Source organism: Anser brachyrhynchus, assembly GCF_964034855.1.
Source record: "Anser brachyrhynchus genome assembly, chromosome: Z".
NCBI lineage: Eukaryota > Metazoa > Chordata > Aves > Anseriformes > Anatidae > Anser > Anser brachyrhynchus.
Window position 1 is genome coordinate 14,213,438 of NC_137697.1, and position 241,974 is coordinate 14,455,411.

General features: G+C 41.1%; 9 protein-coding genes across 12 annotated transcripts; 3 read left to right on the plus strand and 6 right to left on the minus strand.

Annotated features, from left to right (window-relative positions):
• Positions 1 to 7,300: 7,300 nt before the first annotated feature.
• Positions 7,301 to 16,015, minus strand: LOC308184998 (granzyme K-like). Its single transcript, XM_080572538.1, has 5 exons — positions 15,895 to 16,015; positions 15,663 to 15,804; positions 12,850 to 12,997; positions 9,205 to 9,474; positions 7,301 to 8,452 (listed from the first exon to the last, which is right to left on the minus strand). The coding sequence occupies exons 1-5, from the start codon at positions 15,953 to 15,955 to the stop codon at positions 8,282 to 8,284; spliced, it is 792 nt and encodes a 263-aa protein (XP_080428664.1). The 5' UTR covers positions 15,956 to 16,015; the 3' UTR covers positions 7,301 to 8,281.
• A 6,411-nt stretch (positions 16,016 to 22,426) lies between these two features.
• LOC308186153 (granzyme A-like) lies at positions 22,427 to 27,687 on the plus strand. Its single transcript, XM_080575158.1, has 5 exons — positions 22,427 to 22,519; positions 23,264 to 23,411; positions 24,688 to 24,832; positions 25,561 to 25,833; positions 26,613 to 27,687. Exons 1-5 carry the CDS (start codon positions 22,459 to 22,461, stop codon positions 26,772 to 26,774), a joined length of 789 nt encoding a protein of 262 aa, XP_080431284.1. The 5' UTR covers positions 22,427 to 22,458; the 3' UTR covers positions 26,775 to 27,687.
• A 3,366-nt stretch (positions 27,688 to 31,053) lies between these two features.
• Positions 31,054 to 67,482, minus strand: CDC20B (cell division cycle 20B). 3 transcript variants are annotated; one of them, XM_080572599.1, is made up of 12 exons: positions 66,347 to 67,482; positions 65,450 to 65,521; positions 52,608 to 52,821; positions 51,136 to 51,257; positions 48,168 to 48,267; positions 45,360 to 45,470; positions 43,450 to 43,646; positions 42,477 to 42,571; positions 39,699 to 39,927; positions 38,439 to 38,564; positions 37,593 to 37,710; positions 31,054 to 34,065 (listed from the first exon to the last, which is right to left on the minus strand). In XM_080572599.1, the coding sequence occupies exons 1-12, from the start codon at positions 66,497 to 66,499 to the stop codon at positions 33,929 to 33,931; spliced, it is 1,674 nt and encodes a 557-aa protein (XP_080428725.1). In that variant the 5' UTR covers positions 66,500 to 67,482; the 3' UTR covers positions 31,054 to 33,928. The 3 variants fall into 3 exon arrangements, with proteins under 3 accessions (XP_080428725.1, XP_080428726.1, XP_080428727.1); XM_080572600.1 differs by lacking the exon at positions 66,347 to 67,482 and adding an exon at positions 65,751 to 66,075; XM_080572601.1 differs by lacking the exons at positions 52,608 to 52,821; positions 66,347 to 67,482 and adding an exon at positions 65,751 to 66,075.
• GPX8 (glutathione peroxidase 8 (putative)) lies at positions 55,908 to 59,886 on the plus strand. Its single transcript, XM_080572602.1, has 3 exons — positions 55,908 to 56,437; positions 57,050 to 57,311; positions 59,188 to 59,886. The coding sequence occupies exons 1-3, from the start codon at positions 56,231 to 56,233 to the stop codon at positions 59,349 to 59,351; spliced, it is 633 nt and encodes a 210-aa protein (XP_080428728.1). The 5' UTR covers positions 55,908 to 56,230; the 3' UTR covers positions 59,352 to 59,886.
• A 21,977-nt stretch (positions 67,483 to 89,459) lies between the features above and the next one.
• MCIDAS (multiciliate differentiation and DNA synthesis associated cell cycle protein) lies at positions 89,460 to 92,750 on the minus strand. Its single transcript, XM_080574725.1, has 5 exons — positions 92,633 to 92,750; positions 92,376 to 92,448; positions 91,813 to 92,024; positions 91,588 to 91,698; positions 89,460 to 91,451 (listed from the first exon to the last, which is right to left on the minus strand). Exons 3-5 carry the CDS (start codon positions 92,011 to 92,013, stop codon positions 91,056 to 91,058), a joined length of 708 nt encoding a protein of 235 aa, XP_080430851.1. The 5' UTR covers positions 92,014 to 92,024; positions 92,376 to 92,448; positions 92,633 to 92,750; the 3' UTR covers positions 89,460 to 91,055.
• A 656-nt stretch (positions 92,751 to 93,406) lies between these two features.
• Positions 93,407 to 95,425, minus strand: CCNO (cyclin O). Its single transcript, XM_080574618.1, has 3 exons — positions 95,048 to 95,425; positions 94,699 to 94,884; positions 93,407 to 94,600 (listed from the first exon to the last, which is right to left on the minus strand). The coding sequence occupies exons 1-3, from the start codon at positions 95,294 to 95,296 to the stop codon at positions 94,115 to 94,117; spliced, it is 921 nt and encodes a 306-aa protein (XP_080430744.1). The 5' UTR covers positions 95,297 to 95,425; the 3' UTR covers positions 93,407 to 94,114.
• Positions 95,426 to 96,127: 702 nt separating this feature from the next.
• On the minus strand, positions 96,128 to 125,028 carry DHX29 (DExH-box helicase 29). Its single transcript, XM_080574592.1, has 27 exons — positions 124,822 to 125,028; positions 123,455 to 123,534; positions 122,538 to 122,651; positions 121,842 to 121,971; positions 121,323 to 121,465; positions 120,782 to 120,907; positions 119,915 to 120,041; positions 119,453 to 119,623; positions 118,664 to 118,829; positions 117,406 to 117,529; positions 116,391 to 116,987; positions 115,455 to 115,598; positions 115,179 to 115,355; positions 114,436 to 114,576; positions 112,863 to 113,007; positions 112,532 to 112,652; positions 111,359 to 111,443; positions 108,525 to 108,613; positions 107,789 to 107,917; positions 106,121 to 106,196; positions 105,146 to 105,370; positions 104,159 to 104,295; positions 103,408 to 103,501; positions 102,379 to 102,681; positions 100,411 to 100,542; positions 99,252 to 99,348; positions 96,128 to 98,498 (listed from the first exon to the last, which is right to left on the minus strand). Exons 1-27 carry the CDS (start codon positions 125,003 to 125,005, stop codon positions 98,443 to 98,445), a joined length of 4,113 nt encoding a protein of 1,370 aa, XP_080430718.1. The 5' UTR covers positions 125,006 to 125,028; the 3' UTR covers positions 96,128 to 98,442.
• Positions 125,029 to 125,060: 32 nt separating this feature from the next.
• MTREX (Mtr4 exosome RNA helicase) lies at positions 125,061 to 171,942 on the plus strand. The gene is made up of 27 exons (XM_080574593.1): positions 125,061 to 125,213; positions 125,461 to 125,592; positions 127,214 to 127,280; positions 129,835 to 129,897; positions 130,432 to 130,544; positions 131,347 to 131,521; positions 131,791 to 131,881; positions 132,213 to 132,337; positions 134,626 to 134,724; positions 136,104 to 136,206; positions 136,369 to 136,500; positions 137,511 to 137,590; positions 139,378 to 139,488; positions 140,429 to 140,530; positions 142,498 to 142,623; positions 155,625 to 155,775; positions 157,901 to 158,073; positions 158,385 to 158,453; positions 161,841 to 161,969; positions 163,369 to 163,479; positions 163,799 to 163,987; positions 165,100 to 165,263; positions 166,543 to 166,648; positions 167,916 to 167,972; positions 168,377 to 168,539; positions 171,271 to 171,375; positions 171,715 to 171,942. The coding sequence occupies exons 1-27, from the start codon at positions 125,113 to 125,115 to the stop codon at positions 171,765 to 171,767; spliced, it is 3,090 nt and encodes a 1,029-aa protein (XP_080430719.1). The 5' UTR covers positions 125,061 to 125,112; the 3' UTR covers positions 171,768 to 171,942.
• On the minus strand, positions 171,817 to 232,965 carry PLPP1 (phospholipid phosphatase 1). 2 transcript variants are annotated; one of them, XM_080574620.1, is made up of 6 exons: positions 232,722 to 232,965; positions 206,787 to 206,938; positions 203,111 to 203,391; positions 186,352 to 186,409; positions 173,725 to 173,901; positions 171,817 to 172,273 (listed from the first exon to the last, which is right to left on the minus strand). In XM_080574620.1, the coding sequence occupies exons 1-6, from the start codon at positions 232,777 to 232,779 to the stop codon at positions 172,148 to 172,150; spliced, it is 852 nt and encodes a 283-aa protein (XP_080430746.1). In that variant the 5' UTR covers positions 232,780 to 232,965; the 3' UTR covers positions 171,817 to 172,147. The 2 variants fall into 2 exon arrangements, with proteins under 2 accessions (XP_080430746.1, XP_080430745.1); XM_080574619.1 differs by lacking the exon at positions 206,787 to 206,938 and adding an exon at positions 217,840 to 217,994 and having other exon boundaries at positions 232,722 to 232,964.
• Between the last annotated feature and the right edge of the window lie 9,009 nt (positions 232,966 to 241,974).

Below are 241,974 nucleotides of genomic sequence, written 5' to 3' on the forward strand. Positions count from 1 at the left end.
GTTATTATTTGTTGAGTTTGGGAGGCGTGTCCTCATGAGTTAGTATTTCCATGTAGTATTTGCAATATCACTGGGACCTTTCCACTGGCAGAGAAAAAAAGAGAAAAATAAATGAACTAATTCATTTAGATAAGCAGTATGATGAAATGTTTATCAACCGTTATTTTTCATTAGGAAGAAATCTCTCTTCCTTTTCATAAGTACCCATCTTTGAAACATAAGCACTTCCCAGAATAATTAGATGATCCCAGAAAGGCCGTAAGAGGAAATCAGCATCTCCTAGGTAATAAAATTTCAGGGAAGAGGCAGCCAAAGGCTGAAAGCAGTAAGGACACTGGCGGGAGCTATTAGGGAAATTTCCATTGTGCTACATGTACCTCCTGTCCTTAGGATGAGTGTTTGTAGTTATTCTCTCTGCTTCACAGTCTTTTCATCTCACACTTAGTCCTCACTCTCCTGTTTTTCTTCAATGCTGACATTTCCTTCTCTTTATTTAAATGTTCTCTCTCTCTATGTTTTACATACAGCTTTATTCTTCACAAGTCTACTTATGCCACACAAAAAATATCCCCTAAAATATGATTGGAATAAGAATTTACCCTTTCAGCCCATCTTTATTGTTTTCTCTTGCTCACAGTCCTCACACTTGGATATATCTTGGCTAGCCATCCTGAAGCTTCTGAGACTATGGGCTACCTGATGCAGAGCCTTCTTCAAGCAGGAAAGCTTTGACAATTGGTCTTCAGGCATTTCTATGTTACATGTAATTGATACCTACTTCAGCGAATAGATTTGGACAAGGTCTTGCAGAACAATGCCCTTGATGGGATCTAGCACCAAGTAGGTCAACAGGTCCATTTGTTTCCCCAAGGAGTTAGCAGGATTTTCATGTATGCACATGCTTCCTACATCCTTTGTCCTTTGCCTCATCAATCATGCAGCTGTATTTTCAAATATTTGAATACATTTCCCTTTTTTATTGCAGTACACATATTGCGGGTGAACACAGATGCCCATGACATAAATGTTCTGCCACCCATTTCACTGGGGCCATGATTTCACACAACGCTTTCAGCATGTTATGATCTCCTCTGCTGCAGAGAAATGAATGCCAGTTCAAAGCTTTTTTGTGTGTGTGTTTTCCACTCAAAGGAAAAGAATGTTTGCAAACAAGCTCTAATTAGAAAGCAATGAGGGGTAACAGCTGCACATTGCCTGTGATAAGTTTGTGTTTCATTAAAAAACAAAACTGCCGGAAAGCTTAGAATTATAAGCCATAAACCTAAAAATGCCTCATCACTTCCAAGTCTATTTTAGCTCAGATCTCATTATTTTCTACCTTCTTAATATATTGCTAAAAGAAAAAGTCTTATCACTAAGCAGTGTTACAAGTGCAGAACACAACCTTGTGTTCTTTTTCAGACAAACCTGCCTTCTGCTTCAGCTCAGAGAGATCTACTATTCTAAACGTGTGCCTAATTTAAATCTACTAAACTAGTGCATAAATTCTGGATTGACTTTAAGATGATTTTTTTGTTTATTTACTTTTATTTATATAAAGAAAAATTTTAATTCAAAGTTGCAAATCTCCTTGAAATTAATTGAGTTGCTTTCCTCACTAAAAGAATATACAAAAAACTTAAGCACTGGCCTATTTTAACTAATATCCAACAGCAGGTAAAATATGTTCAAATGAATCAAAGCAACTTTGAGTGGGACTTCTTAGAAATTTGGTAGCTTATATGCATTTGTATCCCTGCAAAATATATGACAGAATGAAATAAAATATAGTGAGTTTATTGTTTTACTTTATTCATAGATCAACTTAAATTATTTAATCAGAAACTGGGTGTTAATTTTCAGTCATATAATCAAAAGCCCAGAAGCTTAATCCTTTAAGACAAATGCTTGGGGAAATAAATAAATAAATAGATAGATAGATAAATAAAATTATTTTTTAAAAAGACTAAATTATTCAAAGCTGCAGCTGTTTTCGCAAATTTTGAATCTGCCAGGCTGAATATGTGATTTCTCTACAGTGGTATACTCCTCTTTCACTTCATCTTCTGAATTATCACATACTGACCACAGGTTATTTTAGATGCTTCCTGTTGCTGATAAAACACTTAAGCCTGCAGAATTTCTGAAATATTTTGCAATCAGAAATACTTTCTTAGATTATTTATTTAGAATAATACAGACACCATTCAGCCCCAGATGCTGTATTCTAGTTGCCCCCCATGGATCCTTTTCACTGTGCCAGTGGTTGATCTACAATGTGGCAGACTACAGACATTGTCTGGCTGTTGGGTTATCTCATCCTGCCTGTCAAGTCGCTGCAGAGGGGACCAGCAGAAGGCCAGCTACTGATGGTTATTGACAGGAGGAAGCAGCCCCAAAGCTGTGGCCCATGAGATACTCCCTGATAAGGATCCCATGAGGGCAGCTTGGCCAGAGCTTGGCAACAGTATCTTCAGTTCTACCTTTCATGGTTTATTCTGTTTTCTAAAATGCAAAAAGCTTTTCATTTCATAAAGCAACGCTAATAAGAAAATGAGTCTGTTCTCTACAACTAGAGGGAAAGGACTTTGTTGTTGTTGTCTGTTGCCTATGGTAAGTGCATGAACCAGGACTCATGAACGAGTGCCTGTGCCCATTGAAACCCACCTACGGTCACCAGCAGTGTTTGGCTAGGCAAGTGAATAATTGTGCACTCTGTGTGAACATTTGTTACTTCAACTCTGCTAAGACCATTGCTAGGATAGGACTGTGTTTTTTGGAATGGGTTGTACATGCCCCGGGGTGAAAGCCACATCACTGTCAGCTTGGTTCACTGCCATTTGAAAATGTCAGGGGTTTTGTATACAAGATAGTCCTCCTTCTTTTCAAAAATCTGCTTTTTTCCGATACCAAGAGGGCTGAAGAGATGATTTATGTGGTTTTGGTAATGGCAGTTTGAGATATGGATGTTCCAAGAAACCTTGACATCAGATTCTGACAGGTAATGCCCCCTACATGATTTCAAGGTAACCTGAGCAACCACGTGCCATTTATTCATTTAAATGGAAATCGTTAATTAACTACTCATGCTACTCATGACTAGTAATTCTTGATTACCGTAATTTATGAGTGATTAAATTAACTTTTTTAAAAATTATTTTCTGATCATGTTAGTTTTGATTATTGCTTGTCTTTTTTTTTTTTTTAATGTGGCTGTGAAGAGGCTTGATATTTTATCTAAATAAAAGCTTTGTGAGAGTGTGTTCATAGGGAAGGTTTCTTATTTTTTACAAGCAAATGTGCATATGAGTGAGATTTGTGAAAATCAACTACTTATTCATTGAACGTAATATGTGCATTTGGAAATTGCTAAGATCTGTTAGTTCCTGTTCTAATTTTGATTAAAATAAAGGTTTTATAACTTATTTTTCTCATGGAGTTGCTCTTTGTCATGACAAGGATGTGGGTCTTGCTGCAGCTTTTAGGACCAATCACATTTTTTTAAATCGGTGGTTGAATTTAATTGCACGTTTCACAGCTAATTTCAAAGGCTTTGAAACAAGCTGTGCCATGTTGAATTGAATTACAGGTAAATTTAGCCTACATGCATTTTGCTACATATTGGTTATTATATATCATTAGTAAATACAAAAAGAATTTCTTCAGAAGATTATGGGGTTATAAACATATTGGAGTGGAGGTATCTGAAACCAGTGCCAAATCTTTTATGAGATGAGGATAAATTTTGGAAACTGGTAGATCATGATTAAAAGATATAACAAGCATTAAAATCACTGGCTGTAATTTGTCAGCCTATGGTAAACTGACCTATTCAGACTTCGAGTGTCCTCTGAGTTTATCTTTAATTCTCTTTGGTAAATATCCAAGAAAATTATCTTGAAAATCTGATGGCTTGTTTGTTTTAATTCTGTTCTCTAAATGTTTCTTCCTGATGCCAGATTAAGGTGCCCAAGATGAAAGTTACTTTTATAGCTTGCTAGACAGGCAGGTGGTTCTGTAGCCAGAAGATAAAACAAAGACTTAGACTAGAAGCTGTGGAGGCTATCCATGCTCCAAACACACCATGTTTTCAGGAAGCAACATTTGTTGACAATAGATAATGCCACCCTCTGTACTGAGAACTAGAAGTTTGTTTAAAGAAAAAAAAATTATTCCCACATTAGACATAAAATGCATTAGATGCACAGCCAAAACAAGTACAAAACATCAGTCAGTACTGCCCAGTACAAAGGCAAGGTGGCAGAAGGAGCTAAGGACTAAAGCTAACTAGTATGCACATCCCTGTGAGATGTGTGAACGTGAGTTGTCAGCCCCCTCTATTGGATAGAGAGCTGTTAACCATATAACAGCACTGTTTGCTCTCTGGCAGCACCATACATCATATATCAGTGCCATATGTCATGTTATGCATGGTCTGGTCAACCTTAGGGGCTGCTGGCCGTGCCCAGCCATGATTACGTGACAGGTGATGAACAACAGCTTGGATTCCTTAGCACATACTCCTTAAGAAATGCTGCTTAACCTGAAGACCTCAGTAAAAACAGAAACAGTTGCAAATGTAAAAACAAAAGTGAACTCAGAAGAGTCTATGTGTACTCAGACAAAGTTAACTCAGCATAGACCAAGCTGCAAAGTACAAGTGTAGATGGGTCCTGGCTTAGGGCAGAAGGATTTCTGGGACAGGACTCCTTTAATCCACTGTGAGCTTTCCAGTAAAGATAAAAACAGATAGTATGGGAGACCTCGTCTGGTACGAGAAGCCAGTGTCAACTGGCAAGAAATGTGAAAGGGGACACCTCACAAAAACCTAGAGACTATTGTTGAGTTAGGACAGGTTGAAAGAAACAAGACTAGATTCCTCCTGTTGAAGGAAAGTGGAATTGCAAATGCTGTACTGGAAGCAACTGATATCTGCAGTAAACTCCACCACAAGCTGCTGAGTATGAGCTCCTCTCAATTGACTAAGAGCATAAGCTTAACTTTTTCAGGCTTCATGGGTATTTGCTATTGTTCAACTGTAATGTACCTGGAGCTACTTTCTGTGGCTTTCCTGTTTTCAGCTCAGTTCTGTGAACCACCCAGCAGAAGTTTCAGCAGCGAGTGGTACTAGTGGCCAAGCAATTTAGCCAAAAACTCTCAGTCATCCCTAGACCTTTGCCTACCCTGTGTTGCAGAACCAGTCAGCTTTCTACCATGTGCTTTCACAGTAGTTAATAAAATGCAGAACTGCAGGGCATTTTGCTTCTCTGCTGCAAAACTCCTACCACAGTACCTGGTCCACTCTGCACATAACCCGGAGGGGCTGGTGGGCAAGCACTCTTGCAAGCCACGGGGATCTGAGCCACTATCACAAGGAAGACGTTTAACACCTTGGTTTTTCTTGGGTGGGTTGACAGCCCACAAAAGTTTTACAAAATTGCATTCAGTTTCAAGAACCAGATTGATGGGTGTTTGTGAATATACAGCTTTGTGAATATGGGGTACAGGTACTGCTGCATATGAACATTCAGCCTTGTGCCTGTTACACAAAAAGATGAGGCACTGATCTATTTATCTGCATGCAACCATGAGCATGAAAGCATTTGTCTTACAAAAGCAAACTACTTATTGAAAGCAAGACCAGGTCTGATATTATATGTAGCCATATTTGAGTGTGTATGCGTATAAAACCCAGGTGTGCATGTACTACACAGCCCCTAATCCTCGTAAAGCAACCCACAGGGAAATTACACTGATATAACTGCCAGTCAGGGAGTTTTGCTCTGAGAACAGGCAGTAACCTCCAAATTGCAGCCATCAAAGTGTACCATAGACTGCAGTACAACAGTATCCCTTGAAGGGCAGCAATCCCTCCGACTAGGTTATATTGACTTATCCTGTGCATGGCAAAGGCAGCCATGTAAGAACTGTCATGTGAAATGGAAAACTATATTGCTCTGAGAGCAATCACTTGGCATAAAATGGAGAATAGTCATAGAGGCAGCAGGACTTCTCTGATTGTGGTGTTACCTGCAGTATAGTCTGTAAGCAAAGCCAGAGAGAAAGAGTTTATAAGAAATATCTATGGGACTATTACTATTTCCAATGTAATTTTAGGTGTGCTCTCTATTTTTGCTCATTTCCCTCCACTGCCTCAGATCTTGGTACAGCTTTGTCACATATGACTAGTCAAATTACCTAAGCAGCAAGTATGCGATGACCAAAATCTTAGCCAGAAATGACTGATTTTTCTAATTTCTGCCTTAGCAGACTTCAAGAATTTGCAGGATGGTGGGGTTGAGCTGGCTATACCTTGTCTGAGCCCCACTTTTGGGTGGCTCCTGATATCAGGGGGATTGCTGGTTACACTGTGCTGACCACAAACATCTCCCTGTGGACTTCAGGACTCTCTCTCCAGGACTTGGACCTGCAGATGGGCCCAGCTCCATGGGACAGGTGGCTGTGGGTAGACTGGGGAGGCCCCAGGGACTGCTCGGGGCAGTTAAGGCCCCCTGGTTCCCTCTGGGCCTGATGGTAATGCCCTTCCACTTGCTACACAACCCATAAAGGAAGATGGTGTAAATGAAGTAAAGAGATTACAGGAGATCATACATACAGTATCTGAATTGGAATTAACTGCTGGTTTCCACACTGTATCACTTCAGTGAATCTATGACACGGTCATGGGCAACCTGCTGTAGGTACCCCTGCTTGAGCAGGAGTGTTGGACCAAATGGACTCAGAGGTCTCTTCCAACCTCAGCCTTTCTGGTATTACCCATCAGTGGCAGAGATAAGACTACTGTGAGGGAAATCCTTGCTTTTGGGAGATGAAACACCAACATTACTGGGCTGTGGGTTGTGAAGAGTCTCCTGTAGAATAGGAAGCAAGATATCCTTGCTGTCATTTAACTTACAAAGGTAAAAGGGACAAATTTATATTTACAACATCCTTTGGGACCTCCCAGACAAAAAGTGTTTACAGCAGTATGTTATCCTTTGCATTTTAATATCATATGCCCATTTTTTCCATTTTTTTCCCAATTTCCATCTGTGTTCCAAGCCTGAGCCAATTCTCACTGACATCTTTTGACAACTTTCCGTGACTTTCAGTGAAAACTGGATGAAACCCCCATAAAACTTATTGGCAGGTTTCATTACACTGTTACAGATCACCAACACAGCTTTGAAATATCCATTTACTCCTTTATCTGCAGAGCTTTTACAAGACAGCTTTCCCTTGCTCAGCTAAGTGATACAGCTGCTGATCAAAAAACCAAGACCACCACACTGAAGTGATGTAGTTATTTATTTGTGCCTCTGAAAGATCCCAGATTTTACAGCATTTAATACATATTAATACAATAACCAAAGAACCAGAGAAACCCTGCAGATTGTCACTTCCAAATGCTAGGCAAAAAAAGAGACCTTGAGAATATTTGGAAGGTGATGGGAGATCAGCAAGCTAACCACAGGCTTATTCAGAAACACAGCAGGTACTTCTGGTATTAGAAGTTTGCTGAAATCCACAGCAAAATCACCGTGGTTTATTTGTTTCTTTTTTTTTTTTTAATAGGTATTAGACAAGCACTGTATTTTTTTAGAGAAGTGTAGTTATGCTCATTACAATGAACAGTAATGCTTTTTTCAACAGGCTGTTCAGTGAAAGTATGGTATCATGAACCAAGGTCTGAGAAGAGATGATTTTGTTGATTTGATCATGAAAAAATGGAGGGAAAATAACCTAGAAGAAAAATATAAATCATTTTTTTTCACACTAACAATGTAAGATTAGCTGGAAAAATATCAGCTTATTATTTTAGATCTGAAAATTAAATTAGTTAAATATTTAGTAACAGTTAAAGTATATAGTATTGAAAAAATGTCAAACTGACATGTTTGAACATTTAAAGTTTTTTTACTAGTTTTTCTCATCCAGTAGACATTTCCTTAACTATCAGTCTGAAATTGATTTTTTCTGTGAATACACATTCAAAAATATTGCCTTATCCCAGTCACAGTGGAAAAGATGAGTAGTACTTTCCAATCACACTAGAAAATAGGGTGAAGTCCAATACAAATTGTGTTGTCTAAGAGGCAGTTTCTTACTAAAGATTAGTAAACATTTTATCTGTGCAAAAGGGAATATTTTCAACTTTCTCATAAACCTGTGGTGGTGTTAGTAAAGGAGTAAAGCTAGGACCTACTTTGTAAAGTTGGCAGCGTAAGGCAGCATCTAGTTCTAAAGCACAGCACAGTATCTGTTAAATGTCTTGCCTGTCTTAAGGCACACTGTTATGGGAAACTACTTCTTTTATCCAGTCAATATATTTTTTAGTCAGTCGTGTGTAAACTCCAGGCAAGTGTCCTTTGTGTCCTTTTCTACATTTTTCTCCAAAAGAAACAATCCCACTGTAGTGACCATCACAGATGAGCGGCCCACCAGAGTCTCCCTAAAAGACAAAAAAAAAAAAAAAAGAACTAAAAGAACTATCAATGTGTTTGCTTCTATCAAGAGGAACACACCATTTTGGAAATGTTGCTTCTGACCTATTCTAACCTATGAAATGCATCAGTTGGCATATGTCACTTCAGGGGAGTTGGGTGAGGTATGAGGAGTGTGGATGCTTGTAAAGCCTGACGGAGCCTTTGATGTAAATGTCGTAGACCAGCACAGTGCTATTATAATCTTATTTCAATTTCTTTCAGTTTGTCTTTTTTTATTGTTGTTATAAATTCCTTCACACTTCTGTAGCAACTGGCCTTTCTGTATTATCATAGAATCATAGAATTAGGCACAGAAGATGTCAAAAGCAAGATCTAAGCAGGAATTTTGAATGTACAGTTAAATTTATACTATTCAGATGGGGACATCTGGAAAGGATCAGATGATTCAGACTGAAAGTTCTTCTCTCCATCAGGTACACGTGGATCCTAAGGAGAACAGCTTGAAGAAATGCACCTTAATTCAACTGAGGTAATTCCCAGGCTCAAAGTCTTACATTCTAGATCTTGTTTTGTACAGTGACCTAAACTACCCAAAGTTTTAACACTGCTCTTTTCACAGCACTAAATGTGCTTATAAATGTGTTTAAAACCTCTATGAATCTGGTCAGCCTGTAAAGTGTCTAGTGCTGCTTTGTTCCTAGTGAAAAGGGAACCACTGTTAAAAGCACATCCCCTCATCTTTGTAACTGCTTCTTACCTGGCAAGCATCGCTCTTTCGAAACTTCTTTCTCCCTCCAGCACACAACATGTTGCTGGTTATTTTCACTTTTTTTTTAATATATTGTTTTGCACAGATTTTTCTATCAACAATTTTAAGATTTGTTTCCTGAAGACATTCTGATTGCTTTCCTGAAGACGTGACTCCCCATCCAGCCACCGTGCACTCTGTGCCACGTTTGATATCTTCATCACAGTCAGGCAGATTCAAAGGTTGCACATATTTATTCAGATTTGCCACACGATCCAGCTGGAGAAAAAAAATAAAACTGCTTTTTCATGCAGAGAGGAAGGAAAATATATATCACTAATTCAATGGGCTAAATAGTCTATTTTTACCAGCATTTTCTTTACTAATAAACCACTTTTCAGTATTTAGGAACTGATTCTGAACTTGCTTGCACTTCTGTAGATCCAGAAGTACTTTCCTTATGTCTGTATAGCAGTTCCATAATCCTGGCAGCATTAATGAGTTCACACCCAGATTTCACATTGATTACAGCAAGAAATTAAAAAACTATGTGGGTTTCGTTGTTGGATCTATGTCCTGTTCAAGAACCTAACTTGTCGCTGAACTGCTGCGTTGAAATCAGTCTAGTGTTTTGCTGACATGCAGACAATTGCAATGGACCAAATAACAAAGATGTAAAGAAAAGTTATAAACAATTAGACGTGACAGCAGAGACATAAGCTGGGAAAAAGTAGGTCTTGAAGTCTTTAGACTGCCAGGCTTTTCCTCTGAGAAATTCAAAAGCGCTTAAACGATTCAAACCTTATGTGTTTTGTTGGCCTTTATGTGACAGATTCATCCTTCAGCATAGGCCAATTTAAGTCTGTAAATGCAAACATAACAAAACACGAACACATATTCTCAACCCATTTGGTAAGGACTCGCAGCTACAGAACTAAGCTTATTTTCTGTTTTACACATGATCACTTCACCACGATTGTTTTCACAGGTGCTTACTTGTTTTGCTGAATGGTTGTCAGTTAAATAATTCTGGCTTTATACCTTTTTACAAAGGAGCTACAACAAATGAGATGTTTATCCCCCCCAAAAATTATGGATTATTATGTCATATGCTGGTGGGAATTTCCAAAGATAGAAAGTTTATCTCAAGTCACTTAACACTCCACCACAGCAGAACTGTATTAATGGGAGATGAGCCCTGGTGCTAATGTTATCCCTGTTATTGTGTCAAATTAAAACCATGGATTTTATGCTATCTTTGTCATTCTGGAACAGAGCTGTAACTTTCTGCTCTAGAAATAATGTTTCCTAGAGATCCATTTTGGTATAGTGTTCATACTCATCAAATAACCTGGGGTTTCCGATAAGCTGGTGATGGACACAGGGGCAGCCAGCAAAATGAAACTGCCTGCCTTTGCACTGACGTAGATGAAGAATTGTTACTTGAGGGAAATTGAGGCAATTTTGAGGCAATTTTGAGGGAAATTGTGAATTGAGGGAAGGAGCTTCTTATACTTGGACAGCAATAAGTCACTGAGGACACAAATGTCTGTAAACGCTCCAGCTAGTTTCAGAAAGAGACGTTGCTATTTTCTTTCCTGTGTCATCGTCACACCAAACTGGTAATAACATTTAACTATGAGAAATCAGGTTCAAGTCATCAGATCTTTTTCCATATAATTCCACCAATTATTTCAGCAGTGTGGTAATACTCTTAATATAGTGCACTATATTAAGAACTGTAATATTCTTAATATCAGTTACTTTGAATATACATCTTGTCTTTCCCATTAAAATAATTCCTGATTAACACAGAACATAACATTAAAATATAGCCTGAATAGAAGTCCATATGTGGTTTCTTAGGCATTGTACAGAAGTCATGATGTTTCTAAATATAGCAAGATGATCACAGAATCATAGAATGGTTGAGGTTGGAAGGGACCTCTGAAGATCATAAAGTCCAAATAGCCTTCAAGCAGGATCACCTAGAGCACATTGCGTAGGAACAGCTTGTTTTGAGTATCTCCAGAGAAGGAGACTCCACAGCCTCTCTGGGCAACCTGTCCCAGTGCCCTGTCACCCCCACAGTAAAGAAGTGCCCCCTCATATTCAGCCAGAACCTCCTGTGCTTCAGTTTGTGCCCACTGCCTCTCCTCCTGTTGCTGGGCACACCTTAAAAGAGACTGGCTCCTCTTGACACTCTCCCTTCAGATATTTATACGCATTGATGAGATTACCCATTCAGTCCTCTTCTTCTCTTCCCAGGCTAAACATGCCCAGCTCTCTCAGCCTCTCCTCAGGTGACAGATGCTCCTCACCGTCCTAGTTACCCTCTGCTGGACTCACTCCACTAGCTCCATGTCTCTCTTGTGCTGGGGAGCCCAGAACTGGACACAATACTCCAGGTGGGGCCTCACCAGGGCTGAGTAGAGGGGGAGGATCACTTCCCTTGACCTGCTGGCAATGCTTCTGAATGCAGCCCAGAATACCATTGGCCTTCTTGGCCACAAGGGCACACTGCTGGCTCACGGTCAGCCTGCTGTCCACCGGGACTCCCAGGTCCCTCTCTGCAGAGCTGCTCTCCAGCAGGTCAGCCCCCAGCTGTACTGGTGCTTGGGGTTATTCCTCCCTAGGTGCAGGACCCTGCACTTGCCTTTGCTGAACTTCATGGAGTTCCTCTTGGCCCATCTCTATCCTGTCCAGGTCCCTCTGAATGGCAGCACAGCACTCAGGGGTATCAGCCACTCCTCCCACCTTTGTGTTATCAACAAACTTGCTGAAGGTGCACTCCGTTCCATCATCCAGGTCATTGATGAGTAAGTTGAACAAGCCTGGACCCAGTACTGACCCCTGGGGGACACCGCCAGCCTCCAAGTAGACTTTTCACTGTCCTACTTGGTGGCTTTGGACTGGCCCTGAAACTGATAGTACAGGAATCCAGTCCAGAACTATTTTGACCATCTACAGATTTTCTGCACAGACACTGGACCCCTTATTCAAAACACCCACAGCTGACTCCATGTGAACCTGAGTGCTGCATTAATGGGGTTCTGAGTGCAGGCAAACATGAGGCACGAGCTAGGATGAGCCAGGAGCAGGTACGCAGCAAATCCCTGTTCCACATGGGCATCCAGGACAATGGTGTCAGCTAACACCTTTCCATGCCTCATTCCACAGTATCCTGAGCCTTTTTTGCCATGTGACCACTCTGTGCTCCTAGAACTGAATTATTCTATGTCTTTATTATCTGTACTTATAATTTATGTGGACACCCAAAATAATAAAGAATATGTTTCATCCCCATTTTCACTCAGTCCAGCACAATTTATCCCCTTGGGATACGACTGTGGCCCAGACTCCATTGCATACATCACTTCAGTACTGCCTTTGATAACTGACAAAATAATGTGATTTGGGTTTTCAGAAGGGTTGCAGCAGTGAGTGCATAGAAGGGAGTTTTACAGCTGAATGGTCTTGAAATGTCATCGTTGCTCAGCCTGCCACTGATCCTGTAACCTTATCTAGATTAGTAGAACCAAAAGCAGAGTTTTCTGAGATGTTGTTAAAACGATATACTCTAATATCAAAGAACAGCCAAAATGATCATCAGCAATATTCATTTTGTAATAATAAAAAAATAATTAACAGTACCTTGAGGAGCATTATATCATTTATCATGGAAGACATGTTAAACTGGGGATGACGAAATAAATTCATGATCTTAAATTTCTGCTGTTCTTTTTCATGTATGGATGCTTGATGGGCTCCAAGAACAACTCTGAATTCTTCTTTGTTTGATCTAAAATTTAATGAAAGTACAGGAAGAGAAGGTCACTACTGGAACAGAGCAACACCTCTCAAGATAATCAAAAGCTGTGTAACACAAAATTAACAATTCCATTTTAAAACAACTTATTTAAAAATATGGAAAGATATTGTTCATTTTGATAGTTTGACATGAGCTTGTGTTTTCCTCTACAAAGTAGCATTTCTTTACCTTGAATATCATTTAGTAAAATAACTGCATGATAGCTGACCTTCAAAGGATTCCAGAGTTTGGAATTAATGTCACAAAAAAGCTTACTGACTTTTTAGGGAAAGTGTCTTGCACAAGGATTGCTGGTACTGATGACTTTCAATAATATTTTCATGTATGCCAGTGGATTTATGATCTAATCTTGCATAGGACTGAAACATGCCTGGCTAATAACACAGAGGTTGTCTTACTGGCATCAGAGTGATGTCAATACACACATCAACACTCAGTATTCATGCTGAACATTATGCATGGTGGTAAGTGTGAACATCTTCAATATTAGTAATACTTTTGTCCTCAACTTCACCAAATGCAGCTCAGCCCAAGAAGGAAGAAGAATGGGTGTTGCCTAGCTCAAGAAACCCCTGAAGTGAATATTACAAAGGAAGACTGACAAAACCCACAGAAAGTTATACATCCAGTTTCTGATGACAGATAGTAAAAGTCAAGCAACTCATAAATCTCCCTCTCTCCTAAGATCTCTGAGTGTCGTCAGAAACCCATTTATTCAAGTCCATCTTTCTTGCTTTTGCCCTTCTCAACTTAATGCAGCCCAGTAAGAAGACACTGCTAGAAGACACACTGCTGGTTTCCTATGCTTCATCTTCAGAATACAAACTCACTACACACAGGACAACTCATTCAAGCCAGAATGAAGACTTTATCAATCAAAAAAAAAAAAGAGTTATTTTCTTCATTCTAGCTGCATGTCTCAAGGAAAGATACAATTTGTTTATTTGTATGTAAATTTTTGCTTGTGAAAATGGCTGCACTGACAATGGAGGAGCCTAAAAATTCTCTTTTTATCTACAGAGGTTGTACAGTGAAAAGTATATAAGAGTTGAAAAATTCCTTCCCTGTGACTCTTTCATGTATCATCCCCAATAGAAATGTAACTTGCTGCAGAGGTGTAACTACTGCTGGACTTGCAGAAAGCTCAAGCAATCTGCTGCTGTGCATACAGAGAAGCCTGAGAAAAAGTAAATTAATTAACCAATTAATTAAAATTAAAATTAAAGAAAAAAAATGCCACCTAATCCAGGTCTCCGACAGTTAGTTTGCAGGCCACACAGAAATTCATGCTGCTCTACTCCTTCTAATCTGTCTAAGCCAAAAATGTTTTCAGAAGTGGTTATGTGTACTAGATAGGAAAGCTTATGTGTGCTGCAAAAGCATCTCCTAAGAATAGTCTATAGACAACATATGAGTGACGTTTTTTTTTGTGTGGTCATCATCATACAGCTCAGAAGGAGACCAGGCAGATGTTTCAGTTTGCTACAGTTAGGCAAACTCAAAGACAGCCCAATATAATGTCCTTGTCCGAAAACCAAATCAGTGAACAGAGCTGTCCTTTCCACAAGACCAGAGACAACTAGTGCTGTTTCCACTGAATAGCTCCTAAATCTGAATTTTTACAACCATAACTGACTGGATATCTCTGACCCATTGGCTGAAGAGTGAAAGCCTCCAGCTCCCATCAAAACATCCCTTAATTCCAAAGAGGAATGTTTGGATTTTATTTTGTAAATGCCCACAATATCATGTGCTAGGTGAGAGTATTTCTACCTTTACAAAAAAAAAAAAAAAAAAAGAATGAAAGAAAGAAAAAGAAAAGAGCAACCAAACCTGACTCAGGTGAAGAAGTGAAGAACAGCGGAAGTTAAGTTTACTTTGAAAGAAGGAGCACTGTCCTCTATTTCAGACTCATTGGTGGACGAAGGCTGGCCAAGCTGCCCAAACTTGTGTTTGAGCAGGTCAAGTTTGCAGTTTTCTTGTAACTGGCTTACTTTAAGTTACTTAAAATATAGAAGAATAATTGGAAAGCTAAAATATGATTCAGGTAACATTTTAGCTAAAACAGGAGAATTTTCTTCCTAATGTGAACAGTAGATGTCCCTTACTTTGAGCCAGGTGTTCAAAATATGTGGCAGCCAGGGCGTATGCAGCCTGGGGAAGGGATGCTTGCACCCTCGTCTGAGTTGTCAAAAGGACACAGCTCCTTGTCATAGTCACAGCTCTGGCATTTGGTTTTTGTGCACCCAGACAGGGCATTTACAGTGAAGGGAACAGTGGTTACATCTAATTCGGCTTCATCTCAGGGTGTTCTGAGGCTTAGTCCCAGGCACAGGGGTAAGATATATACAGTTCGCAATATATCCCCTTCTCTAAGACACTGCTGTTTCTAATGAATAATGAATTGGGTCTGTTAACAGCACAGCCAGTGTCCTGCAGCACTGGCTAATCTGACTAGTGAAGAAAACAGTCCTCAATGCAGATCAGTAGTTATGAAACAACTTAAAGCAGAAAGAAAAGAGAGAGAATTGCAGCTTTACCAACCCTTCAGTATCCACCTTTCTTCACTTACAGGGTTGCACACCATGCCCCACCTCTGCGAAGTGTTGTGACTGCCGCAGAGGAAGATACTGACCTACAGTGCGCTGCTGTCAAAACCCATTGGTCACCCACCAGAGCTCCTCCACACACAGTTGAATTCTTTGTCTGGATGGCAGCCATGTAGGGCCGGGAATGGGGAGACACGGGGTGTCCTCCAATAATGTCACTGCAGCCATCTGAAATGCAAAAAAAGGGAAATTTATTACTCACGTGTTATCCAGACAAAGTGGGAATCTGGATATTTTTATCCTTAGAGGACCACTTACATCTCGGAGGTAGGATAACAGCAATTAGAGAGAGAAGAAGAGCTAACAGCTGGCTGGTCATGGCTGTTGCTTCTTACTCATGAGAGCATTGTAAATTACAATACTGTCTTTCTATTTAAATGTTCTCTACAGGATATGGTGGTTAGTAAATTTTATAAAAAGCACTCTCTTGAAGTTTCTCTTTACTTCCTTAATAATGCATTGTGTTAACTGCAGCTCGGTTTCTTTAAGTTCTTTCTTAGGGTTTCTTTAGGTTCTTTCTTAGGGTTTCTTTAAAACCTGTATATTCCTTGAATCCCCAGCACTCACCAGTTCACATCTCACAGGAACTTCAGCAGACCTCCATGTGTCTGACACTAGAAAATAAATGATTAAGACAATTCCTGAGCATTATATGGGATGAATGCATAATAAAACTGTAGTATGACAGTTAATTCAACAACTCTTACAACTCTAAAGAAAGGCAAGTGAACAAATGAGAGAACAAACAAAGGGGCAACCTGAAAAGGGTTCACAGAAACTGAGAGGGAGAGCTCAGGGCATGTGGAGTACAGGGCTCGTTCCCAAGCTATGGGCAAAGCCGGCAGCAGCAGCAGCATCCATAATCCTCTGCAGAATTATACTGTCCAGGCAACATTTTGAGTTGAGAGGATAATGAGGATTCTTACATTAAGTTTAGGAGAGCCACTGAGAACTGTCAGAAATCTGTTGGCTGATAGCTTAGGAACACCTCACACAAAAGACAAGCTACACATATGAAGGGCACAGCAAATTGTTTTTTTCTTAGTAATAATTTCTAAGGGTGCAGGGTTCAGATACAGAAACCCCGAGAGCGTACAAGTGTCAAATGCAGACAAAATATCTAATCAGTGGTCACAAGAAAGAAGATAAAAAGACACAGTGGTGGGAGAGGTTTTACAGTATTGCAAACCTCTGTGTCTGCACCCATGATTTGCACAGAGTGCTGGTAAACCATTACAAAAATAGCATGCCATCACATCAAGAACTTAAACAAAATAAAAAATAAAATAAAATAAAATAATCTATCATCTTAAGTACCCTAGAAAAGAATCAGAAAGCAATATGTCTAGCTCTCATTGCTCTTATTTTAATTCAAGAGAATAGCAACTCTGAATATTGTTGAATGAAATTGATTATAAAAATGAGATGTTTATTTCTATGACACAGAATTGTACTGTAAAATTGGAAAACATGTATACAATGCAGCATTACATATTTTGTATTTCAGAAAAGTCTTCCAAAGTTTTTTTAAAAGAAAACACGACTTTCAGAATTAATCAGCTCATAAAAGGACTAGCACTAGTTACCCCAAAGCCATTCTCCATCCTCAAGCTAATCCTAGGATATATTCACACACCAGAGGTTACTGCTGCAAATCAGTGCTTTGGCCCAGAGGGTCCTAAAGTCATGATTAGGTTCAAGCTTTTTATGGCTTTACCCATTGGCTTAAGTGGCTGGCTTAAAAAACAGTGCAAAACCTACCGCTGCAGAGAGACTAAATTGGCAGCAGCCCTATGTTCTTACCAGGCAGAAGGCCGGTGCTTCCACAGCATAATACCTAATGGTGTTTTATTTCTGTCAAGTACACACAGTTTTATAGGAGTAATGTTGATTCTCTACAAGGGTTTGAGGACTCTCTAAATTAACTGTGTTACTAATTTTTTTCTGTGATATCACACAGCAAATAGGCAAAAATAAGCCTAGATTTTTGCACGTAGCTGAGGCAGATAAGACAACAGAAAAATATTATGACACTGGTATCAAAAAAGAAAGTGAAATAAGCATTCTGAGTAGAAAAGAGTGTTAAGAGCAAGAAATAATGTCAGGTTGAATAAAACTGAAATCAAAATGGGCAGAATGGTGAGAAAAGAGTACTAAGATCAGTAGGTAATGTATGGTTAAACAAGACTAAGACAAGAAAATGTTAGAAATGCAAGTCAGTACACCATAACAAACCTGTAATTCCAGATCTTGACCACATTGAATATTCAGGCAGTTCAAACAATCATCCCATAAAAGTTAATATAAACAATTTAGCAAAAGGATTGTGGTCATCTTTGCTCACTTGTTCTGGGTACCTGCTGTTCTCAGGCAAACAAACACAGGATGCAAGTGGCAACCATTTTTTCCCAACCTCTTCCAGCTAACTTCTTAGCGACTCACTCTCTAGTTCAACTCTTTCCTCCATATGCAGGACCCCACCTTGCCAAGACCAAGTGCCAAATCAGGCATGATCACACCACTCATATAAGAATAGCAGTGGCCCACACTTTACCCTCTTGGAACAATTTGCAAAAATTAATCAGCTTGCAGGGGGAGCCAGTAGTACATGGTGGTTACATTGTGCAGTGCTTTGTGTTACAGGAACTGGTCAGCTAGAGTTTGGGTGCAGAATGAAGAAAGCCAGTGTTGGCCCCCCTAGGCATGAGTGACAAGCTCAGGATACGTGCTCAGTGGGAAGATGGAACTGTTTAGAGCAACACTCGTGCTGACGTCCTTCAGAAACATGAAGGAGCACTGGAGAAAATTAAGATGCCCTCATTTTCTATCCACACGGAAATTATCCCAGATAAATACAGGAAGAGATTATTATTATTACTTTATTATTTATAAGAGTAGCTGGGTTTGAAGCAAAAAGGAAGTAAAATCTCCCATTTTCTAGGGAAGTACTTTAGCCACTGGGTCATTATGTAAAAGATGGGTAGTTATTGCATCTGTGCTTCAAGAAGAGCTTGCACACCATGCCCCACTCTCAGAGTCAGAGAAGACACCCCAGCTCTGCCTCGCTATGCTCCTGGTGGCGTGCCCACTCTGCACTGCTCAACTTGTGCAGCTGGAGGCTCTGAGAGGTATGGAGCTTAGATATAAATTGGGCTCCTACATTGGTCCCCTAAAGTTGTACTTGATGATCACCTTTAGCAGCACAGAAAGCAGCATGAATGAAAACAACACAGTTACCAGGGAAGCAAAACTATCAAAATGACTGTGCATGAACTAGGAGACAGAGGAGTATTCAACAGTCAGAATGGAGCTGAAAATGACCCATTGACCCATGCATAATGCCCATGGGAAGCTTCCTCAAAGGCAAAGGCTAGAAATAGCAGCTGGAGAGATTTGTTCTTTTGCTCAGGCAGTGGTTTCCACTGAGAGAGTGGCTATGCCTCGCGGGCACAGCAGGGGGAAAGAACAGGACATTTTGCTTACATGTTGCAGACTTCTTGAAGTCCAATTGCTTATGCAGCAGAAGAACTAATAAAAAATCTTGCCTATGTACTCAATGGAGAAAGAAGTTTTGCTCTGAGGTTTCCTCCCTTTACACACAGACTGAGAATATAATCTAAACTTGACCATAAATTAATTTATTGACACAGCCAAAGTAGTCCAGCTGACTTGTTGTTTACCGTAGGAAAAAAAAATGTCAATTTTTCAACCTCGTCTAAATGAATTACAAGCTGAAGAGGACATTGACAAAAGCATTTGGGTACAAAACTAGAGGCTGATTATGTGCTTGTCAATCTGATCTTTAATACCTGTGCAATCAGTCCCAGGAGTATGCGATAGAGCTAACACTCAAAATGAGCTTGTACAGGAAGCAGTTATTATTTGTGCAATCCCAAGCACAATACAAGTACAGGCTGGGTGAAGAATGGACTGAGGGCAGCCCTGATGAGAAGGACCTGGGGGTTCTGGTGGATGAAAAGCTCAACATGGGCCAGAAGTGTGTGCCTGCAGCCCAGAAGACCAACTGTGTCCTGGGCTGCATCAAAACCACCATGCCCAGCAGGGTGAGGAATTTTTGGCCTACCCAAAAATTCAGATCATATGACTAAGAGCATAGTCCAAACACTTCTTAAACTCCGACAGGCTTGGTGCCGTGACAACGTCCCTGGGGAGCCTGTTCCAGTGCGCAATGACCCTCTCTGGGAAGAACCTCTTCCTGATGTCCAGCCTGAACCTTCCCTGTCACAGCTTCACTCCATTCCCTCCGGTCCTATCACTGATCTCTAAGGAGAACAGATCAGCACCTACCCCTCTGCTCCCCCTCGTGTGGAAGCTATAGGCCGCGATGAGGTCTCCCCTCAGCCTCTTCTTTTCCAGGCTGAACAGGCCAAGTGACCTCAGCCATTCCTCGTACATCTTCCCCTCTAGGCCCTTCACCATCTTTGTAGCCCTTCTCTGGAGACTACGAATGTGAATGTGGGGGTTGGAACTAGATGATCTTTAAGGTCCCTTCCAACCTGAGCCATTCTATGAAATTCTATGAAAATTCTGTGATTCTCCCCCTCTGCTCTTCTCTCCTGAGACCCCACCTGGAGTCCTGCATCCAGGTCTGAGGCCCCCAACATAAGGACACGGACCTGTTGGAGTGAGTCCAGGGGAGGGCCATGAGGATGGTCAGAGGCGGGGAGCATGTCGCCTACAAAAACAGGCTGAGGGAGTTGGGGCTGTTCAGCCTGGAGAAGAGAAGGCTCTGGGGAGACCTTGTAGCGGCCTTCCCGTGCCTAAAGGGAGCCTACAGGAAAGCTGGGGAGGGACTCTTTGTCAGGGCGTGGAGTGATAGGTCAAGAAGTAATGGCTTTAAACTGAAAGAGAGATTTAGAAGAGATAGAAGGAGGAAATTCTTTACTCTGAAGCTGGTGAGGCACTGGCACAAGTTGCGCAGAGAGGCTGTGGATGCCCCATCCCTGGAGGTGCTCAAGGCCAGGCTGGATGGGGCTTTGGGCGACCTGGTCTGGTGGGAGGTGTCCCTGCCCATGGCAGGGGGGTGGAACTGGGTGGTCTTTAAGGTCCCTTCCAACCCAAACGATTCAGTGGTTATCAAAGAGTAGGCTAGACAGCATATTTGTAGTTCTAATCATCAATGTAAATGAGGTCTCTAAGGATTAGATGGGATATTTTTTAAGGCATGGGTATGCAAACACCTAAGAAGTTACAGCAAAACTACCTTTAGAGGTAAATCAGAGTGCATTCAGAGATTGAAAGAATATGGACAGGCCATAAAAAATTGTGTTTAGGTGGTAAGTATAGATTTATCTGTGTAGCTTGAAAAATGTCTAGGAATACTTGCTAATGTTCTATTCTGTGTTTCCCAAATAGTCTTTTCTTGAAAATAGACCAGGTAACAAGAAGACAATATGTATAAAACCTCTTTTCTTTACATACTGCACCTCATACAAGAATATGTGAGGATCGATCATTGTAGTTGTATGAGTTTAAACAGGTCTGGGTTTAAGCAGGTATTTTAAAACTGCCTATTAAAATGGCAGAAAGCCAGACTTTGTCCCACATTTTTAAGTGATAAATGAAAGAATGATACCTATGCCACTTGGTGACACCATGTTCAGGATAACACTGAAAAAAAGAATGCTAACAGTGCTTGAACAGCTGATAGTTACCAGGGATGTGCAGGTAGTGAGGAGAAAACTGGAAGAAAATTAAAAGCTTGATATGGGTTGCAGTGCATGGACCTGTCACCATGTCACATAGGTTGCAGTGTCTCCAAAGGGCTACAGCAGTCACAAAAACCTCTGTTACCTCTAAAAATAGCTCTGCTTCTACCTTCTTCAGAGAAATCACCAACAACTACCCTCTGCCCAGGGAAGAAAATGGCAAATTTGAGCCAGCTGTCCAAGATCTTGTGTGGGTAAAAATCACGTCAGGCTGAGCTCAAAGATGTGACACAGCCAACATGGTAGAAGCTTTCTGCAGGCTGACTGCAGTGGGGCTAAAGTCATCATGAAACCTTCCAGGCTGTGTAGTAGTGACACTTCACTGGATTTAGCTAACTAGTTTATAAAATATCTGAAATTCCCATTTTTTTTAATATTGATGGAAGGTATTGCTGTGTCTGTGTATATATTTGGAAAGGAAGGAAGTGAGGAGCTGTGACTCCAATAAGATTTACTTAGTTTTTATCCAGTGGAGATCTAACTGTTGTAGTTAGCAGAGCCTGAAAAGTGATTCAGCTCAGATAAACAGCCCTCTAGCAGCTGATCCACTGAATGTCTCTGCAGCATTCCTTGAGTATATTGACTAGGCAGACTTCAGAAATTACCTTGCAAGCTTAAACTGCAGACGCTAAGGCCTGTGAGCTGGGGCTGGCTGATATGGTCTGTCTCAGATCATCAGACCCTTATGAACTTTTTATCCTCCAGGTCAACGCCACTCAGACTACCTTGAGGTGTCTAGACTGGAACTAAACATCTTCATGTGGGCAACTGAATCAAGATGAAATTTATGTAAGCCAGGTTCCACTGTGTAAATTGATTTGTAGTGGCCTGCAAAGTTTCACTCTGATACTCATATTAACTGTCCAGTAATGATACAGAAAGAACGTGAAGCAAAGGAGATTTTGTCTTCACACCGCAACAGATGACGCAACTTCTCACTCGCACCTCAGCTGCGAGCTATGTTGTTGGGGAGGTTTTTCTTTTTTTCATAGTTACAAATGTCAAATACCCTTAAGAGGAAAAACAAAACCCACATCCTTTTTGCTTTGCTATATATTGCATTGTGAACAGCGGAGAACAGCAGCTAGTAACCATGGGAGCTTTCTTTACCTTGTTGACCTCTGCTGCTGTCTTCCTCCTAGTAATTCCTGGAGGTAAGTACAAAATTAGATGCTTTTGAAGGTAAATGCTGATGCATGGAGTTACAGTTAAGCAGACGTGCATTAGCATAAAGAAAGTAGTTGCAATCGTTATTGTAGTTCTTACAATAATAGAACTCTCTGTATCTCTTTGAGCTTTCATACAGACAAAATTATTTCTGAATGGATAGTAACAACTAAAGTTACACAGAGGACAAGCTATTTGGAAGAATTCAGAGAAATTAATATGATCGTTTTTTGACCTTTCTCTCTACAGGCATACACTTATATTATTTGCTTGATTTTCTGCTTTTCTGACAAACATGTTCATTTGATGTTACTTACCATATACAGCCCAGTTTTCAAGTGTCCACATAGGACAGATAATGCACAACATTTATCTGGTGTCAGATCTGGGGTTCTTACAATGACAGCTAAGAAATTAACCATTGCTCTGAACATCAGGAAAATAAATCTGTGCAAGATCAATAATATTTTGGTGGGTCTTAGGTTGTTTTTGTTTGTTTGTTTTCTTTTTGTCACACCGTTGACCTAATTTTGGTCCTACTGAAACATACAAAATTAGCACTGCTGAGCAATTTTAGAAATCTAGCATGAAGACCAGCATTGTGACATGCATACATACTTGTGTGTCTGTATACTTTGTGATTATATAAAATGTTCTTTTCCAGGAGACTGCAGTGTCTGTCAGTATTGGTTAGCCCAGCTGTGTGTATTGTGGCTTATTTTTATTTTTAGGTTTATGTGTGGATATAATTGGAGGAGATGAAGTAGCACCACACTCAAGACCGTTTATGGCCCTAATCTTAAAAAATGAAGGACTACTTATTTGTGGAGGAGCTTTGATCAAACGAAACTGGGTGTTAACAGCTGCCCACTGTCCTGTGTAAGTTCTCACTCTGATTTGGAGATTGTCCTTAGTGAGTATCTGTTTTCTCTGATCAAGAAGGAAAGTTCATATCCCTGGCGGTTGTGTAGAGTTAGTATGACCATGATCATGTTCTGATTACTGTGTTTTAAAAATGATATTGACAACTGTGCTTAGGTGAGTAAAAAATAATATAACAAGGTATACTGTTCCTCATTGTTTCTAAAGAGATATTTTTGAGTTTCTAGCTGCAAGCAAGAACAGAATAGCAACACTGAAGTGGTAAATCTGGGGGAAAGGCCTATGCCTGTTTTCTCAGTCAACCAGTACACTTGGCAAGAGGACTGGCCAGTCTACATAGCTGCTCAGAAAACAGAAACAAGTTCTTGTCATTTTATTCTGTAAAAGACACATAGTTCAGCACAGAAAGACAATATGCAATTACAAAGGAGCAAAAAATTCTCCAGACAGATGACAGGAGTCATTTAGAGATCTCTGCTTTACTGGATGTGCTAGCTCCCTCCTGTCTGACTCAAGACGTGCATGGCTACTTGGCCCAGCACATTCTCCCTGCCAGGAGAGATGCGAGGTTCAAATCTCACGTCCCACCCATTGCCTCTGCTGGGCGGACTGGAGCTGCTGCTGAGCCAGACCTCACACAGGCTCTGTCAGCAGCCTGCCCAGGACCAGTGAATCGCTGGGCTCTGCAGACATCAGAGGCTTGTATCCATTTCTCCTGCCACCAGCCAAACAGGGAGATATCTACTACAAAGGCAGCACAGGGCCCAAAATCAGTAGTATCAATATATGACAACTATATGGTGATTCCAAAAGAAATCTCTTTGAAGAAAAAATACAGTAAGTAATCAACATAATGGTGCTCAGTCAATAGTCAAACAGCTCTTAACAGCTGAAGAAACAGGAGCAACCATGTCCTCAGGGTTTTGGTTGCTGCAGGAAGAGGCAGCTGAGGGCCAGCCTGTTCTGGCAGGCTTCCCCCATTCGGCAGCAGCAGGCATCCAGCTCCCAAGGGAAACAACAGGGGTAGGTTCCCAGTCAAGTACCTGAACCTGTCTGTTCCTGGCAAATTAAAGGTAGAATATTACAACATCAGTTGTGATTCGCTGAGACACTTTTGTTAACTACTTGTAAAACAGGGTAATCTTTTACAGTTTTCTAAATTACTGTTGCTTTTCAGGCATGAGAAAAGAGATTTACAGCACCACATTTAACAGCAAGGAATTATGGACTTAACACAAGTGAATCCCAATAACCATGTTGTCTTTCTCCTCAGGGAAAGCAGCAATGACAGTGTTATTCTTGGAGCTCATTCAATAAAAAGAAAAGAAAAAGAAAAACAGTTTTTTAAGATTGCAAAACTAATTCGCCATCCATGCTACTGGCCAGAAAGTAAGGAACATGACCTTATGCTGCTGCAGGTATGTACTTACTTACAGGTCACTTAAGGAATATGCATCTCCTATGATGCACCAGTTTCCTCCTTCTTGTGAGGCAGGGAAGTGAACCACAGGAGTTTCTGATAACTTTGTTTCTGCAAATCCAGCTGACTGGGGAGCTGGGGATGCAACGGGGACTAAGGCACTCAACATTTCTTGTAATGCATGCCAATACTTGAAGTGGAAAAATTCTGCAGCTTGGCCAAGATGTTTCAGTTTTCTGGCTTTTCAGTGAAATAATTAAGAAGAAGATGAAGCATGTGAATTTCACTCACAGAAAGCAGCATATTTCAAACATAAAAATAAATTGGCTAAAAACCATTATGTTCTGACTAAAAAACAGTTCAATTAAAAATTTCTCAAATCTGATTCTCTTTTTTGCCAGCTTCACTGATTGCTGTTATTTTGCTCTGGGCAAACAGGCCCAGATTCCCTCTTCTTAGGTACCTCCCAATGATAAGAGTGTCAGAGAAGGGAAATAAGGTCTTTTCAGACCTAATGTTTCAGCAGAAGGTGAATGGGTTTTCATAAGACAATATATACTCATTTTCTTTATTCCTATATTACCTCACTGATTACATAAATCCCCTCACAATCAACTGAAGTATCTGAAAGACGGGTTGCACTGATCATCCATTACCATAATGGGCTAGATCTAACTTTCAGGTGTCTCTGTTGGATATAAAAACTCTTTGCTATATCTTCTACAGCTTAAGAGAAGAGCAAAATTGAATAAAGCTGTGAAAACCATTGAACTGCCTACCTCCAATGATGATCCCAAGCCAGGAACAGTTTGTAGAGTAGCAGGATGGGGACAAACTAAAAATAATCTCAGAAAGCCTTCTGAAACCCTGAGGGAAGTCAACGTCACTATCATCAGCAGAGAAATCTGCAATAGCAAAAAGTATTATCAGAACAACCCTACTATAACAGACAGGATGATATGTGCAGGGTCTGAGAAAGGCAACAGGGACTCATGTGTGGTAAGTATATTTACATATATAATCATATATACACATAGGTTATGTTAAAAATAAAATATAAAATACTAGCTTCTACAGACATAGTATCTGCATATCCTCAGCTCTATGAGGAATGATCCTAAAATTGAGAGAATTTACCAGGGCTTTTTCTTCTAAGATTTAAAATCAAAAATTCACCTTCACAGATGTTGTGTTTTTATCCAGGCATGGAAGATAGCTGCTCTTTCCTTCAGTAAAATGTTTTTTAATAGAAAAATCTCTACAAGCCCTTTCTCAAGCAGCTAAATTCAATGGAACAACTTCTCTGACACCAGAGGGTTTTGGAACAAATTTTGCTAAAAATAATAAAAAACAATTAAAAAAATGACTGGATGCCAAGTCAAATGCAAAACTTTTTAAGAACTACCACATTTTAGAAGATTTAAATACTGAATTAACAATATTAAAAAAAAAAAAAAAGTAGCAATTTCTAGACACTTTCTGCCTTTCAAGAGGAAAGTTTCCCATTTTTTCTTTTCACATTCAATAAGACCCGCTATACCTTGGCACTGAATTAAATTCATTCCATATAAATCACACTTGAAAGATCACATTGAAGTCGTCTTTTTTTTTTCTTTTTGCTAATGAAAAGCTTACCTTCTAAGGAGAAAACAAGAAAAAGAAAACACTAGCACTGTCTATGTTCTTATTTCCACTGTGCAGCTGGAGTAAGCTTTATGTATGGGAAGGATTTTTTCACTTCTGTAAATCTGAATAACAATTTATGTCCTTTTTTCCAGGGGGATTCAGGTGGACCTTTAATATGTAATAATGTGATGAGAGGCATCACATCTTTTGGGAAAAAAGATAAGTGTGGTGCTATTGGTGCCCCTGGTGTCTACACTCGCCTCACAAAACAATACGTTCAGTGGATAAAGAAAACCATAGGGGGAGACTTTTAGACTGGCTTTTGACCAGGCAAATTCCTAATTTGTATTTGCATAGCAAAATCTAGTTTTGAAACATACTTTTAAAACAGCTTCATCTTACTGGTAATAATGATATTCCCACGCAGCTATTCCCATGCTGAATTTTAGTAGCTTGATGTCCTTATGGATGAAGTAGCATACATTTATTTTCAGGACAGATGTCATTTTAATAGGGCCAGGACACAGAACACTCTGCTAGAACAGCATTTGTAGCTTACACTGCCATGGAGTCTATCTGTGACTCAGGCTTCCAATGTTTTTGTGTTGCATGTTCAAACTGAGCCCTACCTGGATGAGTACATCTGAGCAAAAATCTCAACCAGCCATTTGTGTCCTCACTGCACACTGAGTATATACTGCTCTCTTCTCTATCTTGATTTCTGCAAATAACCCTAAGACGTAATGAGATGCTAGGTACAACTCCAGACACCTGAAAAACTTGTTAGTTATCTAGCAGAAGATCTCCTGATTATATAGGTATAGAGGACTGGTAAACTTCAGAAAATTAATTTTCTGCAAGTGTTTAGTTGGACTTCTGACTCTGGGATATGAGAACTATTTCCTAACTTTCATGTATTTGAAACTTCTATACTTCATTCCTTCATGTAATCTGCATTTAATAAAGAAACAGCAATAAATCCTATTGTTTGAAGCTGTCAGTTTATGTGGAACACAGTGTCTGTTGCAGTACAGATATTCTGTGCCCATAATGTTTTGGATGTGCACTATGTTCAAAGAATGAAACAAGATCAGCAATGTTATACTAAAAAAAAAAAAAAAATCAGCTGAAAAGCCATCTTCTCTTCGTCATTTCTTTAAATGACAGAAGGTATCTCAGCTGGAGTATTGATATGATAAAGCACTGTTTGTAACATTAAAAAAAATAACAATAATCTTACTTTTGTGGTTTCATTACTGCCACTGACAGACATGCAGTGAAATTTTTAAGTGCTTCAACAACCACTTGTCAAACATCAAACAGACCTACTGTGAAAAATGCTTTTCCACATCTCTTGGGGACAATCTTGGGTATTTACAATACCATGAACACCATAAAAATTGATTTTATTTTGTGTTGCTTTTAAGTATTTTAATTGGAAATAGGCATTAGCTAAAAGAAAGTGGAGTACTTTCAAAAGGTGGAGAAATCTTGTATGATTTTAATTTAAAAAATCAGTTGCTGTTTTCAACATGAACATATACATCACTTGTAAACACACTACAGGAATGTACAGATTAAAACTTTTTACAGGACTGCCTCCACCTGGCATCTTGTTGAGAAGAAAAAGCAGTTTTGTTATAGAGGAATAAGGAAGGGTGAGGGGGGAGAAGGCTTAAACTAAAGGGATCTCTATTGAAATTTCTGATGCTGAACATCTTCATCTTCTTTTACGTTTTCTGTCCCCTACAAATATTACACAAACATAGTTTCTAACATACCTTACTGTTATTCCTAAAAAGTGATTATGCATGTTTGGCCCATGGACTGAACACACAAGAAGGCACACATGCACAGACACAAGGGTATGCATAAGCACAGAAGCAAGGCAAAGCAGTGAGGAGGTTTCTCAGCCAAGGAAGGCTTCATCAGTGAAACTGAGAGGACAGCTTGGCCACTGACTGTTACAGAGACCCAAAGTAACACCCAAAAGACTGTTGCTGACACACAAAAATAAGTCTTACTTCTTTACTTTACACTTCACCCATCTTTTTCACTGTCCTCCTTTCATCATTTTCTTCATCTTACTGCTTCCTCTTTGGTCTCCTTCTTCCTCTTGTCTGGAAGTTACCATCAGCTTCCTTTCCAGCAGTGGAAAATCTGAATACAGATCCACCACAATGGGATGCAGCCCATATGAGTTAATGTATCTCAGAAGTAGTAAGATCAGATGTAACAGTTAAGGAAAATCAGCTGATAACTTTTTGACATGCAGCAATTTCTACTCACTGTGAGCTGGGAGAAACTAACAGGTATAAACTGCACTGCATAAACCAATACAGCATTTATCTGAGCATCACAGAATTACAGAATGGCTTGGGTTGGAAGGGACCTCAGAGATCATCTAGTTCCAACCCCCCTGCCATGGACAGGGATGCCACCCGCTAGATCATGTTGCTCACAGCCTCATCTAACCTGGTCTTGAACTCCTTCAGGGATGGGGCATCCACAGCTTCTCTGGGAATGGAGTCAAGCTGCGACAGGGGAGGTTCAGTCTGGACATCAGGAAGAGGTTCTTCACTGAGAGGGTTGTCACGCACTGGAAAAGGCTCCCCACAGATGTAGTCACTGCACCAAGCCTGTTGGAGTTTAAGAAGTATTTGGAATGTGCACTTAGTCATATGGTCTGAATTTTTGGATAGACCTGTGTGGTGCCAGGAGTTGGACTTGATGATCCTTACGGATCCCTTCCAAGTTGGGATAATCTGTGATTCTATGATTCCTCACCCTGCTGGGCACGGTGCTTTTGATACAGCCCAGGACGCAGTTGGCCTTCTGGGCTGCAAGCACAAACTGCTGGCTCATGTCGAGCTTTTCATCCAGCAGAACCCCCAGGTCCTTCTCTGCAGGGCTGCTCTCAATCCATTCTTTGCCATTCTAACCTCTAATCTAAATCTCCCCTCTTTCAGTTTAAAACCATTCCCCCTTGTCCCGTCATTATCTGATGGAGAAAAGAGTCACTCTCCATCTTTTCATAAGTCCCTTTCAAGTACTGAAAGGCTGCAGTGAGGTAACCCCGGAGCCTTCTCTTCTCCAGGCTGAACATCCCCAGCACTCTCAGCCTGTCTTCGCAGGAGAGGTGCTCCAGCCCTCTGATCATCTCTGTGGCCCTCCTCTGGACCCCCTCTAACAGCCCCACATCCTTCTTGTGCTGGGGGCCCCCAGACCAGGACGCAGCACTGCAGGTGGGGCCTCACAAGGGCAGAGCAGAGGGGCACCATCCCCTCCCTCCACCTGCTGCCCACCCCTCTGTTGGTGCAGCCCAGGACGCAGTTGGCCTTCTGGGCTGCAGGCACACACTGCTGGCTCATGTTGAGCTTTTCGTCCACCAGAACCCCCAGGTCCTTCTCCGCAGGGCTGCTCTCAATGGGTTCTTCTCCCAGTCTGTGCTCATGTCTGGGATTGCCCCGACCCAGGTGCAGCACCTTGCTCTTGGACTTGTTGAACCTCATTAGGTTCACATGGGCCCACTTCTCCAGCTTGTCCAGGTCCCTCCGGGTGGCATCCCTGGCATCCCTTCCTTCTGGTGTGTCGACTGCACCACTCAGCTTGGTGTCATCTGCAAGCTTGCTGAGGATGCACTCGATCCCACTGCCTGTGTCGTTGATGAAGATGTTAAACAGCACCGGTCCCAGGACAGACCCCTGAGGGACACCACTAGTCACCGGCCTCCACCTGGACACAGAACCATTGACCACCACTCTCTGGGTGTGGCCTTCAAGCCAACTCCTTATCCACTGAATGGCCCACCCATCAAATCCACATCTGTCCAATTTGGAGACCAGGATGCCGTGTGGGACCATGTCAAAGGCCTTGCAGAAATCCAGGTAGGTGACATTGATCAGTCTTCCCTTGTCAACTGATGCAGTCACTCCATCACAGACGGCCACCAGATTGGTCAGGCACAATTTGCCTTTGGTGCAGCCGTGCTGGCTGTATGGTATCACCTCTTTGTCTTGCATGTGCCTTGACATTGCTTCCAGGAGGATCTTTTCTATGATCTTGCCAGGCACAGAGGTGAGGTTCACTGCTCTGTAGTTCCCTGTAAGAATTATCTTCATCCTGATTCTGTATGTGTTATAAAGTGTTCCACCTTGGACAGGACTGTGGGGATGATGGCCATAGGTTTAGGCAACTTAGATTTTACTTAATCCTCTGTGTCACCTCTGGAGACTCAGCCTTTAGTGTGTACAGACCCCAGGTGCAGAACAAGCTGGCCTCGTAGAAATGGGTTCTGATCTCTGTCTCGTTATGGGTCTAAACATGAGTCAGCAATGTGCCCGTCCTGATAAGAAAGCTAATGGTATTGTTCTTGGCTGCATGAGGCAAAGTATCACCAGCAGGTCAAGGGAGGTGATCGTTCTGATCTACTCAGCACTGGTGAGGTCACCTAGAGCACTGTGTCCAGAGATGTGGACACACTGGAGAGGGCCCAGTGCAGGGCCACCAAGATGATGAGAGATGAGCCTATGGGGAGAGGCTGAGAGAGCTGGGACTGTTCAGCCTGGAGATGAGGAGGCTCAGGGGGGGATCTCAGTGTGTATAAATACCTGAATGGGGTGGGGGGTGCAAAGAGGACGGAGTCAGGCTCTTCCCAGAAGTGTTCAGTGACCAGATGAGACAGTGGGCACAAACTTGAGTTTCCATCCAAACATCAGGAACTTGCACTTCTTCACTGTGCGGGTGAGGGAGCCCTGGCACAGGCTGCCCAGACAGGCTGTGGGGTCTCCTCCTTGGAGATCTCCAAAAGCCCCTGGATGTGGTCCTGGGCAGGCTGCTCTGGGTGTCCCTGCTCGGGCAGGGGCTGGGCCAGATGGACCAAGAGGTCCCTGCCAGCCTCAGCCCTTCTGGGAAGCTATGTTTCTGTGAACCACAGGCTACACATATAAACAGCAATGAGCTAAAAATATACCACATTTTACAGGGAAGAAGTCAAGGTTTCACATTTTGCCTGATTTCAGATGTTAAGATCTCAGAATGAGGCAGCTATACACGGACATTGATCTACCAACTGTATGCTCTATGCCTCTAAGTATTCAGCAACAGTACCTCTAAAAGTTTAGTGAAGCAGAAGCATGCTACCCACACAAGTCCTCAAATTTCTGTTACAGCAAGATAGATATTGGCCACGTGAAAGGAAATGACAGTAGAGGAGTCCATTTAGAAAAGAAGCACATCCAGGAAAGGCACCTCAGTATATGTTTAATTTGTCTCAGATTACAGAATCACAGAATGTTAGGGATTGGAAGGGACCTTGAAAGATCATCTAGACCAATCCCCCAATTAGTCACAGTCTCGAGTTTAAATACATGTTCAAATGCTTTCTTAGACAAGGTCATAGAATAGAGCTACAGTGCACACACACACAATTTCAGATACTTGTTTATTGGCTAGTTCTGGAGAAATCAGTGACTTCTCCCACTTTTAGGTATTGTGTTAGAATACTTCTGGGGCCAACACAGCTTTACAACTCATTAATGAACAAGGATAATTAACTAAGTACTGAGCACTTCTCAGTTTGAAAGTAAGGTAGTTTTTTATTTTGACAGATGAGCATCCAACAAAATATGCTTGAGTATTAACTAGCTCCTTCTCCACCACAACTCCATCCTCTTTTCTTTTGCTTGGCAAACCAATAGCATTTATGTACCATCATAGGAAGGAAAGAGTTTCTGAGGGAATCCCAGAAATATATGAGTAAAGAACTGGATGTCACTGCTTTTTTTTTTTTCCCAATCATAAACTAAAAAAAAAAAAAAAGCTTTTAACCTTTAAAAAATGCTATTTTGAATATTTAATAAAATCAGCTGCATCAAACATGCTCATATTAGAAGACAAGCAGAGCATAAGTTATTTCCCATCCTTAGACATCAGCTTCTTTGTAGTCATTTCTAAATTGATAATCAATGTTCCCATTTTCTAGCCTGTTCTGAAGACCAAGCAAGATGACCACAGAAACCAGTAACTTGGTGGCAGATGTACTGTAAATTAGCAACTTCTTAGGCAAAAAAAGATGAGTGGTCTCAACCTTCCAGACCTAAAGTTAGTGACCACGTGACTTATGAACAGCAGATGAGGTTTTAAGAATGATGAGAACTAAAGACATGACAGTTTCACATTCATTTCCAGTGATGCTTGTGCCCCTTTAACCTTGCCTATCTCTTTTAAAGCATTTTGCCACTGCTTAATTTTCCATTGACTGACACTGTTCTACTTCCCTTATCTTCCATTTTCTCCCAGTTCATCTACAATAAATACTCAAAATGTATTTAACAATGGGGGTCGGGGTGGGAGGGGATGAAAGCAGTATGGGTTTCTGAGCTCAAAGGGTTTTTAATATATGAAAGTAAGAGTGAATCTTTATATCTTTATCCCCTGCTTCTCTTCATTCACAATAATTAAATCAAAGCTCAAAAGACATCTGTGGATAGAACATGCTTTGAATAGCACTACTGAGCTGCACCTGAATAGCAATGAAGACCAATCCTGACATCCTTACTTAGCTGTTGACAGTGTACAGGTCTTATGCAGACAAATTCATATAAAAGTCCAAGAGGTCTGGTTCTTCTGAGCACTAAATAAAATTCATATAAGAGTAACAGTTGCCAGGTTTGCTGACACCCAGAATTAAACTGGTACCCTTAAGGGATCAGTGAACTAACTGCTGTGTTTGATCCAAACAGAATACTTCTTTGGCTATGCCCAGCTGGCTTATTAACCAGTTGATTACAACATTATGCATATTAATATAATTAGTATGCAGTTATTTATATTTTCAAACATCCATCAGACACAGTAGGTGGGTAAAAGGAAACAATTCAAAATCCAATACAGACAATATTTCTAGTAAAGTTAGTTACCATTAGCACTATGAAAACAATGAAGAATTCCAAAGAAAATGTTTCTTTTTAGTTAGAGTCATATATTTAGCCAAGATCTCTAGAAATATTTAGACAGATTTTGTACCATGATCTATGTGATATATGGAACAATCCAGTCCCCTGGACTGGTATCTGCTGATCCCAGCCCTTGAATGACGCAAGCCAATTTACACAGCCTGGCATGTGGGGACATTAAAATCATGTAAAATAACTTACAAGAGTTATAGCTAAAGGCAGGACTTAAGACTTTATATTGGCACTTGACAAATGGTGGATTCCATCCATGCTTGCTAGTTTAATGAAAATAAATATGATGTTATTCTTCAGAGTTTGAATATTTTTCCTCTAGGCTAAGAAAGACAAGCTACTAACATTTCATATGATGGACTGATGCAGAAAATTGCTTTACTCTTGAAAAAAAAAAAGATACTATCTTTTGCCATGTTTCAATTGGAAGGAACACACATATTTTGAATTTTATTGAATGGATGAAATACATTTAATCATTTGCTTTCAAGGAAAAGAAGTCACAGGAATGAGCTGCTGTGCTTGCTCTTCCCAGACTCGTGGCATTTCCACAGACAAGCTATCCCATCAGCCGCAACTGACAAGAGCCTGCTCTGATCTGGGCTCAGGGCTATATGCAGGACTCTCCCTTTGTGACCTGAAAAATAAAATAGGTATAAAAAACGCAAGATATATCACCGTTTTACAGAAAGAATGTCTACCACTTTTATCACACCCATCCACAGCAAAGATGGTTCTGCTTTTACTTTATCAGGTTGACATGCTGCACAGGATGTGTAAAGATAGCCTTTTTTATAGAGTACTTTCACATTACGAAAGAACTGAAGGCAGTATTTTCTTTTTAGGGACCAAGCTTTAACTGCCAGTATTGCATTGCACTGCAAAGTAATTTCTGTCAAAGAAAAACATTAAACCTGAACTCATGATTCTCCTCTGCATTTACAACATCAGTCTCATCTGCGTTTGGTAACGTCTCTCACTGCTGAGCTTTCCCATCTGGCTGCACATGCCTTGCAGACAGTTTGCAGCTGATCCAACAATCACGAGATAGTGTTTCCAGCTGCTACGTTATTACTGTTAAAATGATCTTTTAACAGTGATCCCAATGAATAATTTATTGAAATTGAGCACATTTGAGTTTGTCTGCAGTTGTATTAAACTTTGGCAGCTAGATACTGAAAGCCAGAAGCTATCCCAGCCTGGCAGCACAAATAATGTACACAAGGCATTAACCTGGTTATACAAGTATCTCCCTTGGTAGAAGTAACTGACTTTAGAACTAAAGAAAGAAAAACTGTTTCATACTAAACTGAGACTACTGAGATATGTATTTACCTCACTACTCTGCCATATGCCTCCTGTGTGATCTTGCACAATGTCAATGCTAAGGTTTTAGGCACTCAGGGGCACAAGAAATTAGAAGCTTTTCTACTTTTACTTACTGGCTTCTTTGGGTTGATGAGTTACTGACAATCATATAGTTGAGGTCATCACCCACAGGAAAAAAAAAAGACACTTTTGAGACATAGTGTCTCTCATCTAACACAGATAAGATGAACCACATCCTAAAAGGAAGTGTGAAGGTATGAAGAAAGTCTTGGGTGAAGAACTTGAAGGAATATAGATGATCTTTGTACCCACATTCTCCATGAACACAATGGGGAAATAATATTAATCCTCAGAATAGTATTATGAGGATAAGCATGTGAAGACCTGTAAGGCCCTCTGACACTGTGGAATTTACCACAATGGTACCTGATGAAGATCCTCAGGAGTGTTGTAGATGGCCAGTCTGCCCTAACTTTGTGAAGCTGCTGCAATGGATTTTTGACTAAAAGGAAGTTTCTGCTGTCCTAGTGCTGAGAAATATGTGTCCCACCTAAACCTTGTAATCAGAGTTTCAGTACCACTACTAAATTATTTCAGCAGGTATTTTTTTGAGGCTTTGCTCCTTCTTAAAATATTGAAGAGTACACAATCTTTGTTAATATCAAGCACCAGGAGTTTGCAAGCCAGATATTTCCTTACACTGTCTCCATTCAGTGCCTGTAACAATTCTGAAGGAGGAGTTGCAGATGTGGTCTTTGGAGGCATCCAAAACTATTCACAATACTGACTGAAAACTGATTACTAGTTTCAGTCAAAAAGAAGAGAAGAGAAGAAGGATCAGAAGAAATCAGAAAAGTTGAAATTATTCATTTCCGTATTTTCTGAGTGGAGGAGGCTGGGGTTTTATTTCTATGTTTCAAGATCACATCCAGGTACTTTTCAAAGCAAGTACATGTTTTGGTTCCTTATGTGTTTTCTTTGGTCTAAAACAACTGTTCTAAGGGGAGGATGTTTACATCCAAAATGCATTTTCTTTCTAGTGAAACTAGAAACTCTAATAGTTCTATCAGAAGCATATCAAAGATGGACTCTGCTATAAAAAGGTTACTATCTGTCACTTGTTATTCTGTTCTGAATATGGTCAGCAATAGGCAATACTAAAGTACTCAGCAGTAGTTGTTGGTGCTTCACCTGAGCATTTTCAGGATTTTCAGCATTTTGCAGGATTCGACAATGAAATTCATTTACAATTTATCTATTAATTTATTTGGGTGTAAGAGTTGTGTGTTGAAGAGTGTTTGAGGCTGATTTTGAACCATGTCATAATCATCCATCACAGTGTTTTTTCAGAACATATTTAGATACATTTTAAATTATTTCAAACATTCACTTGCTTACAATAAGTTAGTAAGAGTCTTCATAAGCAGAAATATATCTGTGTAAGAGCAATCTGGTCTTCTTATTCAATAAAATTATTTTCTTTTGCAGGTAAAGTAAACTGAATTCTAAACAGGATGATAACTAACCCTCCAGCATCACCAAGTTAACAACAAATTTTACTTACATGGTAAATGTTTTACACTACACACTGTTCTCAAAGGTAAGAGTAGATCTAGATTTTCTTTGAAATACTACATTCAGGAATTGAGAAACCTTAATGCAACAGCTAAGACTAATGATCATGTTACTTTCCATATCATTTCTTAGAATATCACATGCAATTATCTTAAGAGCCATAAATATCCCACAACTGAGTAGGGGTAAGGAAGAAAAAGCAGCACAGATAAGCAGCACAACACAAGGATAATCTGTAACCAGATAAACAAATGTCTTAGCTGACCTCTCTTCCTTTTGTCTTTGTTTTGACTATTCTTCAATTTCCCCTTACAGTCTAGTACTGAAGTCAGGTCCCTGGTTCCAAGGACAGCATCCCAGTATAGCACACATCAAAAATGTAATAAATGCCCTCAAATGTAATAATAGGGTATAAAAAGCATTTGTAAATATCAACTATGTCTGTCAGGTTAAAAATGCAAAGCTTCTTTTGTTATATCTTGTCAACGAGTGTGAAAACCAACCATACCTGAGAAAATCCAGCCAATGTGCAAATCTGTGTTTTCCTTTTAACTTCAGATTGTCTGCTGGATCACTTCAGCTAACACTGGAACAAGTAGAATGCAATGCATCCGACTGACAGCAAGCACCAGCAACAAAAAAGGCTTAGTGTCAAAAAACAACCGTGGTATGTAGCACTACAGCTTCATGGACCAATACAGAGCTGTAAGGGAACTCCACTGCACGTCAGCATGGCACAAGGGAAACATGCTGCACTACATTGCTCCACAGCCAAAATCATTAACTAAATCTCAGACATAGAGATTTATTTCAAACTTCATTTGGAAGCTGGTTCAGTATCCCGGCATGACCAGCTGGAAAACTGAAGACCCTCTTCTGGTTTGTTTTATCTAGAATACCATCAGCCTACAATATACTGGAAGCAACACTCAGTCCAGGCCTAGCAAACCTTAGGGAGAAGACATCCCCAACATCCTGCACCTGGGGTGGCCTTAGAAATGGTAAGAGAACCCCGTCATTAAAACCAAGGAATTTTACAGAAGCAACTTACACCATTATCTTAATAAGTCAACCTTTACAATTCCATGCATCAGAATTCTGTGAATGAATGTGTGCATGTAGGTAGTGATAGCAAGTGTGGGCGACTCCTCTTTTTAACTTTATTTTACTTAAAAGTATAAGGTATGCATTTGTGAAAACATTGATTAGACAGGAAGATAGCTAACTGAAATAGTTAAAACTATTAACTGAAATACTTGCCATAGAGTTCCGATGAATTGACAAGCATGGGATACTCCCATATTTTCATCTGATTTCCAGGAAGGCCTTGTCCAGTTATCAGTTCACTGGTTTTGAGTAACCAGAGCAAGGAACAAATCTATTGCAATTTAAAATTCTGTTTTAGTTTTCAGAAAGGCTCGACATACACCATTCAGTAGATCTGAAATGTTATCTACAATATTTAAACAAGCTGAGAAGTAGGCCCAACAGAATATTTACTTATTTAGAAGGATCTTTTCATTTCTCGCAATACTTCAAAGCACAGCTGTTTTATTGTCTAGATGTGGTAATAGCCTATCAGTGTAAAACCAAAGCCCTTTAAACACATCTTCAGCTAAGTTGTCACAGCTCCAGGAATATCAACAGTTATGCTGCTTTATTCCAGCCGACAATCTGTTCTTCTGTCTCCTAATATTCAAACTCCAGAGACTGATGTTTGCCCTCTGACTCTTAGGCCTCTCCCTACACCAGCACTCTGGGATGTTTCCTTCCCACTCAATGTTCTCTCCTCATGAGAGTTTTGGCCAAAACCATCATTGTCACTAAGGAAAAGAAGATAAAAAGTGTCTGGCTGTGAGACCACCTCCTCTTCAAGTACTTCTGTGTGGAGACAGAACTGGTGAATTAAAAACAACAAACTGCTTCTGAGTCCAGCCATACACTGCGGTGCTGAATGTAGCACAATGCTACAAGAAGCAGATCCAGAGAAAATCCTGCTGTTCCTCTGTCCGCAGAACCACCCTCAAAGTCAGTGGGAGTGTGCCAAATGAGCACAGCTATACAAGAAGAGCATAGCCTAAGCATGCAGACATTTCATCATTTCACCTGAGAATCTGTAGCTGCACTTTGGACGATTTTCTCACGGTTTATGTCCCAGACACGCAAAATCCCATCTTTCATTCCACCCCCTGTAGCAAGGACTTTGGACTGCCAAGGACACCAGTTCATAGCCTGAAAAAAAAAAAGAAAAAAAAAAAAAAGGAAAAGAAAACATATGCCAGAACAGACTAGGAGGTTAGCTCAAAAAACAGAAAATAGATTTTGCTTAAAAGCCTAACTGGAAAAATGAACTGCAACAAGTACCCGTAATGTATCTTTTTTTTTCCACCCTATATCATTCTCCTCCTTCCATATACACACAGAATGTAGGATCCCAAACCTCCGAGCATTCCTTCCTTTGCCATTGCTTCACGTTAGCACACACTCCATCACACGTGCCCATTAAACTCTAGCTTCTCTGCTTCCCCTTCACAAGTCACAGAAGTACCAGAAGAAGCCAGCAGAATACAGTCTGACTTACTGTCTTAAAAAGCCATCACAGAAGCTTCAGCAACATGGCTTACAGGACTTAAAAGAAAGATGATCTCTCCTGAGTTATTTCCTCAATATGCCTAAGGCCAAGTCTCTACCTGAAGAAAAGCTACTAAGAAGTGATTTCTACCTATTTCAATAACCTTCTCTAACCCTTTAACATCAGTGCTTCAAGCCAGACACAGAATTTTCTGGGAGGATTAACAGTTCATAAATGCTAGACTTCCCCTTACTGCTGATACGTGTCCTCTCTCCCTCACAGATTGGGACTTTATAAAGTTGAAGAATCTAAATTGTCCCATTTCCAGTTTCTCAGTTCAGATCCTTTGCTACCAGCAATCATAACCTGAAATGAGAATATCATCGGGAGGTCAAAAGAAACCTCACGTTTAAAATAATTTCAGCAGAAGGAAGTTCTGAGAGACTTTTCCAGAACTCCTATTATTGAAAGGTCTTGTTTGGTAACTTTAAGTATTGTGCCACTGAAGTTTTCTGCACAGGATGGAGGAGAGGAGCAGGCTGTAGGTTTCATTGCTGTTTGATATAATATTTACAAAGGCCTACTAATTTGGTAACATTTCCTAATCAATCAAAGCACTAGCAAACTTATCTGCATGTGAACTGGTCTTAAAATTAACTGCATCGCAGTCAGGGGAGAAGAAGCTAACAGAAATCCAAAGAAACTGAAATAATCTGAAAAATTCCCTAACTGTTTACATCAACAACACAATTTCATGAGATCAAATACAGAAAAGATGTTCCTCCTCCATATACCTTAACTGCTGAAGAATGAGGTATGGTCTTCAATGGCTGTGACTGCACTTTCACACCAGGGTCACTAGGCCAGATATTCAACGTACCATCATTAGATCCACTTGCGAGCAATTGGTCGGTTAGTGACCATTTCAGGCTGCAAATGCTTTGTTTGTTTTGGCAAAGAGTCCCAATGTGGTGCTGAGCAACCCGAACATCATGATGATGAATAGATCCTAGTCGTGAACCACTGTAAATGAGAAAAAGACAGCTTACATTTAACATTAAAGACAGCAATCTACCTCATCATATTCATGTTTCTTCAGTGGTTTCAGAAGCAAACCACATCAGAGTAAAGCATGCATGCAGTACAACAGTACCGGCGTGGCTGACAACAGAAAGGGACAAAGCGTCTGCTCAGAACCAGACAGGCGAAATACCTGCTCTTCATCATGGTTTTCATCTGCCTGAATCCATATTGCAAAGTATGCCCGCTTGTTCAACACTTGACCACTCAATGTAAACTCTTTACTGTTCTTCAAAAAAAGTGTTTTTGCAACATGAATTTTGCCAAGGCCGGATGTGACTCCACACCCAACAAAGAGGCAGTGTAAAACTGCACTGGCCTGGGAAAAGGCTTACTAGTCAGCACCACTGTGTTCTTCTGCTCTGTCCCTCCTCTTGGCCTCTTTCTCTTTCCCTCTTCCAGGTTGAATGAAAGTCTGCACCAGTCACCTCTACCTGTCACAGCATATTTCCCCTCTCTGACTGACATTGCTACACTAGTTACCTGTTAGGAAATGGGTGCGTGGTTTTATCTGTCCTGAGGGTCCACTCCCTCAGGCTGTGCTCTCCCACGGGTACCATGGCCAGAACAGTCAGTCTACCAAAGGAAGAAAGAAATACCCAGTCTGGAAGCACAGCTACTGTTACAGTTTATCTCCTGGATGTGGGTTTTACTCATCAATGATTACTGCCTTTCTAAGGATATTACCTACATTAAACATATACCAAAACAATAGAGCCTCCTGCTGGAAATTAACATTTTCTGTTCTGATGACACTGAAAAAATCAGTAAATTCAATACCTACTTTCTGGGTATCTGAGAAACAGGTGTCTGACATTACTGCAATAGATTCATTTCAGGCAATAACGACTGGAGACCTTCCCATACTGACTCTTAAAGATTTCTCAGATGCCAGTAGAGTGATTTGGAAGCTCTAACAATGCACAAAGTGACTGATTGCAAGAAAAGCCACTCTATTGTGCTTGGATTACCTACCTGCCAAGCTCTTGAAGTCTATAAAAGCCTGAAAGATTCCAACCAAGTAGTGCACCAGTGAATATTAAGCACATCTTTATGGAAAATACCTATAAATATACGTAGCAGTATATGCATTATATGCAAAGGCATGATCATTTCCCTCCTGAAGATTTATATAGATTTTTCCTCCTAAATAATAAGCATAAATTCTAACTGAAAGAGATGAATTGAATGGCCAAATTAAGGTTTTCAGTGATTGTAGTGATAGGAGTGGGAAGGAGCTTGGCTCCTGAGAATCCTGTTTGAAAATAAAGTTTTTGATTTGGTATAATAAGAAATCAAAATTATTTGTTTTTGACACAGAAGATAGTATCTGTTTTGCTAAAGACAAATAGAAACTAATAAAAATTTGGGACAAGTTAATTTCTGGTACTGACATTTATTTAGCAGTTCATTATTTTGAGGATGTGTTGTTGGGCAATTTTTAACCACAGGAATTAGTGTGCAATCCCAAAGTATCAGTTGTTGATATTGAAGTTTTCTGTAAGAATTCTGCTTTCATTTTAGTTATAACGAATACACATCCATGCCTTTTTTTAAAAAAAATTATACGGATTATTTTAACTGTGCAGTAATGAACTGGTTAGATTCAAACCTAAGAAGAGAAATCTGTTAATCTGAACCTAGACTATCAACAATAACTGTAGTTCACAGATTCATGTTGAATTTTATAATCATTTTCCACTCAGAAAGATTTGTAATGCTTCTGCTGCTTTCACTCCTTTGGCCAAGCTGAAATGCACATTGAAACTAATCATTACTGTAACGAGGTTATGCCACTTGGCATTGGCAGGTGTTGAAGCTACACCCTTGTAGCTTAACCCACCCGCAGTACCTACTTCTGCAAGAGCCACAGCATTTTATTAACTGATTTTATCTGGTATCCTTGTACCTCACTCCACCTACCACACCCAATAGATTCAAAAGCCACAGCATCATATGAAATCAAAATAAAACTACCTCTAGTGTTCTTACCAAGAGATACTTTCATTTTGAGGTTAACAATAAAGTTAGTCAACCTTTGCTATTGTTTCTGTGTTGCTATGTAACTGAAAAGATTGGCGCTGCCATGATATCAATGGAGCCTAAGCTACAGGCCCTCTCCTTTGCATAGAGTAGGCTATGATTTTTGAAGACCAGACCCACTGGAGACACCACCATTTAGAGCTCAGGCTCTTCACAAAACTAGAACCATAGTCTCCACATCCTAGTGAGATTCTGCAAGTACTGACAGCTTTCTTGAAGAGTGAAAAACAAAGACTAAATAGGTGGGCTACATTCCCTTTGGCTTCTTTCCTGCCATGAAGGAAACCTACATATTATTCCTGCAAAGGCCGTTAAGTCACAGGATGTATCACCTATAAGCAAAGCCAACAAAAACAACTAAAATGAAAGCTTGACACTTAGCTTAGACACTTGTCTAAGTGAAAGCATCAGGATTCTCCTGGAAATATGCCTTGCTGGACACCACTCACCTGCTCAGAATATAATGATTCCAGCTCAGAGCACCAACTACAGACAGGTGACCAAACATATTTCTCAACCTCTTTTTGGTTTCAATGTCCCACAGCTGCCAATTCAAAACAAACAAAATAAATACAAATTTAAGAGGAAATATACACATATATACATATATATGTATACACATATATATATTGTTCTCATAATTTGTTTGCAGGTAAACCACTGCCCAGTTCTAGGTAGACACATGGACAACTTCAAGTTCATTTATTTCACAACTAAGACAAGAAGGAGTATTTCCAAATTTTACTGTAAGAGAATGTGCACCTCTGCGATTAAAGCTATTTATTTACATGGCAGTGTTTGGAAGTGCGTGTTCGAAAGCACTGGCCTTCAGTACCTGCAGACTGCTGACTCAGAATTGCAGCAGGTAGATCCCCATATTTTCTAGCATCTCAGCCAAGGTCAAAAAAACCTTTCAATAACAGAACTGCTCCTTAACAGCAGACTGAGGTGTATGGGTATAATCAGACTGAAGTCAAATTCGTGTGTGTGTGTGTGTGAATCCATAAAGAGAATTTTAGCTGAAGTTCTAAAGGCATCTGTCACTACTGGAGTGATCTTTGCAAGAGATGTACAAGAAAGAATAGGCTGTGCTGAGAAAAAAATAATTTAGAGTTCCTCTTACTGTTGGAAAAAATCTGACTCTCTCTGAAAAGCTGAGTCATTAATTCAGTCACCAGCTCTTTAATAACTTCAGAGGCTCCATTTGGATAATACTGGACAGCATTTACTTATTTAATAAAGCTCATGATGATATAGGATAAGTGCTAAATTTTGTCTTCAGCAGGGTTTTTCTGTATTTCAGCCAATCTTTCTGTTTTGTTTCAATTAAAAAATAAAAATAAAAAAAATACAATACGTATTGTCTTATGGGTATTTTAGCTGGAAATGGAGAAAAGACTGAAAAAATAAATTATTAAGTACTTGCACTTCTCCATCACTAGTGCCAACTGCAAGGCAAGTTCCTTCTTTTATCCAAGCCAGAGATGAAATGTACTTGGAACAGGAATTCAAATCAATGCTTTCAATGCCTTGAAGAGTTCTTCCATTCCAGATATGTGCAGCAGGTCCTACAGCAAGAGCAATGAGATTTTCAAGGTTCCAGTCCAGTATGTTTAGATCTAGAAGAAAGGTACTAAAAATCACTGCAAGAAGGTTGTACGTAAGGGATGGGAGAGAAGTTCATAGTTTGGGGGAGAGAAGGTGTTGTTGTTTTGTTTATTTTTTAATAACTACGGGAAAACTTCAGGACATTGCTTCTATGAAACCATTACTAGCTAGTGTTCGATGAAGACACCAAATGAGAACTAAACGAAGGAGAGTATTTCTAACAAGCCAAGGTCTTCATCAGGCTAGTGTCCACAAACTGGTATGCTTGTACAGCAGAACATGACTGACAGATTCCTCATTATATTTTCTGCATCTATCACACTCCATTTTGGATGCTCACATCACTCTAATTTCTGCCACCAGAAATGAGGGTTCTTCATCACCAGCTACAGATCCCAAAACATTCTTGTTTCAAGGTAATTCATGTTAATAAGAAAGACATAGAAGAGAATACATATGCTATAGTCTCTCCTATGTCCTTGAGCTAATGTTAACATTTATGTTGCAAGTGACAGAAGAAAAATGCAGAAACAAGTTAGGGAAATTCTGATCCTCACCTGCAGAGCCAGCTCAGCAAGTGAATGCCGGAAATACTGTTTACACTGCCCCTGATGCTGGGTGCACTATAGATCCTGGCAAGGCAAGTCACTACACTGATTAGCTTCAAAAGAGCCTGCTATGTCAGACAGGGCAGAATGACTTGGTATACAACATTTAACACCAACACAGGACTCTTTCCCTCGTCTAACGGAAATCCTCAGCTGTCCATTTATGGCAGCTTAAAAGTAATTTTACAAGACCCTTGAAGAAGATCGTTACCACAGTCCAAGGTCTGACATCATATTCTGATAACTAAAATCGCTCTAAAGCACAGCTGAATCTATCAGTCAGCTGTTTGGTTAGAGTCTTGTTTGCTGCAGTCAGAAAAAAGTATTAAGAAATCACTTCCAAAGACTACCTATGCTTATTCTTGGGACACACTTTGTGCATAATCAGTGTAAATCATCCAGGTAGAAATCCAGCCTCAATCTGCATGCAAACAAACCTTTGTCCTGCTCATAGATTTACATCGAAAGCACGCTTGTAAGGACATGTTAAAAGTTAAAATAAAATAAACAACACAGGGACACTTTTTAACACTTTCACATACAGGGTTGTTAGAATGTCAGAAGTGTTAAAACATATTTGGTGCTGTAGACCAGAAATCCATGCATGTTCAGGTGTAACTTGTGTATGTTAAATTTTTGCCTGTACATCATCAAACATGTAAGTGAGAATTTAGTTCAGAGGGTATCTGTCATCTAAACCATAAACAACATCAATGATGTCTCCCTAAAACAAGAGATTTCAAAGTCTTCTCAATAAAGTTGCTGCTGTATTGACAGTCTGCTAGACATCCAAAGCTGGTATCTGAAATGTCCTTAGCTTAATTAATAAGCAGGGATAAGTATATTGGTTTGACTTTAAAGTTGTATTGATACCTATTGCTGAAGAAAGCTGCACGAGATTTAGGTGATACTGATTCTAGGGTTTGATCAGTCATCTCTACATGCTGGGTCAGGCAGTTTTCAAAGGTGAATTGTTTTAAGAAAAATTACATTGTGCATAAGCCTTGGAGAGTTTCCATTTGATCTGAAGGGGACACACACTTCCCATCTTCCTTGAAGAATACATAAGTATTTCCAACCTCTGCAAAAGCCTTTGAATAGAAGAAAGTAACTTACAGTAATCATTGCGCAAACCAGCAATATGAAGCCTCACTTCTGGCTCCAATGGCATGGGTGGCTTCATGGTGGTAACAGCTCTAAACTCATTCTGTGTCCTTTCTTGGCATCCTGTATTTGAAAATTCACCATGCACAGTTCAGTAATGCAAAATACCACCAGTTTTTCTCATGCCTAAGCCTTTCACACTCACTATATTAGTCTGTCCATGGTCCACAGCAGTCCAGAAGGGTTTGATTTACCCTGTGTAGGCCAAAACACTGCACACAAAAGTAGGTGAAAGCCGCCTTTTAACAACTCTTTCAAATCTCCATGGATGTAATCTGCTAGAGTGGAGAACAGGGTCCACTATATTTTATTTAAGTTGTCTCACAGCTCAGTGCAGAACATGGTTCATTTTGTCTTTGGTTAGCTTTCTGTCGGAAGTTGTTAGTACCAGTTCATATGGACTCTCCCACCTTAAAACCCTCTCAGACAGCAACTAACCTTTTTGCTTTCTGATGTTAATCTCACATTAAAAGGTCTCTCCCACCAACACCTAACCACAGGAAAAGGTTTTTAATGCACACCCACTTTGATCACAGCACCCTAAGCTTGTGACAATACAAAAATGAGAAACAAAAGCAATAGCTGTAAAAAACAGGTATGAGCAAGCAGAAGAGTCAGCCATTGTGGTCATTGTCTATGGTATGCTGCAACAACTGCTAAGCATCGTAGAAAAAAGGCCAGATCATTAGCACCATGAATCACTTAATGCTACATCTTTATGAGTAAGAAATTATCTTTCTGTAATATGCAGAGCAAAGAGCTGGAGACTCATATTTCTGCACTTTCCTCTATATATTGACTTCATTTTGAACTATTCTCCAGAGAGGTATACTTAGAAAAAATGCCAAAATCTTCAGGGGCAGAATACATTATCTACCTTGACAACTAACCTTTTCTGTTCAAAACAAAAGTCAACACTCACAAGTTTTTGCACTCTGTAACATAAACACATGCATTATCATCCCATACGGAAGTCTTATCAATGACAAATTGTGGAGAACATTTCACACAGTCCTTTCCTACTTTGTCCTCAGTCTTCTTCCCTAATCCAAAATGAGTTTCTGCCAAACAACTGTTTCTCCTCTCAACTGTAGTACCTCCCCCCTAAATGAAGACTGTAGATTAGCAAGAAGTAGGCCACAGTGATTTTTTTCCAGATCTAAAAGTTTGTGGAATTAAAAAATCAAGCAGGGTTGCAGGAACAACTGAGTGTGAGACCTCGCTTGCCCTATGCAATACGTAACACTCCTTTCTAACACTAAAAATGGTCTGATATCACTGAAATGAGATTTGTCTGTACAGCAATATATATTTCTAATATCTAGATTTTTGGTTATTTTTTGAAAATTTGCTGTTTCTGAACCCAGACAAATAGGACAATTCAGGAAAACTATAGCACTTAATTATAACAGTTGGAGAATGACAACTTTTGACACACTTTGAAAATGATTTTCTTCTTTAATATTGGTAGCTGGCATTAAGGATTGAGATAAAAAGGATGAAATCATCTCTGTAACTTATTTAGCTTTCTCTTCTCTCATGAAGAATTTATCTAGCCCAAACTCATATTGATATGATTTCAGCTCTATTCACATATGTCCATATACAGACATGTGAATGTGCATAACAGACTTTCTTATTAGTGGAAATTAAGCTTTATTACACCATTTTGTGTTATTTTGCCTGAGTACTAGAAGATTATCACTGGTTTTTGATAGGATTTCGGGTCTCAAATGCTTATGTCACTTCTCAAAACGAGACTCAGGAAGAGGTAAGTAGTCAGCACTGTCGCATAAGACCACTTGATCAACAAGTAGGTATGTAAAATAAAACCCAATATTCCTGACACCTATATTCATTTGCCATTAAGAAAAAAATAAGTGTGACTAATCCCTATACTGTTGCTATAGACTGCTCTGAACCGAGTTTTATTTGCATGGAAAAGAGTAACAAAGGAATATATACCAGTCTATTACATGCCCCCAGACTTCTTCCACATGAGCTGAACTTCAGACATATAGAGGTTGTTTCTCACAGTTTTTAACATGAGCATGAATCAATCTCTGAATGGAAAGAGTCCAGCACAGAAATAGCCAGATCACCAAAACAAATTACCTAAGACAGAACACAGTAAAATTTTGGTTTGGTATCTAATAAACTGTTGCATACGCAAAAAACCTCTGGGAATATCTGTATTATTTGACAGATTAGATTCTCACATCTCACCTGGCTTCCAGTCATTCACACTCTGTATGCTCATTCAGTCCTAGGATATTTTTGGAGTGAACTAATCAACTCCCAATCAGATGAAACCAGAAGCAATGCTAGGGACAGTCTGTTCCAGCTACCTTTCCCTACAGGTAGGTGCAACAAGATTCCACCATCTCTGCATGTTTTAAACTCTCATGTACCCAGCAGTTCATCTGATACTTATCACATGCCCTGTATGCAGCACAGTCTTACAATATTTCACATATCTGAAACTCAAAAGTCAAAAGGAATTAATGTGTCTGATTGTGCCCAAAGGAGAACCAGGTAAAATACTAGGTGTTAACCACAATGGAAGAAGTGGGTGCTATTCCTTCATAGGCAGTGGGAACTGAAGGAGAAGTAGCCTGAAGCAGTGTAGATCTCAGCCACTTTATATTATTCTGTAACACTTTTTGGAACAGATGTTTTTTTCATAGTAGATGCAGCCTGCTCTATCTTCCTGCTCCATGTGCATGGGGGTATTTGCTATAGTGGAACACAGGAACATACCTTTCCAGATGCAACTGCTATTTTCACAGGTCTTCATGTCTACACTTTCGACGATGCTACATCCAACCTCTTGGATCACTGGAAGCTGAGTAGAACATTTCTGCCAATACATTGAAGTGAAAAGATGATTCAATGAAGAAATGTAACAAAAAGTATATTTAAATATAATGGATAGCATAACACCAATCAAAGGACTCAATATTATTTACATAAAAGCTTTAGAACAACTTAACTCTTGGATGGGAGGTCAGTAAAAAATACACAATACCACTGTCCAAATCATATGCTCTGGCTAGAGTTATCTTTCCTTCCATAAAACACCAATTCACTGCTAACAATCATACAAATTTTAATAAAGCTGTTTGAACAAGGCCATCTTACCAGTGGAAAAGTTCTTAGGCCCTGTATGTGTACATATCACCTACTAAAACTTAGTGCCTTCTTGCCCTCTTTTAATTTGTATTGAGCTAATTTTACCAGCTCACAATGCTAAATTTTCTACATGTAGGCAATATGTCTGATGCCTCAGGGTTGCTGATCAGTTTTGTGATGCATACATTGCAGGGTCATTGATTCCAACAGGAAACCTACTAGAGTCCTCGCTCAGGCCAGGGTCCCACAGTCTGGACACCATGATCCCATTTCTTAAACCAGTATTACAATTTGAATCCACAGGTGCTAAAAATATAAACAGGGTGTCTCAGAGGAATAAGAATTTTTTATAATACTCTCCTCTCCTTGGGTGTCAGAGAAACAGATAATGCAGCAGAAAAAAATAAGAAAAGGGAGATCTGAACTATTATTGCAACTCTTCCCTTCTTCAAAAAAAAATAGGTTAGGCCCTATTTAGGTTTAGGCAAAATCAGGTAAAGGGTCAGATCAGTCCCGTGGGATATGAATCCCTACACCAATCTCTAATAATATGCATTTCTTCACAATGTTGTTTCACTCAACTGAACACTCTGATGTTAGCTGTCTGGTCTGTAATTCATTATTTACAGTCAGGTGGAAGTGCAGCTGATGTTTTTACCAGCCACTCAGTATGGTCTTTCTCCAATGTCTGTGAAATCTATCTTTCCAAACACATCCAGTGTTACTCTTCTTCAAAACCCTGTTGTAATCATGATAAGAAATGTCTTAAATAAATATAACTGGAAAAAAAGTTTAGATTTTTATATATCCCATCTGTTCTACAGCAAGCCTTCAGCTCTGAGAGACACTTTCTGCATGATTTACATAGACAACTTGGCAGAAAGCTAATCAGATTGCTTGGATCTGTGTCCCTCTAAAAAAAGTACAGACATTTCTATGGAAAACCTATTGTGTGTACAGGAAAGTAATCTTTTGGCCCACAAGGAGACCACACACATATACTGGAATGTGAAAAGATTTTATCCCACAATGTTATCTCAAAGACCCCCACATCACACTTACAGGAAGTTATTGTGGTCCTTGATGTAAAGCTCTGAATATCTTAGTTCTAACTCAACTTCTGATGTCAGTCACAGTATAATTCTAGGTACTGTAGAGATGAAAGACTGACACAGAAAAGTGAAAACAACAGCATGCACACTCATCTTTAAAAACACATTGAAATTTAAGAAAGCAAGTATGTTTTACAAATATTACTTCATAGAAAGTTTTTACCTTCTCACAAAAAGGCTTTATTAAATTTCTTTGCGAAGAAATATTACTTTGTGAAGGAAAGCGATTGCCCTGAAAAACAGGTTTCCCAGAATGATGTAAAAAGCATGGGTCCTTTTGCAACATTCAATGACCTTCGTGAGTACAAGTATTAAAAGAAAACAACAAACAAGCCTGTTAGCCCAGCTATTCTGATACTAATTCTTCTTCTCGGAAGTTGATCTTGACAGCCTCATAAAAATTTCTCTATAATATTAATAAAAAATTATAAACCAGTACAAGCAAGGACATTGAGTATGCAGCTATGAAGCATCCTTACTCAACAGTTATAGTCAAAATGTAATCACTTGAAAACAGCTGTCATGGTCTTCAGTACTGATCTTACAACTGGTGCAATCAAGAAAAGGAGAGTACCAGTCAGGAAGAAGCATACGGACTGACCATAACTTTACAGCTTAATATACAAATAGTTGCAATCAGATAGGACTAAAATCAGGAGGTAGCTTTGAGTGTAATGTTACAGTAATAACTTTTACTAACACAGATAAGTATCACTGTGATTCACATGACAAATCAATTTTCAAGTAGTTAGCAGAAATGGATGGGTGTCTGGTGTAGAGGTTTATTAAAGGTGACCAAAAAGCAGCAGATAAAGCCTACAGAGAAAAAAACTGTGTCAGTGTACACTAGCAAAAAGGAATGGATATAGTGCACAGCAATAAAAAGCAGCACCAAAATGGGAGGAGATCTGAAGTCTTCATATCACATGGTAGAGATTTCTTGTGTTCATTCATCTTTGGCCAAGAATCATTAAACATTACTACCTAGCCTTTGAATTTCCATTGTCATGATAAAAAACATTATTCACAGAAAGCTATTTTTTGGCTATTTTTTATACCATCTCATACTGTTTACGTGACCAAAAGAACCGCAACATCCTGCACGATTGAAGAAATGATCTTCTTCATGCATAGTGGTTATTTAGCATCTGAAAAACTGAGTCATTTGTGGTCTTTATGCGCATTTTTTATAATATAGGTTTTCCCTCTGAGGTCACAAATGCATCTTGAGGGCTTCATTAACTTGGTTTCAATTTTAGTTTGCAGGACGATAGGCTGACATCATTTGTTCATCAAACAAATGATGAAGCTATTGTTCCTGTCATCTTTTTAGCAGACGTTTCCTAAATGGACCTCTTCTTGTTAATGTTCTCCGTCTTAATAAGGCAGCATCTGCACAACAGGTTCCAGACTAAAGATAAGGTTAGAGAACACATCAGGAAAGCAAATATCCTACCTGTGCATTTTAATGTTGCATTACGTACCTGTTTCTTTCCCATTTTAGTTCTCCTATTATTTCTCCATCCTAAGCCTTCTGCAGTGTGACTGCAGGGTAGAGTCACAGCACTTTTCCTCATGAAAAGTTTCTTAGGCATCTGAGGTGTCACTGAGAAAAAAATAATTTTAATGGAAACATTTTACTCAAAACCATACATAGGGGTATTGTCTAGAACTTTTCAGAAAAGCATTTATTTTCTAGCAGCAATATTCTCAAAGCTGACTGGCACACTAAGTGGGACAATACAAATGCTGGCATTTGAGCTAGTCAGTCTGCTCTCCCTTTCCTTCAATGTCAAGGAAAAGAAACAGACGCTTCTACAGCACTATTCATCTTGTCCTAAAAGAGACATCTAAAAAAGATCGGATTGGTCACTCCCTTTATAAACAGTCTATATTTACTTCTATAACTCATATCCATTCACTGGCTACACCAGAACCTACTCCATACAAAATCAAAGTCTGATTTCCCACAGCCGTAAAGGCTTTCACCACTGGTGGTGGCGAGAACATGCAGTACTTTCTGCTGTAGAAACTGAAGCAAGGAAAAATTTAGTTTAGAACACGAATTCAGCTTTAGAACGTGAATTTCCCAGAGCTGGGCATGCACTATGACCACACTGTCGAAGAGTTGTGGTACTCTGCTCAGCAGAAGATAGAATGGCACTTTGTCTCCAACAACCATGGCCTCATAGGAATACATCTGGAACAACAAAAAGCATCTTCTATTTGCTTTCTAAAGATTTCCATTAATAATTGTGAAATGTGCCTTGTTCAGTTTCCTTGCTCTTCCAGGAAACTCTTCTAGTACATGCAGCCTGTAAACCCTTCTTATTTTCCTTTACCACTGCTGGACGTGGGAGTGAGTTCAAAGGCTTATTTAGTCTTTCTTCAGCTCCCTCTGTTGTTGATGGAGAGAAACAGCCTCTTCCAGAGTCAGTTCTCCAGACCAAATCAAAGTCCTGAAAGTATGATCTGTGCTCTGAATGACAAACAAGCCTTCCCCTAAGGTGTGTTGAGGATAAGTGTCTACTGGCAGACAGGACTTTTGTCAGTACCTGTAGCCTTAGATATTGGAGGGGAAACTAACACAAGGCACACTTCTCCTTCAGTGGGTCATCACAGAGTGTACACATCACCACATCCAAGCATGCAGGCTGGTCCAAGTTCTGCAGATGCAGCCAGGTCTGGGGTAGCCACGTGCAAGGCAAAGGAAAAGCAGAAGGAAGGAAAGGAAAGAAGTATGGGCCTGGCTTTCCTCTCTTTCCATGTCAGCAGTGTAATTCTGCTGAAAGGATGCTAGCCCTGAGCTCACTCTGCCTGGGAAGTGCTACACAGACTGCTGCTGCTGCACAACGCAGTAGCCACAGCCCTTGTCCACTGGGACGCGGGGAAACCCCATCCCACAAAATTCCCTGCATGCTGCCATCCTATATGTGAAAATAATTCTTTGCCTGACCTGGAGTCTTCCCAGGTGTGTTGGTGGGCTGGGCCCCCCCGAGGGCACTACGGTGGGTCCTGCAGGCCCCGCGAGGCTCCTCAGCGCGGCCTCCTGCGTGCAGCTGCTGCCATCTTGTGACAATAGGGCTGCTCGCCACCGGGCCCCTGGCTACCAGCTTCCTCGTAATGGAGCTCTTAAACCTCGAGTACGCGGTCCTCTCTGAGGTGGCGGCCTGCACAAGTGGAGGGAGCCAAAACACCAGAGTCAGTCAGCGCTTAACATTGCTCTGTCCCTTCACGCTGTTTCAAATCTGCGTGGGCTCAGCCCAGCTCTGAGCAGCAGGCCATGGCAATGGACGTGCGGGTGGCTGCAGACGTTACCTGGGTGAAGACATGCTTGGCCTGGCCTCTGCAAGGCAAGGGCAGCCTCCAGGGCCATGGCCCCACTTCACACACAGGCCAGGGCCACCGCTGGGTTCATCCACACAGCTCCTGTGGATGCTGGCCACGGGAGTGCATCACGTCAAGCTGGGTGTTTGCCACCCACTACTGGCCCCAGGAGCACACAGCAGAGCTTGAACTGACTGTGATCTGCATTCAGTAAATTAAGATGTACTACAGATCTCTGCGTTAGGACGAAAATGTCAGAGAGCTCAGACGAGCAACTTTTTACACCGTCACAGGTGTAATTAGTGTAAATTCAATTACTTGCTTGTGAACAGGTTCAGCTAATGACAAGGTAAAGAAGATTACTCTGGACACAGCAAGTGATGGGATTTACTTTTTCCACATCACACAGGAGAAGCAGCAACTCTCAACTGCAGTAGAGTAACACAGGAGTTGTTCAAAGCTAGAAGCAGTCACAACTTCTAAGTAGTTGATCAGCACAGTATTTACCTTTCCACAAAGAAATACTCAAAGAAACTGAAGTAAGGAAGTTAAGAATTCAAAGGATCTAGGTATAAAAGATAAGTACGTGGTGAGGAAAAAAATATGGAGAAAGAAAGAGAAGGAAAAGGAAAAGGAAAAGGAAAAGGAAAAGGAAAAGGAAAAGGAAAAGGAAAAGGAAAAGGAAAAGGAAAAGGAAAAGGAAAAGGAAAAGGAAAAGGAAAAGGAAAAGGAAAAGGAAAAGGAAAAGGAAAAGGAAAAGGAAAAGGAAAAGGAAAAGGAAAAGGAAAAGGAAAAGGAAAAAATCCTAGTTAGGTAAGTAACCTTGAATCATTTGACAGTGATATCAAGTAGAGACGATAGATAGAAACCTAAATAAGGGCTGACAAAATGTTAGGTAAAACTTGAGAAGCCTGAAGAGCAATGAATACAAGGACATAACAAGTGCCATAACTGGTCCCTATTGCTGTAATAATCAGAAATGAAGATGCAATTCTTGTCACAGTCACAGAGAAAGCCTGCAGCACAGAAGAAAACCAAATTTGTATCACTCATGCACTAGGATACAGCACTGACCTTTGAAAGACCCGAGACATTTTCAGATGTTTAGTTTAACATCTTTGGGCTGGTCTCTCATGAGATAAGAGCATTCAGCAAACCTGTCTTAGCTGTTTGGAACCAGGCTGGTTTTCTGATCTTTTCCCAAAGAAGGACTTAGCACATTTCTGATTTCTGAACCTTCTCACCACCAGCATGCCATGCTCATGGTGTTATATTTAATGCTACACTTAATTTATTTAGCCATACTAAATTAAGATCAAATGACAGATTTACATTTCTTACTTTTAAATCCATACATAAACGGCAATTCTTAAACAAGAGTGTCAGAGAAATTGAATAACACTGAATACAAGACTGCTTTTCAGACAGTTTTAAGGCAATATTTTAGGGCAACAAGTGAAAGTATCAACAACAGTAAGGAAGCACTGCAAGTATAATAGGCTTCAGAATCATTGTTGGATACTTCTGTAAATATTTATAGTATATTAAGCATTAAGTTTTGTTATTTTTTCATTATTTCTGACATAATGTTCTGTGCAAATTACAAGCTATCAAGATGTAACTTAAACGCTAGCATCCTGTATGGATTTTCTGAAATCAAACACACTCAAACTTGCTTTTGAAGTCAGCATTAGTCATCTGTGTTTGCTTTCTGACTACAGCTTTGTTCCTTTCATCACACAAGTCTGCCAGTCTGCCAAGTCTTTTTCTGTCCCCTCTACTGAAACTCTTAGGGCTCACTGCCGGGCAGACATCAAGCCTCACATAACCCCTAGGTCAGAAGAAACATCCATATAAATACTGAAATTTCATAGTATATCACAAGCATCTCTCTGTATAGAGAACTGTATGAAACACTTTATGAAGTCTTGTTAAAATAAATGAACATGGAGCTTAGCTATTTAGAGAACGTGGTAGAAACTGCTGAATATACCATTATCATATTGTATAAATCAAAGGTAGTTGAGGTGATATCAAAGCCCACAAAAAGCAACAGACACTCAAATTCCAGGTTTCACCTTTGGAAAGTCTTGTTTTATTCTCATCTCTAAAAAGGTACCATCTGATTGAAGGGAAAAAAAAAAAAAAAAAAGGAGTGAAAAGAAAAACAAGAGGCTAGTTCGCACTGGGAGCAAAAGAATGTTAGACAAGCAACAAGGGCTGAAAGATGGAGATAACTTAGAAAAGCCCAAGCAGAAAAATATGAAGAGAAAAAAAAAATGAAAGCTGACAGAAAGACAATAGCAAATGGACAGAAAGAAAGAAAGAAAATCTAAACAAAACATGAAGAAAGATAGAGAAAATTTTGTTTTCTCAATGAGTTGTCACCACTACATGTCAATGTACCTTCAGAGACCAAGAGCAAGAAGCAAACACCTTTAAAACAGAAAACAATTAAAGGCAGACAGAGAAGTCACCAGACTTGCATGGCTTTGAAGTAGAGACTGGCTTTCACAGTTGCCTCAGCAAAACATCACGGGAGCTGCATGGCCAAGGTCTGAGACTCAGCTAACTCATTCTGCTCTTGTGCAGACCTTGCATCTTCTTATCATCCCATAGCTAGCAGCCAGGTAGGCAGTAGCAGTAAAAAAGCAACCTATTTTCCATCATGTTTTGTGTCTCCCCAATTAAATTTATATATATATATATATATGTATATACATATATATGTATATATTTGTGATTTTCTTCCCTTTTGCTAACCTATAAAGAAGGTTTTCTCTGCTCATGTGCTACAAAACAGTTTTACAAAGCTGCCTGTGTCACACAGCATCTCATGCAAACAGGCTTCTGCAATACTGCTCTCCTTGCTAAGGTCAGGGGCACCTGTTGGGCCCAGGGGATGTGCTAGAGCTGCATTACAGACACATAAATGAGGCCCCAGGCAGTTCTCAGGACAGTGTGCAGGCAAACACTGCAGTTATTCCCCACACGTCAGCCAAACAGAGCAATCTGCATCGTTAGGTGAAGCAGCACACTTTTCATTCAATTCTTTTTTCCTAGCAGGAGGCATTTTCCTACTTTACCAAGTGCTCTGGAGCCCAGCAGAGGCACTGTGAAGTGAAACATCTCCTTCTGCAACAGGGACAAAGCAGCAGTGTGCCTGTCCTTTTTAGTCTGAGTTGCAAGTTTCGTGTTTCAGCTCCTCCTTCGCATTCTGGGCCTGCCCCGGCTTCTCCCAAGTTTTCGAAAATGGAGCCTCTCACAACTACTTACCCTCTGAAATATTCAGTGCCCAAAGCCAGGGTCTTTGTTGTTTTTCTGTCGATGGTTTTGTGTACTGCAGTTCTCTGCATACTGCAACTCAGATTTTTTAAACCTAAAACCAAAGATTTTTATTCTTTCGAAGTCAAGGATTCACGAGGAAGGATCGTTTCACTGGAGAAGTACAGAGGGAAAGTAAGTTACAGCTTCATTTTATCTTTTGCTTTAATCTTTACTGAAAATCTGACATCCATTGGTAAGAAAACAAAAAGGTTGGTTGTGGGAATTTATGGCAGAGATTTGTGCTAACTTCCTGTTATGTAAACAGTAAGCTACAGATAATTTTTTTTTCTAGGCCTGCTTCCAGAATTAACTATTAGAGCTAATAAATGAAGAAAGAATTATTATAAATCAATATGATAAAATAATGGAATTCGTGCATTTTAATCTTAGTTAAGAATGATAACATGGTGTGTTGAATTTTAGACGCTGATCTGAGAAATATCATTTTAATGCCTGTTCTAAATATCTGTTGTTGTTTTGTTTTGTTTTTACATGCTTATATTTAAACAAAGCTGTAAGTTTAAGTTTATCCATTTACAGGATGTTTAAAGAAGGATGTCTCAAAGTAAATACCTCCAGCAGCTATCACTCTTATCAGTTTAATGAAATTATGATCAGAGAGATTAAGTCTAGCTCTCAGGTAGCAGCTAGTGTGGTAGTGGGATATGCCACATTAAGACTTAACTGAAATCTCTGTGCCATCTCAGGTTTCTTCCTCAATGTTCTGACTTTATTTCTTCAAAGGCAACTTTGGTTGTAAACGTGGCGAGTTACTGCCAGAACACAGACAAAAACTACATCGCCCTGCAAGAGCTACACAGGGAGTTTGGTCCCTCCCACTTCACTGTGCTGGCCTTTCCCTGCAACCAGTTCGGAGAATCAGAGCCTAGCTCAAGCCAGGAAATAGAGGCTTTTGCCAAAGGAAACTATGGAGTAACTTTCCCTGTTTTCCACAAAATCAAGATCCTGGGATCAGAAGCAGAGCCCGCGTTTAAATTTCTAATAGGTAACTATTTTCTTTGGTATATTGAGCTGCCTGTAACCACAGTATTCGCCCTTCATTCCAGTAGGATCTTGTTTGACAGGCCTAGTCTGAGCACACATCATAGTCTATGGAGAGAAACAGGCAGTCTTTGCACACGATTTATCTCATTCGAATGTGGATATTGGGGAATAAAAAGGTCAGAAGACCCTAAAAGCATCTGTTTCTCCCCACTGAAGATAAAAACAGCTTACTATGACCAGCCCAGCTAGAAACATCCGATCTGATGGAAGTATAAACCAGAGTGCAAAGACTCCCCCAACAAAATCTTGCTTCAGATTATATGACTTATGCTGGAAAACACCTTTTCTTACAGAGAGAAGTGTAACTATGGGTATCTTAATATTACTGGAAGATATAGTATAAATGCATGCAGATGAGAAGATTCCTTTTTTAGCAGAGTCATATGTGGGATATGCATGTCCTTATGTGGGATACATTGCAAAGCAAGAACATACAGTAGGATATATAACCACTAATTTGCATTAATTTATCTTTTGACCTTAGGGCCCAACCTGTAAAATGGCCTTGCGCAAATATTATGAAGCCCTGTTACAGTAAACGTTTACTGAGCCTCATACTCTCACAAGCAAAATGAAACTCTACTTAGCTGACCAAGAAGCTCACAAACCTAAAGCTGACTTAAAAAGCCTCCCTGAATCTCCCTGAGCTTTGGCCAGGTCTTTGATCCATACTAAACACTGATATTATGAAAGAAAGGATACTTAGGACATAACCATTCTCTATAACATCTTTTTAACTAGAAAATGGGGTAGGAGAAGGCCCAAACTTTTATTCCATTTCCCTGCCCCAGACAGGATCACAAGTACCTAACCAATATTATAGGTGCTTCTCCAAACTGTTACAGTAGTCCTGTGAGAAACTCCAAAACCTCCCAGCCTGTTCCAGTTCTTCACAACACCTTGTCAGAAAGGGGTTGTGACAAACATTGATGTTGTCAACATCTACATGAAATGTCTCACACCACTTAATATTGCTTCTTGCTATATCCTCTGTGATACCTTGTATATTCTTGAAAATTATTATCATGGCCCTCCTCATTTAGGAGTCTTTTAAGTGGTCGTCATTATCACTGCCACTGTGTTTCTTCCTACCTCCTCTTCGGCATATCACTGAAGACATCAGGTAAAGCCTCATCGCTCTGAGTTGCCCTGATGTGCGATGGAATTTCTGAATGCACTCTGGAGGTGCCTCTCAGTTCATTATAGAAAAGACTAGGGCAAGAAGGTATCAGAGTTGGGTGGGATGAATCCAGGCCTCGGACACAGATTCTAACTCAAGTGCAATCAGTGTCAGACATTAATAGCTATACAGAAACAGGACTGTTATATTCAGATATTCAGTTCTTACTTGACATACTGTTTGCACACAGGGAAAAGGGTTCTCCGGTACTTAAATACTTTGACATAAGGTCTTCCTTTTCCTGAGTTCCTTTGCTTCATATGCAATTACTGTGCATCTTCAATTAAAGCAGCAACTGTTTCTTTCATTTGGTTGTCTAGACAATCAGAGGGTTGAACATCTTCATGCTACATCCCCTTCTGACTCTGGTGGCTAGCTAGCATTTTTCCAGCACTGTCAGGTAGTCTAGTGCAAAAAGAATTCACTGGCAGTATAACATGATGCCAGAGCCTTCACACAACTACTTCTTGTTGCTTTCATAGCAGCAGGGCATTTTGCCAGTAAGACTGTGTCCAAACTTCTAGGAAAGAACAAGGTAGGATTGCTTTGAAGTAAATAGCTGAAGAATCACTGCAGGATAATGAAACAATTAGAAGAGTGAGGGAGTCACTAAAATGATCCAATACCATTCTTACAGATTCTTCAAAGAAAGAGCCTCGGTGGAATTTCTGGAAGTACTTGGTTAGTCCTGAGGGTAAAGTTGTGAAATTCTGGAGACCCGAAGAGCCCGTAGAAAGTATCAAGCCAGAAGTAGCATCATTAATCAGGCAAATCATCATGAAAAAAAGAGAAGACCTTTGAAAAAGTCATTCACTCCATGAATCCATTCAACAGCATGGTTGTACAGCCTTACTACATTCCTGAGAAATGCTGCTAGAAGTTAATCCATCAGGTGATTTTTTTTTTCTCTTTAGTGTTAGTATTTTCAGCTACACTATGTCAATTAATGTTGGGTTGGCTCCTGCAACAGCCTTGAGAGCGAGCCACTGAGGTCAATGAGAATGGCAAGACACTCGGTACCTTGCAGGAATGGATGTTCAATTTGCATAACGTTTTTGAATGCTTCTTTGCATTTGCTAATAGCAATTTTCACCAGCAGAAAGATAGCTAAAAGGAAGAGGGTTGGTGATAAATTACTCAGTATTTGCAAAGAAGACATTTTGTTTCCCATCTACCAGTGACAAATTGGTTTTGAGACAAATGCAACTGACCATACTCGCTTTGCAATATTGACAGAGGAAAATTACTGAACTGTGGAGCTTTCAACTAAGTTGTAAAAACCTGTACATAGAAAGTAATATTATTAAAAGAAAAAGAAAACGAAAAAAATGCAAAACTGTTTCCTTGCCTGCTTTATGTGGTTTGATTCATTGTACTTTTCACCTTTACAGCAACACCTTTAACCTCTTTAGCCTGCTCTGTACATTTGCAGTGCAATACAATGCCTTGACAGTGCGCACATGTCCTGCTGGATTTCCTGTCTTCTGACCTGGATGAAGGCAGGGCTTGTGTGCATATACATGGCAGCTTACAGCAGGAGTCAAAAGGCAACAAAAACCAACAGCATGGCTCTCTAACAAACACCCTCAAGCACAGCTTTCTGAGGCTATCCAATACAATGCTCCTGAGCCACCTAATAAAGTCTTGAAGTAGAGACATTTGAAGGGGACAAAGGTTCACGCCTCAAGCCTTGCTCTTCTCACCTTGCAGTTTTCCCTCTCCAGCATGTAACTGCAATGCCATTTGCAGTTCTATTCCGTTGTTCTAGTTCAAACTGCCAAATATTCTGATTGATCTGTCTGATGAAGGGAGAAAATAAATTGGAATAAAGAACCCTATGCCAGCTGTTTGAAAGGAGAGCTGAGAGGACAGGAACAAAAGAAATCAATATCTCCTATATGAAAGTGAACAGGCAGAATTAGTGCTGCTCTGTAAGACTAGCAATGACTGAAAATAATTGAATTTAAAAAAAAAAAAAAAAACTTTTGCCTGAGAAAACACTTATTGAATTTCTTGCTGCTTGGTCAGAATCTGATATATTTATCTCTGTAGAAATGTGAGTATAGGTACCATTGTAATGTAGGGACTGTTCAGTCCTGAATCTGAACAGAGTTTAATTTTTTCAAGGCTTACTGTTTAATTAGTGTTCCTCCAAAAACTCGCTATGTTTGCATTAATTGTTCTTCATGAGACATGCCAACTATTCCAATGTAATATTTAAGGTGGATCACTGGTAAACTAAACACTTCCTTCTTAAAACAAACTGATTCAAAGGTAAAAATAAAGCATCTTTAACTGTTTGCACAGACTTAGAAAGGAGAATAAATAAAAAGAAAATTAGAGCACTGTTATACAAGCACACATTTATCTATGCTCAGAAGTCAGCACAATAATAGATGTATGCATATTTGTATAAATACCCACTTATAGTTTAAATTGGATATTGCATATAAAATATACATACTAAACTAAAATCACTATGAACAGGTTAAAACCTATTTATTGGACTTTTCAATAATCCCAACAACTTCAGCTAAAACTGCCTTTAAGGTTAACAGAATTCAGTCCATGAATACTAAAGTTTCTTCAATTCCATTTAAGCATACCCTATTGTATTCTTGATCCTAATGCTTTCTTTATTTCTATCCCTCACTCTTTAGGGCTCTTCTTTTTTTCCAACAAATACCATTAACCTGTCAGCTCCTATTTCCAAAAATTTACCCAGGAGTGCAAATATTCTAAATCTACTTCAGTCACTGGACATGTCCGTGTTAATTCAAGCATTATCAGAAAATATTTGTTTGCTGAGCCCATACATCAATGTCCAGTAAATATGAGCAATACTAAAGGAGCTGTGAAGTCATAGGATGACTTCCAAAACAAAATTTATGTCAGACCAGAACCCCTTTTTCTCATGCTCCTGTCTCTGACAAAAGATGATGATGATGTTACTTGTACTCCCTATGGAGAGCAGTCTACAGACCATGTTATCACCTGACCTGTCTCAGTCATGGTGAAGCCAAAAAAATGCCAAGTGTGCAAACAATTACACAGACAGATTTTGAACTCTGGCTCTGGGCAACTTATTTACCTGGATGTTGCTCCTGTCATTCTGAAACTTCGCATGTGAATGACCTGTAGCCCTAGCGGCTTGATTTCTCCATTTAAAAAGCAAAAATAAATGCTATTTCCACATCTAGACATGTCCCTAGAGCACAGTCACTAAGAAAGAAAGGCTCTGTAGAAGCACGTCAAGTCAGTCCTTGTTACAGCAATACATTTCTTATTGCTGTCTGTGGCTCTAGTTTGGTTCTACTAGTGTGGAATTGACAAACTTCTGAGCACCTATCATTCATGAGAAATTTCTTTCCCTAACCCCCTTTGCTCATTTTAAACCATTTTTTGATTGAAGGAAGCAAGTTCCAGAGAATCAAAAGTGCTGCTTTTCTGCCAGCTCCCATTTAAGTCAACTTAGCCTAAGCTGAAGTCACACACCTCTCTACCTGCAGAAGGACCTGCAGCTGCTAAGAAAAAGCAGAGTTTCCAAATCACCTCTGTGGTTCCACTGTCTTCTTGCTGACACTGCCCTGAATGCTCCAAAGGCCTTAGCCTTAGTTTGTAAGGCTCTGTTTAGCCTTAGGATCATGTTTAGTGGTGGAAGAAAACATACTCATATGGGGCCCTAACCTGAAACTTTTACTGAAGTTACTGAACTTACATAAATTAGTAATTTCTTTAGAAACAAATTGGATTAGCTGCGGAATTGTGTAAAATACACTTAAATATATTGTTATACATGCACACAGTTCGTGTAACCTAGCACACTTTCTTTCAGTCAGGAGAACTAGTCTAGCACAGGGCCCCACACCAGCTAAGGATGCGATGAGGTATTTATAGCAACAGTCTTATATTCTTGTCTCAACAGTGATGCAGTGATGTGCTGATGTGGCAGTGTAGTTAGTTGCTGGTGTATGGAGAACAGCTAACTAACAATACACTGCCTAATCACCACACACAGCTCTAGGATCAGCCTAATTCTGGAAAGCTTCATAACGTTGTTCCCATTTCTCTTCCTAGAAGGCCTTCATTTAGACAGTTTGCAAGGTACATTACTTACTTTGTTTGGTGCTCCTGTAACAAAGAGTTCCTTTTGCATTCCATAAAGAGAAGGTGCAGAGATGAGGATAGAGGTAACATTCTGATGCCTGTGGCAGTATGTCTGATAGAAGCTTACTGTGTAATATGAATCAAAAGGATCCATTTCCTTCCAGCCTGTAACCTGCTAAAGAATAATATATGTCCTATTCAAACTCCTGGTGTCTCCTGGTGAGAAGATGTGCAGTTATTTAGGACATCCATGTTCAACATTAAGCCATTAAGCAAGGGGAGAAAAAACATTTTAAAACTGACTTCCGTTTTATAAAATGGAAAGGTAATTATTGTTCAGTTATAGCCTTCGGGCAGTTAGTGAAATGTGATTTTAAGCCTTTCCTACTTCTAATTACTCAATGCAAAAAAAAAAATCATTTAATAAATTTTTTTAAAAAATAAATAAGAAACATTTTTTAATTGTTCTTCTTTTGTTTTAAGAAAACTTCCAGAGAAATTAAAGCTGTTTGAATTTTTTTCAAACCTGAAATAATTATTGAATTAATTACCTGCTTGTTTCAAGCATTTATAAACTTCCTACTACCTTGGTATCTAAAAGCAGAGAAAAAAACAGAATCTAAACCAACCAAAAATTCTCTTAATTCTTTGGATAAGGGGAATACAACATACAACTATAATACTGAAGATGAGCCTGGCAGTCAAAAAACGGTAATAATCAAATGGACCCAAAAGTTTCCTTACATAAAAGTAGTAGCTCTCCAGTTTGATGCTAAAGGTATGTGCATCAGGATAGCAACTGCATGTTAGCTGATGTCAGAATTTCAACCAGCTAACATACACTGCCATCCCGTCACACACAGGTGCACCACCTCCCTTACTGGAAATTAGATTCAACATAAACAGCGATGGACTGGCCCTGCAGCTGGTGACAGTGCAGTAGTGACTGCTACATTCAAATACAGCAGCCACCTAACAGCACACTGCCTACCAGCCACAGAGTCCGTGCAGAGTGAGATTTCTCCTGAAATGCACATGCCTGGAGACAACTACCTAAATTCAGTATTGTTTTCCTCTTTGACTTTCATGTTTCATATATGTAAACATAAACACATATTTAAGCAGTAAATACTTAAATGGATGACACAGTTATGTTTCTGATTCAGTAAGACTTGAATTAAAGTAATTGTACAAAACCCACATGGAATGTGAGAAGTATCAGACTCCAGACTATCAAAAAGGAATTGGAAATTGTTGCAAACAGTTTCTTGCCTTGCCTTGCCCCAGCACCAGCGTAGTATGTTATCTCCACGAGTTAATTAGTGTCATACACACTTAACTTCATTCCTTTTCTTCCTTGAGCATCCATGTTGGTGATTGTGGGAGCCCAGGCCTGGGACTAGATGAGCCAGGAGTGTAACTCAGTATAGTTAATTTGGTTATTTTGAAATACAAATCATTACTGATTACATCATACTGCAAATTGACTTCAGGTGTTAAGGCACATTACCTTAATTCACAGAAGGACGTATAAAGACTCTATGATTCAAGGTCATGGATTTAGGCTGGATGGAGGTAAAATTTTACCTACAACATCCATTTTGATGGAAAGGCCTTTGAAGTCATGCTGAAGTCAGTCACTGAGTTAAACGCTTTGGATCAAAGCAAATTAATACCAAAAATTAATACCAAATTTGCAGACTTCCCTTTGCTTCTTAAAAGAAAGGCTTAGGTCACTGAAAATAAATCACACCAATCCTGAATTCTCAATATAAAACAAAACACTAAAACATTTACTTGCCGGAATGCTGCTGTTAGCAGCTACAGAGTAGCATTGGCTAATTGCTTTCTGGCTTGTTCCACAGCAAGAGGAGGCCACCTCTGAGTTTTCCACGATGCTTGTGAATGCAACAATATGGAGTGCAGCTAGCAGCTGTTCACACCTCTGAGACGACAGCCAGCTAACAGGCACTGCCAGACTGCTACAATCTGCTGGTTTGGCCATTGGCTCCCCCTCAGCACCCGGCAGAACCTTCTTCTCCTAGAGCCCAGTCATTGCTCACTTTAACAACACACCTTTTCCCATGGGGTCACTTACAGAACATCTTTATTTTGGAGTGACATTCTCAGCATGCTGGTAGCAACATTTATATTACTGTCATATCTAAGGGTGCACTGCCTGTCTCCTGCTTTGTCACTTCCAATATGGTCATTTCCTTTTACACCTTCACCCAGTCCATCACTTTATGCATTTCAGTCTCACTAGGTTTTGTGATATTTGTCAAATCCTTAAGGTGCAAACTGCCTGTATTTTGTATTTTGCTTACTGTTAAGCATACTGTTGGTGAATATTATGTTTTTTACCTATGTTCCTACTGTATACATGAGTTCTGCATGGTCCTTTTTATCTTTACTGCCCTCTAAATGTGGAAAAGTCAGCTTGCAGTGCCAGTAAAAAGACAACATTGTAAATCTGCACAATCTCTTCAATCAAATCAAGCAATGCTTGCTTTTAAACAGCAAGTAGTCCCTCTAGTGCCAAGAGAGAATCCCGCGTGGTTTTGAATCCTTCCCTCAACAAATGTCACTATCATAACTTGTGTCTTTCAAACACTTCAGATCTTGCAGTTAAGAAAGCGTGTTAAGGATTAACAGGAAAGGAAAAAATATCATTTCTTTTTTCAAAATCACTGTTTCTCTACAGCCTCCTCCTTTCCCTACCCCCACAATCAAAAAGAGCAACACTAGCGCAACACACACAGCGAGGAGCGAAGGTCTGTGCCTGCCTTTACCTGAGTCACTTTCTGTAGGCTTTGCTCTCTGCTCCGCTTCAGGTCTTTTCCGAGCGTTCTCATCACCTTTTCCTTGGAAGAAACAGAGGCACAACACTTAAAACACACACACAGCTCTCAGTAGGGCCGCAGTTCGCTCACCCTGCATCACCTGTGGCCAAGCCTGGCCACTTGTGAGGTTTCACAACCCACTGAAGGGGCTGGCGGTGGCCATCAACCAGCTCCTTGGATGTGACCGTCCCCAGGCCACCAACAGCCCCCCATGTCCCCGCAAGGTGCTGGGCACCCAGAACACAGTTACCCATAGCAAATCCTCATCCGTCCTCGTCCTCCTCACGGCAGATTTCTCTAATTTCCACTCCATCTCTGCCGGGCCCGGCTGAACGCACCACCTCAGGCGAGGTGGTGGCCTGACACATAGGAGTGGGGAGAGCACAGGTGTGGGGAAGGCAAGCTGGGTGGCAACTTGTGGGCACGGAAACTTGTGGGGACGGCAACTTGTGGGCACGGCGACTCGTGTCCAACCCCTAGGCCAGCCGTCCGGCCCGGGGTGGCGGTGCCGGTGCCGTCCTAGCCGCCTGGCAGTCCCCTCAATTTAAGCACCCGCGGGCGTCCCTCCCGGTCCCTCCCCGCCCCGGCCCATCCCGGCCCGGCCCGGCGCGGCCCGGCGCTGCCCGCCGGCGGGACGGGGCGCTCCCGGGCTGCGCGGCGGCGGCGCCAAGGAGCGGCGGTGGAGGCGGGCGGCCGAGGATGGCGGCGCGGCGCGGCGGGACCCGGGCGGCCGCGGGGAGAAGCGGGGCAGAGGCGGGAGGGCCTGCCGCCACCCTCGGGACGGGCAGCGGGAGGCCGGGCCCGCGGCGGGCCGAGGTTTTGCGGTGTGGTTCCCCAAACCCGAACCTGAGGGGAGCCTGAAGGGCAGCACGAGAAACCACGCTCATGGCTGTGACTTGAAATCATTTGCCTTAATGTCATAGACATGTTAGGGTAGAAGATGTGCAGGACCGTGTTAGGCCAGCAGGTGAGTTGCTTACTCTTTTTACAGTCACTCATAGTCACTTACTCATTTCACCCCCAAGGACCTGACCATAGATTTGGTGAGAAAGAAGTTAAAGATATTTTTGCTGGAAGGCAGGTTTAGTTCCAAATCCAAAGAAACAGGAGAAAAAAAAAAAAAAAAAAAAAGAGTTACCACCACGTATAGTTCCATATGTTACCCAAAATAAGCTCAGAACAGTACTTTTTCAGCCTTTGTAATAGGTATGAAATTTTGGAGCTATGCCACTTGAGTTTTCAACCAGCAAAAGCTGTGGATCACACAGCATGTAAAAGAGCCCATTTTCCCCCATTCTAGCTTTTGTGTCTTAGAATCAACATTAGAGGTGTTAATTTCTAAGAGTATGAAGTGCGATGCCACTTATAGAAATGTGGTCAAAGTTTCCTTCTCTTACAGTTTCACTCTTTTCTCCCAGGAGAAGAGAGATTTTTCTAACTTCCCAGTTGGAAATGTCCTGTTTGACAAAAGAAGAGCTCTCCTGCAAAAATCTGCTCATGTAAAGTCCTGCTTTCCCAATCAGTTCAATTCCTGTAGCTGCCTATGTAACACCTGGAAAAGAACATCATACAAGCAAGATAATGGAGGGGAATATTTTTATTAATACCTCAGTTCTTGGCAAAACTTAAATATCAGAGGTAGAGCTATTATGACAAATCAATGTAAAACGTTCAAAAGTACCATTTTATTATCTCACTGTTTATCAGTAAGGACAGAGCTAAGGACACCCAGGCTACAAAGCGGCTGAGTCACTCAAGATCATTTTAATGCTTGCTGTGAAACAAACAATACACACAGCATTGCAGGACTTCCATCACAAAGGCTTGTTTGCAATACTTCAGATGTTCGTTTAACTGAATATGAACTCTTCCTACAAGAGTAACGTTCAACAAACATTGCCAGAGAGTGTTTCTCTGCACAGCCACTGCCTAACAGCAGCTGCTGGCGTGCACTGCAAAACCAGCTCCTTTTAATACACAGTGAATCAGCAAAACTCAAACGAAGCGTATCAAACAGTTACCTATTAGACCGGTGTCCGGGCCTCTAATGAAGCTTTTGCTTAGTGAAACTTACTGAGAAGTTTCTTTCAGATGAGCAAATCTGTAGCAATGCAATTTTACATGGGACTAATTTGTCTCACAGTGCAAGGAATGGGTTTGCAGTCTGAGAACTATATGGTTGCAAACTGGAATAAAAGCCAGAAGTCTTTCAAAGTCAACAAGCTTTTGTTTCAGCAAAGTAGAATTAGGATTAATCAAACTTCAGTGGAAAAAATGTTAAAAAATATTTAACAACCTTTATCCAAAATAATTATTATAAAGCAGTTTTCCAGTTGTCATAGTCAAGTCAAATATGTTCCTAATTTTATTAAAAAGTGAGAGCTATAACCTGATGGGAAAGTGTGTAATTCAGTTTTCTAGAAACAGAAGTCCCTTGTTGAATATGATACTGTTAACCCCACTTGCTGATACTTTCAGTATGCTTTGTCCTGTGGAAGCAACTCTAAGTTCTGTTGAGAGCCTGATTGTGTGCATCCCCTGCACACAGACCTGGTGAATGAATCATGGGCCAGCACACACATAGGCCTTAGTCATTTTTTCTATGCATCATCTTTGTTACACCAGGCCCAAGTTTACTCATCTTGTAGCTTAAACTGTTCTCCTTGCAGCTTGAGAAAAATAAATTAGTTGCAGACGAAGGGCAGTGCACAAACTATTCCCAGCAGCTGGGTGACACCTGGTAACTCGTTAGGACTCTTGATGATAATGTGGCTGCTACCTGAGAATCCAAGAGGGAAAAGAAGGTGAGATTAGCAGAGGAAGGCATTAAAGACTAAGTAATGTGACCCACTGCAACTGGTTTTACAAGCAGTGATTCCTGCCCATCAACTTTCAACTCGTGCATACAGATACTGTGAACAAATTTTAAGAAAAATTTGGAGGTTTTTCTATAAAAGCTTCTGAACGCTGATTAACAAGTGGAAAACACACCAAGGTATTCTGTATTTGCTGGTAGCTTTAAAATAACTAGATCCTGAAATAAGTCAATAGTAGAAAAAATCCAAACATAAGCAGGAGTGCCATAGTGTGGCATATTCAATCCTGCAATTGTGAATTGCTTTGAGTTAGTTAAAATTGATGTATTGGAATGTTGGGTAGGTTTTGTAACATCAAGGATATCCTTAAAACTCCTTCACCTGAAGTGCCTGCTACTTAGCAAATGATGTGATAGGTGAGAGCTCTGTTGTCACCTAGAGACTGGACCTGAATTTTAAAAAACACAGTTTTGTTTTCGGACAATTCCTCACAGCTGAGCTGTGAAGCTTATAGAAGCTGTATAGCTTCTATACAGCTGTATAGCTTCTGAAGTGTTTCCAACACTTCACTAAAGTTTCTTCAAAGTGAAATAGAATCACAGAATCGCAGAATCATGAGGGTTGGAAAAGACCTCCAAGATCATCTGGTCCAACCATCCCCCTGCCACTGATATCACCCACTAAACCATGTCCCTACACACCACATCCAGTCTTTCCTTGAACACCCGTAGGGACGGTGACTACCACCTCCCTGGGCAACCTGTCCCAAACCCTGACTGCTCTTTCTGAGAAGAAATGTCTCCTAATTTCCAACCTGAACCTTCCCTGGCGCAACTTGAGGCCATTTCTCTCTACTTCCATCATTAGTTATCTGCGAGAAGAGGCTGACCCCCAGCTCCCCACACCTTCCTTTCAGGTAGCTGTAGAGAGCAATAAGGTCTTCCCTGAGCCTCCTCTTCCCAAGACCAAACAACCCCAGTTCCCTCAGCCGCTCCTCACAGGATTTGTGTTCCAGGCCCTTCACCAGCTCCGTAGCCCTGCTCTGGACACACTCCAGGGCCTCGATGTCCTTCTTGTACTGAGGACCCCAAAGCTGAACACAGTGCTCGAGGTGCAGCCTTGCCAGAGCAGAGTACAGGGGGACGATCACCTCCCTGGTCATGGAAAGGTCATCATGATTCAATATCTTCATTTCACTGCAGACTCATTCTAGGCTCCACATTATTGAACATATGCAGAAAATTGCTAAGTTATTTCACTTACATGCTGGAAATGTGGATTTCCAGTGCTCAGTTTGCAGTTCATTGTAAAAACATTCCCCTCACAAACTGTGTAATTTGTCCCTGATGGCAGTAGATGGTGCTGATATGTTGTGCTTGGTACATCCTTGAAAGAAAGGATCACCAAAGCACCATCTCAATCACATAGTAATTTATGTTTTTTCTCTTCTCCTTATCCTTGAGGTCTCTTCATTCTATTTTGTCATCAAAGCATCAGCAGACTCAGAATTTACTGAGGTAAAATACCAGTTTATAATTTGAAGGTGAGATGTGGACATCAATAACAAGCTTCACAAGGTTTTCAGAGAGTTAAGCAATGGCTGAAACAAGACTTCAGGAAGAGTTGGATTCCTCACACACAGACTGCTGACCAAGCACCAGCAAGAGCAGTAGAGGTTCAGGTATCTCAGGATGTGGTAGTGAGGGTTCTCTTTGCCAAATGCTTGCTGACAAGAAATGATGCTAGCCTATGCTGAGTTCTGACAATTAGAAAGATCACAAGAAGTCATAGAAAATTGTCTTAAAGCAATCAAATCACAGAATATCCTGAGGTGGAAGGAACCCACAATGATCACCGAGTCCAACTCCTGGCTCCACACAAGACCACCCAAACATCAGACCTTCTGTCTGAGAGCATTGTCCAAATGCTTCTTGAACTCTGTCAGGCTTGGTGCTGTGACCACTGCCCTGGGGAGCCTGTCCCAGTGCCCGACCACCCTCTGGGTGCAGAACCTTTCCCTAACCCCCAGCCTGACCCTCCCCTGTCCCAACTCCATGCCATTCTCTTGGGTCCTGTCGCTGTCCCCAGAGAGCAGAGCTCAGCATCTGCTCCTCTGCTCCCCTCGTGAGGAAGGAATAGATCAGAGGTTGTCTCTATTTCAGTAAAGAGAAACGGAAACGAGGTTTCCAAAGGTTAGACAAACCTTCCTGCCTGAGGAATGCAGGGACTTTAACATCAAGTGCATACAGGACTAAGCCAATATAATTCTTTCACAACCTAATTAGTTTTCCAGAGCGAATGTAACCACTGTCTGTGATACCCAACTGAATAAACTAAGAAAGGTGTAAACAATTGTGTTAAGAAAAAAAGCGAGACTTTCACAAATGGGAGAAGTAAATCCAAATAATATTTAACAAAGTTTTGAGTTGCTCTTTGAAATAAGTGGGGGAAAATTGTTGGAACCATTTTGATGATTTTTTTTCCCTTTTGCAGTTGCAAAGCAATAAGAGATTTCTGGGAAGTAAAGCTTCAAACTTCCTGCCAGCAAGAAAAGGAGGCCCCAGCTTTGTTAGCAACTCACAGAGCAGAGGTCTTGAGATATGGAAATTTCTTAGTTTTTCTTCCTATATTATTCATTATTCTCTCTGGTTGTCAGCTAGTATCCCAGAAAGATCCAAGTCTTGTTGCCTGCTCAGTTATTTCAGCGCTGAGATACCTGCGAGTGGATTAGAGGAACAGTTCTTACAGTGGTGCAGAGCAAACTTTAAAGACTGACAGTAGTCATAGATAGTGGTTTCCGTTTGCAAAAGGCACCTTTGACCCTCAGGTGTTTCTGACGGTTGTGGTAAGGAGAGAAAAGGTGGGGAAGGAAGGAAGGAACCAGGAAAGGGAAGGGATTTGCTTCAGTTCATGTGGCCGTTCTCTTCCCATCATTTCACACTTCATGAGCAGTCATTGTTTAGGTTCCAGTATGAAACGTTGTTGACTAGGCAACTGGAATATTCTGGCAGTGAACTCACAGCTTCGTTTTAGTGTACAAATCATGGGTTATTAAGATGTCCTTCAGAGTACAAGGGTGACAAAAGTTCCTGCTTCTTTGCTGGGGTTTACCTTAAGCCATGAACTTAACATCTCAGTCTGGTAATTTGCTCATCAGACACTTCCTTTCACTTACCTTTGCCAGCACAGTGAAAGTGGCTGTGGACATACGGGGAGTGAGCTCTGGAAATGTCTGTCCACTGTGCCACCTCAGATGACCCTCAACACCTCAGACATTGACGAAAATTTCATCTTCTATGCAGACAAGCCAGAAAGCAAATAAACGAACAAAATAACTTGAAACTGTTCCTTATGTGCTGCATTCTGTCTGCAAGGGCGCTGCATTTTCTGGATAGACTGACGTGAGTACGATGGCGCACCAACTTTACATTCTTCTGTCCTTTGTACGCTTGTACCACACCTTCCATTACTTAAACTTCTCTTATTTCCAGTATTAAATTTAGCAATAAATACTAGCCTACTTGACAAGTGTGCATAAGTAGACTAAAGATCTCTTTAGTTCAAGGAGAAATTTGTGTCAGCTCTTACGGGTTCTCTTTGGTTTTGGTTTAAAAACAAGAAAAAATAAAAACAAGAAAACAAGTGTACCAAGTGATAACTGCTGGGAGGGAGGCATTTTAATGAACTGTTTAACTTCTAATGCCACATCCTGTTGTCTTCCAAGATTGTTGCTTTTAATGTAACCTTTACCTTTCGTAAAACAATACATTTCACAATCAATTTCTTCAGTGTCAGAATATAGGCTAGAGCTTAGGAAAAAAAATGAGGGTTTATGATCTTTGGAAAAGAGGGCAGGCCACTCAGAAGGGTTATAAAGATGTTGTAAGGATGTGTAGGGACAAAATTAGAAAGGCCAAAGCTCATCTGGAGCTCAATCTAGCTACTGCTGTTAAAGATAACAGAAAATGTTTTTATAAATACATTAACACCAAAAGGAGGACTAAGGAGAATCTCCATCCTTTACTGGATGCGGGGGGAAACTTAGTTACAAGGGATGAGGAAAAGGCTGAGGTGCTTAATGCCTTCTTTGCCTCAGTCTTTAGCAGCAAGACTTGTTCTCTAGATACCCAGTACCCTGAGCTTGTGGAAGGGGATGGGGAGCAGGATGTGGCCCTCACAATCTACGAGGAAATGGTTGGCGACCTGCTACAGCACTTGGATGTACACAAGTCGATGGGGCCGGATGGGATCCACCCGAGGGTACTGAAAGAACTGGTGGAGGAGCTGGCCAAGCTGCTTTCCATCATTTATCATCAGTCCTGGCTATCGGGGAGGTCCCAGTCGACTGGCGGCTAGCAAATGTGACGCCCATCTACAAGAAGGGTCAGAGGGTAGACCCGGGGAACTATAGGCGTGTTAGCTTGACCTCAGTGCCAGGGAAACTCATGGGGCAGATTATCTTGAGGGTCATCACGCGGCACTTACAGGGCAACCAGGCGATCAGGCCCAGTCAGCATGGGTTTATGAAAGGCAGGTCCTGCTTGATGAACCTGATCTCCTCCTATGACAAAGTGACACGCTTGGGGGATGAGGGAAAGGCAGTGGATGTGGCCTACCTTGACTTCAGTAAGGCTTTTGACACCATTTCCCACAACATTCTCCTCAAAAAACTGGCTGCTCATGGCTTGGACTGGTGTACGCTTCGTTGGGTTAGAAACTGGCTGGGTAGCCAGGCCCAAAGAGTTGTGGTGAATGGAGTCAAATCCAGTTGGAGGCCGGTCACTAGTGGAGTCCCCCAGGGCTCAGTACCAAGGCCAGTTCTCTTTAATATCTGTATCAATGATCTGGATGAGGGGATCGAGTGCACCCTCAGTAAGTTTGCAGACGACACCAAGTTAGGTGCGTGTGTCGATCTGCTCGAGGGCAGGAAGGCTCTGCAGGAGGATCTGGATAGGCTGGAGCGATGGGCTGAGGCCAACTGTATGAAGTTCAACAAGGCCAAGTGCCGGGTCCTGCACCTGGGGCGCAACAACCCCAAGCAGAGCTACAGGCTGGGAGATGAGTGGCTGGAAAGCTGCCTGGCAGAGAAGGACCTGGGAGTATTGGTTGATAGTCGGCTGAATATGAGCCAGCAGTGTGCCCAGGTGGCCAAGAAGGCCTACAGCATCCTGGCCTGTATAAGAAGCAGTGTGGCCAGCAGGTCTAGGGAAGTGATTGTCCCCCTGTACTCGGCTCTGGTGAGGCCGCACCTCGAGTACTGTGTTCAGTTTTGGGCCTCTCGCTACAAGAAGGACATGGAGGTGCTCGAGTGAGTCCAGAGAAGGGCAACGAAGCTGTTGAAGGGTCTGGAGAACAAGTCTTACAAGGAGCGGTTGAGGGAGCTGGGCTTGTTCAGCCTGGAGAAGAGGAGGCTCAGGGGCGACCTTATCGCTCTCTACAGGTACCTTAAAGGAGGCTGTAGTGAGGTGGGGGTTGGTCTATTCTCCCATGTGCCTGGTGACAGGACGAGGGGGAATGGGCACAAGTTGCACCAGGGGAGGTTTAGTTTGGATATTAGGAAGAACTTTACTGAAAGGGTTGTTAGGCATTGGAATGGGCTGCCCAGGGAAGTGGTTGAGTCACCATCGCCTGCAGGGCAAGCAGGCGATCAGGCCCAGTCAGCATGGGTTTATGAAAGGCAGGTCCTGCTTGACGAACCTGATCTCCTTCTATGACCAAGTGACGCGCTTGGTGGATGAGGGAAAGGCTGTGGATGTGGTTTACCTTGACCTCAGTAAGGCTTTTGACACAGTTCCCCACAACATTCTCCTCAAGAAACTGGCTGCTCGGGGCTTGGACTGGCGTACGCTTCGCTGGGTTAGAAACTGGCTGGATAGCCGGGCCCAGAGAGTTGTGGTGAATGGAGTCAAATCTGGTTGGAGGCCGGTCACTAGTGGTGTCCCCCAGGGCTCGGTACTGGGGCCGGTCCTCTTTAATATCTTTATCGATGATCTGGATGAGGGCGTCCAGTGCACCCTCAGTAAGTTTGCAGATGACACCAAGCTAAGTGCGTGTGTCGATCTGCTCGAGGGCAGGAAGGCTCTGCAGGAGGATCTGGATAGGCTGGAGCGATGGGCTGAGGCCAACTGTATGAAGTTCAACAAGGCCAAGTGCCGGGTCCTGCACCTGGGGCGCAACAACCCCAAGCAGAGCTACAGGCTGGGAGATGAGTGGCTGGAAAGCTGCCTGGCAGAGAAGGACCTGGGAGTACTGGTTGATAGTCGGCTGAATATGAGCCAGCAGTGTGCCCAGGTGGCCAAGAAGGCCAACAGCATCCTGGCCTGTATAAGAAGCAGTGTGGCCAGCAGGTCTAGGGAAGTGATTGTCCCCCTGTACTCGGCTCTGGTGAGGCCGCACCTCGAGTACTGTGTTCAGTTTTGGGCCTCTCGCTACAAGAAGGACATGGAGGTGCTCGAGTGAGTCCAGAGAAGGGCAACGAAGCTGTTGAAGGGTCTGGAGAACAAGTCTTACAAGGAGCGGTTGAGGGAGCTGGGCTTGTTCAGCCTGGAGAAGAGGAGGCTCAGGGGCGACCTTATCGCTCTCTACAGTTACCTTAAAGGAGGCTGTAAAGAGGTGGGGGTTGGTCTGTTCTCCTACGTGCCTGGTGACAGGACGAGGGGGAATGGGCGAAAGTTGCGACAGGGGAGTTTTAGGTTGGATTTTAGGAAGTACTTCTTTACCGAAAGGGTTATTAAGCATTGGAATGGGCTGCCCAGGGCGGTGGTGGAGTCACCATCCCTGGAGGTCTTTAAAAGACGTTTAGATGTAGAGCTTAGCGATATGGTTTAGTGGAGTACTTAGTGTTAGGTCGGAGGTTGGACTCGATGATCTTGAGGTCTCTTCCAACCTAGAAATCTGTGATACCTGTGATCCCTGGAGGTCTTTAAGAGACGTTTAGATGTAGAGCTTAGTGATTTGGTTTAGTGGAGGACTTGTTAGTGTTAGGTCAGAGGTTGGACTGGGTGATCTTGGAGGTCTCATCCAATCTAGATGATTCTGTGGTTCTGTGATTCTGTGATAGTAATTTCTTCATCTCTCTGTTCAGCTGGCAGATCAAGAGCTTTTCTGCTAGGTCATCCTTCTCTGTGCCTTCCTGCTAAGTTTCTCTCTCCAGTGTACACCCACTTTTTCTGTTTCTATGCACATTAAGAATCCGTTTTGGCAAGGCACTGCTACAAAGACTGTCTAAGGTAGGGCTCCCAGCACAGCAGAGTCCCGCGCTTGCCCTGAGGGCTGCACACAGCATACTGCAGTTTGTTTGCCTTGGCTGCACTCCAGCCCAACTACTGAACCTCTGGGTCTGTTGCCAGCTGCCAGCTGTGTGTCTAAATGGTATTTCGACCTGGAATCCAGACATTCTGGATTAACAAACTGCCAAAATGCTGCCAAGACATGGTTCTTTCCAAAGCTTCTCTAGCAACTTCTGTTGGTAGCACAGGACCTAGTTCATTACTGGTACCAAAGTTACAACAAAATTACATTATGTAAAAGCTAATTATGTGTTTCAATAATTATGGATTGTAAAATCTCTGAGGCTTGAGGAACTTGTAGATAATTCTTCTCAGGTTATCTTGTGAGACAGGGCAAGGTTTCTGATATCCTTTCCTGCCTAAGGGCAATTAAATATACACACTTAAAAACGACTATCATTTCTCTTTGCAAACATGTTTCAATTAATTCATTCCTGAGAGCTTCAGCTCCATCACCTGTGAATATCTGGCTACTTTTTAACTTTTTTTTCAATCTCTTTTATTATGATGACTGAATTTACAAAGATCAAACTGAGGAAGAGAAAGTCAGAGGTCAAAGTGATTTACAAGTGATTGGCAACTTTAACATCAGTTTTGAAAGGGTGTGCTTTTTCCCATTTGTGCCCTTATTACCACTAGCTTATTCATGTGTGCTCATCCGATTTTCAGTAATATATGGGATATTGCTCTCTTTTTATAACATTTTGAAAGCATGGCTGTTGAAGGAACATAGAAGCCTGTATGGTCACATCTCGCTTTCTAGTGCAGGGATGCATATTGAGAAAAAGTGCTGATTACTGTCATTATCAAATGTTTCAAACTAAACTGGAAAAAAAAAAAAAAAGAAAGAAAAAAGAAGTCTACAAGGAAGTGTATTTACAAGCCTTTAAAAAGATCTTTTTTTTGAAACATGGGCACTTACTGTTTATATTTAAGGTGCAACTTTATCTTCAGTGAAGGTTAATGTACTACCACTGTGAAAAGGCAATGAGTGGTGAGCTTCTACTCCATGATGGACAGCTGTACCCTCTAAGGAACTGTCTGAGGACTCACTAGATTGGATCATAAACTCAAAATTGACTGTGAATTACAAATGAGCTGTGAAGAAAACAGTTCCATGAAAGTCGGGTAAGTTAATTGAAGCAATTCTCCATCCAAAACTGATTTTATTTTTTTAGCAAGAGAAATATTCCTGAAATTCTGTCACAACTCTATGGCACTTCCCATGGAGAAAAGTCTCTGGTTTCAGTTCAAGAAAACAATATTCAGGGAATTGAGTCAGACTATATTTTAAGCTAAGTTTTCAATTACAATACATTTCACTGTTTTTGTTGTTGTCTTTCACTTGTTTGTTTGTTTGTTTGGTTGGTTGTTTTGGTTGGCTGGTTGGGTACTACACTCTTTGAAAGCAGGTCAGTAGCTATGATTAGGTCAGTAGTTAAAATTACAGATAATATCACTCACTGTCAGGATACTGACCTTATTGTAGATGTTCATCTGTTTCAGCTCTTCCAGCTTTTTAAAATTCTAAAAACCTTTTCTGGATATTCAAGGTGCAGGTATAGGTAAAATCATCACCGTCCACCCACAATGTGTGAAATTATCTCCCTTCACAGTAGATGCAAGTCCATTCCAGCTCATCTCAGAGGGACTGTTGTTCTCCAGTTCTGCAAAGACCTTGGTAGTGCTGGATCCCTGAGCCCACTCAAAGAGCCTCTGAGATAAAGGAGGTGTTGTCTGAATTTCACCAGCAGAAACAAACTGGATAACAAAAGAAAAGAGAGGAACACAATAACAATGTACATACAAATGGAGCTATGCTGGGGGCTATCAGACCAGACAAGATGATAGAAATGGTAGAAAACATTTATCAATAAATGTACCTGTAGCTGCATGCATTATTAGTAACACCTTTCACAAAAGCAACCCACTGTAAGAGGTTCATCTATTTTTAGCCTCATCTTTTCCTTTCTTCTTCAGTTTCTTAAACACACTTGTTCTGCACTGCACGCCCCTGGATATCCTGGAGCACCTGCTGCCCATTATTGTGATATGTGATAGCTCTACTTAGAGTTCAGAAGTATTCTTTATAGACTTGCCAGTTACATACCTCTTACCAGCTGTGCAGTCATCTGTAGAAAACCAAATGATTGCAACCAAAATGACAGAATTTTTCTAAGAGAGGAAACAACTGATTCAGGGCTTTTAGAAATGCAAGCCCTAGTGTATCACAGGTTGGATAGTGCCTTCGTAGCATTCTTTACCTCTCATTACACAAAAGGATGCAAAATGCCCCAAGGATGTAAACAACAAATTGAAATGTGTTAGAAAACCTCCTTCATCTATTTCTTTCTACCTGAGAACTGTCTGAGTTAGAGAATAGCAAAAACTGCTGCTTTGTTGCTGTACAGTGGGATGAATTAAGCACAGGGGGGTTAACCCACCGTACTATTTTTTTTCTGTTAGAGCATAACAATATAGACCAGTTTCAAGGGAAAACTTGTCAAGTCATGTAACGTTCTCAGGCATTCAGCATGGGTCTATATTAATGAACAGTCTTGTGAACTCTTCTCAGGATTCATTTAAATTTAGAAGTACCAATACTTGAAGCAGAGAACTGATCTGCTCATTTTGAGCTAGGGTATTATTCTGTGAATGTTATAATTTTCTTTGTTGCACCCTTCATGACTGATATTTCATACAACAAAGTACTGAAATGAAAAACAACCCAAGAGGTGTGTACATGCACTGTCCCCTGTCCATCAGACATGTGCTCTTCTGCCCCTTACACCGCCTGACCTGGGATGCTGCTGGGAGGACCTGCAGTGCCAAACGACCACCCACTGACACATCTGAACAGCTACAGACCACTCCTGCCAGCGCAGAGCACAGGTGGGGACAGTGCTCGACTTTCTGCCCCGCGCTGAGTACACACAGGGCTATGCACTTGGATCACCTACACAGGGCCAGAGGGAGAAAGACATGCACCTCAGAGGAGATACAAGACCAAGCACAGGGGGGCTAACACAGCATTGCAGCCTTGAAAGAGCCACCTCTAAATAAGATAAATAAGATCATAAGATGAAGATCCAGGACCCTTCCTGAGGTCTCTTCCAGCTGTTCCTTGAAAAGGCTGAGAAAGACTTGCTGTTTCTTGTCTTAGCACACTCAGGTCGGTGCTGCTTTCTACTACCTACATTTTATACAGGGGCCTCCTGGTTAAAGCAATTCCCTCAAGAAAATGGGGAGATTTAGGTCCTGCACTTTAAACTGAGGCTGAGATGCCTCATCCCCTGCTGCCCTGACAAGTGTCTAACCTCACCTGTGGGGGCTGGTTCCTGCTGCAGGAATGTGGGATTTCTTCCTGTCCCTAGGAACATAATTGCTGCTTAGATAGTTTTACCCAAACCAATTAGGCAAAAAGAGAAACTATGCCCTTGTGCAACCCTGATGCTTTGACTCTGGTTGTCAGCTCTGTGGTTATGTTTTGGAGCGTGGACCTCTGTGGTCTGACCTCTTTACTGGTAGATCTGTGAAAGCAGGATTGCTGGCCCTCTGCTGCCAAATGGTCTTTCATGAAGCAGTTTCATCCATTTACTATTACCTGCAACCCTCTGCAGAGGCACTGTATGCTACCATGGTGGTTGCCTCTTGACACACTGTTGGGTTCTAGCAGTTCTTTCATTAATTCTTGCTCATTAGATCCACCGATTCTTCAGAACATGCTTTCTCGAAATGAAACTCCTGTTGTCCTGAGCAGATTTGTTTCTGCTTTGTGCCTGCTCCCCACTTTGTTTTAATTCTCTCAGCAAGTTCTTTCTTTCCAGCCTGGGTGATTTCCCCTTTGATTTATTGTGGTCTGGAAATAGTCCATTGTGTAACCTGAAAGTCCCATTATTAACGAACATTTGGTAAATGTGGTATAGTCTGGCAGTTTGCAATATTCTCTCCTGGCATAAATTGGTTATGAGCTGGAACAAAATCAATTTACAACAGTGGAGAGGGCTTTGCTTTCTGCACTAACATTACACAAGTTTATAAGGTTATGTGGTCATCCTGAATGAGACCTTCTAGTAAAAAAAAATTAAAAAAATAAAAATAAAAACAAAAAACACTATAATTGAAATACAAATACAGCTCATAGATTTAGATAATTAGATACCTGCAAATTAGATTCCTATATAATTCTTTTGGTATCAAAAGCCATTGAAACAGATTCCATGGAGGCACGTTAACAGGCTGGTGCCTGTAGAAAGTGCGTGCACCCCTTCATCCCAGAAATACCAGAGCAGCTGCTCCAAAACCTGGGCTGCTGCTTTGCAGCCCCAACCCTGCAGCTGTGTTCCTCCTTTCTATTTGTGAAAAAAAAAAAAAAAAGAGATATCTGATGGATCACACTGCTAATCCCTTTCAACCCAACTGAAAGACCTGAATTTCTCCAGGAGGAATCTCCAAAGGTATCCCCATAACAATCAGGACTGCTATCTCTGAGGGTAGTCCCTAACTCCTCTTATGCCACTTCACAAACACATCCAGAAAGTCCTGTGAGCATGAAGTATCAATGTCTGTAGCAGCAGCAGAAGTAGCTGCCAGCCATGCATTTGTGCAAAGATGGTGATCAGACATATGGCAGCGTTTCCATGCAGCGTTTGACATAGTTTATATCAAATTAGGAGTTCCTAGTCTAGGACACGGCTGCACAGGAACCTTGGGGAATTTTACAAAAGAAGATAGTCCCCCAGAGAAAAAAAATAATATATATATATATATAAAGAAGAGAAGAGAAGAGAAGAGAAGAGAAGAGAAGAGAAGAGAAGAGAAGAGAAGAGAAGAGAAGAGAAGAGAAGAGAAGAGAAGAGAAGAGAAGAGAAGAGAAGAGAAGAGAAGAGAAGAGAAGAGAAGAGAAGAGAAGAGAAGAGAATATTGAACACAGTGCTAAAGCCAACATCTCTATCATTATCTGATGTCCAGTTGACACTCTTCAGAGACATGAGCAGAGATTATCACATCTAACCTCAGACAATTCCTTTAGAAGTATGTGGTGTGCAGTAGTCTTCTAAAGCAGCAAATCAAGTTACTGCCTCTATGTATAATAATGAAAATGCAACTTTTTATTACCTAATGGTTGCCTTCTTATTTGTCCCTAACTCTTGCCTTCACCTTTTTACCTTGGCTGTAAATATTGCTGCTATATTTCTTGCTTATTGTGTGTCATCTCTCTCTGCTACTTATTGCTTGTTCTATGTTTTCAGTGTTGCCTCATTGGAAAATCTTGACTGTGAGCATTAAAAAGCAGTGTAAATCCCTCAGTACTGTTCTTCATATACTATTTTGTTTCTGTCTTGATGTTCACTGAAGAACTTCTGCTTGCGGTCATAATCACTTCTAAGTCTAGGCCACATGTATTTACTGCAATGTAAACGTAATTGACAAACATTCATTACCCTGAAATGATGACCCACTTGCTAATTTGCACTGTACCGAATGCTAGTAAAATGCCCCCTTTGTTACACGGGTATGTTTGCTTTGCCATAAAACAGACTTGGAAGTGTTTCATTTAAAAAAAGTGGTTTGATTAACTTATGGGGCAATTTTCAAAAGCATCTGACACCCCTAATATTCATTTGACTCATTGACTCTTTCCATGTGTTGCTTAAGACTTGGAAGAAGAAGTATCCCATGACACAGAAAGCCTTATTGGTTGATCTGGAAGAAGAACATAAGCAATACCACAGATGCCAACAGACTTCTGCTTTTTTACACCCAAAGCTCCTTCTGTAATAGCAGATAGGTATATGCAAAATGTCATGTAACAAAAGACCACTTTTGTTGCGTCCACCAATTCATGGAGAGTTGTTTAGTCAGTAAAACTGAAGAAAACAGCCTGGTATACTTGAGAATTTCATGCTTTCCCACCTGTGTAGCCTGATTCAAAGGCCACAGAAGGGAGTGACAGTCCCATTTATTTCTTTGAAGGGGTTGTGGTAAATATGAACAAGCCAGGAAAAATATTAGAGAACATTCAAAGAGATTCAACAGAACCATGGGGATTTCCAGGTTGATACCTTAGTAACTAATGAGGAAAAAAACAACTGGGACATTAATTATTTCATAATCTTCAGACTTAACTTCAGATGCTGAATGTGTCTAAAGTGAGTTAAAGAATTTGTGTAGCAGATGAGAACTTGCTTGTTTGCCTTTTGGGAAATTGTGAAAAGCCCTTCTAAATACTCACATCTTTAATTCTTCTAACCCAGTTGTTTGTTAAACCTTTCTGTGAGAGGTTGGTTGGGATTGGTTCTCTTTGCATTGATGGCTTAGAGAGGAAATAGTACGAAAACAATTTGATAAGGAAAAAGTTCACACGTAATACAGTTAGTTGCATTAATATCATTTTTTTCTCCTTTAAATATCTAGCCATGAAGTTCTGTGAGTTTTCTACCACCAAACAGAGCATACAAATGAGCCAAAAGGATGGACACTTTCAGGATGGACACTTTCAAAAAGTGCCTTTGGGCAGAGACTCTGAGCTTATAGAGCATGTGGCAAAACAGGATTCTGCTTTTGTGGCTCAGGGCATTTTTGACTCAAGGCAAGTAGACAAGCATACTTTTGAAAGGGAGGAAGATGGGGAAGAATAAATAAATACATTACTGAGAATTTTTTGGTTTCACTTAAAATGAACTTACATATAAACAGACCAGTAGTAACACTGTTTCATGTATTTTGCAGCTGGTGACTTGATAAACCAAATTAAAACTTAGCTCCTGGTGCTGTGTTCACATAATTCAATGTAAATAAAGCTGCATCTCTCTGTCCAAGCTACTGCACAGCTAACCACCATCCATCATAAACTAGGAGGTCTCAGAAATTACCATTATGCTCCTATCCCCTCCCCTCCTTTATCCTCACCAGAGCACAACTTGCCATCTTGCAAGTCTGAGCAAAGGGAGAGTGGCCACACTCAGGGAATACTTGCTCTTTTTCTTTTACCACTTAAACATAGGGTCCAGTTTGCCTCCACTGATGATTTTGTCCTCATGGATCCTCCGTCAGTGGGCTGACAGTTTCCTTGCTCCACTAGAAAGTGGTTTTCAAGGGAAACTCTGACTGCAGACAGAGAAACAGGTAATGGGTAATGAAGACTATTTCTAATCTGGCTTTCTAACTCAGGAAAGGCTGCATGTTCAATGGAAATCCTGTGCAGAGAAATGCACTAGGAGAGTTGTTGTTTGGGGTTTTTTTGCTCAAACTGAATCATTTCCAAAATTACAGTAAATGGACCTGAAGTTACAAAAGCAGATATCAGATGTGCAGCAAGGGGCAGTGGTTTGTGGTTTCTTGCTTTGTTTTGTTCTTCCAAAACCAAAAAAGCTCACTGGATTTTCAAGAGCAGCTTGTAATCTGGTAGATCACAGGCTGCAGTCCAGCCTAAGGTAGGAAAAGAAGCAGTGTACATGGATAAGGCTGTGATTCTCCCATTTTTCTAACATTTTTGTCCCCTGTTGAAGTCCGTGCTTTTGAAGTTCCATATTTTTCATTTTGCAAAAATTTTGATGGCACATATCAAAACAGAACATTGAAACATTTTTGAAATGCTTAGGTTTCATCCAGGAAGAAAATCATATACAGGTGAGATGAACTTTGCTTTTCTAGTAACACCACACATGCTTAGCTGCAATTCAAACCTTATAACTTTTACTGTCTGTCCTCTGTTGGACATGTGTTCAAATGCCTTCGTAGGATCCCAGAGTCAATGTCGTAACTGCTGACTGAAAATAGTGTAACAATAAACTGAGGTGTGTCCTTGGTACAATAAACAGGTTAATCTGGCTAAATCTTTCATTAACATGGAAAGAGTTTAGGTTTGTAACATAATTTTTTATTGCTTTGTTTAAACAGCTGTATACTGTTGGCAAATTATAAAGAATGTTTTTGTACTAAGGTTTAATTTTGGCATGTTAGATATCCTTTCTTACAGTAAAAAAAAAAAAAAAAATCACCTTACATAACCTTAATGATTATTAATATATCTTAAAAAATGTTTGACCGCTTGAAACTACAGCTCAGTCATCTATTCTTGACACTCAAATGATTACTGACAGTAGTGGAAATTGAAGAGCTTCCTTTGTCAGCTCCACCTCAGCTAAAAGAAGGTGAATCAGAGAGAATAAATTTGCTAGTTCATGCTGTATTTGTTGCCAGGATTGTACACAATGGAGCATTTGCAAAAAAAATATTCCCAAAGGAGTTATGATTCAGAGTTGAATTGTTTGGATAACATCCAGTGGTAAGTAATACAGGGACTACAGTATTTCATAGCACCTGCTAAACAAATAAGTGTAAATGATAATAATTCTTCTACTTCTGGGCATAAAAAAAAAAAAAAAAAAAAAGGTTTTGGCCAGCTTTTTGCTGATGACGTATTCATAGGCTCAACCTTTTTTTCTAAGTCATGGTTGTGTAAGAGCTCACACAAAAGCAGCAGCACAGTGCTTATAAATGCTTTCCACAGGTCACAGTTATTCTTGTAGGTGTTGATTTTGGCCTTAACCCAAAACCCCAAAATGAGGCGCAAAAACATTTAATTTTGAGGATGTTGAATCCATTGATGACAGGGAATTTTACGTATGGCAAATATTTAATGTAAAACAAATACCTAGCTGCAGATCTTGATTCCATCTGCTCTGAGATTTATTCACATTTAAACGGGATTTTCCTGTGACACGTGAAGAAGCGGACATGCTGTTCTGCTCGGTCTTGTCAAAAGGTAGCACTGTACCTCAGAGACTAAAGCGAGCATTGTAATTGCCCACTGCCTCAGTTTTAATGCCATACATAGTGAAAACAACAGAAAGCTTTACTGTTCATACATTCCACTCGTTTTTTTGTTTCCCTCTTTGCTTCACTTCTTCCCTCAGCTGACCCCACCGCCACGCTAGGGCTGTGGCAGGAGGGTGCAGGAGCTGAACACGGGGTTACGGTGTCTGAACACGGGGTTACAATGTCTGACACAACTTTTCTGGCGCTAGCCTGTGTCCTGCTGGAAGAACCAGGTGAGATGGGATGACCAGAGAGGCAGAGATGGCTACCTGAGACTACTCGTTAGCTCGCAGGGACTGAAGGCCTAGAAAGAAAGGGAGAAACTTTGCCACAACGGATGGCAAGCAAAATACATTAGAAATTCTTCTAGCGGCACTGTCAACTCACCTGCCTGGTATCCTGCATTCAGAAAAGGCTTTTACAGGGCTCCCTTCTGGTGCTGTGCTGCCACACTTCTGCCCCAGCCCTCGCAGAGACGTCAGCCCTCGCGGGGCCCCTGGGGTCCTGCAGTAGCTGTGTCTGTTCCTCAGCTCACCGTGAGTCAATCTCCACTCCAGCTTCAACGTTTTCTTCTCTTGCTGTGGCTAATCCACCTCTCCATGCCACCGCTCCCCATTTTCATCCCAAAAGACATTTCAGACCTCAGAGAGAGGAAGCAGGGAGAAAAAAATGTCAATTTATGTGAGAAGTGCTAGTGGGGGTCCACACTTGCAAATGTGTTTGGGCTCCATCTCTTCTGGCGCTGCCTGTTGGGATGGGTGGTGGGCTTCAGCAACCCCTGCTCGTAGCTGACGGTGAGAGCTCCAGGAGATGATGCAACTCCACTCCTTCCCCGCCACAGAGCCCTGAAATTCAGAAATGAGCACAAATTTCCACAAAATGTACAAACATTCTTAAAAATGTGTTAGATGTACCCTTGAAGGAACAGAAACTAGGCTGGGTCAAGTGTCTGCTAGCTTGCTCCTCTGCCCTTAGTGGTGGGTATTCCTCCTCTACCACATTACACCGTACTTCTCAAGGGAAAAAAAAAGTACAAAAATTAAAAAAAAAAAGCAAAAAAAAAAAAAAAGCAGTGGGGTCAAGCAGGGGGACCTGTTCCTTAAGATAGCTTCTTCATAAAGTCTTCTGCTACTCCTTCTCTTTTCTGATCCACATACGTTAATGTCTGGTGAAGCTAAACTGGAAGGCTAGTGGAGTCCAAGAGGAGGTTCCAGCTCTCCTGCCTTTGTGAACCCTTTTACGTTCCTCCACCTCCCCACTGCCAAGGGTACTTCTTCACACATAAACCAAATTCACATGGACTTCTCCCAGAAGCCACGTTTTCTATAAAGCCATCCAAAGCTACTTCAAATTGGATTATTAACTATCTTCCCCAAAATTATAGCAATACTGCTGAAGAAACAAAATTAATTAGTCCAGACATTTTATCAACAATACTTAGGGTAGGCCTGAGATCCAGTTGTACAGCATAAACCACAGGAAAAAAAAAATACCCTTTTACAAAAAATGGGCAATGATACACAAGTTGTCCACTTTCTTTAAAAAATACGGTTTATTATTCAAAACTCTATGAACTCAAAAGCTGCTGCTAAACAATTTGGAATATTTAAAAAAAATAAAATAAATAAACTGAAAGATATTCCTTACGAATACCCTCTATTTTTACCAGGGAAAGTAACAATCATGAACATGAACACCTTTTTCTAGAAGAGTTCAATGATTTGAAATACATTTTTAATATTCAGATCCTGACCAACTTCTAAAGCTTTCTCACCAAAACTATTTGCTACAAAGCATCCAATGTGTTTTGCAACATGCTTCCTTTCCTTCTTCTCTTCCTCACACCTCCTTTTCTTACCTCTACCTGCAATGCAGGCCAGCTAGTGTCCTCACAGAGACAGAAGAGGCAATTCCTGGTTATGAAGACTGACCTGGGCAGGTTGCAGGAGGTCAGGATTCTGCCTCTTATTTTGGCATAAACGGCTGCAGTGACCGATGCCAAACGATGCTACGCCTCTGTGCCTGTTTCCCACCTGTAGCTGGGGTGTGATCATCCCCTCACACCACTCCTATCTGTCTGAAACCAAAGAGCCTCCAGGCTATCTGTTACCTTCTGTGAGCATAGGGCCCTGCAAAAAAAAAGGAATGGCCGTCCCGTTTGGTTAAAGGTGAAAAGTGTCTCTAGCAGGTCTCCTTCTACCTTTCCTCAGCACTATCACAAACGGGAGCTCACCCAATGTCTAGGACAACTTGGGTGTCGGGGCAAATCCCCAGGCTTTAGCCATTCATGCTGCAAAGCACTGAGAAAAGGGCTGCTGTACGGTGCCAACCAGCTCTGCTCATCACTGATAAAAGGCTTAGAAAGGAGAACGTTTCTGCCGTTTAAGAGAGAGGATTGTTAATATCATTTAGTCACAGTAAATGCCTTCAAAGAGAATCAGCCTGCAGACTTCCAGCTGCCCTGTTTCAGCAAGCTACCCACGCAAGAGATCCCAAGGCTTTACCAAGAGTGACGACCATGCGTGAATAAACCTGAAGATGCTTCTTGATTTTATTTTCATAGTGTTTCATTGAAAAGTATAAAGTAAATATTGAAAATAAATAGTCACTTGCTATCAAAGTTTGAACAGGTGCTGGATGTGAAGCAGACTTTAAGACTGCTCCTGAAACACCTATGAAACAGCTGTGCCAAAGCAAACCACAGCCTCTTTTGACCTCACTAGCTTTAGTTGTTTGTTAAGACTGTGCAATGCAAAATGTAAATAATGGCCACTGACCAGAAGTTAATGTTTAGAAAAGATGAGGAGGGCTGCTGCTGTCATATAAAACTGGCTGCAAAATACTTGTCTTCTCCCTCAAGTTAGACATAAGTGTAATTGTCTTTATAAAAATACTCAGGAAAACGAGGTTAGAAGTGTCAGTAAAATTCCATTTCCCTGCAATCACTGGACAGAAGAACCAAACCCAACAGCAGTGGCTCACTCCTAGTGCCACAGCACCATAGCTGCTTTGTGACCTGGCCTCTACAAGACTACAAGGCCTCCACGCCACCCACCACCACCCAGGGGCAGTGGAAAACCCACAGGAGCACCTGGTGAACATTTCTGTGGAAGTCAGCTCCGTATGAATGATGGTTGTAGGAATCTGTGTGCTTCAGAAATGGTAGCCAGCCTAACTGAATGAATTATAGAATGGTTTGTGCTGGAAGAGACCTTTAAAGACCACCCAGTCCCACCCCCCTGCCATGGGCAGGGACACCTCCCACCAGACCAGGTTGCCCAAAGCCCCATCCAGCCTGGCCTTGAGCACCTCCAGGGATGGGGCATCCACAGCTCCTTGGGGCAGCCTGTGCCAGCGCCTCACCACCCTCTGAGGAAGGAATTTCTTCTCAGTAATGATTCTGTGTTTATGAGCAAGTTCACACCTAAGAAAGTGCATTTTTATTCCAAATGTCTGGAGAGTAACTAAGCTTTGTGGACAGGCAATGCTTCATCCTTAGGACACATTGAACAACCTCAGCAACCCTCCAGGAAAGAGTTGTGCTGACATCTAGCCTTTGGGAATCACATTTAGACAAGGAAACAGGCAATATTGCCAACAAAAAGGGCTTTCACAAGTTATAGTTATGCCAAAAGCACTATATCTGTTCTGACATCCACACCGGTCTCCTTTTCCTTTGCCATCTCGAAGAGACCTCCTATTTACTAAAAGAGTTCCTCTTTCTAATGTTTCTTTTTAAACAAGCTGTATCTAGAGCTTTTGTGCCATTTTTTAGTTTACTCCTAAAAATTTTTATCCAGTGAAAAACCCAAATGCCCAGAGTAAGGCTTATGTGGAATTGTCTTGTACTCAAGACATGGTCCTTAAACCTGTCCCCTGACACTGCCCCCAAGTTAAAAGTTGTTCTCAAATTAAAAGCTCCTCCTCAAAGTGTCCCTGGTGTCTGCAGCTCTGCACCACCACATGCCCAGAGCCACCCATCCCCAGGTCTGGCCGCAGCAGGGCAGGGAAAAGCAGAGGAAGCAGGAACAAGGCTCACAAGATGTCAGCACGTCTGCTTTGGCTTAAACACCGTGCTGCCGTTGTCTTTCCATCCCGCACGTGACTTGTCGGTGTCACCGCAAGGGCCAAACCGCTTTTTAAATTTTTTCCCTAGGTAACCTCGAAGTGCCCAAGGTAGGCAGGCTTCTGCTGAAGGCTTGACCAGCTCCATTCAACCACCGGATGGACAATGCACCTCCCTGGAGAGCCTGAGGAATGGAGAGTGAAGAAAAACCGCATGTAAATGTGTTGCTCAGTGCACCATGCCGGCATTCAGTGGCCTTGCCCCGCGCATTGCAGCACATATCCCACCTCATGCACTACATCTGTTTGGACATGAGGTTTCCTAGGAATATGCGAATCTATGCCCAGTGGTGGTGGCCTCCCACCACCATGGGTGGTGGCCCATTGAGAGCACGCGGGAAAGGGACGAGCTCCATACCCTCTCCTCCCACCACTTGCCTCCTGATGGGAAGGCAGAGCGCAGGTAAAGTCATTGTGGGGCTGCTTTAACCCGTGCGAGGGGCTCGGACACTTTTTATTGGAGTTCCTGTATGGGAGCAGGTGGGTAGGTGTGAATGTAAAATAACACCTTGGTAGTTTAAAGGAAAAGTTTGTATTTTAACACAGATATGTTATGGTGTTACACACCAGGTGGTGTTACGTACCAAACACCTCCTCCCTTTCCCCGTTATTTGTCTGTGTTTGATGACATTCCTCTGAGTCTCGGCGAGAAGCACTTTGGCCTCGTTAGCCAATTATCAGCCTGTCTGACTAACAAGGATGAAGACAAACGAACCAAATGACACCTATGATCATTTTATATTACTGCTCAGAATTAGTCCAGAATATCTTTAACATGGAAACACTACAAATAAATGTAACCAGCAGAAACTTTTAACAGGTTAACTGCAATAATAAGCGAGTAAGCATGTCCCTGTAGTTCTCAAAAGATGAAATAGCAGCAAAAACAATGCTAGCAATGATCAAACTGCTTATTTTTGCATCTTACTGGAAATGTGCAGTTCCCATGTGTCACTATTTCTGAAGAATTAATACACTTATGGGAATTATGAAGTTGTTTGCCCTACTCATGTTGAGTTTAACTTCCTAAAACACGTGGAGAAGAGCTGTACATATCCATACAAGCTGCCTTATGTTACCAGTTTAGTCCCTGATAAATCGAATGCAGCCTGGTGCTGGTTTTGTCCCTCCTGTCTGCTGCTTTCACGCAGCATTTCTGCCAAGATGGCAAAGGTCTTCTCCTGCAAAACGAATGGCTGTGGATTTGTCCCAGGGGTGAGCCTCAGCATCCCTCGCCAGCACCATCCCTGCTAGAAGGTGCCATGGCCGCAGGCGGGGAGGACCACAGCTAGTGCTGGACCCCAGGTGTGAAGGACTCCAGATGTGAGGGGCCAAAGATACGAAGGGCCATGGGCACTCAGACCTTTGCAGTCTCCTAGGAGCCACGTACCGACACATCATGCTGATGAGGGAGCCATTCCCCATCCTACTGCTGTCTCTGCTTGCCATAAGTACAGCACTGAGGATGGGGTCATGGCTGCCCTAAGAAACCTCCCACTGAGACCGTGGCATGGTGCTTGCACCTTAACTGCCATACACACGAGTGTGGAAATGTTGGTTCGCTGTTAGTGTGCACGGGCTTGTACAAGAATACTGGGAAATCTGAGCATTGAAAAGGGGAAAAATTGGTCTTTTCACAGATACCAAGTCTCCTTCCTGGGCAGAGCATGGTGCCTTCATTCACTGATGTGCTGCAGAAGAAGACACCTCTGGCAGCGTTTCACACATGGCATTGGTGTCTCAACTTTCAAGCCAGTGGGTGCAAGTGAAATGTGTCTGCTTAGAAAGCCCTTAATGCCATCCACGCTTCTCTTTGCTTGAGATAACGTCACTGCAGAGTAACAGCAGCATGTTTCACTGTAAAATTGCCTGCTTGAGCACATTGAGCAAAGTAAGCTTTGCATAGATGCTCAGATTTCTGCTGGTTTTGCTCTGATGAAAGCACACATCCATACCTGCTGCAGAACGCTGTGCTTGCATTAAACCAGTACAAACCAATGGTAATTTTAAGCACTGTTTAATCGTCACACTGAGTGCACGTATACATCGACGGTAGCACACATGAATGACACACGTGCAGCTTGTAAACACGGTGGGTTTAACCACCACGACTGAGAGGCCGTGCTCGTCCCGACACAGGCCGCCCAGGATCCCCATTTCGCCTTGCAGTTTAAGTTTCCACTGAGAGTTTCCTTTCCCAGCTGTGGCTCGGTGAGCAAGCTGGGGAGGTCCTCGTGTGAAGGTAGCTCTGCATCCACCGTGCTCGTCAGCAAGCCGCGGGTGGCGGGTCCCCAGCCGCCAAATCTCTGTCCTCCCTGACACCCAACGCTCGGTGCAAACGCCCGAGGACGTGCAGAGCCTTCCCCTCCACTCCCCCAGCCGGGAGAAGACCCCTCGCAATGCCTCCAGCACCGGTGATATGAAATAAAAGTAATAATAAAAATAATATTTTTTTTTTAAAAAAAAAGCGTTCGTGCACCATCCCGGGAGGAAACCGCCCGCTCACCGCGGCACCCATCGGAAGCGGTACCCTCCGGCGGCGGTGCGCAGGGTGAAGGCGTTTCCCTGCGGGAAGGCCAGCGTGCGGATGCCGCCCTCCTCCCCGAGGGCCGCCCGCAGGCTGCCCCCCCCCGGCAGCCCCCCGCCGCCGGGGCGCGGAGCGGCGCGGCCGGTGCGCAGCCCGCGGAAGGCGCCGTGCAGGCGGGGCCGCTTGGCCGGGGGGCTGCCCGCCAGGCTGCGCAGCGCGGCGCGGCACTGCTCCGACACCGAGCGCAGCATCGGGCACACCCCCGCCGCCCCCTCGCTGCCGGCGGCGGGAGGAGGAGGAGGAGGAGGAAGAAGAGGAGGAGGAGGAGGAGGAAGGGCCGCCCCGTCGGGGCACTGCGGGAGCATCAGCTTCTGCCGGGGAGAAAAAGAGACGGCGCGGCTTCAGGGGGCTGCCCCCCACTGCCGCCCCCCCTGCTTGGCCCCGACGCCCCCTCCCACGGCCCCGACCCCGTCCCCCCCCCCCCCGCCCCGCGGCGGCAGCACTCACGTCGAGGACGGCGGCCAGCTGCCGGGCCTGGCTCGCCAGCTCCTTCAGCTGCACGTTGCTCTCCCGCAGCGTCGCCAGCTCCTCCTGCCTCTGCGCCAGGGTCTCCTGCAGCTGCGAGCACAAGATGGGGACCCCCCGCTCGGGGCGCCGTGCAGCCTCCCCGTCGGGGGGGCGGCGGGCAGGGAAAGGGGCGCAGGGCCCGGAGAGAAGCCCCCGCGGCCCTACCTGGCTGTTCTCCTCCAGAGCCTCCCCCAGAGCCCGCTGGTGCCGCTCCGCCGCGTCCCGCCAGCAGGGCTCGGGGGGCTCCGGGCACGTCGGGGGGCCCCGCGCCGCCGCCCCGCTCCCCAGCTGCGGGGCGCAGGGGCCGCCCGTCGCCTCCTCGCCCAGGGAGAGGTCGAAGTCGGGGCAGTCCAGCGGCGGCGGCATCAGGGCGGATGCTTCCAGGGGGAAAACCCGAGGGTGTTAGCGCGGGGGAGGTGGTCCCGGTCCTCTTCGCCCCGAGTCCCCTGCGCCCTCCCCGTCCCGAGCATCTCCCCCCGTCGCTGTGTCCCCAGCGCGCGTTTGCGCCACCGCGGGCCCTGAACCCGCTGGGATTTCGCTGCCCCCCTCGCCGCGACGACAGCCCAGGTGTGACCCCCCCCCACCCCAGACAGGGCTGGATGAGCATGCAGGGGATGGGCACCCAAAAACCGGATACACCAAAAGCAGGAGGGGGACCGAGCGCGGTGCCCGGGCAGGGGATGAGCCCAGATGCGCGCATCTCAGATGAGTTATAAACAGCCACTTGCCGGATATGAAATCGTCGACGGCATCTCTGAGCTCCTGGAAGTCAAACTCGGGCTCGTCCCTCAGCAGCAGGCCCTGGGGGACGGGGTGCGAAAGCGACGTGAGCAGGGCCGGGGCCGGCCCCGCAGCGCTCCCGCACCGACGGCTGCCCCCTCCCCGCGGCCCCGGCCCCGGGGGCCCTGCGGCGCCGTCCCACGACCCCCGGCCTCCGTCCCCCCTCTCCCCCAGCCCCGTCCCGCTGCCCCCGTCCGGGGGTTACCTGCAGCGGGGCGGCGGGGCCGGCCGGACCGACGGGGAGGACGGGGGCTCGGGCTGCCAGCTCCTGCCAGTCGCGGGTGCCGAGCGCTGGGGACAGCGAGAGACGGCGGTGAGGCCGGGCCGGGGGCCGGGGGCAGCGGGGCCGGGACGCTGCGGGCGGACTCACCGGGGGCCGGGCCGTCGGGGGCCGTCGGGGCGGTGGCGGCGGGGCCTCGGCGCGGCCGGGGCGCGGGGCCGCGGGCGCTGAGCGCCGCCGGGGGGGGCCGCGCCGGCTTCTTGGCCAGGCGGGCGGCCGGGCCCTGCACCCGGTTGGGGCAGATGCTGCCGAAAGCCCGGCGGCCGCCCGGCTCCATCGCAGCCGCGCAGCCGGCGGCTCCGGCGGCCGGCCCGGGCTCCGCGCCCCGCTCGGCGCCGCCCCGAGGGTGCGGGCGGGACGCGGGGGCGCGGGGGGACGGGGACGGGCCGCGGGATGCCCGCCCGGCCGCCCGCCTTCCCTCCGGCCGGGCGCGGAAAAGTCCCGGGGCCCCGCAGCCCCCCCGTCCCCCCCGTCCCGTCCCCCCCGTCCCGCCGCCGCTCCCGCGCCCGCGGAGCCGCCCGGCACCGACACCATCGCCCCCCCCCGGACCCCGCCCCCCGCGAACGGGCATCGGGGGGCTGCGGGGCGCTTTTGTTGGACGGCGGGGCTGGGGGCTGGGGCCTGGGGGCTGGGGGCTGGGGGCTGGGGGCTGCCCGCCTTAAGCGGCGGAGGAGAGGCAGGAGAACGGCGAGCGGAGCGCGGCGCCTGGCGCTGGCTTGGTGGGAAGGCATCCCGCGGTCCTTTTGTGCGGGATAGGCGATAAAATAAAGAAAATGGGCTGTCTGGGGGCTCTGCGTCTCTTCGCTTGATAACACGGCCTGCCCCACGTTACAGCGCCTGTTGGTTAAGTACGAATAGAGACCGACTGGAACAAGCAACAGCTTTTGTTACTTGTTTTATTGCGTAGTGTTTTCTTTTCTTTCATTGTGATGAGCGCATCTTTTTTTACCTTTTTTTCTTTTTTTTTTCTCTTTTTTTTCTTTTTTTTTCCCCAGAACCATTACTAAGTCAGCGCGCAGTGATGCCAGCGGGCTTAACTGTTAATTAACTGCTGGGAATTAACTGCTGGCGTGATCTCGCCCTGTGCCCCTGCATTCCCCCCCCCCCCCCCCCCCCCCCAGAAGCGCACGCTCCCCGCGAGCAGACAAACAGCCGCAGGTGATAAGTGGGAAAGGATTTTATTTCGCCTCCCTGCGGCTCTCCCACCCGTCCCGGCGCCGCCACCTCTGCGGACCAAACAAAAAAACACGGTGCGTGATTTCGGGCATGCCACTGACGCGCGGGGCGAGCCGTGCCGCCGGTGCGCAGGGGGATCACGGCGAGGAGACGGTGCCCGTGTGACACCGCCGGAGCCCGAAACAACTTTTTTGGGGGGGCACGCGTGGGGGGGTGGGGGGGCGGACCCCCTCAGCTGCCTCCCCGCAGCCAGGAGCACTTCTGCGCCACGTCGGGCGGCAGCACCATGGGCAGGGACTCCCCGTTGAGGGACACGAGGAGCTGCAGCTCGGCCATGCAGCCCCGCAGCAGCCCCTCCCGGTAGCCGCTGACCCGCAGGTCCAGCGGGCGGCGGTGCCGCAGCAAGCGGTCGGCCAGCCCCAGGCTGCCGGCGGCCAGCAGCGACGGGGCGTACTTGGTGAAGGCGTAGTCGGCCAGGCTCAGCTCCGCGACGCCCCTGGCCAGGATCCCGGCGTCGGAAGCCTCCCCGGCGTCGGCCCCCGGCTCCTCCATCCGCACCCGGGTGAAGTGCTCCAGGAAGAAGCTGACGGTGGGCGCCGCCAGGCTGAAGCCCAGCTTGTGCAGGACGATGCGCTCCAGGTTGCGGAGCTGCTGGCGGCTGAAGGCGTCGCAGCAGAGGGCGAGGAGCTGCTTGACGCTGGGGGGGTGCACCTCCACCTGCGGGGGAACGGGAGAAGGGCTGCCGGGGGGCGAAGGGGCGACCGGGACCCCCCCCACCCCCCCAAAAAAAAAAAAAGTCTGGGGCTGCGCCGTACCTGCTTGCAGGCGATGAGCAGCGCCGTCACCCCCAGGAGCTGGAAGCAGTCGGCGGCCACCGGGGTGGTGGCGAGGAAGCGGTCGAGGGTGTTGACGGCCAGGCAGAGCGCCTCGAAGGAGACCCCCAGGTGCCGGTGCACGGGGATGAGCCAGCTGACCAGCCTGCAGCGAGCCTCCGCCGTCACCTGCCGCGACGGGGGGCGACAAGAGGGGACGGGGGTGAGGACGGGACGGGAGGGGACGGGATGGACGGGACGGGATGGACGGGACAGGAGGGGACGGGAGGGGACGGGATGGACGGGACGGGAGGGGACGGGATGGACGGGACGGGATGGACGGGACCCCCACCTGCGGCTGCCGGACGAGCGGCTCCCGGGGCTGGAAGCGGCTCTCCAGCCCCTTTCGGGAGCGGTACCAGCTCTCCCCGTAGTCGCGGAAAGCCTGCAGCTCCAGCCGGCTCTCCCCGGCCGCCTCCACCTCCGCCTCCGCCCGCCGCCGCCGCCGCCTCCGGTCGGGACGCGGCGGGCAGGAGCCGTGCCCGGAGCCGTGCCCGAGCTGCGGGGTCCCCCCGCGGCCCCCGCTCGCCGCTTCCACCATGGGGGCGGCCGCGCTGCCGCCGCCGGGCCGATATTTGAGCCGGGGGGGGGGGCGGGGGCGGCGCCGGTCTCCAAAACACAACGGCAGCAGCGCCGCGATCGCACCGCGGGGACGCGAGACGGAGCCGGGGCAGGAGGAGCAGGGGCAGCAGCCCTGCGGAGGCAGCCCGGGCAGAGCCTGAAGCCAGCCCAAGCCCTTTTGCACTTGGTGCTTCCCACTTGGCCCCTCCCGAAAGGGACGTTCTCACCGAGAGCTTCGGCTGCTTTAGATTATGGTGCGCTGGAAGCAAATTACTGAGGACGAGACCAGGAAGCACAGCACAAAATGACAAGGGGGGCATTAAGAGTGCTGCAGTTCTGCTGGGAAGCTCAGGTCTCGATTCCGGGGCCAGCTATCGCCTCCTTATGTCAGAGAGAGCTGTTTTAGACAGGCGAAGGGAGGGAAATCAGAGCGTTCCTATAGTCTGACCACTGGTTTACACAGCAGAGCTGAGGCCAGACACGGCAATTTTATCAGATACGGTCACACGATTCAGCGATTACAAATGATACATAGAAGGGAATTCTCCTGGGTAAAAGGAGAGCAAAGAAGTCACTGGGAAATGGCATAGAGGGGTTCAAGCAGCCCACAAACCCAAGGGCACAAGTGAAGAGGAGGATGGGAGTGATGCAGCTTAAGGGACAGGAGCAGGAAACACTCGGAGGACGTACCCAGACCACGAGGACTTCGTGCCCCTAAAACAAAGCACATCCCCCGGAGCACTGCAGCGAGCAACACCCACGGATACCAGCTCTGTGTCTGATGCGCTTCAAGAAGAATGAGTGACACAAGTGTATTAAAAGAAGTATTTATTAAATAAAAGGAACAGAGGAGAAAGTTCATCCATCCAGGAGAACACAGGCACAAAAGCGGCTCGCATACACTGAAGAAACAGAAAGCCACTGTGGTCTTTTTCTATCCCCACTTAAATTTTATGATAACTGTGCTTATCTATACACCACAGTTTGACCTGTTTCATCAGCTTTGCAGAAAACTGTTGGCCACTTAGGACAGTAACCAATGCCCTAGTTACTACAATAAAACCCTTAACAAAAAATGGAAAGATACTTCTTTAAAGATTACATAGTAGGGCATGCTAGAGAAACACAAATAATACCTCTGAACTTCAACATTAACATACATAAATGGAATTTAAAAAAATACATTCACCATGGTTAAGTAAGGAAGAAAAACCTCAAGGAAAATCAATGCTCTCATCACTAGGATTTAGCCGTTTTAAGACACCGACTGATATGCGAAATTCAAATCCAAAAGAAACAGGAGCCCAACAGTTTTCCAACTACTGAAACATCTCCAATTCATATTTCTAAGGATAGAAAAAAATACCTCAACTAGAACAAAAACTAGGAAATCATTCACTTTAAATTTGGCTAGCTGGGATGCAGATTTAATTTTCATCTTCCAGGAATGCAATTTATTTTTTTAAAATTTATTTTTTAATTTTTAGTATCTACACCTCTACTACAAAAGAAAAATATGTCTAGGAATGGTGTATAAAATTGAGGTTTTAAGATCAAACTTACCTGTTTAAGTGCTTCCTTCTCTAAGTGCTGGATACTTTGCAATTAAAAAAAAAAAGCACTCCCCATCTTTTCTAGGTAAGCTGGACTATGACTAGTTTATCACAATTCATAAAACGATAGCAGATGTGATTATTACTTTTTCCTCAGAGGCCCTAGGAAACTATTAGAAGAACTTCCCTCCTTGCAGTGTTGAGCGTAGGCTAGCATTCACGGGCTAGTTTTACTTTCATCTTATGCTTTTCTTTTAGTGCAGCAGTACCGGTTCTGCTATTAATCATTTAACTGGGTATCTCCATATGTTTTGCTTGGTCTCTTTCGAGATCATGCATTCCCTTCATTGTCCTTTTTGTACACTACTAACCTCTGCTGCACAAAGTCTGTTCTTTCCAGATGAAAAAATCTTCTGCACTATGCACCTGTCTGTACAGGTGGAGTTTCTGCTCGACTGCAACTGTTGCATGGCAAGAAGTAAGAAAAACAATTTCCCCATAGTGAAAGCTGTTTGTGATCTGAAATTTTCAATTCATTGTTGTAAACAGCCTAAGAGGACCTTACACTGTTCATTAAGTTATCTGGTTATGAGCTACTCATTATAAAAGAAATAACAAAGGTAGTGGTGAGTTAAACACACAGATGCAGAAACAATAAGGAGCAAGTGATACAGACAATAATGAACACCTGGAGTCTTCAGCTACTGATTTTTCAGCCGTTTAAGGAACTGCCCCAATATAACTGTGAAGAGAGTCAACCCGAACTTTATTAACGAGTAAGGGGTAAACACAACCATCGTGAATATTATGAGATATTTGAGGGGGCTTGTGAAACTAAGCAAAGCTTATGGCAGGATGCGTGAGGAGGCTCATGGGAGAGCAAAGCTTATTGCAGTACCCCTAGGGGAAGGGTCTAAGGCAGGAAAAAACAAGATTAGGGTGAACGAGGAGAAGAAAGTGTGAGAAGACACAGAGAAGGGGGAGGGCAGGCTGCTGGTCAGTACTCATGTTTGGCTGAGCCCTGCACCTGGTCAGGATAGTCTGTTCTATCTTCTTATTACATCTCAATGTAAATCGTACAGAAAAATTAAGATATCTGTAAGATGTATTGCTTTAACACTGCAAATTCATAGCTCAAAAAAAGCACACTTCAGAAACCAACACAATAAATGTTTGTCTTCTGTTTGCATCTATCTTACAGAGCTCTACCCCACTGAGATTCAGGACCCAATCTTGAATTATTAGAGCAGTCTGCACCACCATTAATGGTATGATTAGTACATTAAGCAGAAACAAAGAAAACCGGATTTGGCCACAGCCATTTTTATATTGAAAATAAACTACTTCCATCATTCGTACATTCAGACAAATGGCACTGATGTAAAGGCTAAACACATTCCACATTCATCTTTAAAAATGATATAGGAAGGTAAATCATATCCAGAAATCATGCAGTCTTCCTTTGTCATGGCTGGTATCAATCAAACTAAGCATTCAAATACTTTCAGTTAGTGTTGGAGTGTGTGTTTCTCCTGCCATTACCAAAGCTATGGTTAGTTACTGATGTCCAGTTTCAGTTACCATTCTCTGTTTTTATCAGTTCTTTGATAATGTGTAAGACCTTATCATCTAGGAAAGAGAACACAAACACAACAGTAAGCCAAAAAGAGTGAGCTTAAAAACACATTCCCCCACAAATCCAAGAAAAATCAGAAGATGAATCAATCTAGCTATCACCAAATTATGGTGGACTCCAAAGTAAGACAAGTAATTCCCATTTGTGGAGCAAAAGAGCGAATTATGTCCAAAGCATGTGATTAGAAGGTCTACAAAAATATTCCATGAGCTGGTTTGGGCAATTCCAGTGTTTCACAGAAGAAGTGGAGAAAATGACCGTGTAACGTGCAGACGCATTAGTATGTTGGAACTCACTGCCTTCTGTTCAGTGTTGTGAGCATCTAGTGTTCAAAGCTTTAACTGTGCTCCACCATCCTTTACTGCAGGGGGCCAACATGCAGCTCCCCAGCGTTATTCTAAGTTGTGAGACAACTCGCATAACACTTTAATTCATCTGTACCTGAGGTTCGCCATTATACCATGTTATTTCTGCTCTGGGAAGTTACCTTACCATTTACTACCACTATCTTGAATGTTGTTATCAGGGTTATGTTTAAAACTGAAATTATGCACATCATCATACATCTGGGATGAGCTGCATAATATCAGTAATGACCTTTCCAATTTATTTCTCTCAAGATAATGGAATTACGTTCAAGTAACACTAATCCCGCTGAGTGCGGATGCAGCGTATTAATGCTTTCTCTAATCAACCACAACGTTCATGTAGCAAATACTACATCAGCAATGCAGTAATAAAGTTACCTTCAAGTGACATTTTAGGATTTTCAAGCTTCTTCTTTAAAACAGACTCAATGAGAACTCTCAGTTGTTTGAAAATCACTGCAATCTTTACAGGAGCCTGTAAAGAACAGAGAAGAAACATTTTCACTGCTCTTGAAGACGTTTTATACAAAAACATGGATTAAAACATCACCTCACATATAAATTGAGGTTTAAAACTATATGTCTACAAACATTAGGTATATGCATATGTTTAAGTATACAGGTAACATAGTGATGAAATAACGAGGCTGCCTTTGAATCCTCTAACCTTTATGCAAGATACGTGTTGTTTGTAGCATCACAGCCTAAGAGAACAGCAGCTCAGAAGGATAACCCAGAATATGCTCCCCTATATATCACGCCACCAACATATGATGAATTAATTAGTTAACTGATCTCCATAACCTCATTTTTCCAATTGCTTTTTCCCAGGTCAAGCTAAAACTGTTTGTAGCTTACAGTTTTCTCTAAGTGTAGCATAGGGCCCACAGAAGCACAGATGGTTGTAGTCCAGTAGCTGGCAGGTTGGCATAAGCCCATGTTTGCCATTTAGCAGAACACAAAGAGGATTTTGGCATATGACCCATTAAAGTTTGTCTGCAAAAATATCTTAAGAAAATATGTTTAGATTTTCCATTCCCAAATGGAATATTTGGGGAAAAAAAATAACCATCCCAAACCCAAGCAAGCAGGTATTTTCCATTTGGACTTCTTTGTTAACAAATAGTTTTCTTTGAGCTAATAAAAGCAAAGTAGGTAACATTTTAAAGATAAACAGGTACCTATATACTTGTAAGACTGCAGAGAAGGGCAATATATAATAGCACACTCATCTGCTTTCAGTACCAGCTCCATGAAAGCAAGGTTTAGCTCACACCCATTTCAAATACCTTCTCTGAAAGAACACTGACTTTCTTCCTGAAGAGAGGGAACTGATGTGTTACAAGCTGCACATTACTAGGCTATTCTTTCTAGAGTGACTTGCAAAGATTTTATTACATGTATATAAAATTCCCATCATTCCCTTAAACTCTTTCCTTCCTTCTCTTCATCCCACATGAACAGTGTTCTAAAGCAAGACAGTATATTAACCATGTAACACAAAAGTCCATAAAAGGCAGTTACCACTCCAACACACCTGAAAATGGATCCAGCCATCAACCATCAGGAGACGCTCCCGATGCTGGACTTCTATATCCCCACCAAAAAGCAAAATGGGAAAGGGCGATATTAAAGTAGTCTCTCTCAAGTACACCTTAGCATACCTCACCTGTGTATAAACAAACACAAGCATTAAAAACAAACAAAAATCCCTAAAATCTACAACATCACATTTCAGTGCTGCTTTTAAAAGCAGGAATTGTGTTTTTGTGGTTTGTTGTTGTTGTTGTTTTTTCCCCCTTTAACAACCAGGTCAAACCAAATTATTGTACACAGAACAGCTGGTGGCAATTTGTCTGCCCTATACCCCGGAAGACATCACATTTAAACACTCCTAAGTGACAGGTTTATATATTATCAGGAAATTAGCTAAAGACGCATATTCTTGCTTAAATTTAAGTTTCATCTCTCTCTTCTGGTTAAGACCAGAAGCACTGGGTTAACATTTTCTTTCTATTTAATAAACCAAATGAAGTAAAAAGCAGGTAAAACTCCTCCATCAGACATTCTTCTCAGCAGCAGCTGACTTGCCATTCTATCTATATCCACATATACACATGCATACATGCATAAATGAGAGTACATGGGTTGACACATACAGAAAGTAAACAATGGGGCTAGACTCAACGTGTGTTCATAGAATCATAGAATCATAGAATATCCCGAGTTGGAAGGGACCCATAAGGATCATCAAGTCCAACTCCTGGCACCGCACAGGTCTGCCCAAAAGTTTAGACCACGTGACTCAGTGCACAGTCCAATCTCTTCTTAAATTCAGACAGGCTTGGTGCAGTGACTACTTCCCCGGGGAGCCTGTTCCGGTGTGCAACCACCCTCTCGGTGAAGAACCTCTTCCTGATGTGCAGCCTAAACTTCCCCTGCCTTAGCTTGACACCGTTCCCGCGGGTCCTGTCACTGGTGATAATGGAGAATAGGTCACCTGCCTCTCCACTCCCCCTCGTGAGGAAGTTGTAGACCGCGATGAGGTCCCCCCTCAGCTATTACTTCTGTTATTTCTCAGCTGTTATTTCAGGCTTTCGAGCCTCTCACAACCAACATGGAATGGGGTGGGAGAGGAGCTCTAGTAGGACAAACTGAAACAAAAAAGGTGCAACTTCACACAGAAGAGCAGGCTTTGTTCATTCCCCTGTTCATGGAATAACTGATTTGCCTTAGCTGCTGCCTTGCCTTAAACTACAAGGTTCTTGGAGGCATGAAATACTTTCAGCTTATCAAAAAAATATGATTGCTTCATATGTATCAAGAAGTCCAAAGTAATTTCCCGCTCCTCTACAGTGAAGTTGGCTATTGGGCAACTGCTATCAAGGTTTTGCTGTACCAGAAGTTTATCTAACTAATTCACTTCAGCAAAGAGATGACAAAATTTTGTGTTGGAATGCGGAAGACAGTGGCAGGGAAAAAAAAAAAAAACAACTGCAATTCAGTTAGGAAGTTCAGCAGTCAATTACAGAATTAGCTATTTCATTTTATGTTGTTACTGAGGATGAGTGAGACCTGTAACAAGCTTCAAGACCTTTGAGTCTGCTTAGTGAAAACTGAAAAGCACACTGTGAAGTGCAGCACAAGTATATGACTGCATTAAAGCGTTCACATTTAAGTTAATGGTACAGTGTCAAAAATTGTCAGTGATACTGTTATATGACACACAGAAAGGTTCTTTCGTTTATAGCTGTGAGTTTCATTACAAACAGACTTGTTCAAGACGTTCAGCCTTCACATTTTAGTTCAGTACCCAGCTGATTCATCTTTACGGACATTAGGAACCTTATATATTAAGGACTCTTAAGATGAATCAGATATTCAAGCGTATTTTACACTGTTGTATCTTATTTCTCCTTAGAGGCATTATGCCACCTTTACACAAAATATCAGCTACATTCACTATTTTCCCCTAGTTATCCCTTTGACAGAGTCAAAACCTTACCTTCTCCTGGTAAAGAAGCCATCCATATATCTGTAAGTCTCGATTTACAGAGGAGGGATGCACTTGTGCTTTACCCTGAGCAGTTTCTACCATGCATGCCAGCTTCTCTGTGATATCCACAGATTTTGTATATATTATTTTTCCTACATTGTCATACAGCCCTGCAGTCAACACAGCTTTAAGAAGAGCTATTTCGTGGAGAGAAAGGGATTGTGTGACTCCACTTCCGTCCCACTGATGCTGAGTTGTAGGTGCTGCAAATCCTGCTGCTCTGACCACCCTTATGAGTTCCTGCTTCACATCCTGAAATCAGATAAGTAAAACACAGAGTTTAAAAAGGTTACATGCTCCAGTCCATCAGTTCCACCCCATCTCAGTTAGTTGTGCTTTCCAGTGGAAAACCTATTTCTTAGAAAAAACACTTGTGTTTTCTGTGGCCAACTTGGAATACTGGCTGTTTTTTTATGAGGAAAGCATTATCTGGAATATAGGATTAGATATACTGTACTGGATATACAGTAAACACCAAATCTCCCAGCTGTATTTTAACTAAAAAGAAAACACACATTTACATCAAGTATTCACTTCTGCTTCGGACATCTCAGGCATTCTAACTTAACTAGAAGAGATTAATTAGAATATTTTCTTAGTAAAAATAAAAGGTCCTTTCCGTAAGATTGTGGCTCATCTCTCTAACTATGAAACAGACCTGTTCTTACATATCTAAGAATGACAGCCTAAGTATTTTAATTCATAAATTTTGATTCTCTGGTGGAAGTAAGGAGTGGCTTCTCCAATGCAAGTAACTGCAAAGACATATACCAACAAGTATGCATATCCAAGAGTGCCAGTACAGACACAGCTACCTGAATTGATGGTACATGTTTCACCAGTTCCTAGTAAGTCCACTTGTTTTGGTCTCATCTAAATAGGAACTGTGAAAGGTCATCACTTAAAAAGGGCAGGATGTTTTCACAGGAAAATTTTAACAGTTATTTTTTGAGCACAGAGCATAATTATTTGGTTTACCTCCAGAGTTAACAGTGAAGTCCTATTAAGGAAATTTCTTCTGCAATAAGTCATTTCAGCACGATACCCCCCTTCTTGTCGAGCCTTCTTCCACCTAAGGAAAAAAAATCCCATCTTATTACAGCAAAAAATAATCACATCTAGAATATAACAGCACAAAAGTGGTAGTAAGTCAAAAGGCAATACGGTGGTTTTGGTCAGCATTCTCCACTCAAAACCAGAAATAAATGGCATTAAGAAAGATGAATGCTGCTGGTCTGACACCACTCAGGAGAACACATCTGTAACAAATTTTACAGATTCATACAAAAAAAAGGTAATTTTCTCTCAAAATTACATCTATGTCTTGACAATTGAGATGGAAGTCAGATGTGTTTTTAAGACTGTGTGCTGTTTTACAAATGAGGAAGAAATATGTGTATCATATTCGCTAATACATACATTTTTACTTTCCAAAATACAAAATATTCAGATCAACACAAAACAAACAGCAAAAAAAACCCAAAAACAACAACAACAAAAAACATACAAGCATAAAAAGAAGCAGTACATGTGCAAGCATATTTTAAAGGATAAGGTACCAAAGAAGGTATCTTTTTGTGCTACAGTATCTGATAATCTATTGTCATTCTGAGGAGAAAAGCTTCCAGGGCAAGCAATTCAAGGAAAGGTACTTCATAAGGATTCTTTCAAGAACTGTATTACTTGTGTTGCTAGCTTTTAGCTAGAAGGACAACAAAACATCACTTACCCTAGATAAGCTTTGTAGATTGTTATATGGTCTGAAACTGCCATTGCTAGAGATGATTTTGCAAGATCTGCTTCATCTTTTCGACCTATTGGTGTGGTAAATGGTGATTTTTCTGTCATAACTGCAGCCAAAGTTGCCTGCAATTAATAAAGCATACATTAGTTCAGAGTATTTTATTGTAAGATTACAGGTTTACTACACAAATAACTTTGCATTTTGTTTTGTAAAACAAATATTGTTTTTGTAAAACAATACTATTGTAATAGTATTTAACAATTTGATTGATTCAGACCTTTATTACGTCAAAGACATTGCTTACATGCTGTCTTATCTACACTGATGAAAACCTAAATAAGTATCAAATCTCAAAACTCACCTGAAATAGTTTGTTACGTGACAGAGGAATACCCAATATGATACAGCGAATATCAACAGATTAAACAACTGCTGCTTTGAGTGATACCACATTATCAGGAGAAACTGAGAATGCAACAATTTTGATTTTCAATTTTAGCAGCTAACATACCCATGCATCCTCTTAACTTGCGTTAATTTAGTATCAGCTGAAAGCGTAAGCTATTCCACAGCCCTCACGTAATAAATTACCAAGTCAATTAATTTGCAATAACTTTCCATCAGCATGTTCTTAGTCTGCATCAGCTGCAAGGTAATCCAGATTGGTCTCACCAAAATGCAAGAGGGCTTTTTCTATAAGTTTCATACTCCCTGGGATCATAACAGAGAGAACTGCAGTCCAAGTATGACTACTCTCTTGTCAGTAATAGCTGGGAGTTTACAAACAGTTACATTATTCCGTCCTCCATGATATCCTGGAGTCTTCACCTTAAAATACACATTTTAACTTCTTACATCATCTTTTCAAAATACCATCTTGCAAGAAATCAGATTAATTTTAATAGTTAGCTTTTTTATACAACTACTTTTTAGAAAATATTCAGATAAAGATGTCAATATTTGTTTACTTACCACAGGATCCAAGCAGCCAAATATAGCACCAAATATAAGCATTTTTCCAATCTTTACATTGACAGGGAGGGCTGCAAGGTGCTGGCCCAATGGAGTCAGTTTGGGCTCATTTAACTGGCAAGCCCCTATCTTCCTTAACAGATTCATGGCATTACCAATTACTTGTGGCTGTGGCGGGTCTAATGCTCTGGAAAGGAAATCTTCAGGAGAGCCAAGGTTGCATTTCTACAGAGTGAATGCGCATACGTTTTAGTATAAAATCTATTATACTAAAAATCAGATGAACACAAAGACATTAATTTAACAAACTTCTACAGTAGCTACAAAAGAAACTGGAAAGTTGTTTTTGCAACCAAACACACACATTCCCCACCCTCTGCACTAGCCTCTTGGTTACTGGAATAGAGATGCCCACCCCCCAGCACCAGTTAGGTAAACATAACTTCATTGTTCAGAGGGGGCTTAGCATAGCATGAACACTGATCAGAGAAGTGTCACCAATAGTCACAGGTGAGCAGGAGACAAACCTGCTAAGATGTTGTTCAACACCCGGGCACTAATTTGCAACCAAAGTTAAACAGTTTGTTTGCTACAACCCAGCACTTAAAATACAAGCATATTACAAATGCCTCACAATACAGATCTTGAAACGCAGAAGGGTGAAAAACCATCCTTATACAACAGTTCTCCCATGCATATCCTACTCACTCAGGATGCGGGAAGAGGCCACTGAATTGCTGTTTAAGCAGACAACAGTTTGAAGGATATTTAACTGAGTTTGAACTGTCATTCAGAAGTAAACTGGAACAGTATAGGTTCCTATTCTCACTCACCAGCATGCTTTGGATTTTCCATGACACAGGTACTGAATTTCCGCCACTGTAGTGGAAGAAACGCTAACTACACTGGATTAAGGCAATCCTTGCAATCCCCTTTTTAGCTAACAAGGTCAGAAATTCCATACCAAAATCATACCATAATATGAAGGCATAATTCCTCCAACGGCACACGTAGTATTTCTGGAACTGAATATTCCATGAAACTTTCAAACCTGTAACATCATAAAAAAGAGAGAATCACTGTATAGGGTTTACATGGCAAGGCAGAAAGAGGTACTCCAGGCAGGCAGCAGCAGTTCCCCGGCGGCCTGTGGAGAGGCCCCTGGTGGAGCAGGCTGTCCCCCTGCAGCCCACGGGTCCCACACGGAGCAGATCTCCACGCTGCAGCCCGTGGAGGAGCCCCCGGTGGAGCAGGTGGATGTGGCCTGGAGGAGGCTGCGGCCCATGGAGAGCCCCCGCAGGAGCAGGCCCCGGGCCGGAGCTGCAGCCCGTGGAGAGGAGCCCACGCAGGAGCAGGGGGCCTGGGGGGAGCTGCCGCCCGTGGGGGACCCGTGCTGGAGCAGCTTGCTCCTGGGGGATGGACCCCGTGGTACGGAGCCGTGTGGGAGCAGGTCTTGAAGAGCTGCTGCCTGTGGGCAGCCCCCGCAGGCTCAGTTCGGGAAGGACGGCATCCCGTGGGAGGGACCCCGCGTGGAGCAGGGGCAGGGAGTGACAGTGACCAGAGAGACGAAGCCTCAGGGACTGACCGCAGCCCCATTCTCTGTTCCCCTGTGCTGCCTGGGGGCAGGAGGGAGAAGATGGTGTTTTTAGTTTGCTTTTAGTTTCTCACTGCTCTATTCTGGTAGTAACAGGCAATAAAATACATTAATCTCCCTACTATGAGGGAGTTTCGCCCATGACAATAATCGTTGAGTGAACTCTGTCCTTATCTCAACCATTGAGCCTTTTCCATCATATCTTCTCCCCTTTTCCCTTTGAGCAGGGGGAGTGAGAGAGTAGCTGTGGTGGAGTTCAGCTGCCCAGCTGCGTAAAATCACCACAATCACAGGTATGCAATTTAACGTTCAAATTGAAGTTATAATCTCAGGTTTCACATGCTCATTCTTTGAGAATGTTCTCTCAGGTGGTGTGTTTTAATGCATGGGTAAACTGACTGTTACATTAAGGCACAGGTGGTAGCTTGGAAAGCAGAACTTTAGAGAAAAAGAGGGAAAGGCAGTAAGACTCCAATTATCAGAACAGATTCTTAAAATGCATAGCTCTTAAATTGAAATGGAAGTCTTACATACAGCTCAAGTGCACACTTCACTGATTATTTCAAAAATACTTTCAACTGAGATGGAAGCCAAGGTAAGGTAAGGTAAGGGTCCTGTCGCTCCAGACAATGAGGAAAAAGGTTATTCCGCTGCAGTACCAGACACTAATCCTACATTGCATCCTGACTTAATCTTCTCACATTTCTTATCCACAGAGACACCATTTCAGAAACTTATAGATGTCTGATAAGATTAAAAGATTCAATGTTGTTAAAAAAATTATTTCCACAATTTCATAATGCAGCACTTTTCCTCTCATTTTGAAAAAGATTAAGAAAACATTTACATTAGAGATAAAGAATACAACTCAAAAAATCATGAAACCAAAATTAACACTACTATAAAACCTTATGAATAAGACATTCAGATTACCTTTCTTTTACACTTGAATCTTTATAGCTTCCATAATTAAAATTAATTTCAATGAGATTTGTTTTCCACAGAATTAATACAACAGTATTTAATTTACAAAAACAAGTTTACAGTACCTGTCTCTTGTGTACATTCGGAAGCAGAATCCATCCCTAACACGCCCAGCTCTTCCTTGTCGTTGCAGAGCACTAGCTTTACTCACAAAAGTCTCCTCCAAGGAACTCATCTGACTACTTTCATGATACCTTAAAAATTATAAAGTGAGTGCCCATTCAGATTTCAGAATTAAAATGTACGTATATTTAATTATTAATTTAAAAGCCTATATGCAAATACTATATTTAAATAGTAGTAGTTTGAGAATATGATGTTTAGTTTTGAAAACTAAGCATACCTGGGTAAAATGGTACATCACAGAACCTTGGATACAACTGATCAATTAAAGTGTAAAAATTGGAAGAGGAAAGAGTTATTACATTAACTCATCAAGCCCACCTCCCTGACAATTCAGAATTGGTCCTTCTAGCGTTTTATAGGGTTTTATACGTTTAAAATAGACAAAGAGCAACTTCTAAAATGTAAGACAGTATAAAAAAAATCTACTTTACTTTTAAACCAGTGCTTAATCAAGATAATTCTTGGCTATAAAGAACTCCCCTTATTGTTCTTCACATCATTTGAAAATCCCAAGATTCATCCCAGACTTGAATCTAAATTGCAAGCTATTCTATGAGTTCAATGCATTTTTCGTCTGGAACTGTAGGTTAGTAAGGATACTACAGAACTCCTGTAGTACTAGCCTGCAAGCATGCACAGTAATCACAATGTGATTTATGGAAGTCAAACTCTCACCTATTTTCTTTTGTTCTCCCAGTATCAATTACAAAGACAACATCTGGTATTGTAATACCCGTCTCTGCTATATTCGTTGCCAAAACAATCTGAAATGAAGTAACACAGCAGAAATAAAAGTATTATGGAATGTCAGTTTTCGTCCTTGTAATCACCGAATGGTTGAGGTTGGAAGGGACCTCTAGACATCAACTAGACCACAGTTCTATGATTCTATGATTAGTCCACCCCCCTGCCAAGCAGGATCACCTAGAGCACATTGCACAGGATGGCATCCAGGCAGGTTTTGGGTATCTCCAGAGAAGAAGACTCCACAGCCTCTCTAGGCAACCTGTCCAGTGCCCTGTCACCCCCACAGTAAAGAAGTGCCCCCTCATATTCAGCCAGAACCTCCTGTGCTTCAGTTTGTGCCCACTGCCTCTCCTCCTGTTGCTGGGCACACCTTAAAAGAGACTGGCTCCTCTTGACACTCTCCCTTCAGATATTTATACGCATTGATGAGATTACCCATTCAGTCCTCTTCTTCTCTTCCCAGGCTAAACATGCCCAGCTCTCTCAGCCTCTCCTCAGGTGACAGATGCTCCTCACCGTCGTAGTTACCCTCTGCTGGACTCACTCCAGTAGCTCCATGTCTCTCTTGTGCTGGGGAGCCCAGAACTGGACACAATACTCCAGGTGGGGCCTCACCAGGGCTGAGTAGAGGGGGAGGATCACTTCCCTTGACCTGCTGGCAATGCTTCTGAATGCAGCCCAGAATACCATTGGCCTTCTTGGCCACAAGGGCACACTGCTGGCTCACGGTCAGCCTGCTGTCCACCGGGACTCCCAGGTCCCTCTCTGCAGAGCTGCTCTCCAGCAGGTCAGCCCCCAGCTGTACTGGTGCTTGGGGTTATTCCTCCCTAGGTGCAGGACCCTGCACTTGCCGTTGCTGAACTTGCCCAACTCTCCAGCCTGTCCAGGTCCCTCTGAATGGCAGCCCTCTGACGTATCAGCCACTCTCCCCAGTTTTGTGTCAGCAAACTTGCCGAGGGTGCCCTCTGTTCCTTCATCCAGGTCACTGATGAGTAAGTTGAGCAAGACTGGACCCAGTACTGACCCCTGGGGGACACCGCTAGCTACAGGCCTCCAACTAGACTGCTCACTGAGCACAACCCTTGGAGCTCTGCCATCCAGTCAGTTCTCAGTCTGATTCATTGTCCACTCATACATCCCACGCTTCCTGAGCTTGCCTATGAGGATGTTATGGGAGACGGTGTCAAAAGCCTAGCTGAAGTCAAGGTAGATAACATGCACTGCTCTCCCCTCATCCAGCCTGCCAGTCATCCCATCACAGAAGGCTATCAGATTGGTTAAGCGTAATTTCCCCTTGGTGAATGCATGCAGACTATTCCTGATCATCTTCTCCTCCACGTGCTTAGGGATGACATCCACGATGAGCTGTTCCATCACCTTTTAGGGGACAGAGTTGAGGGTGACTGGCCTGTAGTTTACTGGATCTTTCTTCTTGTCCTTTTTGAAGACTGGAGTGATACCAGCTTTCTTCCAGTCCTTGGGTACCTTCCTGTTCTCCACATCCTTTCAAAGATGATGGAGAGTGGACGGCCAATAACATCTGCCAGCTCTCTTGACACTTGTGGGTGCACCCCATTGGGGCCCATGGATTTACGGGTGTCAAGTTTGCCTGAATGATCTCTAACACGATCCTTCTTGACCATGGGAAAATCCTTTCTCCAGACCTCCTCTCTTGTCTCTAGGGTCTGAGATTCATGAGGGATGGTCTTAGCAGTGAAGACAGAAGCAAAGGCGGCATTCAGTAACTGCCTTCTCTGTATCCTTTGTCACCAGGGCACCCGCCCCATTTAGCAGCGGGCCCACATCTTCCCTAGCCTTCCTTTTGCTATCGATATATTTGAAGAAGTCCTTCTTGTTGCCCTTGACATCCCTTGCCAGACTTAATTCTAAATGGGCGTTGGCCTTCCTCATTGCATCCCCGAGTACTCCAACAATGTCCCTGTATTTCTCCCAAGGGACTTGTCCCTTTTTCCATATACTGAATACTTCATTTTCTGTTTGAGTTTTGCCAGGAGCTCCTTGTTCATCTATGCAGGTCTCCGGCCCGCTTTGCTTGCCTTCTTGCTCATAGGAATACATCAATCTTGGGCTTGGAGGAAGTGATGCTTGAATGTTGATGAGCCCTCCTGGACCCCCCCCCATTCCTTCTAGGGCCCTAACCCAGGGGATTCCTCCAAGTAGGTCCCTGAAGAGGCTTAGTCCAGGAGAGCAAATCAATATTTAGAAAAAAAAATTGTTAAAGGGTTTTTTTGTTGTTGTTGTTTTTTAAACTCAAAATTATTTTCCTAAACAAGCTGACAAAGCATTAAAAATGCTATGAGCTGGAAAATGATTCAGTTTTCCCCAATTACTCAGGAGTCTAAATTTGTGAGAATTTCATATTCACGTTTTCTTTTATAATCCATCAAAATTACTAATAGCTAGTATTTGCCAAAACTAGTCTATTTAAATAGTCTGGAAGTAAAAATACTAATTCTGAAATAAAAAAACTGCAATTACTAGTAAAATTATAGGAAAGCAATAATTGAAGTAGCTCTTAGAAAAATACTAGGTTTAAGAGTTTGTCTGATTACTGTCAAGATTTCACAGCACGCTAACTTCCATCTCTTACAGAGCACCAAATTAGAAGAACTGTTTCTTTCCAGTGAGAAAATTCCAGGAACAACTGGTTGTCATGTAATTATGTATGATTTGATTTTTAAAAATTCATAGTTGCACACTCATAAAAAAAATTCTTCAGTGGTGTAATTTGCTTAACATACCTTTCTAACGCCAAGTGGAGGTACTGTAAATGCAGCTGCTTGATCTTGAGTTGAAAGAACAGAATGCAAAGCTATCAATCTGTGCCTAGAATAAGAAATTATGCTAATCAATATGTATACTAAGATACAGTAAAAATGAGAGCAGAAATACTACAGCAAGTTGAAGAAAGCAACTAGAATGCACACTGGAAAGGGCAAAACTTTGCATGACTGGTTTCAGCTAGGATAGAGTTAATTTTCCTCCTTCTAGATGGTATGGTGCTGTGTTTCGGATTTGGGATGAGAAGAATGTTGATAACACACTGATGTTCTAATTGTTGCAGAGCAGGGCTTCCACCAAGCCAAGGACTTTTCAGCTTCTCACTCTGTCCTGCCAGTGTAGAGGTTGGGGGTACAGCAGGAGCTGGGAGGGGACAGACCCAGGACAGCTGGCCCAAACTGGCCAAAGGGGTATTCCATACTATCTGACATCATGCTGAAAATTAATATGGGGAGAGCTGGCCAGGGTGGGGGATTTAGGCATCCATGAAACTGAGTTCTTTACATTATGCTTCTGAGATAAGGACTGTCACTAGAGCTTTGTACACAACTATAAACATAGGCAACTTTTAGCCTGAGTGAGAAAAGCCTTCAGAGAAGAGAGTCACAGAAATTCGTAACTTCCTTTTCTTCTAAAGCTTGACACCTAAGGCCATCTACAAATCTTTAGAATTTGACTGAAAATACTCCTTTTATGTCATAGCATTGCTACCTTTTAGTTACTCATAAAACAAATTTCAAAACTGTCACTACAACCCTATGCCACTTCTCTTAGCAGATTACTTTTTGTGGATCTTTTCTCAGTAAGCAGCCATTTCTATATAAACAGTATACCATGAAAAGCTATTTCCCAGACATACTATCCCCCGTGCCCTAAGAAGTGGAAATGAAGTAGTTGAGTATTTTGTGATTAAATATGTTTGTTCAAAAAGTCAAGTCAAAAGAAAAGAGACGGTTATGAATGTACCATTTCTAAGTACTTGTCATCTTTGCTTCGATAATAAAAATGGATTTGCAGTAAAACCAGCTCAAAGGTATAACTCTCAACTTCACTTCTCAAGAATAGCAGGCTTTAACAATCAAGAAGGACGTATTCATCAAGCTAATCAATTAACTATAGAAAATATCTGTTACCTGTCACGCAAGCTAAATCTCCTGTCAGTTGAAATGAGATCATACAACTGTTGGATATGAGCAAGGCCTGGTAAGAAGATCAGCACAGCCCCTTCAATGTTCTTGAACTGGGGACTTCTATCTGGAAAGTGACAATACAGACACACATTTAAAACAAACATGCATTTGCGGACAGCCTCAGTTGAGAACAAGAACTAATTCTGAGTCCTGTGGTAAATACTTTCTAGGACGTTTCATATAAAATTAAGTCAAGAATCCTTATCACTAGCTAACAGTGGGAAATAAATCCAAAGGGCAGTCACAATATATAAAGTTAAGAAGCAGACTGTACCTAAGTATGCAAGCAACTCCAAAATAAGTTCAAGGTTGATCTTGTAAGGATTCATATAGAAGACTGCTTGCTGTGTACGACTGCTATACTTCTCATAGTAAGGAGACAAATCAATACCAGATCCAGACTGGACTGGGACATACTCCTAGAAAGGAAGAGGAAAAATCATATGCTCAGTGTTTTATAAAAAAGAGGTCAATTTGTCATTCACTTTAGGCTTCTTAAAACATAATAAGTGACATTTAATTGACAAACTTCCCATGGAAAACAGTGAGAGTTAGATTAAATCACAGGTATCTACATAACCTATGTACAGATAGATAACTGCTACTGGTAATTGACATCCCAGATGAAAAAGGCATAAGAGTCCATGCAAGCAGTACTACACAGTATGTTTTACAAGTTAAAGCAATTCACACGTCCATAATCTAATTAGTAGAATTTCAGAATTCAAATTCTATATTGTAAGAAAACAGCTTCCCTTTTCTTCTCTCCCTTACATTCCCCTCCTCAATGAATGGTTGAAAAGAAAGTTCAGAGTCAATTATGTGACAGCTCCTGCAGTGTTTTGAGGAAGGAGGTAAGGGGAAGGAAGATAAATATTTGTTCTAATAATAATAAATCGTCTATAAATATCTCGGACATACATACTTAGCATAAGGCTTCTGTGTTAAGTGGAACCATTGTAAATTATTTCACTGTTAAACCACTTCAGAAAGAAGCTTTCCACCACATATCCTTCTGTACTGGAATCTCTACAGAAATAAATCATAAAGATGGAGGAGCACTCTGGAGAGCACTTTGGTTTCAACCAAAACATGCTGTTGTGATGTATGGAGTAACCATCACTTCAGGAAAAATCTGCAAATCACATGGTAGCATGCTTTGAACATGTGTACACCCGTGTTTGATCACACCAAACTAAGTGGTCTTGCAGAAACCTCATGGGAACAAGTTAGTAGACAGGTATCCACCCAAAATATACACAGCCTAGAGCTTAACAGTCTACAGTTGCCTGTAGTCAGAGGCATTCATATGCTTCCCTTCAAAAGTTTTAATTCAAAAACACGTCCAGCTGTCACTGTAGAACAGTTACAAGATTAACCATAGACGGTCAATCCAAAAAGCTCTACAATCTTAAATCTTAACATAAGTTATCCCATTTGGCATGACAAGTTGGAGGATCTTGGCAAGTTTTTCGCTAAAAGAGATGTGGCCTTGCTTTTTCTGCTCTTCTTAGTTCAATACTGAGGATAATTCTTTGGGAGAACCTATTTAAATGCTTTTTCCCCTTGCTGCGTACAGGATTAGAGCTGGGATTTTGCAAAAGAGAAACAGCAGATCTCAGTGTCAAATGTGTCAAAATTATGGCAGCAATAAGGGAGTTGAGACAAACATAAGGACATGGCTTTAGCAAATACTTGATTTGAACTGTAGAAGTGCCATTGCATCTTGTGTCAACTGCTGAAAGAACACTTGATATTATACAAACCAATTGCATTTAATTAACAGAGAAAAAGGTAATAAAACAAAAATAAAACTCCTAAATTGAAATTAGAAATGCCTATTTTACCTGATACTTTGTAGTGCCTCCTCCTTTGGTAGTAACATTTATCACTACTTCCTCTTCCTCCTCTAGGAACTTCTGACAATACTCTGAGTCCTTCTCCAGAACATAGCCAGTTGCTTCAATTACGTCTTCAACATGGAAAATCTTTATTAAAAATTCACAAAAAAAAAGGCATGTCAAAAACTTATTGGCAGCTTTTTTGTTCTTCTTTTTTTTTTTTTTTGTTCATACGAAGCTGAACAGGGCAGCCCTTTCCAGTTTAATGGTCTAATAGATCTTGCAAACTTCAGCTTAATCTTTCTTATGCTTTTTGAAAACCCAAGACTTGCTATGAATTTGTTAAAAGATGTTAAAGGATCTCTCCATATGATCACTGACATTACCTATACTATAAGCCATGAGAAACATGCAACTTTGTCACTGCATTTTTTTGTATGTGGAGGGAGACAGGAGAATTCAGTACTTTCCTTACTACCTACATTCAATAGATAAAAATCAAAATGTCACTGTCTTCAGATGAGAATGATTTTAATCAACTGATAATATATCAGAAAAAAAAAACAGTACAATTCTGTAGTTCAAAGCACTGAAGTTTTCAAAATGGAAAAAGGCTAGAAGCCTGTGACATAAATACTTAAGATATTTTTCTGACCAATAATATATAATTATATTTATTTCAAATACTAACTAAGCAAACACGGTATAGGTGCAAAGTGCCTTTTAAAGTCAGAGAAACATTTGCCTACCTCAACAGGGTAACTCCTCCCTGAAATCCTTAAAATAGGACAGTGCGAGAAATAGCTGGAAAACTTCTCACTGTCTACAGTAGCACTCATTAAAATCAGATGCAGGTCTGAACGTTTATGCAAGATCTCTTTCAGGATAACTAGCAAGAAATCAGACTGGACACTCCTTTCATGCACCTAGAATTGGAAAAAAAACATATACTAACTTCTTAATAAAGATGGTAAGTCTAGGCCCAAAATAACTATAGTTTCTGCAGAAAAGAAAGAGCTGATAACCTCGTCTACAATAACATGAGACACACTCGAGAGAAGACCATCTTCTTGAAGTTTCCGAAGCAGAACACCTGTTGTACAGTATAGTAGTCTGGTGGCTTCTCCTGTTCTAGATTCCATACGAATTTGATAACCACACAGGGAGTTCTATAAAAGAAATAACATGACACTAAAAATACAGGAATAACTTAAAATAGTAGACAAGCAACAGACGCTCAAAATTAAGTTAAATTTAAGCACTGTTAGAACCCAACACTGCACAAGTTGCTAATTAAATAGTATAGCGAATGACTGCCACGTTGTTTTTTAATACATACATTTGATTTTGTTAAGAAAGGGAAAAATATATTGAAATATAGCAACCTGAGTTTCTCCAGAGCAGAAAAGAGACAATAACCTCAGTATTCTTTTTAAGGGTTCTTGGCAGTCCTCAAATAAAAATATTTTTGCAGTGCAGGTATGGAATCCCCCTAGGGATTTCACACAAATAGACTACCATAAAACATACATGACCTTGCTTTTCTTCAAATAACAGAGAACTTTGCTGGAATGGACCTCTCTCAAAGCTGTGCCAGGCTTCAAGTCAGATTAGATTACTCAGCCTTATATCCAGGGCAATTTTCCCTTACTGATGGGGACCCCCTACTAATGGGGATGTCAATCTCTCTCGGGAATCTTTTCCAATGTTTGACAATCCCCATTATTAAACACTTGCTCTTAGTCACCCTTGGTAAAATTTTTTAGAAAACACAAATGGATACCCAGAAGTTCAGCACTGACAATTTATAAAAGCAGCTGACATAGCAAGAAGCCTTTCTCAAGAAAAAAATAGTATCTAATTTGGTTGTGTAAGGAATAATAATGTTTTCACTTTGTACCAAGAATCCATCTTCCTAAAATTTGATCAAGATTAGAAATAGGAATCAAGATGCATCTTACCTTTCCTCCTGGTCCAGATTCACAGCCTAGCTCTTCACAAACCCTTGTAGCCAAACTCACTGCTGAGATTCTCCGTGGTTGCGTACAAACAATATTACACTTACTTGACCCCTCATCTAGCAGCAAGTCTTCTAACAAGAAATGGGGCACCTGAGTACTCTTACCACTGCCTGTTTCACCAGCTACAACAACTACTCGATGTTTTTTAAGAGTTTCCACAATTGAATATCTGTGCTTAAACACAGGTAACTCCTGTCTCTCTTTCAAAAGCCTCTGGTATTTGGGGGAACTTTGCAGCTTTTTGAACAAAATCCTGGAAGGTTCCAAATTATCTGTTTCTGGCGTCTCAAGTGAAAGACTGCTGAAGTCCTCATCAGAAACTAAATTTTCCCAGGAATCTTCAGGACCTTCAGATACTTTCGGTTGGTTTTCAGATTGTAGCTGTTGCTGTTGCTTTAGTTTGTTTAATAATTTAGCAATAAAGTTATCACGAGGTTTGTTAGTTTCTATCTTGTTTTCTTCTTCCTTTTTCTTTTCAATATCACTCCATTCTAGCCAGACATCTCGATAGGTAGGAGGCAGCAACTGATGAACTGACTTAGGGAGAAAAACAGAAAAAAATTACTCTGTATACTACTCAGTAATGTTACTAACATTTTACATGTAAATGAGCTTGCGTAGCAGGAGATATGGTAAGACTTGAGATACGGAACTACTTGTAAATACAGAAGCTGTGAAACCAGTTATATTAACATCAACAAGACATTTTATTCTCAGCTATCTTGCATTCTTTGCAACACTGAAAGAACAGTTTTACTACAGAATAGTTTCCTCCCCATATGCTGCAATGCCCGTGATTGTCAATAAAAGCAAAGTATTATATCATTCAAGCAAAGAATTTAATGGATAACACTTGAGTAAACTGTTTTTAAAATTTAATTACAGAGACTACAATTAAAAAAAAAAGCAAAGGGAGATTCCAAGCTAAAAACAGTAATATTGGTGAAAGCCTTACCTGTCCCTTGGTTAGATGATAGAGTGCCAAAGTAGCAGCTAGATGTTGTGCTTGCATACTATCTTCTGTTACAATTGTAGGACACATTGCCATTACATCATCTGATGTCTTGATAACCCTGACCCTTAAAAACAGATTCACACAGGCATTTCTCTTAATTTTTGCTACCTATATAAACAGCACACCTGTTAATGTTGTTTAAAACATGAGTAAAAATCAAATATAGGAATTAATCTAAAAAAAATTAATGTTTTTCAATAATCTTTTGTGAACAGACACAGTTGATCACATTTGACTGAATGGCAGAAAAATTTCAGCAGATTACAGCAGCACCTTTGTAGGGTGAAGTGGGTTCTCCCCCTTCTCCCTTTACGTTGCCTTCATTTTCCTTAAAGCAGAAGTATTTGTACACATACACACCACCTTTAAGGTTAGCTGCTTTGAAAGAAGAACCAAGTACTGGTGTGCCTTTGTGTAATCACTTAGACAAGTTACTGAGATGCCAGTTTAACAGATGTTAGCATCTCAGCAGATTGCTAACAGAGACATGCCAGTCATATAGCAGTAAAATTCCATATATTCTCTGAGGAACAGTATGTTTAAACAGCTAGTAGCTTCTACCTTGAAGCAAGAAGTTGGGATTTCCATTTTATTTAGTTCCTTCAAGAAGCACTATTCATTTGTAATGCCATGTCTACTTTGTTTGCGTATGATAATATACTTTATATTATACTTTATAGTATTTTACAGCACTACATTATAGACTTAGATTTGAAAAGAAACATAAAAGTCACTGATATTGCAGTGTTTTGGTTACAAATTTATGGTAGCTGTTACACAGGTTTCTAGCGTCTGCTTTAAACAAATCCCAAAAAGGTTTTTGGTATTCATATGACCAAAACCTATGGCTTAATGTATTGCTTTGAACAAGAATGCCAGAAGTTAGTTGTCCAAAATTATTTTACAGAATTAATTTGCTTCAGAACCTTTCACACAGCAGTACAGAATTCAAAGCTAAATAAGCTGATCCCCTCTTTAAGGGATCACTCAGAGGTTTACATTTGCTGTAATGTCCAGCTGAAGTGTTACTTCTCCAGAGCTATCCAGAGTGAAATACTTCCCTACTGGACTGAAATCACTCAAGTTAAACACACTACATTGATATAAACCTGGACCAACATGACAAAACAGAGGTTTTGAGCATTTTTATTTTTAAATAAACCAAAATGAAAATGTAAAGGTTATGGGAAATACATACCTACATTTCCAGTATCTTCCAACTGGAACCTTTTCAAAGGCAGGATTTGGGCTCTTGGGAAAATTCTTCCTGCACCAGTCAATCAAAAATTGTTTTGGAGATTTACCAGTCCAGCTTCGAGCACTGTAATCAAAGTTTCTTACGTCTAGAGGTTCTTTCTTTTTGGCTACAAGAGTAGAATGACACATACTTTAATTCTCCTAAAACTTGTATTTATTTTACATTCAAAAATGTTTTATCTGCTCTACAAGTCTGTTTTCACTAGAGAGTACTGTTTTCTGAAGTGTTCTGCAGCTCTACTAAATGAACAGAAAATACTGGTGCTGACAAATGACAGAAATTCCTGCTTTTTCAAGAAAGGAAATCAATTCCTAGTGGGAAATTAATTACAATATTCTGTTTACAATCTTTGATCATTCAGTAATTCAAGAGCTTTTACTAATATTCTGTTGTTAGGAAAATATTAACAGTTTGAAGGTTTACAACGAAAACAGTTTAGAAAGATGTGAAGGTGACAATTAATGGGAATAGTCACTAGCCCTGTAGCAATGAAAAAAGAAACACAAGATTTTAGACATGACAGTATGGCAAAAATAGCTTTTAGCATCATGTGCTAAAACATGTATGGATCTTCTCAAGTTAGCTTGGTCAGCAAGACAGCCCACCTGCCATTCCTACAATGAAAAGTTGACAACTCCACACTGAAATGCTATACAACCCGTAAAAAAAGAACTGATACTGTAAATCTGTGGTACGTGCCAGGCTTGTATTGAATAAGTTCCACCACACCTTTCTCTTCCTTTGCAGCACCTTCAGGTTTTTCAAGCAAACTCAGATTCAAAGTGGTTTCTTGAGGTACAGGAGCTTGAGGTAAGGGAGCTTTTTTCTTTTCGTTTTGTTGTTGGTTTGAAGTTTTCACAGCCGGATCAAATACAGGATGCTCTTCAAGCATTGCCATTTCTGTCAAAGAGAATATAGAACTTATTTCTACCGATTGCTGAGCATTTTGTTCCTTAAAAAGAGAAGAATAATTACATTAATTCATACTGAGCACTGAAAACCCAGAAGTGAAATTTTACTGACTTTTTACAGTTTGACCCACGTGAAAACAGTAAGTTCAGGAAAGCTTGCAGTTCACACAGTGAGTGGCACGACAGATGATGAAATCAATTCAACCTGACTCAAGAGACCTACTTGCCTAACAAATATGCAAGTCACAAAATGAAACACAGGTGATCTGCAGGGCTTTACCTTGCTGAATTCTTCTTATTTTCTCTTGTGCCACCTTCTGGCCTTGCTTGTCTTTGTCTTGCTTGGAGATGCTTGCTTGCTCTTTTGCTTCTGAAAGTTTTGCAGCCAGGTGTACATACCTCTCATTCTATTTCAAATAGAATTATTAATCACAATTTTAATATTGTATTCTTGTCACCATAAATAACCTTCATAATAAAAACGTAATCCTTTATACTAAGCTTAAAAAAATATTTGTTTCTCATTTGTGCAAGTAACGAACAATTAAAACCTCTCAAAATTTTATAACCACCTTCCTAATCTCACTGAGATGTGTTTCAAAAATCCTTCCTTCCCAGAAAAATACACTCAATATTTTGAGCTCAGTACTAAAAAAAATAAGAGGAAAAAACAATGGAGGAAAGGAAAACTACCAGCATATTTCCATTCAGTTGCCTGATGCCAAATCTTAATTTAAAAAAAAAAAAAATGCTAGCTATTCAACCCTCAATTTTTAACAAACCAATCAACTAGTTGCAGATGTGCTGGACATATCTTTAATACAAGACATATCTTTAAGACAAGAAGAAATGGCGTTAAGTTGTGCAAGGGAAGGTTTAGGTCAAATATTATGATAAATTTCTTCACTGAAAGGGTTGTAAAGTAGTGAAGAACAGGCTGCCCAGGGAAGCGGTTGACTCGCCATACCTACGGGTCTTCAAAAAAAAACATGTAGATGTGGTGCTTGGTGACATGGTTTAATGGTGGACTTGGCAGTGCTAGGTTAAAGGTTGACCACATGGTCTTAGACATCTTTTGCAGCCTAAATGACTCTATATCGATTTTTGAAAGTTTTTGAATGTTTCTCATGAAACATTACTCTCTTACTGGGTCAAACTTTTCTTCATCTGTCTCTTTCACAGACTCATTTTTCTCTTCATCACTCTGTTGCTCAGCATATCGCAAAATCCACTCCTTCATACTCACTTCTTTCTTTTTCTCTGCATTTGTCTCCTGGAAGAACAACCAAAATTAAAAGTAATGATAGCAGTAAGTGAAACCACCGATGTTTTTTCTCAGTCAGAGTTTAGGAACTACTGCTTAAGATTTTATATAAATTAAGTTATATGACAGAGTGCTACTTGTAAATAAATGGAACAAACCCATTCTTGGAAAAAATTAAGCTATGACTTAACAAAAGTTACCACAAACAACAAATTACAGAGTCTTTTAGACTTCACATGGAAAAACGTTACCTTTCAAATTACCATTCCACTGTAGTTAAAACGATGTGGATGGCAGTATTATTTAAGCATATTATATTTTCAGAAGTTTTCCATGTCACTGTTGAAGTTGATGCAAATTATGGATTTTGGAAAATTTCATGCTCTCTTCCCACCAATAAATACAAATAAATTTCTCAAATTACCTTAGTTTCAGGGCCATTCTCTTTCTTTTTCTTATCTACTAAGCGAGGTGGAGGTTCACATTTTGACACAGGAGAACAAAATTTTGCTCTAGGTTTCTGTTGCTGTTCGTCAAACTGCTGGCTAAAGCCTTCAGGCAAGGCATCTTCAAAACAAAAAACCCATGTCATTGAATGTGTCAATAATGATTACTGAAAAATCTTTTTAAGTGTGTTCGGAGCCAACTGGAGGAACATAAAACAACAACAGTACGCCCAAAATAAAAATCAGGCTATAACATTTGAGTAAGTCAGCATTTGCTCATTGGACTTTGATAAAACTCTAAGAATCGGAAGAGAAAGACTGTAAGACTCAAAAAATAGTAACAAAACAAGTCAGCAGCACAGCTAGGAAAACCGTGATGACTACTGGTCTAAATGAAACAATATATTTGACTGCTGCTTTCACGTATTTCCGTATCAGAGTTGGAACTACTGTTCTTCAATTAAAAACTGTAGTCAATTCTCTGTCACTATACTTACCATCAGGAAGGTTTAAACAAAGCCAATCAAGTGCAGAGTGAAGATCACCACCATATAAAAGTGTGTTTTTCATTGCTTCCTCAATGTGTTCAGTCTTAAAGGAAAACCTTTGCAAAGCCATGTATACATCCTACAAATTAAAAAAAGTTAAACATTAAGATTTAACCTAGCAATTTAACAAAGGCTCAAACTTCTATTTCCCACATATCAGATAATTGAGATTAAACAGATAAAAAAGCATAAATTAACATATCAGAAGGCAGAGTAGAAAATCCTGTCTTGAAAACAAAGCTCATAATAATTTTGAATGTAAATATATATACATATGTATAAGTAAAGCCACATCCCAGTCTCTGAATAGAGTGCATATTTTCTGTGTAGAAAGATAAATCTGCAGTTTTCCAACTATGACATGGAACTAAAAACGTAGGAAACAATGTCCTTAAAACATTGAGGTTAACTTCTATTCCTCTATCTATTTGATTAGATACTCTGATGGTGGTTACTGAATGCATGAAGACATGTCTTTCCTGATAAACATGCTAACTGATTCCACCGGCTAATCATTAATGCAATTACTGGAAAATACGGTACACTGGCTTGTACTATGCACAGAAATATGAATAACAAAAAAAAAAAAAAGAAACTGTTTACTCTAAATCAACAATGGTCAGAGGACAACATTCTAAACTCTACCTGCAGTTTCTTAGCAGTAAGTCTTCTGGAAATCATTCCTTTGTCATCATTTTGTTTTTTATGGTCATTGATTATATCAATAATCCTTTTCTCCAAATTACTGTTTATCATTACCTGCATAAAGAAAAACAGTTGATACAAAGCAAAACACCACACCTTTCTATGATATATCCATGTTCTTCATTCCTAAGGAAATTAGAATGCAGAAATCTTTCTGCCATTCAAATCCCTGCTTTTCCAGTTTTCCATAAGTTTGGCAAAGCTTTCTTATGAAAGGTACAGATTTATTTAAGTTTTATGTTGTTGATTTCTTTTTAACCTGAAATAGAAAAAAAGTCATCCCCTATTACAGAGAAGGCCCATTTATATCTTAAAAAATACAGGAATTCCCTTGACATAATGTAAGGAAAAAGTAATTTAAAAAAATAATTTACTGGAAAGAACAAGGCCTCTCTTCTCAGCTCACTAATCTAAAATAATTTGATCATTAAGACAATCTTGTGAGACTCTCCTTCTTATCTGGATTAGGAAAAAAAATCCAGACAAAATTTTAGTATTCTTAACATCTCTAAAACATGGATGAAGCTTTAGTTGTCACTGAGAGTGCCATGTAAAATCTGTATTCTTCCTCTGACACGAAGAAAAATATACGTGCACAACAGAAGCCCAAACACTGCTCTTCACAGCCCTGCATGTAATGTATAATTTGTTACTTAAAAACAGATGTTCCACCCTACTGCTTTATCCCATTTCTCAAAGCACACTCAGAACCCCAAACAGCTCAAGCTCAAGAGACAAGGTCTAACACATGAACGTAGTTCATAGGTGTAACGTAACACATATAGCTGAAGAAATATTTACTCAGGTAAAAGAGTATCATGAATCACAAAGTTCTTTTACCTAAAGAAGATACTCACCTTAAGAACAGACTTATCTAGATTTGCAGCAGCAGCAGCACTGGAATCTACTGGTGAACTAAAACTGTAAGTTTTTGGACCTGCAAATTGCAAACAACCATCAATTACATACGCAGAGTGCAGAGAACACTCTTTATGGTTTTTAAAGCAGATCCAACATGAGGCAAGTATTACACCAATATGCCAGTAACATGCATACACGTAAGAACAATAAGAACACTAAATGGTGTGGAAAGGCCATTTACCAATGAGTGGTAAAGAAACGAATGACTCAGGAGACAAAATATAAAATCCTGAGTGGCACAATGAGGAAAAATGATTGACAGACTACTATCCATACAAGAGCAGGGAATAATACTCCCCAAACAGGGAAGCTAATGGCAAGTTCAAAGCAAGCAAGAGTGATGGTTTGTTTGTTTGTTTTAATTACAAAATGCACAGCTCCATAGCACAGCTCTGCCACTGAAGCTGTGGGTATAGGACATTTGTCTAAGCCCAAGAGGAAGCAGGATGGTTTTGCACAATGAAATCCTTTTTTTTTTTTTTTTTGGAAGGATATTGAATAGAAATACTACATGGCTCAGCAAGTCCTTTAGCCACAACTGGAGAAGGATGTACTCTCTGAAAGTATCACTGCATGTCTGGTCTGTCCCCACCTGGGTACCTGCATTTGGACCCAGTCTAGGGGAAGGTACTGGGTTACACAGGTCTGTGGTCTAACCTGCCACAGTCGTTCTTACTTTTCATTTAGCAGCTGTTAGTGGAAAAATATCTGTTCACAATGCTACTTATCATCACTGAAATTGTTTAGCTTCTCACAACAGCCAGCTTGATTCTAGATGCTGTTCCTTTTGAGAATGCAAGCGCTGTTCTTGGTATGGTGCAGACAGAAAGGAGCTGAGCAGCCTCGGAGCTTTCAGCAGCCTGCCAGACCGCACGGCGCTCCGGAGAGGGAAGCAGGGTGCTCCTTGAGGTGCTGCTGCCCCCCAGCTCCTCAGCAGGACGGCTCACCCGTGCTGGACAGTTTCTGAAAATAACTAAGTACTGTGGTGTTGGAGGTGCGGGAGACATGCAAACACAGGTATCAGAGCCCAGATTTGGAAAAGCACAGTTAAGTGGCTCAGAAGTTTAAAATACGGGGCGAGGGACTTCAGGACTTCATGTTAACAAGCTGGGACCTGGGATGGCCTGACCCGACCGCTGCCCGGCTCGCCTACAGCCCGCCGCACCGGCTGGCGTTACAGGCAGCCCAGCCTCCCCGGACACCCCCGGGCCCCGCCGCTCACCCAGCCCCGCTCAACTCCGTGTTTCTCCCTGAAACCCACACCTCGTTACGACCCCCAGCCCCAAAACCCGCTCCGCCTCACCTTGCTTGACGCGAGGCTCCTTGCAGGCGGGCGGCGGCCGCGGGGCCGCTCGGCCGCCCGACGCCTCAGCGGCAGCACCGGCCTCGGCGGCGGCCCGCGCCCGGGCGGCGGCGGTGGCGGCGGCGGCGGTGGAGGCGGCATGGGCCGAGCCCCCAGCGCGGTGCTTCTTGTTGCGGCCGCCCATGGCGCTCCGTGCCCGCAGCGGATCCGGAACCGGCCGAGGCCCGGGGGCAGGCAGGAAGGGAAAGGAAGGGACGGGAGCGGGGCGGGGCGGAGCGGAGCGGGGGGAAGATGGCGGACGCGTTCGGGGACGAGCTCTTCAGCGTGTTCGAGGCGGAGCCGGCCGCCGCCAAGAGCAAGGCGGCCGCCGCCGAGGCCGCCAGGAGGACGGGGTGAGCGGGGCCGGAGGGGGGCGGCGGGGGTCGCTGGGCACCCCCGGGGCGGGGCGGCGGTGCTGCTCCGGCCCCAACGCCGGGCACCCCGCGGGGCACGGGGCGGCCGGGAGGTGACTTGGAAACGCGTGGTGGCTCCTCGGGGGGGGGCTTCCCGGGGCGGCGGGGCGGACACCGGCTGGTTTTGTGGAAATGTGCTCGTAAAAGGCAGGCCTCGAGGGTGCTCTGTGTGTGTGTGTGTTCGCAGAAAGCGATCGGAGGAGGCGCCGTCAGGGGCTGCGCCAGGGAAGGCCAAAAGGGAAGCCGAGGTCAATAGTACAGAAGATGCGGTTTCAGGAAAGAAACCAAAATTGGAAGACGTTGTATCAGAAGACACAAAGTAAGTATGCAGCCTGCTGTGTGAGGGAATTATAGCCGGGTGTACTTGTTAGCTGAACAACACCCGTGAATAGTCAGCGTATGTAGCTTCGCAGTGTTTTCGTGTGAAGGTGGATTTGCCTATTCATTTTCTATTAACTTTACTTATGTGAGGACGTGCTAGTAGTACAGCTTCACCAGTGATGAGCACTGGAGGGGTTTAAAATAATATTGCAAAGCAGTAGTTAACCATTATGCAACGTTTGTGTGTTGTTACTGCACGTGGATCAGGGGCTGTTGGTCGAAGGCGTTGTGCTTGTTTCAGGCCTGTGGCAAGCAGTAAGCAGTGAGGAGGCAGGCCTCCTTCCACCTCACTGGAAGACATAATCAGCTTCGGATACAGGAATATGAACTTGACGAGAGAGACAGAAAAAAAGACTTTTGAGGCGTGTAAGATTATAATTGCAGGACGTATTTGTGATAGAAGTGTAGACGTTCTTTTAAATTTGAACACAAATGGCAGGTACCTGACATGGAGAAGAGGGAAAGCTTGGACATGTTGAAAGCTGGGGAGATGAGGCAACCGAAGGGTAGCTAGAATGCCATTTTTGTGCCTTAGGATCTGTGCGCCTGTCTGTTTTCTTTCTAGAACCTCCTGACAGGTATTATGAGGGTTGTGAAAAAATAGATTGAAGGGACAGTGCAGGAACTTTGTCAGCGTAGTCTGTCTTAAGAGATTGTTGGGAACTTGGACGTTGCTGTTGGTTCAGAAACAATTAGATAAGTTCATGGAATAAAACTTCATGCGGAACTACCAAATACAGATGTGTACCTCCTAGTTCAAGATGTAGAAGACTCAACTACAGAAGTAAAAAGTGTGTGCTTGCTGAGTTCTTGTACTTTTCTCTGGGTGACATATCGCTTCTGTCAGACAGAATTCATTGCTCTTAAGTGGTCATTTTTTTCTCAAGTTCAAGATAAAATTTTCTGTGAGAACAGTCATGAGAAGACTTTTCAGAACATTGCAATCATAGAGTACTTGTACAGAAGCAAAGCAGAACCAGAGTTACCATTTTAAGTTAGTTTTTATGTGAGTGGTCTCAATAAAATGTGTACTTGTCTATTATAGCTTACTGAAGTATGTAAATACCGCATGAGAAAACGACTGTTTTATGCCGTGAGACACTAGCTGCTTGTGGCCATGAAAGAAGGATAAAGAAAAAGAGGGTTCTTGTCTTAAGGCAGCTGTTTGGGTTGTTTCAGGCTGCTGTTATTCAGTACCATAAAATACAGGTCTTGAATTTTGCTTTTGTATACTGAGAAAAAAAGTCCATATTTAATTGGAAAACTCTACAGGAACATGCTTTTATAAATGTGACCCAAGAGGAATTTTGTGATGCAAGTTTTTAAAATGTTTAAAATCCTAAAGTAGTAGCTAAAGTACACTTAAACAATAGCAAAACATTAACTTACAGGTGTTCTTAGTACTGGTAGTAACCTCTACCAAATGTCCAGTTTAAGTTTGTGCATCCTTTTTTTAGTGCTACAGTTAAAGTAAAGGTGAAGTTCAACGTTTATCATTTTATAAAGAAAACAGGATTCTTACATGTATTCCTGGGCAATCCTAACTCATATATTTTTAGTCTGGCAGACCTGATGCCACACGTAAAGGTGCAAGCTGTGGAAACTGTTGAAGGTTGCACACATGAGGTGAGTGCAGTGCAAATGAACATGGAAACTCTAGGCTTTTTTGTAGAAGTACATGCATTACTGCTAGTATTATAATATTGTTTGTATTTATTATTGTACTAATTATATGTCATTTGATAGTACATTTAAGATTGAACAGGCCTGTAAATAGTTTGAGGTATGCACCTGACATTGTCCATGCACAAAATATACTTTAAAATTCAACAGGATATCGTACTAGAAGCTGTTTGAATGATAAATGCAATAAAATGAGTGGTTGTGGAAAACTCGATAATATTGGTAGATCTTTGTATTTAAAAGGTATTGAGCACATTCTGAGTGCTGTTCTTGAGGAAGAGAGCCTGCAGATTATTGAAATAAGTCTGTACTCATGGTACAGTGTTACTGTTCAGCAGTGCATGGAAGTATTTTCCTAGTCTGTTTCAAGAAAGAAAGACCTTCTTGTAAAGCTGGTTTGTGTTGAAAATGACATTTTGGTAAAATGGGAAAAAAAGACTATGTGAAAGCAAGAAAATGAAAACTATCTATTTTCAGATTATGTTAATGGAAATGATACAATTATAATACGAAAAATCAGAAGCATTAATGCTGATTTTTATTTTATTATTTTTAATCATCCTTCATCTCAAAATGATTGTCAGGAAGAGTTTCTATGAGTATTAAATATGTAAATTTTAACTTTCCTGTACTTGCATGTACATTGCTCCATTTGTTTTTTCTTCTGTCTTAGAATCACTGAATCATAGAATAGTTTGGGTTGGAAGGGAACTTAAGGATCATCTAATTCCAACCCCACTGCCACGGGCAGGAACATCTTCCATCAGACCAGGTTGCTCAAAGCCCCATCCAATCTGGCCTTGAACACTTCCAGGGATGGGGCATCCACAGCTTCTCTTGGGCAGCCTGTGCCAGTGCCTCACCACACTCACAGTAAAGAATTTCTTCCATATAGCTAATGTAATCTTACCCTCGTTTAGTTTAAAGCCATTACTCCTTGTCCTATTGCTATGCTGCCTGACTTTCCTGTAAGGCTTCCCCAGCTTTCCTGTAGGACCCTTTTAGGTACTGGAAGGCCGCTATAAGTTCTCTCAGGAGCCTTCTCTTCTCTAGGTTGAACAACCCCAGTTCCCTCAGTCTGTCCGTGCAGGAGAGGTGCTCCAACCCCTTGATCATCTTTGTGGCTCTTGCCTGGACATGTTCTAACAGGTCCGTGTCCTTGTTCTGGGGGCCCGAGAGCTGAATGCAGGGCTCCAGGCAGAGTCTCACAAGAGCAGAGCAGAGGGGGACAATCACCTCCCTCATCCTGCTGGCCACTCTGCTTTTGATGTAGCCCAGGATACGGTTCGCTTTCTGGGCTGCAAACGCACATTGCTGGCTCATGTTGAGCTTCTCATCAACCAACACCCCCCAGGTCCTTCTCCTTAGGGCTGCTGTCAATCCATTCTCTGACCAGCCTGTATTTGTGCTTATCTGTCTTCCAGAACTAACCCATGTTAATTAGGGTCACATTAAAAGACCCTGTATGGTGATGCATTTTTAATAAATCACAGAATCGTCTAGGTTGGAAGAGACCTCCAAGTTCACCCAGTCCAACCTCTGACCTAACACTAACAAGTCCTCCACTAAACCATATCACTAAGCTCAACATCTAAATGTCTTTTAAAGACCTCCAGGGATGGTGACTCAACCACTTCCCTGGGCAGCCCATTCCAATGCCTAACAACCCTTTCAGTAAAGAAGTTCTTCCCAATATCCAGCCTAAACCTCCCCTGGTGCAACTTTAGCCCATTCCCCCTCGTCCTGTCACCAGGCACGTGGGAGAACAGACCAACCCCCACCTTGCTACAGCCTCCTTTAAGGTACCTGTAGAGCACGATAAGGTCACCCCTGAGCCTCCTCCTCTCCAGGCTGAACAACCCCAGCTCCCTCAGCCACTCCTCGTAAGAGCTGTTCTCCAGACCCCTCACCAGCCTCGTTGCCCTTCTCTGGACTCTCTCGAGCACCTCGAAAAAAAGAAGAAACTGTCTGTACAATTGATGATACAGGTTTTAAAGCCAATGCATCTGCACAGTCTTTGTTATGTAGAGATGTCTGATAGAGGTTTGTCATCACTTAGTAACTGAAGAGGGCTTAAATATTTAGCATGAATGAATATAGATATTAGCCAGGAACAGGAACTTAACCTGCATAAACACATTGTCCCTGGAAAGGGAGCGTGATCAACGTGAGCTGTGTAATTGCTTTTAACCTCTGTTGGTCAGAAACTGTGACTGCATCTTGACCTGAGGAGTTTATGTTTCAAATTAGGTAAACCAGAAATATTTCACATCAGACAGCAAGGAGTATCAGAGAAATGGGTAAAGGGGTACTGTTGTCAGGAGGGTAAAGATGCTGAGAGGAAGGACACTTGACACATGAGCTCGTAGAACCAGTATAATAGAAATTCATATGAGTTGTCATGCGTTTTGCATTTCCTTCCTCAGCTTTTCGTAGCTTGATACATCACTGGAATGGACACACAGAATTATGCAATTGTTTAAAATATATTTTATAGGTTGCACTTCCAGCAGATGAAGAGTTCACAGGTCTAAAGCCAAGAACTGGAAAACCTGCAAAAGTATGTGATAGATTCCATTATTTTTTCTTTTGCATATGTTCAGTTAGCAGGTAAGGGTAGAAGAAAAATATTGTACTTAGCCAGTAAGACTAGACAAAGGTTTAAAAAGATGACCTGTCGTAAGTAGGATTGATATTTGTATTTTAAATGTGGTAGAGTAAAATGAAGTGGTTGAATGGAGTGGATAGGCCTTTGTGGTTTCGTTTCTATTCTTCGACATCGGGCAAAGGCTTTGGTGCTGTGCTATAGTTTCTCTCCTGACTTAGTAAATAAGAGAAAATCCAGTCGTCCGGGACAGATTTTCACTCCATACAACAACAAGATATCATCAAAGATCTTGGGTGTGTGTGTTAGATAATTTTATGTAAATACCAAGCCACTTCAAAATACTGGATTAAGGTTAATTGAAATTACAAATGTCTACATGCATGATTTCATTTCTGCCTGTAGTTTGCATGCTCGTTTGGTCAGAGAATAATCAATGTAGGTAGTAGTCTGTGTTAAAAATATGTAATGTTTTTGCTTTCTTTTTAGGAATATCCATTTAGTCTTGATGCCTTTCAGAGGGAAGCGATTCTTTGTGTAGATAATAACCAGTCTGTGTTAGTGTCAGCTCATACATCAGCTGGTAAAACTGTATGTGCAGAGTAAGTAACTTTCTGACAGGCTCTAATGAGAAAATGGTGTGATGCTTTTGCTGTCATTTTGTTGAACCATCAGTAGCTGTTGTGCATCAATTCCTACATTAAAAAGCTTGGAATTGAATTGACTGCACTAGAATATAAATAGTTATTTCTTTCATCTAGCTTAGTGGGTATTGAAAGGCTTGAGTAATGTTTAAGCTTGTATTTTATTTTTAAACAATCTGTCCTTATTGAGATGTTTTTCTATAGACTGAGAGAAAAATTTCTGCAATACAGATTTACATGAATTTAGAAAAAATACCTTTGTGTTCTAGCCCATATTTGCAGCTAATAAAGAAGGTCATGTGTGTTTTTTTTTAACTTTTATGTCAGAAGTATCAGTTTGATTTAATTATCATCTTGGTGTTTATTAGGCAAGAAATGTTTAAACAAGCACCTACTTTTTTATCGGGGTTTCGAGTGACTTTGCTGACTTGAAATGAGAAGTGAGATGTACATGAAAATATATTACGTGGGTTCAAATAATAGTAGTTTGACACAAAGCATTTATGATTAGATTTTTAGTTAAAATTAGATGTGTTCTGAAGTTCATCTAAATCAGTTAACTTGTCAGGCAGTTGTCACTCTCCAGAGAGACACAAGTAGTTAAGTTTAGATTGCACTGAACTTAAACTGATGTGAAATGCTTCATATCATTCTACTGGTGTTTTGAATTACATTTTTTTTTTCAACCAAAATATCTGAGGAAACTAAAAAGTTGTGGATATCTTCTGGCAACTTTAACATGTTCAATGTTTGAATACAGGTATGCAATTGCCTTGGCTTTGAGGGAGAAACAGCGTGTGATATTTACGAGTCCAATTAAAGCTCTGAGTAATCAGAAGTACCGTGAGATGTATGAAGAGTTTCAGGATGTTGGTTTGATGACTGGGGATGTCACCATTAATCCTACAGCTTCTTGTCTGGTGATGACAACAGAGGTAAGATCAGACACAAGTTCTTGATCTATCTGTGGTTTTGTACCCTTTTTTGACTGGAAAGGTCTGACAGTAATAAATTAAAATTATCATTAGAAGCCCAGTTAAGGTAAAAAAAAAAAAATCAGAAAGTTCATTATTTCTCCCTTGCGCTTCATTTAACTTCAAATTATTAAAAAAATAGGTAGTCCCTGTAAATTCATGCTTTTGGACTCTTACTCAGGAACTTTAAATCTCAGTTTTTGGCAAATCCTTTTTTCCCCCTTTTCTAGATCCTGAGAAGTATGCTCTACAGAGGTTCTGAGGTTATGCGAGAAGTTGCATGGGTTATTTTTGATGAAATCCACTACATGAGAGATTCAGGTAACTTACATATGTATTTTGCATTTCATATCCGTTTTTTTGAAGAACAAAGACTTTATTAAATCTATTTTCTCTTGAAATCAGACACCTTTGTGCATAAATCATTCAGAATATGTTTTCTACTGAATTTTGTGAAATAGTTATTGTGCGTAGCAATCTGCATTGTCTTTGCTGAGACAAAAACAACTTTGAGGACATTTGTGTGTACTTATATATGAGACGTTTGTTAGATTTTGTTTTATTTTCTATTTAAGTATGCTGTTCTTTGGCTTCAGAGCTGAAAAACAGACTTTAATAACATAAATTTCCCGTATGATTTTTCCATTTTCAGAACGTGGTGTAGTTTGGGAAGAGACAATTATTTTGCTCCCTGACAATGTTCATTATGTGTTCCTTTCTGCAACTATTCCAAATGCTCGTCAGTTTGCTGAATGGATCTGTCATCTTCACAAACAGGTAATTTTGATGTGATAGACCTCTGTCCTTGTGATCTTGTGGTGTAATACTGTGTCTTTGAAAAAAAATGGACCTACAAGCCTCTCTTTAGCCATGTTACTATGGCTTCTAACTGATGGTATAGATCACTCCTGCCTTCTTTGATAGTACACTTAGTCTTTGCGCCTGTACGGGCTGTTGGTTCTACATACAGCTTTAATGTTTCTTTCTTTAATAGTTTATTTTCACCATTTATTTAGACACCAGCTTGATTTCAACAAACACTCTGAATTATGAAACACTGTGAAAATACTATGATTTTCAGAGGCAGGCCTTTCAGGACGTAGAGGCTTCAAAGGGCTTGTTTGCAATCCGTAAACGTTATATTCATCTCTGTTTCAACAGCGACAAACTTTTCTTTCATTGTTTGCATTAAAATAGGTGTGTGATTGTCAGTGGGCTGACAGCAGCATGACAAGTACTTGTCACACATTTTTATGAGCTTTCAGTTATATCTTGGATATGCTTGCTAAGTTCACACAAATTCGTAATTATTTCTCTTCCTGTTTTCTTGCTGTCCCCAGAGAGCAGAGCTCAGCACCTGCCCCTCTGCTCCCCTCATGAGGGAGCTGCAGGCCGCCGTGAGGCCGCCCCTCAGCCTGCTCTGCTCTGGGCTGAACAAGCCAAGGGACCTCAGCCACTCCTCATTCGTCTTCTCTAGACCCTTTGCCACGTCTGTAGCACTCCTTTGGACTCTCTAGTAGTTTTATGTCCTTCTTATATTGTGGCATCCAAAACTGCACACAGTTGACTAGCACATCGTAGTTCCTGAAACAGGCTGGAAGAGAGAGGCAAAGCTGAACTTAATGAAACAGGCAGATTGAGGAGCAGGGTCCTGGAAGCAGGCAGGCAGGGAAGAAGAAAGTAGAGAGACACAGCATAGGTCCTTGGAACTGGCAGGGAGAGCAGATGTCCATCCTAGAGTGATTCCATTCCGCAACAGCAATTCCTGTAATAATAGTCCTTTCTTAATAGAAGATCTTGTCTTGCACTGAATTCTTCGGTGTCTAGGTGTTTTTTGGCCCATAGACTATGTTGTGCACAATTCCAGAAGATACTATCCCAGGCTGAAAGCAGGTTCCGTATCCTGCTGCTCACATCTTTTTCTTAGCTGCTGCTTATTTTCTTCCTTAATTTATGGCATTTTTTATTTTTTTTTACCAGCTGTCAAAGCTGCATGTCTTCTGTGACTGACCGTCAGTGGAGTTTATAGTTCTGGGACCTCTGTTTTCAAACTACGCCCGTATGCAGGGCCCTTACTGTTATCCCAGGCTTAAACTGTACTTAGCAAGTACTGCTCCATTTCACATAGAGGATTCTCATAATGAGCTTAAGGACAGGACCACTGCCTTGCTCGATTAGCATAGCATGGTTCATATGAGTGATATGTGCTGCTACTAGAATGCAAGAATGAAAAGTAAACCATCAATTCCTAGGAAATAATGTGTATATATATACAGACAAAATGAGAAAAGAGGAATATGATGAATATGTCCTGTTCCAGAACCTTTCAGTTAATTTTTATTCCGTTTTTTTCAGTGATGGTTTTGCAGCAAAGAATATGTGAATTAGAATTGGGGATGGAACTTCCACAAGAGGTTGCTCTGATTTTAAAAATAACTCCAAGCTCTGATTCTCATGTGGCTTGTGATGAAAGGAGCATAGTATAAGAGATGTTTATTCAAGCTTGGCACAAAGCTTTGACTTTGTTTTGCAGAACACTTGGCTGATTATTTTTTAAAGCAGATTTATATAATATTTAATATTTTTTAAGGAAGTGTTTCATTTATTTTTTTCTAAACAAATGTTACATGTTAAAGCTTTTCATGTTTTAAAAAGTATACAGTGTGCCGTTTTTAGGTGGTGCAAGAAATACTGCAGGCTTTTTTACAAAATAGAAATTAATAGTTCTTCCTTTAGTTTTTAAAGATGTTAGCATATTCCAAGTCTGTTTAATAATACAGAAGAGACCATTACCTATCTTTACTTTTTCTTTTTTATGAGAGGTTGTTTGTTGTCAACTTGTATTCCTCTGAAGGATTAGCAAGCTTTCATGTTTTTAAGCAACATCATTAGTATAAAATCCGTATTCAGGAAAGAAAACTTAACTAAATTTCTTTGAGTCTTAGCTTCTGGCTTTTAGAATGATGTATTTTAAAATAAATGCATTGGATTTTCCCTCAAGCCAGTATTTTTCCAGTGCATTTAGAAATATGAAATATTTACATATGTGCTGTTCTTTTTTGTAGCCCTGCCATGTGATTTACACAGACTATCGACCTACTCCACTGCAGCACTATATATTCCCAGCAGGAGGAGATGGATTGCGTCTCGTCGTTGATGAAAATGTAAGGGATAGTCAATTAGTTTGAAATTTCTTTTTCCTCACATATCAGTAACGAGTTTCATCTTTTGCGGAAATTGGATTGACTATGCAAAGGATGTTGATGTTAAAATAAAATGAAGTTCAAATGGGTAATGGTGATCTCTGAGATGCTGATTTTGGAATCATATAGAAGACACTAATTTTATTATCTAATGTCATGTACTCAGCTGAGTAATGCTTTGCTGAGATGGTATTAAGCACCCTCATCCTTGCTTTCTGAGGTTTCTGGTACTGTTTCTCACTTAATTTTCTTTTTTGTTTGTTTTAAAGGTAGCATTATTTAAATTTTCCTTCAGTTGAGGGGGCAAAATGATTTTGTGTTTTTAGATGATTCAGAAGTAACAATGTTTAAAATTCATTATTGACATGCACAATAGTAGCTTATGCCGTAAACAGCAGTATTGCACTTCATTGGGTAGAATATCTTCATGTAGACGTTCCTATAAGTCAGTTTTGCTATTGTGCCATTGTATTGGGTTTACGTGGCAAGGCTTTGGTAGGAGGGGGCTGCAGGAGTGGCCTCTGAGAGCAGAGCCCAGCAGCTGCCCAATGTCAGAGCAGAGCCAGCTCCAAAAAGGACCCACTGCTGGCCAAAGTTGAGCCAGTGATCAACACTGGTTGCACATCGGAGAGAGCACGCTTAACAAAATGGAAAAAACTGCTGCACAACAGCAGCTGGGAGAGGGAGTAGTGAGAACCAGCCCTGCAGGCCCCAAGGTCAGTGCAGAAGGAGGGCAGGAGGTGAGGTGCTGCAGATACAGAAGAGAAGTTCCCCTGCAGCCCTTGGGGAGGAGCCCACACAGGAAGAATTCCCCTGAACTGCTCTGGGGGAGGAGGTAGAAGAGTGGGTGGGAAGGGGAAGGTGTTTTTAGTTAGCTTCTATTTTTTCACTGTTCTAGTCTGCTAGTGATAAGCAATAAATCATATTAATCCCTAATGATGAATCTTTTCTCTGTGGTAATTGCTGAGTGATCTCCCTGTCCTTACTTCAACCCTTGAGCCCTTTTGCATGGTATTTTTTCCCCCTTTTACCTTGAGGAGTAAGAAAGCGGTGTGGTGTTTTTCAGTTGTCTGTCGGTGTGAAACCACCACAGTCACTGAGCATGTCTAACTTAGTTGATGGTGTAGTAGATAAAATGATGAACAATAACTTCAGAGACACAAATATAATTCTGAGCTGTGACACTCAACCTAATAATGTCACTTGTAAGCTTATGCGTTGTTTTTTTGTCCTTCTGCATGTAAATGTGTGGTAATAGTACTAGATATGTAAGTAAGTATGTATTTTTCAGTGGGCTATGTAAGAAGTAATTGTTTACAAAGGTTGTGTTTTATATCTAGGGAGACTTCAGAGAAGATAATTTTAACACAGCAATGCAAGTGCTTAGAGATGCAGGAGACTTAGCGAAAGGGGACCAGAAAGGCAGGAAAGGAGGAACAAAAGGTGAGTTTGAATCTCATTCTTAAGTAACTTCTTAGATTATATAACTTTTCTTTAAAAAATAAAAATAAAAGTTGCAGCTAAGTTGTGCTTCTATTTTAATTATTACTTAACAGAATAATTTTCTGCTAAAATAACTTTGAAATTCATGTGATCTCTCTACAGGTCCTTCAAATGTTTTTAAGATTGTGAAGATGATCATGGAAAGGAATTTCCAACCTGTAATTATTTTCAGCTTCAGTAAAAAAGATTGTGAAGCCTATGCACTTCAGATGACAAAGTTAGATTTCAATACAGGTACTGATAAGTAAAATATAGTTTTATTCAACAAACAATTGTACTTTGAAGTGAAATATTATTCTGGGTAGTTATTTCTATTTCATTTGAGTCTTTTTGTGTAAAAACAAATACAAAATACTTATCACTTTTTAAATTAGCATTTATTTACCATTCCGGTACATCAGCCCATTTTCAGTAGGAAACTGGGTACACAGAGTATTTGATCTTCACAATGTTTAACTGTTCCTCTATTATAAACTTTTCTTTCTCCAAAATGCTGTTCACTGTGATAATAGCAGAAGAATTTCTAGAAATGTCTATCTAGAAATCTGAGCGTTTTCTCCAAGTTAAAACAGCTGTATAAGAAACCACTAGACTGTTCTTGCTCAACTGTTCAGTCCACTTTTCTTTCCTTACTTCCTCTCCCATCTCATCAAAGAAGAACCATAACAGTAAACAAAGAAGACTTTTTTTTCATTTTGGATTAAGACCAAGCTTGGAAAATGAGCTTAAGTTTGTGGCCTCTTGGAAATGTTAAGAGGAGTAACAAAAGTAAGAGGTCTGTTGTAAGTCAGAATACCCTTTCTTGTGTGAGAACTCTTCAGGATTCTTGCTTGCTCACTTGCTCCCCAGTCATTGCACGTTCTGGTTCAGTGTACAGAAAGTGTGTAAGAATAAACAGAGTAGAGTGCAGACGGGTACTGTTAGGTAGAAGACAAACGTGGAGGTTTATGAAATAGATAGAACATACGTAAAGCTGAGAAATACCAAGCTTAATGGTAGCTGAAATTGTGATTATTTTTGCAGGTTTGTGCTATTCTTCCTCTTCCCTAAGCATACAGTTACTGTTAGGCTCTTTAAGGCCCACATTGATTGATTGTCTGACCACAGTGTAGGTGGTTTTGTGTAGATTTCACAGCCTTCTACACTATTTTTAAATTTTACAAATTTGAGAATGTAGTAACGCTCTATTTACCCAAGTTATTACAAAACCTAGAAGGCTAATAAATTACAAATTGCCTTTTCAGATGAAGAAAAAAAGATGGTTGAAGAAGTATTCAATAATGCGATTGACTGTTTGTCAGACGAAGACAAAAAGCTTCCTCAGGTGAGTGTAGACTAAACAAGGGTAACTACTGGTCTCCTGTTTTCTGCAGCTTTTGAGACTGAGGGTCTTGTATAGTGGGTACAGAAATCATAAACTGGATATTCTCGTTGATCTCTCTGAGGTTTCCTGTCTGTTACGTTGTGAACAGGATTCAGTGACTAGGATTCCTTCTAGTTGCGATTCCAGCAAATCACATGTGATAAAACTAACCAGGGAGTTTGTACCCTGTGTTGTTTTTTTTTCCAAGTATGTTTTTAAGTACACATGAGAGCGTATACTGGGGCTAAAACTGTCTGGAAATAGTTCAAACATGGATGCAGTATGCACTTTGTCTGGTATTGACCACTGAGCCTTTCAAAAATTGCAGTGATCCATCTGCATTGTAATTTACCCTCCAGTCACTAAGTGTAGTGACTGTATCTTTACAGTAGAAAAATCCAATCTTCTAAATGGACAGAATATTATGGCATTCAGTAAATCTGAAAACTAGTTTCTTCTGCACCCCTTTCCATTACTTGCATCCATCAGTTATTATGTAGTGATCTTTACTATGAGCATGGCAATTCCTCCTTGAAAAAAACAACCACTTGATTTTTGGCCGTGCCTGCTCACTTCAGATTCAAGATGTCTGTTCTGTTTTTGAACTTGAGAAGAACTGAAGATAGGAATCCGATGTATAAGGCGTTAAGTGTACTGAAAAAAACAGCACATAGAGGGATTGTATCCGTATGATCTGTTTTGGTCTCTGTAGGCATTGACATCTGAAAAGCATATTCTCAGAATTAGGTGTGGGGTGGTAACCAAATGTTCATAGTTAGATCATTAATGACAGTCTTACCTTTGTCTCTGTTTTTTTTTTCTTTGAAGACAAAACTTACATAGCTATTTTAAAGTGTAAAGTTCTTAGAAATAAAGAGAGTAATTCAGTCATTGACAGCCTCAAGTTCCCTTTGCAGTGTTCATAGGTGCACAATTCACTGTTACTACACAGATCAATAAATGAAATCACTGCGTTCAGTACAATACAATATCAATACAAAATATGCATATGCAAATCACTGTTTGGAAAAAATGATATATGTATATATAGAGAGAGAGATTAATTTAAATATTAACTGCATTTGCAAATTAGCATGTAGCTTCACAGTTGGCCTTAGCCAATTTATGACTACTGCTGAAAAAATTGGCTGTTGGCTTTACCATTCTTACCATTCCTAGTTTTGAGTAGAAAATAGTATTGAAGTGGCGTATTTGTACTGGATTTGGCTAGGATAGAGTTAATTTTCTTCCTAGTAGCTGGCATGATGCTGTGTTTTGAATTTAGAATAATGCTGATACCACGCTGATGTCTTAGCTGCTGCAGAGCAGTGCTTACACTAAGTCCAGAACTTTTCAGCTTCTCACACTGCCCTGCCAGTGCAGAGGCTGGGGGTGCGCCAGGAGCTGGGAGGGGACAGCACCAGGACAGCTGGCCTAAGCTGGCCAAATGGGTTTCCCACACCATGTGGTGTTATGCTGAACATCTAATATGGGGTGGCTGGCTGGGGTGGGCATTTACCCAAGAGCTTTTACTTCTTTTTCCCTCCAATTCTCTCCCCCATCCCGCTGCAGGGGATGGTGGGAGTAAGCGAATGGCATTGTGGTGTTGAGCTGCCTGCTGGCTTAAACCACAACATTACTGTAATCCACCATTTCTTGATTTTAAATACATGTATGCTAAGAGCAGAGGTTTTATATTTCTGCAAATAATATTAAAATTTCTTTACTGGTCTTGTGTTTCTTCCCAGGTTGAGCACGTACTTCCTCTTCTGAAGCGTGGAATTGGTATCCATCATGGCGGTCTGCTTCCTATCTTGAAAGAAACCATAGAAATTCTTTTCTCTGAGGGCCTAATAAAGGTACATGTTTTACGTCCACATTTGGGTTTTAATCTGTTCTGAATACACTGTCAGTAATCCTGACAAACCAGAGGAGTATATCTTAGCTCAGAACGTGCAGTAGGGTACGGTGGAGATCTGCTTCTTGAGTGAAAAAGGGGAAAGAAGGACTCATTGCAAATGCCATTCTGAAAAATGCTTTGTGGTTTGAGTATGCTTCTATTCAGGATTAGTATTTACCAAAAGCTTTTTTAAAACATTGTATAGACTAGTTAGTAGGCAGTCTTAAATAGAACTACATACATATAAGGGGCGGGGTTCTGTTTTGTGGATCTAGATATTGGGTTCTGCAAATGCGTACATCCCCTCTGTAAGTCTTTAGGTCTTCTAGTAACACAGGTTATTTTATATGATTAGTTGCAGCTCGCTTTCCGTGAAAGTGTGTGTGTTTGCATAAATATCTCCATCTTTGTCTGGAAAAAAAAACTCTTGAAGCTGGTTTTTTACCATTTAGTCTAAAATGCATTGCCTTAAATATCCTATAATAGTACATAATTACAGCTCTAGTTTTAAGTGTTCAGATTTTATTTTGAAGTATTAAAACCTGCAGTGTATAATTTCAAAATTTTCAACTGTTGTATGATATATTCTTGTGAAAACGCAGATTAGAGGGGCAAAAGTGTTTTCTGAAATCTTGCAAGTGCTTCTAGCATTTATTGCATTTGCAGAACTTGTGTTTACTTCTGGCACATGGTCCCATATGACTAACCTTGTTTTCCTAGAAGAAATAAGGGAAGGGGGAAAGAATGGTTTTGTTCCAGTTTTTAAACACTGAATGTGCCTGTGTTGTTATGTTGACAGTACATAAGTAGTAAAATCTGGAGTTTTGTGCAATCTTTGACTATTTACATGTTTTCTTAGTCTTTGTTTTTGCTTGCTTAACTTTAGTCTGTTTATTTAGGCCTTATTTGCAACAGAGACTTTTGCTATGGGAATTAATATGCCAGCCAGGACAGTGCTGTTTACGAGTGCCTGCAAGTTTGATGGGAAAGATTTCCGATGGGTATGTGAAAAAGAGGTTCTGTGTGGGAATGACTCAATCACATTATTTAAACTCTCACTAAGATAAGATTCACTGTTAACATATGCACTTCAGTGTAGAAAAGTGTATTTTTCAGTATAGAAAATATTTTTTTCTTTCAAAAAGTCTTCCTTGTTGTTCACTAATCAATTTATAATTAGCCTTCAAACTCCAAAGACAAGATTCCTCAGAGTATGCATGTAATTATTTAATAGTGAGTTTACATGTCAAGGTTTTGGTAGCAGGGGGCTGCAGGGATTGTAAGAATCCAGCAGCTGCCCCATGTTAGATAAGGGTCAATTTCAGCCAGCTCCAAAAGGACCTGCTGCTGCCCAGGGCCAAGCCAATAAGAGATTTTGTTTGCGCCTCTGTGAGAGCGGATTGAAGAAAGGGAAAAAATCTGCAGAACAGCAGCTGTGAGAGTGAAGAGTGAGAACCAGCCCTACAGGCCCCAAGGTCAGTGCAGGAGGGCCAGAGATGCTCCAGGCACGCAGCAGAAGGCACAGCAGAGTGACCATGAAGGAGCGGCGGAGATGAAGCGTTAGGGACTGACCGCAGCCCCTGTTCCCCGTTCCCCTGCACTGCTCGGGGAGGGGAGATAGAAGAGGGTGGATGGCGGGAAGACATTTTTAGATTGAATTTTAAGTTTCTCACTGCTCTAGCTTGTTAGTAATGGGTAATAAAATACATTAATGTCCCTACTATGAGTCTGTTTTGCCCATGATGATAATTGGTGAGTGATCTCCCTGTCCTTATCACAACCCTTGAGCCCTTTCCATTGTATTTTCTCCTCTTTTCCCTTTGAGGAGGGAAGTGGGAGAGCAGTTGTGGTGGAGCTGGTGGAGTTGTCAGCTGCCCATCTGGGTAAAAACACCGCAGATAGATAGAGCAAAAGGGCATCAAACAGGTTCGTGCTGAATTTGCCTAAGTGCTGATTAGCCTAAGACTTCTTGCACAATTTGTCCTGAACTGTGAGATCAAGTATTTTCTTCCATGTGAGAGGGATCTGGAGAATAAGTGGGCTCAGTATTCTCATGATGATCACCAAATTGAGGTTTTGACAGACCTGAGAGAAGAGATCATCTACTTCAGGGGAGTATTGATTGTTCTGTTATAGCAGAGTATTTTGGGTAGCCCACAGGATGACAGGGATGTGAGGAAGAAGAGTCAGGTTCTTAAATAGTTGGAATGCAACTTAAGCATTTTTAAATGTTAAAACGAGATCTGTAATTCACATGTAAATAATAATAAAGGTGTACAAATCATCACAAAAGCTGGGTAAGTGTTGATTCCTCTAAATTATTCCTCTTTCAGAGATGGGAAAAATAAGGTAAATGGGACATGAAACAGCATATGTTTTGCAACAAACATCTCTTCAATCTCAGTTTGGGCTGTTCCGCTTCACAAGTCATTCAGTTTGATTGGATGTCTTTAAGAAATATGCAAGAAAGAAGTAGCTACCTTTTTGGTATCAGATATGTGGAACTCCTGCTTTTAAATTGACATAGCATAGTTTTTGTGATTGGATGTTGCAGATGCAATATATTGTAATGATCTCCACCATGTATTTCAAACTTGAGATTTACAAGTGTGAGACATTAGTAAAAAAGGGATGTATTAGTAAAAAAAGCATGTATTGAAATGGTGCTAGGTGTTAAGGAAATCACTGTAGCGATGTATCAGTAAATGTAACTATTGAAAGCACTGGTTAAATCATCCTTTTGACAAACAGTATTCATAAGCATGGATTTATATCTTAGTACCTTAGTGATCAATTATGATGAATTTGATCTGTGATGACTTCGTGTTTTATACAACTCTTCTGTTAATTTTTATACATCATGATCATGCACTATATAATCGTAAATGGCACTTTATAAGTTTGTGCTGTTTTATAATTTCTTGCTGTCTTTCTAATGTTTGTTACTTTTCTTTCCCTTTTATCTTAGATATCCTCAGGTGAATACATTCAAATGTCAGGTCGTGCAGGACGCCGAGGTATGGATGACAGAGGAATAGTAATTCTCATGGTGGATGAAAAAATGAGTCCAACAATTGGCAAACAGCTTTTGAAGGTAGGAGAGAGAGAGAAAAGCTGTTTTGTTGCTTTTTTTTTCTTTTGTTTTGCTTCCAGTTTCTCAGGGATCTCAGTCAGGAGAGCCAGAATTTTATTCTCCTTTTTAGTGATGCTCTAATACTACAGTGATCTGTTTGTTTCTTGCTGATGACAGTCAATTCAAGAATATTGGTGCACTAGAAAAGTTTTGCTGAGCTCTCACGAGGATAATGAAAATGTTGGTTCTGTGGTGAAATAAAGGCTTGTTAATGGACTTTTCAATGTAATAGACTGAAAAATGAGGTTCAGTAAGATAACTCAAAAGATTACCATCACTGACCTAAAAATGATTGGAGAAATTCATAGAGCCTGCAGGAAAATTTTAGAAGTTTGTGAATCAAAAGTGTCTAAAAACTGCTCTTGTAGTTGAAATCAGTATTAGATTATAGGGCTTCCCCAAACTATAATGGGATTTGTTACAGATTATTATGACCCTCTTTCTTTATATTTCAAATATGAGACATTGCACTCATTCTCGCTTTTATTTAAATTCCGTGGCAAAAATTATCATATTGATGCGAAATATTCTACTGTGTGTGTAGACCATCTCGGGCTGCTTACAATCCTTATGAAAATTTCTAAAAAACTGAACACTTGAGGGACTGCTCAACACATCACTCAGGAGCTTGTACCCTTGGTAAAAAATAGTAGGTCATTTGTGGTCAAACTGCATTTATAATATTTTCAGGGTTTGTATAACCTGTGGGAATCATCTTAAAGTCAGTATCAGGATATGTTACTAAAAATATGTATTTGTAGGTCTTGTGTCAAAAAAATCAGAAGCCGGTGTTTCTATGTATTGTTCAGACAAATTTAAGAATGAGGAAAAATACATACATGGCTGCAGTTACTTATTTATATTGCTCTGTCAGGGCTACTTCTTCACTCATAGTGGACATGTGCATTAGCTCCATCTTATACACAGTGTTTACCTTCTTGAAGTCAAAATTTTCATGAATTTTCGCTAGTAAAATGAGAAATTTGAAAAATACTGGAACTCATATATTGTAGCTTTAGGCTTAGAATGTATTTCTTAATCTGTGTTTGAATGGACATATATTTTATGTGTGGCGTATGTTTACACACTAAAGCATAATTATATCTCTCCGTTATATGCAGATTAACTGTATTTTTAATGAGTTTTTAAAACTATTTTTTTTAAATGCAGTTTTGTGGCATTCTTATTTAAGCAACAGCTTCCATAACTGAAAAAAATTTAACAGCAGGAAATACAAAATGAGAGAACAAAAAAGACTTGTTGTGAAGTCTTAGTTTTGTGTACTTCTAATCTCTATTTCTATAAAGAATATCTTTTAAAGTTAATTTATTTGAAATGAATATAGTTTAAGAAAAGCAAATATTTCAATTTTTTGTCTCAGTTTTCTATGAGATTAATCTAGAAGCTCAACCATTTAAAAGGTATTTTTGCATTTGTAATTCCACTAGCTTGAAAACCGTAGGACTCAAACTGCATGAATTAAGACAAAAGAGGGAAATAATAAATCACTTGTATTTTTTGGTTACCATTAGTCCGGCGGAGGGCCACAGAGATATGGGGCCTGGAGCATCCTCTCTGTGAGGAAAGGCTGGGAGGCCTGGGTCTGTTCAGCCTGGAGAAGAGAAGACTGAGGAGGGGATCTTATCAATGTTTACAAATATCTTAAGTGTGGGAGACAGAGGGATTTGGCCAACCTCTTCTCAGTGGTTTGTGGGGACAGGACAAGGGGCAATGGCCACAAGATGGAGCACGGGAAGTTCTGCACCAACACGCAAAAGAATTTCTTCACGGTGAGGGTGATGGAGCACTGGGACAGGCTGCCCAGGGAGGTTGTGGAGTCTCCTTCTCTGGAGATATTCAAGGCCCGTCTGGATGCCTACCTGGGCAGCCTGCTCTAAGGAACCTGCTTTGGCAGCAGGGTTGGACCCGATGATCTCCTGAGGTCCCTTCCAACCCCTTCAGTTCTGTGATTCTGTGATCATGTGATCTATATTTTTGTCCAGATTTTGAGGGGAAAGTAAAGAATGTTTCGTTTATGGAAACCATAAGCCTTTTTTTTTTTCTTTTGAATTATAGGGAAACAAAAAGGGAAGAATAATGGAAACCTTTTAATTTTTATGTTATTTCTTGTTTCTTCTGCACTGATCTAAATAAATTAATGTATTTAATTAATTTGTCACACTACTTCATTGGGGAGCAAGAATTGAATTTAAGCTTTCTTTCAAGAAGATTGGAAAGGACTCTAATGAAAATATTTATGCTTCTGAAGCTTCTCTAACTATTCAGCCAGTTGCTGAAAAGGCAGTAAAAGGAATCATTTATGAGACGAACAGTACAATATAAAAATACTAATTTTCCTTTTTAATTACAAAACATTTAGAGGGTATTTCTTGTGAAAGCAGGCCAAGAATGCATGCAAACTAATGTCTCTTCAATATTCACATTCTGTACTCATCCTTAAGTGTGTTTAAATTAGACTTTAGTTGCTGACTGACAGTGTTTATCTGTGGTAAGACCATGATCGTGTCTTGTGGTAGTATTCTGCTGCCACGTCAAGTACTGGCTTTGCTCCAGGATAATCTAACAATTTATGGGGAAAATTCGAAAGAAGTAATTTAAAGAACCGTATTGGGAATAACATGACACTTCATATGTAAGGCCACTTAGATTGTAGCTCTTCAAACCTAATGCAGGTCTGATCCAAAGCATTTCATGAACACTGGAGTGAAACATCTAAGCAGTACTGTGATCAGCTGCCTAACAGTGTGATCAGTGAAGTGAGGGCTTTGTATATGTTTCAGTACCAGCAGTGATGCTGCAGCTGTGCTTGTTGGCTATGACACTGTTTATTGCGACATTGTGTACAGTACTTCAAACTTAAAATTCAAAGTTCACATCTTAAATGGAGTTCTTATGTTCGGATATTTGTAAATACTTCTTAAACTTAGTGACATGCATTTGTTTTCTGCAGTGTATCTAGGTTTTCTGTTTATCCTTAGCATTTGTTTGACCGCTGCATATTTAGTAAACTGGTGATTGCATAAATCTATGAATTTATAAAAACTAAATACTTATAATACTGTTAGACAGCTTCCTGAAGACAATAAATTATAGTCTTACATTTGCATATAAAGAAATATTTTATAATAATTGTTGGGAGGGTGTAGAATTTTAAACTGCATCACATTAGTTTAGGTGGGAGGTGAAAAGCTTCTCCTGGACACTAGATGGCCTCTGAAACTGGAGCAGCGTCTCTCTAGTTGGCTTTTGGCCACGTTACAAAGCGGGTATTCTTACAGAGACAATTGGGATGCTGAACAGTGGTAATCTGTTATTTCTCTAAAAGTCAAAAATCTTAAGCTAATTATGTTATGGAAATGAATTATGGAAATGAATAATTTTATAATGAAAGAAAATGTGCTAGAGACTTGCATTTGAGTGTATCAGTGCTTTGCATTTACTTATTCCTTCACAGGAGAAGTTAGATGGACTGAAAAATTGAAAGAAAACATTCATCTAGCCAGATAAAATATACAATATTATGCTTTCCTTGTCACTTGCATATGGAACATAAAGAGCCCCAATGCCAAGCTGCAGGAGGTATTCCACTACCTACATCTGGCTCCTTGGCAGGGCCTTCATTTATGGAGCTGGGATTACTGTGCTTATTTGGCCTGTATGCTGCTGTTAGAAATCTGCCTGGTCTTTTTGTACTTTATTTTGATTCTTAGGTTTCATTGTAATAGCCAAATGGATATGATAGGCGTTCAGAGAGTTTAATAAGTTTCACTTTAGCTTCCTGCCTGTTGTATGATCATGGTGTAGGTATATGTTGGAAAGTTCCTTAATTTTGCAAGAGCACGAATTATTGTTCCATAATAATTGAGGCTGCATCGTTAGGTTTTATGTTCTTTCATTTGTTCTGTATCACATATAGTTCAGTTCCTTTCAGATTCCAAGTTACAAGGAAAATTCTGTTCAATATGAAAAGCAATATTTACATAAAAATAAGGAGATTTATAGTGATCAGGAATAAATGCAGGATTGAAAATGGTGAGGAGATGATGTGGAGGAGTTTCAAGTAGTAGAAGGGAAAGTTTCTGGAATACAAGCGATCTGATGAATTTTGGAGTGTTACTAGTTTTTCAAAGCAAAGCTACCCGTCTGCAGAAAGGGTTAATAAGCTCTTGCCACCAGTGTCATTTTATGTGGATTTTTAACTTCAGAAAGTGTAACAAACTATAAATCTTGCATGAGTTGTGAGATAATCTGAAGTTACAAGATGCTATAAAAACTACGATAAATCAGAATTCAGCAAAAACAGGGGCTAATGTATGGGAAAGAAAAAAACTTACACATTAGTAATTCACTTAGTCTATGTGGGGTTTTTTTGTTCCTTCTTTTGGCTGACTTTTTGACTGATAGGCCACGTACCTGCTCCTTTATTCTTTTCTGTGTTTTAAAATAAATGAGTGTATGCACTTGAATTGGGTTCAAAAATACTAAAATTTCAAAAATTGCCTAGTGCAAAAGTATGGATTCTGTTGTTTGAAGGGGTTGATTTTCTTTCTGTTTTGTTGTTGTTAGATAAATTTAGGGCAGTCTAAAACTGTTGTTTGTCTTTGTTACTTCTTTAAATTATCCATATACATTAGCATTATGCTGGTTTTGTTCAGATGACTTCTTTTGAGCAACATACAGAAACCAGTTTTTTCAGTTGGTAAGATTTATTCAATTGCACTGAGTTTTCACTTTGCATTTATTAGCTGTACCACATTTTTGCTGTATGATCAGGCAGGGAGCCCAGAATTGAAGCATCAAACAAGGTCCTTTTTGGAAGTGAAATGCATAGCACTGTCTGAAGTAAAGAAGCTGAGGTTGGTAGCTGTGCATGGTTGCCTCTGAAGGCAGACAGGGAGCTGTTGACAGTCTCTATCAGGAGGCTCAGGGTACAGTCAAATACAGGCAGGAACCTATATCTGAGCAGTTGTTTGTTAAGTGCAGCATTCAACAAAATCACAGCACAAGCGTGGTTGGTGAGAGAAGGATATCCTGATAGCAGAATGTCTGAATAATGTCTCAGGGGCAAAATGTAGTGGCCCGTATTGAAATTGGGATAGAATGATAAATCTTACTAGTATGTTCTTTTTTTTTGAAAAAGATTGCACAGAATCTTTAGTACTGCTAGCAAAATAGGAGTAAATAAAAGTCAGCAGGTTAAGCACTCCAGTCAGATTGTCATTGCATCAACATACGATGCCTTGGCTAGTATCAGCTTAATGCTTCGTCTTAATTATAGTAATGTACTTTGATTTGACTTAAAGGTTACTGGGCAAGAGGCACAATCCAGGGGATACATCAGGTTTTGAAAAACTTAATAAAGCTTAGTTTGGAAGAGAAATAGACTTCAGCTGGGGGTTGGCACTAACACTCGTTGGAAAAGCCATTGTAAAATCTGAAGAAATACATTGTCACTGGTACTATAAGGACAGTGTATGTTTGTTTGTAATCCAGAGTTATGGCATAGATGAGGATCTCAATGAAACAAGCAAGTTTTGGATACTTTATCAAAATGTAGTTAAAAATAATTTTAATATTTTTTTATTATTATTATTATTTTTATTTTAAACTGGCAAACTCATCTTGTTCTTACAAAGCTTGGACTGCAGAAATTTTCCAGGCTTCAATTCAGGAAGATACTTAACATCCAACATTAATTTAAAGTCTGCTTAAAGTCAACAAGACTTCATTGTGAAATTGTGGAGGCATTCAACTGTTCAAAGGCAGACAGATTTTCAAGTGCCATCCTGAACAGGCTCATGATTTATTAGACAGCTAATACAAGCCAGCAGATAGAACTGAAAAGCAAGTAGTTCTTCCTGAGATTTGCAACCAAAATGTGGCAAGATGGGTTACATCAGATGGCACGTAAATGGTTAGTCAGTCTTGGACTTCATTTCAGGGTTTTTTGGAGCCAGGAGGACTAAGCTAACTGGTATTATTTATTAATTGTGGTTGCTTGCATGTTAATACCACAAGTTACTTGAAGTTTTATTAGACCTGTCTGTGGAAAGCAGCTTTTCCCCCAGCTGACAGTACTGGGTTTACGTGGCAAGGTTTTGGTAGCAGGGGGCTGTTGGGGTGGCCTCTGTGAGCAGAGCCCAGCAGCTGCCCCATGTCAGAGCAGAGCCAGCTCCAAAAGGGACCTGCTGCTGGCCAGAGCCGAGCCAGGGAGCAGCGCTGGTTGGGCCTCTGGGAGAGCAGATTGAAGAAAAGGAAACAAAAAAAAAAAAAAAAAAAAACTGCTGTGCAACAGCAGCTGGGGGAGCAAGGAGTGACAGCCAGCCCTGCAGTCCCCCAGGTGAGTGCAGCAGGAGGGCAGGAGGTGCTCCAGGCAGGCAGCAGCAGTTCCCCTGCGGCCTGTGGAGAGGCCCCTGGTGGAGCAGGCTGTCCCCCTGCAGCCCACGGGTCCCACACGGAGCAGATCTCCACGGAGGAGCCCCCGCAGGAGCAGGGGGTCTGGGGGGAGCTGCCGCCCGTGGGGGACCCGTGCTGGAGCAGTTTGCTCCTGGGGGACAGACCCCGTGGTACGGAGCCGTGTGGGAGCAGGTCTTGAAGAGCTGCTGTCTGTGGGAGGGAAAAGAGGGTGGATGGGGGGAAGGTGTTTTTAGTTTGCTTCTACTTTCTCACTGCTCTAGCCTGCTTGTGATAAGCAATAAATTATATTAATCTCTCTATGCCAAGTTCGTTTTGCCCATGACAATAATTATTGAGTGAGTCTTTATCTCAACCCTTGATCCACTTTTCAGCATATTTTCTCCCTCTTTCCATTTGAGGAGGGGGAGTGAGAGAGCAGTTGTGGAGTTCAACTGACCAGCTGGGTAAAACCACCACAGTGACATATTTTGGAAATTTGCTTTTACTTTAGTAAATTAATCACTGCAGTGTTATAAATTTAACTACATTTTGAATTACTAAGCTAGACTTTTTGCTTTGACTTTGATGCCTTATTCTTAAGATATGTGAGATACAAAGAACAGACAAGATTCCCTGAAGATATTCTTATGCTATTTTTTTTTTGTTAGAAATTCACATTCTTTGTTAAGGCACACTTTAAATTAAAAATGTAATGCATATTTACTGTAGTTGTGAATTGTCACATTAGTGACTTGATAGTAGTCTGTAGTAGTGAATCTGAAACCAGTGTTTTGAGTAACTAAACTAGCTTCTAAGTGTAGATATGGATACTGTTTGCTGTTTTCCATTTGCTTCCTTTGAATACATCCAGCTTGGATGGAACAAAATTACTCTCAGACATTATGCAAATACAGTTAGTATTACCAAGCCAGATCCAAAAGAATTGGTGCTGTACACGTTAAATTACTGTGCCTCTCCACTCCCAGCTCCCCCAGTTTATTTGTATTCTGGGCAGAACAATTAATGATCCTTTATAGAGAGGGTAAATATTTAAAATTTTCAAGTTATAGTAAAATATTTGTATTGTATAAAATACTTGTAGTTATAAATATTTGCTTGAGAGTTTAAATACTACTTTGTTAAATCAGGATGGTTTGGTACAAGTGCATAGGATTTTTGTTTGTTTTTTTTCTGTGACAAGTTCAGAATGATGATAAAATGTGGAGTAGAAGAACAGAAATTTGAGTGACCAGCCTGAAGTAAAACAAAGGATATGATGGCAAGAGCTACTGTCTTAGACAAAGTAAATGACTGAAATGTCCAGTCATTTAGGACTAATTTCTGATGGTTTCATGTAAGAGAAATCAAGATACATTGCATGGAAGAGAAACCAAGATAGGGTCTTTTTTTTTTTTTTTTAAGTCTCTTATTAGAACTGAAATTTTTGTGGAACCAAAATCTGGGTGTTTTTCATCAGCAAAGCCTGCAGAAAGCAGTCATTTGCCACCCATAGTGGCTTCTGTTTGTGTTGGTGCAACTGTTTTTAAGACAAAGCAGTGAGCCAGATTGGTAATAAATTAATGCTTAAAATAGCTGCTTAGTATTGTTTGTTAAAAAATAACCCTGCATGAGGGGTTTTTATGTTTTTTTTGCAGTCCTGCTAATGTAGCTCAGTATTATCCTATTATCAGTATAACTACAGAGTCCTTTTTGATATTTCTGAGAGATCTGTTTATTCATATGGTACCTACATAATTGATATGTGGAAAAAATGTGCTGATAATATCTCTCTTAAAGATATTTGTGTCTTACAGATGTATCAAGCTGCCACTGTGTCTTTATTTAATGAAGTCTTTCTTTTCCTGTAAACTAGTAATGATGACTATTGCAGACAGTTAAGTGTACTTATTTCCACCTTAATGAGGAAAAAAAGTGAGAGACTTTTTATATATCATCAACTTATTATGTTATTTGCTCTTTTTGTAAAGCTGTTCTTTGTTTCCTTATCGGAAACTAATTCATTCAGCTTGTTTCTAGAAATTTTGATAGGCAAACGAAATTATCAGTTGGACAAATGGCCTAAAATATGATTTTTATAATTATCAAAGACACTTTTTTGTTGCTTAAAAGAAAGTGTGTGTGTATGTACAGAGAGAGAGTTGCCTCTTTGTTAGGTCTTAATGTCCCTGTAAGTTAGGTTCAAACAGTATTTGCCATCTTACATTCCCTGTGAAAGCTTTGCACGTGTTTTCCGTGAGAGGCTGGAGAGCAAGAAAGTGCTATGTAAAATTTGTTCCTGTCTCTGCATGGGAACAATTTTGAAAGTGTAAATATTTTTACCCACTATGAGAGAGAACAGAGAGAGTAACCCTTACCAAATGTAAGTCTCGCTCAACACTATGTGCCATGCTGCAGCAACAGCCTCACATCTCCAGTTAGGCAAGGTTTCCTATTTTTAGCAGCAATGGGGGAAAAAAGAAATATGAAAAAGCTGTGAATATCAATTCCAGACATTAGTCTGCCTCCTCCCCAATTGTTTTATGTTTCTAATTGACATGGGCAAGAAATAGTAGGGCTAGTAAATGCTCAGTGGCCTGCCTGATGATTCAATTCAGAGATTCCATTCTGCCATCGTTGACAGGTAAAGAAGGCACAGCGTATAGCTGCTGTAATTTTCAGTTAATTATTGACTAAATTATTTCTGTAGTGAATTGTTTATGCCCATGTTCTTCCATGTTCTTGGTTTTTAAAATTACCATCTGAAACCCATCATTCTGTTCCGACCCAAATCTTAAAAGGCTGCTCATGGTAAGTTGGCTTCAGACTTCTTAAATGGGGTGATTGCAAGAACACCAAGTAGGTCATTAATTTGTGAGAACTGCAGTTTATGTATCCAGGCTGTTCTCATCTGGAGAGATAAAAATCATGCCAAAATCATTCCTCTGGCTGCCGCCTCCTCCCTCCCTCCCCCCTTTTTTTTAATTATTCAGAAATAAATTTGTTGTTACTGCCTGTTGAAGGCTTGAAGCAGTGGACCATTCTCTTTGAAGAGGGGATTTACTTGTAGAAAGGAGGTAGGAGTACTTGGATGGTACAGCAACAATAAATTAACGGACACAGCATGTATTTGAAGGTGACTGTTCACAGCAGTCTTTCTTATCAGGGTTCACTGCAGCTCTAAGCAGTTAGGCTTTTGCATGGGTGGTTCTTTCCTTTCTGGTGGCTCTTTCTTTTTGTAATACAGAACCTTTTCTCTGGAATCAAGGAGTAGGCTTCCAGAGACCAAGAGGACTAACTAGAGGCAGGTGATTGTGTACCCTGGCCTGAAGAGGAGAAAGCTAATTAACTGTGACAGGAGGATCTACGGTAGAGGGTGAGCTAAATGTGTCAGGCACATGCTTCACACTATTTTTAAGAAACTAATAAAGAATTTTAAGTCTGGAAGCTGGTGATACAGGGCTTAAGCAGAGAAAGGGAATGCAAGAGGAGCAAAAACTGGACAGAGAAAATATAAGTTAAACAGATGTGCCTCCTGTTATACCTTAGCACCAAGGAAACCCCAGGTTGGTTGAACACTTTATACTGCATAAGCTCTTCAGTAGCAAGTTAGGAAAGGAAGGGTCACCTTATCCATTTTCCCATTATGAATACATCTCATTTTTCCTCCTCTCCTGTTCTCCTTTCCTTCCACCATATATACAGGACAAATGTCTTTATATAACCACCAACTACCTCTTCAGAAATCATGCCTGTCTTTGTTATTTGACAGGGGCTGCTTCTTTAATCATGTTTAGTGTGTATTTAGTGTAGAAGGGTAACTGTATTTTGATGTTAGCTTTCCTAATGCGGCTGCATAACCCATAAGTTGCTATTAGGTATTGGACACAAGGGCATCTGGATGATTGCTGCGCACTAAATGTGAATCTGTTCATAGCCTGGGATGGTCAGAAAAGAGTAACGCGCTTGCAGAATTGTCTGGTTGTGCTAAAGGTGAAGTAGAGTAAAGCTATTTCAGTTCTGTTTAGTTTGGAGAAGTTACAATTCTAGTTTTCAGGAAAAAAAAAAAAACTTTTTTTGACTTTTGATTCTGATTTCAAGCATAAAATTGCCTAGAGATCAACAATGAGAAAACAGGAATTTCTGAAACCCAGAGAAAAATGTGTGAGATGAACAGAAACAATTCACAATTTTTGCCAAAAAAGAATTCTTATTTTTAAGTGCTTTGTCTTTGTCTTGGTATGGTCTTGTTTTCAAATTGTAAAATGCTGGTCATGTGTTTAAAATAAAAATTGCCACATCAGCAGTTGGCTCAAATGCTGCCTTTCAAATAAGTCTGCTTTATATGATCTTTGAAGTAGATAGCTTTCTTTTTCATTTGTTTTTAAATCACCATTTCTTCACAGCCTTTAAAGTGAATCTGCTGGAATTGTTTGGTCTTCCTTGGAATGTTTCGTGCGTATGTTGTGCTTGTGGAAAAAATGTTGTTTTCTCACTTGATGATAGTACGAGTGTGATACGTCGATTTTATTCTTTCAAATAGCTGATCATCTTGCAAGCATACAGCTAAGTTATGCTTTAAAGCGACGTAGCACTGTGAGGAATGGGCGATGGGGTTCATAGTGTGATCAGAGTGATTTCAGCGGCATTTTGTCAGATCTCTGCTGCTCTGCAGATAGGGTGGTGACTGCAGCGAGCTGGCGGGTGGGATCCAGCTGGTTTGGTTGATCCCTCACTAGAGCCATAAACGTTGGTGTTGGAAAGAACCTGACCACTTCTGAACTGGTACTGGCATAATCGCTGTGTCGTTCTTTGTTGTAAATGCCATTCTTTAAATGGCGTTCTCTGTTTCAGAGAAGCAAACTTCTTAGGGAGTGGCAATTTCTATTGCCTAGAACAACTGATATATTTAGAATAATGGACAAGAGCATTGGGCACGTAATACTTGTTTCAGGTGTACGGAAAAAGTTGTTTGTTGGTTAGCATCAGCAACAGTTCTCTGACCTTCAAAAATCTGTAGAAACTTCAGATTTCCTCCACACAGTGCAACTCGACTGTTGATCTTGCCCCTTTTGACACAATTCTGTTTTATCAGAATCCCATCTGAGGTGATTTCAGAACTGATGGGGTTAGTTTAAATGTACATTTCATGATTTAATTTAAGAGATATTTTTGTTCTCTGGTGCATCTATTGATTTAAAAAAAAAAACACCTACTTGTGTATTCAGCACCTACACATAGATATAATATAGAATCATTGAAAGAGTCTCTAGCTATAGAAAGCAAAATATTAGATTATTTGATTTATCTTAAACTTGTTTTACTTTTAATTATTCTGTTACTTCCTTGTTACAAACATTCAGTAAAGGGTTCTCTGTAACAGCTGTTTTTTGCATTTTTTTTTTTTTGTGCCGCTTTAGATGAAGCATTAAACACCACAATTGGTGATTTCGTACTTTAGAAGTTTTTGGTCTCTGTCATCCGGTCACAGTGACTTCTTATTCATTGTATCAGTATGGCTTTCTGTGCTGGTACTTGAGTTTGTTTCTGCTTACAGAGGCTGTAGTGTGGCAGTCTTCTGCCTCAGTTCTGCTGTGTGTTCTTTGAATAGCTGGTTGGTTTCATTATTATTATTATTTCATTACTATTATAAACATTTAATTGATATCTTCCCTTTGGGTAAGAACATAAGTAAGCCATGGTCAATCAAGTGCTTCTGTCTAGTCCAGTACCCTTTTTTTGACAGAGGATGGAAGTAAATTTTCTTAGAAGAATGGGGAAAGGAAGTAGCAAGGGGATACCTGCGCAGAATAACTCCTCAGCATCTTTTAATGTTAGGTTGTTCAAAACACCTGTAAACAGGAGCTTATTTTAAATAAAGTCAAACTTCACAGAATCCTTGAACAGCACAGAATCCTTGAACAGTTGAGGCTGGATGGGACCTCTGGAGGTCACCTGGTCCTGAAGGAGGGCCACCTACAGGAGGTTGTCCAGGACAATGTCCAGACAGCTTTTGTGTATCTTCACAAGCAGAGTGCAGAGTCTCTGCGGAGCAACCTGTAAACTAATTTTAAAATGATACATTGGTTAAGTTAAAGAAGCTGCAGGCTACCTATTCTTGAACAAACTTTCCAAGATACCAGTAAGTCTTATCCCTAGAGAGAAAAAAAGGTGTGGAAATAAATAAGTTTTTTCCAGTCTGTTGAAATAATGGATTACTTTAAATAGATAATAACTATTATTTTAAAATTAAAACAATGGAACAAAATAATGGATTATGAGAAATGTAAAATGTTTCGTCTGAACTTTTCATGTATACCATTGTAGTATAAATATAGATATGATGAGACATAAATGCTGTTACATGTAGGGCGTAACAAAGTGGCTTAGGATTTTATGAGAGAAGTAATCTAAATTCAAGACAAGTTATGCTACCCATCAAAGCAGTTCCATGTATAAAACACTACATCATAATTTATTTGATATGCTCTTGTATGCTGAAATTACTTTTTTTTTTTTACTGAACAATGTTCTTGGATCTTTTTCAGGGTTCAGCTGATCCTCTAAACAGTGCATTCCACCTCACATACAACATGGTATTGAATTTGCTTCGAGTAGAGGAAATTAACCCTGAATATATGTTAGAAAAATCATTCTATCAGTTCCAACATTACAGAGCTATTCCGGGAGTAGTAGAAAGTAAGTATTGCTGCATGTTACACTCACTTACCAGAGTAAGTATAAAAGATACTGTGACTGTGAAGTAATCAATGCTTCATTATGCTTGTAAGGGGTGTGTACCTGGGTAGTTCTTGTTTTGCCTGTGAATTGTTGCCAATGCATTGTTTGCTATTTTATTACAATTTCAGGAAGAGTAATTTCCTCTGCTTAGGATCTATGTTCATCTGCACTGTCAGTCTATGACAAGAGATTTCCCCTGAGAGTTGGACAAGAATGGCTATCCCACTGCTAATCTGTAGGACAGGAAGAGGGACAATACTTTTAAAATTCTTGCAGCTTGCATGAGGTGCAGAGAAGAAAAGTCTTACTGTTTAGTGATATATAGGACTCAGCTAAAAGAAGTGTAATTCTGTTGTCTAATAACAATCACACAAAAAACCTAAGGCATCAAGAGTAGTAGAAGGAAAAAAAAAAGTTCAGTTGAAATACAAAGCAAAATTCAGAGAGAACTGAGACACTGTTTGCATTCAAAAATTTGAGCCATGATCTTTAAATAGTGTGTTTTCATGAGCCAAAGTCAGTTTCCAAAGAACTCAGCCAATGTTTGAGAATGAGGCCTCTCTGAAAATTTAACCCAGAAGAATCTTAAGAATATAAGAGGTAGCTACTTCCTTTGCCACCAATAAACAAGCAGTTCATCTGTTCGATTGTTAACTGAATGTCAGGAGACAGTGTGCACACGTGTGTACATGTATGTGTAGGGTTGGTAGATACGCAGAGCTGCATTTTTGTCTTGATTCTCTTTGCAGGGTTTCTGTTAGCTTGCAGGTGTGCTATTTAAGACAGTAGTAGTCAAATATACTATGTATTTCCTGAGGACCTGCCTGTTCCAACTGGCATGCCTAGATCTTCATTCTTTTTCTGGCATTCCAGCACTAAAATTTAAATAAAGAAACTAAAAAATAACTTTTTCAAAAATATTTTCTTGGATTTTTTTAGTTTAGGCACCGTATTGGGCATTAGAATTTTGTAGTCATTTCAGCTTCAATCTAAAATACAAAGTAGAGAAGTGGTTGTTTGGGTCAATGTGCAAATTATGCCACGAGTATGAATTGCTAGCTTTTTCCTTAAAAAGCTGGCAGCTAAAAATAGGGAACACTTTCCTGAGCTGTCTCTCAAGCCCTAGTGCAGTGGGATTTCTGAGTCACCCATATGCATTCAAATAGCATGCAAGAGGGTGAGTTTGGTAGAGAGGACAGAGATCTTAATAATGTGGCCTTTGTTTATGTTGACCGGTGGTGTGACCAGTGTGAGAGAAGGAAGCATGTTGCTTATAACAAGAGCTGATTTGCCTCAATAAGGTGTGAAAGCACCGTATTTGAAGAAGAAAATTTCAAAGTTTCAGACCAGTGAAATCAGAGCCTAAAACAGGTTACAAACAACACTGATTCTCTTGAGGGAAGTTGTCAGAAGATGTCTTTCCTATGAAAAAAATGTTGTGCAGAAAGTTGAAGATTGCTTGCACACTGTGAATACCCTCTCACAGATCTTTGCGAGTCTTTACGGGACTTCTTTGAAACCCTACAACAGTGATTCCTGAGCAATGGGGGGCCCAACTTAAAGGCGAGGGTCAGGCTGGGTGTTACGGAAAGGTTCTTCACCCTTAGGGTGGTCGGGCACTGGGACAGGCTCCCCAGGGCAGTGGTCACAGGACTGGGCCTACCAGAGTTCAAGAAGCGCTTGGACAATGCTCTCAGACACGTGGTCTGAATTTTATTTTTTTATTTTTCCTGGGTGGTCCTTTGGGAACCCAGGAGTTGAACTTGATGATTCTTGTGGGTCCCTTCCAACTTGGATATTTTACAATTCTATTACTTCTGTGTTATTTCAAGCTTTTTAATAAATGGAATGTTTATTTTTGGTGTTTTTTGTTTCTAACTTTTAATATATAATGCTTAATTTACTATAATATTTAACAGACACGTACATAGATTTCTAGATTTCCAGAAAATGCATTATTGTACACAGAAAACACGCGTTGAAAGCGGTCACAAAGTATTGGTTATGTAAATCTGAAAGAGAAACCTTGACTTTTAAATCTGCAAAGTTATTCGCGTCCGTGAGATTTTACTTTCTATTATAGAGGTGAATAAACTGGAAGAACAGTACAACAAAATAGCAATTCCCAATGAAGAAAATGTGGTCATATACTACAAAATCCGACAGCAACTTGCAAAACTGGGTAGAGAGATAGAAGAATACATTCACAAACCAAAGTATTGCTTGCCCTTTCTGCAGCCAGGAAGACTAGTAAAGGTAAATTGATTTTTCTTTTCTGGGGGTTTTGTTTTCTTTTTGTTCCCAGTTTCTGTCTTCTGTGACATTTGCCGGCTTCATTTGTCTTTGCCAGTTTACCATCTTAAGCAGTTACATGCGTCCCACTGAGCAACAATTTTTACTTTTGTCACATCTTTATTAAACATTCAACAGTGAAAGAAAAATAAGTAGTGTTTTCAAGGTGAATAGTAGCCCATGACTGCTATTGTAAATAACAGAAATACAAAAAGATGTGCTTGTTGAGATGTAATTGTGTGTCAGTTATATATAACAACTTCTAATACTTCCAGGTGAAGAATGAAGATGATGACTTTGGATGGGGAGTGGTTGTTAACTTCTCTAAGAAATCAAATGTTAAGGTAAAATATGCATTCACTCTGTTAGAAAAATATGTACCTTACCAGTTTTGTCTTATTTTCAGAAAGTTAAATTTCCTGTTTTCTTCGTGGTTTTCCAAGACAAAAAATTTGCCCTTTCACCCCAAATTTAGGAAAAAAAAAAAAACAGGCCTCCCCAGTGTCAAATGAAACATTATGGAAGGTAGGACAAACCCTAAGTCCTGCGTTTATTTTTTAATTTTGGTGTATTTATGGAGGAGATGCTTGCTTGCATCTGGGATAATTAGTTCAAAATTGCACTTGACACTACAAGGTTTCAAAATAGTTTGTTTCTGAGACATCCCCAGCAGTGCTGTCCTGTGATGTGCTATGTTATTTAATCTCAGAAAATCTATAGAAGCTGTGAAGGTTGAGAGCATGGGGAGATTGACATTTGGCCCTATGTTAAACTGAGGAATTGTATCTTGAGTCCTAAGAGAGTACCTGAGACAGGAAATTGCCCTGACTTGTTGCTGTGGAGTTGGGGATTGGCAAGTTAAAATTCAAAGAAAGCAAAATAATAGAAATGGATCTGGGGAAATGTGGAAGAAACTACAGAATGCAGTGATGCAATTTAAGCCAGATATGTTTTTCGTTCCCCAAATCCATTCTTGTAGTCGGTCTCTCCATAACCCCAGAGATCATGTTTCAGTCCCCATTTCAAAATTGTTTTAATAAGCTACTCTACTGGCTAAACTAAAAACTAAGTTTAAATTATATTTTTCTGTGGTAGCATTTCTGCTGTAATTTTGGCAGTAGAGCTTTGGCATTAATTACTAGAGCTAAATGAGAGATAATCTTTGTCAGGTTCTAGTGGCGCCTGTATTTTGTGGCACCTTTTGGTGCTTCTCTAATATATGTTCATCAAAGAGGAAATGAGAAAAATGTGTGCATACAGAACTTATTAAAAGAGATACTCTTTTGTATTTCCATCTTCCTTTTGAAAGGCAGATTTCTCTCTTCCTTAGGTTGGAAATCTAGATTGTTACTGCTGATGCTTAAATGTTTCTTCTAGACTGTTTTTTTCATAGAACCACATGAGAAGTAGAACAGATTTCTCCCTCACCCCAACCTTTTTTATAAAATTGCCAACTTCAGTGTCACTGAAGGCATTTCTACCTGTCATATGTTATCCACATACATATTTTGCCTTCCCTATCTAGCCTGTCTCACTGTGGTATAAGGGCTTTAGATTTGAACATTAGCTTTGAAATTACAGTATGTTCTGAAGGTGATGGCTCTGGCTCCAGCAGTACTTTTTTAGTTAAGCCACACTACACTAGCAGCTGGATTGAATTTTTCCTTCTGAGTTCTGTGGAAAGAATGACAATAGGTGCTGAAAATCATAGAACTGACTTAAAACTGTGTAACTTTAAATTTGGTATGGAAAAATGGTTTCTATGCGCAGAGGCAAAACAATGGCTGCTTAAAAAAGCTGTTATTTCCTTATTTTAATATGTCTATTCATTCATACGTCCTGGAACATAGATGCATTTCCCCGTTACTGTTTAATGTAGTAGTTCAGTTTACTTAATGAGTATTGGAAATACGTCACTATTATGCTGTATCATTAAACTTTCATCCGCTTTTAAGCTGTGACAGTTCTTTGGATTTGCTTTCACAGATGATGTTGAATTCAGTCTGTATGGCTACTCTTCTTCAGTTGTCTATTTTTCTAATGTAGTCTTTTTTCCTAGTTAGGAATACATTTTAATTAAGGGTTACAGTGTATCATTTCACTGATTAATTCTTCATTGCAAGGTGAAAGCAAAAGCACAAGTCGTTGTCAGTTACGTTCATGTTTAATTGTATTTACATGTTTTCCTAGCGTAATGTCAAGATGCAGTATTCCACGAAATCGCAAATGGCACATTATTCCGAATTGCTGTGTGTAGAAAAAAAAAAAGTTCTAGACTAAATTGTCCGATCAGCATAACTAAATCTTTTGCTGTAGATAAAGTTACAGAGAGCAGTAGTGACAGTAAACGTCAGTGACACTTAAACTCCTCGTTTATTAGTAGGTTTGTGGTACAGTTACTGACAATAATTTTCTATACATGTCCAGTTTGAGTATTTTCTGTAGCACATATGTGCTTGTGTTGGTTCAGTCTCGTCGTTCAAGTCAGCATTGTGCTTTCCATGGCGTCGGCTGGATGCTGATCCTATCTGCGTGGATATTGCTTTCAAGTACCAATTCAGGGAACAACAGTGGACTCTGCGTCTTGTACATGGCTGCAGTCAGTGCTTTCTGCAAATGTAGGGCACAGTTCAGAGGAACAGTTTCTTCCTCAGCAAGTAAATGTGTTTTTTGAAGAAATGACCTAGCTTGTAGAACAGGATAACCCCATTTTTCTGTTTAATTTACTATGACAGTTTCTTGCAGCACTTCTGAAAATCTCTTATAAATGTTGGGTGGCTCCATCCTGTTTTGCGTGCAGTGAAAGCAAAATCATGTGTTGTAGATTTAGAAAGAAAAATAGTCCACAGGAAAACCAAACTTGGTGAACACAGGATTTTATGAAGATTTTTCACCTCTTCCCCCCAACCCGTATTTGGAAGGGGAGAAGCTTTTGTGCAATTGTTTAAAAGATGATGACTGTCTTCAGTTCCATGTGTGTAATTCGGTTCTACTGGAAGTCATAAAAGTATTTTCTAATTGTAGGAGTGTATTGGAACTACTTTTGATATTCCATATCAATTTAGTCACATAAATAACATGCATTTTTTTTCTTTAAAGCAGTATATAGTAAAGGCTACAGCTTTATGAACAATACTCTTTAGCCACCATATCTGCGTGTTTATATTCTTTAAATAGATGTCGTCGGGTGGTACGTGTGCAGTTTGGGGTGTATGAAGACATGGCAAGATGCAGCTTCCTGGCTCCTGCAGATAAAATCTGCTATGTTTGAAAGATTTTTAAGTGATCCTTGTGGTGGGAAAAAAACTTGAATTTGTAAATCTGTAGATGAAACAGACCTCCTCCCCTAAAAAACAGCCAAGTTCAGTACTGAGAGCATGATGCAAATGCTTTGTGTTACAGTTACAGATAATGTTGGCTTACTAAGAAAGAGCTACATCTAGAAAAAAAGGCAGAAGCACCAGAAGAAGCAGATACAGTTTAGGTTACATTGCGATGGAGGGACAGGAGAGAAGTAATTTTTTTCAAGTATATTTCTCTATGTGAGGGATCTGTTAATCCATACATAATCGATACATATTCAGTAGTTTTTATAATATACTGCATCCTTGAACTGATGCTCTGCAAAGACCAGTACCTCACGTCATACCTTTAATAATGAATAAAACCATGCTTTTTCCTTCTGTTCTCAGTGATATCTTAAAATAACTGTTCTTCTTTGTCCTCAACAGCCTAACTCTGGAGAATTGGACCCATTATATGTAGTTGAAGTGCTACTGCACTGCAGCAAGGAGAGTTTGAAAAATTCTGCTACTGAGGCTGCAAAGCCAGCCAAACCCGATGAGAAAGGAGAGATGCAGGTTTGCTATTAATAGTTATTCTCCATAGCTTATTATAAATGCTCTAAAAGATTTTATTTCCAAAGTATTTGCAAACTGTGGTAAAAGAAGGATAGATACATCAAGAGAAAGGAGCTGTACACCTAACTGCTTTCTTAAATGCTTGCTGATTTCACTGAAGAGGAAACAGTTATTCATATTGAAGAAATTACTTCGGTCACATTTGTTACCATATCAGAAGGGCTTTGAAAATTAGCTTCTGTCACATTAGGTATTTGAAATTGGAAGATGAAAGATGATAACTGCTACGTGAATATAGATATTAAAATGACCTATGCATTTTATCTGCAGATAGTAAGTGTTTATAAGCTGTTTTCTGTCAGATAATCATGCAGGATTTTATAGGCAGTGTGCCTTTTTTCTATTAAATTTGAGAATTTAGTTGGAATTTCGATAATCCTTAAGGAGGCAATTTCAGCAGTGATGTTTGACAGACACTTTCTTAAGATTCCCTTCCATCTCTTGGAACAGAAGAATATTTTCTGATATGTTTTTTTCTCTTTTTTTTCCCCTGTTCAGGACCGTTAGTTTTGTGAGTCCATCTCAGTCAAAAATAAAATTGAAATTCTTAGTGAAAAAAATTGTATTATTTAATGTTTTCAATTTGAAACCTTATATCAAGACAAACCATTATCATTTTCAAATCAGATACAATTATTCAATAGTTAGACTTTGTGGAAGAAGCATCTGAGTAAATCTGTTTTAAGCTTGAAATATAGTGCTGATCATTTATGGCTTCCTCGTGGTTTTGATGCTAATTAATATATATATTTGATTATTGTTAATCAACCGCAATTGTTAATATTCCTACTTATGTTTATGACAATAATTTGTCTGTTTTGGATCATAAGAGTGATCTGTTCGAGTAGAAAAGAGGCAAGAAAAGAACTGCCAAAAGTGATTGGAAATCATCATCTTGTAAAAGCTAAATACACCCATGGAGTATATTCCATATTCATGCAGGATAGTTCAGTGCTTTATTGTGTGTATTTCAGTGGAATACAGTTAAGGAGTAAGTTCAAATCCATTCTTAGTTGATATACATATTGAGTGAGAGTACATTTTCACTAGATACACCTATTTCTTGTTGCATTGGACTACAAGCAATAGAAAAAATTAAATGTTTTTTTCCACTTAGAGCCTTTCTCCAGACTTAACTGAACGAATACTGAATTTTCCCATTTGGCCAAACTGACTTTTATTCTGTATTAACTTTACCTCATTACTCATATTTTTCTGCTTCCCCATGCTCCTTTATCCACTGCTGTGTCCTTGTTTACTCAGTTTCCCTTTTCCTTTGTGAAGTTTTACAATGGAACAATAATCATTTACTGATCGTATACTGCATTCTTTTTGACAGGTTGTTCCAGTTTTGGTACATCTTCTCTCAGCTATCAGCAGTGTTCGACTTTACATACCAAAAGACTTGAGGCCTATTGACAACAGGCAAAGTGTGTTAAAATCTATACAAGTAAGTTCCATTGGGCTGTTAAAGCTGTCTGATTTGATTAGTGTGTTACACTTGAATACGTGACAACTAGTTCTAAACAAATTTATCTAAAGTTTGAATCATTAAAGGTCTTAGAAGGGGTTGGAAACCATGGATGTATGTCAGCTGTTTCTCCTTGTAAACAGTCATTTTAAATTGATTTTGAAAACTGCTGGAATATCACGTACCAAACTCTCACCTCTGCCTTTCATGTCCATATAATTGTGCCAGTTGATTTTTAAAAGTGTATTTTATTTTAGCATTACAGTCTTACTAAAAATAAACTTTTTTCCTCTTTTAGGAAGTACAGAAGAGATTTCCCGATGGAGTACCATTACTAGACCCTATCGATGACATGGGCATCAAAGATCAAGGACTGAAAAAAGTCATCCAGAAAGTAGAGGCATTTGAGCATAGGATGTATTCACATCCTCTTCACAATGATCCCAATTTGGAAACTGTATACAAACTTTGTGAAAGAAAAGCACAGGTATAAATACAAAACAAGAAGCTATAGTTATAGCTGTATCTTGCTGAAGAGAGAGGCAGTAGTAGTTCACTTTCTTGCTTTTATTATTTTTTTTGCAAAGCACAATTTTATTCCTTTTTAAATCAAGTAAAAATTATTGAATCTTACTAACAAACTGTCCAAATCTGTGATAGCACTTTGTTGATAAAGTTGGGAAGTTTACCTGAAAAGAAGGCTCTTCAGAAGAAGTCATCAGGGACTAGAAAGTTACAGAGGTGCCACTAGAGTCCTTTTCACTCAGTAGGCGTGGCACAACATGGTGTAGGTAAAATGCTCACAGAGAATTGAAACTGATCATTTTTAATATGCTTGCGCAGAGCTTTGCTGAGGTGATGGGGCTTACTAGCCTGGGGAGAGTACTATACAAACAAACCACTGTGCTGCTCCTTCCTCACTCCCAGCCTGGAAGAATACTTTTATAGAGTTGTACCCTACTGGAGTGAAACCAGTTACACACTAAAACAGCTCCTTTTTTCTGTGCTACTCCAGAAGGCAAGTTCTCTGGGAGTCTCTCTACAGAAGCAAGCTTAGTTATGTTACGGGCAGCACAAAGTTGCTTGTGGCAAGACCTGATGGACCAAGCAGTCTTCCGTGAGGGTATCTGGGCTGTACACACACTGCTGTCAGGATGTTGACAATGACTTGAACTATAAGAAACTGGAGAAGCTGTAATTGCAGGAAATAATGCATTTGGTTTATATCTGATGGAGTAGTTCACGAGTAAGATGTAGTACGGGTTTCAGAAAGTCATCGAGACCAGAGATTTCTTCTGTAGTTTTTTTTCAGTTTTTTTTTTCCTTCCCCTTCTGGGTAAACAGCTTAACTTCCCAGACTTGCCAAATTTCCTATGTATGAATGGATACTGTTGTGGATTTTTTGTTGTTGTTTTGGTTTGGTTTTGAACTTCATTTTAAACCTTCTTAATAGAGTTACGAAGTCCGTATATGTCCATGTAGCTAGTATGTCCATATTCTGTAGTTCTGAGGCTTTACTGTATATTAAATAATGTCTTTAAACAGTTGAATCTGTTAATCAAGCAACACTTACATTCTCTCCTTCTGACCCACCCCTAGATTGCTATGGATATCAAAGCAGCAAAGCGAGAACTGAAAAAAGCCAGAACAGTCCTACAAATGGATGAACTCAAATGCCGCAAGCGTGTTTTGAGAAGGCTGGGGTTTGCCACGTCTTCAGATGTTATTGAGATGAAAGGACGGGTTGCTTGTGAAATCAGCAGGTAATTGGTTTCTGTGCAAAGTGCTTATTGTCATGCATACACACTTCGCTGTCCTTGCTGAAATTACTGTTCATGTTTATGTTTTAATGTAATGAGACCATTAGAAGGAAGATTCTTCTTAGACTACCAAATCTGTGTTACAAAAGGAAGGTACTGATTAAATGGCACCTAAAGGACAAAATACAATGGATATTAAAATGTGGATGTTAGAATGCCAGAAAAATGGCTATTTTCTTACAGAGTTCAAGCAATAGTATGTATTGTTTAATGTTACATGTTACGCGAGGGAATCATCTCATTTTCTGTGGTCCCACTTGCTGGAACTCTTAACAGAGTCACTCACAAATATGGGTGTAACAGTGATTGTCAGTAATTACCAAGTCACTGACAGGTTTAGAATACAGCTTAATTGGTTCCATAGGGCTGTTGGAACAAATCCATGGAAGCGATGTGTTTCGCTGTAAATGCTAATGCATTTAGCAGGTATATATATGTATTGAAACATATACTAAAGGTTCCATGGAAACTCATGAATTGGAGTCAGTACTTCAGGGTGCAACCCAGATATCGAGAGAATTGTGTATTTTCATAAGTTACAATGACTACTCTACTGCTTGCCTTTTAGATTGTCTTGAGAGGTGCTAATTATGTATCTAGCAAACGTTTCCCTGCAAAATTTGGTAGCAAATGGGTGAGGTGCATCAGGATTTTATCAAGTTCCTCACCTTCAACGACTGTTTGCTAATGAGTTATGTATTTCTTCGTTTAAAAAAGAAAACAAAAAACAAAATATATTTTTCCCCATCCCATGCATTGTCTGATAAACTCCAAAAATAAAGGTGCAGTTGTATCAACAATTCGATGCATTATCCAAGTAGTAGGTTTGGATTTTGTATCAGCATCATGCATTTCCTTTTTAGAATTTATGAAGTCTTTTATTCTACAAGGAAATTGGAACAAATTTGTTCCTCTTCTCATTGTCTTGGAAATATCCAGTTGAATCTCTTTGATCAGCAACATTACCAATTTTAGTCCTTTTCATGAACTGCCTAATTATGTCCTCTGTTCTTTTCAATTTCTTGATGTCCAATCTGATAAAAGCTGTCTAAAGCAACTATTAGTATTAACTTTTATGAGCTATTAAGAGAGATTATTTGTAGTCTAGATTCATTGACATCACTCTCAAAAAGCTAATACACCTATTTCTGGTGTTCCATTAAGTAAAATTAAATTACAATTTCTTAGGTCTTTTCTCTAAGCTTCCTTCTCTTTATTTTAGTGCTGATGAACTTCTTCTGACAGAAATGATGTTCAATGGTCTCTTCAATGACTTATCCGCAGAACAGGCAACTGCACTGCTAAGCTGTTTTGTGTTTCAAGAGAACGTGAGTTACTTCTTGAGTTCATGAATTCTAGACATTGCTGTCTACCAACAGCAGTAATTTTAAGTCAGTTCCAGAAATTGATCGCAACAATACAAGCTGTTGTGTATTTTATCATTTCCTAAGGGTTTATGACATAAACAAAAGTACTGCAACTTTAGGGCCAAAGTCTCTTTCCTTGACAGGTGACATGCTAAAGGTTGTGTAAGATAGCAGTCCTTGTAACAAATCTGTAGCTGTTTCTCCTTCATGCACTGAAGCAATATTATCAGTAGATTCTCAGCATACAACATGTGCTTGTGTGAATGCCTACACACACACATACACCCAACAACCCACCCTTGTCTTTTAACAGATTGCTAGATTCTTTTCTTGAAATTATTCAATACCTGCTCCTTCCACTCTGGCGTGAGGGTATTTCTAATTGAGATATGCCTGTGTTGTTATTTGGATAGTGCCCTTGACCTATTGATGAAAATGGCAATATTACATGGATTTGTAATGCAAAACCATGGACATTTAACATATGATGCCTTTGTTTTCCCACCTGCAAGCTACATAGAGGTTTACTAGCATCAGGAAAATTCAGTAGAAATAAACTTCCATATAGAATTTCCCTGCAGATTGCTAGCAGGATGTATCACTCAGGTTGATTTCAAAGGTGAAAAGTAGCAATGCTAACAAATAAATCTTGTTAGCGGAAGGGATGCTAAGGTAAGCCATTGTTGATAAGCAACAGAAAATTTAAGTATTAGAACAAAATACTGTGGTTCACACAGCAGTAGTACTCGAGTCTAAATAGGTAGAACATAAAAACGTTGCTGCACTTGAATAGTTGTATTTTCTTACATAACCATTCATGTTTAAGTTATTAAAATCATTTGCTTTTTATATTCTGAACAAAAAGCTTATAACACAGATGAAGTAGTAAATGGTGAGCATTTTGGCACTTCAAAGCAATTGAACAGCAAATAAAGGGAATTCTTGCAGTGTTCAGAAAGCAAGTACTTTTTTTTCTTATTATTGTTATGTGCATGAATGATTTGTTTCCTGGTTTACTTTGAGAAACAAGCGCTTGAGGGATTCAGTAGACTTAAGAGAGTTTGATAATAGGTTTGAGAAGTCACAGGAAACATTTAAGATGACGTTGGCATACATCGTAACTTTTGTTTTTGCATCTGATTTGATTTAGGACAAATACATGGGAGTGAATGATGTTCCTTAATATCTTCTTTTAGTGTGTGATGTTATTTAATATCTTCTTTTTCAGTCCAGTGAAATGCCAAAACTGACAGAGCAGTTGGCAGGACCACTTCGGCAAATGCAGGTAATCTGCCTATTAGAAATCTGCCTGAGCTCAGGGTTAATGCTAGTGTGTTTGAAGTTTATTGTATAAAAAGCACGTGATGAAGACTTGGTTTTGGACTTGGCTGGTGCTGATTGCATGTGGTTTTGCTGTGTGTAATAATAAGTTGTCTTGTTCACAATAAATCTTAATTCTAATTTAGAACATGCCTTTAAAAACTTTGTATAAGCTTGCTTACAACACTGTAGCTGTTGGTGCAGGCACATTTAAATAATAATGTGATCCGTGGTTTATTTTTCGGAATAATTTCACACTAGAAAGGAAACTGTCTTGTGTGCAGTACCTAATACTGTGCAAACATTTCTGTTGGTTAAACGCTTAATCTGTTAAAGCTTACCATAAATTTTAAATATTTTATTTTAAAGGAGTGTGCTAAGAGAATTGCCAAGGTATCAGCAGAAGCAAAACTGGAAATTGATGAAGAAAATTACTTAAATTCTTTCAGACCCAACCTCATGGACGTTGTGTATACATGGGCAAATGGAGCTAGCTTTGCTCACATTTGCAAGATGACTGATGTCTTTGAAGGTATGTTAATCAGTTCTTCTTTGGGGGGATGACAGATAAACAAAAATGTCTGAGTTCTGAATAGCCTTACAATAGATCACAGAGTTTCTTAACTCTGATATATTGAAGTGTCTGCATGGCTAAAACCATGTGGGAAAATTGTTTACTATATATTAAAATTTATAGCTGCACTGCTGATAAATTAGAACCTGCAGAAGACTTAAGGGGTATCTTAAATTTTTTTAAATTGTCCGTAAAACTCAGAAGTCCTAACCATTGCAACAAATGGTAATGGTTACCTTTGCTAGTTAGAGCAAAAATACCATGTTCCAAATGCTTGCCATTGAGAAAAAAGTACAGCTTTTACACTTCTCATTGCAGTTAAGTATTTTATTTACTTGTTAAAGTTCCTCCTGCTGTCATAACAATGACAGAAGTGAGAGGTGGCAACCAATTCTGTTTTGGATGGGTCATCACAGCAGTGCAGAGCAGGTATTTGAAAAGTCTAGAGTAACCTGTCACCTGGGCTAATTTTGTTCCTAAAACTGGAGAACTAGAAACTGTCCCTTCAGGAAGGGTACTGAGGACTTTTCATTATGTTAAAAGTAGAGTGACTTCAAGCCCAGATGCTTCCTTAAAAAACAAACCATTCAAGTGAAGGTCCCACCAGAATAAAAACCTAATTTCTTCTTTTAGCAAGTATGTCGAAAGTTGAGGGGAATGGTAGGATTGGTTCCCCAGTCTTACAGTTCTGTGTGTAATGACCGATGCTGGAAATCCTTTGTGAAGTTATTACTGTCACCGTTGCCTTGCTTCTCTCAGATGCTGTGTTACAAAGGGGAGGCCTTAACACAACCGCATTCCTGTGTTTAGAAACTCAATTCCTAGACCCAGGAACCTCCTAAACCAGGTTGCCTGTGACCAACAGGAATCCTGGCAGTCTTTTAGTTTTGCATTCAGCAAGTGCCTTGTGGAAATTAATGTCTGAGCCTTACATCTGCTGCTGATACATCTTGAGTGAGGGGAACACAAAAACAGCAGTAGCTGCCTTGTGTTTTTGTATGTCTGCTCTTGACTGTTTAGAATATGCAGTGACAGTAACATTTCCTATTTATCCTGCTTTGGTTAAGGCTAGTCAGTCAGCTTTGTCCTAGTCTTTTTGGCATGCCTTCTGTTGATGAGAACAGTGCAGGCTCCTTCAAAATTAAATCTTAAGGGTGCATTTTGAGGTTAGTTCTTGTGGCAGGCATTGATGCATGAGTCTTCCCTCCACTTTGTAATGGACTGATTTTTCTCTGCATTGTCCAGAAGGATGGAAAGCTTTTCGGACATCCCTTGTCACTTACCTAAATGCAGGGTAGTGTTACTAAATCGCAAGAGTTTGTGCAGGTTACCCAAGTTGCCATAGTGATTTAAAATATAAAAATAAAAAAAAATACAAGTCCTTATTTTGATAAATACAAATCCTTATATAAGGTATTTGTGTTCCCTGACTTATTTTCCACAGAGGTTGTTCCCCTGTGGTATAGGATTTCAGTGCTGTTTTCCTCTTTGCCGTCCAGGCAGTATGGTATCAGCAGGGATGAGCTGCTGAGTACAGGGAGCCCCAGCTTCACTGCTGTGCGCCGATTTCACTAAGGAGGCAGAAAATGGGCCAGGCAATTGGAGCTCACTGGAAGCCACCCACCACTTTTGCTTTTTTAACTTGGCTTTTCATGAGCTCCCAAACGCAATAAAAAGTGTTTTTCTGGATGCCTGTGTTCTTCATGGGTGAGAGAGTTTTGTGCTGCCGCCCAGGCTAACAGGCTGTAGCAGAACTTCCTGCACAGAAGTCTGGAGCTGATGGTGTGCCATCACAAGCCATAAAGGAAGTATTAAAAATAGATGGCATTCTGTTCTTTTATCAGTAGCGATGGTCAAGTTTTTGCTTTTGGTTGCAAATAACTGCAGCGTGAAAGCTTGTATTTCTGGTAAGTGGCCATGTCTTCAGGCTCCATCGTAAGCCCAGGAGCTCCAGAAATGTGCTTGCTGCAAGTAGGAGGCGCAGCGATAGGTTAATGAAAATGAGTTGTCATTAAATTGAAATGTGGTGGGAAGAAATGGAGATTACTGTTTTACAGCAGGAGAGAAGACTGGTTGAACTGAGCTGAGTACCCTGTTAATCAGTTCCAGACTGACTTTTGTGGAAGCAAGTGTAGGCAACAGGTATTAATGGTATAGTGGTCCACACACGTGGCAAGCACAGCTGCCTAAGGTATACAATTTACTGTCTCTACCATCAAAACAACTAGGACTAATTTAAAGAAAAACAGGAGCCTAGTTCAAGATGACTAATGTGGTAGTTCTTAAAGCAGCAGACTTGTGCAAGTAGCATGTTTGAGGGAGGTCTTGACAAATACTTGAACGAAAAATCTGCTGGGAATTACCAAACCAAAAGTCCCCTCAGCAGAGAGCGTTAGAGGCTGCAAAAGCATTAGAACAAAACAAAAACAGGACAGGACGAACAGTAACTTCAAGGAGATGTCTGATGGGAAAACGTACAAAACAACAGTGAGCTAGACTACACATGGCTTAAGCTACATGGCTCTTCTTGCACATTTGTGTAGGTGAGTTCTGAAAGTTACTCAACAGGGCTGGAGAAAGATGTATTGCTTTGTGTCAAGGGCGGGGGGGGGGCTTAAGCAGCTGAATTCTTCAGTGAGGTGTTGGTCAGGAGATGCAAAGCGGTCAGTCCCTCACTCTTTTTATACAGGTAGCATAATTCGTTGTATGAGAAGGCTGGAGGAACTGCTCCGACAGATGTGCCAGGCTGCAAAAGCTATTGGAAACACAGAGCTGGAAAACAAGTTTGCAGAGGGTAGGTATTCAAATTCCACAATGTAAGTTATTCTATAAAGCATAAGAAAGGCAAGGCTCGGGGTTGTGTTGTGTGGTTTTTTTTGACTAATTGACTTCATGTAACGAACAGTCTTTCTCTCCGTATAAGGTAACATAGACGTTAGAAAGCTTTACCTAATAAGTAGTTAAGTAGTGTTGTTTCTGTGTGCAAATGTGTGACTGAAAATGTACAATGACTGAAAGTACAATGACTTTCATTTATGGCTTAACATGTGTTGTTATAGCTGTACTTGTAACAAAAGAGAAGTAATTGTTTCAATTATAGTGCTAGATATTAATGTTTTTTCCTTTTCCACAGGTATTACAAAAATCAAGAGAGATATTGTTTTTGCTGCAAGCCTTTACCTGTAACAGAAGGAATATTCTGAGGACGATACAAAATCAATTCCCATTTCACATCTTCAGTCAAGACATTGTTTTAATTGTGTGTATTTAAACCACAATAATTTCAACAAGGCATGTACAAACAGCAGTGTATGTCGTAGAAGTGTTACCACATTTTTAATAAAAATTTACAGTTTGACTAGCTTTGTTTTTTTTTTTAAGCAAGAGCTTGAACCAACAGCAATTTAAATTTTAGATATACATAACTGTAGTAAGTGTTACTATATACAGGAAAAGTGAGCATCCAAGAGCAGCAGCAGTCCCTTAAAGGCATTTACTTATATTACATAGTTGACTGATGAAATTGTTTTCCTTTCAGAGACCAAGTCAGTTGAAGTGATCATTCTTCATGGTTGATGATTGCTGCCAAAGTGATTTCCGTTTGTTGGCGTCTCATGCAGGGTTGTATGGGAATCCTCTTTTGGTTGAAACGTACATCCTCTCACTTTGAAGAAGTCAGACACATACACAACCTAAACGAACAAATTAGTGTTAAGCTCTTCCTCTTGTAAACAATGGGTAAATGCTTTTACAGGAAAATATCTTTCATACTCTAAGATAAATTAACAAAATCTAAACAGATTAAACCAACAGAAAATCGCTAGAGGAGCTTGTGCTTTTAGCTGAGCAAGCGTTCAGTTTTTCATAAGCGTCATTTATTTGCATTTCTTTAAAAGCTGGTGGCCTTGATCTCATTCTGCAGCTTGCTGTGCCCCCAACCCCCCACATCCTTCTTCTCCAAGTCATACCAGTACAGGTGCTAGGTACAGTGCTGCATCCAGTACAATAAGAAACCTTCCCTTGTGATCCTTTCCCTTCCTACATCACCTCTTCCCCTCCCATTGCAAACCTCAGAACTGCAGAAGGCAGCTTCAGGTGACTGAAGAAGCCACACTCCGTGCTGGGGACTGATTTACCAGCATACTGCTTCAGCTGCACACTGGGTACATTTCAGCTTACACTTCAATGCTGAGTTCACTCAATTTAGTGAGCCATTCCCAGGTATCCAGCATGCTCATTTACTGGTTCTGGAGGTGAACACTTTCAGTTTTGTTTTTTTTTTTTTAATTTCCTTTATCTTTCAACTCCTCTTTGTTCACGGTAATGCCACTTCCTACTCATTCTTGCATAATCAAGCATCTTTTTAAAAACATCCTTTTAAGCCCCGATACCTTTTCTGTAATAGAAATACCCTGCACCTCTTTGGTCTGTGGCATTTCTCACTGCCTGCAACTCTTAGAATTTGGGGTTGTATCAGAACAACTTTAGTGTAATCTAAAAACATAAAAGTCATTTAACAGATAGCAAAGCCGTAGCAGGCCTGGGAAGCCATACAAACTGCATTAATTCATTCTAGCAATTCAAACAGAAAAATCAGTCTGAAAACAAGCCATTCCTTATGGGTGAGCCTCAGTTCTGGGTAATTTCACTGCGCGTTCAGTTAGTTCATGTCTCTGGACCAGAAGTCTCCTCCTTAATCTGACCCTTCCCCCAGGCTGCAGAGGCTCTGCCCTTATGCTTAGAGGTGCCTTGGCTTTTTTTTTTCCCTGCTTACCTCATATACACAGTTTTCAGTTTTCCTGTTATTATACTTGGGATTTAGAACTTGTCTAGAAACAAAAGGTGTTTTATAGAGGCCCAGGTGTTTTTGTAGTTGGCTATTTCCATCTCAGTTACTTGCAAAGCTCTTGTGCTGGCAGAGTTTTATTTTGTCTAACAGGGAAAAGAGCCTCTACTGCATCACTGGCCCAGAGTCTGCCTCACTACCTGCAGCAGTATTACTGCACCCAGTTCAAGGAGCTGTTCTCCCCACTCTTCGGCAATTTTCAAAACAATAGGAAGGTAGAACACAGCCCACTGTTCTACCATTTTGTTTATAGACGCAGCATTCAGAACACGAGCACGCACTTCAGGAGCTACTTACAATGAGTATAGCTACCAGCGCTCCCTGGATGAGTCCTGTTAAAACATCACTCCAATGATGTTTGTAATCAGAAACACGTGACAGACCCACGTAGATGGATGCAGCAATCAGACCAAATTGTAGGGTGGGACGTACAAGTCTTGCCCAGTCTCCTTTCATCCTGGCCTGAAGGTAAAGCTAAAGCAAAAAAAAAGAAAAATTGATATAAAATGCTGTAAATACAAAGCAGTTACATTAAATTGCCTTCAGTCTGTTCAGAGTTCAGTTAAACCTGTGTTCAGAGACATGGCAACATCCAGAAACGTACATCTTACAAATGTAGAGCCCCATCTTGCTCTAAGCAGGAAGCACAATAGCACCCTGAGTAACATTCACATAGTCTATGCACACAGCTGGCCAATTTTTAAGCCTTTTAAGCTTTATTCCCAGTTCCATCACCTTTAGTACTACCAAACTTCTAGCATAACATTCCAGCTGTAGTTACGTGTTACGACCAACAAGTATCATGATCTAGATCTAGGATCACATTCCTCAGCCGTCTGTGGTTTATTTCACTTAACCTATTCCCAGTCCTTTCCAGCTGCGTACTAACCATGTTACTAGTCTGGTAAACAAATGGATGTATGCAGGTTCCATTCTTTTTCTCTCCCCCTCAGATCTTATCTTATATATATGCCTGTGCTTTTGATGTGTTGTCTCAAACTCATTCCATGACACCACAAAAAAAAAAGGCAGGATCTTTACCGTGCGTCTCCTCTGTCCTATCTACGACAGAGACCTCTTATTTCAGCCATAAGAGGAACTTCTAACTGTCCACCCTGTAAACATCACTGGATTTATTCTGGAACATGATCTTGTTACCGAAAGAGGCAGCATAGTTACTGTATTTACTGGGGAGAACAATACAGTTGGAAGTTATATTTAACATCAAGTACGTCTTTCAATACCATCTAGGAACTCCAGGTCTAGTACAAAACCTTAATTGACAGTCTTGCAAAATCACAGAAGCAAACTAAGACAGACTTCAGGCACTGAGACAACATACTAAGCTCTTGGTAAATCCCTCCGCTGCCAGCCTCAAAAGCCATGGCTACCTTTTAGAAGCACCACATTTACAGTGTCAATATGGGCATAGAGCACGCACTGTAGATGCAGAGGTGCTACTTTCCAAAGTTAAACATTTGAGGAATGTTTGGTTGGTTTCTCTGAGTAACTTGCATCATGACTTTGACATGCTGACTTTTTAAGCTATAAATGGACCGTCAAAAAGATCAACACTATCCATAACTGCTTCTCTTTAATAGCAAGGTCAGAATGAAATCAGACTCTGAAGAAGCTTCGGCTAAGCCTGAACTGGAAAATATTTTCCTTTAAGTAGCAGCACTCCGCATATTTCTGGGGACCTTAATTTTACCACAAGGAAAAAGGGGAAACTGTTCAGCCTCTTTGTGAGTTATCTGTCACATAGTTCTTCTAATGAAGGGTGTTGTAATGGTCTTACATTAACACTACTTCTGGATTTACTTCAAGTAGACCAGGTGTCAGAGAGAGCAGAGGTGGGTCCACAGAACACATGCTGGTAGTCTACAAAGGGCTGGCTGATGATTTGATACTGGCTGTTCTTTCCCCTTTCCCTATTCCCACTGAATTCTGCTGAAGGCAGCTAAAAATACCTTGCTGTAATAAAGTTTTTTCCATGTAAGCATTTCTGGTAGTTGGCAGAAGCATACAGTCATATTAAGAAAAAGGGTTATGCAACTGCAGATAGGTGGGAAAACTGAGTTTACTTCTGAAGGAAGAAAATGAGGCAAGCCTCACAAAAAGTAAGCTTTGAAAAGCTGTACCAGTCCGCAACATCAAATTACTAAAGTACTTTGAATCTCCCCTAGGCAGCATGTATTCAAGGCAAGTTTCTTATTTTCCTTTTGCATTACAAATCAGCAAGCAAGAAACCTGGCTTTGACATTTACATGGAGGTTTCATTTGTATGAAGAGAGCAGTCTCTAGCCATAATTAAGACCTGGAGCTGCTTCATCACCTGTAGAAGATGTGCAGTTCGCTACAGGCTTTTATCAGTCCTAGGCACTTCTTGCAGGCTTGAACAGCACCAGCTGCAGAAGCTGTACAGAAAATCCTCAAAGCCCTTCTTGCACCCCCTGCTAGGGGGTGGATTTATATTGTTCCAGAATCCAGCCTGGGAAGGGTGAGAAATCATACCACAGCGAAGCATCAGTGTGGCCGATGGCGGCTGTGTTTAATTTCAGAAGTAACAGCTGTTCTGGTTACAATTGTGCTTTCTGATACTGCTCATTAGGTGGAGAGTCATTTCTCCTACGAGCCAGCTGCTGCAATGGCAGATTCCGAGTTATTTTTAAGCAGGTAACTTCACATTCACATTACTTTTAATAGGCTTGGGCAGTCATGCCCTCCCCAAAGATTGTTCCTCCTACCATGACTCAGTCTTAGACAACAGCAACAAACCTGGGCTGAAACAGGTCGGTAATGTTCAGCAAAACAAAGCAGTCAGTTCGCCTTTTGATTCCATCAAATGTAAAATAAAACAAGCTTGATACCAGAAGCGTGCCTAAGAGCCCTTTACATAGCATTACATGCATCATATACGTATGCCCTGGCATTAAACTGCATTCACACTTACTGCTGTTTTGGCCCTGCTGACTGATAACATGAGGCAATCACTTCGGACTTTACAGATCCCCTCCCTATACACGAAGCATGCCTCTGGTTCTTTCTTTGTTGTATGTTTTTTTGGGTGGTGGTGGTGTTGAGCCTGGTTTTGCTCCTATTTAAAGTCACAACACAGATGAATGGAATCAGAAACAAATCCCTGCCTTTCCTCCCTCCTCAGCTGAAAAGGATTAAGCCTTCCAGGTGAAACTTTTCTTCAACACAAGCAGCAGCAGGAATGTTAGGAAACTTCACCTTCAGGAAACTTCATCTGGTTAACATGATTGTAATGCCTCTCACCAGTGTTTCACTTGTGGCTGAGAAATTTTTGTGAGCCTACGAATGCAGCGCAAGCACCCAGAGCTGTTCTGGTAGCAACATGCTCCTATCAGTTCAGTAAAGTTACTGCTGCTGTCTTCCCTGCTATCCTGTTTCTGAGCATCTCTGGTCTTTCAGAAACACCATTCAGCTGTGATCTATTTCTCTTCCCTACTCCATCCTGCAGTTTCTCATGTTTTTGTTTTTCAAAGTGCACAAATAGATTTCACAGAACCACTCTTGTAATAGGATTAAATAATCACCAACATTTCTTTCACTAGCTAATGCTTACTCTATAATGAAAATATGTTCTCTACACCACACACATCCTGAACACAAGTTTCTTCTTAATCTATGGTCTAGTACTTCATTTCTAAAAATACACACAGGAATGAAGAGAAACTCACAGCCACTTTGTGGCTTCTTGCAAGAAGCCGCAGACATGAATGGAAGGGTCTCTGCAACTGGAGAATTATTTGCTACTCAACATTTCTAGCATAATTTTCAACTATTTGCTCTTCCACCGAAGTAGTATTAATACACATACGCACGCCTGCCTGCCTAATTTTAAAGTACGGTGACTATTTCCTAGACAGACTTTGGGGGTGTAATCTGCGGCTTCATGAGAGAATTTCCGAACAGCTAACACCTCACGTCCCTGCCTTAAGGGCACGAAATTCTTACATCTGCTAAAACCTACTCGTTCCACTGAGGTCATTTATAAAATATTAAAACTGAAGATCTGAAAAATTCTAGATCATCTTTCATTTAGTATCTTCTCAGCTTTTTTTCCAGAAACCTATTACGCAAGATTTCTGTATAGCAAAACATTTTGCGGTACGAAAAGTACAGAAAATCCTCCTGCAGTGCCAGTCCTCCTACAAGTACGGAAAGAGCAGAGAAAGTTTTGGGGTTCTTTCTTCCACTCCGCCCAGGACGACTTACTGCTTGTACGTATCGACTTGTTCTGTCACTGACTGAAAATTGTTTTCTTTAACAGGATTTTGAATTTCCTGGTATCAAAAGGCCTTGTTAATCACACTCCCTACAGGTGTCCTGTTCTGTCCTAAGGAATAGGAAGATCAGTTTCCCTTTGGAGATGTAACTGTTTTCTCCCTTACTTTTGTTTCATCAATCCTAATACATTCACAGCATCACGAAACTAATAGCAGACCAGAAAGGAAATGTGTTTTTCCTATAGAAACCTTCCCCCATGACATGGGAGAATCAGAGAACACTGCTGGATTTGCCTGAGTACAAGTGGTAAAGAGCTGGAAAAAAAAAAGGTGCAGAAGATCAGTTTTCCTATGAAATAAGCCCTACTTTGAGACCACAGTAGTCCAATACTAACTTTATAAGAGCAAGTAAATAGACCACTACTCACGGTCAATCTTTGTTTTCACGGTATCTACCTGAGCATTAAGAAACAGCCCCAGTTGCTGTTAATTTATTTGCTCTGTTAATGGGCACCAGATTCTCCTGCAGTTGTAATAACTCTCTGGATCCACGATTGAGTGCAGTTAGGAAGGTTTCTCCCTAAGAGCAAGTCAGCTGACCCAAGAAGCCCCAAGAGCCACGAAGAGTAATCAGAGTTGTGGAAACCCACCGTAAGGATTTTTTCCCAAACCAAGCAGCTCTGAAATAGTTATGCATAAGCCACCTCGAGTGCGTGTACACATGCATGCGGTTGGCTTTGGGATTTCTGGGGTGAGGAGAGGGGGTGAAGAGGTAGTGTGTTCTGGGTTTGTGCTGCTAATGATGAAGGGATGGAAGGAAGAGAAAGCACAGGAGGTGATAGTACTGCCCTTTAAACTTAGAAAAAAGGAACCACCAGCCTCAATAGTTACGATAAAACATAGGGCAAAACTGTCCGGAAGATTTGGGGATAAGAAAGTAAGAATAAAGACTGAGAATGCAAGCACATTTGTAGGACGGGAAGAGTTGTGTTTCTATGGACAGTGAAGGACGCCTCTCCAGGACACCATCCTCCCTCCATCCCCCCGTCAGGAAGCTTTGTGGATGCACAGGCAGCCAACGCAGCAGCCTGTCCTTCAGCTCCAGCAGTAAGTTAGGAAGCGTTGCCCCTCTGTAAGGAGAGGGTACTCCAATCACCCCTTTACTACCAGCTTATACAAGACACCTTGCAGTCCAGTATTTTCAATGCAAGCTGTTACCCAAAAACAGCTCTCCGAAAGAATGGAAAAGACAACACATTCACCGGATTCTTGCATAACAATAAATAAGAAGCAACAGAAAGTGTCCACAGACACGTGGGTGGCCTGCTGTCTCCTGTCCCACGCCTGCTCGATAATCCAGTAGCACAGACCAGGACCTCTGCCCTCCTGGCACTAGACAACACTGGGGGAAAAATCCCCCCCTTCACATCTTCCAAGCTTTCCACATCTGTGGAGGTTTGCAGGATAGCTCTTCCCTTTTGCTTGTTACAGGGAACTCAAGATTTTCCTTTGCATAAAAGCTGTTTTGTACAAGAGCTATTATTCACATTTCAGCTAGCACAGACCCTGGAAATCAGAGCAGTATAAGAAATCCAGGAAACTGAGTAAAAATTGCAATTCTCAGCACGAAAGTGTCCCAACAGAAACAAGATGTGCTGAGAAACAGCGCAACTGCCACACAGGCGGGCGTGCGATTATGTAAGAGCATTACATGCAAGTGCCACAGCTCCCTTTGCACCCAGAGCACTGAACATAAACACAGAGCCCCAGGCACCAACCAACAAGACACTGCCTGCAAACCAGAAGTCAAACTGCAGGCTGTTTGATGTAAAGCTTGGTATTAATACGGATAGCGCCTATCTCATGTAATTTTAAACAGTAGACAATGTAAACAAAGTTTTTATTATTAACAGCACCAGAGAGACGTAGCAGAATTCATGGATCATTTGTGAGTTGGGGTTTTTTTTTTTTTTGCTTTAAAACAAAAACAAAACTGTGAAAGACTTAAATGTTTATTTTGCCTTTTTAGTAAGAACTCATTTTCTTAAAAACACACATTTATGACCCCTGGTTTATCTGCTCCACCATTTTATTTCGAGTGTGAAGAAAATGAAGGTGAAAGAACGACTCAGAATTATTTCTCCCCTTCCAGAGAAGGCAGAGAAGGAAAAGGACATAGATCTGCACTTACTTCAAGGGTCCACCCCTCTTACACTTTAACCCTGTTTTCCATGCTGGCACCCCTGTGCCAGCTCTGATGTTTAGAGCACAGTGAGCTGGTCAGAGGGCTGATCCATTGGACGGATGAATTAAGGAAATAAACTTGGCCAGACTGGGTAGAAAAGGCAACGCATGTACTAACCTGGTCTAAGACAGCTGCATGCTGCCATCAAAAGGCATTTGATACTGAGAGCTCCCTCCCGTGCAGTGGGGAAACATCCTGTCATTTACTAGTTCAAAAGCCAAACTCAATTCAGAGTACAGTCAATCTACTTTATAGATACTTCCCAGTAGATAAGTAATAGCTTCAGTAATAGTAATCCTCCAGCCCCAGCTTGGCTGTACACTGCAGAAATAATTGTTTACTGACATAATTTTTACCATAAAGCAGGGTAAACAGTAACTTTTTATTCTACTGTACATACTAGCACTAGGCCCTTTTCTAACAAGCGAAATCAAATATTTTTCTGTTTTATCTACCAAGTTATGGAAGCCTCAATGGAAGGTGAGCACCATAAGGTAATGCTCTTATCTCTGTCCCACAGGACCCACTTCACAGCAGCCTCAGCACTACCAACAGCTACAATTTCCAAAGCACACTGTGGAGAAGACATTCGGCTTCATTCACTTACTACAAAAAAGCCTAAATACTGATATTAAACGTGCACTGGGAGGGCATACGAGTTTAGAAGCACGAGTGCCTTCGTACTTGAGCTTCACAGCATGAACAGTTGTCCTTTATTTTTCATCTCTGCTTTGAGCAGCATGCTTGGTTCTGCCCAAAGCAGCAGCCAAAATGCTTTCAGTAGGAAATGCCTCTCCATTAGTTTCTGAAGACTGGGTAGTGTTCAGCTTTCATGTGGGCAGGAACATATTAGGGACATTCATAGCTCTGTTCAGCAGCATTCGGGAAAGTGAAGAAACACTGCTGTGCAAATAGACATACCTAAAATACTGTGTCAAAGGCTCCTAGGCCCTTGTTTGCGTATTGTTTCATTCAACCTCCAATCCCAACACAAACAAGATTTCAAGTCCAAAGTTTGACTGGTGCATTTAGTAGCCTAAGTACAAAAAAAAGCCTAAACCCGGCTTTCGTTTTCGTTTAGCACGTCCTCTCTCTGCTAAAGGATCGGGCTGTGAGCCCGGGTCACTGAAATACCAGCCGCTCTCCAGCTCTTCTACAATTTCCTATTTCCTTGGGCACACAAGATGTTCTTTCCCAACGAGCTGTGGGAGAGCTCACAAGCAACTCAAGTTACATTTTGCAGAGATTCCTCACCGCCTCCACCCTGGGCAACACAAACACACTGCCCTCCCAGGAATAGCACAGCAGCTCAGCTGGGTCTCTGCAGCACAGCTCCTCGTCCCCGGGTTGGGGGCAGCCAGCGACGTGCCCAGGCCACCCGCAGCCAAGCCCAGCTCCATTACAGCAACTCGATCACTGAGCTGCGCCCATTTCTGACAGCTGCCCTGCGTGCAGCGGGGTCACTCCAGCCACTGAAGACAGAGGGTGCACGTTCAACAATTTATAGCTGCTGTCTGAAAGCTATTGTAAAGAGTTTTTTTAAAAACTCAGTCCAATTGTCTTCATCTGCAGCATCTCCTTCCAAGGCAGGAGGGACAGTTTGGAAGCGAGGACGTTGATAGAAGAGGTGTTCAGATATGCTCATCCTCCTGTTCTCCAGGCCAAGATGGAATGGTTTTGCTGACACAGGAGAGAACACGTCAGCTGTGTAATGTAAGGGAGGAGCAGCAAGGGGAGGGGATGGTGATAGCTCTTTGGGATCCAGCATCTGTTATTAGGTCACTAGGTTCCCAGATACGGCTGCTGCTCAAACTCTCTACATTTCCCACAAGAAGGGGCTGCTGGCAGCAGCATCGCAGAGATAACAGTTCCAACGAGACCCAAACTGACCCCTCTAGCTCTGCCAAATTGACCCTTAAACACATTCTCTACCACAGCTTCCTGGGTGACACTCTGAAAATGGATTTCAATATGGTTTCATCCATTCCTTATGCTGACAAAAATATAGAAGAAAACAGAAGTCTATCCTAGAAGTGGGCTGAAAACCGAGGCCAGAAACTGGTCCACCACAGATTGTTGTTATGGACATGGCATCATAATATCCAGTTAAAAATGCAGCAGTGATCTCTAACATAAGAAAGCTAGAGGTGATATATGCTATTTAAACAGGCAGATTATAGAGCTATTTAACATTTCCTGAAGTTACACAAAACCCACATTTCTGTATTATCATTCTGTTAGAACTTGTTAGATAAAGGTTTTATGAAACAGAATGAATACATCCTTCTCCTCGCTCCGCAGATGAGGTTTCCTTTCTCAGTGCCAGGTGCCAAAGTCTGATTTGCCATAAGCAACGCCCCTGCTTCTGTCTTCATGCCAGATGGTCTCACACAGCAAGCTACACGAGATCAGTTCACAAAGATTTTGTACACGAACACTGAGAATACAGACAAGGTAGCAAAGCATGGGCTCATTAGAAGTTCCTATAAAAGGCTTTAAGCTTAACAAAGCTGCTATCAATTATGGGTGTATTTCAGCTGATAGGGTATGAAGCGGTCATTCCTTTCACTTAGATAACCCTTTAAAAGCCTACCTGCCACATGTACAAAAGGCAAACAGTGTTAATGTAAGAACCTGGGAAAGGAATATTAAGTAACTGTAAATACTGGGGAGCAAAGCTTCCCAAACAGTCAGGGGCCCAAGTTACCTACAAGTAAACATTTCCATTCCTGCAGTTAAAAATTTAGTTCTGCTCTCTAAGCCTGCTCCACAAACCAAAAGACAAACTAAGGAAAAATGCTCTGAATTCCCAGATATATCTTGCCTAAGACTATTCATGGGACATGAGATTCTTCCATGTCTCCTTAACTCATCCTAAGTGTAAATTATGTATGCTCAGTTTGGAATTTTAAACCCTCCAGCTCCTATCCTTCCTTCTGTGCAGTTCAGATTACCATGTTTTTCAACTAACACTCTTCCCAGTGATTCCCTGCGCATGATCTCCTATAGATGCTCAAATCATACGTTTTACTGCTGTAGATACCTGAAGCAAGAAAATGAGACCATCTAGTTAACAGGCCTACTGCTGGGGAAAGCCTCCAAGACACAAAGACACTAAGTCTCAACATGCCTAAGAGAACTTTAAAAACAAAAACAACCACCACGACCAAGAAATCCTTCCCATTAAGGATAAAGACTGAGCTGCAGGGTATTTCCAGGTACCCTGCCCTCACTTCGGGATGGGATATTCATCACAGGAGTATGTTTAAAGCTGCAGTTTTCTCTTCCGAAACCAGGGGAGCTGTGTGGTCACAGCTGAAATACTAGAGCTTCCACTGACCTGCGGAATTGTTCGTGTCACCAATGGTTTGAACAGGGCTCCCTGCGAAGTACTACATCCCTGTAACCAGCACAGCACAACTTGTGCCAGTCCCTGTTCTTTCTTATGGTTGGGCTCCCCACTAACCCAAAAGCACTGAACTTTTCCTCAGTAGGAAGCAGACAGGTTATTGCAGAGATGTTTCTAAAGCCCGCTCACGTACTACCAAAAATAAGCACTTAAGAGATGTAGTAATGAAAACTACCTGTCAGCTAAGAAAAAGATGTCTTAAGCAACAGCAGCGTTTTGAGTTGTGCTAATATTAAATAATCTTTTTTTCTCCAAAGATCAAAACCAGCATGTTTATGTCCATGAGAAGCAGAAACAATGCAAAGCGTAAAGCAGAGAATAAACACTCAATAGGAAGTGAAGCACAAATAAACACCTCCTGATTTCTTTTCTTAATCATTCTGATATAGTTACAGGAGGATAAACTTCCTCCTTAATTCAACCCTTAAAGCATCAAGGCATCCTGCTAAGTAGGAAACAAGACCCAGAAGGATTATTACTCCACAGACACTACCGTAGCTGTTCACAAGTCAAAGCATCTAAAATATCCAAAAATTAATAATGAATGACCTCATGTTCACTTCTAACCCATCTGCACCGGTCATTTCCCATTTTATTCCTCTCAAAGCGTTCCCTCCTTTTTGAAATGCATAACCTGACAAAGTACACGTGTTCAGTAGCATTCAAGAGTATGCTTTCTGCAGCATGCACACAAGGCAGATTCTTCTTGTCCTTAGGCAACCAGCATGTATACATCTGGTTATGATTATCACTGCCTATGAGTAATGCCACATGTTCACGATTCTGTCCCACTCATGACTCAGTCTGCAGCTGGAGTAAGTGTGCAAAGAGCAGATGAAGCCAGCATGGGAGTTCAGTTAACGAGCAGGTTATCAGATGCCACAGGTCTGGTTTACGGCCCGTGGCAGCACGCTGCCTTGCCACATGGGCAAGGTGGAGGGTAAGAAAGTTTGTCCCACCTTCCTGCAGCAGCTACCAGCTTGAATACACCAGTTTTGTCTTTTATTGGAAAGACTGCATTCAATGCAAAGGTTGGTATGCAGCAGTACTGTATTAATCAGTGAAAAAACATCCTGCACAGGAGTTGTTAACCCTCTTTGGATGTCTCTCTGAAGAAAGTAGAAGTCTAATCTCCCCAAAACCTCTTACTATTTGTATTCAACCATAGCTCAGCCAGAGACACAAGACAAGAAACCGAGGTGCAGGAAAAGGGGAAGAGCACCCATCATCCTCCTCTGGCCAGGGTCTGGATATTAGAGAAAAAAAGTTTACTGAAATCAGACCCTGTGTGAATTCAGTACACAGTTTAGAAGGGAACATGTGAGAAGGTAAACTCTTTTGATGAGTGAGCACACAAGAAGCACAGAACTGAGGGCTACAACAGCATTTTCTTGCACCATCTCCCATGTCCCAGTATTGCAGCATCAGCCACCATGCGGATGAATGCATGGCTAGACAGGTCCAACCCAGGCCTTCTGAAGGGGAGCACACTTGGGAATTAGGTTCCTTTTCGTGTTTGTGATTTCAAAACTACTCTCTCAAATCTTGAACTCTGTTCTGAACATTATTATGAACATTTGTCTGCCATACCTGAGTGACAAACTAATCTACAATAAATCATTGTTAAATAAATGCTATGTTAAGAGAGTTAAGGATATTTGTACCTTTACTCGTTAAGGGTGCTGACACGAACTCTGGATTTACAGCCTTTCCAAGTGGCATACAGAGGAGGGACTTGACCCCTAATGTCCCACCTCTTTCCCCATACAGAAGGTTGTGAAGAGTGAAGGATGCATAGACACACAAACCCCATAGTTGCCTGTAACTCAGCACAGGAGTTCAGCAACGATCCACACAAGCTTCCTACGTGGATTTAAAAGAACAGAAACAAAAAGTCTTATGCCACAGGCAACTGTAGAAAAGATTATTCAACCCACATGGAGAAATTAGCATCTTCAAAAGAAGTAATAAAAAATCCTTTTTGCCAAAGGCTGCTTTTTTAAAAAAATCCTGGTAGGTTAAACGAACAAGGTCTGAAGTCCAAGCTGTCCAGCCCCAATACCATTATATTGTATTCACACTGTTTAAAACTAAAGGTTCTCTCAGTATTACAGCATGCAATTGAGGCATGGGGGGGAGTTCTCATTACCAGATGCAAGGTTTCAAAATAGCGACTTCCTTTCTTCTCAGTCTATACTGGCTGAGAAGTCCTCCTGACCACAACCTCCTTTCCCACAAGCTGCAGCAAGCAGGACTCGTTATTCATACACATGACAGAGATAAAAGTTCAGACAGATTGAAATCCCCGACCAATGACTGTAATCCAATTAGTATAGATTATAAACCATATTCATAATACAACTATTAAGTTCTCGTCTCCAAGTTTGTAATACCACATTTTCACATTGCTCAAGAAAAACCATGCAAGAAGTTATATCAGACACACAAACACAATGGAGGAAATCAGTATTAGGTTGCTACACAGCAATAGCTGCTTCACCATATCATTGATACAGTGATTTTGATCTGTTTCCTGTTTTTTTGAAATCACCTAACAGGTGGACCTATACAATTTTGGAGAATGCCAATGACAATGAACAAGTAAAGACACTTGCTTTTTTTAAAACAGTTGACAGATGAGTATCCTGTGCCATCTTGTATACATGCATAAACTTTTCAGTGTTACAAAATTTATTCTAAGAGTAATGAGTTACCCTAGCTGACTTGGCCTGAAACATATAAGGCTCGTTTTGAAGATTAGCACTCAAAGAAGCACTTATTGAAGAAGCAATGGATAACCATACATAAACAATATCAAACAATACAACACTCAAAATAATTTGCTAACAGTTTACGGCTAGGTGTGCGTTTGTTTCTTTAAGTAGGTTTTGCATGTTTTATTGTCAGACACTTCTTATTTTAGTGTCCCTTGCACAAAACAGCTCAAGCAAATATTTCTACTTTGTGCTAAATAAGACTTTTTGTTGCCATGTAGATGGAAAGAGTATACTTACTGCTAGGAAGAGCATGCAGTACATGGAGAATGATGAATGGCCAGAGTAAAACGATAGTCTGGAAGAAAAGAGATCAGACATTTCATTATTTTTCCATTTGCAACAGTCTACAATGATACTAAGTTATCTTACACAAGTGAACAGGGAAAATGCAAACATCCCCATGCTGTTACTTCCAGGACGCTATCTGTGCACAAAAGCCATTCCTAATGTCTGATGACAGTTTTTGACAAAGAGGACTGATTTCACTATTGAGAAGCTATCGTATTTCAATGTTAAGTTGATTTCAACATGTGGTAGTAACTGCCTGTCTTTTGACTAAAGTTTGAACAGCAAGCGAGCACATCCTCAAAACTAGAAAACAAGTGTATATTAAAGCAGTATATTTGTGTGGTGTTCTTGATAAATACCAAAACTGAAAGTGTAAATATCAATTAAAAAGTGCTCATCTGATAGTCACAGTATGGTTATGAAAATAAATGGCATACTCACCCAAAATTGAGTAGTTAAATATTGCCTGATAGTGACTACTCGTATTTAAATGTTTGTACTACATATTTGTGAAACATACCACTTCATACAGGCTGATCATTGACCCACTGAAGGGGACAGGGGAAGAGGCAGGAAGACAGCTCATCCGCCAGCCAAGTGCAAAAGGTGACACCTCATCTCACATTTGTGGAAACAGCTTTACACTTGGCTATTTCATTTAAGAAGTAGCAACACTGCCTCCAACTTCTTCTGAAAGAGGGCTTCTAGGCTGAGAGGTGTGGGTAGACAACAGCGACAGCCCCAGGCCACCAAGGAGGGCCTTGACAGGGCCCTCAGACGTGGGCGGCCGCTAAGAGGCCGTGAGTAATGGCAGAGGCCTGACAGGGCTCCCAAACCCGAGGCAAGCAGTGCACAGGACAAACCCCAGCCACTTCTTTGTCAAGAAAGGCTGGTAAAATGGAAGGAGGTTTCTGATTCAATCTTAAATCAAGAGATGAAATTATACTTCAGCTATTTTTTCCTACCTTATGTGGAGCACCTACAACTGTTTAGCCATTTCACAGGCTATCCACCAGGCCTCTGACAGGCATCTGTGTAATTTAGCTGCGTAACTCACTTAAAATTTGACATACACAAACAAGGACAACTTTAAAAGTTTCATAGCTCCCCTGGTGGCCCTCTGCCACCTCACTACTCCAGGGGCTGAGCCAGGAGGAGAGCCTGGATCAATGGAAATCCCTGGTCAAGGGAAACATCTCTGCTCTTCCCACCAAGAGTAATGATGCGCAGTAGGATAATTGGGTTCAACACTCAACACTGCTTGATTGCCTTCTTTAAGAGTATTTCAATCTCATGCACGAGTGAAACTCAATTTGCGTGCACAGTAATAAGAAATTGCATCAGACAGTGGAAAAAAAAATGCATGCTAAGCGTCCTGTGTAGGTCTCAAGAATTCTTGGTTTACACTTGGTTTAAAACACTATCAATAGCTTTCATCTTCAGAGACCCTAAACAAGCTCTCTGAAAAGAGCAAGATGATCATTGTATATATAGAGATATCACAGACATTTCCAATTCAGGAAAACTGTACTGACAGCATTGTTTTCAGATGTTTAAAATTCAAATCCAGGTTCTGCAGCAAAACTGCTATCTTACCATCTCCACCGTAATACTCCTTAACCCCTCAGCAGTTAATCTCTGGATGGAAGTCTGCTATGAAAGCCAGTATGACAAGAACTTGGAAGCGCTCTATCTTTCAGAGACATGTCTGAGACACAAAGCAGCACTCAAACAGAAGACCCACAATAACGAATTCCTGAGACCTATGCCAGTATTTTTATCTTCATGGCTATTGCTGTTGTCCATAAGACAAAACTTCCTACACCTCCTTAGGGCAACATACTGCCAATTGAAGGAATTCAGGTTATTGAATGAGAGAAGGAATAAATGCAGTTATTTTCATTCATTTTGTAATCCATACACCATTTTTAATGTGTTGTTAGGTATGTCTAAAACCAAGAATGCCAGCAGCTAAATGTAACATTTAGAATGTCTTGTTCCAAGTTGAAGATTACAACATTTAAGTACAGTTTCATCAGGAATAGATAAATATGCTGTGCATGACTGAAAACTTTGTGCTTAGCACATGAAGTATTGCCAGAAATACAACTGGGACAAAATATTGATCCAACTTGTACGTTGTGCAATCCTAGTGAAATTTCTTTGGTAATACTGCCATCCCTACACTTCCCTAGACTTTTTTTAATTAAGAATATCTTAAGATTATTTCAAATCTTTAAACTGAAACAATGCAAAAGTTTCCTGACTATTCCTCAGCGTGCTTGCCATGAGCCAGCATTTAAAATTAAATAATTAAAAATAAAATCAGAATTTACTAGTTCCAAGAACACTGAAGTATTAGATCAAATTACATTTGTAAATAAAGTGCTACAGACTGTGCTCAAAAGCCCTACTTCTGGCTAATGAAGGAAGGGGCAAGTTATCTCAGTAGGAATATCCCAGCCAGCTGCATTACCTACAGGAGCTGCACAGAGCCATGTCCACAAATTTGCTAAACTCTTTACTTTGTTCATAGAAACATAGAAAGGTAAACAAGAAAAGTCTTCCCAAGAGACAGAAACAAGTCAGGGGTGGGAGACAAACACAAATCCCCAACTCCCTCAAAACACTACAGTTTGGATTTTGATTTTTGATTTGTGAAAGCTGTATTGCATTTTTAACTGCTCCCAAGCAGAGTCACTACCTACTTTCAGCACACAAAATAAACTGTTAACTTTTTTTCATTTAAACAGCTTAACAGTCTGTTTAAACTGCTCTTAAAAGTGTGATTTCTTATATGCTCGTAAGAACAAGTGAATGTGTAGAAGTATTAAGCAAAGTGCACTTCTCTGCAACAGTCTGATAGAGAAATGAATAGCCTTAGTGAAGCAAGAGATCAGGAAAGGGTTGAATAAGTACAGGACAATGAAATATTAAACAGCAAGAAGTTAAAAAGTTTTAGAAATATTTAGAAATGACAGTAAAATGGAATAGCTCAGAAACAAGGCTATTTTGTGCCACAAAAACATGATAGAGACTTGGATATGGGTATCATCTCAACTTAATTGTTGAATTATGTATGGAATGATTCCTTAACAGAAAACAGGATATCCAACAAAACATTATGTCTGTTCCTATGTCATCAACACAAAAACAATCACCCACTGGATTAGCCTGCAAATCCCTTCTATCCTCAGGTTCTTCAGATTCTTCACATCTCACTCAAAGCTTCCCTTGACACTTGCGTTACAGATTTCATTGATCTGGTGGGGAATAAAATGTCCAACAGAACTGCAGGCCAGCACGTTCATTTCAAGTATGCCAGACAGCTCTCCACGCTTGGCAGGGAAATATTCCTAGAATTAACACACTGAGGACCTAGTTTAATAAGGTGATAGTCCTTTCTTTAAAGACAACCAGCTCTGCATTCAGCAATCAACATGTTTTCACAGAACCCACTCTTCTCAAGGTGTCAGACTTCTACTAGAACAAGTTCCAAGGATATCAGTGAGGACTGAAAGTTCTGAGTACTTTGCGCTTCACTGCAAAGAAATGGTCAATTAAATGCACAAGCAAATCATGTATGTTTAACAACATCCACAACTAAGGAGTCAGAAATCCATTTTCAAAACACGGTATTATTTACAATTACTCCACCTTCTCCATTCCCTGCCAGTAGTTAACTCCACACTGAAGTACAAAGCGTTACATTTAGAGGAAAGAGCTGCCAGAGTCTTTCCAATTTTACTGACAAAGGTGTTTCTACATGAAATTTCTGTTAAGTGTCTTCTGTTAAGTGTCTCATACAACTCCCTAATCATATTTGGGGCAGGAGAGCAGAGCCACTCAGCTCTGCTTTAAGTAGTGGCAGATACTAAGCAAACTTTGCCAGCACTGACACAAAACATGCCAAGACTAGGTTTGTAAAAGGAAAAATGTGTAATTACCCGTCTTCAAAAAGCAGAGCAATCTCACCATTTTCTTATCTTACACAAATGAAAGTTCCCTGCTTATCCTACTGACAAAAAACAGAACTAGCAGGTTCTAGGAAGAAACAGGCAGTCTTTTTCTAATTTGCAATCCCCTTCTCTCCCCCACCTCTATTATTCTTTTGCAACAAGCCCTGCAGATAGTGCAAGAAGCAGGGGAAAGTAACCTTTTCCTGAGGTCAGGATCAACATGAAGTGGTTTAACTCAGCTCTGAGTGCCAGAATGCTTGTCTTCACCAAGGTCAAACAGGCTTTTAGACTCAAACTTCTGCTGGCATAGCCTGTTGGGTTCTGCTAACTCACCACCCTGGGAACTGGAGAAATACATCACAAACACATGCAAGCAGGCATGGATTTTGTTTTTACAGAGAGAGATTACATATTGGTGGAACAATCTAATTGGACAATTTCTAGTTAGCTAGCTGTTCTGCATCAGTCATTGTGGATTGTACAGGCAGCTACCAGAAGAATAAACTTTACAGTAAAGATAACCAGTAGTGAAGAAGTTCCATTAGCCTGCTGTTTTTTTCTTTTCAAATGAGCAAAAACTCACCTGTGTGAATTGACTAATATTCTTTCTTCAACATTTCATCCAGGGAGCAAGAAGTTACTCAAACTCCCAACATTCTCACCATGCACAAGCACGTACGCTCTAAATGCAGTATTAGCGAGTCCAATGTGCTGGCATGTGGCAATGGCATTCCATGCTCACATTGCAAAACCAAAGTTTTCTTGCGTTGCGTTTTACTTTGTCACTCGGTTTCACTTAACATCCAAAGGGAAATTTGATTTTCCCCTATATTTCTAGTTCACGTCCTCCAATTAGAAAAAATCACAACCTTGTTTACTTCTTTCATAATAATTCTCTCAGGAAAAAGTAAGAGTGAAAACAGTGAGTGGGACTCAAACCAGCATTTCTAAAGGCTGGTTTGCTCTCACACGCATCAGATTACAAGCCTCTGTTCAATTAGCCATGTCTGCACAGGTTATCCACATACTTTCCTGACTCACAGGAGTGTTACCATCATTTTACATAAAGGGAATAAGAACAAAAGTAATCTCTGTTAAATCACAGATTTGATTAATGATCCCTCTTTAACAGACTGCTTTGGAAACAAAGCACCTAGAAAGTGTGCAGAACCTTATCTCCAGTCCACCCCCCACCCCAAAGTTTGTAATCCTCAGCAATTAGGGGGCAAGAAAACTGTCAGCACTAAGTGGATTTCTTGCAGTACAGCTTGAGCTTTGAGCAATATACAGATACACTCATGTCAATTTGGAAGTCTTTCCCTTTCTATTGACTTGGACACAAGCTGTGCAAGTCAATGAAATTCTGCCAAAGGATAAGATGCATCTACCTGCTCCATTAGCCATAGCTAAATTACAAAAAAAATCAAAATCATAAATTACACACTTTGATTGCTAATGAACTGCATGGTGATAAGTAACTGAACTAACAGATAAAATTTAAATAAATATATTTTTTCAAGCTGACATTTGTGTATTCTTAAGCTCAGTAATAGATTTAATAAACCAGTTCAGGTGCACATGAGATGCAGTACTGTAGATTACACGACTTGATCAATAGATAGGAAGAAATGCCCTTTGAATAAAAAATATGGTCTCTTTGCCACACAGTAATTCAGTGGAACACTGTATGCCCAGTTCAAACTGTAACACCAAAACCAGCAGCGACAGCTATTTCTGAAAACTGTAAAGAGTGAGGAGCCATATTTTCAGTTGTAAAAATGAATGTGATCCATCACCATGCAGAAGTGCCAAGTCACATTAGGACAAAGGAGATGGAAGATCAGAAATCTGATCTGGACTGCAGAATTGCTTCTCAGTTGCTTACAGCAAGTTCATCTTTCAGATCTGTGTCTCCCTACTGACAGTTAATTTCTATTGGAGAGGCAGCTTTTTGTGTTCTCTAGATCAAGTACAGCCGCTCCTTTTCATCATTCACCATGGCCCAGCAGCAACATCTAAAGTTTAATTATTTAAGAAGTTCATTGACTACCGTATTTTAGCTTTTTCCTTCCATGTAACCTTCCCACAAGCATTAAGTGTGGGTACCCTGATTCAGGCTCCAGTTCTCAGGAGTGGTGGATTATTTGGATAGGACTGGATGTGTTCACAAATCAGCTATGCTGCATCTTGACTAACAGTAATGACAAAGGGGTGAGAAGTACTGCTAAAGGGAACAGTTGCGTTGTGTGATTAATAGCAAAAATGTATCTGGCATTCATTCCATTCATCCTTTCAACTGCTTTGGTATCCAGACTTCTTAAGAACTTTTCGGCATGCATCTTTTCAGAAGTGAAAAACAGTGAATAGGTTCTGATGAAAACTCCTGAACATTTAAACTTCCGTACAGTGACAGTGTAACAGCTCATAGGTTAAAAGCTCCGTAACGGAAATAATCAGATTGCTATACACAACATACCAGTAGTACCCAAGCAAACGTGTAGTTAACAAGGCTGTATAAACTTTAGAGACATTTCTGATTCATGATGTTATTGGAAACTGCCAGATTAGATAAGTAAACTATTTAGTTATGTTTGAATGAGTAAGTGCATTTTGTTTTTCCACAAAGCTTAGTTTCAAAAATAAAGCTTTTATGAAATATTCCAGTATGACATTACTTTAGCACAAAATAGTGCTTCATCTTAGGAATATCACCAGTACCAAGAGAGAACTAGGAAAACTAGGAACAATTGTTTAATAAAGACAGGTTAATCTGAAGCACATGCCCAGTCTTTTGGGTTACATTTAACAAAATCCGAAGCAAACCAACTGCAAAGGCTATCTAATGACACAGGAAAAACACAATACTCATTAAAATGCAAGCAAGTAATGTCTGATTTTTATTTTATTTTTTAAGCACAGTTTTAATGGTGTTTTGCCTGCGTAGAAGGGACAACATAAGAGTTTCCACCTTTATTTTGAAGTTCAACCAAACCTTCATGCAGGCTTTGCCCCATGCCAGCTGTCTGACATGGGCACTTAGCTCCTGGGAACCGCTCTAAGGGAATTAACCACACTCACTGGCATGCATGTGCACTGCCTGTGAAAGAGCTCAAACAGACAACTCTAAACAAAGCTAAAGTAAAATTCCTGGCAAATGATTAGTCAAGGGCACCACCTTGGCAATTGTGCTGAAATAAATTATTGAGGTCAAAACAGTCAGCTCTAATTTCCTAAAGACTTCTTTGAAGATTACATTTTGTTTGCAATGGCAGACTACACATCTTGTTCTGAGTGCAGGCAGCATGGCAGCAATATATCAACTGAAGTAGGGAACTGTTTTTTTCCACAGACATCTGAGTTGTGATATAAATCACTACATTAGTAATACAATTATAGTTATGAACCTTCACAGCTGTGTTATCTGTTACCACAAATGGAGCAGAGTGACAGACTGAAATTAGAGACCTTCAACAATCTTATGGTAAACTGAACTTTAGAGAAAGCTTTTCTCACACACAGGCATCCTTGCTAGCCTCAAGTCCTCTTTTGAGTCTAACAGAGTTCAGATTGCACGGAGTGCCTTTCAAGTAGCTTGATTAGTGCAGCATGGCTTAATATTTACCACCTAAGGTTCAAAGGTTTTAGTTGAGTGTGTGCGTTCAGTAAGCTGAAGAATAAACCAGCAAGGACGGCTGCTTGGATCTGCATAGTCATCAGGTTTTCCTGTTCCTCCCAACCCAGGACTCTGACCTTACAGATCCTAACTCATCACCATTCTCAGACACCACTTTTTAAATTTTTTTTTTTCAGTTGACAAATATTTAGAGGTCAGTAGTTATAATATTGGGGGAAACTTGAACTGCTCATCTAAAAATGCAATAAAAAACACATCCAGAAAAACTTGGAGTAATCACAGAAAGCCTGAGCAGGCAGGCTAAGAGCCCTTTAACACACACCCAGGACAATTACATGTGGGGGTGAACTTCACACTGTAGAAGGTGTGCTGATGGGAACTAGTTTAACCAGTGGTAAACCAAGAGAGTAAGCCAACAAACTGCACTGCACACTGCCACCAAGTTTAGCACAGCTGTAAGAACTAGGGCATTAGCAGCCTAAACAAGCATGCTGGTGTCCAGTTTATCCTTTAAATACCTACACCACTGCTCCCTTCCCCCTCTCCTTTATATTTAACCATCCTGTCAAGGGAGAGCGCAGATTCCAGGAACAATTACTAAAAATAAATGTTTTGTTCTAGTTTGAAGAAGTTTCCTAAAAACTAAAAAGAACTCTGAAAAAACTAACAGGTGCTCAGAACTGATTTCCAACATGACGTAAGATTCAACTACAAGAAAAACCAAGAGTCTTAACAGAGTCCTTTCTAATACGCACAATAGAAATATGGCAACAATTCTGTGCAGAATCAGTTCACCACTGTCCTTACTCATTGACGGATCACCTGCACTACCTTCTGTTTGCTCAGAAGCAGAGGTTATGCAAGACATTATTTATGCATGTGCATAGTACACACATGCACTTAACTGGTTAGTTAGGAACCTGCAATCACAGCTAAAAATTTTTTGCTTGAAGGACTAGTCTGTCAAAAGACTGTTTACAATAACATTCTCACAACTTTCCAGCAAAGGAGCTGAATGCCCACTTTCTGTTCCTACCATTGCAGTGTTTACCAAGGAAGAGCAGGTTGTTTATGCCTTCCCATCTGCAGAAGGGAAGTAACTGTTCCATATCTCATACCAACAGCATGGTAATGTTTACAACCCTGGAATAAAAGAAAGCAGCTTGGTTTATATGATGATTACAATGCACTGCCACGTGTGCAATACCTCCGCTTTCTCCATTTTTAAGACTACGAAGAAGAACGAGTTGCTTGCTGTATGCATCTCTGGCTCTTAACAAATACTGATCCCTTCGTTCTCAGCATTCAGAAACCTGAACCATCTCCCTCTGCAACGCTCAAATTGCTTTGAAATATTGTTGCTAATTTCATAAGTTTCAAAAATTTAAAGATTTTGAACTGCATGCAAGCAAACTAAGTATGTGTATATATACGCAGATGGGTATATATATAATTTAAAAAAACTATGCCCAGCAGTTAACTAGGTTTGAAATTCAATCCAGATTTTTCAGATGCAATCCACCAGGACAACAAAGTTTCATCACAAAGGGACACATCTGGCAATTATGAAATCCAGTTCAAAACACATTTAATACACAAGCAAGACAAAACCCCTTTTACTCTATGTCTCTTTAAGAGAACAGAAACAAGCCATCTCAAATGCAGATGGTTTAAGAGACATGAATGGGACACCTCCAAATCTACACCTTAACCAAGAGCTCAGTAAACAAGTAAAAGCTAATGGATCGAAGGGCTCAGGAAACCACACCATGCATTAGCCCTTCTCCTTTTACAATTCACCATAAGGTATAGCTGGAGACACATAAAAGGAAAAGCAAAGTCATGACAGCATCTCAAAGAGGAAGCTTGCCTAGGTGTTTAGAGGCCAGTGATCAACTCTTTCCTACCGCTGAAGAGAAGTGAAGAGTTGCTAAAGTCTTCTTTTCAGGCTTTATAAGTAATTTAGTATTAGATACAAACTATCAAGCCCAAGATGTCTCAGAACCCACTAGTCAGACCAGGCAACTAGCAAACATTTTCAAAGTTCTGTAAGGACCAGAGGCATAGGAAACCAGATGCATCATATCCAGAAGGGCTTCGCTCAGGGAACTTCAGCAGCCTCAAAATCTGCAGGAATGGCAACGTGGCAGGGTACAAGCAATTCAACGGCTTTCTTTTTTTTGACACTGCTGCTGGACATGCCAAACAAGAAAGGTGCTTTGCTGAATCTATTACTCAGCAGCAAGGCTGAACTAGTTGGACACATCAGCATCACTGCATGCAGCAGCCAGGAGATATTAGGAATTCAGAGACAACCTCACAGCACAAGAACATTCCACGCCCTTGTGCAAGGACACAAGTAGGAATAGCAAAAGGCCATCTTGATTCAGTGAGCACCATTTAAGTTCAGACAAAAAAAAAAGCATGAGATAGAAATGGACTGCCTACCCAGGACAAGTGTTGATGCATCAGCCAAGCATGCTGCAAAGGAATTTGGAAAGCCAAGAATGGAGCTGAAGTGCTGAATTCAATAGTTTATTAAAAAAAGAACTCAATGAAAGCTTCAGAAGACAAGGATTCATTCTACTATATGAAGACAGATCTCTAATGTGTAATCTAAATGATGGAGTTTGTCAGCTTTTAAAAGACGCCAGCATGTTCATTTTCTGAAGTGACACAATACTTTAGGTGAGATTTTACCCCAAAAAATTAATTTTCACTGTCAGTCACAAAAACAATCATACTAAAATACATAAAATAATTTTCTGTATCAAAAATACAGAATTGCATTAACTTCGTAAACCAGTTGCCAAGTATTCTTCATAGTTTGGGATTATCTCTTAAGCTTCTATCCACTAAATTGATTAGTCCCATATAGATTTCAGAGACTTTTGTGACCAGTCTGGCAAAACAAGCAAATCAGGTACACTGAACATGTGAGAAAACTGATAAAGTTAGAAAAAACATGCCAATTAGAAGCTCTTTACTTTCAGAGGTTATAAGTTCATAGTAACATTAGCAACATCGGTGTTTCACACTCCTTATTGCGTTTTGGTGTTACAAACTGACTTTTCCTTCTACATTTTTGCAGGAAGTGATTTTTAAAAAGCAGTAAATTTAAGGGAAATAAGTACAATTTAAATTTAAAGTTCTAGGGAGGCATCATTTACACCAGCTGTAACTAGAACTTTCATTTCTTTCTTCCATAGCATATCATTTTCCCTGTGATTCAATTCAGAAGACAGAGTAGTAGTACTACATATTTTGTACTACACCGTTTATTCTTAACGCTTTGTGGATAACATGTAAGCCTAAATAGCATCAGATTCAATACACCTGACCTTTCCACAAGGCTTTTCCACAAGGCTTAAATGTGCTGTTTGTGCTGCCAAGTTTAACATGATACACGGGAGTGACAGCATAATCCTCAATTAAAATCTAAAAATACTGTAAACTGTATATAGCACCTGCTACATTGTTCAAGAATTTAGTGTTCTTTAGATTACACATGGTATTGAAAAGTTGTAAGTTTTATTTGTGTGTGCTTTGTTTCTAAATTTATTTGGAGTTTTTACTGGCTTAGAGAAAGAATGGATAAAAATTTGAAAGAAAAGCCTATAGCCGTACTAAGTTCCCACTTTCCAAAGAGTATTGCAAGAAGCTTTGTGTACGGTATGCATTCTGTCTTTGTGATTGGACACTACATGCAAGAAACAATACCCATTCTTAGCCTAAAGTGATACTCAGTTAAAAGACCAACCTTTTCCATGTTCAGGCTGTCCTGATCAAACTTGTCTGCTGGATTCCAGATCCTGTTACCTAGGGGTTACCAGTGCTCTTCTGCACAAAGGCAATCAAAATGGAATTACCAACTCCTAACTGCCAAAAGGCGACAGAAACAACCAGTTAACATCTTCACTCAAGGTGTCACTACAATCTGATAATACAGTTAGAAGGCCACCACCTTGAAGCCATGAAGCACAATACATCTAAGCACAATAACTTTTGAAATTTCCCTTTTACCCCTAGCAGAAGCCCCAAAATTTTTGCAAGAGCCACCAAGTGTTAAATACACTAATAATAAAGTTTTTTTTTTTTTGAGGGTGTTGAAGACTAGTTAGACATGTACTAGAAGAAAACAAGCACCTTATGCTCATTACTACACTAGACATTCAAGCTTACAAACTCATTTCAGACAGGCTAAACCAGCAAATACAATATGCTTGAGAGGACAGTAAAATACTCATCCATCTCTCCTGCTGGTGAACGTCTGTGGTTTCTATTAACTCCTTCCAATAGACGGAAGCTAACCAGCAGGATGCACGAACAGCCTGCCACAGACAGGTTAGAGCAGACTGGTTTGAGAATTATGCCTTGCAACCAGCAAGGAATGGAGAAGTCATGATCTATCCTTTGAGTCCTCGATGCGTACTCCTCTGAGGAATTCAGGTATCTTGGAAACCAGCTCAAAGCCAGGTAAAAGTAAGTTGTAGTAAGCCAGAAGAGAAGGAAGAATCGAACAAGGGAAGCTGCAAAAGAATCGAGAGATCTGAGAACAGCACAGACTGCTCACTCATTTCCTCCCTCTATCATGTGTGTAGCCCAGCATGCCTACTCCATCCTACTGGACCCTATTTTGCCAGAGTTGAAAGATAAGATGGCCATTAGGCACGTCACTGCCTTTACATATACTAAAGACAGTACCTGAAAGGCAATTTAGCAGCATTAAAGTATATACAGACATATAAGAAGTAATATGTTAATTATTAGCTCCAGTGACAGGAGAAAAACTTGGCTTTTTTCTTTGAGACTTTTGCTTTTCTAAAAGATTAAAACAAGCAGTGCCTCCCAATAAAGAACCAACATGTGGTACCCTTCTCCACAGTGCAATTACATTTAAAAATACATAAACCTTACTCATCCATGTTATGTATGTCGTTGACTAAAGAAAAGTTTACTATTTGTGATACCAAAGGGAAAAAAAAAATCCCCTTCACAGGCCAAGTACCCTACTTAGTTATTCTTTGTAACCTTCTATTTGAATAAATATTAAAAGCTCTGCATGTGACTACTTGGAATTAAACATAGCAATACATTTTAAAAAGCTTCAGAATATAGCTCTGTATGAATCATTCACTCAGAAAACTGCTGTGAATTAGCTCATATCAGCTTCCTTATCTAGCTTAAATTAAATGCCAGAGAATGCCTGAAGAAAGGGTTCTCCTAAAAACAGGTAGGAAAGAACACTAACTTCTAATGCTAATAGTTTTTAATTTAACTAGAAATTTTAAAGTAGCTATTCCCCTATGTATTTTAGAGATCTGGAACTACTATATACTTTCAAGTAATATATCTCAACTCTTATGTGCAGCTTTCGACAAATATGAATGCGATTTACTAAGCATACAACTGTTATTGTGATCCTCAGCTTAGTTTAACCGCCAGTAGTACTGGAAGTGCAAATATACTACAAAAGTTCTCAAGGAGAAGCTAAAGCTATCTAAAGCTGAAGAGGACTCTTTTCAGAGCAAGCAAGATACTGAAATCAACAAGAATTAACTTACTGGGTTCAGGTTAGAGAGGAAAACCTTACTGAAACTAACCAAAATCCACTGCCACTTTAGTAATGTAAACAACCAAGCAAAATTCCATGGCTTTACTTTCACACTAAAACACACACACACATATACACACACAAGAAATATTTTATAGTTGGAGTTCTGGGGATCAAAAGAGGACAGAACAGAACAGCCCAAGATGCATAGTTTAAGCACACCATGGATTTTTCACCCTGGAAATGGTAAATAGATTAGATGTGTCTTTGACTGAATAACTGAGCATGAAGAATTACCTCAAGTTCTACCACAACCCGGGAATGGTGTGCTCAGTTCAGAACCTACGGTTTTGTATGTGACATTATGATTGCCTTGTCTTCACTCTGTGTACTTCTAACTGCATGTTTATTTTATGCAAATGACAAGGTAAACGGTAGTTAATTCTGCCTCTAATAATATCTAATTGATACAGAAATTTACCTTTCAGTTACAGCTCAAGAGCTTATCAATGTCGTCCAACTTTTTGGAAAACTCATTGCCAGGCTCCCTTTCCTTTTAGTGGCTTATCAACTCTCAGGTATGTTGGAACCTGCCTGCAGAACACAAACCACCCTCTTGGAGGTCAGGCCCATTTCCATGAGAAACTGCAAGTGAACTATTCTGTCGCTGCATCCTTCTGGACACTGCCGGTGCTCCTGAGCACGGATACCAGATTAGTCTCACAGCCAGTAATCCTACCATATCATAAGCCAGCGTTACACAGAACAGCAAAATGGCAACCTTAAAGCAGATCCCAGAAGTGATGAACAGCATGACGGGGAGCTTAGACAGCAGGTAAGGTGTTACCCAAGAATTCTGACAACAAGCACAGTTGCAAGGACAAGTACATCAACACCGTGACCAGCAATTATTAAACTAATATAACACTTACACCAAATTTTCTCTAAAATGCTCTGGTCGGACCTGTCGTTATCTCAGCCTGCTGAGCCTCATGTTGGACACCAAAAGAACTGCTGCTCTGAGGCAGCTCAGCACCACGCAGCCATTTGCTCATTCCCCCCACCCAACAGTGGGATAGGGAACAAAACTGAAAAAAGGACAAAAACTCATAGGTTGAGATAAAGACAGTGTAATAAGCCAGAAAATGAAGGGAAACAAATACAATAAATACTACCTACTAATAACAACAACAATAATAGAGTACACAAAGCAAGTGATGCACAATGCAATTGCTCACCACTGGCCAACCAATGCCCAGCCCATCCCTGAGCAGCAGCAACTCCCCAGGGCAGCAACCCCCCAGCTTAGATGGCATCATGCTTAGCAATAAGGAATGGGACACCCCTTTGGCCTGGGCCAGCTGTCCTGGCTGTGTCCCCTCCCAGCTCCTGGGGCACCCCCAGCCTCCTCGCTGGCAGGGCAGCACGAGGAGCTGAAACGTCCTGGGCTCTGTAAGCACTGCTCTGCAACAGCTAAAACACTGGTGTGTTATTAGCATTGTTCTCATCCTAAATCCAAAATGCTGCACCATACCAACGACTAGGAAGAAAATTAACTCCATCCCAGACAAAATCAGGACAGCACCTCATCTAGGATCACATTACACAAGACCTTAGTCTTCTCTAAGAAGAGAAGGTGGTCCTAAAACAGTGGACAATCCTCCCCCTAAATCATGAAAAAATATTTCAGCATCATTTCAGGCATTACAATCAATTAATGTTGTCTCCTTTTATGCTTTACATTTGAGAGTCCTTTTAGACTCATGCAGAAATTATACTGAAGACTCATAGCTATAGTAAAGTTGACTTTTGACCCCACTGATTCATCAATGCCATTCAGTTCCACAAACACCTGAGAAAGTACAGCTTAAGAGATCCTTTTTGTGTGAAACTTAGACAAGTACCTTCTTGCTTTTTGCATAGTAGAAGAATAAAAAGAAATATCACATTTAGTGAGTTGAAGTGAAAAAGTAGAAACATTTTACACCTACAAAACCAGCTCAGATTGAGAGAATCAGAAGAACAGCCTTGTAACACTCAGACAAAGACTTCCCCTCCTTGCCACAATATTATATGCAACATAAAAGTAATTTATAAACGCATGAAAGGGTAAATAGATCTGTATCTTCTTTTAATCTCAGAAGAATTCATTTCTGGCAATTAATTCTACTAACTTACCACATAGAATTTGCAAAGCTGACAAAATATCAAGACAGAAATACCAAACCACACATCCTGCCAAGATCTTGCTTCATTTCTAATCAGGCTTGACTTTGCTAGTAAATTAAGTGCTAACAAAGGACTAAAGTTTGTTGCAGGCTTGTTTGTTGGTTTGTGGGGTTTTTTTTTAGGGTTATTATTTCAGAGAGGTGGGGCAAGGAGTTGGAGAAACACGCTATTTAGAAATTCTTTGTTTGATATACGTAACGAAAATTCTGCTTTTTACTCTGACGTTTTCCAAGTTGAGGCTGACAGTCACACAGGAAGTGACCACTACAAGTTTTATTTCCTGGAACTGAAATTCAGAAAATATACCTTATTAGTGGATATTCTAACTCTGCGGGGCTACTCACAGGCAAGGAAAGTTCATCCAATGACCAGTGTCTAGAGTAGTTCAGAGTAAATAAATTAAGTCTTCTGAGCACAAACAAGGCAATAATAATAAAAAAAGCTGTGCATGAAGCATACTCTCCTACTGAATGAAGTTCTGCTCATTTTTAAGATTACTTACTATTCTGCCTCACTACTTATTCTGGTGCACTTTCTCCTGTATTACCAATAGCTCTTCAAAACAAACTGCTCCTGGAACCTTTAAGCACCTGTTGTGCATGACTTGGAACTACACCTGGTCCTCAGACTAAATCAACACACAGCCTGTTCCGATGGCTGCTTAAGAATATCACATATGCTACTGGAAGATCTGTAGAGGGGACATGCTACAGAAATTATTCTGAACCTGCTTTAGCATTTCCAACAGTATTCAAACATCATTGTTTATAGTCATAAAATTCAGGTGTGTCAGATGCTTCCCCCTTTTCAGTTCAATTTCAGCAAAGTAACAAAGAAAAGTCACTTAAATATTAAAGTGATTGAAATGACTAACAATGATAAAACTGAATTGATCTATTCCCTTAACAGTCCTCCATATTTTCTAAGTGGATATAATTCATTTTTTATTAGCTTCCATTCTAAGCCTGAACTATTTTTTCTTGTTATTCCACACTTTTTTGAAGGAGACTTCAAATTCTTCTCCTCACTAGGTTATGCAGACATTTTAGAAACAGAAGCCAGACAAAGTTGTGTGCATCACCCATTTTTGTTGAAAAGCAGAACTGAGTACATAGTAATTTACACATTCTTCTGTATATCAATAAAACTGACTTTCACAAAGTAGAAAAAAATTCTGGAGTCAAACCCATATAGACAGAGTTCTGAATTCATCTCAAGTTTACTCTAGCAGAGGCACAACGCATGCAGTAGACACCAAACCCATCACCCCAAGGCTTTCCAGGCTAAGCAACATGTCTCACAACCAGGTCTACAAGGTTGTTAGTCACTCACCTTCCCTCATTGATTTTTGCTTTGTCTCCTTGGCAAGGGAAGTTCTCAATGTAACCCAGACTGCAGTTGATCTGCGTCCAGTCAGGCTGGCACACAGCAAGGAAGTGAGGGCGCAGTCTGCCTATGGCGTACTTGGCAATGTCCGTCAACGACTGGCTAGCAGCTGCTCCAAAAATGAAGGTCCCAATGGCTTTGTAAATAGTGGCTATGTAGTTATTTCTGACAAATGAATTTGAGTGCAAATTGTTATAAAAGACAGAGAGAGTCTCTCCTAGGATTATCTGAAAGAAAAAGAAGGACAACAGTTAAAGGAAGACAATGACTTAAGTAGTAACAAGAGTAATTTTTCTCTTAAGTATGTAGTTCCAAAAAAAATGTAATTAGGCTCCAGAATCAATTTTCCCAGGAATTGGTAGTAACCATTCCTAAAGCTTTAAAAAACATTTTTTATATAAAAGTAAAAAAAACATTTTGCCTTACCCTGCTTTACGCTGAGCTTTATACAAGTATACTGATTGTCAGAATATTTACTAAAACAAAGCCTTCTCAGAGAAAGATTCAACCATACTATTTAACGTGGCTCTGAACAGAAGCATTTCCTCTAGTTCTAGGTTTTATCCTACGCTGAGTCTTCTTTAGCTAAGTTTCCGCTAGGCAAATTTTCTTCTATTTTGTCAGAAAGTTTGGTGGTGTTTTTTTTTGGTGAAGCCAGAAACTATTCTGAAGGATCAAAATTTGATTTCTAGATGTGAAAGGCCAGTTATTTAAGCAAAGAAACCTCCATGTCTCAAGAAAAAGTTATCTTTAGGGGAGAAAAAAGCTAATGACAAATATTACCGAGGGCTTTCAAAGTATTTTTTGTGTTCGAGGTATATGCATCACAAATATATTAAGTGTTGATAAGAAAACAGACATAACTTCATTTTCCTATAACTTCTGTCTTTTGCAGAAAGCATATTTTTCTTAAACTAAGTGTACAAAACTTCAGCCTCACTTGATATAGTTAATGCTTCACACCAGAGAGGCTGGGCATGAGCCAGCCAGTCCCATTTGATACAGAAGGGCTCTCCTCGTACAGGTGATAAAATGGAAGCAGGGTTGCATACAGTTAGGTAGTTATTAAAAATCCTATAAGGATTAAATGATGGCTCCATCTGTCACTTGAAAGAGTGACATGTCCACGATCCCAGAAAGGCAGAGCATGAGCGAATAAGGCTGTCATTAGACATTGGCACCTGGGCAAACAAGGTAGCTGTTAGTAGCTTTGCACACTTAAGGCAGGCAGACAAGCCAATGAGGGTATGACACTGATAGTTTTTGGATTCTGCAGCCTACAAAAACATGGACTGAAACAGAGAAATAATGAAACATGGACTAAAGCTGAAAAAGCTATATTTCAAGCACAGCGGAAATCAGAAAGCTCTTAGAATCTACCCGTCCCACATAATGTCCTCTTGGCAAAGATAGCTGAAACGAAGTGTCACAGCCATGACAATATATTGACTACTAAAGAATGAATTCCTTTTAAAGAACATTGCTAAAAAAGCTGGAAGGCTTTCTCAGTTGAGGTGATTAAAAAAAAAAAAGTTTGTCAGTGGTATCTGGACTCAGAGTATTCATCTTCAGTGATCCGTATATGCATTAAGAGTAAGACACCAACATTTGCTTCTAACATCTGAATTGAAAGCCATCTTGCCAGAAAAGCCTGATTACACCACTAAAGGGTGGTCCCAGATGTCATAAAGGTAACTTCACTAGCTGAATGTGTATACAGGCTCATATGGAGACTAGATAAAAATCAAGGAAGTAAATTCATTAAGAAGTTCTGTGCTCACTGAAGCCTTTTCCGACTCAAAGCCACCGAGCTGCAAGTGTCTGGTAGGAAAGTACTTTGCTCTGTTCTTCCTTGCTTTTCTGTTTTAACCACTGATAGAATGAAATAAGCGAGATGGACTTCAGCTGTTACCCAGTATGGCTGCTCCTTGGTAATACTGACTACCTGGTTTGAGCATAAACATGTAAAATAAAGGGGGGGATTTAAAAAAAAACCTGCTGCATTTATGTTCTGAAGCACAGTTTTTCCAAGAAAAGGAAAACACGGTAAGTCAGTTCTGGTTCCCAGCCCCACGTTTCTACAGATAAGGATAAAAATTCACTTCAGGAGCACACAAGCTACAGGTTGACCTATATATTGGAACCTAGACAAAAACCCATACCTACGATATGTATACAAGAGACTCAGACTGCTATGATATTCCCTGGTTTTAATCCATTAGCCCAGAAAAACAGCCAGCTGACATTCTGCTTTAGCTGCTCATTTTCCTGCTTTAATTTCTGACATATTCTTGGATAAGTATTTAAACATCTAAAAATCTTGTTTGGCATAAGTTTCAACACTGCTAAAGTTGTAGCTGCAATCAAATTTGATGTCACCCAGCACAACGACATGAGCGGAATCTGAAGTTTTTGGTAGATCTGGGCAGAGATGAAGCCCGTTGAAGGGCCATTGTGGGAATTTAAGTACAGTCCCACAAGATATAAAACAAGCAGCAGTAACTGCTGAGATCCAGCTTTCCACTCCACCCATGCCCAATGGCACGCTCCTGCCACTTCTTGCATCAACACTGATACTTCTTGCATACTCTTCCAGAAGCCTTTTCACCCAAACTAGCACAAAGAAGAAAGCTATTTTCAACCAAGTTAAAGAATTCCAGTAGCTTATCCTGGTTCAGACAAGCCACTGAAGGTGGCAGAAGACAAAGCAAGAGTGGAACCTTCTCTTCTGTCAATAAGGAGCTATCAGGTTGGCTCAGCTGACAGGGTGCAATTAAGTCTCAAGGATACAGAGGCACAAAATGCTTGAACCAATTTGACTAAGCTAGGGGCTGGGGTCAGAGGGAGATCCCAAACTGTCTCACTCCAGGCAATGAACACCGCTGGCAGTTGCAGAGGGATCTCTCCAGCCCTCTGACCAGATGTGAGGAGAGGGGAAGGGGGGCGACAGTCCCCTTCCCCACAGAACACAGCTGAACCACATTAGGTGCAGCAGCAAAGTGAAACCTAGCATTAACTCACACAACTGGACTCTGTTTTATCCTCACCTTCAGAGTAAGTTCAGGAAAAGACTCCCTAGCTACTTATTCTTTGTATTCTAAAGCTATGGTTGTGCTACGTTCTGGTTTGAAGTCATAATATTTTGTTTTGTCTTATTCCAGACCTTTTTACCTCCAATGTATTTCCAATGGCTCTGTGGCAAATAGAAATATTGACTTAATAGGTTATGATAACTTGCCTTCTGAGTAGTAGCTCCCAAAAGAGGAAGGCTTTAGACAGACATTTAACACTCGAGTCTTATTCTTAACCAATAAAAACTTTCTTCATTTCCATACCTTACAAACTGTACAATTAAGTCACCTAAAAACCAAAATATGCCACTATAGTTCTGTGGTGTTCTTTTTCTGTTCTTCACTTATATTTGTTTGGCTTCAAATGAAAACTTTTTAGTTATCCTTACCAGAACACCATTTCTCCTGCTTTAGCAGCAAAGCTAAAGGCATTATAAGTTCGAGAAATCCTACAGAAAATGTTTTATGTTTTAGAGATCTGTATTAACAGACTGTCCCTCCTTCCCACCCCCATTGGAATCAAATGCAATGAAAAAAAAAGTTTAACTTACAACAATTATACTGAAAGGAACAATTATTCCTGCTAACAACTTATAAGAAATGGTGTCCTCTTTGTATGGATACCGGATGGATTCGTCACTACAGAAAAATCCTCTCTGGAAGGGGATACGTCTTGAATTGAGAATTGCAAAAGGCAAGCCAGCTAGCAAAAAGGAATAAAAAATACATTACAAAAGCAACATTTAAACTCTAGTGATTATTACACCCCCACATTTCCAAGGAGCAGTGCATAAAGAGGAAGGGACATGCAGCAAGTCAGAAGGTTATGCGCTTTGTCCAAGGACTGCCTCCTCGTCTTTGCAGCTCCCGGGAAAGACTGCTGAGCCACATGCACAAGTTTGAGGAAGGAGAGAGAGGACAGGATTTCTTTCACCTTCACGTTTGTGGCACGTGAAGCATGAAAGCACTCCGAAACCATGACTGAGTAAACAGTTTAGCGACAGCCACCGAGTTGCTCAATTTGCTGCCACTGCCACAATCACCCACTATTCCTTTACATTGCTGTGAGCAGCAGCTGTCCCCTTATACCTTCTCCGGCCAGCTTCAGAAAGCAGGAGAGCAGAACTGCATTTGATGAAAGCAGAAAAGGGTTGCTCCTCAGGGAGTGCAAGTGCAGAGGGAGTTTTTAGGAAGGAGCAGGGGAAGGATGACAATGTGTGCGTGCAGCCTCCTCACTCCAGGCACACTGGTTAGGTCCCAGGAACAACGTGGTCACTGCACACACCCAGCAGCCTCGGGGCTTGGAGGTTTTATTCCCATTTTCCATTAAAAGAAGTTTGTCATCTTAAGCACAAGATGAAGGCGCACCATGGACTGTGTACCAAGAGACCTTCAACACTAATTGAAGCTAGGCATTTGAATGGCAGAGTTTAAGAGAAGATCGAAAGAGGATATAAACAAAGATTTTTAAACCCTCATCCTCTGAGGCACACAAACAGATGCAGGCACTGCTCCTACAGGGATGAATAACCTCAGAAGGTGGCTACTGTATAGAGGAAGAGATATGGGAGACTACCAAGAACCTTCAATAAGTCTTCTTCAACTTAGGGATTTACAAGTGCTGAAGAGACCTTGATTTTGTGCTCGCAATTCGTCACATACAAAACGCATACCAGTCTGGAGATGGACAAAACAAGTAATTTTGGGGGAAGACCCTCCTTATCTACCAGTAAGGGATCACAAGGATGAAAGACAGGCTCCTTCCTGCCTGCCAGAGAGATGCCACTGTGATCACGCTTCTCTCCTCAGAACCTCTGTGTCAGGGCACAGCCCAACTATTGCTTCCCACATACATACCAGCTACCCCCAGGTAAGTGTCTACAAACAAAAATAATATAGAAAGAACAGAGATGACGACACTGATATAGGGGAGAAAAAGAAAAAATATCAATCAAATAGCGCAAAAAATTAGGGAGCAGGGAGGGAGTGGAGCTCAGAGTTATAGTCAGGCTTTACAAAAATAAAAGAGAACACACTGGATAGTTCTCAAACTCCTTCCCCCTTTAATCTCCACTCAGGAAGCCCTCCAAATGAAGTCCAACTCATGGTCCAGACACAGATGAGGAACACAGTGGTTACACCAATGATTCGCTACAGTTTTTGCTGTTTACATCACACAGAAGTGACTTTTAAACAAACGCTTCAGTTTCAAAACTGACAAGGAAGAATGAATGACAAACCAATGACTCATAAGGTGAAAACTTCCTTGAGGCAATCTGAGTGTGACGCAGTGCTGGGACACAGCTGAGCTGTTCAGGGCTTGTTGTAGGGCCCATCACACAGAATCAAACGTGTTCTGTACTGCTGCAGTTATACAAATCAAAGCTTCCTGCCACTTCCAGGGAGGAGAAGAAACCCTGTCATTGTGAAGAGGAGTTATTTCCAGATCCATGCCAGCGGGACTACAACTGATCTGGCGGTGGAAGCCATCCAGGCACACCAACGGAGCAGAGAAGGGGCAGCAGGACGGGCTGAGAGCCAAGCCAGAGCCTCTCCAAAACACTGAGCCATTCAGACACCAGCCAGCACACTGCCCTGGGAGCTGGGCTGTGCAGTACGGTGCAAGAACAGCCTTTCTACCGGGGGAAAAAAAAAACACTACTGTTCGTTGATCCTAATAGTAAGGATAGATAGCAGGGATTTGGAAGACATCACAGCCCAGCTCTCGCTTCTGCCTTCCTCCATGGTGGTGTTACAACAGCATGTCTGTACATCAGCTGTAGGTTAGTATTTAGCTACCTTGGGCAAGGGAGGAGACAGAAGTAGTGTGCAACCATGAGGGAAGGTGCTGCTTGTCAGCATGAGGCCATGATGCATTTCCAACACCACTTATTCTATAAGAGTGTGATGGAACAAGGAATGATTTTGCCCTACACACGTGCTAACAAAAAGATTCAAGACTTTAGATTTTAAGATTTAAGGGAAAAATTGATTATTTATTTATTTTACAGATTTACTCTTTCAAAGTTGTTAGTTCCAATCACCCCAGTAAAGCAGTTACTCACAAAATTAGGTTCAGCCTAAAGACACAGATCACAGAATCCAAGAAGATCTGAGGTTGGCAGGAACCTCTGGATCCCTTCAGCCCAACCCCTGCTAAAGCAGGGACACCCAGAGCAGGTTGCCCAGGATCACATCCGGGCAGCTACCAAAACCTAACATCCCTGCTATCCTAGTCAGGTGTTGTCACTGGCATCATGTCAGTATCTCTGTATAATCCCTTTTAAAGACCTGCTTTATGATTAATGGCATGAAGACGGCTTATTCCCATTTCCTCCTACCCCTACCTTACTGTTCCAAATTTGCAAGGGTGAGAAGGAGGCAAGTTTCCAGAGGGCTCAGGTTATGTTTTTAAAATGTTTTTTTCTTGCAAAGAGAAGTTGTTTGAAATGTGTGCTCACTCTTCAGCAGTACTGAGATTATGCTCTAATTAGTTTGTAATTGCTTGCAACATTGTCCTACATCAAGAGCATGCAAACAGAATAGTTAAGTAAACAACAAACTTTGTGTTTGCTTTGCATTTTAAGCTACTAGGAACCAGCTAAAGTAAGTTAGAGTGCCCTCTTTCATAGCTTCTTTCCATCACTCGAGTGCCTCAGCTGCATCTGCATTTGTCTGATGTTCCACTGCTTTAGTTTGTTAGACCAAGAGAGTAGTGTAATAAAAGTGTAAAAAAAGAGTAGTAGCAATGAAGAGCATGGTCGAAGAACTTGCATTTCACCCTAGCGCTCAAAACTTCTCTCCAGGCTTAAAAGAGAGAAGGATTCTGATCTTCGTGAACTATAATCCTTCAAGCAATATTACCGAGACAACATACGAAGTATTATGCAGCCATTTGTATCTAGCAGTGGACTACTGAAAGACCAGCAGTAGGTATGAAAATATAGAATGAGCTGTTCCATGGAGCTTTGAGGAAAGTACTACACCTACACCTCAAGGCCACTTAGTATGGGGAAGAATATCCATTAATTATGAGAGTCATAAACAGTTTCCAGAAGTCATAACCGGTAACACTCAAGTAAGAAAGCCAGTAACACTTAAGAAAGCATCATTTCATTGAGACAGTCTTAAAAAGTTTGATATTTACCTACAGTTAATTCAAAGAGCTAAGCTTTGTAACATAATACTGTTAAAAACTTTATACAGTTAGTTTCATAAAGTATTTTTTCTAGTTTCTTCCAACTGTAACTGATTAAAGAAACAATTGCAACAGACTTATCTTTTTGTTCTGAGCATGTCTCAATGCTGAAAGGAGACATGTTCCATTAAAAGCTGGGGCAGAAATTTTAATTTCCAAAAGCCAGCTTACTGGAAGTTTTATCAGATTGATCTAATACTATCAAACCAAAACCTTCAGCCAACAGAACTACATTTGCGATTTACCATTTGCTCAGTCCAAGGTAGTTGCTAATCAGTAACCAAAAAGACATCAAGAGCCAGTAAAGCACTCTCCAGGGTCTATAGCTACTCCCTCAAAACACGCTCCAGACAGCAGGTTTAACTTGCTTCTTTTAAACACACATTGATTGGTTTCACTATTAACTGGTTTAAAGGAGAAGAGAGCAAAGGAGAAGTCAAACTAGAGAGACAACCACCTGTTTCTGGCAAGCAAAACCATTAAGAAAATGCACCGTAACTGAAGGTTTTGCTCTGTTTTACATGACTGAGTTTGATTTAAAAAAAAAATAAACAAATCCCATGTAAACAAGCCTGACACTTAGATTGAAATCCTTTCACACATATATCTTTAGTACTTCTGCAGTGTAAGTACACCTCCCTCCAAGATAACACAAAGACAGGGAGAAAGTACACAGTTCAGCTTTCATACACGCACAAAAACAAGCAACACAACTGGCATAAGGGCTGAACGAGGCAAAGCCTCTTACTGTAATAACTACAAAGCTAGTTAGCCCTGTATTTGTGATAGACTTTTTTTTTTAAACCCTGAAAGATATCATCATTTCAGAGGACAGGAACAGGAAGATTGCTACCATGATGCAAAAGCTAAGTATGAAAACTCCCATATAGGAGGACTAGATATGACTGAAGGTTAAGTGATACTGTCTTCATAATGGCACGACTATCATTAGTGTCAAGGTTGGATAACCGATGTTAACAGAAGTTTAGAGCTGTTGTAGGATAAACCTACCTAGACATGAGATTTCATGAGATTTATCCACTTAGTCTACAAGTTATTTCTCAAGGAAAAGTAGTAAAAATTTCAACAGCAGATCACTGGGGCAAGGGGGGGTGAACCCTACATCTTGCACAATCACACTGCCACACTATGTTAAAAGAAAGGCCCTGCTTTTTCTACAAATATCTATTTCCCCCTAACCAAGCTACAATTTCAAAGGGCAGAGTCTGGCAAATAAAAGAGGGGAATTACTAAAAATCAGTTGGACTCAGTTTTACATGAAAGTAAAAAAAAATAATTGGACTTGTCTCTTAAGTAAGAAGTAGAGATGGCAAAGAGTCCTTAAAGGCTCTCTACTGACTACTTCTCAAATGACAATACCAAAATACCAAAAAGCATCCCTGGTGTGTACTTGTAGAAGTTTACAAGTCAACTGCAGCAGGGTGAAGAAATTGCCTAAAGGGAAAATGACAACAGGTATGTTAAGAGGTTGGGAAAAGGTTACTGGCAGGGTAATCTCAGGGATCAAGTCATGGAGCTAGCGCTATGCAGTGTATAATTTATTAATGATTCTGGCATAACTAGCAGATGTACTGCTGACAAAGCTGGCAATCCTGACACAGTAGAAGATCAAGGTCATCCAGTTTTGCCTGCAAAACCACTTTAAGGACAAGAGAGATGGAGATTTGTCCATTAATGAGTTCAGAGTAATGTACTTGCAGGTTTAAGCTGCTCAGATGAGCTGGGAGCTTGTCATTTCAGCATACAAGAGGGGGAAAATTGTTTCCTATAGCTGTTGTACAACAATAGCAGCAGCCATTAGACAGGTCTTTTCCAAAAGGCACCAGCACTTCTTCATAGAGCTAAAAGCTGACCATTACCATGCAGGTTGAAAGAGAACATCACATTAGGATTGCACAGAGTTATCCTTCCTACTCTCCTCAGGAAGGACATCACTTTCACTTTACATTCATCTACACTGTATTTCAGTAGCCATATTGCTGTCCTGTCTTGACCCCTCAGGTTGTCTGCAATAATTCCTAATATTTTGGTGACCTATGGATCTAAAAAAGAATGTTTTGTAGGTTGGTTGGTTTATGTTGTCTTATTTTTATGTTGTCTTACTTTTTAAATGCTGTTTTTTTGTCTGAGAACTTCACCGTCCTCCTAGTCTCGTTTCCAATGATTAATTGATCAACCACTGATGCAGACCTCCTTAATTCCAGAAGAAAAGAGGTATAATGATGGGATTAGGAGAACAGAGGTGGTTGACACCAGGAAACAATTTCAGACAAAATAGATTTATACCTCAGTGCTTCACTAGTGGGTAGCAATAATCTAGAAAGACAAAGTTAAGACTTCTGTTGAAGAGCTGAGAGAATAGTAGACAGCAAAGCCATCACCACTTTCAGCCTATTAGCTAATGCCAACTTCATTAGTACTGCTTTAAACTAGGAAAGACCTAGACTTCATATGAAAAAAGCATAAATGGTATTTTGAAATTAAGTCTTCTTACACCAGAAATTCAAGACAGTCAAGACAGAAGTCAGAAGTTAATGCTTCCCCTGCATATTCTGTAGAGATCTGCTACTACGTTCATCAGCAAAAACATTCATAGTATTCATTTGTACAACACTAGAAAACCTGCCTGGAAACATTCATTTTGCAATGACTTAGTTGAAACTTCTGAGACTTTGTTATTACTCCTTATAGTGGCATTCTGTGGAGGCTTGTACCAGTATCTCACAGCTCTTTACAGATAGTTAGAATTTTGCTTCTCTTTTTCAATATTAGAACAGCTCCACTTTCCATTTCTTTAAAGAACTTTAAAGTTCATGAGAGCACCTAGGAAGAACCATCAATCTTCGGCTCACCAAGAGCAACTGCTGCTTTTTGTCATTCCATCTTCTCCAGAAAAAAAGCTGTGTAAGCAATTTACTGCCTAAGGCAGAGCAAATGAAGGTGTGATCAGGTGAGCCAGAGGACAGAAGACAGACTGCTCTTTATTTAAAGTAATTTAAGCAAAAGTCATAATTCTCTCTCCCTACATTTCCCCCCACTCCTTTTTACTCTTTCATATGTTTTGTCAACTAAAACCTTGAACAGCTCAAACACACTGACAGCTTGGCCTTCTCATAGTTGTGACCAAGCTTCACCTACAATTTTAAAAACTCTTGCCTGAAGCTCTGTCTACTATTAGCCTGCCAATTATTTTACTCTGGTTCTTACACGGCACCTTCAACACTGTATTAATAATTGCATCTGAAGGATTGAGAAAAGAAGTACAACCCAAAGTCTACACACTTAATAAGCAAGTTGCCACAATTTAAGATTTGCATCTGGTATAAGTGACTCAAGCACAGAATTGCAGTTGGTGCTCCTCTGATATTTTTGCATCCAACTCCAAATGAGCTCTGCAGGGCAGCCTTGCAACAGAAGGGGCTGAAGCTGGTGCAGAGGCTCAGAAGTGGCAGGTGTTGCATCCAATCTCACCTAAGGATTACTGATCTTTTAATCAAAGTGCATCACCCTACACATTACCCCTTCACACAGGGTTATTATGCTGGCTTTAAGCAGAGTATTCCTCAGAATAAGCATGGTTTCAAAGATAATACTCATCTGGAGTATAGAAGGTGAACAGTTAGTGTCAAGCAGAACTCAATACCAGAATACGAAATTCATCAGCACTGCCCAAAAAGGTTTCCAATGCAATGGAAACTACGAGAATAACACATCATTTTCCTATTTGAAAGGTTTTCCATAGAAGAGAAACTTTTGCTTAATAAATAATAAATCTATTCGTTTTAATAACTAGAGACCTAAAAATGAGGTTAAGGGATGCTAATGTGCACTCCAGTGTCAAAATGAAATTTAATTTCAATCAGTTGCAAAAGTATCAGCAGTGGGCCATAAAAAAGTTATGACATGGCAGCAAAAAATGAAACGTGTATCTCTACCAATCCAAGTCTTAGAACAGCTTAATTTCAGTTCCCTGCTTTATCAGTCTTTACCACAGTTGTAACTACATTTGTCCCTTGAGAAAAAAGAGTTAGCCCAGTAAGTGCTTATATCATTAATCAAATAGGAACTTTCAATTGAAGTTTCACTGGAAAATGGATCCTTTTCACAATCACAGCAAAGAAGTTTCACTTCTTTTGTCAGAAAAGAAATCAATAGGTGGCCTATAAAGTATCGTGCTAGTTTGTAGGAAGGAAAACTTACAGCCAGATACTGATGCATATGGTGGAAGGACATATTTCTGAAAACATTAAGCCTAATTGGTCAAAGAAACAAAACTAAGTGGGTTCCTTTTGGGAAGGCTTTGTGATACTGAAGACATCAACCTTTGCCAAACCAAACAAAGACTTTGTTCTGTTTTATGAAGTAAAAGACAAAGTGATGTGGCAGAGGGCATCGGAATTAGGTGATCTTTAAGGTCCCTTCCAATCCAAACCATTCTATGACATAATGTAAATATACGTCTTCAAGGAGCATAAATTGAGTTCCACAGACCCGTGATATTCCTTTCACTCAAAGAAAGGAGCCCCAAGCAGTGGATTTAAGAAAAGCTGCATGAGTGCCCCTGTAGGCAGTGGGTCTAAGAAGAATGAGGACTGGGAGAAGAGAAAATTGATTTGTAGGTCAAGTCACCAGAAAAGACCAACTGAAGGGAGCACATGCAAATAGGCATGGTTAGATCTTGCCACAAGAGAGACATTGACATACTTGGTCATTGTTTCCTTTATGTAAAACTTCTTAACTTCTAGACTTCTTAACAATGGAATATCTATGCCTTACTCATTATTGTACGTTTTGTGGGGGATTTTTTGGTTGTTGGATTCCACACACACACCTTTGAAGTTACTTTATGTTCCACTACAGGCCTATCCTACCAACTGATCAGACAAGACCTTTCATTATTATTATGCAGGAAGATATTGAGGCCATTTCTTACTGGACTCTGAATACAAGTAATCTTTTAGTGCCGCAAGGAACATATTCATAATATTTCAAGCATTTCTGCTTAGATTTCATGAGGCTTTGGGGGCTAAAGACTAGATAACTGGATCAGGAACACCTCTACATTGTTGAATGCTAAGGGGAAGGGCTATAACCACTCTACTACTCAATTAACCATTCATTTTTCACATTTCAGATATGTTTCCCTTTACTTCCATCAACTTCTTACCACAAGTTTTTCTTTCTTGTGAAGAGAAAAAGCTGAGGTTAAGTCCAACTTAGGAACAAGAGTCTAATATGAGAAAAAAGTTTGATAAGTAGGTTTTCTGTGCAAACTTTTCTTTGCACAGTACTAGACCCTACTTTTAGCATCAACTCCTTCATTAAAAAACCTGGTCCTTCCACAAGAGTCTTATCTCAGGATAACATTTTGACTAGATGTGGGATAATCACAGCTACTGTTCAATAAGCCTTCATAAGCCAGCTTTGTCCCTGTTGAAGACATTGATTCAAACATACCACTTCCAAAAGCTTTAGCTGTCCTGAAAACAAGTCTCAAGCCTTCATTGAGACAGTTCAGAGCAAGAATCAGTCTGGATATCTGATTTTCCTGTTCTCAACCTCATCAACTTTCTTCTTTCATTCTGACTAAAAGCAAGATTGAAGTTAGAAAGCATTCAGCTGGAATCCACTTAAAATTCAGTAACTGATATCAAACTAGATCTTTTGCTCCCTAGTTCTATATCTCACCCTAAACCTCAAGTTTTCAGTAAGCACAAAGGCTACTTTTCACCTTTTGGGAGGGGCTGAAGAACTGCCTACAGACATTTCCAGAATTGTTTCCACAACCCTATTCTCCTCCCCTTCCAAGTTTCAGCAGTGAAGTACAATTACAACTTAAATATCCATTGTTTTGATAGGGTCCCAGCAGTTTCAGAGGCAGATTCTTTTTTACTCAGTGCAGAGGAGTTTAATTTTGCTTTTATCCTACAGCAACTTCCATCATTCTCAGAAGGAGGTGTTTTACAAGGAGCTCATCAGCTACGGAACTTGTAAGAATCACAAACTTAATCCAAGCCAACTAATAGGCATCAGTTAAGACTTCTTGCATTAGTAGACCAACACTTAAAAGAACAAGGTGGGGGAATCTAAAACCAGGACTAATAAAACCAGTTAGGGTACTGTGTTACCTACACACAGCAGTAATATACATCTACTACAATGACTGCCTTTCCTTCACTGGGTTATGGGAAACCTGTGTTACTTTATGGTTTGTAAAATGTTCAAATTGAAACAGAACCGATCTGGATAACAGGTATTGTTGTTGGAAATCTACAAATGCTTTAGATTTTGACAGTTATTCTCCCCCTTCCCCCCCAAAAAAAAAACATAAACCATAGGCCAGAAATTATGGATACAATTATATATTCTAATTCCCTGCACCAAGGCACTAGAAGTTTGCTGTGCAAATCCTACAAATGTACATAAAAGCACTGAACTGAAAAGCTTCAGACAACTATTTTCCTCAAAAACTGAACTAAATACTAATGGTAACAATTGTTGTGTTGACCTTACTTTTATTGCAGAGAAATAACAAACCTCTAACAAACAAACATTTAAAGCAAAATTTGAGTAAAAAAGCACATGTACAGGTTCCACAGATATCTGGTGACTTGTTTTAAATGGCTACTTCTACCTTCTAATCAGTTTAATATGTGCAGAGACAAGATGAAACTTCAGGATAGACTATTCTGAATAGTTAGATTTTGGTTCTCTAAACCAGCTCAAACCGTACTAAAATTTGGATACAATCAGGCTTAAAATATTGTTAAAAGAACTACCACAGAGTTAAATTCTTCTTTATTAAAATCATGTGGTCTTGAAAACAGAGCCTCTTTTCTGCAAGCATCTGGATTTTCAGCCTCTGTATCCCATTTTTAAAGGTTTAAGGAATCATTACACTTTTTAAACAACAAAAAAAACAAGTTCAAATTAGACTTATTTCTGTAGAAAGCATACAGAACCAACACTTGCTAATTACAGGTTTGTATACTCTGCTAAAGTGGAAGTCTTATCACAAATACTTATCAGAGTAACCCATTCTGAACAGAAGACAGATTTATTTCTTAGCATTTTGGAAGCCTGTAGTGTTTTTCTCCCCAAAGATAACAATCTAGGCTGACTAAAATGCAGCAAATCCTCATCTCCCATTTTTCTGTTCCTGAAGCAAATAAGATTAGAGACACTGCTAGTTAGAAATTAGCTCCAGATTTTCTGTGCAAACAAAGTAGCCAACTGCAGCTTTCACATGTATATGCCTATATATACATATGGGATTTTGCCTTTATAACCTCTCCTACTGGCTTCAGCTCAGTCACAGTGCTGTAATCCTAGAAGGCATACATTTTACTCCCATCACCAAAGCTCCCTATATATTAGCTACTTACAGAGAAAATGGGCAGGGTGAACCCCACTGTGTAGAGGACAGTGGATGTGATGGTACTGTCATGGAACGGATACTTGATGCTGTCATCATTACAGAAAAAGCCTCTCTGATACGGTTTTATTTTGGCCAAGTTTAGAACACCAAGGGGTAAGCCAGCTGTTGGGGGAAGGAAAACAAAAAACACAAAAAAAGAAATACATATGGTTAAATCAAAAAAAAAAAAACATTATTAAACATGCATGGAAGAAACTAGCAAACATGCAAAACTCAAGTTTCCCAGGTCAGAGCAAATTATCATGCAACATACACACTTAGAAAACCATTTTTACAGAAATTTTATATATCTGTTTCAGAAAGACTTTGATGTTACCCCACCAGATAGAGAAGTTAAGCATAGAACTCTAAGTCCTTTCATCAGACAGAGTTGCCACACACACTGAACCGAGATTATGCTTAAGAACAGCATTTGCCACTCACATGACCAGCTAGTTAGTGGCCTTCTGTGCCCTTTTGTGCCCTCTCCACCCCATGACATTGGCTCATATCTGAATTACCAGCCTTGTTCTACACACTAATCTGGTCAGTGTTTACAGAAAACAAGGGCAAAAAAGGTACTTTTCTTTTGAGTAGGGAAGATTTCATGCAAGTGTTTTTCCATGCAGGTAAGGAGAGCGAGAGAACTTCAGAGACACCAGCAGGAAACATGGACACTTGGAATGGACTGCATCTAGCAGCAATGAGGTTTTTCACTTTACAAGTTGCATTTACATGAATTTGGTACACTTTAGAAGACTTCTGCATGCAAATAACAAAAAGTTTTAACATGAAAACAGAGACTCAGGTCCAAATGACAGCTCTCTGAACTTACACTGTACGTATAACACATTAACTTATTTCCTCTCCAAAGTTCACTTCCAGTACACTAGCAGTCATACCCTAAAGAAGCCATCAAGATGTCTGAAAGATACATTTGTCTGGACTTTATTTCTGTCAAAGTGAGAATTAGCTGGAGAATAGTCTTTGCAGGAGCAGTCAGCTTAAGAAACTCAAGTTTGCCATTTTACTTCCTAATTTCCCCCTTTCCTTCGGTCCTCTGAAGAAGTGGATCACCTGTGGATAATTAAGTGGATAACTGTAAAAAGCCCAAACCAAAAAAAGAAACTTTTGTTTAAAACAAGATAGAAGAGGTAAACTAAACTTTGCATGTTATGTGAATGGTGGGGAAAATACAAATGCGTATATAGACACCCTACATGTAAATTAGAAGTGCAACTACTGAAGCAGCAAAAGACTACTTGTGATATAAACAAGCCCCAGAACAAAAACATTTCAAGACATACACTTCAGTAGAGTCTGCTTTGATTTTGGTGACCCTTCTTAAGACAACAGTATCAGGCAAGTCACTTCTTACAGGGCTTTTAAATAAATTTATTCCTATATGCTTCATTAGAAGGAAAGCCATCAAGAGCGGAGAAATCTGTTCCACAAAGCATCTGAAATCCTAAGGACTGTTACACTTTACCTGAAAGGCAGAGACCCTGATGCAGCAAGTCACTTCAGCAGATGCTTAACATCTCATAAAGTGTAACTACCCAAAAATGCAAATGGAAGCACTTTTTGAACTTGAAGCACCAGCCTTTTGGTGAAGTATGACACTATACCTTCGAATCAATTGCATCTAGAGCTCTCTCCCTCTTCTGCTATAACAGAAGAGAAGGAAGTAGTCCAAGCAGACTCAGCCCTTTGAACACGAACAAAGTCATACTGAAGAACTCAAAAGTTCACTCAGATTGGATCAAAGGAGATTGCTGCATGGCAGTCTGGAGCCAATTTTCAGCTCTCCAAAGCCATGGCAAGATTCCACTAATGTAAGTCAGAGCCCACGTTTCCTGTCCTCGTCTCTGTCACCCCATACCCAGAGTCAGGTAATGGTTTTGCCGACTCACTGTCCTATTTGATGCAGTCCTATCTTCTCAAATAGGTCGCACCAAAATACCACCAAATAGGTCGTGTGTGGAAATGTCACATCCTCACGGTCTATTTAAGCAGCAGCTTGTGGTCATCAGAAGCTGACTACTTAAGACACAAATACACATTTTGCAAGAAAAGCTGCTACAGCTTAACACCAAGAAGTAGTTACTCCTCCTTAACCACACAATTTCTGTCCATTACATTTCTTGATCAACCTTTTTTTAAGCCAATATTGTCAGCTTTTTACAATATTTTTTTTGCTTGGGTTTTGTTTCTGGGTGTTTGGGTTTAGGTTCACTATGACAGGCTATTTCCTTTTTTTGCCAGCTGCCGAAATATGTTCTCCAAGTGCTCTCATCAGAAGCTCAAAGACCCTCCACAGCAGAGCTCACTTACAAACATGGCAGGATTCCTAGCTCACCGATTCCCGGTTTCTTACCACCATTGCTCACAGTTCTATGGTTCTGGGTCATGGTGGTTTGCCTTTTTTTTTTTTTTTTAAGAAAGATGTCTTTAGGAATCGGAGGAGAACCGCTATGTGTGTACATGAAAAGGAAGGAACCTTAACATTTTGACAAGCAGTGTTTTAAGCCTTCCAGCAAAACAAACTTTTCTTTTGAATAGTTTCTTTTTGTTGTTGTTGTGTAATTGCAGTAGGAGAGAATTACTCACTCTGTAACCTAGTTAAGACAGAAGCTTGAGGGCTTTTTATTGTTTAGTTTTTTTCCAATTAAGGAGAATTCCTGACAGTGTTATTCATTTTTATTGAGCTAAGAGAAGCTCAGTTTTCATTAAACTACAAGGAAAGGAACTCAAAATTCAACTTTTTGTCCGATTAAATAACCTTCTTTATGTTAAATCTGTTTGTAAGAACTAGTTTGTCAGAACTACTTTTGCATAATGAAGTCATCCAGATTTTTCTGATTCCCCTACATTTAACCATTCCTTCTTACATTTGTAGGTTTGCATATTGGTTAAATCAAAGTGATTCAGTTGCATTATTAGAAGTGTTTTTAAGTACTACATAAACTATGTCATCTAGAGTTGACATTAAGAAATAACTTCTTATTTTCAGCCAGGAAACACTGGGAAGTGGCAGGGTGGGGAGGAAGAGCAGCAAACGAAGGGGACAGTTTCACGAAGGTGACTGCAAAATTTGTTTGTGCAGTCCAGACCAAAAGAACATGAAGAACTCTAAGCTGGGTGGGCTTTCTACAGTAACTGCCAGTTTTCATTTCTTACGTTACTGTTACAATAGATACTGCAATCTAAATGATACCCTGCTTTCCAGCAGTAGAGCGGCCGACTTCGGGAAGCAGAGCTAAGCTGAAAGTTAACCTACGCCAAAGAAATAGCAGCATTTTTCCCATTGCTCATTCTAAAGGGCGGGAAGACACCACTTGGTACACATAGACAGAGAGCCCTGAAGTTTCCACAACAGAAACAAACACGAGTGTACGTAACAGACCAGTGTTACCATCACAGGTGCCAAGCCGCCCCATGACCTTTATGCAAGCTGACTGCACACTGAACTTTGAGGAATGCGCGTATGTGCGGATCCATTATCTGTTACCACCTGGAGGAAAGGATCACCAAGATCTAATGAGCAATTAGAAGGCTAAAAGGTAGCATCGTAGACCAACCCTCATGCCTTGCCCTCTTCACAAGGTTTCTCTTCCTCTCTACCTAGCCAGCAGCAGCAACCTCTGAGGGCGCTTTTCTGATCCAGGCAACCTGCACCTTCCTTAAGGGATCCCGATGGCTCGGTTATTACCTACCTCCCCTAAAACACAGCCTTCAGATGAAAAGGATTACTTCTCAAAGCTCCCCATGCTTCAGGCTCAGAACTGGAGTTTCTCTTTTCTGCTGCTTTGCTTAGTTGATCTGGTCAACCGCTTGTCACTGACAGACTCCAGAGGTTGCCCTGCGAGCTACTGGCAAGAAACAGGAGGCAGCTCTGAATTGCTCACTGGTTCCAAAACGCACACTGCAGCTAACCCCCCAAAAGCTACAGAAGTAGCAGCAAAGATGAACAGGAAAAAGGACTGTAGAGATTTGAAGCCTTTACCTGATGGCAAAAAGATCTCAAAGACATAGACCAGAGAAGAAAAGAGCACAGGATGGAGTTTGAAAGAAGCAAAACTCAGGTATTGGAATGACCGAGCAGGGGATGGGGGAAGAAATGGCTTTAAGTTTTTGGCTGGAGCTATTAAGAACAGGGCAACACAAAGCTGAGCTAGCAACACACGTTACATTGGGCTACTCTGAAACCACAAGAAAGTTTAACTCCAGCCTGTAGGCTCAGGCCGGTTATAGCCTAGTTTCCATTGTGAACCTAGATAATTCACAGCAGTATCAATAGCCATCAGTGAACTCTTATTTATCCGTATCTGGCTGGACAACATGGTATGACACAAAATCCTATAAGGAAGGAAGAAAGGGAAGTACAGGGTGGGAGACCAGAGAGGAAGTTACTGTTAGATTAGTTTTCCACCCACAGAAAATGAATGTCAGGAAGAAAACATGGAAAGGGGAAGGTGGAGTCCTTTTCTGGAAAAAAAAAAAAAGTTTGATGTAGAGAAGTGTTTTTATATTATATGTGTTTTATTAAGAAGGATTTAAACAGACACAAACAGAAGTAACTGAAGTTCCACTATCTATCCTACAAAAAGAAGTAGAATGATAAACTATGGTATTTTCATGGTATGTACTGCTGCATTATTATTCAGATGTGTGCTATCTACCACACTTGTAATTTTAGAGCGAAGTACCTAAGCTTAAAAGCACAGCATGACACACAGGGGTCCCTTTGGATTTGCCAGCAAGCTACACAGGATACCTTCATCACCGCATCCCAGAAGGGCTGAGGCTGGCAGGGACCTCTGGATCCATCTGGCCCAACCCCTGCCCACGCAGGGACGCCCAGAGCAGTCTGCCCAGGACCACGTCCTGGCGTTTTTGGAGATCTCCAAGGAGGAGACCCCACAGCCTGTCTGGGCAGCCTGTGCCAGGGCTCCCTCACCCGCACAGCACAGAAGGGCTCCTGGTGCTCAGATGGAGCCTCCTGTGTGCCAGGTTGTGCCCACTGCTTCTCATCCCACCACTGAACACTCCTGGGAAGAGCCTTGACCTGCTGGCAATGCCTCGCCTAATGCAGCCAAGAAAACCATTAGCTTTCTTAGCAGCAAGGGCACCTTGCTGACTCGTGTTCAGGTATCTTTAGATAAACAGATGAAAAATATCCTAGCATTTATAGCTGAGCTAGCCTCTCTTACAGCTGACAGTTGCCATAATATGTAAGACCAGCAGAGAATATTGTGTGACAGGAGGTAGCTTCACAGTCAGAAAAACACTGCCTCTGCATTCTACTTACATTCCAAGAACCTTTTCCTAATTAAGTCTATGGACACAGTTTTAGAGCAGTCATTCATCTTAAAACTATTTCTTACTTTTGCTTATTATATACTATGTATTATATTATTACAGACCATTATATACCATACTATCTACTTGGGAATCAGGTGTAGTGCTACCAAAACTCCTAAAGTTTCTGGCCATGTTTTTAAGAGCAACTGCAGACAGCTTAGACTGACCTCCCGTCCTCCCACCTCTGCCCATATACTGTTACCCTGTCCTCATAATGGTCATAATAGCTTTTGACATTAACCTGCCTTCCAAAAAAAAAAAAGAGAAAACTCACAGAACACAGATTTTTTTTTTTCTGGACATCTTGCTCGTCTTTCTGAGTGCATGACTTAAAAGCTAGTAGAAAGTGTAGAACAGGAACAAGTAGCCAAGGGTATGGAAGAAGGAAAGACTGGCCATAGTCTCAGATCAATTTAAATGCCTCATTAAATAGCATCCCTAGCTATAGGACGTTCCCCTCCCCAGTTTTAAGCAGTTGAAAGTAATTAACTACTTTTTGTAAACATCTTTTAATTAACCCAATGACCTCCTTATCTTTGGAGGTGACAATCTTCATTTTAGACTTAGCGCCACATGAAAAGCTTCTGTGAGCTGTTGATTCAAGTTCTCCGTGACACACAAGACCCCCACCTAGCCTTCGATCAGAAAGTTCTTCTCATTTAAGCCAATGAGTATATCCTAGCAGCTGGGGGAAAGGTAGTTAACCTTCAAGTAGCTATGGAAAATGAGAATATTCTAGTTTGATTATTAACCAAAGTATTTCATCATGCTATTCTCAGCTTTAAAGTGCTAGTTAAGAGAAACTGTACTGGACTAAAGTGAGACTGATGTTTGTATTTCTCTACATTTATCCTGAAGAAGAGGATCATTAGATTCTGCAGATGATGTTCTGACACAAAGTAAACTTTGGCCTTTGAAAAGAAACCCCCAATTTACAGCTAAACTGGGAGAAGAAGGAAGGTGTCAAACAGGAACTAAGGCTGTACTGGAAAAATCTATACAGAATATACCAAATGCCAGCCTCATAACAGACTGGTAATTGGCCACTCATTAAAAAAAAGCAGTTTTCATTCCATACATTCTTATTTAAGAGATGATATTGTGAAATAACCCTGCGTCCATATAGATGTTGTCATTCTGAGCTGAACCTCACCTAGTAACCTGGCTGCTAACTTCTACTCAGGGTGAGGGAGAACTGCGATTTTTCCTGCTCTTACTCATGTATTTTTGCTTTTTATTTTCAGCCAGGACAAACATGTTTACTTTCCTGCTCATTTCAGAATGCACAATCTGGGGCTAACGAGGTGTGTGAGAGATTTAAAGGAACTGAGACAGGTCAACATCATGCTGCTGTAGTGAATTTTGGAGAATCTGTAAAAACAAAATGTTCTTTGCAGGAAAGCAGTAATGCTGAAGAGTTTCTTCCATGTGCAGTGAAGAGAAAGAAATAGTCAACGGCTCTTAGGTAGGAGGCTATGGGTGTAGGGAAAACTACAAAAAAAAGAAAAAAAGGAAGACAACGACTTTAAGAAGTGTTTAGATTTTTGACACTTTTGAGGGATGGACAAATGGAAGGCCAATATTATTTTCAGTAGCTGACATGAGGGAGTACCCTACAACTCAACTCCTAGTCAAAGCCGTCGTGAACCTTCCCAGCAGACTTTCTTACTTCACTACCCCAAGGAATGCAAAATACCAGCACACTGATTGCTCTGATAGCGCCTGAAGCTGCTGTACTAGGCTTCAGCAAACAAGGGAGACACGTTTCACAGACCAGACTACATTTGAATCTCACAAATAAACCTGCAGCTATAGATTACCTGCATTTTGAGACCTTCTGACCTACGGGTTTGCTTGCAGAAAAGCCAGGTGAGCAGCCTGGGCCAGCTAACAGCAGTTTCACCAAATGATTCCCTCCCCATACCTTATGCTTTTGGTTACGAACAGGCAAGGCTGGTAGGGACAGAAGGCAAAGGAAACTTTCCTCTGAGCTGGGCCAGCCTAAACACTGAATAATTTCTAGTCCACTCACTTATTAGTAGTAAACTACACCTGATTCTATAGTTTTTCTGCATTCAGCAGCAGAATCACTACATGGGAACACTAGTTCAGTTATCTACGTTATCGACCTGTTAGAACAAGTCACAACACTTGTTCAAAAAAGAATCAGATGGACAAGTGAAGTGCGTTCCCTCACTTCTGCATTTCAACCTCATTATAACAAGGTGACACAATCAGCTTAAATGAACTTTTAGAAGCACCTGCTGGAGTCCAAAAACCCACAGCTGTCTCTCCTGTGAGCATCTTGGGAAGTACAAACACAAAGTAAGTGTGAGGATATATTACTGTCTCATCTCAACCCTGTCCTATTTCTTGCACCAAGAAAACCACGTGGTGCAAGAGAGCCCGCTGCAGGTCAGAAGCTAAGGCCGTGTGCCCTCTGCTCTGCGTCCGGTCAGTGGGTGGAGGAGGTCCAAGCCAAACAAGCCCCTAGACAACCACTGGGAATTCAGCAGCAGCTCACCCAGCAGGGCAGAGGCCACTTGCTCTTACTCCTGACACCCAAGAGAGGTTTAAGACCATGGACTAACCGCAAAAAGTAAGAGATTAGGGGCAGAGGGGAGAAAGGATGGGAAGGGAAGTGTCGGTAGCAGCTTGCATTGCAATGCTCAAAGCAAGCTGGCTGCAGCCCGAGCAAGAGAGAGCAGGTTCTCCCACTAAAACCCTCCCTGTTTAGAAGTTAAATATTTATCACCGCTTGTACTGTGTGCCCTGTAAAAGGCTTTGACCATGTTGTATGAAGAATTTAGAAGCCCATACATGCAGACCAAGTACACACCTCCTAAGACAGAGACTTCCTACAAACGTTCTACCTAAAGCACTGCACTTACAGATGTGGAGCACAGTATAGCAAAAGAAACCAAGCCATTAACTTTGGCAACACAGGTAAGCGATTTTTTATTTTTTTTTTAATGAAATGACCCGAAGTTGGTGTCAACTATAAGACCAGTGTTCTTTTATAGTCCAGAAGTTATAAAGATTGAAATAGCAAGACAATTATTTTTCCGTTCACTCCCACAGGACTTTCAGATGACTTCACATGCAGTTACACACCCTGATCCGAAATAACGGTCAGTCCCTGAAAAATAGGAAATTATTTGTTCAAAGTGTAAATGCTCTTTTCCCACTGAGGCCTAAGAGCACAGCAATATTCAAACATGCTTTAACGAAGTCCTACAATGGCAGCGCTACAGAGGAACTCAGAACACCCATAAAATTGCATACCTTGTCATCTACCAGGACATCTCACACACGCACAGCTGCATGCCACTGTGCTTACAAGGAGTATTTTTGGTATTGGGGCATTGTTTTTTCACAGTACACTAAAGTCTGTAGTGTGTAGCCACTTTGAGAACACAACCTCTGTATTAAGTTAGATCTAAATAGAATTTTAAAAAAAGAAATTATGCCCAATATACTTCACAGCTATCAGAGCAATTGTTTTGTACTGATTCAGGGGAATGCAAAGTTCTCAAGAATTTGAGAATTTCTCAATATGCAAGTATGATGAATAATGTTGGTGTAGAAAGTCTTCCTATGCTCATGTAATAGAGCAGGGGTAGCTTGCCAGTTCTCGCAAGAATCACCACTATTTGATCTGTGGTCTTAGCATCTACATATTAATGGTCAGATTTCATTTTCCAGGGCTGATCACTGGAGTCCTAGGATTAAAGAAAAGATAGGAAGCAAGTGTGCAAGCAGAATTAATAATCGTACTTCCATTCCCAGGATCTCATTAGCCCCAGAGCCAGCCACCACACTGGGCAGGAATATTTTAACTGGACACCAGCACTGCAGTAAAGACTCACCTAATGAAACAAAACTGAAGACTTTCACTGACTCAGGGAAGTGTTACAAACACACATGGGAGAAGCTGACTTGAGAAGTCAATTTTGGCTGTTTAATGGGAACGGTTCCTGACTGAAGCTATTCTCTCACCCTCTAGCTGCCGAAATAGCCCTTTCAGCCTATGGTAAGCTGAATCCATTACCCCTTGGACACCTGAAAATAAGGTAGATACAGTTAGAAACACATACTCTTAAGTTATCCTAAGTACTACAGTTGCAGGAAATGCTTCACCTACAGTTAAGCTTTAGTGACTCAGTCATCCAAGACTCAACTGTGGGCTTACTATAACAGTAATCGGCAACAAGAGAACCAAATTACAAAGGGATAAAAATGCATTAAGACTAACTTGAGGAAGAAATTCCATCTTATTTGAACAGAAAGGTAGATGCTAACTGAGATGCTGAAACTTGGTATATAATCGCTTCTACACTGAGGGCAAAGCTCCTGTTCAGAACCAGAACTGCTGCTGCTTCCTCCTTCCCTAGGAAAGGGACCATGTAGCAAAAAGCTACGGCCTTTCTTCTATACCAGGGATGGCAAGCTAACATCTCACAGCTACAGTAAGAGACCTGTTCTACGTAATAAGGCCCCAGGAAGGAGGGGCTTCCTCTGGGGGGAATATGGGATAAGGAGAAGACCTCCCACCCAAGAGCAGGCACAGCAGCGGTGAAGCCCATACCAATGAATCCCTGACAAAGATCACAGCCACACTTTTCTGGCTAGCACCAGAGCAGCTACAAGATGAGGCAGGACCTCTTCAGGTAAGAGGGATGAGCTAAATAATGTCATTAAGCTGTAGAAATTTCATTTTCTACAGGAAATGCATCTTCCCTCCCCATCCCTTAAACGGAAGGCACCAGCACGCTGCAAGAGCCCTTCTGTCTATTTAAGATTTAAAAAACAGGACTCAAGCATTTGGTAAGGAGCCTCACTGCTGAGAAGCATCTTCCTCTGTTCTGCCAAGAACAAGGAGTGTAGTGCCGAGTTCACGATCTGGTTCATGGGAAGATACTGGAAGGTGAACCAGGATTTACACAGAGCTGTAAAAGGCAAGTGCAAGAACTTTTTGAGAACAGAGGTTAGCCAGAGGACAAGATACACTTAAGAGCAACACCAGGCAAAGCAAGAACCCGATTGCTGGCTTTGAGGCGTTCATTAGCTAGTCTAACCTGGGGCTCCAGGGAGGGGACAAGGGAACAGTGTCACAACTGGAATATTCACTCCCACGTGTTCAAGAAAGCAGCGTGAGAGGGAAGACCTTCTGGGTTTGAGGTGACAAAAGTTTTAGGGGAACCTAGAGCCAACCTAGTGAGTACCACCTTGTGGTCCCTGGTGGACAGGGTCATCTGAAGGCAAGTCACTTTGACATGAACCTGCTACAGCTTAACCATGAACTCATGCACCAGAGAAAAGAGATTAAGCATCCACACGATGCGGAAAATAAGGATGGTGACACAAGTATCCGTGAGTCAGAAGTAAGAGGGGAGGAGGTCTTACTTGAATGAGGGCAATCAGGAAGTGCTAACCCACACAGAAGCAGGCCTTCCCTCGCCGAATGGCAATCCATTACCATCACGTAAGGCTGCTGCCTTCACTGACAGCGAGACCAAACTCTGTCAGATGGGAATAACAGCACCTAAACCAAAAACATTGTATGGGGTGCACGAAGCGGCCTGGTCGTCTCACTCCCCCACAACACAAACTGTGTAGGACAAGCGAATTTGCTTTTACAAGTGTCTGCTATTGAGCACACTGCCCTGTACCACAACACATTCCTGTAGTCTAAATATTCAGTGTTTTTAACAAGATAGTTATGTAAGCAATTAGTACTTGGTTTAAGTTCTCACATTATTCTGTTTGGAAGACTACAGCTTCCCCTTCCCTTACTGAAGGGAATTACGTATGTCACAAACCTACCTTTGTGTCAGGACTGCCACCACCCACACTGCCAGTAGCCTCCTGATCCCCTTCTCTGTCTGCACTGTTACCGTGTGCAGTTCAGGGAGATCAACCACCCAAGGAGCAGACAGTCCCACTGCAAAAAGAACGGCTGGGCAGGCAGTGAGCTTTGGGTTGGCATCCTGAAACCAGTGCTGCGTAGGAGACAGAGAGGGAAAGAGGAAAATAAATCCCTACATATACACCAAATAAATTTAAAACTGCTGTAAAGCATAGCGACCCAGGTAACGCCGTACTATGTTCCAACCTATTGCAGAAGAGCAGATGGCTAAGTTTTTTTATACACAAAAAAAGATCAACATTTTTAATTTTAGGATGCACATATTCTAACATTATGCCAAGCAATCACACTGACAAACACACTCCTTACAAACAATATCTGTATCTGTACTATCACTGACAAGGCAGGGAAAATACTAAGTTCTGTTTTACCTCATCCTTGCATTCAAGTTAGACATGAACTGCAACAAGCACTGACCAGAACCAAGTTGTCTAGGGTCTTGCTTCACAGAAACTGTTTTCCTTCTCTAGTCATCTCTGCAGTACTTAATTCAGAAAAGTTAAAAAAAAAACTAATATTTTTTTTTTTTTCTAAGTGCACCCTGACCTAGTCTTAATGAGAATTTGGTCCAAAGGTAGGTGTATTTAGTTCTTTCACTCATTCTAGGATGTAACCAGGTGTTTCCCGGCTTTGTTCTTTTACTTGCCTTACTGAAGGAGCCTGATCTGCAGCCAAACAATAGACGTGCAGGAACAGCAGGGTGTACATGTATAGTGCCTAATGAGGACATCAGACAAAGCCTATTAAGTTATTCTTATAAGCTGTTGTTTTCCTGCATGGCAAATTAAAGCTATATCAACAATAAGAAGTAATCCAAGTCTTGGTATCAATACAAAACCATTTTTGCTTTTGTTTAAATGCAACAACAGTCCCAGACATCTGAGCCACGCTGTAAGAGGTGTCTCTCCATCAGTAAAGTAAGGAGGGACCAGTTACAACATAAGGATGCAGAAGAAAGAAACCCTGCAGCCCAGGCCACTCATGCTTTCCACTGAAGGGAGAAGTTGTTGGCCGATGCCTGGACCACGCAGACAGGAGCTTTTGCCCGTGGTGCTGCAGACCTGAGCGCAGCCATGCAGCACCCACCCACCGGCACTGCAGCATGCAGGCACAGCCTCGCTGCTCTGCTCCTAGTGACAGGCACCGCAGAAATCTGCAGCTTGTGCGTTTGTTTTTCCTAACGTTATCTGGCGTTCTGATGCTTAGTAGGAAGGAATTATCATTCTGATAAGAGAAAGAGCATGTTTCTTTTCTTAGGGCACAGAAGACTGCTTTCCCAGAATTATCTCTCCCTTACCAGTTACAAAGGTGGACAGGGAGGGAGTTTCTTTGAAAGCCAGGTAAGAGTAACTCTAGATCAGTTTAACTGCCTGAAACCCAAGTCTAATAGCGTGACACCATGTTAACCAGGAGACATTGGTCCAACCTCCTCTTTTGTGATCTGAACTTAGTGATTCTGTCTCTTTCCTCTGTACCCTCTTCAGCACTTGCTAGACCTTTCAATAAATGCATTTAAAGTCTCACACACACACCATCTCACAAGAAAGCTCTTCTCTCCTCCTCCCCTTTCAGAAAACTCCGAGAGGTTGGCAGAGTTGAACCTGCACAAAGAATGGTTTGAGGAACAAGCAAAAGTCACACAGACATGCGTATTCAGAGCCATCCACTTTCACAGCAGGGAGATTACAAGTCAAGTTGCCAAAACTTGAAGTATCACCAGGTGATACTAAGTACCCTTAATTTTTTCTGTCCAATTCTGCTGAGAAAATGGAATTTATTGTGTGGGGCATTTTTTGCCATCTTCACTTACTATGGAGGAAGCAGGATCAGGAGAGGGAAGAGAAGACAAAAAAAAGCAAGCCAAACTGCTCTGCATCAAGAATTACCTCAGGGATCACAAGCATCATACCTGGTAGTCCTTTTCACAGCAGAAAGGGCAATCACACCAAGACTGAGACTTTGGTCCTTAACCAAAGCTGGTCTACAGAGCCTTAAACTTTCAGTACGACACAGTTAAAGAAGTTTTACCTGAGAGGTTTCATGGCCTCTCTAGCAGAGATATTAGATATCAGGTTAGCTGCAAGATACTTTATCTGAGCAGTTACCTAGGTCACTTGAACAGATATCAAAGTGCAAGCGTAGGGGGGAGGCCAAGTTAAGATAAAAATCCAAATCAGCAGGAACTGTTTTTCTTCTATCAAGAAATTTAAAACAGATTCCCCCTCTAGACACACAGGCTTAAATTCTATGTTCTTCTAAGGTCCTGTCTCAATCCTGTGGGAGCCAGGGAGAAGATGAAGAGATGAGAATTTGGTCCTGTTTGTAATATCTAGCCCATTCCTATGTTTCTGTATTTTGTCTCAACTCAAGTTCCATTGAAGCCTGTAACTCAGTGCATTGCAGGTGTCAAGATGCTTCATATGATGCACTGGCTGCAATGTTTCCCCTACCAGTACGAAGCAAGCAACACGAGGGAAAAAAAAAAGTCTGTCAACCATGGGTTTTGTTACTGAATGCCACTTAGTTGCAGGTATGCAGCACTGCTATTTGAGCATCCAGAACCTATCACCAGCCTACCTAAGCAAGCTAGAACACTGCCCAGATGTTTATGTTGACAGTAGGGATGCCTCCAACCAAGACAAATGTCATGTTTGGTGGGTGGTGTTCAAACAGGTCTGGCCCACGACATGACAAGAACATGCCCAGGTTTATCAATGAACCTCTGCACTTGTTTGACTAAGAAGAAAGCTGCCAAAAACCAAGACCACGTAACACTCCCTAAGTCCCCAAGCTGTACACTGACAGATACCGAAGATGCTTCCCTGGCTCTCAGCGCTTGGAGGTCCAGAGCACTTTTGGCTTCCCAAAGCCAAGCTGCCCCTTGCCTGATCAGTAACTACCCCCGTGACTCCTACACCGTGCCACTGCACAGAAGGGAACGCTGACAGCTCACGCTACAGGCTGTAGTTTTAGGAAGGACTGATGGAAAAAGGATGACAAGAAAAGAGAGCCGTGAGCCAGGTGCTGTCCCTCGGGCTGCTTGAGGGGAGCACCACCCGTGTGGGGCACAGCCTCCAGGCGGGACGAGGCGGGTGCGAGGGGCCCTGCGGCTCGCTGGGGAGCACCTGCAGCCCAGAGGCAGGGAGAGGCACAGCCCGGGTGCTGCAGCACCCGCCGTGACACCTGGCAGGATGAGGGGTCCCCCGGGCACAGCACCTAGCCTAGCAGCCGGGGAGAGGGCAGCGGGGTCTCTCTGAGGGGCTGCAGCCCCCTCCCCGCCGGGCAGCGGGGACCGCGGGTGGCGGTGAAGTGAGGAGGAGGAGTGAGGAGGAGGAGGAGGAAGAGCGAGGAGGCGAAGCGACCGCAGGCAGAGGCGAGAGGCAGGCAGGGGGAGGCGGGCTGTAAGGGCAGCCCCGCTCCGGGGGCCGTGCATGCGGGGGGCGCGGAGCCGTGAGGGGAGGCAGCAGGGAGGGGGGTAGGGGGGCACGGCGAGCCCTCGCCCCCCTCCTCCGCGGCCAGGCCCGGGTCTCCCCGCGGCTCCCCGCCCGCCGACCTACCCAGCACCACGCAGACCACGTCCAGCGCCACGAAGGGCAGCCGCGTCCTGTCAAACATGCTGGCGGCGCCCCGCGGCAGCACCGGCGGCTCCGGCTCCTCCTCACGCGGTGACAGCCCGGGCCCGAGGGGCGGGAGCGCAGCGGAGGCGGGCGGGCGGCAGCAGCGCCTCACCGCGCCCGAGCAAATGGCGCCCGCCCCCCGCCGGCAGCCGCCTCCCTCCCGCACTGCGCTACTGACACGGCCGCGCCGGCTTTAAGGGAGGGAGGGAGGGAGGCGGGCAGGGGGACGGACGAACGGCACGCACGGGCAGACGGACGGACGGGGAGAGGGAGGGAAGGAGAGGCCCGGCCCCCGCCCGCCGCCGGGACGCCCCACCCCGCATGGCGACGCCGGCGGCCCGCCTCCCGCAGCGTGACGGGCAGCGCCGCCACGGGACGGGTCCGGGGTTGGGATCCCGGGAAGGAGAAGGGAAGGGAAGGGGAAAGGAGAGAGAAGGGGAAGGCCGCCGCCGCCTGGGAGTGGAGAGCTGGACCTCGGGCCCCGAGCCCCTCCCCATTAAAAGTCGTTTTCTGACAGGAAATGCCGTGAGCAGCATGGAAAATTAAAAAAGCTTGAATACACACGTTTTTATTTTAGAATCATAGCATCATTCAGGTTGGAAAAGATCTCCCAAGATCATCTGGTCCAACCATCCCCCTGCTACCAATGTCATCCACTAAACCATGTCCCTAAGCACCACGTCCAACTTCTCCTTGAACACCCCCAGGGACGGTGACTCCACCAACCTCCCTGGGCAACCCGTTCCAATCCCTGACTGCTCTTTCTGATAAGAAATGTCTCCTCATTTCCAACCTGAACCTCCCCTGGCGCAACTTGAGGCCATTCCCTCTAGTCCTATCACTTAGCTGCAAGAAGAGGCCAACCCCCAGCTCCCCACACCTTCCTTTCAGGCAGCTGTAGAGATCAATGAGGTCTCCCCTGAGCCTCCTCTTCTCCAGACTAAACAACCCCAGTGCCCTCAGCCACCCCTGGTAGGACTTGCTGCAAAACGCACGCTGTTTCTGTCAGCGTTGTTACCACTCTCGGGCACAAACTCACCAGTCGTGCCACCAGGCACGGTTCTGCTTTGTTTTGGGAATTGCAGGTGGGGTGGACGGCACGCCCCATGCTCCAAGCACCAGGCTTTGTGCAGCTCCTTTTTCTGCACTTTCTCACCTATTCCACCCTCTAATGCTGTCAACGGGTCCGCTTTGTGTTACATCCTAAAGGCTGAGTAACAGGTTTGGTGGATCCACAAGGGAAACAAGCTCTTGGGATGGAAACGTCTTGTTAAATGTGCTGTATCTTCAGTTCAAGCAAGCTCTCCAAATAAGTTACATAAGTAGTTCCCTATAGAGCATCTCTATATAAAGAGCTTCTAATTAGCAGACTATAAGGGACTTCCTGATTTCACCTCAACATCCAAGAAGGGAGCCATCTACAAACCGAAATGTGCAGCTCTAGAAATTAAGGCCGCCCTTGATTTATGCGACTGTACTGTTATTTGCAGAAATCATTCTCCTGTGCAAGTATTCCTGGACGGTCTCATGGAGGTAGAAAGCCCAGTGTTCTCTTATAATACAGGAATTAATAGAATAAGCTGTAGCACAATGTGGCACCGGCAAAACCCTGTTTTATCTTTATGAGAACTGTTTCTGAAGGGAAGCATGCAATCTGCTCCTCTCCTCGCAAAGAAGGGGTATTGTTCACAAGTTCCGCTGTTCCTGAAATCCATAGATAAGTTTCCAACAGTTGCAAGACGGTTAGGAAAAGGGGGAAAAATAGACAAAACAATGCAAACATTCCGTGCACAATTGCCGTAATTGCTTCCTTCAACTCAAAGCATCACCTTCATCTTGCTCAGGCTAAACACCAAATGGCTCTCCTGCTCCACACCCCTACGCAGTAAATTAGACACCAAAGAGATTGCGCTGGCTGATTTAAATGGAACACTTCCCAGAAGACTTTAAGCAAGATAGTTATGACACTTAAAAACACCTGAAAATTGGGCTGTAGCAGAACAGCATTCCCAAGCAAGAGAAATTAATCACACTGTATTGTCTCGTAGTTTCTACATCCCTGTTTCACCCTTGAGAGAGCTTGCCTGAGGGAAGAGGCATCTCTGCAATCTTCTGACAGAATTCAGAAACGAAATTGGTCACACGGTTCCCCTCCAAACTTTCCATTGCACAAGGGATATGTTCCTTGCTGTCGCAACCGTATTCCCACCACCGGGCTTGTTGATGTCTTGGAAACCCCCATCTGACCACAATTTAAGGGATCAGGTTAGCTGTCTCTGTGGCAGGCATTCAGAAATCTTTTCTGGGCCTCCAAATACAGACAAGTATCAGCTGTGGAAGCACACCAACACTTTCAGCACTTTCTGACTGAACTACTACCCAGATTAAAAAAGCCCCCTTGTCACGCCAGGGTTTTGTTGGTATAAGTACCGCATCTGCAGGTATGTTACTGATTCTGCATCTCCAGATACATTGCTGATTATTTTACACAAAGAAGATGTTTTGTGTAACTAACAAACAAACAAATAAACAAAAACACCTTTAACATAAAATATCTGTGGCAGCAACAGTGTCCAGGGTAGCAGATGCTTGTCCCTATCAGCAAGGCCCTTAGATGCCCACCATTCAGTCCACCATAAACCACTGATGTCAGATCAGAACTACCCATATGTTTGGCAAAATCTATGCTAAAGAGCATTTTTGAACTGTGATCTGAGTAAACTGAAGGCTGCAGATGAAGGTCAGAAGTGACATTTTATCCCTTCATTAAATATGTTAGTATTATTCTCTCGAATTTAGACTCTCCTAAATATCTTAATTTCTTGTTTGGTAAGGTTACTTTTGTGTGTGTGTGTGTTTTTAAATATTTCTCTTTTATTTCTTCTTATTTTATATATATATATATTTATATATTTAATTGAGAGAACATTAAGACCAGGTTGAAGCCCTGTTCTTTTCTTTGTTTTCATCTGGTTCTTCTATAAATCACAGTCTGCAGTATTTTGCCCATCCTCCTTAAAAGTTTTGTGTATACTAGGATTAAACTCAGGAAGTTTATCGTTAGCCAGTAGTGGTACTTGTATGCTAATTGAATAGTGCCGGCACAACAGGACCTTTAACTGCAATTAACATTCATATAGATCAGTAACCTTAGTAAACGATGGGACTTTCCCGAGCTAGTTTCTCTGTAGCTTGATCTGGGGTGGGAGTCGATGGCTCTAAGTGGGCTGTTATCATGCAGGAAGAAGATCAGAGGATGATCGTGGATGGTTCTTGGAAGCCATCACCTCAGCGCCCAACGGAGGGATCACCAGGTCAGCCAGCAGGCGGGGAGCTATGAGGAAAGGCTGATAGCAATCCGTGCGGTATCATTATAGCACATTCCTGAATACCGGCAATACCACATCAAGATGCATGTAGTAGGAGCTGAGAAAGCCCAAAGGAAGGCAAAAGGGATTATTGGGACGTCGACACGGCAGCATCAATGTAAGAGAAATAGAAGTAAAACAGGATTTTTCAACATGGGAAGGAAGTGATGAGAGGGGAAAAGACTTTACAAAGTACAGTTCTATAAAATCACGAAATGTGTGAAGATAAACATAAGACAAGTATTCACTATTCTGTATCAGAAAAGAGCTAGGGAGAACCTAAGTAAGGTGTCAACAGGGCTCCTTTCAACATGAGAATATGGTGGAATTCATTGCCTCAGGTTGCTGTGGGGCACAAAATTACAAAGGGGACAAAAGGCATGAGGTAAGTTTGTAAAGGATACGACCACTGCTAAGCAGTGGATCTTGGTAGCTTAGAAAGTGCCGAAACTGCTAACTTCCCAAATTTAGTGGTTTGCTGGGGACAAGCCCCACATGGGCTGTTTCTTGACCTTCTTCCCTAAACCTCTGCTGCTTGGCCCTGTTACGCAGTGTCAGGCCGGATGGACTTGGTCTGAACCAGGTTTTAGTTACGTTCTAAGCCAGTGCAACACTGCAGAACACAGTACAAATAATTAGTAGAGATGAAATAGTTTAGGCTTGTTTGTAATGTTCTGTCAGGCTGACATACTTTTCTGTGGTTATTTATAGTTAAACTGCCAAAATCCCACTCATGCAGTAAGGCCTACAGAAAAGGGCCGAGGAAGAAAGTGTGCCAAGATGGCTCTCCTAAACTCTCTTATCCCATTTGTCCAGGGCATGGGATTTACCCCCACATGAAATTAAACATGGTCCTACAGCTAGTTTTGAGACCTGGACCTCTGAAGTCAGTTGACGTGCTTTGCATAGAAAGTTTCAGAAAGCAGAATTTAGGTTCCACCAACACATCTTAGCTTCACATCTCTTCTTTTGTTTGGTCTGGTCATTTAGTTGTTTTCTTTCTTTTGCTCCCATCTCTCATGTTTGTTTTTTAACCAGGGAGCAGTGAGCAATAAAGAACCTTTGTTTTCCTAATGAACAAAGCAAGAGGAGTTTCCTGTCTTCTCTCCCTTAATTCTTTTTCCTTTAAATACAGATGAAAGTAGTTTGGGCACTTCACCCCCACATCTTTATTGAACTGTGTTCTCTGTTCACCAGAAAACTGCTCTCAGGCCAGTGACTTGAGATAGTCCGTCACCTGTGGTGCTCCCCTCCCTCCCGGGCAAGTTCAGATCCCTGCTGGGTTCTGCTTCCCCCAGTTTTATATCACAGTTACAAGAGCATTTCTACAAAAGCGATGAGACCTGCTCTAGTAGAAAAGTCAAGTTGTTTCTAAAGATTAGCCACAGAAATAACGAATCGAGTAGTTGTCACCAGACAGCATAATAATAAGAAATTAGTATTCATATTCGTGTAATGAATGAAAATCCTTTAAACCCCTAGTACGTACCTTCGTTTATATGTATTTAATAGGATGTACCATGCAGCCTCAGAAGATCATACAGTATACTCCAGAAAAACACTTCGGGCTGTGTCTTTGCGCAAGATCGTTAAGCAGGGCCAGCACACACCAAACAGGTACTGCCGCATGATTGTCCATACTGTTTATTTGTTAGCTCACAAACAGCGTTGCTCAGAACTAAGTAGCACTCTCCCAAACAATTCCTAGGCCTGGGTCAGGGGTTAGCACAAGCCAGGGACCATTCCCCTCGGCAAGCTCGCATGCAGCCATGCTGATTTTGAGAGGAACAAAATTTAGCTCTGTGGACATCAGCTAAGCTGTACAAATTGGCTTCAGGGCTAACTGTCCCTGTTTGCTCTTTATTGGATTTTATTATTTGTTTCAATTACAAATATTGCTCTGGAGCAATAATAGATTCTGAATGAAAGAATCTGAAGAAAGTCTCCAGGGCACTCATAAAATGTCCATGGCTGAGAAAAAAATGTATTTATATTTAAAAAAATCTTTAGATTATTCCTCCCTTCTTGGTCATGCTTTGCAGTTAAACCAGCAACCACAGCAGAGTTACCTCTAGCAGCCATAGGAATTTCAAGAGATGAACTTCAACAGGATACACCAGTTGTATGGTAAAGAATTTTCCAATGATGTATCAAGAGCATGCAGTTTTGACCCACGACACACCTAAAGCCTCAAGCCTCAGCCTCTTGTGGCTGGTTCCATATATATTTGGATGTGGATGCCCCATCCCTGGAGGTGTTCATGGCCAGGCTGGATGGGGCTTTGGGCAACCTGGTCTGGTGGGAGGTGTCCCTGCCCATGGCAGGGGGGTGGAACTGGGTGGGCTTTAAGGTCCCTTCCAACCCATTCTGTAGTTCTGTGATTCTATGATCCATGTATCCACTTCAACAGAAACAAGGAAATAAGCTCAAAGGGAAATGCGTGTCATTGTACCTCTTCCAGGTATATCTTCACGTGCTTCACTGGCTGATCAAAGCTGTGCATTTTGAGTGCACCCGCTAAAGTGTCTGCTCCTGCTGCTCATCCCTCCTTGGGCACAACAGCCCCTGTATGTTAAACGGGCAGCAATCCCAGTCCCTTACCACTCTGAAATGGCTTGGAACAGCAGAGAACAGACAAAAGCAGGCAGATGCAGGGAGGAGCGGAGCTGAGCTTTTTTCCTGGCCCAGTTGTTTTACTCCTGCTAGGTGGATGATCAGCCTGACTGCTGCCCCTCCAGTTCTACACGTCCTGCTTATTTATGTTGGAAAGCCTTCCAAACGGCAGCGGTCCCTAACTGTGTATGTTACCTAACACGACAAATTGTGCCTGCAGATGTTACCGCAACGCTCATAACTCATAGTCATGCGAAACTACACTCCAGAACTAAGACAAAGTTAATATAACCAGAATGGCTATGGAAATATGTCTGTAGGGGGCCTTTTGCAACATTTCTAGTAATGGTATTGTGCTGTTAGAGTTGTCAGTGTTGTTTTTCTTTGAGATCCACAAATCTGTGTATGTTTGGTTTTTTTCCTAGTCTTATAGAACCAAAGGAATTTATTCATTAGTTCATAACATTTCATTGTTGTTGTTTTCTTAAGACATTATAAATACATTTAATAAAATTCAGTGTTGGGCACATCTCCCTGCACTAGTATAATGCAATTACAATAGCCTAGCAAACATTATTAATTGCAACTACAAGAATAAATTACAAGGGGGCTTTGAAAGTGAAATAACAATAGGCAAAATGTCACCAAAACCCTCAAGCTGGCAGAATCAAGTAAAGCAAAAATAAACCCACTTCAGTATCAATTGTTGAACATGTTTGTTTCTTGCATCTCTGAATTATTCTTCACAGAACATAATCAGGAGCAGTTCCTGCTCAAAACGAAATTAAGGGTAGGGGAGAATAAATCAACAGATAATTGTAACATTTATTATTTAGTATTCCTCTTCGAAGAATTATGTGAAGATTTGGGTCTTAATGCAATCATTATCTAATGAAAGCTTTTGCTTCTCCATCTTCTGTAAAATAGTACTTAACTCCTTGAAATAGTCGTCAGAGTTCAACACGAAAAGCCACAGCTGGAGCTTTTCCCACATGCAAAGAGCTCAGTTACTGAAATCACTTCCTCTTAGTTTGCGTCCTACACGCAGGGCAGGAAACGTGGGATTTCACTTTGCTGTCTTGTCCCTTTACATGGATTCATCCCTCTGCCAGCAGTGGATTCAGTGCCTTGAGGTACAAGTCAGTGGCTCCTGTAATCTATTGCCAGAGTACAGAATGTCCAGATTATAATTAAGCCCTGACCGCTTGGTATTTACTTTTATTGCACTAATACCAAGAGGCCCCAGTGAGATTGGAGCCAATTGTGCTGTGTGCTGTGCACACTCACAGCCATTGCCTCAAAGACCTCACAGAGCAGGGTGAGAGAAAGAAAGTATTATTTTCCACAGCAGCACAAAGAGCCTTAATTTTGCTGCTGTTCTCCTAGAGGCACTCATCCTGGGAGACACAAGGAATGAACCTGTCCTGTATGAGTAATCAGTGCAGATGAAAGCATACAAATATCCTCTTATCTCCTGATTTATCTTTCCCTTCGACGTTGTGCTTCTTTCCCAATGAGAATAATAGCTGTGTAAATAAGAGTGAAGTCAGCAATGGGCAGGGATGCTGTAGTGTCTGGAGCACCAGAAGCACTGGAAGCAGGCAGAAGTCTTGCTTGATGTGCTCTGGCTCCTGCCGTCAGAGCAAACACTTGGCAAAAGTGAGGAGAAGGATTATATCTGTCAGAATAACTTTTATGGGACCCAACTCTTCCAGGGATTGTTTCAAATCCACATAATGCTCTCGAGTGTTAATACCAGCATTGGGACGTTTGCATTAGCAGATAGATGTGCAAGAACACGTTTCCAGACATCTGCCTTGTGACTGCACATCTGAGTAGTCTGCTGAAACTTGGTCCAAGGTCCACGAGGTCCTTGGGCTCCTGAGATGACTTCCAAGGTTTGTAATAAATTGTGCTGCTGAACTGCACTGCAGTTAAGCAACTCTCACATGATAGAAACAATGTGTGGTGTACTGCACTAAAACCACTCGATGTTATTTTAACTTTTCAGCCTTTGAATGTGTTCAGAAGGGAACAGAAACATTTTGCTAAAGAAATTCATACCTACAAATGCTGTGAAAAATAGAAGAAAAGATGGGAAGATGCCCCCAGTCTATCCACCTCATTACTCAAGACTAGTGGATAATTCTGGTCTTTGCCGTGCTTTGTGTTAGCCAGAAGTGAGGAAGATGAGTGTAGCTGTTAAAGTGTAAGCACTCCCCGAGATTTCTCGGGAGCCCTGGCTGAATTGCTTTTGTCTCTCCAGCTATGGCTGTGTTTTTTTGGCCATGTCAGGATGAGGACTTGGATGTGTAATGCCATGGGCTGGAAGCGGTGGTGTCTAGGAGGGAGGGGTTCATTTGCAAGCCCAAGAGGCTTTGCAGTGTGTTCAAGTTTCCCTTCCTGGTGCACACACTGGCTTGCGTCAGAGCGTGAGTCAGCAGACGGGTGGTATGGGCCTTCAAGGAGCTGGGGCTGGAGCAGGAGGACGAGCCGTGAGCCTGCGTACACCACACGCCTCTGTTCCCCCCTGTCAGGTGGGGAAGATAACGCTGCTGTGCTGCAGGTGGATATTGTGAAGGCAAACCTCACAGAAATGACAAGGGGCTCAGATACCACTGTCACGGGTATACATTTATGGCACAGATTTAATTTGCTCCTTTCTCTAATGCAATTGTTATTATTATAAAATTCACAAGTAATAATCTGTTATTGGGCTTAGATAGGAGTTTTCTTTTTTCAGTCATACTTGGGAAGAGCACAACTGCTAGATTTTGGCTGTAAATTCAAATTATTTCGGATAAGATCCACTAAGGCACATCAGCAATAAACAGCTGGGATGGTTCCTCCCGTAATCAGCTTCTGTTCTTGCAGAACCTTTACCCGAATCAATAGGGCAAAATCTGGCTCGCTGCTTGCGTACTTTGTATGACTGAAGCAATTAAATACATAAAAAGGCCACACTGTTGCTAAAAATAGGCCTCTGGGGAGTATCCCATCTCAGACTCAGCACTTGGCAAGAGGGTAGGTGCTGCAGTCATTTGTTATGAACCTGGCCTTTGTTTTGCTTAAGAACCTGTGAAGCGTGTGGTAAATAAACATATATTGGAGCGGCTGCCACAGGTTGGCAAAAGTACCCAAGACTGAATCTGTTTTTTATTGCCCAGCCACCTGAAATCTTAAAAAACCCTGCTAACCACAGATCAATACAG

Excerpts from the sequence above, each read along its gene's own strand:
- CCNO (XM_080574618.1), bottom strand. The coding sequence starts at position 95,296 with ATGGTGGAAGCGGCGAGCGGGGGCCGCGGGGGGACCCCGCAGCTCGGG. Across the intron at positions 94,885-95,047 it reads CGCTCGTCCGGCAGCCGCAG|GTGACGGCGGAGGCTCGCTG; the intron begins GTGGGGGTCCCG and ends CCGTCGCGGCAG. Across the intron at positions 94,601-94,698 it reads TGCTCATCGCCTGCAAGCAG|GTGGAGGTGCACCCCCCCAG; the intron begins GTACGGCGCAGC and ends GTTCCCCCGCAG.
- CDC20B (XM_080572599.1), bottom strand. The coding sequence starts at position 66,499 with ATGAGTGACTGTAAAAAGAGTAAGCAACTCACCTGCTGGCCTAACACG. Across the intron at positions 43,647-45,359 it reads TGGTTTGCGCAATGATTACT|ATCTAAACATACTGGACTGG; the intron begins GTAAGTTACTTT and ends CCTTTCTTCTAG. Across the intron at positions 37,711-38,438 it reads GTGCAGCTACAGATTCTCAG|ATTTGTTCCTTGCTCTGGTT; the intron begins GTGAAATGATGA and ends AAATTGCAATAG.
- GPX8 (XM_080572602.1), top strand. The coding sequence starts at position 56,231 with ATGGAGCCTCTCACAACTACTTACCCTCTGAAATATTCAGTGCCCAAA. Across the intron at positions 56,438-57,049 it reads TGGAGAAGTACAGAGGGAAA|GCAACTTTGGTTGTAAACGT; the intron begins GTAAGTTACAGC and ends ATTTCTTCAAAG. Across the intron at positions 57,312-59,187 it reads CGCGTTTAAATTTCTAATAG|ATTCTTCAAAGAAAGAGCCT; the intron begins GTAACTATTTTC and ends CCATTCTTACAG.
- PLPP1 (XM_080574619.1), bottom strand. The coding sequence starts at position 232,779 with ATGTTTGACAGGACGCGGCTGCCCTTCGTGGCGCTGGACGTGGTCTGC. Across the intron at positions 203,392-217,839 it reads TCACCCTGCCCATTTTCTCT|ATAATCCTAGGAGAGACTCT; the intron begins GTAAGTAGCTAA and ends TTTTTCTTTCAG. Across the intron at positions 172,274-173,724 it reads CGCTGGTAGCTATACTCATT|GTTGTGTATGTGTCTGACTT; the intron begins GTAAGTAGCTCC and ends TTGTTCGTTTAG.
- LOC308186153 (XM_080575158.1), top strand. The coding sequence starts at position 22,459 with ATGGGAGCTTTCTTTACCTTGTTGACCTCTGCTGCTGTCTTCCTCCTA. Across the intron at positions 24,833-25,560 it reads ATGACCTTATGCTGCTGCAG|CTTAAGAGAAGAGCAAAATT; the intron begins GTATGTACTTAC and ends TATCTTCTACAG. Across the intron at positions 25,834-26,612 it reads GCAACAGGGACTCATGTGTG|GGGGATTCAGGTGGACCTTT; the intron begins GTAAGTATATTT and ends CCTTTTTTCCAG.
- DHX29 (XM_080574592.1), bottom strand. The coding sequence starts at position 125,005 with ATGGGCGGCCGCAACAAGAAGCACCGCGCTGGGGGCTCGGCCCATGCC. Across the intron at positions 115,599-116,390 it reads AATCTGGACCAGGAGGAAAG|AACTCCCTGTGTGGTTATCA; the intron begins GTAAGATGCATC and ends TTTCTTTTATAG. Across the intron at positions 100,543-102,378 it reads GGCTTCTTTACCAGGAGAAG|GTGAGGTATGCTAAGGTGTA; the intron begins GTAAGGTTTTGA and ends GTTTATACACAG.
- MCIDAS (XM_080574725.1), bottom strand. The coding sequence starts at position 92,013 with ATGCCGCCGCCGCTGGACTGCCCCGACTTCGACCTCTCCCTGGGCGAG. Across the intron at positions 91,699-91,812 it reads CTCTGGAGGAGAACAGCCAG|CTGCAGGAGACCCTGGCGCA; the intron begins GTAGGGCCGCGG and ends TTGTGCTCGCAG. Across the intron at positions 91,452-91,587 it reads AGCTGGCCGCCGTCCTCGAC|AAGCTGATGCTCCCGCAGTG; the intron begins GTGAGTGCTGCC and ends TCTCCCCGGCAG.
- LOC308184998 (XM_080572538.1), bottom strand. The coding sequence starts at position 15,955 with ATGACCAGCCAGCTGTTAGCTCTTCTTCTCTCTCTAATTGCTGTTATC. Across the intron at positions 15,805-15,894 it reads TGTTATCCTACCTCCGAGAT|ATGGCTGCAGTGACATTATT; the intron begins GTAAGTGGTCCT and ends TTTGCATTTCAG. Across the intron at positions 12,998-15,662 it reads TTGACAGCAGCGCACTGTAG|ATCAAACAAAGAAGAATTCA; the intron begins GTCAGTATCTTC and ends ATTAAATTTTAG.
- MTREX (XM_080574593.1), top strand. The coding sequence starts at position 125,113 with ATGGCGGACGCGTTCGGGGACGAGCTCTTCAGCGTGTTCGAGGCGGAG. Across the intron at positions 136,501-137,510 it reads AAAGTTAGATTTCAATACAG|ATGAAGAAAAAAAGATGGTT; the intron begins GTACTGATAAGT and ends TTGCCTTTTCAG. Across the intron at positions 158,074-158,384 it reads AGCCAGGAAGACTAGTAAAG|GTGAAGAATGAAGATGATGA; the intron begins GTAAATTGATTT and ends TAATACTTCCAG.